This window comes from Diceros bicornis, chromosome 1, assembly GCF_020826845.1.
Source record: "Diceros bicornis minor isolate mBicDic1 chromosome 1, mDicBic1.mat.cur, whole genome shotgun sequence".
NCBI lineage: Eukaryota > Metazoa > Chordata > Mammalia > Perissodactyla > Rhinocerotidae > Diceros > Diceros bicornis.
The window spans coordinates 4,500,304-4,788,661 of record NC_080740.1 but is presented as its reverse complement, the minus strand read 5'-3'; the positions used below and the strand labels follow the sequence as shown (position 1 = coordinate 4,788,661).

General features: G+C 40.8%; 2 protein-coding genes and 1 long non-coding RNA gene across 6 annotated transcripts; 2 read left to right on the top strand and 1 right to left on the bottom strand.

Annotated features, from left to right (window-relative positions):
* Positions 1–60,562: 60,562 nt before the first annotated feature.
* ANKRD31 (ankyrin repeat domain 31) lies at positions 60,563–194,505 on the top strand. The gene is made up of 25 exons (XM_058564112.1): positions 60,563–60,755; positions 68,933–69,006; positions 72,324–72,433; positions 79,779–79,819; positions 83,662–83,738; positions 93,286–93,329; positions 96,328–96,975; positions 99,028–99,299; positions 101,662–101,771; positions 110,159–110,314; positions 118,023–118,165; positions 125,375–125,519; positions 130,188–130,240; positions 131,167–132,694; positions 133,222–133,389; positions 135,495–135,632; positions 136,738–136,880; positions 151,502–151,664; positions 153,451–153,566; positions 158,842–158,929; positions 162,551–162,647; positions 164,844–165,816; positions 177,208–177,348; positions 184,485–184,587; positions 194,241–194,505. The coding sequence occupies exons 1-25, from the start codon at positions 60,652–60,654 to the stop codon at positions 194,384–194,386; spliced, it is 5,781 nt and encodes a 1,926-aa protein (XP_058420095.1). The 5' UTR covers positions 60,563–60,651; the 3' UTR covers positions 194,387–194,505.
* LOC131419231 (uncharacterized) lies at positions 66,509–68,467 on the bottom strand. Its single transcript, XR_009223175.1, has 2 exons — positions 68,372–68,467; positions 66,509–66,783 (listed from the first exon to the last, which is right to left on the bottom strand). It is a non-coding gene; the product is annotated as an uncharacterized LOC131419231 (long non-coding RNA).
* Positions 194,506–205,178: 10,673 nt separating the features above from the next.
* Positions 205,179–229,757, top strand: GCNT4 (glucosaminyl (N-acetyl) transferase 4). Of its 4 annotated transcripts, none has more exons than XM_058563714.1 (3): positions 205,179–205,563; positions 227,488–227,616; positions 227,699–229,757. In XM_058563714.1, exons 2-3 carry the CDS (start codon positions 227,612–227,614, stop codon positions 229,029–229,031), a joined length of 1,338 nt encoding a protein of 445 aa, XP_058419697.1. In that variant the 5' UTR covers positions 205,179–205,563; positions 227,488–227,611; the 3' UTR covers positions 229,032–229,757. The 4 variants fall into 4 exon arrangements, with proteins under 4 accessions (XP_058419697.1, XP_058419879.1, XP_058419789.1 ...); XM_058563806.1 differs by lacking the exon at positions 205,179–205,563 and adding an exon at positions 206,243–206,331; XM_058563896.1 differs by lacking the exon at positions 227,488–227,616.
* The last annotated feature ends 58,601 nt before the right edge of the window (positions 229,758–288,358 follow it).

Genomic DNA, 288,358 nt, shown 5'->3' with positions numbered 1-288,358 from the left:
CCCCTCCCAGCTGCTATAAGTTGATAACTTTGTTCTTTTGAGTTCCTTAGGAATGTGATGTGATGACCCCTGGGCAGAGAGTCTATGCTGACAGCCATCATCAATGACAACTGAAAGATCAGGATATAAGGCAGTGCTCCAGTCTCTGATGTGTATCAGGTAAAACAAAGGACTGCCAAGAACTAAGACCAGATGGATGCCTGCACCCAGTAATCAGATGGATGCCCCCACCCTGGGACCCGATGCCTTCCCCACTCAGAGACAAGCCCTCTATAGAACTGGCCTGTAGTCTTTGTTCTGTAAGATGGTTCTTTGAGACATTAGTCGGCCATCTTCCCCCTTGCTAGCAAGCTGTAATAAACTGCCCTTTCTTTTCCACCATCTTGCCTCTTGACGACTGGCTTTTGTCTCACAATGAGCAGATCGTGCCCTTTGTGCGGTAACAGTATGAGCTGTATTGGAATAATTTCTTTTTCTTTTAAAGGAATTTACTCTCCTCAGGAAAAAAGAATGCTCACACTGTTACTGCACAAAGGGCACGATCAGCTCGCCACGAGACAAAAGCCAATTGTCAAGAAGCAAGGTGGTGGAAAAGAAAGGGCAGTTTATTACAGCTTGCTAGCAAGGGGGAAGATGGCCGACTAGTGTCTCGAAGAACCATCTTACAGAACAAAGACTACAGGCCAGTTCTATAGAGGGCTGGTCTCTGAGTGGGGAAGGCATCTGGTCCCAAGGTGGGGACATCCATCTGATTACTGGGTGCAGGCATCTGGTCTCAGGGTGGGGGCATCCATCTGGTCTTAGTTCCTGACAGTCTTTTGTTTTACTTGATACGCATCAGAGACTGGAGCACTGCCTCATACCCTGATCTTTCAGTTGTCATTGATGATGGCTGTCAGCATAAACTCTCTGCCCAGGGGTTATCACATCACGTTCCTCAGGAACTCAAAAGAACAAAGTTATCAACTTATAGCAGCTGGGAGGGGCCCTGAAATCCAGAGTTAGTCAGAGGTCATTCTAAGTTACAATATGGTTTCCCCTCTACAATATGGCTTCCCTTATGTCAACCCTGTATTGTGCTGGTATCAACGCGATGTAGAAACAGCATATCTCTAACGAGGAGTGAGGGTTCATCCCTGAGTTTCTCAGGGATTCTTGGCTAAGGTGACTGCCTCACAAAGGAGTTAATGAAAGACCAAGAAAGGAGGGAAAGAAGAACGAATTTTAACCCAAGTACGAGCACTGTGTCTTCTCCCTCAGTAGCAAACCGGGGCCTGGTCCCAGCTGGCAAAAGTGGAGTGAGCTGTTTACGACAAAGGCTGTATCCAGCTCAGTTGTCAAGTCCAAATTCCCTTCCTCCCGTTCACCTTCATTCTCAGTCTCAATGATTCATTCTTGCTGGCTCTGCCAGGGTCCTAGCTTTGTATAGCTCCCAGTTGAGACAGACCAGAAGGAAGTCATAATGGGGGGGTGGGGGAGAAGAGCTTAGATGTGGTGGAGAAGATCTCACTGGGCAAGTGTGAAAGAAAGCAAAGGAGGGTAATGGCCCAAGGGGGCCCTCCTCAGCTTTCCTGAACAACTCCATTGAAGGAGAAGGCAAAGAGCAGTTGCCCAGGGCTGCACACAGTAGGCGATCTTTAAATACAGAATTGCTGTCACTCTTAGTTAAAAGTGGCTCAAACAGTGTACAGGACCCTCACTACATCTGCTACAAACTGCAGTGAATTTGGCTACAAGTAACAGAGAACCTCAACTAAAAGTGGTTTAAACACTTTTAGTGTTTAATATGCATGTTAATAAGCATTTCTTTCTCTTTTGGGCAAAGGAAACTGGAGATAGGTAGTCTGGGATTAGCATGGCAGCCAGGATGCTTTCAGGGACCTTTGTTGCTCTGCTCCACCATCCTTAGCATGTGTCTTCCATCCTCAGGGTCATCTTGTGGTCCAAGATGGCAACTGGAGCTCCAGCCTTCGTGTCTGCATTTCAGTCCTTCTGGAAGAAGCAGAATAAAGACAAAAGGGCCCTTCCCAGCTGAGTCATCTTCCTTTTCACAATTTATATCTCAGTGGCCAGAAGTGCAAGGCCATAGCTAGCAACAGAGGAGCTGGGGAATGTAATCTTTATTTTTGGTGACGTGTCCCCCCCTCAAAACTGAAGAAAGGCTCCCACTTGTGTATCTTCCACGTGTCCCCATACTAGGTGAGCACACGATAAGTACCCAATACTGTTGCTGATCACTTAGCTCAAAAGTAGGAAACAATGTTACTATCAAGATTTTGGGGCATAGGAAAGGACATATACCTAAGATGGAAGATCTGTTATTTTACAAACTTAGCTTGAAATGTCATGGAACTCTCATTAACACCTAGCCTTGACTTTTAGCTAAATCCACCAAAATGTATAGTGTTACAAATGGTCCAATATAAAGAAGTAATCCGGGAAACGAGCAAAGCAGGCTCTCTTTAGAATAAAGGGCCTCACTGGTCTTATTCATTGCTCTGTCTCCAGCATCTATAACACTGAATGAATGAATTACTTACAGCGACTTTCCAGACATTTTGTGTTCTTGATTTCCTCATAATCCAGATCCTCTGCTTTTTCCTCTACCTTTTTTTTTTTTAAAGATTTTATTTATTTATTTTTTCTCCCCAAAGCCTCAGTAGATAGTTGTATGTCATAGCTGCACATCCTTCCAGTTGCTGTACGTGGGACGTGGCCCCAGCATGGCCGGAGAGGCGGTGCGCGCCCGGGATCCGAACCCGGGCCGCCAGCAGCGGAGCGCATGCACTTAACTGCTAAGCCAAGGGACCGGCCCTCCTCTACCTTTTTTAATACCTAGCCTGATCTCCATGCTGTTTCAACTCTGTACCTTAATGGCTGCCTCCTGCTCTGAAATGTCAGGCTTATGAGTCCTGCCTCCCTGAGAAGGTTTTCAGCTCTTTCCGCATTTGTCTCAGCTGAACTGAGCTGAAGCTACAGTTACTGATGCTTCCAAACCCCATGCCTTTGGGGACCCAATGAACACTGACACATCTTCTGACCTTGGCTCATCCCTAAAATCTTATTTTTTTTCTTTCCACTTGGCACTTTCCAGGCTTTGGGTAACTTGTACTTCTTCGATGACAGTGTGTTATGAGATATCCTTGGTAAAATCTCCCTAGCTGGGTCTGAGCACCCCTAAAGCTAATTTTTCCTTCTCATGGAAAGTGAATTGGATCAGCAAACTACCCACTGTTCTCAAGAAAGGTATTGCCAAGGTCTCCGTGCTTCTTCCAGAAAGATACTCATCTTCCCCAAGGAAGAGCGTAAAACGTCTGCAAAGATTCTGTCAATGCCTATGGTCAGAACTCTCACTTGCTTGTTCTTTTGAAATATATGTCACCATAAATAATTTAGGAAGAAATTTGACCCATGTACACCAAGAAAAGTTAAGGAAATTATAATTGATGTCACCATGGGCTAATAATTTTTGCCCTGAAAAAAGTAGTGAAAGCAGCCAGGACAACCTCTCCTCTTGCCCAGCCCTTTATTGAAACAGTTGTTCTGGGGTTTGGCTATAGGCTATGGACAAAACTCTATGCTCGGGCCGGCCCCGTGGCTTAGCAGTTAAGTGCGCACCCTCCGCTGCTGGCGGCCGGGGTTCGGATCCCGGGCACGCACCGATGCACCGCTTCTCCGGCCATGCTGAGGCCGCGGGCCACATACAGCAACTAGAAGGATGTGCAGCTATGACATACAACTATCTACTTGGGCTTTGGGGGAAAAAATAAATAAATAAATAAAATTATAAAAAAAAAAAAAAAAAAACTCTATGCCTCTACCCCATTCCTCACCGAGGGAAACATCTTTATTTTGATTTTTTTTTTAATTTATTTTATCCCCCAAAGCCCCAGTAGATAGTTGTATGTCATAGTTGCACATCCTTCTAGTTGCTGTATGTGGGACGCGGCCTCGGCATGGCCGGAGAAGCGGTGCATCGGTGTGCGCCCAGGGTTCCGAACTCAGGCCGCCAGCAGCGGAGCGCACGCACCCAACCGCTAAGCCATGGGGCCAGCCTAACATCTTTATTTTGGAATCTAGGACTGATTGGACCACCAGATAATCCCAATCTTGGTAAAGAGCTCAAAGCACTGATGATAATATCTGGCCATGGCTTGACATTGTATTTAATACGGAATAAAGTGGGAATGAAACTGTTTGACTGGTCTCTGTCTTTAGGTGCCCTTCTCATTACAATAAAAAGAAAAAGATAGAAGTATAGTGTGGTACAGAGAAGGAAGGCAGACAAATATAGCAGAAGCTCTCCTTTCCATTCTCTCCCTGCACGGGTATGACAGACCTGCTCCTCTCTAGTCCACTCTTTTCAGGCAGGTCCAGCTGAGTCTAAAACTTCAGCCTGCTTCTTCAGTTGATCCTATACCTCCTTCACCATGAATAGGACCATCTTGGTTTGGGTTGTCTCAAAGGCAAAGACTCAGTCTAAAATCAGGGTGTAATAGCTTATTTGGGGGATGATCCTAGAAAGCCAGAATAAGAATGCGAAGTATAACAAGGAAGAAGGAAAGGCTAATATACAGTTAGTTACCATGTGAGCAACTGAGGCTCAGTCCTGCTAGAGACCCTCTGTAGAACCCTGTAGAATGCACCTCTGAAGGATGGCGGGGTGAGGTGGGACCATTTTTCTACCAACTCCAGTCCCTCTTTGCGTGAGAAATGCCCTCTGGGGCACACTTCCAGCTGCGTGTGTGTGCAAGGGCTGAGATACTAAGGCTCTCGAAAAGCCCTGAGGCAAAAAAGTTGAAAGACTTGATGGTGGGCAGTTGAAGGAGGAAGCCTTCAGCCTGCCAGGAGCTGTCTACCACCCCTGCAGCTGCAGGTGACGCATGAGCAGGAGGTGTGGCAAGGGGAACCTTGTCTGCTTTGAGGATTGCATTATGGGTTGCCATACCAGCCTTTTCATTCCTTTTACTTTTCCATTGGGCTTCTTTTGACTACAAGCCCTAAGCTGTTTTAGAAGCTGGCCCTGTTGCCCCTTAAATTGTTATAATTCCTTCCTAATGCTGGGACAATAGTATTCCATTCACAGGTCACATTCTAAAGGCCTCTTACTTTCTCACTCTGGTTGTCCTTGGCTTCTGAGTAGGCCTGGACTCCATATCGCGTGGCCGTCAACATTTTTAAACTTGCAAGTACTCTAGCTTCACATGGAAAGTGATCAATATATATTTGTTGATGATTCTAGCAATAGTGAAACTCTGACTTATCAGAAATACTGTTAAACAGGAACTTGTCTAGGCAAGTGAAGCCAACCAACATTTCTTTTTTTGTTGTTTTTTAATTTTTTTTATTTGTTTATTTATTTTTCCCCCAAAGCCCCAGTAGATAGTTGTATGTCATAGCTGCACATCCTTCTAGTTGCTGTATGTGGGACGCGGCCTCAGCACGGCTGGAGAAGCAGTGCGTCGGTGCGCGCCCGGGATCCGAACCCGAGCCGCCAGTAGCGGTGGGCACTTAACCGCTACGCCACGGGGCCGGCCCAACCAACATTTCTTGTAGTATTTCAAAGAAAGAACGAGAGAGCTAATGGGTAGTTACATAGGAATTCATGAAGCTTCTACATACAGGTGGAGTTACTATGTTTCTAATATCTAAAATCTCATCTTTGTGAGACAGAGGAGGCATGTTATTTGTGGGAGTTAGGTTCTAAAATTGGTGCAAAAAACAGAACTCCAGCAGGATCTCAAGGCTTTTTTTTAATCATGTGGGGAGAGAAAATGTCAGAGTCAAAAATATCCTTGAGGGCTGGCCCTGTGGCTTAGCGGTTAAGTGCACGCACTCCGCTGCTGGCGGCCCGGGTTAGTATCCTGGGCGCGCACCATCACACCGCTTCTCCGGGTTAGTATCCTGGGCGCGCACCATCGCACCGCTTCTCCGGCCATGCTGAGGCCGCGTCCCACATACAGCAACTAGAAGGATGTGCAGCTATGACGTACAACTATCTACTGGGGCTTTGGGGGAAAAATAAATAAATAAAATTAAAAAAAAAAATCCTTGAAATCTATATTTCGTTAAAAATAGTGAGCCTATTTTGTTTGTACAAACCTGACATAAATTCTTATGCACACTAGGTTTGAAACCCTCTGAAAGACTCTATCTGCGGATAGATAAAGCATTCCAACCTGTCTGCCCATAAGATTTGACTATGAAATCCTAAAATGGCTAGGAGCTGCATAGCTAATGTGAATGTGTTCCTGCCTGCCTGCAAGATTGCTCCAATCTATGTCACTCTTACCTCTGTATATGCTATTAGATTTGAGACGTGCTTCTTGTAATGAGTATTAGCCCATTATTTGTGATATATTTTGCAAATACTTCTGATGCTGAGCAAGGGCTTAACCTGCTTCCGCAAAATAAAAGGTCAAGCAGCGGGTGGTCGAGACAGAACTTTAATAAGCGATAAACTAGGAAATCGGAAGATGGCGGGGCTATCTCCCTAAAATACCCGTCTTAAAGGGAACTGATTTGGAAATGACTTACATAAGACAAATGGAGCTGGGGGGAGGGGCTCAGGAGTATTGGATGATGGATGACCACAGATCTGCTGAACGCCTCTCCATAGCGGATCTGCTGAATGCAACATTCTTGAGGAAGCTAAGGAACGCTCAGTTACTTCCTTATCTGGGACAGAAGGAACAGTTTGGGCAGAGGACATAAATTTTCTGCTAACAAGTTATTTCTACTGGGTACGCATTAGCTTGCCTACATGTAGTTCTAAGCATTTTTCCAAAGCACATTGTGAGAATCAGACGGGGAAGGGAGCGTGTGGCCTTGGGGGCTGATGTTCTAAGAGTCCTCTGCTCAGGGGTAACTGTCTCTCGTATTTCTTATGATGTGTGAAGCTTATAGTCGGTCATTTTATCTTCTCAATGCTCCTGCGTGATGCTTAGTCAGGTGAAGGGCTGTGGGCAAGTTATGCTCTTTATCAGCAGTCCTCCTGCTGTTCTGCAAGGCAAGCTCAGAAACTTTGGTTACTTTGTTTCCCAAGTTAACCTTGTGAGTACAGGCACAGTTTCATCCTAATCCAGGGAAATTTATCTCCTTCATCCTCAATTTCACTTCCTTCCAGTTTGTCTTTTGACTTTGCTAATGGTGATTTTTACCACGCAAAAGTTTTTTATTTTTTTTATGTAGTCTTTTATTGCATCTGGATTTTGGATTATAGTTCAAAAGCCTTTCCCCACAGCCAGGTTAGAAAGGAATTCGTCTGTTTTCTTTTAGTCCTTGTATTTGGTTTTGTTCTTTGCATTAAGATCTCTGATTCCTTTGGAGTCTATTCTTGTGTGTAGTGTGAGGTGTAGATCCAATTTTATCTTTTGCCAAGTGGCTATATCCTGATTTTCTTATACACAAAACACTGTGTTCTCTGCAGCCACACATTTATAAGCTTTCTCTTAGGATGAGTCACTTCTGCCTATAGTGAATCACAGTAACTTTTTTGTTTGGTTCCAAAGGGTACCGTTTTCTGAAACGGCTTACAGATTCTGGAGGTGTACCTTATCTGGAGCCCTAGCACCTCAGGAAAAGAATATTGCAGTTCAAAAGCACTTTCCTAATTGTCCAGCCCTGCTCGGGGGTTGTGGAAATTTTAAATAAGGTGGATGATATGGTTCCCGTGATTAAGGAGTTCAGTTTGTGAAAGTACATCTGGAGTGATTAGAAAATAATTGAAAGCAGCATAGAACTAGGAATTTTACATTTTGGGTTTCTGCCTAAACACCAGGAAGTATTTCTCTGCACTAGGGCAATCAGGCTTCATGGAGGAGTTGCTGATGAATTATTCATTTCAGCTGCAGGTAATGGAGAACCTAACTGACAGAGGCTTAAACATTTTTTCCCTTCTCATATCAAGAAATCTGGAGGTGGGTGGTTACTAGCTTTGGTTCAGGCACTATGACCTCTCCTTTTCTTCCTGAAAGCAGGAGATAAAACTCCTGTGTGAAAGATGCCCTCCCTATAACAGGAGGAAAAGAACATTCTTATCACCAGAGATGGGAAGTTGAGGCCAAGGAAAACCTGTACAAACAGACTGTGTTAAATTAACACTCATCTTCCTTTAGCCTCCCCATACGTTTTAGTTACTTTTTCACAATTACTACTCTTTGTTCCACCTAGTATATAAGCGCTTAGGTCTAACCGCTTTTTGGGCTTTCACTCTCCTTGAAGGCTGCCATGTAGATATAAAAAATAAAATTTATGTGCTTTTCTCCTCAATCTGTCTTATGTCAACTTAATTCTTAGGCAGAAGGTAGAATTTTCAGCCCCCCTCCCACCTCCAGGGAGGAAAGAGGGACGAAAGATTGAATTAATGACCCATGGCCAATGATTTAATCCACCATGTCTATGTAATGAAACCTCCATAAAAATCCCTAAATGATGAGGTTCAGAGAGTTTCTGGGTTGCTGAACACATCAAGGTGCTGGAAGGTGGTGCACCCAGAGAGAATCCAGTGCCCCTCCCCCTATACCTTGCCCTATACATGTCTGCCATTTGGCTATTCCTGAGTTGTATCCTTTATAATAAACCGGGGTAAATGTAAGAGTTTTCCTGGGTTCTCTGGGTCGTTCTAGTGAATTAGCAAACCTGAGGAAGGAACCCCCGAATTTATGGCCAGTTGGTGAGAAGCACCCATGACAACCTGAGACTTGAGACTGGTATCTGAAGTGGGGGCAGTGTTGTGGGACTGAGCCCCTGTGGGATCTGACTCTAATTGCAGGCAGATAGTGCCAGAATTAAATTGAATTGCAGGACAGGCCAGCTGGTGCCAGAGAGTTGGAGTAGTGTTGGAAAAGACACCACACACTTGGTGTCAGAAGTATTGTGAGTAGAAACAGCTCAGAGAGACCAATGGAGCAAAAAATAGAAAGGATGAGCTAGAATGACTCTGGAGGCCTCCCACCGTGACAAAGGAGGGCCAGCTTACTTAGCCGGAGGGTAGCGGCCTTGACCTGTAATAGTGAGTCAAAAAGACAGGTGGTGGTAGAGCTAAGAACAGTGAGCTTTAAGACAGACAGAGACAATGCTTCAGAGAGATCAAGGATGATAGCTATAGATAAAAAGAAGTTTAAAAGGGCTTAAGGCATAGCAGGCAAGTTGATGTTTCCGGCCAGATGTGGGGCTGAGGTCAGAGGCCTGAGAAGTAGACTAGGAGTTGGAGCAGGTTGGTAGTGTCAGAGCCTGGAAGGGATGGCATACTAAAGGAGTATGGTGGAGTAGGTGGTGAGGGACCAGGGTCAAGGAGAGAAGAGGGCTCTAGATCATGTCCCTGAAAATAATTTCTTCAAAAGCCAATTTATCAATTGACCAATTTGCTGAAAGTTGTCAAACACCTTAATGAATCTGCAACAATGTTAGGTTCCTAACTTTCAGAAACCAGAGCAAACTCCAGGGCTATTGTGGGGCTAACTGTCTGATGTGATCACATCTCCTCAGCCTACCCCAACTGGGTTAGCCACTGGCTAAAGAAACACATAATTGCAAAATTATTTTCCTATCACTTTATGGTAGCTTATATAGCTATGGAATTAAACAGATGGGGAAATTCACAGAATTTCTTGAAATTTTCAGAGCCTTCTGAGAGCACCAGTGTTTGGGAGGCAGCTGGGTAGAAAAGTGCTGATGCATTTTCTGCTTCTTTATCTTCTGCTCCCTTGGCCCACATCTCCAGAAGTGTCTGTCACCTCTTTAGGCTAGCTATGTGTTCTCTCACGATCTACAGCCGTGGAAGAGAAACCAGTAAGCCAAAGGCAGATATAGATGGCACTTGTGGAGTTGACCCTCTCCTGGCTGTGAGAAATGGATATTTGTGCATGGCTGCTAGTTCTCTGTTTACTCAAGTCTAGCAAATTACAGAGAAGTTCCAAATGCAGCACTTACAGGAAGTGTAGTGTTTTGTGTCCAAAAATCTTGCCAGAGTATTTTGGCTCTTGACTGGGCTATTCATGTGGAGGCATCTCTCTTCTCAGCCTTCTTCCCCTGGGCATTGTGAAGATGGGAAGACTGTGCCTATTGACAGATGGTGCCCTACACTCTGCTGTTCTCAGTAAATGATTATCAGTGAACATAAGTGTTTGGAAGGGCCAGTGGTCAGAGCGTGCTGTAGGCACAGCTGTGTGCCATGCACGTTTGAGGGCAGAAAGATTGGACTCTGACGCACAGAGATTTGTGGAATCCTCCATATGTTTTGAAAACTATCTTTGAGAAGTAAGTATACAGATTCATCGCTCAGGAGAAGAAAACACAGCAAGCTGGATTGGGGAAGGCACAGCACAGAAAGAGAGAAAACCTAAGTAGGATGAGGGCAGGAAAGCTGGGCTTTCAAGAAAATGTAGACTCAGACATCTCTCTCCCTCCTCCCCTCCAGCGTCCCTGCTCTCTAAATAGCTAGGAAAGAGAGGTGGAATTGTGCTGGGACAATCTTAGAAGTAGATCAGATTAGAGACAGAGCTATCACATGCCCCAAAGGAAAGAAAGACTGATTGAAGGCGTGTGAGGAGAGCAGTCTCCCAAGCAGCTGTGATCCGAATGTCCATCCCTGAAGACCCTATTGCTATTTCTCACCCGGATTTGCCTGATTTCTTAGACAAGAATCCCATATGATTTGTCTGTTTCAAAGTTGATTTCTCCTCTTTCTTTCTGGTTACATGGTATTTACAAGCCTCTTCTAGAAAGTTTTCACCTGATCATGATTCTTTGCATATAGCCCCCCCTCACTGTAACCTACGAGCTAAATGCCCAGACCTAGTGCTTCCTGGTTGGCCTAGTTTTGTAGCCATTGAAGATTAATAATAAAGTAATATTAGGGTAATAAAATACTGGCTCTGGGATATCATAATACCTACTGCTATAGTAGGAAAATTTCGGGTAAAGATGATGTGCTGAACACAAGAATTTCCTTTTCTTACTACCTGGCAAAATCTTCAAAAGATCCTCAGAGAGAGATATGCCAAAATTTCACCAATAGCAATAAAACAAGAGAAGGAATACAATTTTAGGTCATAAACTTTGAAAAATAGTGGCCAAGGAACCAAACAGAAGATTTTACCTCTAACTCCCTCCTCATCCTTCCCCCCAGCCCATCCCCACTAAGCAAGATAGAGAAAGTAGGTAATTTGACCCAATCGTCCTTAATAACTCCCAATTAGGAGAGAAATGGACTGAAGCGGCCAGTAGACAGACCAGGGAAAAGTCAAAGAACCCTGGAGAGAAGCTACTCTCACCGCAGGATATCAACAGAGGCAGGAAGAACAGCCAGGGCTCCCCATTTTCTTGGTTCCATGCTGAATTCGGGAAGTGATCTGAAGCCATGGGAACAGACGCTGCTCCAACCAGGTAGAGGCTTCCTAGCTATAAGAACTCTCAGAAAAGAGAGCACAGCTGAGGTACCATAATAACAGGTGCCAGCAGCCCCAGAAGGACTCTCCCTTCTCCCTTCCAGTGCCCTCAGTCTACAGAGAAATGAGGAGAACCCAGTGTTCAGCTTTAAAGTTCTTGTTTTTAGAAGAAGACACTATGAGAAGAGTAACAAGGACAATTCCTCCATATCATAGATCATATAACATACAAACAGAAGGCCCTAGAGCAGGGTGTCTCAATTTGAGCACTTAACATTTTGGGCCAGATAATTCTTTGTTGTAGAGGAGGGGGTATCCTGTGCATTGTAGAATGTTTAGCAAGTCCCTGACCTCTATCTGCTAGACGCCACTAGCAACCCTCCCACTCCCTTCTGCCTCAGTTGCAACAACCAAAAATGTCTCCAGATATCACCAAATGTTTTCTGGAGTACAAAATCACCCTAAGTAGAGAACCACTGCTCTAGAATCTAGACATGGCAGCCCACTTTAAACATGGGCAAGGAGAAAAGAAATGACATGACACCTAGAGAAACATTTCATACTAAAGCAATAAAGGAATTAAAGTAAGGAAGCTGGGAGGGAAAAGGCAGACAATGAATCCACTCTAGAAGGAAATATAATACAAGGAAAAGAAGAAAATTCTCCCAAACTCTTTCTCCTTATAGAACAATTTATTAACATAAATTCAATGAAACAAAAGTTCAAAGACTAGATGGTAAAATAACAGAATGGACTGCAAAAGGAGATTGCAGTGCTAAGGAAATGAATTGAGTCCCAGAATAATACCACTATAGAACTAATAAATAAATTATATATATCAAGGAACTGACTAGACAGGATTAAATGTAGAATTACTGACAGAGAAAGGCTTGAGATACTGTAGAAAATTCAGAGTAAAAAAAACAAATCAATTAAAGCAATTAGATAATAGGATATAAATATACAGGCCATAAAAAGATCAGCTAACGTAAGGATAAGTTGCTATCCTTGAAGTTAAGAACTCTCCAAATGAAATACAACAAATATTCAGAAACAAGATGGTGGGGTGTTGATAAATGGTGAGGCTGGATGATGAGTACATGAGATTTCATATTATTCCCTCTACATTCGTGTATGTTTTAAAAGTATTTATAATAAAAAATTTTTAAAAGTAACCAAAGACATAACAGAAAAACATATTCATGAACTCAACGTATTGACTTGCCAGATGAAAGGGCATGCAATGAAGCAGAAAAAAATGAAAGAAAGAACAGTTGTAATAAGACATTGTCTGGTTTGGTTGCTAAACTTCATATATAAAGAAAGAACTTAAGATTCCAGGCACAAAAACATAAGAGAAAAAGTGCTTACCTCTGATTTCTCTATAGCAACATTTAATGCCAGAAGACAATGGAGTCCTATCTAGACAAGCTCTGAGAACGAGTACGACCTGAGGATATTTTACCAGCCAGTTGGACTTTAATTGTAAATGCGGCAGGCAGAAATTCTCAAACATGGCAGTACTCAAGGATTACAGCGCTGGAGTCATTCTTAAAAAATTTATAGGTGAGGGCCGCCCCGTGGCTTAGCGGTTAAGTGCGTGGGCTCCGCTACTGGCCAGCCGGTTCGATCCTGGGCGCGCACTGACGCGCCACTTCTCCGGCCATGCTGAGGCAGCGTCCCACATACAGCAACTAGAAGGATGTGCAACTATGACATACAACTATCTACTGGGGCTTTGGGGAGAAAAAAAAAAGGAGGAGGATTGGCAATAGATGTTAGCTCAGAGCCAGTCTTCCTCAGCAAAAAGAGGAGGATTAGCATGGATGTTAGCTGAGGGCTGATCTTCCTCACACACACACAAAAATTTATAGGTGATGAATCCAGCTAATAAAAAGAGGATTTGGAAATCAGTGTTAAAAGAACAAAGGGAAATCCAATGCTACCAGGAAATGGAGGGATATTTACATTTTATTATAAATAAATAAAGGAATAAAAACCTTTTATTTTAGGGCCGGCCCCGTGGCTTAGCGGTTAAGTGCAGCGCTCTGCTGCTGGCGGCCCGGGTTCAGATCCCGGGCGGGCATCGACGCACCGCTTCTCTGGCCATGCTGAAGCCACGTCCCATGTACAGCAACTAGAAGAATGTGCAGCTATGACATACAACTATCTACTGGGGCTTTGGGGGAAAAAAAATAAATAAATAAAATTATTAACAAAAAGAAACTTTTTATTTTAAATGCATTTTTGGAAGGAAAATATATGTGACCGAAATCTACCGAAACCAGGCAAGTTGTCCTTCAAGTATAAAGGCAAAAGGCAGACTGTATCAAAGATAAAGAAACCTGTGGAGTACAGCACTCATGAGTGCTCTTGAAAATGTTACTTGTAGAAGAAATTCAGTGACCCAAGAAATGAATGAAAATAGAGAACTCAAGTATGGAGAAAATGTGATAAAAAGATTGGTAAGTTTATATTAATCTAACTATAGAACTAAGACTAATATTGGCAGAAATTGTGATTATATAACTATGATTATATAATTATGATTACATAACCATATAAATATATATTTAACTATAAATATAACCTCTGATAATGTAAAAATAATAATGTAACTAGGAAAAATTAGGTAATGGGTATGGAATACAAAAAGAACATAATCAATACAATAAGACTGCTAATTTCCCCATATTTTGTAGCAGGAAGTCAATCAAATATTGATCAGAGTATGTTCTTTGACCACAGTTGAATTAATCTAGAAATCACAAAAAAATCACCCGTACCCTAAAAATTAAATAGTATACTTCAAATATCCATGGGTCAAAGAAGAAATCACAAAGGACATTAAAAAATCTTTTGAAGGGCCGGCCTGGTGGTGCAGCGGTTAAATGCTCGCGCTCCACTTGGGCAGCCCGAGGCTTCACAGGCCCGGATCCGGGCGTGCACCGCGGCACTGCTTGTCAAGCCATGCTGTGGCGGTGTCCCATATAAAGTAGAGGAAGATGGGCACGGATGTTAGCCCAGGGCCAATCTTCCTTGGCACAAAAGAAGAGGATTGGCATCAGATGTTAGCTTAGGGCTGATCTTCCTCACACGCACACACAAAAAATCTTTTGAGCTGAATGATGATAAAGATTCAACATATCCAAACTTGTGGAATGTGGTTAAAGTGGCACGTAGAGGGAGATTTGTGCTCTTAAATGCGTGTATTAGAAAAGAAGAAAAGCTAAAAATCAGTTACTTAAATTTCCTTCTCAAGAGGCTAGAAAAAGTACATCAAATTAAACCTAAAGAAAGTAGAAAGAAGGAAATAATAAAGATAAGAGTATAAATCAATAAAATAAAAAAACTTACAATAGAGAAAACCAACAAAGCTAAAAGTTGGGTCTTTTAAAAAGATGAGGAAAGTTGACAATCCCTACCAAGATTGATTAAGGAAAAAAAGAGAACAAACACAAATTAACAGTATTCAGAATGATAAAAAAGAGTTCATTACAACATCATGTTCATATTAAAAAAATAATGAGATAATATTATAAACAACTTCATGCCAATAAATTTGACAGTTTACACAAACGAGAAATCCTTTGAGAAACACGACAAAAATATAATAGAAAATCTGAGTAATCCACTATCTATAAAGGAAATTGAGTTCCATTATTAAACACTTTCACACAAAGAAAATCCCAAGCCCAGATGACTTCACCAATGAATGCTTCCAAACATTTAGTGAAGAACACCAATCTTACATAAAATATTCAAGAGAATTAAAATAGAAGAACACTTTCCAAGTTTTTTTTAATGAGCACAACCGCAATAACAAACTTAAACAGGACGTTATAAGAAATGAAAATGAAAAGGACATTATAAGAAATGAACAATCTCTCTCAAGAACATAAATGCAGAAATCTTAACAAAAAGATGACAAATTAAATGCTGTGAAAGAGAAAAAGTATAGTACACCATAACCAAGTGAGATTTAATCCAGGAATGTAGTAGTGGTTTAACATCTGAACAGCAAATGTTTTAATTTACCATACTAAGAGAAAAATTGTAGCATTATTTCAATACACACAGCACAAATATTTTATAAAATTCAATACTCACCCATGATAAAAATTTCACCCATGATAAAAATCTCTTAACAAACAATCAATGGGAATTCCCTATTCTGATAAAGAGTATCTACTAAAACCCCATAGCAAACATCGAACTCGGTGATGAACTCGATCGTCCTGGGATAACGAATGTTACAATGATGACAAGGAATGATAGCTTGCGAGCCGCCAATTCTATTCAACATTTTACCAGAGGGCCAACCAGTAAAGTAAAACAAGAAAAAGAATTAAAAGGCACAAATATTGGAAAGACCATCATTATTCGCAGATAATATAATTATGTATTTAGATAATCCAAAAGAATCTATACACAAACTATTTGAATTAATAAGTTTATCAAGGTCACTGATACCAGGATAATAGTTTAAAAATCAAATTTATTTCTATATGTGAGCTTCAAATAAATAAAAATTGAACTTAAAAAACAGTGTCATTTACAATAGCATCAAAATCATAAAATAGCCAGCAATAAATCTAATAAAAGATATGCAGAAGCTCTAGATGAAACTACAAAACGTTATTGAGAAATTTTTAAAAACCTAGATAAGTGGAGGGTTCACCATGTTCACAGAATGCAAGAGTCAGTATTTTCAAGATGTTGACTCTCCACACTGATCTATAGATTCAGTGCAATGCTAATTAAAAAGACAGCCACAATGTTTTCTTGTAGAAATTGACAAGGTGATTCTAAAATTTATATGAAAATAGCCAAAGCAATCTTGAAGAAGAACAAAATTGGAGTAATAACACTGCTAGGTATCAAGATCTATTATAAAGCTATAGTAATTAAGACAGTATATTACTGGCGCAGGGAAGGACATTAGACCACTGTAACAGAATGTAGTTCAGAGACAGACTCACGCATAAATGGTCACCTGGTTTTTGACAAAGCTGACACTTCATGTGGTAGGGAAAGGATGGTCTTTTCAAGAAATGGTTCTAGGTCATTTCACAATCTATATGGAATATATATATAGTCTTGATCTGTACAATCCCAATCCAGATTAATTGCAGATCTAAATGTGAAAAGCATAGGAAAACACCTTTATGACCGCAGGCTAAGCAAGGATAAGTAAACAGGAAGCAAAATATACTAACAATAATAGAAAATATTGACATATTAGACTTCCTTAAGAGTAAGAACTTCTGTTCATTAAAAGACACCATTGGGCCGGCCCTGTGGCTTAGCGGTTAAGTGCGTGCGCTCCGCTGCTGGCGGCCCAGGTTCGGATCCCGGGTGCGCGCCGATGCACCGCTTCTCCGGCCATGCTGAGGCCGCGTCTCACATGCAGCAACTAGAAGGATGTGCAGCTAGACATACAGCTATCTACTGGGGCTTTGGGGGGAAAAATAAATAAATAAAATTAAAAAAAAAAAGACACCATTAAGAGAATGGAAAGGCAGAGTAGGAGAAGATAACTGTAACACATTTCACAAAGGATTCTCATCAAGAATATGTAAAGAACTCCTACAAATTAACGAGGAAATGACAGAAAACACGATGGAAAAATGGGCAAAATTATTGAATAGGCACTTCACAATAAGGGATATCTCAGTGGCCAATAAACATTAAGAAAAGATGTTCAATGTCATTAGTCACCAGGGAAATTCAAATACCCATGTACCCACTAATGGTTGAAATGTAAGAAGACAAACAATAGCAAGTGTTGGCAAAGATGCAGAACAGGAACTCTCACGTGCTATTGGTGGGAGCGTAAACTGGTCAACCATTTTGAGGAACTCTTTGGCAGTATCTACCAAAGCTTAATATGTGCATGTTCTATGACTGAGCAATCAACACCCCTCAGCATGTGGGAGTATTTTCTTTTGTTATTGTTACTAATATGGCAAGACCTCCAATAGGTATTGTTAAGTCAAAAAAAAAAAAAAAAAGCTGAACACAGTGTATAATACCTTCTCTTTTGTGTAAAGACATACACCCACATATAACCAACAGAAGTGTGGACATCTGTTCAACAAATATAAGTATGAAAATATTCTTAATAACTCCCAACCGGATGCCACCCAATTTTCCATGAACAGTAAGATGGATAAATAATTTGTGATATATTTATGCAATGAAATACTATGTAGCAGTGAGAGTGAATGAGCTTCAACTACATGCAACAATATGGATAAATTTCACAAACATAATTTTCAGCAAAAAAAAAAAAAAACACCAAAAAGTAGTAAATAATGTATGATTCAACATATATGAAGTTTTAAAACAGGCAAACCAAATCTACGCTGTTAGAAGTCAGGATGGTGATTATGTGTGGGTGGGAGAAGGACTAGAGGGATGCGGGAAGGGGCTCCTAGTCAAGTTCATTTCTTAAGTTGGTTCCATAGATGTCATTTAGTGAAACTCTCTACACCTGTGATTTGTGCACTTCAATAAAGAAACAATTTTTAAACTACACTGAGATATTATTGTTCACCTATCAGACTGGTAAAAATCTAAAAGTTACACAAAACTCTCTAATGGCAAGGCACTGGCGGGACAGGCCGCCTCACACATTGGTGGTGGGGTAAATGAGCGTTGATGTGAAGTGTTACGACTCATGTGGAGAGCAACGTGATAATGTCTGTCAAAAGCACAAATGCACACACCCTTTTACACAGAAGTTCCAACTCTGGGAACCTACTTGAAGTTATGTTTGCAGATGAAATTGTTTATGCACAAGGTGATGCATTGCATAAGTTTTTGTAATAGCAAATTATTGGCAATAACCCATATGTCTGTCAGTAATATATCATGTTACAGCCACACACAAAAATACTATGTGACTGTAATAAAAATAAAGAATATTACCAGTCAGTGTAGCCTAGCTACACTGTAGCCATTCAGACTTAGGGTCTGAATGCTGGAGTCACCTGCCTGCTTTCACACCCTGCTCCACCACTTACTTTTCTACGCCTCAGTATGAAGTTTAAACGTCCTCTTCTATAAAATGCGGATAAGGATACTACCTTATGGGTAGAATTGTTGTGATGATTTTTTTTTTAATTTTATTTATTTATTTATTTTTCCCCCGCAAAGCCCCAGTAGATAGTTGTATGTCATAGCTGCGCATCCTTCTAGTTGCTGCATGTGGGACGCGGCCCCAGCATGGCCAGAGAAGCAGTGCGTCCGTGCGCGCCCGGGATCCGAACCCGGGCCGCCAGCAGCGGAGCGCGAGCACTTAACCGCCAAGCCACAGGGCCGGCCCTGTTGTGATGACTAAATAGTTAATTTATGTAAAGCATTTAGAAACAGTGTCTGGCACAAAATAAGCATGTAGGAGTGTTTTCTTTTGTTGTTGTTACTAATATGGCAACATCCCCAATATGTCTTGTTAAGGAAAAAGAAAAGAAACGCCGAACATGTGTATAATATCCTCTCTTTTGTGTAAAAAAGGGAATATGTAAAACTACTTATTCAAGAAATATACATAAGTAACCCCCCGCCATGGGGAGTAGGAAGCTGGGATCAGGGAAGATGGGGGACATTGTTAACCTTTTTTATGTATTACGGGTTTTGAATCATGTGATTATGTTACCTATTCAAATAATTTAAAGAGAGAGCGAGAGAGCATTAGCTATGGAGTCACAAGATTTATGTGCCGTTCCCTCTCCACCATACCAACAGTATGTCATTTCACAGGTTTTTTACCTTTTCTGAGGTTCAACTTCTAAGAGTCACTTAGAATCAATGACTATCATGAAAGCAAATTTATAAAGCATGTATCAGCTGGGACTCTTTGGGCTGTGAATGACAGAAAACCCAATGCAACTGGCTTGCCCCCCAAAAAAGGAATTTATCGGCTCACATTACTGAAAACTCCAGGAGGTGGATCTGACTTCTATTCCGTTAGATTCAGGCCTCTAGAGATATCACCAGGCTTTACTTCTCTCTAGTTCTCTGCTCTGCCTTCTGCCATGTTGGTCTCTTTCTCTGGCTCCAAGTGCAGCCCCAGCATCTCCAGGCTTTCTCTCATCATGGCAAGATGACCATGGGTACCCTAGCCTCGAAAGCTCTCAGATTCAGGTCTAGCAAGAAGAGTAAGTGTAGTTTCTGGTAGCTTCTGTCAAACTCTTGAGATTCACTCTAGTTGACCCAGCTCAAGTCATGTTTCCGTGAGGGTGCAGGGCTTTAATTCCCTGGGCCTGATATTGAAGGTGATATGGGGTGCTCTCTAGGAAGATAATCCTGTCAACAACATGCATTGGAGAGACTGGAGGCAAGACTTGAGAGAGGGGGTAATCGCAACGGTACAAGTGACAGATAATGACTTGCGCTAGTTCTGAGGTGGCGAATAAGTTTAAATGACTTAAGCATGGTCTGACTTCAAAAAGTAATGCTCATTTAAAATAATAATAAAGGAGGAGAGACTGTTCTAGATTAAATGATATTGAAGAGACAACTAAATGCAATGTGTGAATCCTAGTTCAAAAGATAAAAGCAACAAGGTGCAGCCTCTATGGAAAACAGTATGGAGAGTCCTCAAAAATTTACAAATAGAAATACCTTATGATCCAGCTATCCCACTACTGGGTATCTACCCAACGAACCTGAAATCAACAATCCAAAGAGGTTTATGCACCTCTATGTTCATTGCAGCATTATTCACTATAGCCAAGACATGGAAGCGACCCAAGTGTCCCTCAACTGATGAATGGATAAAGAAGATGTGGTATATATATATACCATGGAATACTACTCAGCCATAAAGAAAGACAAAATCGTCCCATTTGCAACAACATGGATGGACCTGGAGGGTATTATGTTAAGTGAAATAAGCCAGAAAGAGAAAGACAAACAGGGCATGATTTCACTCTTATGTGGAAGATAAACCAACACACGCACAGATAGAACTGTTTGGTGGTTACCAGGGGCTAGGGGGTTGGGGGGTGGGCACAAGGGGTGGAGGGATGCGCTTATATGGTGACTGATAAACAATAATGTACAACAAAAATTTCACAATAAAAACAACAACAACAACAAGAAGATAAAAGCAACAAAATATATTCTTGGGACAATTGGGAAAATTTGAATATGGACTGGTTACTAGATAATATCGTGAAACTATTTTTAATAATTTAAGTGCAGGAATGGTATGGTGATAATCTAGGAAAATGTCCTCTTCTCAGGAGACACATGTTGCACTGTTTAGGAATAAAGTGCCATGATGTCTGCTTCTTACCTTCAAATGGCTCTGAAGGAAAAGTGAATGGGTAGATGATAGACAGAGAAATCATAGGATGTTAACAATTACTGAATCTAGGTGGTAGCCATTCAGGGGTTCATTTTATTTCAATGTTTTTGTGTATTTGAAAATGCTCATAATTTTAAAAATTGGGGAGGAAACATGGTCTGAAAAAGAGAAGATTGTTCTGCTTATTCCAGAACTCAATTTGCTTTTCTGGTCCTTGGATCTTTGAGTCTGGTCGTTTGGGTAGACTGATTGTTCTCAGACTCTGAGGGCACGCAGGGAAGGACAAGTGAGTGGAAAAGGTTCACTGAAGAGAAGCACAAGAGACTGAAAGGAAACTGTCTGAATGTGGTCAGGAGCTGTCTCTGGGGGACTAGATTATCACTTTTTATTTTTTTAATCTACTTCTTTGTAATTTTCTGTAATTTCCAAATTTTCTACAATGATTTTGATTATTTTTATAATGAGACAAAAGAAAAGAAATTTAATTAAATAGAACAGGAGTGAAAGGGGGAAAATGGATAAGGAAAATTTTTTTAATTGGTTTAATTGGAGTTTGGAACAAACCTACCATTTGAGACAGAGATGGTAGCTGACATCTTCTTCCTTTCTTAGAAGCAGAAAACACAACGTTTAGAGAGAAAGGTGTTTGGTCTGGAGGAGTAAAAAAATCAGGATGCCAGAAAAACTGGAGGATGTGGGACATTAGCCATGAATAGGGAAGAAGTGAATTTAGTGGCTGGATGAGAAAGAGGGGTTTTCTTTTTATTAAAATGTACTTTTGGCTTTGGAGAATTCAGGACTTCTGAGCGCTGGTTCTAGGCTCAAGGGAAATGGTGAAGGAGATTTTCAGGTTTCCTTCCAAAATACCCAATCCAGATTGGAAAGCAAGCAAGGATCTAGAGTCCCCTTTGGGAGTAAATATGAATGGTAAGGGGTACCCAAGTTGTGAAAAGTGAAGGACAGTTTTGAAGTCAGAATTGTTCTCAGAGATTTTCTACCTCGATTCTCTTAATAAAAGGTCCAGAGAGGTTGAATGACTCACTCAAGGTCAGACAGATGAATGACAGAAGCCAGCCTGAAGAAAAAAATCTCACGTACAGATCCAGCTGGGATAGAATTAGTGGATATATTATAAAAATCAGCATGGTGTAGTATGTGGGTATCTAATTTGTGGCTTCTCTGGAATATCTGAGGCCTCCAGAATTGTCCAGGAGAGTCACATGTATGACTGTGTAGGTCGCTGAGGATGTTAACTATTGTCTAACTGTTGGAGCTGGGAGTCGTGGTAGCCGTCTGGACTGATCAGCGACTATAACTGAAGCCGCACCTAACTATATCACTTTAACCTGTTCTAGTTTATGCTGTTAAAATTAGATCATGAGACTGGGATTATGAAGGTTAATAGACTTGAGAAGAAAAGTAAGCATAAATAAAGCCTCCAAATAACTCAGGTCCCCATATGCCAGCTTTGGACTTCTTGACACAAATTTTTTTTTTTTGTCTGTGAGGAGGATCAGCCCTGTGCTAACATCTGTCAATCCTCCTCTTTTTGCCGAGGAAGACTGGCCCTGGGCTAACATCCATGCCCATATTCCTCCACTTTATATGGGACGCCGCCACAGCATGGCTTGCCAAGCGGGCCGTGGGTGCGCGCTCGGATCTGAACCAGCGAAACCCCGGGCTGCTGCAGCGGAGCGCGCGCACTTAACCGCTTGCGCCACCGGGCCGGCCCCTTGACACAAATTTTAATCAACGAAAACTTCACTTTTTGCTCTTCACAATCACCACAGAGCTGTTATTGGGAAAACTTGGATGTGCCCGGAAAAATGGAAAGAGCAGATGTGTGTTTTCACCTTTCTAGGCTACAGGATCTTGTGGTTTAGGCTCAGTCCTGCCCTAACAAGTTGGTGGGTCTTAAACCAATCGCAAACTTTAGAGGCCTCAGTTTACTTATCTGTAAGGATTGTACTTTCATCTCAGAGGATTGTACCTTCTTGTTTAAAAATCTCATTCTTGATACTTATTTATGACAGGGAACATTTGCAAGCAGTCTATTGTGAATTGACATAAGCCAATTTGTTCAACTGTCAAGTGAAAATCAATAACCTGCTGATCAAAGATAGGTGGAGTGTCCGTGTGCCTTCCTTTCACAACCTTGCGTCCAGGTGATAAGTTACAAGGAAAACCTTAGAACAAATTCCGCCAAACCACGTTTGTAGGTAAGCAAACACAAAAGCCATCATGCGACCGGTTCTTATAGGTTCAAGGCAGACTTCGGTCTCTGGCTTCAGTCATTCTGAACCGTGTCTGAAGTAAGACGTTCACTCTGAGTGGACTCAATCCTACAGCTGTCAGGAAAGAGAATCTTTCATGAAGTGACAGCTACTGGATGAAGCAGGACTCTAGACCTCAGGTGCTGCACCAAAGGTAATAACTTGTGGGGCTGCCTAGATTCTTACACCTTGTTCATGCAAGGGTAGTGATGTCTACACAGTCTTTCTATCTCGAATACCACTCATTTCACCAATCAAAAATTATATATGATATCCCTTAGCTATTGACAAACCCTTGTGTAGATGTCAATGAGATATGTGGAAGGCTTGTGCAACTATCTCATGAGTGTGGATTCCTGATTGGAGTACTTTAAATGTTAATTAATTACCTCTATGGTGAGATTAAAGTTAATTTACATACACACACAGTCTTTATGCGGTGACAGACACTACGATATCTTCCAACATCCAACAGCTGGGACATGGTTAAGTAGACAATGATATATCAAGACAATGGAAGTTCATAAACACATCTACAATGTGGATATGTCAATATTTGGAAATCCATGTAAAAGAATGCTAAATGGAAAAAAGAACACAATATGTAAAGACAATGTAAATTAAGACATTTGTTGAATTAACATTAAGTAAATTATAGATATGCATGGAAAGATATAAAAAGATAAAATGTTTCTTTTTCCTTCTAATATTTTTCAGGTACAAAATAGGGAAAATACATATTATGATCTCTATCAACTTACTCTGAAATATTCTTTTTTTTTTAATAATTTTATTTATTTATTTATTTTTCCCCCCAAAGCCCCAGTAGATAGTTGTATGTCATAGCTGCACATCCTTCTAGTTGCTGTACGTGGGACGCGGCCTCAGCATGGCCGCAGCCTCAGCATGGCTGGAGAAGCGGTGCTTCAGCGCGCGCCTGGGATCTGAACCCGGGACGCCAGCAGTGGAGCGCGCGCCCTTAACCGCTAAGCCACGGTGCCGGCCCCTGAAATATTCTTAATGTTCAGGTTCCAAACCACAACCACTCATTCATTCAGCAAATAATTAGTAAGCATTTACTATGTGTCAGACACCGAGACACAAAGATGAATAAGACCAGATCCTTGGGTTCAGGGAGCTAACAATCTGGTGTTCTGAAACAAGTAAATTGATTATTATAATAAAGTAGGTCCTACAAGAGAGACATGAAAAATTCTGTAGAAGCTCCCAACCTTCAGGCCAGAATTTCCCGTAGCCTGCAGGACATACCAAGGGGGAAATACTACAGATAGCTCTAATGAAAAGTGAGCAAAACCTAACTTGTGACTCCCCTTCCCCCCACGTCCCCAGCTTGCTCTTTCTTCCATATTGTAGTACCAGACAGAACAAGCCACAGCCTGGGGCTGTGTCCACAGGCCCCTTCTACATCTGTGATAGTGAGCCCCTCTCCCAAAGCCCTTGCTGACTGTAGCAATCCTAGATGTTTCCCATCCATAGGTTGCTTCAGCCAGCTGGATACAGAGTGAACATCTGCCTCTTAGGCCACCATTCCAGAAACTGAACAGCTGCCTGATTAAATGCACTGATAGGAAAATTCTATTCCAATAGTGACAATGTTTAGCAAGGCCAGTTCTCTCCCTATGAAATTTGAACTGTAGGTCTGAGAAGAGAATCAAGCAGTTGGCGGCAGGAGCTGAATCCAAATCCAAAAGACACTCAGAATACAGTACACAGAAACCATGAGTAAGCAGAAACTATGAGTAAGTAGTAGACCTGAGGTAGAGTGTGAGGTAGTTGATGGTAGTAATAACACAGCCACAGAGAGAAGCTATCACCATAAATGCAAGGGCCATCAAGCTGATATAGAACAAAGACACCTGATTTAGGCTTTGGAGCCTTGACCAACTTACTATGCCCAAATGATGCCCCAGACTCTGCTGCCCAGAAATCCTACTATCCTTATTTTTTCTCATTAACACACAACAAACTGCCCATCCCTCAAGTGTAACCTGAGTGACTCTATTCTTTTCCACAAAAATTGTCTACTGAATTCTCTTTCTACAGAGTCACCCAAAGCTGAAGTCTAAAAGTCATCCTTCATTCCCCCTACTCTGTCACCCCAAAGCACTGAGTCCTGCACAGTCTACCTTTTGAATTTCACTTAATCCATCCTCTCCATTCCACCCTTATTAACCTACTTCAGTTCTTGGTCACCATAATTTGTCATCTGATTCCCATGCATTCAGCCCCACTTTCTCATCTCTCATGCTGCCTCCACAGTGATGGGTTTAAAAAGCAAATCTATGAAAGGAACCTAAATGGTCATTATCTGAAAATGATTTTGTTCACATAGAAGCCCTAAAAGAATTCTTGGAAAAACTGTTAGAAATAATAGAACTTGGTAAAATGGCAAAATAAATAATAAAACATTTAAAAAATAGCTTTCCTCTATAACGAGATATAAAGAAAAAGTAATCCTATTCATGACAGCAACCAAAATATCTAAAAGATCATAGATAACTAAAAAAAAAAACAACAATGTGCCATGAGGAAGAAAACAGCAGACTTTAGAGATATACACAAAATATAAATAAATGTCTCCATTCCTTCTTCTTTTGATAAACTCCTAATTTTCTAAGACAAATGAATGAATCTTTGTTCCTTATAAACAAATCCTATCAATATCCCTAGATGAGAAGACTGAAGAGCATAAGCATGTCAATTCAGCTCACGTTATATGTGGATTTAATGTCACCCCTATCTAATGCCCAACAGGGATTTTTGGGGGAGAGAATGCTTGACAAAATAATCTAAAATTCCTGTGAAAGAACTGGTGAATATGGCAGGAAAAATTTTGAAAAGAACAACATTTAGGGGGACTAGGCCTCCCAGATATTAAAACATTATAAAGTCATGAAAATTAAAGGGCTAGAAACAGCACAAGAATATAAAAATTAATGAAACAGAAAAAGAAGCTCCCAAATACACATTTGTATAAATAAACATTATAATATATAATAGCAATTTAACATACATTCTAATTGAATTGGAAAGAAATGGACTATTCAATAAATGATTGAGGAGCAAGGGTTCAATACTGAGAAAAAAAGCAATCATTTAAGACTTTGATGTCATCTATCTATCCGTCTAATCTCTCCCAGACCACAAAAGCTGAAAGCATTCCTTAACACCTCCCCTGACCAGGCCCCAACCCCCAGTCTGGTTAGGCACTGCCCATGTAACACACTGCATTGCAATAATTGCTTTACTTGTCTGTCAGGAACTCAGAGACGAGGTACTGGGAACTCAGATAAGAACTACTCTCTGAACCATCCCTGTTTAGTCCATATTAAGTGCTTAAAAAAATGTAGAGTTAATAACAGAGGAGAGGGAAGACTAAGTGCCCAGGATTGTAAGCAAAGACTCCATTCAACAGCTTTTATTACTCAATCAATAATTGCTGGTTGGGTTACTCAAGACTTCATTTTGGCTGTAAAAGTCTAAACAATACCAATTTCAAAACCAAAATCTGAAGGACGCATGTACACATACCTATTTTTTTTTGATTTAAAAAAAAGATATAGGGGTGAAATGAAGATAAACAGTAGTACCCCAAAGTGATGGAGAGCTTTCAACTAAATCCAATCTATCTCCTTAATTCTACATGGAATAATATCATATCTTCTTACATGATTCTAAACTCCACCCAGGTGTATTTCTTCATCTGCCAATTTTAAAAGGAAAATATAAGATTCCTTGGTATTACACTGCATTTATTGCAGTGGTGGGCTGATAGTGTTGGTTGTTGTTATTAAGCATTTTATAAACATCCATCAAGGTTATTACTTTTCCTGCTATATTGGAGGGGCAGCTACAATGCGTTCCAAAGACCCATGCATCCCAATGATGGTAGAATAGAGCAACCATGCATAGTTGTGCAGGGTAGAGGTGGGGGGAGGCCATGTTCTACCAGATTTTCAAACAGTTTAACAGCAGCAACAGTGAGGTTTAGAATATATGGTAGTGGTGGTGGTAGGGTGTTTTTATTTATTTATTATTTTTTAAATATTTACCTGTTTCAGCAAGATCTTTGTGTGCAAGCTGACAGGTAGACTATTTCTTGATGACTTTAATGTTATGCAGAAGGAAGTGTTTTTTGTATTATGTAAATAATCAGGCCACCAAAGGTAATGCAGAAAGAAAAAAAAGGGGAAAATCAATGTAACAGAACATGTTTTTCTTTTACATGTATAACCCCTCATCATCTTCTCAGGGAGCCTTGTTATTCTCAAGATGGTGGCCCTTCTCAAACTGAAGACACTATTCATGAGCAGATGGAATATGCAGACTACAGAGAGAAATTGAATAAGAGGGAGAGCTGGTGGCTGATAGTTGGAAAAATGATTAGGGAGAAGTCTAATGAGATTTTTTCTAGGAAATTCTGTGAGCTATGCAATATAAATCCCTTCATCTGTCTCTCCTATGCATATTCAGTAAAATTTACACTGCTAATTAATGCTGTGGTGAGTGGATTGTTTTCTTTATGAAAACATGAGGACGGCTTAATATGGAGCATCCAACCAATTGCACTCTGGATTTTGCCCCTATCCATTTTCCTGAAACTGCTTTAATTAAAATAGCCAATGGTCTGACAATTACTGTGGCCAGAAACTAGGGGAAGGGCTAGTGGATAACAAATCAGGAGAAAAAGAGAGATTCATTAGTTATTGGTGAAAAGAAAGACAGAAAAAAGACACATCTGAAGGGACTTTTTCCAGTAAAACGTTGGATGGGGCAATGTAAACTTCATCCTTCATTACCTCCCTTTAAGATTTTTAGGAAAAAAGTTGCACAGTACGGTACCATTTGAACCCATAAAAATGTTTAAAGTTAAAATGACAGAGCAACAAATGTTAGCAACCATATGGAGCAACATGACGCTCATGTATTGCTGGTGGGAGTATATAATGGCATAACCACTTTGGAAAATAGTTGGCAGTTTCTTATAAATTAAAACCATATACCTGCCCTATGACCCAGCATTTCCACACCTACGTGAGTATCCAAGAGAAATGAAAACTTAACATCCACAAAAAGACTTACACAAGAATGTTCATAGCAGCTTTATTCATGATGGCCAAAAACTAGAAACAACCCAAATGTCCATTAATAGGAGAATGGATAAACACGTATGGTATATTCATGAAATGAAATACTACTCAGCAATAAAAAGGAAATGAACTGCTCATGCACACAACATGGATGAATCTCAAAAATATTTTGTTGATGAAGGAAGCCAGATATAAAAGAGTACAAACTATATGATTATATTTCCATGAAGTTTAAGGATAAGCAAAATTAATTTATGTGATGGAAATCAGAGCAGTGGCTGCCTATGGGGGGGCACTGGCTGCAAGGAAGCACAAGAAAACTTCTGGGGTAACAGAAGTATTCCACATCTTGATCAGGGCAGTGGTGACACAGGTGTATACACAAAGCTGACTTCCCCACCAGGCACAGTAGGTGCAGTGCCCAGGACCCACAATACATTTAGAGGCTGTGAAAATATTTTAATTTTAGTTTTTTTAAAATCAGAAATAAAAAATGAATGTAATAATAATGAACGTATCTCAGATTATATTGGTTATTCTACCAACACAGTCATAAAATGTAATTTTTTTGTTTTTGCTGAGGAAAATTAGCCCTGAGCTAACATCTGTGCCAATCTTCCTCTACTTTTTTTTTTAATAATTTTATTTATTTATTTATTTTTTCCCCCAAAGCCACAGTAGATAGTTGTATGGCATAGCTGCACATCCTTCTAGTTGCTGTATGTGGGACGCAGCCTCAGCATGGCCGGAGAAGCGGTGCGTCGGTGTGTGCCCGGGATCCAAACCCCGGCCTGCCAGCAGCCGAGTGCAAGCACTCAACTGCTAAGCCACGGGGCCGGCTCTTCCTCTACTTTTTTATACGTGGGTCACTGCCACAGCATGGCTGACAAGTGGTGTAGGCCCGCACCCGGGATCCAAACCCACGAACCCGGGCCACCAAAGCGGAGTGCGCCGAGCTTAACCACTACGCCACAGGGCTGGCCCCCATAAAATATAATTTTTAATATTTTTATGAAGTAATGGGCGCACGGAGGCAAAAGTATCTATGGCCCAAGAAAGTCATCATGCAACCTTGTGTATGCGTTTATGAATACCCATCAAATTGTACATTTAAGATGTGTGCATTTCACTATATTTAAATTTTACCTCATAACAAAATTATGTTAAAAAAATACATTGCTCTCAAATTCTTTGGTAAAAGTGAATTCTTTGTGTTGAAAGCAAAGACATTAAATCCTTCCTCAAGAAGTTAAAAAAAAATGACTCAATATAATGAAAATGGGCATATATGAAGGAAGAAAATACAGTCTGAAAAAGGAAGCCAGAAGACAGTTATAAAAATAAAAGGAAAGCCTAGGACTTCTGCCACTGTATCAGTTCCTGGGTGGCATATCAGAGAACTCTCTTAAGAGAGAGCACATATTTATAAATATATATATCGAGATACTAAAATATTCCAGAGACTTGAACTATGAAAATAAGACCAGGGCCCTACCCTCAAGGCACTTACATGTAGTATTACACGTCCCTGTCTTTGAAGTTCCTGTTTCAGAATGTGTTTGCATGTGTGTTCCCATGTATTGAGACCATTCCTATAGCTATAGGAAGTTTTTTCAGTTTCATATTTTGCTTGAGAAATACTAAGATAAAATTTAAAATATTATGGTACTTCATAAATAAAACACCAATGGTATAGGATGAACCATAATGTCAGCATTAGCCTCTGATTTAGTGTGACCCTCAACTTGTAACGTGACCCTTCGAAATAATGGACCTCAATATGTAAATCATTAAGGAAAAGATCAACAACCCAGCAAATGTGGGTGAAGGATATGAATTAATAATTCATAGGAAAGAAAATACAAATGGTGCTTAAATATCTTAAAACAGTCTCAATACCACTGACAGAAGAGAAATGCATATTAAAACTATTGTAAGATATTCTTTTCACCCATCAGCCTGGCAAAGGTAAACAAATTTTGATAATATTCTGCCTTGTGGCATGTAAAGACATAGGCACTTACATGTTGCTGCTAGTTGGAGTAGAAATTGGTACCACCTGTGTGGAAGTAATTTGGGGAGTATTTATCAAAATTAAAAATTCCCACTACACAAGAAGGAGTAACTGGTACTGTATTTACCTTCATACTTTAAACAATTGTAAATTCAGATGAAATATATGAAACAACGATTTTCAAGACGTTGGCCATCAGGCAGCACAGAGCAGTGGTCTGGGAGACAGGAAACAAGCTGGGCGAACGCTTTGAGCATCCAAGTTCACCGCCTGGAGAGAGGGTCCAGGCTTGGCACAGGCGAGGGAAACCTGGCAGAGCCCAGTGACCTCCCTGACTTGGGGCACAGAGTTTGGAACGTGGCGGGGCCAGGGCAGATGGAATCTGTGAGCAGAGTAGCAGAGAGAAGGAGGCAGAGGAAGGGTGCCCAGAGGTCTGCAGTGGGTCCCCCCGAGTCTGGCTGAGTACCAATCATGTATGAGGAAACCAACAAGTTGGAGAAAGAACCACGATTATACCTCTGACCCACTTTTAGGAATGCGTCCTACTGACACCTGTGCCCCCACGGTATAGTTGTATAAGCTGTTCACTGCCTGAGTGCCTTTGGCCAAGGGGCTGAGGTCCAGTCTGTGCTCTCCTTTCTAGCTATGCACCCGGGCCCTCGGGCAGAGATAAGAGCTCAGAGAACGGAGCCTTTTTCAAATTAACGCAGCAATGCTATCTACTCAGCAAGCTGTGAGAATGCAAGATTGCCTCTGCTAAGGTGAAGCATCTTTTTCTAACTTTCACAAAGGCAAATACAACTGATGTTTCTATAACCCCATCACATACCTCAGCCACTTTGGATGTCAGCCACATTGCAGTGGACAGTTTTATGGTTTCCCAGACTTGCCTGAGCTGACAGTAGCCTTCCCTGAGCTTTCTCTGGGGCAAATCCAGCCTGAAAGTGTGGGAGCACCAATGCATCTAGGGGCAGCCTTTTCCGGTGGGGGCTGGGAGGCAGTGGATAAATGCTCCAGCCTTTTGTCCCTACATGAACAATTCTGGGATGCTCTGTCTCCTTCTCAGGAGGTCTTGCAAACTTCTAAAACATACCCTAATATTGGCTTTTCCTCGCCCTGTTTCACTCTCCCTATTCCCTTACTTCTGTTTCCTAGGATCACCTCTAAATAAACCAAATGCATCCAAGCCCTTGTCTCAGTGGCTATGGAGTGTGGAGGGAGGTGGGGATTAACTAAGACAGCACTTGTGGGCCAGCAGGAGACTTGCTCTCATATAGGCAAAACGATACACTGCAGCATCGTGCACAACAGCAAAAGATGCTCGTCAGTAGGTGGCTAGTTAAATAAACTTGGTACATCCATACCATGGAATACTACGCAATTTTAAAAAACTGGGTAATTCCTCTATGTGCTGGTATGAAAAGAGTTCCAAGATACATTTGAAAAAAGAAAATGCAGAAAAGTCTATATAGTATGCTATATTTTGCGTAAAACAGGGAAAAATATAATACATATTATCTTACATATGCATAAAGAAACTTTGAAAGAACACGTAAACCATTAGCAGTTATTAATCATGTTTGTGGGGAGATTGAGAACTGGGCAGATTGTGGCAGTGGTGGAAGGGAGACAATTCCTTATATGCCTATACACATGTACATACACATGTATGTAACATATATTACATATGTTTCCTATATATATATAGAAAACATATTGCCATCATAAAAATGTTATAAATGTTCTTCCTTGACCCCACATTTTTTTTCCCTCTCATAAACAAATTTCATGAATGGGCTCCATTTCTTCACTTCCTACAACATGCTCTTCAATCCATCGCTATCGACTCTCTGTCCACCACCACTGCCCTGAGATTGCTCTCACTTCCCTGCTGAAAAACCCCACAGACACTTTTCAGCCCTTTGCTTATTCCATCTCTTGGCAGCACCTGATCCTGTAGACTCCGTCTCCCTCTTCAGCCTCATCTCTCACCACATCTACCCTCACACACTGTGGCCCAGTCCTACAATTTCCTTTCCTCTCTCACGCTTCTTTATCTTCAAATAGTCTACTATTTCCACCTAAAATACTATCTCCCCGTGTCCTACCCCCATCATCTCCTTTTCAGATGACGAGGTCTAACTCATCCTTCAGGGATTCATTTAGATGTCACCTCTACTAGGTAAACGTCTCTTACCCTGGACTGGATTAACCCCCATAGCACCCTCTACTTCCTTTATCATAACACTTTTCACATCATGGTACAATCGCTTCTCTAATTTCTGGCCTCTGCTACTAAACTCTATGTTCCTTGAGGACAGGGACCTTGTCTGCTTTGTCCACTATTCATATTCCATTCTGTTCCCTGAGACTTACAAGTGTCTTCTACAGTCTAAGCTCTCAAAAAATACATGTTAACTGAATGAATGAGCTGAGTATGTCTTACAACAGGAGTCTAGAATTTCCCAAGGATTTTGGTAAGGCCAGATATGTGGTGCAGAGTGCTGAATATCCCATCAAGTGATATAGAGAGAGAGACCAGACAACTTTAAGGTCCTGAGACATGTGCTCTCCTGAGGAGCAAATGGATCAACATTGTCTATTGTTCTTAAGCAAAGCATGTCAAAGGCTCCCTCACTTTTCATATGTACACTGATGGATAAGTAGTAATGCCTGCAAATCCCCTGCTAAATACCCCCTCGTTGAAAAGTCATGCCTCCTGCTTTCTTTATTGCTACAAAAAATTATGGAGGAGCTTGATTCTCAGTGTCCCGAATAAGGTAAAAGAGGATTATGTTTGGATGTCACAGGGGCCCACAGTTTACGCCCTGAGTGATAACTTTGTTATTGTTCTTGGTATGCATGGTTGCCAGCTTATGCTCACAGAGCTCAGTTATATCACCACTAGCTCTGAGGTTTAAGACGGTTCACAAATTGAAGAATTATGCCTTCAGGCAGAGGGCAAGAACAATATGAGGAATCTCTGGGTATTTCTTGGCACTGTATTTGATGGGAATAGGAGAGGGAAACCCTGTAACAGATCTCTGTTATTTGGTCTTACAATATCTGTCTTACTGTGGTCAAAAGACTCAGAATATGGTTTTGTCCATAGAAGAGAGTCATCCTTAATTCTGGCAGGTTATAAAGAAGATTCCATAAGGAAAGCACTGAGCAAGAGAGAACAGTAACACGCATGGGTACACAGATGCTCTAATTCTAATGGAACTTAGGAGATTTGGGTTTCGGTTTAGAAGGAAAAAGCCTTCTGTGATACTCTTTGATTCAGAATTCAACATATCACAAGACCATGTAAGTGTTACATCTCACGAGCACAGATGTAGCTGGCAAATCTGATAAACGTTTAACACAGCACCCATTCTGTGCAAGGCACCCGGCACAGTGGTGGGGGGATACCAAGAAGCAATAACTTAAGAGTACCTCATTTATAATTTAGTGAGAGTACTAGGCATAGATTAGAACAAGATAAGTGCTATAATTGAAGTACCATGTGTTTATCACCGAAGGCAATGCAGCATGGCGGTTCATTCAGATGGAATAGGTTCATGTGTTGGCTCTACCACTTCCCAGCCGTGTGTCCCTAGACAAGTTGTTTAACTTCAAGTTAATATTGTTTAAAAAAGAGGTAATAATAAACTTCTCCCAAACCCTAACGGTATGTGCTGCAAATCTCCTATTAGTGCTTGCAAGAGGCTCCATACATACATGCCCTAGACACTCTGAGTATCCTTTGTCATTGGTATTTTGGCCATAGGACCTCAGTGGAAAAGCAACTTGTCCTGCAGCCTGAACTTGCTACCCACTCAAAACTGTCAGCTAAAATAAAACAAACAAATGAAAAACTAGATGAGCTTGGCAACACAAGAGCAGAGGATACCTGTGCCCTGCTTCCCGTCTCTATTTCTATAAGCAGCTTAATCCAGATGAAACGAAGGAAGCTTGAATTGTTTTCTACTCTCAGTGGAAATGGGGGCTTGAGAGCTAAGTCAACTTAGATTGCAGAGAAAAAAAAAAAAAAAAAACTGGAAATCTGTCCAGTTATTTACTGAACAGCTCTACATAGCACACTCAATGTAGTATATGTTGCCTCCACCATAAAAAAGGCCAACCAAGCATTCTGCTTCTTTTAGGGGTAGGCTGTGTAAGGGGCAGCAACTTGTCTTGACACGCTCCAAAGCATTGGATTCCCAGCAACTTTACTGAGATAGCAGGCCCATAACTATTCATGGCGTTAAAACGTCTCTTATTAAGGCATCTAAAGAACTCGCTGCTTCTTGCTCTTTAGACCAACAAACGGAATTAGTGTGGTGGCCCACTGCGACGCTTTATAGAATTCAAGACAATCGAGATCTCTGCTAATTTTGGCAGACAGCAGGTGAGCTGACACATCCTTGAGGCAAGACTTCGAAGGTGTCCTGCTAGTCCTGCCAGGTAAAAACAAAGCTGTGCTGCTGCTAACTCTGTAACCCAGAATCCCTGGGAAGCACACCCTCGTCAGTACATTTGCCCAATCTAGCGTTGCATTTTATCCTCCTTGCACAAGCGTCCTTAGAATCCATTCATACGCAAATTCACCAGGTTTCTGCTGATATAAATTAGCAAAATTTTGCCATTATTTTAGAGAGTAAGCTATTTCCACCTGTGTAAAACTTTGTACTTATCTCCCGGAAGCAATCTGAAATCTAACCCTAGTTATGGGTCTTGTGGCAACAGAAAGTAGTGGGCAGATCTTGAGGACAATGGACATCCCCTTACCAGGCACTTGCTTCTGGGAAAATTGTTACAGGTGATTCAAGCAAGGAAAGGCTAGCCTACTCAAACGACGGAGACAAGCTACATGCACTGCAGGGGGTGACTGGAGAATTCAAGAATCTCAGCTTCATCTTAATCCAAACAGATGTGCCCATGCCAAGTTTCAGGGTCCCACTCCTTCCCAATCAATGCTCTAACTTTTATATGAGAGATTTGGTGGCTATAAGAAATAAAAAAATTTTAGGGCTACCATAGAAACTCTCTGGTTCTATGACCACAACTTGAGCTGAGAGTTTAAATGTCTGAGTTCATTTTCCTTCTGTAACTGTTCCTACGCAGTCAGAAAAAGCCATTTATCATCATATCCTCACAGTCATCATTACTGCTGTAACACTATCAACCATAGGTGATAATGTGATGAACTGTGCTGCCATTGCATACAACGTGTGGTAGACACACTGCTAGGTGACCCCCTCACCTCATGAGTCACACCATTGCGTAATTCCTCACCCTGTGTAAGAGTGAATCTGTCACTTGCTTCTAACCAACAGAATGTGTCAAAGGTGGTGCGATGTTTATCTCTATGATTACATTATTTTATATAGGACTCTCTTAGAAGACTAGAGAAAGAGACTGTCCCTCACTGGCTTTGAAAACATAAGCTGCCATGTTGTGAGAGGGCCAACAAGGGGGTCATGAGGCAAGGAGCTTCAGTGGCCTCTAGAAGCTGAGTGGCCCCCAGCTGATAGCTAGCAGGAAAAAGGGGACCATAGTCCTACAATCTCAAAAAACTTAATTCTGTCAACAAGCATATGAGCTTGGAAAAGGACCCATTGGTGCTATGCCCAGACTACTGACCCATAAAAACTGTGAGATAATAAATGTGTGTTGCTGAAGTTGCTAAATCTTGATAATTTGTTACGCACAATGGAAAACTAATACAGACTATGGGACCAGAAGTGGGATGATGCCATAACATGTACCTTAAGATGTAGGAGTGGCTGTAGAGCCAGATAGTGGGCACATGTGGGAGGAATTTTGAGGAGAAGGGTAGGGAAAGCCTAAATCACTAATTATCTGTTAATTTGTTATGCAGCAATAGAAAACTCACATGCTACAGATTATTGGCATTCCATTTCCCGTTGGTAAGTAGCCCAGGAATGCATTTCAGCCCAAGGACATGACTCAACAAATCCCCAGATCCTATTTTTGAGGCTCTGTTTCCTGGGACCATTCCTGGGACAAATTTCTGTATTTTTCAAGGTCCAATCAGAAGCAAGAAACCACACCAGTTACTTTAACAGAGAGAATTCAATATAAAGAATTGCTAACTAGGTATAAAGTTGTTATCTATGCAGCAGAAAAGGTAAGAACTGAATACTAAGGTATCATGGAAGCAGCTTTCTTCCCTAGGGCTATGGAAACAAAAAAAATGGGTTGGAATTATTAGAACTTAGAAGTTTGAAGGAAGGGTCCCTCGGAGGTGAAACTCAGATCTCTGAGGAAGGGACATTGTTTGGTTGGTGCTGGTGTCTCTGAGTTCAGAGGGTGGTCCCCGTGGAGATAAGACCTGAACCTCTGAGGAGGAGGCATGAGCTGGTGCCTGTGAGGGGGCATGTGAGGCTGGGTCTATGAGAGATAGAGACATTGACAACTGGTGTTAACTTCTGCTGTGGGAAGTAAACTGCCCCGCCATCAGAGTGCGAAGAGTTGCTAGGAGGTCTCCCGGGAACAGGAAGCAGACAGGGAGCCAAGAAGAAGCAGATAGGAAAGACAAGCCCCCTTTCCTCCTCCAGCCTTGGGGGTTCTCTTTAGTGTTCGTATTGGAAGATCTTGCTAGGGAGCCAGCTAGCAAAGCAAGAATGTGATTTGTTGGGTTCCAGACCTGCATCTCAAAGCAGGATATAGAAGAGTGGTTTGGAGCTAAGAGATCAGAGCTTAATAACTGACACAGTCATATAGCTTCACACCGCAGAGCCGCAAAGGTCAGGAATGAGTCAAATTATTTTAACAGCCAGCCAGTAACTTACAGGAAAGGCTCCGAATTTCAAGACCCAGACAGCGTATCCCTATTTTTTTGTTTGTTTTGGTTCATCCTCAGGTGCAAACACTCCCTCCCACTGTCAGACACGGTGTATACGGTTGTCCAAGATGGAAGTAAGGGAAGGTGTCAGTTTTGCTCCCAAAGACAAAAATATTAACATTTCATCATTAACATGCAGCTACCGAGAACCTGTTGTTCTTCAGTTCAGTTGTCTTCCTCTTTTCCACTTCCTCTCCCACCAAAACAAAACAAACAGACAAAAATCTTTCTTAATTGTTGAGAAAGAGGCTAAGATTATCTAAATAATAAAGGAAAGAAAACAGGTGCAGTGGGGAAAGGGAAAATAAAAATTACTCAGAGCTAGGCCTGAAGAAAGTGTTTGGAAATTGTGAGAAGTTCTGGAACTTTCTCAGGATGCAAGAAATTGCAGAGTGGAGGGAGTTGAGAAGAGTCGATGTGGATTATGTGTTGGGCCCTGTTAATATTCTTCAAGCATCTGGAGTAAAGAATGGAATCTCTTATTCATGTTTGACTACTTTAGAGTGCTTCTCTAATTGTGGCTCTGTGTTGATACCGGACATGGGCCCCTGGATTTTTAGGCCTGCACAACTTTCTTTTGTTCACAGATGTGTTAACTCTAAGCTGAATTCTCACTTACTCAGGCTGTTTGCATCCCTGTCCCTATGTTCCAGGAAAGATTATGGCACATTAACCTGTTCTAACTAAAGGCTATCACTTCTCATATGATTTATAGCTCTTTGGAAATTAACAAAATTGCTTTTGCAAACAATATCTTAGGGCAGGCAGGCAGGGCAGCTGTTAGCTACTCTGATGAAGCCAGCGCCATATTGTGACATCTGCTTCAGTTTCTTGCACTGTGTTGCAGTCACGGTGAATAATTCACAGGAGAGCCAGGCTGCTGTCATTCAAGGCTTGGCTGGGAGGAATCCCTTTCCTGCTCACTCTAATGGGTGTTGGCAGGATTTGGTTCCTCTCTGACTGTTGGACTGAGACCTCAGTTCCTCCTAAGCTATTGGCTGGAGGCTTCCCTGGGTTCCTTGTCATGCGAGCTTCTCCACAGAACATTTCATAGTATGGCACTGGTGTCGTTAGAGTGAGCAAGCTGGAGGGCGAGAGAGATGGTGCTGGCAAGATAGAAGTCTAATCATGAAAGTGGCGTAACTTCACTTTTGATATTTTATCCTTTAGAAACAGGTCACTAGGCTCAGCCCACAGTCAAGGGGAGGGATTCACAACAACGTGAATACCAGGAGTTGGAGATCACTGAGGGCATCTTAAAAGTCTGCTGACCACAGCAGGTGTGGAGACAGGGCACAGAAGAGGAGGCAACTGTGGGAGTGGAGACCAGGAGACAAGGGAATTCTAGGAGTTAGTGATGCTCTTTGCCATGTCCTTGTGGTGATGAATAATTACTGTTTACTGATTATAGATAATAATGAACTGACAGGGCAGGAAGAGGAAATCTAAAAATCAGATTTGATCTCAAAACAATATACTGATTATTAGAACTTACATGAATTACTCTTATTTATGCCTAATTATGATGAAGCCTAATAATGACTACAGTTATAATTAAGATGTGACAAATACCTTATCAAAAGTGTTTTCTTATTGCAACCATATCCTTTATGTGATATGGATGTAAATAATGAGACTGTTTCTGTAATTGAAACAGATAGGCTCTGTTTCACTAACTTGCTATACAAAATGGAGCTGAATCTCTTTACCATTCAACTGGTTCCCTCTCCTTGTAGTTCTTCACTCCACAATGTCCGATAATAACCTATCCAAATAATAAATAAATTAAATAATAGAATAATCCCAGAGAGTTTATCCAGTGGAAATTTATTACCATTCCCTCAAAAGGAGAAAACCAGAAATTTGGATCAGTCTCTTATGGCTTCTGCTTTCCTTTAATGCTCCAGAAAACCTCCCCCATATTCAGTTTATAAAAATATTATCCTATATTTTCTTGTAACATCCTTATAAAGTGCTACTTTTTTTTTTTTTTTTTTTTTTTTTGTGAGGAGATCAGCCCTGAGCTAACATCCGCCAATTCTCCTCTTTTTTTGCTGAGGAAGACGGCCCTGGGCTAACATCTGTGCCTATCTTCCTCCACTTTATATGGGACGCCGCCACAGCATGGCTTACCAAGCAGTGCGTCGGTGCGCGCCCAGGATCCGAACCAGCGAACCCCGGGCCGCCGCAGCGGAGCGCGCGCACTTAACCGCTTGCGCCACCGGGCCGGCCCCTAAAGTGCTACTTTTAAAGTGTAGCTTTTGAATATGAATGTAATGTGTGTGTGTGTGTGTGTGAAGAGGGCAGTTGGTGGGGAAGCTGAAGGAAATGCTTCTCCTCCATTCCTGATGTGCCCGTCCACGTGCAGATGGCTTTACTTGTGTGACTCTCCTGATTCTTACTGTCTCTTTTTTTGCTCTTCCCCAGAAAAGATGGAAAACTCAACAGATGGGTAGGATTGGGAAGAGTACACCAGCGTGTTCAGCTCAGCCACGCCCTCTTCCCCTCCGGAACAAGCTGCCCACCAGAAGCATAAATTCCGCCGTTTTCTCCAACTCCGTGTGTTTACTCCCTGAAACCTAGAATCCTGATCATTAGTAACTGGAGAATGAATCTGCTTTTCCTTGAGGACTGAGGAAGTGAGTGTGGTTGGCGGCTTCATCTTCAAATCTTTCGGGGAAGTGAAGTGTAAATATTTGAATTCCATTTTTCTTGTGAAGAAAGGGAAAAAAACCCCACAAAAATTACATTTTCATATTTAAAACAGTCTGAATATTCATACTGCAAAGGTGGAAAAAAACCTTTTCCCTCTACTCTCCTGGGTTCTCTAACTGAGGCCCTGAAAATTAGACGGACAAAAGACAGATTAATAAGAGGAAAAATGAACAGAAGTTTATTAACACGTGCATTGTGCATACCCAGGGGAGAGCTCAGCGGTAAGTAACTCAAAGGAGTGGCTAGAGCTTGAGCTTACAAGCAGCTTAACAAAAGAACAAATCATTTTAGAGAGATGACAAGACAAAGGAAAAACATTTTGAGTTTCTAGCATGGCAAACTGTGGGAAGGTAAATACTGGGGGAACTGATGGAAGATAAGAGCTAGTTAGTACAGTTTGTGAAGTGGATTCCTCTGCAGTCTCTGGACTGATGAGGGTCTAGAGTTGTCTCCAGTGATTAGACAGCTGTGATACAGTGATATAATAAGAAATATATAGTTTAGTCTTTGTTCACAGTTTCTGGCTCACAGGAGCTAGGCCCAAAATCATGAGGCCCCAAATCCTTGTAGTTTCCTAAGCAATTAGAGCAACGGGAGCATCTTTTGTTATAACATTTGGTCATTTATCTTCAAATAGCTCCAGTTCCTGAAATAGCTATTTTGTTATTCATAACAAGCCCCTTGACTACACCCAGGTTTACGTTAATGAGGTGACATTTGGAAAGCCCCTAGATGACCACAGGATGGGGGCTGATTGTGGGGGAAACAACCATGTGACTAGAGGGTTGGAACTTTCAGCCCCATCCCCTGACCTACAGGGAGGGGAGAGGGGCTGGAGGTTGATTCAGTCACCGACTGCCAGTGATTGAATCAATGATGCCTATGTAATGAAGCCCCCATAAAAATCCTAAACGATGGGGTTCAGGGATCTTCCAGGTCAGTGAACATGTGGAGGTGCTGGGATGGTAGCACACCTAGACAGGGCACGGAAGCTCCACTCCTCTTCTCACATACCTTGCCCTATGCAAAAATCTGTGCCACTTTAACCTCAATGCCACTCTGGAATCTACAAAATATAAATAGGGTGAAGTGTCGAAGACAGAGGACGTGCCAGCTGGGGTTGGGGGATCTGTGCAGTCAACACCAGGAGTGGAACCACACAGTGGCAGGCAATGGCAAGTAGTGGCCTAGGATCCTTCAGCCAACGGCACAGGCAGGTAAAGAGAGACACCCCAGATGACGTCCTGTACTATTTGAAAGGGATTTGAAGGGGGGGGTCATTCACCCAATTTATCAGGGGCAGCTGAGCCAAGGACACCTGTCTGAAATTATTTTAGCCCTGCTCCCCGCTGGCATGACTTGGAGAAGTGGATTTCATCATTAGATAAATACACACATGCAAATAATGCTATCACAGCCACTTCTTTCATCATGCAGTAGAGCTGACCTGCATATTTCACACAAACTGAATGAATGGTGCAATGACAGCATGGACACTTGGCTTCACTTTGACCTGAATAAATGTTGAAATTAAAATAAATTATTGCTTATTCTCTTTAGCAGCTTTTCCATGCTTTGGCTAGTGTTGCCTACAACATCATATGGGATGCTTACTAAACATACGAACTGTTGAGCCCTTCTCCTGGTTGATTAGGCCTCGTTAGTTGACATATGAGAGCTAATTGTACATTTTTAAGTGCTCTACTAAAAAACTGAGACGTGTGCCAGAACCGAGGTGGGTCATGCAAGCTGCACTGATACAAGGAACCAGGAGCCCAATGAAATGACTCTAGAAATGCTGTCCCCCAACCTCACCCTCTGTTCAAAGACTCAAAGTTACATTCAGTCATGTGCTGTCTTAACACGGGAAGAGGGGGACAGAGAACGTCTCTTGTCTCTCTGTGTCCTGGAGTGGGATTGTCCACCATTCTCTACAGCTTTTCCTGGCCAGCATATCAAAAAGCTACTTGGCATTTCTGCATTGGTTCCTTCAATTTCTATCTATTCCAGACTTAGGACACTTGCTTGTCACAGGACCTCTCCCTAAAAAGGCCAAATAGAGGGGTATATGTCATGGTGTCTGCAAGCAGACCTACACTAGAACAAATAGCAACTGAATCTCCATGGTCGTCAGGACCTACTGCTTGAACCAAAAAGGCTCCTGACGTGTTTGACTTGACTAAGATCCATTTCAAACCTATAGTACCCCAACCTAGGTTTAGGAACCCAGAAAATACCTCTCTCCCCATTCTTCCTATCTGCCCCCAGTCACCTCTCGTAGAAACATCCTTGGCCTTATCTTATGGTGCCTGCTTCCCTAGTGGTGGAGGTGTGGGTCTATTTGGTTCATGCTTAAGTTCGCAGGGCTTAAACCTTCTCAAACTCGGGCTGGCCCCATGACTTAGTGGTTAAGTGCGCGCGCTCCGCTACTGGCGGCCCGGGGTTCGGATCCCAGGCGCACACCGATGCACCGCTTCTCTGGCCGTGCTGAGGCTGCATCCCACATACAGCAACTAGAAGGATGTGCAACTATGACATACAACTATCTACTGGGGCTTTGGGAAAAAAAGGAGGAGGATTGGCAATAGATGTTAGCTCAGAGCCGGTCTTCCTCAGCAAAAGAGGAGGATTAGCATGAATGTTAGCTCAGGGCTGATCTTCCTCACACACACACACACACACACAAAAAAAAGCAAAAAGCTTCTCAAACTTTAGTGTGCCCAAGAATAGGCTGGGGGAGAGCCATTCAATACGCGGATTCCTGAGCTTTGCCCCCAGATGTTGATTTCCTAGGTCTAGGAAGGGGCTGAGTAATTTGCCATTTAAAAAGTACCCCAGGTGATTTGCTCCTTTGGATCAATGGTAGATGTCTATAGGTAGATAAGCAAAAAGACCACATGAGAGTTTTAGGAACATAATTTAGAAGGCAGAGTAAGAAAGACTGGAATTAAGATGACTTTGAAAAGCCATTACAGCATGGTTTTCAAACTTTCTGCCTGTGACTAACTGTAAAAAGTACACTTTACATCACAGTGATACATACACATAAAAAACGAAACAAACAGGCTTTCCAAAACAGCGTTCTTACATAACGAGATGCACTCTGCGTCTCTATCCTTTTCTATTCTATCTTTAGACGTCGCCCTCAGTGTAGGATTTTGTCGTGAAAGGCAGCTTTGCCTGGTTGTCGTTACAAGTACACGTGGCCCAGGCTGCCTGAGCCTTTTTCAGACTTCACCAAGGACCCTTTCCTCACCCTGTACTGCTCTGGGCACGCCCTTCTCATTTGCAGCGGCTGTTCTGAAACGGGCCTGCCATGCTTCCCAGTGGATATCTGTTGAGGCTTTCCTGCTCTCAGCTCTGCCAAACGCTCCCGTTTCCCTCTGCTTCCTCTTGCACAGACCCCCTACCACACAGCTCTTGTGGCTGTGGGTGTTTATCTCCACCCACTGGTGTTTTCAGTCTGTGGAGAGACCTTGCCGCTTGGTTGTGTTGTAAACGTTGTCCATGAGTTTTTGGTTTTGCCAACAAGTTTCTCTGTTTTTATGGGGTAATTTGGAGAGTCTCAAAACTGTGCCACTGCCCACTGCCACTTTCAAATTGACTTTCTTTATAACGTTATACAATCTGTGTATCTTTAAGCAATATTTAATTCAAGCAATATTTAATTCGAGCAATATCTTTAATTCAATATTTTGAATAGTTTTGCCTTTTTCTTTGAAAGTTAAATAAGTATGTTCTTCCATATCTTCCTTTTTGGCCAAACTTTATCTTTTTGAGTCGTTCATAAATTATAAGTTGATGTTTATAACTATATTCATTCATTTTCACTGATGAGTTATATTATATGAATATATCACATTGTCCTGTTGATAAACTCTTTTCAGTTTTTGCTAATTATAAATAAGGCTTGGAGGAATATTCTGTACCTGTCTTCTAATACACATGCAGGATCTTCTGAAGAAATATATCTAGGTAGATGTGAAATGATATTACTTTTAATTTAATAATGAAATTGAGCATCTTTTCACGTGTTTACTCACAAACCATGTTTCCTCTTATGTGAAATGCCTGTTCATGACTTTTGCACATTTGTCTAAGGGATAGTTTGATTTTTTTCTTATTGATTTAGAAGAGTTCCTTATATACTCTGAATATTAATAATTTCCTGGTCATATGTTCTACAAATATCTTCTTCCCGTTTGTGCATTGCCGTTTTTACTCTCCCCTTGTCTTTTCAAAGAGCACAGTTCTTAATTTCTACGTAATAAGTTTTATCAACCTTTTCTTTATGAATTTTGCCTTTGTGTCTTGTTTATGAAATCCTTACCTACCTTGAGATTATAAAGATATTGTATATTTTCTTCTAAATGTTTTAAAATTTAGCTTTTTCATTGATCCATATGGCATTGATTTTTCTATATAGTTTGAGGTATGGACCCAAATTTAATATATTGTACACGAATAACTGTTTCAACACCATTTCTTAACTATCTCCTCCTTTCCCTATTTATCTGCATTGCCAAGCATTTTCATACATGCATAGATCTGCTTATGGGGTTCCCACTCTCTGTCACTGAGCTATTTGTCTCTCTCTCTCCCACAATATTTTAATTAATAGAGCTTTAAAATACATTTTGAGGGGCCGGCCCAGTGGCGCAAGCGGTTAAGTGCGTGCGCTCCGCTGTGGCGGCCCGGGGTTTGCCAGTTCGGATCCCCAGGCGCACACAGACGCACTGCTTGTTGAGACATGCTGTGGCGGCATCCCATATAAAGTAGAGGAAGATGGGCACGGATGTTAGCCCAGGGCCAGTCTTCCTCAGCAAAAAAGAGGAGGATTGGCATTGGATGTTAGCTCAGGGCTGGTCTTCCTCACACATAAAAAAATACATTTTGATATCTGATAGGACGAGTCCTCTCTTTCCCCAACCTCATATTTGCTCCTCCCCAACATACTGCCTCAAGAATTCCTCAATAATGCCTCTATTTCTCTCTCCCACAAGCCTAATTGGAACAAAAACGGTCCCAGGTTGCAGAACTAGGTTTCCTAACTCATGTGGAGCTCGCCCAGCACCACGTGTTGATAGCCACAAGCAGGTACTTGTTTCCTACGTGTGTTTGGAAATGCTAGTATTATCTAGGCTTTGTGGATTTTTTTTCTATGAGTAAAAGTATTTTCAAAAATAATTGTTAATTGATTGCGGAGAAATGTCTCTGAAAATTGCAGGGACCAGATTAATCTCTTTCTAATTTGCAGCTAGAGAAGCTAGGGCAGAGAAAGATTAGAGAAAGTTTCTGAAGTAATAGAGTTAAGAAGAAATGAGGCTGAAAGGCCCAGGGTGCCTGCTCTCAGACCATCCTCTCCTCTTTACTGGGGAATGTTGACAGAGTGTACTCTTATCCTGCAAATGGAAGAGTGCAAATTATTTTTAGGAATGCGTTACCAGCTTTCTAGGGAGAGAGCTGCTTTTGTGAGGACTCTAGTTTTGGTGAGGACAGAGGGGTTGCAATCATGCTTTCTTCATCTGCATCTAAGACTGAAGTTGGGAGCTTTTCTCTCACTCAGCAGCTACCACCCATCACCTACCTAAGTCCAGAACCTCTAGGGAAAGTGCGATGGGAGAGGTAAGGCAGCAAGTCAAAGGGAAAGATGGCAAAGATCTTGGGGGAGTGGGTACCTTAAACAAGCTTGAGGGGTTAGGAGAATCCTACCTTTTGGTTAAGAGAACAATGCCTGGACTGCAGTTATCTTAGGGTAAGAATTGGGATTCTGTTAACCCACCAGGAGCGAGTTTTACTTCTCTTCTTCCTGGGTGCCCTCCCCACCTCTTCCCTCCAGTTCCCTTCTCCCTTCCTCTCTGCTTACATTCCTGGAAACTTCTGCTCTTACAGATGCCATTCTACCCAAGTTCTTCTTTTTGCTTTTGGAGGTTTTTACCCTGCTCGGGTACTCTTGCTAGGGCCTCTCATACGGTTCCTCATGATAATGCCCATTATGGACTGCAACATAGTAGCAAATGTTGTTTAAGTTCACAGCAGGCTGGAGGAGGAAATGCCAGCTATATTTTATCATAAGTGTTTACACAGACACCCACGTATGTAAAGTTATTTAATCACAGGAGAGATTGTATCTGTCTTGAGGATTTAAGACTTTTTTTTTCCTAACTTAGATTTGCCATCAAAACTGTTGCTTTTAAAGAAAACATTTGACAAGATCCAACATCCATTTATGATAAAAACTCTCAACAAAATGGGTATAGAAGGAAAGTACCTCAACTTAATAAAGGCCATATCTGACAAACCCACAGCCAACATCATTCTTAATGGTGAAAAACTGAAAGCCATCCCTCTGAAAACAGGAACAAGACAAGGGTGCCCACTCTTGCCACTCCTATTCAACACAGTACTGGAGATTTTGGCCAGAGCAATTAGGTGAGAAAAATAAATAAAAGGTATCCAAATTGGAAAGGAAGAAGTGAAACTCTCACTGTTTGCAGATGACATGATCCTATATATAGAAAACCCTAAAGAATCGCTCAGAAAACTATTAGAAATAATCAACAACTACAGCAAAGTTGCAGGGTACAAAATCAACTTACAAAAATCAGTTGCATTTCTGTATGCTAATAATGAACCAGCAGAAAGACAAATCAAGAGTACAATCCCATTTACAATTGCAACAAAAAGAATAAAGTATTTAGGAATAAACTTAACGAAAGACGTGAAAGACCTATACACTGAAAACTATAAGACATTATAGAAAGAAATTGAAGAAGACACAAAGAAATGGAAAACTATTCCATGCTCATGGATTGGAAGAATAAACATAGCTAAAATGTCCACACTACCTAAAGCAATCTACAGATTCAACGCAATCCCAATTAGAATCCCAATGACATTCTTCACAGAAATTGAACAAAGAATCCTAAAATTTATATGGAACAGCAAAAGATGCTGAATAGCCAAAGGAATCCTGAGAAAAAAGAACAAAGCTGGAGGCATCACAAACCCTGACTTCAAAATATACTACAAAGCTATAATAATCAAAACAGCATGGTACTGGTACAAAAACAGACACGCAGATCAATGGAACAGAACTGAGAGCCCAGAAATAAAACCACACATCCTATGGACAGCTCATCTTCGACAAAGGAGCCAAGAACATACAATGGAGAAAGGAAAGTCTTCAATAAATGGTGTTGGGAAAACTGGACAGCCACATGCAAAAGAATGAAAGTAGACCACTATCTTACACCATACAAAAAAATTAACTCAAAATGGATTAAAGACTTGAATGTAAGACCTGAAACTATAAAACTCCTAGAAGAAAATATAGGCAGTACATTATTTGACATTGATCTTAGCAGCATCTTTCAAATAACATGTCTGACCAGGCAAGGGAAACAAAAGAAAAAGTTAACAAATGAGACTACATCAGACTAAAAAGCTTCTGCAAAGCAGAGGAAACCAGGATCAAAACGAAAAGACAGCCCACCAACTAGGAGAAAATATTTCAAATCACCTATCCAACAAGGGGTTTATCTCCAAAATATATAAAGAACTCATTTAACTCAACAACAAAAAAACAACCCAATCAAAAAGTGGGCAGAGGATATGAACAGACATTTTTCCAAAGAAGATATACAAATGGCCAACAGGCACATGAAAATATGTTCAACATCACTAATTATTAGGAAAATGCAAATCAAAACAACAATGAAATATCACCTTACACTGGTCAGAATGGCTGTAATTACCAAGACAAAAAACAACAAATGTTAGAGAGGATGTGGAGACAAGGGAACCCTCATGCACTGCTGGTGGGAATGCAAACTGTTGCAGCCACTATGGAAAACAGTATGGAGATTTCTCAAAAAATTAAAAATAGAAATACCATATGATCCAGCTATCCCACTACTGGGCATTTATCCAAAGAACTTTAAATCAATGATTCAAAGAGATCTATGCACCCCTATGTTCATTGCAGCATTATTCACAATAGCTAAGACATGGAAGCAACCCAAGTGCCCATCAACTGGTGACTGGATAAAGAAGATGTGGTATATATATACAATGGAATACTACTCAGCCATAAAAAAAGACAAAATCGTCCCATTTGCAACAACATGGATGGGCCTTGAGAGTATGAGGTTAAGTGAAATAAGCCAGACAGAGAAAGACAAATACTGCATGATTTCACTCATATGTGGAATATAACAAAACCACGGATAAAGAGAACAGATTAGTGGTTACCAGAGGGGAAGGGGGGTGGGGGGTGGGTGAAAGGGGTAAAGGGACACGTATGTGCAGTGACCTACAATAATTAGAGTAGTTGGGATGACCACAATGAAGTCTACTCAGAAAATGATAAACAATAATGTACACGCAAATTCTCACAATATTATAAACCATTGTTATTTCGATAAAGTTACTGGGAAAAAAGATAAAAAGTAAAAATAAAAATTCAAAATTCAGAAAAAAAAAAAAACTCATTGCTCTTTAAATTACGTAGGAACGGTTTGTCATGTCCTGTCTTTAAATACCCACTAGATGTTGCTAAAGGGCTGTGGGAAAAAACCACTTTTGTTTTCATCCAAGGCTTCTGAGTTCCTGTATTTGAGCTCAAAGAAACCTTAGAGCTGTTAGAAATAATACAGATAAAAGCCTAAACCCAGAAAGAGGAAGTATATCTTCAAAAGACAGGAAGGAAGTAAAACTGACAGAGGACGGCTCAATATTTAAAGGCAATGTTGGCATGGTTGAAACTTGTGCATTACCATTTTGACATCTATTTGTCAACTAAGTAACAACGTTAAATCTTTAGAGATTATCCCTCCCTGGGCATCTGAAACTTGACTGAAGTTTCAAATCAGGTTTCAAAAAACAGTGCAAACATTCTGGCCATTCAAATTTTTTTTAATTTAAAAAATTATCTTTTTATGATTATAAAAGTATTACATTACCATTTAAGCAATTAGGAAAATGTAGACAATTATAATGGAGAAGATAATTACCCGGAACTCTATCACTCAGGGTGACTGTTTGTTAGCATTTTAGCACATTTCTTTCTCTTCCAGTTTTTTCCTATACATTTTTGTTTACCTATAAAATATTTTTATATATTGTATATGTATAGATATATACATCCTATGGAAGCTATGAAACATAATAACAAAATACTAGACACCTGTGATGTACTACCCAACTTAAGACATAGGACATTACCAATTAAGTTTCCTGTGAACTCTCCCCATATCCTTTATCTGCCTCTCCCAGAGAGCTAATCGCTACCCTGAAGTTTCTTTCTAAATTATCCTTTTATTTTGAGTTTTACCCTATATGAATGGGTCCTAAATAATATTGTTTAGTTTTGTCTATTTTTAAATTTTCTAAGAATGGTTTATAAAACTCATTCATGTTGATATGTTCATTTCTTTTCTCAGCCATACGATATTCCTCATATAATATACCACAATTTATTTATCCATTCTCCTCCTAATGAACCTTTAGGTCTGTTCTCCCATAGAAGGATAATTGGGTTGTTTACATTTTGGGGCTATTATGAACAATGTTATACATTTGTCCCGATACTGACATGCAGAGATTTCTTTAGGAGTTAAATCACTGGGTTATAGGATGCTTGTTCTATGATTTACCTCAAATTATTTTTTGTGTATGTAATGAGGTTGGAGACAAGGTTCATTTTTTTCCCGTATGGATATCCAGTTGTTCTAGCACCTTGTGTTAAAAACGTTGGCCTTTCTTCATTTTATGACTTGGAACGTGCACTTATTTTTAAAACAATCATGGCATGTTGCCTGATATATGACAACTGCCAGAGTTAAATATTGGTAAAGCATAATTAGACTATAAGGTGAGTATTGGTCTCTTCTCCCGTCATCTGTATTAGGGAAAAATGTAAATGTGTGTCCTTTAGTTTAAAATATCACACTGCAGACAATGATTATGAAAGGGGAAGTGTGGCTCAGTAGAGGAAAGCATTAAATGAGATGAAGGAAGTTTTCCAGACAGAGAGGGAGAAAGGATGTTCCAGGCAGAAAGACTGAATGTCATGGCACAGACACAGAATGCCATAAAGCTAGAACAGACTCTTCCATCCGTCATGCATCCCAACAGAGAGAAATATAACATGATTTCTTTATGGCAGTTCAAAGTGGAGATCTGGTTAATCATTTTACAAGCCAGTCACATGATTAGAGGGGTAGTAGTCAACCCATGTTGGCAAGCCTTGCCTGAGGTAATTATGCACAGGCAATGCAGTCCGATTAACATAAGCCCAGCAGAGTGGCCATTATTTTGTTTTGTCTCCTTTCTCCTTCAACAATCATTTTACCTTCTGTTTTTCTTTCTTGCCTGCCGCCCTGCAGTCTTCCACCTTTCACGTGGTCTTCCTAATATAATGTCTGTATCACTGAATGAAGGACTAACTCACTTTGCCCCAGGGAGGACTCTCAGAGAACTGAGACTTCCAAAACTTATCCTACACATTATTACTTCTTTCCTGGGTCTCCCCTACCCAGCTCACCACAAAGTCTGACCCCAAAATTGGAGTGCGGGGAAGACAGAGATGGAGGGAGGCAGGCAGGAAAGTTATCACTGAAGTGGCACCAAAGGCCTACGGGAGCCAGCTTCTACTCGTTTGTAAGAGCCAACTGTCAAATTTCCAGGAATTCGCAAATCAGTTATTAAATACAGTCACTACTAAAAATTAAAGTATATAAAGTTATAATTGAACAAATCATATTAAAAATAAAGGCAATAAATGTCAAAAACTCACCACTTCCTAATTATTTTGTTACATTTTACTATGGGGCCAGACTTTGTGGTTACGTAAGTGGAGGAGAAGAACCAGGAAAGAAGAAATAATAATGTGCAGAATAAGTTTTGGAATATTTACACCACAGAAATCTGCAAATTCTACACATCAGAGCTTTCTCCCCAACAAGGGCTGACTGTTGAACATTTACCAGCACAGCACTGAGTGGTGTTGTCCTAAGGCAACTGTGCACTCTCTGGGTCCCGCATTTGTTTATTTATTTATTTATTTATTTTTGTGAGGAAGATCAGCCCTGAGCTAACATCCATGCTAATCCTCCTCTTTTTGCTGAGGAAGACCGGCTCTGAGCTAACATCTATTGCCAATCCTTCTCCTTTTTGTTCCCCAAAGCCCCAGTAGATAGTTGTATGTCATAGCTGCACATCCTTCTAGTTGCTGTATGTGGGACGCAGCCTCAGCATGGCCGGAGAAGCGGTGCCTCGGTGTGTGTCCAGGATCCGAACCCAGGCCGCCAGCAGCAGAGCTTGAGCACTTAACTGCTAAGCCACAGGGCCGGGCCCCCGCATTTGTTTAAAGCTAACTCACTCGTAAGTGATTTTGCAATGTTTTTGGAGACCTGACCCACCACAGGCGATCTCTCACCTGCAGTTCCCTTGATCAGGAAGTACATATCCTGTTTTGATGACCCCTCATTCCGTCCTTGGAATACAGAATGCAGAAGTCCACCTCCATCTTCTCTGCTGAGGACAGTTCTCCCTCTAGACCATCCTTTGGGCAGGATGCAACCAGGCTGGTTCTCTCTTGCGCAGATCCCGTATCTATCTTGTGGGAAACTCTGCCTGAACAAATTCTGGTAGTGCACACTGATCATTCCCTTTGCTGTGCCATCAGAGCCAATCATAGTTTCTTACCCATCAGCTCTCTCCGGTGTGAATCAGATCCCAGCTCCTGTCTGGACAACGACTCTTCTTTCCATCTTCTCTCACCTCCTCTAATGCCTTCCTCTACTGAGCACACCTCCCCTTTCATAATCATCATCCGCAGTGTGATATTTTAAACTAAAGGACACATATTCACATTTTTTTTCTTAATACAGATGACGGGAGAAGAGACCAACACTCACTTTACAGTCTAATTATGCTTTATTAATATTTAACTCTGGCAATTGTCATATATCAGGGAACATGCCATGATTGTTCTAAAAATAAGTGCAAGTGCCAAGTCATAAACTGAGAGAAGGCCAACATTTTTAATACAAGGTGCTGGAACAATTGGATATCCATACGGGAAAAAAAATGAACTTTGTCTCCAACCTCATTACACACACAAAAAATAATTTGAGGTAAATAATTGAATGAAATGGAAAGCTAGAACCATAGTGTTTTCAGAAGGAAAAAAGGGATAATATCTTCATGACTTTGGCTTAAGCAAAAATTTCTAACATAAGACACAAAAAGCACTGTACTGGGTTTAGTGTTCTCCCCCCAAATTCATCGTCTTTTAGGAGCTCAGAATGTGAACTTATCTGGAAATAGGGTTGTTATAGTTGTAACTAGTTGCATTAAGATGAGGTCGTAGTGGAGTAGGGTGGGCCCTACTTCAATATGACTGGTGTCCTTGTAAGAAGAGAAGAGACACAAAGAAAGAGATGAACAGGGAGAATTCCACTTGATGGTGGAAGCAGAGATTGGAGTGATGCGTCTACAAGCCAAGGAATGCCAAGAATTGTCGACAACACCAGAAGATAGAGAAAGGCATGGAATAGATTCTCCCCTAGAACCTTCAGAGAGCATAGTCCAGCTGACACCTTGATTTTGGACTTCTGGCCATCAGTATTGTGAGATAATGAATTTCTGTTCTATGGGGTAACTTATTATGGCAGCCCTAGGAAATTAATGCAAGCACTCACCATAAAGCAAAAAAACTGATATATTGGACATCATCCAAATTAAAGCCTTTTTGCTAACCAAAAGACATTATTAAGAAAATGAATAGGCAAGCCAGAAACTAAAAAAAACATTCATGATACATATATCTGACAAAGGTCTCATATCTAAAATATGTAAAGGACTCCTACAAATCAACAATAAAAATACAAATAGCCCAATTGAAAAGTGGGCAAAATTTGAACAGACACTTAACAAAAGGTATACAAACAGCTAAAAAGCACACGGAAAGGTGCTCAGTGTCATTAGTCATTACAGAAATGCCAATAAAAACCACTATTTCACACCCACCAGAGTGGCTAACACATACAAGACTGACAATACCAAATGTTGGTGAAGATGCGGAGCAAATGGAGCTTTCGTAATTGCTGGTGGGAGTGGGACTCCATTTGGAGTTCTAAAAGACAGTTTCTTATAGTTAAACATATACCTACCATATGACCCAGCAGTTTCACGCTTTAGGTTTTTACCTAGGAGAAATGAAAACATACATCCGTAAAAAGACTTCAACAGAATGTTTACAGCAGCCTTACTCATAATAGCCCCAAAACTGGAAATAACTCAAATGTCCATCAACAGGAGAATGGACTAAACAAATCCGGTATGTTCATACAATGTCATAGTACTCAGCAATAAAAAGGAATGAATCGATACAAACAACACGGGTGTGTCTCCAAACTATTAAACCTAGTAAAAGAAGCCAGTTAAAAAAGATACATACGGTACGATTCCATTTATATGAAAGATTACCCTATGGTGATAGAAAAACTACTCTACGTGATAGAAATCAGAAAGTGTTTGCTTGGGGTAGGTTTTGAGGAAAGGGCAGGAGCGATGGAAATCTTCTTTATCTTGTTTTAAGTGGTAGTTACCTAGGTATATATATATTGTCAAAAATCATTGAACTGCATTGTTTTGCTACATCAAAATTCTGATTAACCTCTCGTGGCTGAGATTTTTGTGTCTTTTTCTATATTGGCAGAACTGCTAATACATTAGTCTAAACGTATTTACATGGCTGTTTCAGTTATACACAAAGAAGATCCCATTGCTATGTGTAAATTTAGCAATCTCGTCAGTCCAAAAACCAATTCAAATTTTTATATTTTTATTATGCATTATTATGTAAGTTATAGTTTTAAGATTTGAGCTATTGCTTGCATATTACCTTTTCTACACCTACAACTCCCATTCTCCTACTGTAAATTATGTATGCTGTTGTGAGAAATAAGTATAGAAACATAAAATGGATCAAAAGAAAACTCCACCCCATGTTGAACTGAGCACTAAGGTCCATGCGTTTCGTTGGTATCTGCAAATTACATCTCAATGAAGAGAAGCAATAGAAAACAGATGATGCTGTTCTGCAGTAGCAAGGTCAAGTAGTGGCTTGCTACGCTTGGTACCCTCTGATTTCCTCAATGCCCCTAAACCACCTCAAATAAACATACCTTCTAAGATAAAGCCATAAATATGCTATGTAAGCAAGTAAGTGACAATCTGTAGTTGCTATTCAAACACAATCTTTGGTGAAGTTTCATAGCTCTCACTTCAAGGAGATTGTCAGCTTTAAGCCTTTCCTGTACGGAATTCCGGAGCTGTCACTGCTGTTCTGCTCGTCGTTTTATTCTGTAAACAATGTACCGCGGGAAGCTACACATGTCCACGTACTTATCTGTATTTCATTCTTTTTAATGACAACACAGTATTCCACCACATAATTCCCTGTTGATGGACGTTTAGGTTGTTTCCAACTTTTCAAAATTACTGTTGGTACAAGTATATGAGCGATATAGGAATAAATTCCTCAAAGTGGAAAGCCTGTCTCTAAGGGTATGGTATGTCATCTGAAACATTTTGATAGAGGTTGTAAACTACTCTCCAAAAAAGAGGAAACCAATCTGTTCTCTCTCCGATAGTGTATGAGAACTCCTGTTCTCCCCACAACCTCACCAAGTACTGAGCATTGTCAACCTCTTTTTTTTCATCTTTGCCAATATGATAGACAAAACAAATCTTTCATTGGCTATTTTAGTGCATATTTCTTTAATTATGAGTTAAGCTAAGCATCTTTTAAAATCCAATGTTTTAACCAGTTACTGCTACAGAGAAAAGATGAGATGTGGGGAGGAAGAGAGACAGAGAGAGAAATACAGACTTCTTAGCATTCTGGCCATGAATAGGTGTTATTTGCTTGGATAAGGAGAAAAAGAATCTTTCATACTTGGCAACACTGGTTGATGAAATCAGTGTCATCTCACCAGGCTGTTGCATTTGAGTCTCTAATTCTTTGACAGTCTATCATGTCCTTACCAGTTACATTGATTGCCAATTTTTGATGCCACATTATACTGTTTATAGGGGAAAAATAATCTAAGAATCTTTACAAAACTCTGATAATAGTGGTTTAACGTTTGTGTGTTCTGATATTGTTGCTTTTTTCACGTCATCATACATTATAGAATGTAACGTATTTCTCCTTCTGAGATAGATGATCAATGTATAACTGTTACCCCTTAACTAGCTCCTTTAGTATTTCCACTTCTAAAGATATATATTATTCACAGTCTAAAAGTGAGAGCTAAACAATGAAAAATTATGATAACAGAGATCATGCAGAACAGCAACAACATCTTGCAGGAATCCTGGGGCGATGGGTTGGGGAGGGTTGTTATAATTTACCACCAGGCCTGTTTAGTCCTCTGATTTCTCATTTTTGAAATGCCGAGTGTTTTTGCAATCATCTTCTGCTATTTTATGGGCTTCATTATAACATATCTTTTTTGTCAGTTGCCAGAATAACAGATGCTATTAGCTATTCTTCAGGGGCTTTTCATCATGAAATATTAATTATATATTAGGTTACTATCTTAAACTTCATAGTGCTTTTAACTTTTTGAGGTGTTTTCATATCTGTTTTATGCCATTTTAAAGTAAAATTGAGCTTCTGTCTTAAATTCTGCACTAAGAAGGGACACAGCCTCTAGGAGCTGTGGTTGGCATATCTCTACACATGTAAATCAACTATAATGATCACTAAAAAACAAATTTAGGTACTGAACCATCTAATCCTGTGTAAACGTGCCTTGTGTGTTCCCACATTTTGCAGTTTTTGAGAAAGGGTCTCATATATCCTGATTTTTCTGGTTACTTATATATTCTCATTCATTTTTTTATTCACAAAACAGTTCTAATTTGTGCTAAACACCATGTGAATTGCTTGGGTTAACGGACAGCAACGTGTTTTCTGAAAAATGTCTAAATCTTTGAGAAAATGAAAATTCTTTTTGGAAAATTTATTTTAAAATATTCATCATAGAATACTTGGTGAAACACTTTATATAACTTTAGGGGTGGTGGGGTGGGGGTGTGTGTGGAAATTACTTAGGTGAAAAGTGGCTCTTGGGTTTACTCTCTTCGAGATTCATGTTGTGTTATATTTACTTAAATCAAATCGTCCATGAAAGTCTCATCTCTCACGGTTCTGGGATCTAAAGTAACCTGGATAGGGTGTAAATGATATGAAGTTACAGGCAGGAAATAATTTCTTTTTTAAAAATTTTTTTTATTGATGTTTTAATAGTTTATAACATTGTGAAATTTTGGGTTGTACATTTTTGTTTGTCCATCACCATATACATGTTTCTCTTCACCCCTTGTGCCCACCCCCTACCCCCATTGCCCCTGGTAACCACAATACAGTTTTCTCTGTCCATGTGTTGGTTTATATTCCACATATGAGTGAGATCATACAGGGTTTGTCTTTCTCTTTCTGGCTTATTTCACTTAACATAATACCCTCCAGGCCCATCCATGTTGTTGCAAATGGGACGATTTTGTCTTTCTTTATGGCTGAGTAGTATTCCATTGTATATATATACCACATCTTGATCCAATCATCAGTTTAGGGACATTTAGGTTGTTTCCATTTCTTGGCTATGGTGAATAATGCTGCAATGAACACAGGGGTGCATGAGCCTCTTTGGATTGTTGATTTCAGGTTCATTGGATAGATTCCCAGTAGTGGGATAGCTGGATCATAGGGTGTTTCTATTTTTAATTCTTTAAGGAATCTCCTTACTGTTTTCCATAGAGGCTGCACCAGTTTGCATTCCCAAAGGCAGGAAATAATTTTAATTATAAAAGTAAAATATATTGGGTAACCACAAAATAATGAGACGTCTTTTTCGAAATCCACGCTTCCAAACAAGTCTCATTACATTACACTTTGTACAGACTCCACTTCCTGCTTAATGCTCGAGCCTCATCTCATACCACGCTCCCCTTGCTCCCCAGCTCCCAGCACAAAGGTCACCTTCCTGTTCTTCCAGATGTCTCAGAGCCTTCGCACTCATGTTCATGCTCTAGGTCTTAGGTCAAGCAGCAGCTCCTCAAAGAGGCTCTCTCTGCCCATGTTCCCTATCTCAGCAACCTATTTATTCCTTTCAGGCACACATCACTCCCTGAATTATCTCATTTATTCATGCACTTTTTTATGGTCTGCCTCACCCTCTAGAAGGCAAGGACAGTGAGGGGAGGACCCTTATTCCCTGCTCTCCTTCAGGGCACTGAGCTTCACTCGCATCTGTGGTTTAGCACACATGCTATTGGATATGATTTTGGAATTTTTATTCCCAATGAACAATCTGAGGTGGCAGAGCTGACATTCTACTTTTAATTCACCTTTAAAACAAGGAAAGAATTCCCAAATAGGACTTTTTCTTGAAAGACTTACAGCCTAAATGGAATCAAGCAATGAAAACTTAATTATGGTTCTTAAGGATTACTCGGCTTCATTTTATGAATTTCATATATAGTCCTATTCCTCAAAGATTCCAATTTTGATATAATCTAATTTAATTCTTCCTTGTATTATTTATTTTTTTAACAAATATTTGTTGGTTTAAAAAGGATATAATACTCTTCTCAAGGTTTTCTGGCTAATTCATTCTGTATTAGTATCTATATTAACAATCAATTTTCCTTTTAACTACTTGAATTTTTTCCCTTTTCTTGGAGTCTCTCTTTTTTTTTTTGTGAGGAAGATCAGCCCTGAGCTAACATCCATGCCAATCTTCCTCTTTTTGCTGAGGAGGACTGGCCCTGAGCTAAAATCTATTGCCTATCCTCCTCCTTTTTTTTTTTCCCTTTTTCTCCCCAAAGCCCCAGTAGATAATTGTATGTCGTAGTTGCACATGCTGCTAGTTGCTGTATGTGGGACACCGCCTCAGCATGGCCGGACAAGCTGTGCGTTGCTGCGTGCCCGGGATCCGAACCCGGGCCGCCCGTAGCGGATTGGGGGCACTTAACCACTAAGCCAGGGGGCTGACCCCCTGGAGTGTCTTTTAATATAAAAGAATTCTCATTTCCTTTTTTTTACCCCATGATATTCAACCGTTGAAAGGAACCAGGTCATTCATCCTATAGAATTTCCCATATTCTAGATTTGGTTAATTTTATCTTTGTGGTGTTAAACATTCCACTACCTCCCATATATAAATTACTGATAGTTAGATCTAGAGGCTTGATTATATTCAGATTTTTGACTTTTTTTTTTTTTGGCTTAGAATACTTCATACATAGTGCCATTTACTCCTATTGTATCATGCCAGGAGGAACATAATATTTGTCGTCTCACTTTTAGTGATGTTAAGATTGATCAGTGGACTTAACTGTTGTCAGCCTGATCCATCCATTATAAAATTCCCCACAGCCTTTCACCTAGGAATTTAGGATTGATTTAAACATGGAGGATGTGGGTGGAGAGCTGTGAAAAAAAAGGTCTAGTTCTTTGCATAATTTTTACTATTCTGCCTAACTATCACAGCTATTGTTGACGATTGCCTGGATCCATTGTTTCATGGGGTTGCAAAATGGTAATTTTATAATTCTATCATACCTATTGTTATTTGTTAACTGTTATATTTGTACAAAAAAATTTTCCCGTCATCAACTCTTTGGTTATTTCAAAATACAGACTGCGTAGGAAGGGTAGGATAAAAGCTTTTGTCCCCCCTTTACTAATTTCTAGAATAATAAAATGGTGCCTAGCAACCCTCGAAAGTAGCCAATTATTATTTTTTAATGAAGGAATAGATTTTTATACATTTGATGTATTTCAATTTATTTGAAAGTTTTAAATTCAAACTAATTCAAAAGAAAGCTGAGCTATATTTCATTTCAACATTGCTTGACCATCTGGATCCTGTCATACCTGAAGGCCTGGACAGTTCAGTTACAGGACTCAACTCATCCTTTTTGTCTGCTTAAACAAGTTTGAATTGCATATTTTTGTCATTTGCAGCCCAGATTCCTAATACAGATCTGTCCATTCTTCCAGCTCTGTCCTGAAACTTTGATTTTATAAAAACTTTGGATTTAATAAAAACAACAAAAAAGGTTTCTTTAAAATTACACTGGCATTTATAAGGATCATCTCTGCCATTCCTTCTTTGTGCTTTGAATCTTGGTAACTCTCTCGAATAAGATAAAAGAACCGAAGATGCAAAAACAACTGACTCTTTTCCACCAAAGGAGAAAGCATTTAAAAAAAGAATTTGAATTTCAGACTCAGAAGTTTTCTATACTTAACTAAAAGTACCAGAGGGCTAGACCAAGTGCTATTACTAGCAGAGTCGCCTTCTGGTGTGGCGCATTTAGAGCCAGCCACGACGCTTTTCACTGGGTAGGCACCTTCCATTGCTGGCAGTCACTGACACTTTTTAAGAAGGGACAACACAGCTCCAAGATCAAACCACCGAGTGAGCAGGGGAAGGGACAGGAATTTAGGACCAATTCAAACATGGAGGATGGAGGTGGAGAGCTGTGAAAAAAAAGAGATCTAGTTCTTTGCATATTTATTATTGTTCTGCCTACAGTTACAGAGTTAAGGTGACGAATATGCAAATAAGTTTTAAAAACCACCAGCAGCCAAGGGTTTTAAACAGCAGCGGCTTAAATACGATCTAAATAGTCAAGTAAGAATAATGGCAAAGCCCCTCTACGTACTGAAAAGCAGTGAGCTGGGGAGTCAGCACGCCCTAGCTCCATCCACAAACCCCCCGAGACCCAACACCCGCCCGACGCCGGAGACTGCACGGTGGACACGGAGCCCTGCGACGCGGAGGGGGCTCTGCGTGCCCTGAATCTTCCTCTCTTGGCAGGCGACGCTCACTTCGCTTCGTTCTGAATTGAATGAAAAACTTTCAAGTAGATTGAAACACAGCAAGTATATAAAAACCTAGTACTTCATTTGAAAACAATAATTGGCTACTTCTGGAGGTTGGTAGGCACCACTATTATTCTAAACACTAGTAAAGGGAAAAAATGAAGCATTTATCCTGCCTTTCCTACACAATCTGCATTTCAGGGTAACCGAAGAGTTGATGAAGGAAACACACAAATACAAGCGCAGCCACCAGCTCAGTGGTCTAAAGACGTCTGACGACCTTGTCCGTTTGCCTACCGCAGGGGACACGTGCGGAGCGGCTGCAAACCGCCCTCGCGGCTCCAGCAGGTCGGGCGGGAGCCGAGCTCCTCCGCGCCCGGGCGCCCTGCAGAGACGCGGCGAGGTCGCCCTCCCTGCCAATGGCGTTAGACGGGCCCGCCCTGCGCTCTGTCTGCCGCACCGCCGCCTTTCTGGCCTCCCGAGCGAACGAACAGGTGAAACCGCCGAGAGCGGAGGCCACGGAGGCCGACGGCCGGAAGCCCAGAGCCGGCGGGCACGCGCCTCCAGACACTTCCGGCCACGTGCTGCGTGCGGGGTGCGGCTCCCCCTGCGGCGGCGTGCGACCCCGACGTGCGGCCGCGACTCCCCCTGCCGGTGGCGTGTGGCGGCCCCGTGCGCTCCCGACGCGCAACCCCGACGCGCGGCTCCCCCAGCGGCGACGTGCGGCGCGCGGCTCCCCCTGCCGGTGGCGTGCGGCCCCGACGCGCAGCTCCCCCTGCGGCGACGTGCGGCGCGCGGCTCCCCCTGCCGGTAGCGTGCGGCGGCCGCGTGCGCTGCCGACCTGCAACCCCGACGCGCGGCTCCCCCAGCGGCGACGTGCGGCCGCGGCTCCCCCTGCCGGCGGCGTGCGGCGCGTGGGGCCCCCGGCGCGCCTCTCCCGCCGTGCGAGGCCCCGCTCCCGCTACGAGTCCTGTTGCTAACTGGGAATTTCCGCCGGCGCTCAGAGCGTCGTGTCTTCGCGGGCAGGGGGCGTTGGAAGGAGGACGAGACCCCGAGTGCGGGCGAAGATGGAGGCGCGCGCCCAGGCCCCAGACTGGGACAGTGATGAGACGGTGGTGGAGGGCTCGGTGACGGAGAGCGACCCGGAGGAAGAGGAGCTGCCCTGGAGAAGGTGCCGGCCGCCCCGGGGTTGGCGTCGGGAGCGGGCAGGGTGAGGGGCCGTGGGGCCTGCGCGAGCTTGTCCGGAGGCCAGAGCACGAGCCCGGCCCGCAGCCCGGGACAGAGTGAGCTTCGCAGTGGCGGCCTCACGGCGGTTCCGGCAGGCCTGGAGGCCTGCCCTCCGCACAGGCCCAGCAGGCTCGGCTCTTAACTGCTCCAGCTCCCTTTGCTTCGGCGGCTGTAGCTCAGGTCTGGGGGATGGTTAGTGTCTCTCGGGAGCGTGTGTGGTGGGGACTGGATGCTTCCGGGCTGGAAACGGGTGGTCTTCCGAGGATGCCCCACAGCCGGTCGTTCGTTCCTCAGACTTGCTTGAACGTGTCGAGTCCCCTGTGCTGGATGCGGGGACGATAGAGGACGGGAGGCCACTGCCGTTGAGAAGCCTCCAGCCGGGAAGGACGCCCCAGCAGATCGTGTCAGTAGGATGTGGGGCGTCCAGCCAGGGGAGGGTGCCCAGGCTGCTCAGGAGCCGAGGGGCTCTTAACCGCGGTGGTCGTCAGAGTTTGCCGGCGTTGACTCCTGAATAGAGGCGCGACGGTGGGCCGGGAAGTGGCCAGATGGAGAGGAGGAGGTGTGCTAGAGGGGCGCTGCAGGGCGGGACAGAGCCTTGTGTCACGTGTGCCGCAGTGTACAGACAGTCGGGTCTTGCCGCAGCGGTCGAGGGCGCGGTGGGGCGCGGTGAGAGAGGAGCCTGGAGCGGGCGGTGGGGGAGGTCGTGTCAGCCCTCCGGTGCGCTGCGTGTGGCCCGGAGGGGTGCTTGGAAGATGTCACGTGGAGGAGCGGCATAACCTGATTTTCGTTCCCTCTGGCGCGCCCTCGACCAGGGCGTTTCAAATTTCAGCGCCCTTACAGATCACTCCAGAATGCCGTTAGAATGTGGATTCCGATTCAGGAGTTCTAGGGTGGGGTCTGCGATTCTCCATTTCTGACAGGGTGCTGTTAGAGCACGGATCGCCTTTTGCAAAGCAAGGCTATAGAGGTTACTCTGGGCATCAAAGTAGTAATAGACTGGGATTATGAGCTCAACTAGGAGAAAACAGTGGGAATGGAGGGAAAAGGATAAATTTGAGAAATCTTAGTAAATTTGGCAGGAGTTGGTGGTCGATAAGATATGGAGGATGGGGGAAGGGTGGCAGTAAAGGATGCTACCCAGGTTTCTGGCTCATTTATATGTAGTCACAGTAATATTTGCCCTTGTTGGTGTACAGGGAGCCTTTTGACTAATACATGGAGTTTTGTAACAACCACTATAATCAGGATCCATAACAGTTCCGTCATTCCGAAGAAAAACTCCCTTGTGCTGCTGCTTTGTAGTCAAGCCCCTTCCCCCCCATTTAAACCATTGTTCTGTACCGGTCTCTTTCTCCTCTCCTTGTGTGGCTTTAAATGACATGAATGTTAGAGCTTTTGATATTGTCTCCCAGATCCTTGAGGCTCTATTAATTTTTTTAAATTTTTTTCTCTGAATTCTTCAGACTGTATAATTTATATTTATCTTCAGGTTCACGTACTCTTTCCTTTGTCATTTCCATTCTGTTGTTGAGCCCATCTGGTGAATTTTTAATTTCAAATATTATAGTTTTCTCTTCTAAAATTTCCATCTGATTCTCTTTCATAGTTTTTATTTCTCTGCTGAGAACTCCAGTGTTTTCATCCATTTGAGGAGTGTTCACCTTTATCTCATAGGGAAGATTATAATAGCTGCTTTAAAGTGTTTGCCTTGTAATTCCAACGTCGGAGTCCTGGCGAGTGGGGAGTTGGCATCTGTTAATTATCTTTTCTCTCAAGAATTTGTTAAATTTTTCTGTTCTTTGCATGTTGAGTAATTCTGGATTATACCCTGTATATATTGAATATTATATTCTAACTCTTGGTTCTGTTAAAATCCCCTAGAAGATGTTGATTTTTGTTTGTTTTAATAGGCAGTCAGCCTGATTAGGTTCTGACTGCACATTCTGTTTTGCTTTCCGTGAGTGGTGGTTACATTAGTCCAATTTTCAGAGCCTTTACTATGCTGTTTGAGTGTAACTGTTGTACCACTCGGGTGTTATCTGGAACTTGGGCAGTAGTTAATATCATAGTTCAGTTCTCTAAGCCTTTGGTACACTGCTTTGCATCGGCTCCGCATGTCAACAGCTTGAGGTTGAGACTGGGCATTATGTTGGATTATACACAGAATTAGGTGATTCCTCTTTCCTGCTCTCTTTTCTCCAGGATTCTCATGCACTCTTCCCTCCTGATACCCACATACTGGTTCGTATGACCAGCAAGACCTAGATTTCTCTTAGCGTTAGCCTTCTTGCTGTAGACCATTTCCCTGCAGCTGGGTCCACCTTCCCGGCAAAGTGTTAAGAGAAAGAAGAAACTAAAAGAGATTCTCTCTGTCCTTTATACTCCTCAGAGTATGGTTCCTGTAGCTGGAGAGACAGGTTTTCTCTTGGGTTTTAAGTGCTCAAGATGCCATGGTTGTTAGTAGTAGAGTTTTGAGGATAACGAGAGAAAAAAAATAAAAGAAAACCCACGGATTTCCCCCACACCTTCTGGGATCTCTTTCTTTAGTCTTCTGGAGAAAGAAAGGGGGTTTCTTCTGGAGTTTTTGCTGACTGTGTCCACTGTGCAGTTCTGGGATTAGGCCTTGGCTCAAAGCTGGAGACAAAAAAAGGACCAAAAAACAAAACAAAAAAAACAAATTGCGAAACTCACTTATTACAAGGTTGTTATTTAGATTTCAACTTCAGTCCCCAATCTACTTGCTTTTGTTTATTTTTCAGATTACTCAGGTAGCTTTTTAAAATATTCTACCAGAGTTTTTAGTTGTAATGCGTGGAGAAAGGCTATAGATGGCTCACTTTATCTTGGCTGGCCAATCTATTTTTTTTTTCTCACTCTGATTCACTTTAAAATGATTCTCTGCAGTGCCATAGAAACATCATTCTTTCAGACCTTGTAGCCCAAGGTTGAAAATTAGTATTCTTTTTGTTGGCATGGCAGTACACTCAAAGTCTAAGCATTGCTGGAGCTGAGTGCCATTGTTTTCTGATTTTTTCCTTCATCTTCTTTGCTTACTTGTATGCGGTTCATTATGGCTGGTTTTCACACACAAGCTCCCAACTTTGACTGGAATGAGGGGCACAGGTCCTAGTAGAGCAGAGATCTCTAACAGGTAAAACATTACACAGTTTCACATAGCTAAATAATCCTTACATGTTGCAGCTAGTAAAGTCTTTTTGCCAAGAACTGAGAAAGGGTTCAGTGACCTTTGGGACTAGAAAAGGCAAGGCTTTCAAAGAATCAGGATGCCAGGTGTTGACTGTGGCTGAAATTGCACTCTTTGGTCCTAGCCCTCCCTCTAGAAACTGTGGCCTAAAATGCATCCAGTCCTTTTTGTGACTCGGTAGGTGTTGCTCCTAATCTTCTGTAAAAGTTCATGTTGCTGACTAATAAGGTGTTGTTTGCTTGGTGTTTGTTTTCTAAGAGGCAGGATTCATTTTTCTTATATGTACCCTGGGAACTTTTTATCAACTGGTATTTTCTGTCTCTGAACAGGTGGGTGAAGGGATAGGGATAGATGCTAGACTTCTCTAAATAGACATTGTTTTGTACATTTGTCTTTGGAATGATGTAAGTGGTTTACATAATTATACGACAAAATTAAATCAACATAAAAGAGAATTTCTAAAAAGCAAAAGCAAGATGAAACAATAGAACCTAATTAGGTATTGATTTGGTAGCATAATTACAGGAAAAGAAATTATTTTAAGTGCCTTTAAAACATAGAATTTAGCTGTACATGCTGAACAAGATGTACTCTAAGGACATAAAGAATTAAAAAATAACTTTTTTTCAGTAATCCCATTGTTAATGATAACGTTAGTATTATGGACTCTAAATATAATATCCCGTTCAAAGGAACCAAGCCTCCGTGAGAAATGACCAGTTCCAGGTCTAAGGCAGGAGACGTATGAGATGAGCCTGGAACATCTTACTCTGGGAAGCTGGGGAAGACTAGTGGTGTATTAGTTTGCTCGGGCTGCCACAAAAATACCATAGACTGGGTGGCTTAACCAACAGAAATTTATTTTCTCACAGTTTAGAAGCTGGAAGTCCAAGATCAAGGTGCTGGCTGGGTTGCTTTCTCCTGATAACTCTCTCCTTGGCTTACAGATGGCCACCTTCTTACCGTGTCCTCGTATGGTCTTTCCTCTGTGCGATGTATCTCTGGTGTCTCTCTCTCTCCGTATATGGGCGCCAGTCATGTTGGATTAGAGCTTCACCCTTATGGCCTCATTTAACCTTAATTATCTCCTTAAAGGTCCTGTCTCCAAATACAGTCACATTGAGAGTTAGGAATTCAACATATGAATTTTAGGGGGACAGAATTCAGTCCATACAAGTGGTTTCACGTCAAACAAACCACAAACCACTTTGAAGAGGCTCTAACTAGCTAAAATAAGGACAATTTGAGCATTGACAAGAATAATAACAGCAGTGGATTTAAATCTATGAGTTAAGAATGGTCTTTAAAAAAACTTACTTCGCTATCTGAAAACTGGTAAAGAAAGAGAAGCAGGCATTTTTCTTGCCTTCCCTATGCAAACACCAAGTAATGTGGCTGAGTAACGTGGCTTAACTGAGTAATTATATAGTTGATGAGTGGAAGTTTTTCTTTTAGTATGTATGTCTGTTAATAAATTAAGAAAGTGATAAAGTAGAATATCGCCATTTTATATGCTATACTCCTAATAAAATAGTGAATAGATCTAGGCAGTGGTCATCACTGGCTACTAAATCACGAAAAGAGTGACAGCCATGCTGTTGAGCATGTGGCATCTGCCTATCACCAGGAGTAGAAATCCAGACACTGCTGCCCGCTGCATCTTGGTATCCGAGTCACCAAGGAAAACACAGTGTAGTCAAGCACTGTCTGGAACAACACTTTACTCAGAAAAGAGAGCAAGATCAGCTTCAGTAGTGGGCATTGGTCTGCCATGGCCAGTGGTCACTGTCTGCAGGTGCTGTGGGGCCACTGGCCTCACACATCCGTCCTCTGCCACAGAATAAAGGACTTCATCCTCTCCCACAGAGGACAGATGTAGTAATGGGGTTGGCCAGGTGCCATATCACACACACGCTTAAACAGAACAAAGGATTGCATATTGAGTCTGAAACAGGGAAAGAGATTCCCACACAAGGTGTTAAGTCCGCCATAGGCTGGGAGGATTCTTTACCTCTTGGTAAAAAAGTGTTCCAGGCCCAAGGCTGAGATGGGGTTGAAAGAGTGTATTACGTACAAGACTGCCTCTCCCAACGCATACTTCATCATCTCCTGTAGGAAGTACACGTGTGCGCCCCCAAATTGAACTTGAATCAGATCAAACCTCTAGATCTAATAAGCAGTTTACAGGAAATATACCGGACAGAGGAACATGTTAAGTGACATGCAATCAGCAAATCCAAAATGTGGGAAACTATAGGAAGAACAACCCAGTTTGTTCAACAAATAAATTGCAAAGTTGGGTGTGGGGGAAGGAGTAGTTTATAGTTTTAAAAAGAGACTTAAGAGACATAGCAACCAAATGCAGTGCATGCACCTTGTTTGGATCCTAATTTGAACAAAACAACCATAAAAAGAGACATTTGGGGAAATGCAACTACAATCTGTTTATTAGTTTCCTGCTGCTGTATAATAACTTACTCTAAAACTTAGCGTCTTAAAACAATAAACATTTATTATCTTATAGTTTCTTTGGGTCAGGAATCTAGGAGTGGCTTAACTGAGTCGTCAGACTTAGGGACTCACAAGGCTGCATTCATCTCAAGTCTTCATGAGAAGGATCCACTTCCTACGTGGTACTTGTAAGATTTAGTTCCTCTTTGTCTGTTGAATTGAGGCCTTGATTCCTCTCTGTTGACTGGAGGTCTCCGTTAGTTTCTTGCTACATACGCTTCTCCACAGGGCGTTTCACAACATGGCAAGCTGGCTTCTGTGAGAGGGAAGAAGCGGGAGAATAAGAGAGGGAGAGCAAGATGGAAGCCAGTGTCTTTTTGTGACCTAGTCTCAGAAGTAACAACATCCCAACATATGTGTTGTATTCCGTTCTTTAGAAGAGTCGCTGGCTCTAGTCGATACTCAAGGGAGGGTTTATACAAGGGCATAAATACCAGGAGCCGTTTTAAAGGCTGCTTACTGCAGACTGTAAATTTAACAATATGAAGAGATTATTGGCTTGTTTTAGGTATGATAATGATGGTTATTTTTTAAAGGTGTGACTGTTATGGTTATCTTTGAAGAGTCCTTATCTTTTAGAGTTGCATACTGAAATATTTCCACATGAAATGGAATAAGATGTCCAGGATTTACTTCAAAATAATCCAGTGGTAGACTGGCAGAGGATAGAGAGGATGGCAGAGGGATTATAGAGAAAACAAGATTGGCTGTGTACTGATAATTGTTGAACCTAGATGATGAGGATGCTGTTGTCTCTTTTTGTGTTGCTGTTTGTAATTTTCCATAAAAAAGTAAAAAGCAAAATGAACAAGTAAGTAAATAAACAAAAAAAACCCCCTTAGTACCAAATCATATATTCATGTCTTAGTACACCATTACATTCTTGGATTCTGGAAAAGTTTTTTAAAATTTTATTTTTTATTGTGGTAAAATATATATAACATTAAATTTATCACTTTAACCATTTTTAAGTATACAGTTCAGTGGCATTAAGTACATTCACGTTGTTGTGCAAACATCCCCATTATCCATCTCCAGAACGTTTTCATCTTCCCAAACTGATACACTGTTCCCATTAAACAATAACTCCCCATTCCTCCCTGCCCTCAGCCCCTGGCAACCACCCTTCTACTTACTGTCTCTGTGAGTCTGACTACTCTGGGTACCTCATATAAGTGGAATCATGCACTATTTCTCCTTTGATGTCTGGCTTATTTCACTTAGTATATTATCTTTAAGGTTTATCCATGTTGTAGCATGTATCAGTATTTCCTTCCTTTTTAAGGCTGAATAATATTCCATTGTGTTTATGTACCACATTTTGTTTATCCACTCATCTGTTGATGGTCACATGAGTTGCTTCTACCTTTTGGCTATTGTGAATAATGCTCTGAACTTGAGTGTACAAATATCTGTTGAAGTCCCTGCTTTCAGTTTTTTGTGTACATACCCAGAAATGGAATTACAGGATCAAATGGTAGTTCTATGTCTAATTTTTTGAGGAACCACCATAATGTTTTCCACAGTGGCTGTACCATTTTACATTCCCATCAGCAATGCACAAGAGTTGTAGTTCCTCTATATCCTTGCTAACTCTTGTTTTGTGTTTTGTTTTTGCTTTTGATCACAACCATCCTAATGGATGTGAAGTCGTATCTCATTATGGTTTTGATTGGCGTTTTCCTAATGTTTAGTAGTGTTGAGTATCTTTTCATGTGCTTATTGGCCATTTGTATATCCTCTTTGGAGAAATGTCTGTTCAAGTCCTTTGCCCTTTTTGAATTCTGTAAATATTTTTTAAACAGAAAAGATAAACACTTAAGTTTGCCCAGTAGCATACTCACCATGGTGTATCATTATTATTCTTAGTTTTGTGTCTCTCCCTAGATTTGAAGCTTCTTGATGGCAAGGACTGTGTGTCTTCTGTCTTACCTCAGTGCTGCCTAGAACATAGTGGGAAGTGAATACAAAAATTAAAGAAATTCTGTCATTGTGTATTCTGAAAACATACGCTCAGACTTAACTCTGGAATTTTAATCTCAAATTCTCTGTGGTATAGAGAAATGTGAAGGAAAAAACCCACCAGCACTGGTCCTTGAAATCTTCTTCTCCTTTCTTGTCTGTTCAAAAACAATATTGATATTTGTCCCTTACTCCCAAATATTAAAAATAGCAGAATATTTGTAAAAATGAATATGACCGTATGAGTAAGTCTTTATTTTTCATCTTGGATAAATTTTTAATTAAAAGATACATTTCTGAAAAAATACTTTGACATAGAAATATTAGTAGTGGTGGAACTAAAAATTTTAGCAAGTTTAGGTATAATAAATGACAGTTAAATTGTTACTCTTTGTTTAGGAAACATGATAATAATCTGTACTTTCTTTTTTGATATTTGAAAGGTTGCTCTTTGATCAAGATACATCTCTTCGATCTGAATTCAGTCTCCATCCTGGTATAAGTGGAACGTGTGAAGGTGAGAAAGAATTCTTTTCACTAAATAGTCCCTTTAATTTCCCAAGTGTTATTATTCCATTAACTTCTCCTTTTATATTTAGTCTTGTTCTTTAACTTTACAGAGTTAGTTTCTTATAGGCATCAATAAGTCTGTTATTATAAGAACAGCAATGGGGATTGTAACTTCTGGAAGATGTTTACGACTCCTAGAGAGGGCTACAGAGATATGAAGGTGGCATTTAGATAGCTCTTCTCCCCCTACAAACCTCCAGCTTAACCCTAGAACGTGCCTATTTGCAAGAGTAAGGAGTACTTTTTAATAACCAGTCTGATTCTTTCAGACTAAAATTAAGGTACAAATATCCTTGGTTTATATTTTAATTTAATTTACTTAATTTTTTATTGAGGTATAATTGAAGTATAGCATTATATTAGTTTCAGGTGTACAACATAATGATTTGATATTTGTATGTAATGCAAAATGATCACAAGTCTAGTTAACATAGTCTATTATGTAAGTCTAGTTAACATAGTCTATTATGTTAGTCTTGTTAACATAGTCACACAATAAGTGTAGGTATATATATTTTTAAAAAGTGCCTTTCACTTACCAGTTCTCCACACTTCCTGAGTCTACTTCTCTGTCAATTTAAATGCTTCTAGAGAAATCTGTCACTGATTGTCACTGTTCAAAAAGATCGATTCTGCAGTAGCTGTTTAAATGATAGGTTATTTCCTTTTAAGATTTCTTGCTGTGAGCCATTTGTTGTTTTGGAGGATGTCTGGAAATAGGTGTAGAATAGAAGAAAAATTTCCTAAACACCAAGAAGATCTTCTTTTATGTATAGTTCAGAAAGTCTTTTTGCTGTACATCATCTCACCTGATACCCCAATGGTAAATTACAGTTTCGTCTTGGAGTGATTTTCCTACCTGTAATTGGAAGGGACAGTGTGTAATATTGGTCTCTAGAAGGTGTTCTCATGATGTATAAAGTGCTACTAGGAAGAAGTTAGAGGTCTGTTTTAATATTCCAACCAAGTTTTTTTCTTTCTTTTTCTTTTCTTTTTCTTTCCTTTTCAGAATGGATAGACCTGTATTGTTTTTGCTAATTATTAAAAGTATAAAATATTTTTAAAATACAGAATTATATAATGTAGAAAGTGAAAGGTCCCATCCCTTACTCTTCTTTATAATTCTGCTCCCAATAATTGCTAGTGTTTAGTATTTGTATATCCTTCTAGACTTTTGTATGCCAATATGTATCTTTTTTCATAATTGGTATTGTATTACATATATTTCTTTGCGTGCTATCTTGATCTACCTCAACCTTTTAAATTTTGCTACCTGTTATTCCGTTGCATGATGTACTATGTCATAAATTGATTGTATTTTTGATGTTTTCAATACTATAACAAATATGAATTTTCTAATACTTGTACCTTTGGCTGCTTTTCTGATTATTTCCTTAGAGTAACTAGCTAAAATTAGATTTGCTTTTAAAGGATGTACACCTGTCAGATCTTGACATATGTTGCCTCTTAAAAGAGATCCTTTTTTGCTCTAGATCCAATACAGGACATATTTAGTCTTTGCCAAACTGCTAAATAAAAAGTATCTGATTATTTTAGTTTGCATTTTTTAAGAATACCACAGTTAGGCATATTTTAATATTGACCATTCATAGTTACTTTTTGTGTGTATGTGAATTGCCTTATATGTCTCCTAATTATTCTCATTTTATTACTGATTTATAAGAGCATTTTATATATTAAGGGTAGCAAAACTTTGTCATATGTTGCAAATAGTTTTACCCAGTTTCCTAGTTTTCTTTTAATGCTATTCATGATATATTTGTGTAGAAATTTTAAGTTTTTATATACTAAAATCAGGCAGTATTTTCTTTTAAGATTTCTTCATTTCTTCAAACTTAGAAGTATTTTACCTGCTTCAAGACCATATATTTTATTTTATCTTTATTTCCACTTATTATATTTATAGTTTTTACATTTATATCTTTAATCTCTTTTGAATATTTTTGCAAATGGGAAGGTAGGTCTCTAACTTCATTTTTTCAAATGGTTAATCAATTGCCCCAATATTATTTATTGAATAATACATCTTGTTACCACTGTTTAAAATACCGTTATTATTATCTATTAAATTCCCAGATATATATAGGTCTGTTTCCCACTTTTTGTTTTGTTTCATTGATCTATTTGACTGTTTCTACTCATGCGGGATCCTACATTATTTTATCAACTGTAGCTTTATCTGGTAGGGAGGATATCCTCCTACACAGAGTAGATGGCTGCAGCATTCATCCTAAACTCTTTTGGTACAAATAGCCAGCTCAGTGAAGTATGAAACGTGACCCACTGCGAGCTTCCAGTTTACCCTCTTCCGTCTGTTGTTGGTGGGATTTGCTCTGAGCTGGATGGCTTTCTGGGATTCTGATGGAAGAAATCCATATAGTTACTTCTGAAGGAGTCCCTCCTTTTCCTATGTTGAGTAACAAGCTGTTTACCAATGTTTGGTTTCCCTGTGATCCATTTCCATCTTTTATTTCATTTATTTATTTATTTTTTAATATTTGTAAGTCAGTCTTTTTATTTATTTATTTATTTTTATTTTTATTTTTATTTCTCCCCCAAAGCCCCAGCAGACAGTTGTATGTCATAGCTGCACGTTCTTCTAGTCGCTGTATGTGGGACGCAGCCTCAGCATGGCTTGAGAAGCGGCGCGTTGGTGCGCGCCGGGATCCGAACCCGGTCCGCCAATAGCAGAGTGGGCGCACTTAACCGCTAAGCCACGGGCCGGCCCTCCATCTTTTAATCTATACTGAATCTATTTCCTTTTTTCCCGTTGCTGCTTCAGATTTTTTTTTTTTTAAACTAATCATTTCTTTGGATTCTTTTTAGGAACTGGAAAGGGAAGAAAAGTTAAAGTATGGGCTCAATTTGCCATCTTGAAAACGGATACTCTGACTTTCCTTGAATTATATACTGGCATTATGAGTTTTAAAAAATGACCTGAAATGAAATAAAAAAAGTATTCTTTCTAGTGGGGTTTAAATCTATATAGTTTTCTATACATAGCCTTTGCATTCATTCTCTTGAAACAAAGAAATATCAAGTATTATTTTATTCAGTATAGTATATGTGTTTCTTTCTAGTTAATAATTTAAAAACTTTGACGCATAAAAGTGGTAGTTAGGAAATTATGATTTACAAAATGATTTTTAATGGCATTTTGCTGTGTCTATAAAATCCTTGGGTTGTTGTCAAAGCAGAGCAATAAAACTGTTGCAAATGATTTATGATTATATTTCATTCTAGGCACACCTTCTCCTGAGATTCAACTTGGGTTCAAACTCCAAGAGGATCCACAAGCGCAAATGAGTGAAAATAAGACGATGCCTGTTCTTAGTGAGGATGCAGTCTTACGGGTGTGTAGCATATTAATTAAATACCTACTGAATAAAAATTGAAAGTGCTGTTTCAAAGAGTGGCAAATCACTAACGATTAATTCTTTTTGTCTGTTATTTTGCTTCTTCTTTCTTATTCAGTTTTTTCTCCTTTCTTAGCCAGTCATTCTGTTTCTTTGCTGCAACTTTAGTGAAAGCCGGTTGTTTAGAAGGGGGAGAGGTTAAAATATTTCCTTTCTTCCCTTCTTTCCTTTATTTTTCTCTCTTTTTGGCGGTGATGTGGAAGTGAGAGAAACAGAAGGTTAAAATAGGATATAATAATTACAATTTTCATCTCCATTGTATGTCAGAGGTTATCTTAAATTTGTGAAGAAGATACTAGTCTGTGTGGTATAATTTGAGATATAAAAAGGCCCCTCTGAAAGGCCTTTCTGTTGTCCTATGTATATGTGCATGTGTGTGTGTGTACACACATTTTTATTTGTTTTTAAATGCAATCAGCCTGGGGAAAGATGAGGGATGATTTGGTTAGCACCTTGGCATAAATAAGTTAGCTAACCAGAGACACTTACAAAGTCTTAAGGAATGGAAGGGAAAATCCTTACTTTTTTGTGTGTGTGTGTGTGAGGAAGATCAGCCCTGAGCTAACATCCATGCTAATCCTCCTCTTTTTTTTTTTTTTCCCCCTGAGGAGGATTGGCCCTGGGCTAACATCCATGCCCATCTTCCTCTCCTTTATATGGGACGCTGCCACAGCATGGCCTGACAAGCGGTGCATTGGTGCACGCCCCGGATCTGAACCCGGGTGGCCAGCAGCGGGGCGTGCGCGCTCTTAACCGCTACACCACGGGGCTGGCCTCTGAAACATTGCTATGTTTTGTTTTGCTTGTTCTTTTTTGTGAGGAAGATTAGCCCTGAGCTAACATCCGTGCCCATCTTCCTCTACTTTATATGGAACGCCACCACAGCATGGCTTGACAAGCGGGGACATCAGTCTGCACTGGGAATCCGAACTTGTGAACCCTGGGCCGCCAAAGCAGAGCACGCGCACTTAACCACTATGCCACGGGGCCAGCCCTGAAAATCCGTACATTTTAATAGCAGAAACTGACAGCAGTTCCAAAGAGTGAGTGGGAGGATCTATTTAATATTGTACCTAGGAACGTGTGTCACTTGACTTGTCTGATCAAAAGAGAAAAATTCAACATCAAGTATTTGTTCTTGAATCTGAGATGTCTATAATTAGCTTCTAATAATTTGGTGAAAAATCAGTTTTGCACTGAGTTAAGAAAAAAGAGCATTTTTCCCCTTTAGCTTCAGTAACTGAAATGGGAAATAATAGTTTTTTTTCAGTTTATTTCAGAAGCATTTGCTATGTGACTGTTGTACCAGGCTCTAGATTGTACCTCAGAACAGTGATTTTGAAAGCTTGATTATCAGACTCATTTGAGTAGCTTTTTAAAAATATAGACTCCCAGACCCGTACTTGGGTGGAACCTAGGAATCTCTGTTTTTCAAAAGCCTCCCAAGTAATTTCTGATGATCAGCTAGCTTGAAACAATTGCCTTAGAGGACTTGAATAGTTAATGAATGTATCTTTCAAAGATTTATCATCAGATAGTAAATCAGCCATCTGCTGCTTATGGGCTTGTAAAATTAGGATAAGAAAAGCAAATGAAGGACTTGATATTTGTCCCTCTTTTTTCTCCTTCATTGAAATTCATTGGTAGTAAAATAGATACCTTCTTTAACTTTCTCCTGCCCTTCCTTTTTGTTAGATCATATAACCAAAGTGTTTAAACATCTGTAGCAAACTTCAGTTAATATTATTTTAAAAATTGACATGTATTGCTACTTTCACAGTTTTTCCTTTAATTCTATGAAAATAAGCCTTTAGAAGTTTAACTATATGAGGGAAATTGATTTTATCAAATAAAGAAATGGAGAGACCAGAAAGAGTGCTTTCCCAGAGTTATTTAAAGAAAAAATATATTGTTTTATAACTTGAATTTGATTTCTAAATAAATTTTAAATAATTACTAAACAGATTTTTAAATAAATTCTTCCTTAATACTCAGATACAGTATTGATATTTCAACTTCAAAACAGACTATTTTAGAAATGATGGGCTACTTTAAATAAGAACAAACTGTAAAGAAATAGAGGATCTTTGGTTTGACATACACCATGCTAATTTTTAAAAATACAGATAGCAGTCTTTTAAAATATTTCATACTCATCATTTTTATTGGGTCTTGCAATACCTTTCCTTGTTCTTTACAGGTGCTATATGGGAAGCAGTTTTTCAACTTTCCTTAGAAAAACTTTGATCTTGTTTGGAGAGTTTAGTAATATCTGAAGAGATCATTGGAGACAGTGGTGTCTATCAAAATCAGGAGATGTGATGGCTAGGCCAGGTAGTTGGTCAGACATTTTTCTGGGAGTGTCTGTGAGGATGTTTTTGAATGAGATTAGCATTAAATCAGTGGATTTGAGTAAAGCAGATTACACTCCATAATGTGGTTGGACCTCATCTAACTTGTTGAAGGCCTGAATAGAACAGAATACCAGCCTCCCTGAGCAAGAGAGAATTCTCCAGCAGACAGCCTTCAGACTTCATCTGCACCATCTGCTTTCCTGGGTCTTGAGCGTGATGGCCCACACTGCAGATTTGGACTTGCCAGTTTCCATAATCACGTTAGCCAGTTCCTTGTAATAAATCTCTTTCTGTGTATGTACATATCCTATTGGTTCTGTTTCTCTGGAGAACCCTGACTAATACAGGGGGTATCACTGGTCTTATCATAATCAGTTTTTGATCATCTGGAGAATCCTTATTTGACAGGGAATAATAATTATTCAATCTTGTGGTTATTCCCAGCAGGCTGCTTCTTCCACTTCCTGCTCTCTGAAGCATGGGACTTTTTATCTCAAAGTTATACATCCAGGTTGAATCTCACTTCTCCATTTTGTAGCTTCCACCTTTTACCCTTATTCGTATGTAGAGATGAAATTAGTTAAAATGAACATTAAACAGAACCTTGAAAGGGAAATGAACAACCGGAGGCTTGTTTGATGGCCAACGCAAGAAGGATTGTGGTTGGCAAGACTAGAGCTTGTGGAGAGATTTTGTATACGGTCATGCATCACTTAATGACAGGGATCCTGTCTGAGAAATGCGTGGTTAGGCGATTTTGTCATTGTGCAAACATCACAGAGTGTACTTACATAAACCTAGATGGTACAGCCTACTACACACCTAGGTTATATGGTACTAATCTTATGGGACCACCGTTGTATACGTGGTGTGTAGTGGACCAAAACTCATGCAGCACATGACTGTATAAATACTAAAGGGTCTTTATAAGCCCGAGGAGGCAGGTAACATTCTCTCTCACTAGCTCCCTCTGTGAGGCATAAGTAGGTGGATTTTCAAAACTTAGGGAACCACTTGACTCTGGGGGGGATCAGAATTGTCTACCTCAAAATATGTCTCTTTACCTTGACTGTTTTTAAGAACAAAAGACTCTGAAAGATGGGGCCGGCCTGGTGGCGTAGTGGTTAAGTGCATGTGCTCCGCTTCGGCAGCCTGGGGTTCGCAGGTTCGGATCCTGGGCATGCACCGACGCAGCACTTGTCAAGCCATGCTGTGGCGGTGTCCCATATGAAATAGAGGAAGATGGGCACAGATGTTAGCCCAGGGCCAGTCTTCCTCAGCAAAAAGAGGAGGATTGGCATCAGATGTTAGGTCAGGGCTAATCTTCCTCACACACAAAAAAAGACTCTGAAATTTGAAACTTTGACCTCCCTCCCACTAACTGCCTAAAAGAAATTTAAGATAGAAGGCCTGTCCTCAGGGCAGGCCATCACTATAGATAAGTCTGGGTATCGATAGACTGGGAGGGTCCTTGCCAAGCCCATTCTTATCAGTGTTCTATTGACCAAACATTTGCTTTTCTACCTCCATGTGAGTTGCCTTCCTCCCCTTTGAAGTCCCAAACCACTACCCCCAACAACTTCCTTTGTCTTTAGCTGAAGATGCTATTTGAGATGAGAGCCTCTGCCGTTTTGGTGAGTTACTCAGATTTCTTGGGTCTCTCCGAGGTGTACATGTTATAAAACTTTGTTTGATTTTCTCCTGTTATTCTGTCTCACGTCATTTTAATTCCTAGCCCAGGCAGAAGGACGCAGAGTGGGTAGAGGATGTGTCTTCCTCCCCTACAGCTCTCCTGTGCTGGTTTCTAATGCCGTTGACGTGCCTGTCCTGACTCTTGAACTTGGCCTGCTTCAGTTCTTAGGCTCCTGGAATTGCTGTCTCTGCCCAGAGTTGCCACTGCTTAGTAGTGTTTTGGGAAGGAGTGGGATGAAAACAGGGCTTTAGTGCCTGACTCAGCCAGAGTAAAAACAGTTCTCATTCAGTGGTTAAGTCATTTTGTGTTTAAGTTGTATTTAGATACTAGTGAGAAGAATTTAAAATGATCATTTCAACATTTAAGAACAGTGAAGCAATGTAGAGATGATATCATACATCCAGATGAAACTCTCTAAAAGGCAATCATATAGATATTTGGAAATATTAAAAAATATTTATGTAGGTAACCAAATTTGGGTACCTCAGTCTGAGAGAAAGGTATTTTAAACAAATGTTTTCAGTAATTCATCAAGACAATTAATACCAGGAATGTGTATTCTGCTCTACTGAATGGGAGGATAGTTTGTGTGAGACAACTGATGCCTTGTGGAGAGCCCGAGTTGGTCAGGCTGATCTGGCTGGCCAGGCTTCTTCCATTCCACTCCCAGTAATCTGTGATTCGGTCAAGAGAATGATCTCAGATAGTACAGGATTGTTTTTGGGTTAAGGATGTGTAAATAGATTTGCTTCTTTTCCTGATCCTCCAATGAACACAATTAATTTAAACTCTCACCTCTCACACCGTACCCTCAACAGATAAAACAAAACTCTAGAATTTAGTGGCCTGGTCAAAATACAAGAGTGTAGGGTCAGGAGCAAAATGGAAGTCACATATATCAAAAGGATAGATAGCAATTTAGATCCCTTAAGAAAGAATTGATTGAAGTGTATCCTTGCATTTTGTTAATTAAGGAATGAACAACTACGGCCTGTATTATATTCAGAGGCATTCGCTCCTGAGTGGTATTTCTGCCTATGGAGGAGGAAAAAAATCAGCTCTTAGGAGCAGACTTCCTTCTTACTTGCTCTTTTATTTTTTGCATTTTCTTTATGTTGGTAGGGTCAAGTGAATAATTAGCCCTCAACAGGAAAAGTCACTGGTCCTATAGTAAGATAAATTAAGTGGCTATTACAGATTTGAATAAATTGCTTTGTGGAGACTCAGAAATATCTAGTAAGTGTATATGTAGACTCTGTTTAATTCTTGGAAGTTTCTAGGTTTACTTCTTGAAATTCTTTCTTCTCTCTGGGCCTCAGAGCTCTGTAACCTCTGCTTGGGAAGTATATCTATGTGGAACCAATGTGACAACCTTGAGGTATGTAAGGATGCATTATCAGTAAATAACAATGAACATTAATTGGAGAAGATTGAAGTTCTCACAGTATTTAATTGTGTTTTCTTGTTGTTATGGCTGTTTCAGTGATCAAAAAATGCTTGGAAGTTCAGGCTAATGGCTTTATATTCAGAAAGCTATATTGTTGATCGTAGAAGCAAACACAGAGGGCCCCTAAAGAGAGATCTTTTTCTTCAGATCTTCTTTGATGCTAGCAAGATATTTAAGGCAAGGATTCCTTTTAAAGTGATGAAAGCCAGTATGCTTTGAAGTCTTGAAATGGAAGCATTTTATCAGTGCATTTTATCTTTTTTGAAAGGGACACAACAACTTCAGATTTTCTCGCATGATTCGAGAATTAGGCAGAATCCATTTAGCATTTAACACTGTAACACAAAGGGTGTATAATTTCTGGCCTTTAGGGGAAATGTTAGAACTGAGAACCTGATAAGAATGGCTCATCAGAACCATTATGGATTAATGAACTAGGAGAAGGGAAAAACTAGGAATAAAAAGAAGGAACGCTCTGTTTCTATTTACTTAAGTTCCACAAATTCTTTTATAGAAAAAAGTTAGGACAAGAAACTAAACGTAAGAGCCAAAACTGTAAAACTATTAGAAGATGACGTAGGAGAAAAGTACTATGGCTGAATTTGGCAGTGATTTCTTGGATATGAAAGCACAGGCAACAAAAGAAAAAAATAGGTAAGCTAGACTTCATTAAAATCAAATACCTTTGTGCATCAAAGGACACTATCAACAGAGTGACAAGGCAACCCAAGGAATGGGAGAAAATATTTGTAAATCATATAGCTGATGAGGGATTTATACCCAGAATATATAACTTACAACTAACAACAAAAAACAAACAACCTGATTAAAAAATGGGCAAAGGACATGAATTGACATTTCACCAATGAAGATATACAAATGGCCAATAAGCACATGAAAAGATGTTCAGCATCATTAATGATTGGGGAGATGTACATCAGAACCACAATGAGTTACCACCTCACACTCATTAGTATGACTGTTATCAAAAAACAAAATAACAAGTGTGGGTGAGGATGTAGAAAAATTGGAATTCTTGCTCATTGCTGGTGGGAAATGTAGAATGGTGGAGCCACTGTGGAAAATCGTATGGTGATTCCTCAAAAAATTAAACATAGTATTACCATATGATCCAGAAATTCCACTTCTGAGTATATGCCAAAAATAGGTGAAAGCTAGGACTTGAAAATATTTTTGTACATCTACATTCATAGAAGCATTCACAATAGCCAAAAGGTGGAAGCAACCCATGTGTCCACTGAGAGATGAGTGGATGACCCAAATATACATACATGCAATGGAATATTATTTAGCCTTAAAAAGGAAAGAAATACTGATATATTCTATAACATAGATGAACCTTGAAGACCTTATACTAAGTGAAATAAGCCAGTCATAAAAGGACAAATATTCTATGATTCTTTTTATATGACGTACTGAGGGTAGTCAAATTCTTAGAGACAGAAAGTAAAAGAGTGGATACTGGGGGCTGGGCGAGGGGTGAATGGAGACTTAGTGTTTAATGGGTATGGAATTTCACCTGGGGGAGATGAAAAAGTTCTGGAGATGGATGATGATGATGGTTGCACATCAATGTGAATGTACATAATGCCACAGAACTATACATTTAAAAATGGTTAAAATGGTAAATTTAATGTTATATAAATTTTACCACAATAAAAAAAGACACTAAGAAAGAATAACATAAGAATAATCTTAAGTGTTGCTTATCTTGTTGTATTGGATTAGTATTCATCAGTTGGAAAAAACGGCTGTTTTTCTTCCTAGCAACCTCAAGATGAAATGGAACAAAATCAATCTCTGTTACAGTAAGTATACTAGTTTTTGGCTTGTTATATTGTAGGTACCTTTTGTCATTTTGCACATCTAAAATCAGTCTTCATTTTCTTAAAAGTTTTGGAATTATTGTGTATTTTTGAATAATTGCCTCTTTAAGAAGCATAAATGTATGTTATTTTACAAACATTCTAGATAAGTTTCATTTCATAAGAAAGATTGAATTAGATTGTCTATTCTCTGTCTATTACTATTGTTAAAAAGGCAGATTTATAGCATAGCATGAAGGAAGAATTTGTAGAGCTGTTGAAATTAGACTTTGTACAGCTGTTATACTTTAAAGACTTGATTCTTTCAGTTCTTTTACAATACTGTCTTTCAAAGTATGGTCTCTAGACCCCCTGGGAGTCCCCAAGACTCTTTCAGAGGGTCTGTGAGGTCAAAACTATTTTCAGAATACTACTAACAAATTATTTGCCTTTGTCACTGTATTGACATTTGCACTTATAGTGCTAAAGCAAATGGTGGGTAAAATGCTGGAGCCTTAGTAGGAATCAGGGCAGTGGCACCAAATAGTGCTAGGAGTCACTGTGTTTTTCACTGCCATGTCCTAGCAGGTAAAAAAGAAAAAAAAAACCTGTTTCACTTAATGCATTTGATGAAGCAGAAAAGTTATTAGTTTTATTAAATCTCTACCCTTGATTGTGTATCTTTTTGCTGTTCTGTGTGATGAAGTGGGAAGTCTTGAAGTACTTCCGTGTGTGCTCGAGTGTGATAGTTGTCTCAAGGGGAGCGCTTGTGCACTTGATTGAGTTGTAAGCATTGTGAGAAAACTAGCTTCACTTTTTTTTTTTGAACTTGAAAGAATAACTGACAGACAAACTGGTTATTCACCCTTGGATATATGGCAGACATTTTCTTGAAAGTGAATGAAGTAAGCCAGTTACTTCAAGGATAACAGCTAATGGTATTTGTTGCTAATGAAACTGTTCAAGCTTGCATGTGAACATTCGAGTTTTGAAAGACTTGTGTTTACCATCTTGACCTTGCTGGTTTTCTAATACTTAAAATTTTCTGGTGAAATCAGTAGTAATATTTACAAAGGTGATTTTTTTGGCTATTTTATAATGAAATGTATCAATATAAGGAAGATCTGCACAACTCAGTGAAACCGTATTTTCTAAAAGACTGATGCATGATGTCACAGTATCACGCACAGGTAAGAGATCCATTCAAAGTCCGAGATAGGCCATTGGCTTATAATGTAACAGGATACAAAAAGTTCCTTGATTTTGTTTCAATTTCTACATTTCCAGGAACTTTTAAGGAAGTTACTGCTTTTAGAGTTTTGGTTAGACATCAGGAAAGAATATCCACAATTACCTAAAAAGGCTGCTAAAATACTCTTCCTTTTTCTGACGGCATATCTGCATGAGGCCAGATTTTTGTCATATACTTCAAGTAAAACAATGCATGGCAAAAGATTGAATGCGGTAGCAGATATGAGGTGGCAACCGTCTTCTGTTAAGCCATACATTAAAGAAATTTTTGAAAATATGAAACAATGCCACTTTTCTCACTAATTTTTTTTTCCATTTTGGAAAACATAATAACTTTTCATCAAAATATGTTAACGTGTTACTGGATTATTACTGTTATTTTTTAATTAATGATTATTTTAAAATTTTCTCCATTTTAATTTCTAATATGTAAATATAAATAAATATAAGCCACATAAACAAAAGCTCTTTCAGTTCCTCAGTAATTTTTGAGTTTAAGAATCTAAAGATCAGGGGCTGGCCCCGTGCCTTAGTGGTTAAGTGCGCGCGCTCCGCTGCTGCAGCTCCGGGTTCGGATCCCAGGCATGCACCGATGCGCCGCTTCTCCGGCCATGCTGAGGCCACGTCCCACATACAGCAACTAGAAGGATGTGCAGCTATGACATACAACTATCTACTGGGACTTTGGGGGGAAAAAATAAATAAAATCTTAAAAAAAAAAAAGAATCTAAAGATCAAAAAGTTTGATAACCATTATTTTAAAATAACTCTTTTACTGAATATATCAGCAATATAAGTTCATCTACAAAAATGGAAAAAAAGAGAAGATTAAAGAAGACTAACATAGCATCCATAATCTCACTGCCCAGAGAGAACTATTGTTAACATTTTGATACATTTTATTTTAGGCTTTTTATATATGTATTTTTCATATTTTCTACAAAATTGGAATCATTCTGCAGATAGTTTTTTATCCTGTTTTTAAATTCTAGATAATAGTTTTTCATAATCATTTTCTCACATCATTAATGTTTGTTAAAAATATGAATTTTAGGGGCCAGCCCTGTGGCCTACTGGTTAATTTCAGGGCTCTCTGCTTTGGTGGCCCGGGTTCAGTTCCCAGGCAGGGACCTACACCACTCGTCGGCGGCCATGCTGTGGTGGCGACCCACATACAAAATAGAGGAAGATTGGGACAGATGTTAGCTCAGGGTGAATCTTCCTCAGCAAAAAAAAAGAATTTTAATGGCCTCATAATATTTCACTCTATAACTTGACTGTACTATAATTCATTTAATCATTGCTCTACTATTGGACATGTACATTGTTTATAGTCTTGCCTAATATAAATAACTTCTTTAATAATTTAGATGAAAGTTTGCTCTGTTTTCAGACTTAAGTCTTAAATTTTCTTTTGTAATTAAGGAAAAAAATTCTGTTGTTGACTCAAACTATGATTTTATTTTGTTTTATAATTTTTATTTTATTTATTTTTCCCCCAAAGCCCCAGTAGATAGTTGTATGACATAGCTGCACATCCTTCTAGCTGCTGTATGTGGGGCGCGGCCTCAGCATGGCCAGAGAAGTGGTGCGTCAGTGTGCGCGAGGGATCCGAACCGGGGCCGCCAGCAGCAGAGCGTACCGCGCTTAATCGCTAAGCCACGGGGCCGGCCCAGATTTTATTATGTTTTAAATCAGCTTGTTCTTCTCAAAGAATCCCATTTTAGGGAAAAAAATCAGCATTCTTTTCTATTTGCCTCATAGAAATTATTCTATATGAAGAGTTTCATTTCCATTTTCAAGATAGCTTATATTTATCACTTCTGTTTTTAGACAGGCGAGGATGTTCAATTTATTATTCTTGCTTAGGATTCAAGTAGCCATGCCTGGTACATAAAAAATGCTCTTAAAACAGCTGAAGCAAGAGGCTTTTGCTTTTTTTGAGGACGATATCTTGATTGCATTTGTATAGTAAATTAGATTGACCAAAAAAAATAGTTAACTGATTGCTTTTCTTCAGTCAATTTTTAATTATCCCAGGGCAGATGATCAAAACTGCAGGTTAGGCATGACCCTTATTTTGCATTCAACCTCTTCCCTTCAGTATTTCCTACTTTTTCTTTGCCTACTGTGAACTGCAAGAATGGTAAGTAATGTCTGATAATTTTCTCATTAGTAACTTTCACTTACATCTAAAACTATAATGACAAACTTTCAGTGTATTTGAGGATTTGGATAGCCAACCTACGTGATTCAAGACCAGTTTTTCTCCTTGACCCGACCACCGCTGTTTGGCAGACAGTCATCTCCAAAGTTACTTTCAGATCTAAATGTAGTTTAGCTTGTTTATACTCCTGAAGTTCATCCATTAATTTTTCAGCTCTCTCCTTTATTTTTGCAACCACTTAAAATGTAAATGTTAACAAATTGGTAATAATTGTAAAAGTAATTGGAATAATGTAGCAAAAAAATTTATCCCATTTTGAAATTCCTTTAAATGAAAACAAAATTTTAAATTGTATTTGAATGATAGTGTTTTTTCTTTCCATTTTAAAATTTATATTTATTTATTTATTAATTTATTTATTCTTTAGAGCTAGAAAAAGTTGTCCAGTGTTCACTGTGTCATTTCCCAAGGCTGAACTTTCGCTGAACCACCAAAGCATTAGAGGTATGTTTTCATGGGTAGAGTTATATAAAGTAAATTTGTCTTTGCCTAAAAATAGAAGACTGACTTAGATATGGATTTATTTATGACTAGGCTGGTCTACTCTACATTGCTCCATACTTTTTTTTTTGTGTGTGTGAGGAAGATCGGCCCTGAGCTAACATCAGCCAATCCTCCTCTTTTTGCTGAGGAAGACTGGCCCTGGGCTAACATCTATGCCCATCCTCCTCTACTTTATATGGGACGCTGCCACAGCATGGCTTCCCAAGCGGTGCATTGGTGCGCGCCCAGGATCGGAACCGGCGAGCCCCGGGCCGCAGCAGCGGAGTGCGCGCACTTAACCGCTTGTGCCACTAGTCCATCCCCACTCCATACGTTTTTACATGTGAAATCAGTGTTGCTTGACCTTGGATCATGCTGTGTAAAGTTGCCCATATGAGAAGCAGCTCAGGTACAGTCGATACCTGCTACTCCAAGTGTCTACTCTTTTGACTTGTAATTTGGGGGCTCAAATTTGAAAGCGATGTTTGTTTTCTCTTTTAATAGCATTTTAATATACCTATACCTTCTTAAGATTAAAGTAACTTATTTTGATACCTTCCCAGGTACCAAATGTATGTCATGTCTTTCTTGACTGAGTCACACAGCCATTTACCTTGGTTTCAGCTGTATCAGAGGATGGCTGTCTTTCTCTTTGAGGTGTCTCCCAGTAACTCCTCCAGAGTGTGTATTGTGTATGTTGTATGACAGTGTAGTAAATATTCTTAATAGTCAATGAAACCTTGTATTATAAGAAAAGGGCACAAGGCCATGATACTTGAAATTTAAAAAGTTAAGTTTTAAAAAGTTCTGTCTTCTCCTACTTGTTGCTACTACAGTAGTAGCAGTAGCGTTTATGCCTATCACCAACTCTTGCATGCACTCCTAGTGCTTAGAATTTGGTCTGTGATATTATTTGTCCATTATTTTAACAAATAATTATGGAGCCTACTATTTGCAATGTGTATAGGTGCTATGGGTGTGCAAATGCTTAATAAGCATTCAAGGATGTTTAGGGGCAGTGCTAAAAGGATAAAGAGCTAGGTCAATGGTGCTCCCACTGGCCAACCTGTGACAAATTAAGTGAGGAAAAAAAACCAACAATAATTTTAGTTAATAAAAATAAGTTTATGAAAAAACCAGGAGTTCATAATGATGCTCAAAAAATATTAATAGTTACAAAGGGTAGTCTCAATACAAAAAGAAAAGTGACTGTACTAGAATGTTTAAAAATTTTTAATGACTTTAAGAAATAGAAATCTGTTAATACATGTGCATTTTGTTTTCTCTATTAAATATATATCTGTTTATAAAGCATAGAATGTTTTTGTTTATCACTGTGCAAATAGAGAAGAAGGAAAACAGAACTGTGAGTAAGTCCCATAGTCCTGGAATAAAAATTGTACCAAGGAAAGGAAGGACCACACAGCACCAGCAGTCACACGTAAAAACTTAAGAAGTGGGGTCTAACTGTGTCCCAGGAGGACAAATTAACCTGATGTCCAGTTCAGGAGACTTTTCTGCACAGCTTAGATCCCTAATCTCTTAGGAAATTAAAGTCTTACATGGCCCTGCTAATCATGATAAGATATTAAAATAGCAGGCATAAGTTAGCAATACTGCTAACAGAACATGTCAGTATATAATAATGACAAGACAAAAGCTTTTGTAACACTGGCCAAGTAAAACTTAAAGATAGCACGCTTGGGCAAAACATCAGATGACAGAAAATAACCTTGGGAAGTTGAAAGTATTTACTTATAAGTAAAGCCAGATAATTGGCTGCTCAGGTTTGAATCATCTTGGGAGAAACAATCAGTCCCATGCCTGAACAGCGATTCAGTCAGTAACCCAGATTCTGTCATCTTGGCTGGTCCGGGAAGTTATTTGTTTTCTTTTGGGTCTGATACAATTTCTGTAACCCTGGGAAGGTACGAAAATAAGTTACTTTAATCTTAAGAAGGTATAGGAACAAGTATAGAAATAATGTAGAACAAATTATGCCAGTGTATTGTTATTTTAGAATTAGGTTAAGAGCATTAATAAGTTGTATAACCTTTGTATTCATGTGTGTTTTGTTTAATAGTTAATATGTTTGAAATGGTAAAAAAAAAATTAATCATGTTAAATTTGTAGTGTAAATTGTTTAAGGGAATTTGTTTGTAATTAATGTTTTTTTTAAAAATTTTTTGTTTATTGCAGTAACATTGCTTTATAACATTGTATAAATTTCAGGTGTACATCATTATATTTCTATTTCTGCATAGATTACATCATGTTCACCACCCAAATACTAATTACAACCCATCATCACACACATATGCGGAATTATCCCTTTCGCCCTCCTCCCTCCCCCCTTCCCCTCTGGTAACCACCAATCCAATCTCTGTCTCTATGTGTTTGTTTATTGTTGTTATTATCTACTACTTAATGAAGGAAATCATACGGTATTTGACCTTCTCCCTCTGACTTATTTCACTTTGCGTAATACCCTCAATGTCCATCCACGTTGTCACAAATGGCTGGATTTCATCGTTTCTTATGGCTGAGTAGTATTCCATTGTGTATATATACCAATCTTCTTTATCCATTCGTCCCTTGATGGGCACTTAGGTTGCTTCCAAGTCTTGGCTATTGTGAATAACACTGCAGTGAACACAGGGGTGCATGTATCTTTACGCATTGGTGTTTTCAAGTTCTTTGGATAAATACCCAACAGTGGAATAGCTGGATCATATGGTAGTTCTATCCTTGATTTTTTGAGGAATCTCCATACTGTTTTCCATAGTGGCTGCACCAGTTTGCACTCCCACCAGCAGTGTATGAGAGTTCCCTTCTCTCCACATCCTCTCCAACACATGTTGTTTCCTGTCTTGTTAATTATAGCCATTCTGACGAGCGTGAGGTGATATCTCATTGTAGTTTTGATTTGCATTTCCCTGATAGTTAATGATTTTGAACATCTTTTCATGTGCCTGTTGGCCATCTGTATATCTTCTTTGGAGAAATGTCTGTTCAGGTTTTGCCCATTTTTTAATTGGGTTGTTAGTTTTTTTGTTGTTGAGATGCATGAGTTCTTTATATATTTTGGAGATTAAGCCCTTGTCAGATGTATGGTTTGCAAATATCTTCTCCCAACTGTTAGGTTGTATTTTCGTTTTGTTGATGGTTTCCTTTGCTGTGCAGAAGCTTTTTAGTTTGATGTAGTCCCATTTGTTTATTTTTTCTATTGTTTCTCTTGCCCGGTCAGACATGGTGCTTGAAAATATGTTGCTAAGACCGATGTCAAAGAGCGTACTTCCTATGTTTTCTTCTAGAAGTTTCATAGTTTCAGGTCTTACATTCAAGTCTTTAATCCATTTGGAGTTAATTTTTGTGTATGGGGTAAGGTAAGGGTCTACTTTCATTTTTTTGCATATGGCTATCCAGTTTTCCCAACACCATTTGTTGAAGAGACTTTCTTTTCCCCATTGTATGTTCTTGGCTCCTTTGTCAAAGATTAGCTGTCCATAAATGTGTGGATTTATTTCTGGGCTTTCGATTCTATTCCATTGATCTGTGTGTCTGTTTTTGTGCCAGTACCATGCTGTTTTGGTTACTATTGCTTTGTAGTATATTTTGAAATCAGGGAGTGTGATACCTCCAGCTTTGTTCTTTTTTCTGAGGATTCCTTTAGCTATTCGGGGTCTTTTGTTGTTTCATATAAATTTTAGGATTCTTTGCTCTATTTCTGTGAAAAATGTTGTTGGAACTTTGATAGGGATTGCATTGAATCTATAGATTGCTTTAGGAAGTATGGACATCTTAACTATGTTAATTCTTCCAATCCAAGAGCATGGAATATCTTTCCATTTCTTTGTGTCTTCTTCAATTTCTTTCAGCAATGTTTTATAGTTTTCAGTGTACAGATCTTTCACCTCTTTGGTTAAGTTTATTCCTAGGTGTTTTATTCTTTTTGTTGCAATTGTAAATGGGATTGTATTCTTAATTTCTCTTTCTGCTACTTTGTTGTTAGTGTATAGAAATGCAACTGATTTTTGTATGTTGATTTTGTATCCTGCAACTTTACCATATTCGTTTATTCTAAGAGTTTTCTGGTGGATTCTTTAGGGTGTTCTATATATAAAATCATGTCATCTGCAAATAGTGAGAGTTTCACTTCTTCCTTTCCAATTTGGATCCTTTTTATTTCTTTCTCTTGCCTGATTGCTCTGGCTAGGACTTCCGGTACTATGTTAAATAGGAGTGGTGACAGTGGGCATCCTTGTCTGGTTCCTGTTCTTAGAGGGATAGCTTTCAGTTTTTCACCATTGAGGATGGTATTAGCTGTGGGTTTGTCATATATGGCCTTTATTATGTTGAGGTACTTTCCTTCTATACCCATTTTATTCAGAGTTTTTATCATAAATGGATGCTGTGTCTTGTCAAATGCTGTCTCTGCATCTATTGAGATGATCATGTGATTTTTATTCTTCATTTTATTAATGTAGTGTGTTACATTGATTGATTTGCGAACGTTAAACCATCCCTGCATACCTGGAATAAATCCCACTTGATCATGGTGTATAATCTTTTTAACATATTTTTGTATGCGATTTGCTAGTATTTTGTTGAGGATTTTCGCATCGATGTTCATCAGTGATATTGGCCTGTAATTTTCTTTTTTTTGTGTTGTCCTTGTCTGGTTTTGGTATCAGGGTAATGTCGGCTTCGTAGAATGAGTTAGGGAGCTTACCCCCCTCCTCAATTGTTTGGAAGAGTTTGAGAAGAATAGGTATTAAGTCTTCTTTGAATGTTTGGTAGAATTCACCAGGGAAGCCGTCTGGTCCTGGACTTTTATCTTTGGGGAGGTTTTTGATTACTGTTTCGATCTCCTTACTGGTGATCGGTCTATTCAAATTCTCTACTTCTTCTTGATCCAATTTTGGAAGGTTGTATGATTCTAAGAATTTATCCATTTCTTCCAGATTGTCGAATTGGTTGGCATATAGCTTTTCATAGTATTCTCTTATAATCTTTTGTATTTCTGAGGTGTCTGTTGTAATTTCTCCTCTTTCATTTCTGATTTTACTTATTTGTGCTTTCTCTCTTTTTTTCTTGGTGAGTCTAGCTAAAGGTTTGTCAATTTTGTTTATCTTTTCAAAGAACCAGCTCTTGGTTTTATTAATTTTTTCTATTTTTTTTTTGGTCTCTATTTCATTTATTTCTGCTCTGATTTTTATTATTTCCCTTCTTCTACTGATTTTGGGCTTTGTTTGTTCTTCCTTTTCCAGTTCCTTTAGGTGCATTGTTAGATTGTTTATTTGAGATTTTTCTTGTTTGTTGAAATAGGCCTGTATTGCTATAAACTTCCCTCTTAGAACCACTTTTGCTGTATCCCATAAATTCTGCCATGTAGTATTTTCATTTTCATTTGTCTCCAGGTATTTTTTGATTTCTTCTTTGATTTCTTTGTTGACCCACTCGTTGTTCAGTAGCATTTTGTTTAATCTCCACGTATTTGTGGCTTTTCTGATTTTCTTCCTATAGTTGATTTCTAGTTTCATATCGTTGTGATCAGAAAAGATGCTTGGTATTATTTCAATCTTCTTAAATTTATGGAGACTTGTTTTGTGGCCTAATATGTGATCAGTCCTGGAGAATGTTCCATGTGCATTTGAAAAGAACGTGTATTCTTCGGTTTTTGGATGGAATGCTCTGTATATATCTACTAGGTCCATCTCTTTTAGTGTGTCATTTAAGGCCAGTGTTTTCTTATTCATCTTCTGTTTGGATGATCTATCCATTGGTGTAAGTGGAGTGTTAAAGTCCCCTACTATTATTGTGTTACTGTCTATTTCTGTTTTTATGTCTGTTAATAATTGCTTTATATATTTAGGTGCACCTACATTGGGTGCGTAGATATTTACAAGTGTTATATCCTCTTGTTGGATTGTTCCCTTGATCATTATGTAATGCCCTTCTTTGTCTCTTTTGTAATTAATGTTTAAATGTTAAAGAAACAGTAGTTTTCAAGTGGTAGATATAGAAGTTTAATAAATTGACCATTAAACAAATGTAAGCACAAATAGTAATTGATATTTCTCTCCAAGTATAAAAGCCTTTGTGGTTTTTAAGATGTCGAATCAATAGCAAATAGCCCAATGTTATAATTCAGACTATGCCAAACATACCCTGCAAATGTGATAAAAACCTGTTTAGTACCATTTACAAGATACAGTTATAGGTAGATGGAAACAGTCATAAGTCTGTAGACATATCATCTTAGAGGTTGAAGTCCTTTTTTTGTAAGTATGTCTTGAACAATTTGAGAGAGAGGTGTCATGGGTGATAGCATGCCTTGGGCATTCCTTTGGTTCCTTTGGGTTTTGACCATGATAACAGGTGTCAGCAATGGTTATACAAAAGATCCATTCTCATCTTTCTCATACTCAATCCCTGTATTTATAGAAAAACAGAGTTCTGCTATGTCCTGCATTTCCCACACTTCCAACCTGCTACCCATTGGCCTTAGGAGAGCCTTAAATGCCTTTATGATGCTATTGGTGTCTGTTCACTCTTGCCACCACCCTCACTGAACTTTTGAGTCATAAGTCTCTTACTGGCTGTTCCTTTAAAAGTGCCATAGGCACCAGGATTATAACTTTGTGGTGTTTCTTGCTGCTATGAAGCTGCTGTGACTAGAGACCCACAGAGCTGGTAGTTCCCTTCCTTTCTGGCACTTCGTTGCAGCTACCCCTTGCCTTTACTTCTTTCAGAGTGTTTGGAACAGGAAGCTTATTTATTATCATCCTGGACTATAAGTTAAATCTCGTAAAAGGAAACTATTAAATTGTTAGCTAGGATAGCTGACTCTGTTCTAATACAATCCTATCTTCTCCCTCCCAATTCAAAGAGTAATTCTAACCATGTTGTAGAATGATCAAAGTAAGCAAACTATCTTTAGTAAATATGATAGCATTGGCCTTAAAATAGTCTGTTTATAAGTTAAAATTCAGCTCCTCTGCACATTTTCTTTTCATTTGGCATTTTACAATTATTTCTCATACATGCCATTACATTTATCTCTTTCAAGTGAAAAGTAGAAAGTGTACAAAATTTTTCATAATTTATCAAAGGATAGACAAGAATTCAAGAAAAATTCTTTTTTTCTTTGTAAAAACCGTTTTAAATAAATTTTGCAGCTAGAAAATGAGAATTCCTTCTCAATGTGTTTATTTTTAATATAATAATCACATTACTATATAGTATATTTTATTATATTAATTTATTAAGTTTTAAAAATAGTAACTATTGGGGCTGGCCCCGTGGCGTAGCGGTTAAGTGCGCACACTCTGCTGCTGGCGACCCAGGTTCGGATCCCGGGTGCGCACTGACGCACCGCTTGTCAGGCCATGCTGTGGCAGCGTCCTGTATAAAGTGGAGGAAGATCAGCACAGATATTACCCCAGGGCCAGTCTTCCTCAGCAAAAAGAGGAGGATTGGCATGGATGTTAGCTCAGGGCTGATCTTCCTCACACACACACACACAAAAAAGTAACTGTTGACATAAAAGAATGATCATTTTGATGATGAGGTGGGTTAAAAACAACATAGAAGAAGATGTCTTGGAGGGTTCTTTCTTTACAATTCAGGGAAGGAGGAAGAGGATGAAATCTTCTCTGTTTTTTAGCTCTAACCCCCCCAAGGATCTGAGTTTATTAAAAAAAAAAATATCCTTGCAAAGATAATTGAAGATGTATCTATTGTTTAAAAATGTTTCTTTCATTGGTATTAAATTTTAAGTAACCAGAGATATAAAATTTTAAGTAACAAGATAGACATACTGTAATATATCATAATTGCTTGACACAAAGGATTCTTATGCAAGGGTAAGAAATTATTTATTCTTATGACTTTTTGCTCATGATCCTGTGAGGGAGTGAAATGCCATGATATTAACCCTCCTAGCTGATTTTCATAGCTTTTCGTCATCAAATGGCAAAGGTGAAGCAAAAAAAACCAGTAGGTCTTTGCAGAATGTAAAGCTCAGCAAGTATATTTATACTTATTTTTCCTCCCTGAAAAGCCTGTCTTGATTGTGAGGATGCATTCTAAGGTTCGGCAGACAATTACTTGCGTATACACTAGCTCTAGATGTTGCCTAATCAAAAGAAACCCAAAGAATGGCTCAAACGTGATTGAAATACCAGTGAGTCCTGAATTCCTAGCTCAGTGCGTCAGAGTTCCTGGGCCTTGATGGTAAAAGTAGGAGGCAGGAGGCGCGAGTAGGACAGATACCTTTTTCTTGATCCTCCTTCGGCTTCACTTGGTGTGAGTTGCTGTCAGCCAGCTCACCCCAGAGCGGGCAGAGTGAGGAGTAGACGGTGAGGGTGAAGTCAAATTTAGGATCATCTGATTCCTTTTGGCCCTACTGGGGTGTTTCTTTTCACAGCTAACTCGACAGCATGAATTCATTTAAATTCTGTTACCTCTAATGGAGGATATAGTGACACTGAGGAAGTAGATATGATTTTTCCTCATGTAGTTACAAATACTTAGAATAACTCAGCCAAAATAGGGAAGTTGGTTTTTAGCTAAATTAATTCCAAATAATTATATTTTACCTGGCTTCATGTAAAGTATTTTAAGAAATGAAAGAATTTCCTTTTGTAATTTTATTGCCAACATAATGATACTTTTTTTGGCTGAGGAAGATTCGCCTTGAGCTAACATCTGTTGCCAGTCTTCCTCTCTTTTGTATGTGGGTTGCCGCCACAGCATGGCTGATGAGTGGTGTAGGTCTGCGCCCGGGATTTGAACCTGCAAACCCAGGCCACTGAAATGGAGCACCCCAAACTTAAGCACTATGCCACGGGGCCAGCCCCTGATAATTTTATATTAATAAATTGGTATAGGGCCAGCCCTGTGGCTTGGTGGTTGGGTGCGCGTGCTCCGCTGCTGGCAGCCCGGGTTCAATCCCGGGCACGCGCCGACGCATCGTTTCTCTGGCCATGCTGAGACCGCGTCCTGCGTGCAGCAACTAGAAGGATGTGTAGCTATGACCTGCAACTATCTGCTGGGGCTTTGGGGGAAAAATAAATAAATAAAATAAAAAAAAAATAAATTGGTATAATACTTATAAAATATTTGATATGTCACATGAATATCTGAGGGAGTCATTTCAAGTTATATGATTAAAAAATGCTGACTGAGGGCTGGTCTGGTGGCGTAGCAGTTAAGTTTGTACACTCTGCTTTAGTGGCCCGGGGTTTGCAGGTTTGGATCCCAGGTGCAGACCGATGTGCCGCTTGTCAAGCCATGCTCTGGTGGTGTCCCATATAAAGTAGAGGAAGATGGGCACAGATGTTAGCCCAGGGCCAATCTTCCTCAGTAGAGAGAGAAGGATTGGCAACAGATGTTAGCTCAGGGCTAATCTTCCTCACACACAAAAAAAGAAATGCTGAGTGAAAGGGTATGTTTTTAGTGCTTTAATAAAACTGGAATGAAAACATCTATTGTTATCTTCTAGGGCCTGAGGCTGAAAATCCAGAAGTTTTGCCGCATCCAGAAAAGGTTAGTCTGTATAACAAAGATTAGCTATGCAGATCATAGGTTTAGATTTTTTGTGTGTTTGAGGAAGACTGGCCCTGAGGTAACATCTCTTGCCAATCCTCCTCTTTTTTACTGAGGAAGATTGGCCCTGAGTTAACATCTGTGCCCATCTTCCTCCATTTTGTACGTGGGACGCCATTACTGCATGGCTTGATGAGCAGTGCATTGGTCCACGCTTGGGATTTGAACCTGTGGACCCTGGGCCGCTGAAGTGGAGCCCTCAAACTTAACCACTACACCACCGGGCTGACCCCTAGACTTTTTAAAAAAATTATATTGATTAAAGTGTCAAGCCCATTTAGGTTCTTCCCCTAGGCAGGAATATGACTAAACCATTTCAATAGAAAGAAATCTATTCCTTGTCTAACAACCCTTTCCAGTATTTATTCTTCTTTATTTTTTTGATCTGTGTTTCTTATCCAGCATTGTAAGTCCCTTATTCTTTATCTAGAGGAGAAGCATATAACTTATTATCAAACTAATTGCTGAGATGATGTAGCAAAAATGCCTTCTATTGGTTTGTCTATTACCCTGGTTCCTTTACTGTTTCCTGCTAGATACTGCTTTCCCATCTTCCAGTTGCTGATCAGTAACCATGTATTGAGTGCTTGCTTTGGCTTTGCTTTCTATTTGGTGCTGTGGGGAATCAAGAGGACTGTGAGCCCGGCTCTGCCCACAGCTGACTCAAGCAATCAGGGACCTCTCCAGGCCAGCCCTACCGTGTCTGCACCTTACTTCATATCAGCTGCATCTTACACATTCCCGCCTCCATGCCTTTGTTCAAGTCAGGAGCCAGAAGGCAAGGGAAAGAGCATAAAATTTGGAACCAAATAGTTGTGTGTTCCAAGGGTGTGTGTCATTTACATGTGTAAAATAGCGATAGTGAAATCCATTTCCCAGGGTTATTGTGAGGACTGAGAGCAACGAAAGGTAGTTCAGTGTCTGGCACCTAGCTGGTGCTTAATAAATACATGTTCTCCCTTCTTTCACTCCTTCACAGATCTTTAATTTCTGGCTCAAGTCCCTTCTCCCTTGTGGTCTGTCTCAGATGACTCTGGTGATCTTGACCAAAGTAATTGCTCCCTCTAGCATTCGTTATTCACTGGCTATTTCAGTATTTCCCAATCACTTACATCCTATGACATTAATAGATCTTCTGAGGAAAAAAAAAGGACTTTTTTGAACAAAGAAGTTTGGAGAACACTGTGTTCTAACGTCTCCTCAGAGATTTATAATGCACATGCTCTAAAAAGTCTTGTGGTAAAGAAACCTGTTTAACTTTGTTTAACCAAGGATTTTTCAAGCAATCGTGAAAACCCTCCACTGCTTCCCTTTGTTCCCCCCCAGAAAACTTATTCTTGTATCACGGTAGGCTCTGTGGTTTATGTCATTGATTTGAGTTCATACAGTGTTTTTGACATTATTTATACTTTATTTAATGTCTTATGTATTTTTGCCTTCAATCTTCAGTTAGAAATTAAATTCATTTAGGGCAGAGTCCAATATGTGTACTTTATTACATCTTGAATTTAGTAGATATAAGGACTTCAAATAGGAGGGAGAACTTGACCTGTGACTTGAAGACTGGAGAGGATCTGGTTCTTGAAGTCCTTCTAAATTCCTTTTATCTTTCTGAGCAAATTATAGTTTGAATTACTGTTAAATAAATACAGCTTCCTAAGCTCTGTGTGTTATATACAGAGAAGATAGTGGCAGGTAGAAAAGGAGGAGAGGGAGAATAAAAGGGTTTTCACTTCTCGAATTCAATTGAATCAGAATATTAGAATATTAGTGCATTCTGTCAGAGTGGTGTCAGTGGAAGGTAGATTTGATTTTTAGAAACAGCCAAAAGTTATTAAAACCCATTCTGTTATTTAAGGTCAAGCAAATTAACAGTTTTAATATTGAAAAAAGTTCAGTGCCTTAAAAGTATCAAGACTGATTTTCTTGAATGGCTTATAAATGGATTTAGAAGCAATTTTCAAAGAAGTCTAGGGGCCCGCCAAGTGGTGTAGTGGTGAAGTTCGCACACTCTGCTTTAGTGGCCTGGGTTCGTGGATTTTGAATCCTGGGTGCCGACCTACATACTGCTTATCAAGCTGTGCTGTGTTGGCGTCCCACATACAAAATAGAAGAAGATGGGCACAGATGTTAGCTCAGCAGCAGTCTTCCTCAAGCAAAAAGAGGGAGATTGGCAACAGATGTTAGCTCAGGGCCAATCTTCCTCACCAAAAAAAAAAAAAAAGTCTAATAATATTTTGATCATCGGAAACATTGTGGGAACAGGTATAACCTATTAAGGTGATGTCTTTGAAAAATAATAGTCATTTAGAAATGTAAGTTTTGTGTTTTTTGTTTAAAACAACCACAACTCAGAACCATTGTTTTATAGCCAGGGTTCATAATATTTGCATAGAACTGTGTCTTCATTTCTCTTCTTTTTCCCTTTGGCCTCCTGTCCTTTGGCCTTTTTGCTTCACATTTATATATTCATATAGAAGTGGGGAATAAAAAGAAAATGAAACTAATCAATTTTATTCCTGGCTAATAATTTTTATAAAATTCAATACAGATTTTTGGCAACAAAGAATTTTACAACCATTAACTGCAGTGAAGTTTTGAGATCATCTGTTAATTTAACTATCCATGCCACCTCTGCCTCTTCCCTTAGCACAAATAATTTAAACTTAGCTGAACAGATAATTTGCCATCTATAATTATGGTCCAGCTAATTTTACCCTTGGTCCACTAGTAAGTGTTTAACCATGTGTTCAGAGTCATTAGTGATTTGGTATAGGAAAGTAGTAAAGAGTATTTTTATTTATGGAAGGGAAGGAAAGTTGATAAAACTTTTTGGTGGTAACTTACCAACATGATAAACTAGAAAACTGTAAAGTTTTCATTTTAAACAAATTTTTGTATATGCTGTAATGATGAAATTTCTGTTTGGAATACACAGGAACTAAGTGCAGACCGAGACTCTCCTGAAATTAGCCTTCTCTCAGGTACTGCTATTAAGGTATCTGATGTGGTTGCTGCAAAGGAGAAATCGTTACTAGAGCCAGAGGAGATGTCAGCAGCACCAAATACATTTTCTGAGCCTGGAAAGGCCATCACTTTGACCATGACTTCTGAAGACACCAAGGATGAGGAAAGTTCTCTTGAAACTTTTGTGTCTGCCTTAGAAAAGTTACTGACATCACCAGAAATCACCCAGGAGGACAGATTGTTTGAAATAATGAGTGATTTTGAACCTAGAGAGTTGAGGAACCCATTCAGCAACTCTTCAAGTTCCACATCATTCCCTTTCACATGTCACAGAGATTTACTAGAAAACACAAAGGATGATGCATTGCCAGCTGAATTGTTAGCAGCCCTAAACACATTGTCAGAAACCAAGGTGGGACCCATCTGTCACACAAAAAAGGGAGGCAGCAGTCTCAATGCTGAAATTCAGTGTTTAGGAGTGGAGCCCAATATGTCTCAGACTGATGAAGATTGTACACAAATAGCAGAGGTGAATTTTCAGTCTGTTTGTTCTACTCCACCATTTGAACAAGATTCCAAGTTAGCTGAGCCAGAGGACAAACATCTTTCAGTGCAGCAGGTGAGTGCCACTATGAGTCTGATTTTGACTTTTATAGTGACCTTTAATAAGCCTTTGTTGCCCGTATACTTTATTTTAAATTCAAAATATCTACGCAAATATCAACACTCAAAAGATATTTTTTGACTTTGGAGCATACAGTGATTTTTTTTAGAGGTTCCTAGGGTAGAGTTTTCAAAGGGTTAAAAAGTTAAACTAGATAAGTTTCTCCCCAGAAGACCTGAAAAGATACATCATTAGATTCCCTATATATAAGAAGGAAAGAATTCTTTACCAGAATTTCTCTTGTTAGCTCAGAAAATCACTATGTCTACCTAGGTGCCAACTGGAGACGAAATACCCCACATTAGTCTCCAGTTGAATGTAGAATACATGCAGTTGAGCTGCCAGGAGAGGGAAAGAAATTATGCCTGGCTTCGGCAGAACTTTGCATTCTGTGTCTGAGGATACTGTCAGGTGGTGTAGTTCGTGTAGTTCCTGGGGTTTAGAATACCTGGAGACCCTTGCACTGGCCTGCCACTTGCCAAGTTCCTTTTTCATGTTGACAGATTTTTTACTTTTAAAAATAATCTTTATTTTTTTCCCTGAGTACAGTAGTAATGTATCCTCTTTTTAAAAAAATTCAAACGTTATAGCAATACATAATAATATGTTAAGAAAAGGTCCCTCACAATTCCACTTTCCAGAGATAACCACTGTTAACATTAACAGTTTGGTGTATCTGTCTCCAGTTTTTTCTATGCATATTCTATGTAAGTTTATTTTGTATAAATGGGATTATATTATACATAGTGCTTTGCAACTTGTTTTTTAAATTTAATAGTACATCTTAGGTTATCTTTCTGTGTCAGCAGATGTAGCACTACTTAAATCTTTACTTGCTGAATGGTATTCCACTGTATGAATATATTGTGTGTGTATGTACACAAATATGTATATATATATAGAATATAATTTATTATATATATATAATATAGTTTAACCAATTCACTAATGATGGTCATTTGAATTGTTTTCTTTCTTTTTTTTTTTTTCCTTCTGGCTATTACCTAAATGTTCCTATGAACACCCCTGGAAAGATTTAAATAACATGGTACTAACCTCATACACACCTGGAATAATATTGCATGTAATTCTGGTCAAAAAGTCTCAAAACGAAAATCTCAAAACAGACATAAGAGGACTAAAAAATATATCCATAAAAAGAGAAACTAATCATGGGGATAGGAAATGAAGATTAAATTAAACATTCGAGTTTTCTAATCTAAAAAGAGGTAATAGAGTAAAGTGTAGGAAATTATGATTGATATTGATAAAGTGAGCGCGAACTTAGCAAGTTTTCAAAAAAGAAAAAACCCTTTTAAAAGTAGAAAGGAGATTAATTTAGAACAAATCAAATTAAATACTCTTTTACTCAGCTGTAATAAAAATATGGAACTTATCTTGAAAAACTTTGCAAGCTAGATATATAAATAACCTTAAGAAAGGTTTACATGATTTGTATAAAAAATATATATCTTCATGAAAGTTAAATCTATATGGATTATTAAGGGGAAGTTAGAGCCATTCATGGTATACTGTTAACCTTTTAAAATCAATGTAATGGAGGTTATGTACTATCTTGTCCCATAAAATATTACTCACTGCTGCTGTCAAATAACAAAATACTAGGCTGAATAGAACACTGATCTGGCCTAGTATGACATTTCTACTGTTTTTATATATCTCTTATTATTCTATGCTACCCATTTCCTGTGAAATTAAAGCACCCAGAGTGACCTTACGTTTGCCCTTGAATTTTAAGGATGAATATTGATAAAAGAATTTTTACTTATGCTCTTCTTGTCTTAGGCTTTTAAATCTGCATTGTCTTTTATTATATTAATTATTATAAAACTTATCATTATGTTCACATGTCCGTGAGTTTTTGTACTTTCATCTTATAAGACGCATTTTCATGTAATCAAAGGACAAGATAAAACCTAATTCCTTCTAGTTTTAATTTTTTTTTTGCATTGTTGTAATTATTTGTATGTTTATATCTTATTACAGACTGTAGAAGACCCAAATCCATTTGAATTGCAAGCTTTGGTTAATCAAAATGTCACCTCTTGTAATCCACTAAATAATAAGGGAAATTCAAATCCACTGGAAAATAGCTCTGACCAGAACTCTCCATGTGTGTTAAGGAGATCATCCAGACTAAAAGTAGGCAGAGATGCAAAGCACACAGATGACATGTATAAGATGCCAGAAAGGATTTTACCAAAAATACTTGGCTGTGAGGAGCAAACAGATAACAGCTCTTCAACTGAGAATTTCAGGTATGCTACCAAATTATATCTTTCACTCCAGGTATGCTACATACCTTGTGGAAAACTCTATGCTTGGGACATTAGAGTCAGGGTGCCATTTCCCCTAAGTTAAAAACTTTATTTTTCAGTGTTGTTGCTTTATTTACTTTGCAGTTGTTTTTTTTAAACCTGGAAAACTCTTTTACTTTATTTTTTAAGGTGAAGTAATGAGAGATTTGTTGTATTTCAGCCTAATGCTAATTTTCTTTCTTTTTTTAAAAAATAAAGTTTAGTTAACATCCATCACCACACATAGTTACAAATGTTTTTTCTTGTGATGAGAACTTTTAAGATCTACTCTCTTAGCAACTTTCAAATATGCAACACAGTAGTATTAACTGTAGTCACCATGCTGTACACTACATCCCCGGGACTTATTTATTTTATAACTGAAAGTTTGTACCTTTTGACCCCCTTCACTCTTTTCACCACTCCCCACCTCCCTCCTCTGGCAACCACCAATCTGCTCTCTGTTATCTATGAGTTTGGGTTTATTTTTTTAGATTCCACATATGAGAGAGATCCTATAGTATTTATCTTTCTCTCTCTGACTTATTTCACTTAGCATAATGCTCTCAAGGTCCATCCATGTTGTTGCAAATGGCAGGATTTCTGTCTTTTCTATGGCTGAATAATATTCCATTGTACATACATACACAACATTTTCTTTGTCTTTTCATCCGTTGATGGATGCTTAGGTTGCTTCCCTGCGTTGGCTATTGTAAACAATGCTGCAGTGAACATGGGGGTGCAAGTATCTTTTTGAGATAGTAATTTTGTTTCCTTTGGATAAATACCCAGAAGTGGAATTGCTGGATCATATGATAGTTCTATTTTTAATCTTTTGAGGAACCTCTGTACTGTTTTCCATAGTGGCTGTACCAGTATACATTCCCACCAACAGTGCACCAGGGTTCCTTTTTCTTCACATCCTCTCCAACACTTGTTATTTGTTGTATTTTTGATAATAGCTGTTCTCACAGGTGTGAGGTGGTATCTCACTATGGTTTTCGTTTGCATTTCCCTGATAGTTAGTGATGTTGAGCACCTTTTCATGTACCTATTGGCCATTTGGATGTCTTCTTTGGAAAAATGTCTTTTAGTTCCCATCACATTTTTTAATCAGATTGTTTATTAGCTATTGAGTTGTATGAGTTCTTTATATATTTTGGATGTTAACCCCTTATCAGATGTATGATTTGCAAATATTTTCTCCCATTTGGTATGTTGCCTTTTCATTTTGTTGATAGTTTCATTTCCCGTGTAGAAACTTTTTGGTTTGATTTAGTCCCACTTGTTTATTTTTGCTTTTGGTGTCAAATCCAGAAAATCATTGCCAAGATCAATGTTAAGGTGCTTATCCCCTGTGTTTTTTTCTAGGAGTTTTATGGTTTCTGGTCTTACATCCAAGTCTTTAATCCATTTTAAGTTGATTTTTGTGTGTGGTGTAAGATCATGGTCCAGTTTCATTCGTTTGCGTGTGGCTGTCCAGTTTTCCCAGCACCATTTATTGAAGAGACTGTCCTTTCTCTATTGTATATTCTTGGCTCCTTTGTCATAAATTAAATAACCATATATGCATGGATTTATTTCTAGACTCTTCTATTCCATTGATCTATGTGTCTGATTTTATGCCAATATTTTGCAATTTAAAAAAAATTTTTAAATTAGTTTATTATTTTTTTTGTGAGGAAGATTAGCCCTGAGCTAACACTGGGTGCCAGTCCTCCTCTTTTTGCTCAGGAAGATTGGCCCTGGGCTAACATCTGTGCCCATCTTCCTCTATTTTATATGGGACACCGCCACAGCATGGCTTGACAAGTAGTGCATCAGTCCACGTCTGGGATCCAAACCTGTGAACCCTGGGCCACCAAAGCGGAGCACACGAACTTAACCGCTATGCCACTGGGCCGGCCCCAATATTTTGTAGTTTTTAATCAGTGCCATACCACATGGCAAGTCCTTTTTTCTTGCAAAGAGCCTGCCTCTTTTTCCCTAGAAGATGAATAAAGTGGATAGTGGCATGCCAACGTGGAGAGTGAGAGACAAGAGACTCAGAATACTTGCACTTGTAGGTGACTGCCTCTAAAGGAGAGAAACCCATCGGTGGCACAAAAAGAAGGCTAGAAACCATAACGACTGGCATGCCTGTTGCAGAATTATCTGCAGTTTACTCAGGAGCTATCTCCATATTTAAAACTGCCTTGCTGCTTGACAGCAGCTCAGTAAAATATTTTTGAGTTTTAAAAATTTAGTCAAAATTTGGTATCATTTTCTGTGAATGGTGGTAAAGAACATGATAGTAATTTTAAAAACACATTTATTTTTCAAGAATGCAGGATCTTGCTTTAATGATTAAAGGTAAAAGGAAGAATATGCATTCATCCAGACTCAAGAGTGGAGAACAGATCAGGAAAAACAAAAAACTTGCAAGAAGAAAAGGTGAGGCAAATTTTATTTCTTTAAGTAGGTAACTTACAGAAACATAGAATTCTTATACTAAAAAGAATTTAGAGATTATCTACCTCAACTTTCTTATTTTACTGATGAGGAAGTTTAGAGAGGTTAAGGATTTTCCCAGCGTTGCACAGCTCATTAGCAGCGTAACTAGGACTTGATCCTGAACTTCTGGCTTGTAGACTGTATTTTTTCTATACTTGTACTTTGGAGGGAATAGTTACAGAACCCTTTTCAAGTTTAGATGTTTGTCCTATTTGTGGTGTGACCTACATAGCATAAGGCTGTGAGAAATCATAGCAAGAGGAATAAATAGAGAAAAGGATAAGGCAAAATTATTATCATTCTTAAATGTTATTTCTCTGTTTCTGTAAAACCCCAAAGAATGAACTAAAAAACTATCAGAAACAATAAGAATCTAGAAAGACTGGTTAAAAAATAATAGATAGTGGAACAATTGGCAAAATTGAAATATGGACTGTAGATTAAATAATAATATTGTATTAGTGTTCAATTTCCTGAAGTTAATAATAATGTGGTTGTATAAGAGAATGTCCTTGTTTTTAGAAAATATTCACTTAAATATTAGTGAGAAAAGGAACATGGTGTATACAAGTTATTCTTTATGTATATATGTATGTATATATAAAAAGGGAGATAGAATGACTTAAAGTGGTGGTGAAATGTTAACAATGGGTGAATCCTTTGTTCTGCTTTTATAACTCTTTTGTAAGTCTGAAATTATTTCCAAATAAAAAATTTAAAAAATTTGATAAACCAAAAGAAGACAAAAATAAATACCTTTCATATATAAGTATTACCCAGTTAGAAAATATAAGAGAAGATCCTATTTATAATAGTTACAAAAGAGAGAAAATACCTACTTACATACCTAATAAGATATGTGCCAAACCTATAAGAAGAGAGGTTAAAAATTCTACTGAGGGACATTAAAAAAAAGACTTGAAAAAATGGAAAGAACCTTATTCTTGACCATAAAGATTCAGTGTTATAAGAAACTTACTTCTCCCTAAATTACTGTATACATGCATGAGAGCTCAAAAACAGATTTTTGTTTATTTGTTAATTGTTTTGTTTTATTTTGGTTTGCTTTATAGGGCTGGAGGTTAGCTATGAGAATGTTATAAAATGATGCTAAATTTCAGCTAGAAAAGTAAATATGAAAGACTAGCCAAGAAAATTCTGAAAAGTAAAAGCGAAGGGAGAGGTGGAGAGGCAGGAACCTTCTCTACATAATATGAAAGCAATTAGAAAGCCATAGAAATTAAAATAATTGGGTACTGGCACAGGAATAGACAGATAAATCAATGAAACAGAATAAAGAGTTTAGATATGGAAGCCAGATACAATAGGAGTATGGGGCAGGTATGTGATAAAGACGGCATCTCAAATTGGTGGCAAAAAGAAAGGACTAAGCAATAAATAGTGAAAAACAAAATTGAATCCCTATAGCATTCCTTATACTAAATTTAATTCCAGTTTGGCCAAAGATTTAACTTTAAAAAAAGTTCTAGAAGAAAACATAAAGGAATATTTTTATAATCTTGGAGTGGAAAAAGCCTTTTTAAAGAATGATTCAAACCCAGAAGCTAGGAGGGAACAGAATGATAAAATTGACTACATATATTTTTTAAGAATTGTGTGGAAAACTACCCTAAAGAAAACCAAACATCAAACACAGAAGAAACATTAGTAACACATGACAAGGGTTGACTGCGTTAGCATGCAGAGCTCTTACAAAATAGTGAGGAAGAAAAATGGGCAAGGAACATGAACAAGCAGTTCATAGAAGAAAATAAAAATTAAATATAAATACCTGAAAAGATTAACATCTCACTCAGGATTAAAGAAATGCAAATTAAGAAGGATAAATTTTCCCCTAAGAGAATGCCAAACATTTAAACAGGAATTCCCAGTGGTGAGAATGTGGAAAAAGTAAGCATTCTTACATATTGTTGGTAATAGTGTAAGTTTGTTCAGTCTTTTTACAGGGGAGTTTATTTACATTCATCAGAATTTTAAGTCACAGTTTTTTTGAATCAGTAATTCTACTTAAAGGGATTTACTCTATAGCTATACTTGCTTTAATACGTAAACATATTTTTATAAGGATGTTCATTAATTCATTACAGCATTGTTTATTGTAATAAAATGAATAGAAACAATCTAAACTAGGTGAATAGTAAATAAATTATAATATAACCAATGAAATAATAATTTAAGAAATCACAAGAATATATATCCTCTGATGAGAAAAAAAAGACGTACAGAAAAATAGAGATAAGGATGACATCAGATTTCTTGTTGGAAACAATGTAATCAAGAAGATAGTGGAGCAGCCACTTTAAAGTACTGAAAGAAATTCTATATTTAGAATTTTATAACTAGCACCTAGAATTCTATACCCAGCACAATATCTTTCAAAAATGAAGGTGAAATAAAGTTTCAGACATACAAAAGCAGAAAGAACTCATCACCAGCAGACCCATACTGTAGGAAATGTTAAAGGACATTCTTCAGGCAGAAAAACAATATTAGATGGAAATCTGCAAAGGAATGAGGATCATTGGAAATGGTAACTTTGTGGATAAAAATACAAGATTTTTTCTTGTTTATTAATCGGTTTTAAAGGATAATTGTTTAAACAAAAATAACAACAATGGATTATGAAGTTTTTAACATATATAAAAGTAAAATGCATGACAATAATAACAAAAAGGCCATGAGGGGAGAATTGGAAGTATACTATTTTAAAATTTATGTGAGGATACCATTTGAAGGCAGAATGTGATAAGTTAAAGATGTATAGTATAAACCCTAAAGGAACCATTATAATAGACAAGTTATAGTTAATAAGTCAACAAAGAAGACAAAATGGAATAACAAGAAATGTTCAGAGTTAATCCAAAAGAAGATAGAAGAGGGAAAAGGGAACAAAGAACAGATGGTAAAAACTGAAAACAAATAGCAAGATGATACACTCAAACCCAACCATATCAACATTCACAATAAATGTAAACAGTCAAGACATTCCCAATTAAAAGTCGGAGATTGTCAGATTGGGTGAAAAAGCAAGACCCAACTATATGCTGACATAAAGAAACACACCTGAAATATAGAGACATAAGTAAGCTAAAACTGAAAGAATAGGGGGAAAATATACTTTGCTAACGTCAGTTTTATTAGTTTCCTATTGTGGTAACAATTTACCACAAATTTAGTGACTTAAAACAACACAAATTTATTCTCTTACAGTCCTGAGGGCAGAAGTCCAGATGAGTGTTAAAGGGTTAAAATCAAGGTGTCAGCAGGTGGTTCCTTCTGTAGCCTCCAGGGGAAAATCTGTTTCTTACCTATTCCAGCTTCTAGGGCCTATGGCATTCCTTTGCTCCTGGCTGCATCAGTCCAATGTCTGCTTCTCTTGTCACATTGCCTTGTCCCCTTTTGATCTTCTTGCTTCCCTCTTAGGAGGATTCTTGTGATTTCATTTAGGGCTCACCCAGATAATCCAGGGTAATCTTCCCTTCCCAAGATCCTTAATTTAATCACGTCCCCAAAGTCCTTTTTGCTATATAAGGTAACGTTCTCAGGTCTGGGGATTAAGATGTGAACATTTTTGGAGGACCATTATTTAGCCTACCATACCAATCAAAAGAAAGCTGGAGTCACTATGTACTAATATATAGTACGTGGTATGTTTTGAGCTATAATATATCATTAATGTCAGACAAAGTAGATTTCAGAACCAAGACTATTAGGGATAAAGAAAGCTATTTCATAATAATGCAGAGGTCACTTCATCAGGAGTACATAATAATTCTAAACAATTATTCTCTTAATAACAGAGTTTCAAAATACATGAAGCAAAAACTGATAAAACTGCAAGGAGCAATAGCCAAATCTGCAATTACAGTCAGAGATTTCAATACCACTCTTTCAGTGATTGGTAATTCATTATAGTAACCCAAATAAACAGAATATAAGTAAGGATATAGAATATTTAAACATTATCAACCAGCTTGACCTATTTGACATTTATGTAACTTTCCACCTAACAACAGATGATCACATGTTCTTTTCAAATGCACATGGAATATTTATTGAGATAGTTTATATGCTGGGCTGTAAAACAAGTCTCAGTAAATTTAAAAGGATTAAAGTTATAAAGAGTGTGTTTTCTGACACCAATGGAATTAAATCAGAAATAAGTAACAGAAAGATCTCTGTAAAATCTTGCAACATTTGGAAATTAAATAGCACAGTTTCAAATAACCCATGGGTCGAAGAAGAAATTGAAAGGGAAATTAGAAAATATTTTTAACTAAAATAAAATGCAAAGCCAACGTAGCAATATTTTGGAATGTCATGAAAAGAGTAATGGGGGGGAGGGTACAGTATTAATGCCTGTGTTAGAAATGAAGAACATGCTCAAATCAGTGACATCAGCTTCTACCTTAAGAAACTAGAAAAAGAAGAGTGAGTGAAATCCAAAGTAAACAGAAGAAAGGAGGTAGTAAAGAAGACAGTAGTGGTAAAGCAGAAATCAAGGAAATAGAAAATAGAAAAATAATAGAGAAAATCAATGAAATCAACAGCTGGTTCTTTGAGAATACCAATTAAATTGATAAACCGTTAGCCAGACTGATCAGGGAAAAAAAAAAGACACAAATTACCAATATCAGAAACAAGAGAGGTGACATCATGACATGGTCTACAGATATGAAAAGGATAATGAGGGAATATTATGAACAACTTTTTGCCAATACATTTAACATAGATGCACTGGACAAATTCTTTGAAAGACACAAATTATTAGAAATGGGCAACCTGAATAATAATATATCTATTAAATAAGTTGCATTTGTAGTTAAAAACTTCCCCACCAAAAAACAAATCAATAAATGAAAAATCTCCAGGCCCAGATACATTCTGTATTAGTCTGCTAGGGCTCCCATAACTAAATACCACAAACTGGATGGCTTAAATGACAGAAATTTCTGTTCTCACAGTTCTGGAGGCTAGAAATCCAAGATCAAGGTACTGGAAAATTCAGTTTCTGGTGAGACCTCTCTTCCTGGCTTGCAGACGGCTGCCTTCTCACAGCGTCCTTTATGCATGTGTGGAGAGCTCTGGTGTCTCTTCCTTTTTTTGTAAAGATACCATTCCTATGATTAGGGCCTCAACAAATGAATTTTGAGGGGACATAATTCAGTGTGTAACACCTTCAATGGTGAATTCTACCAACCTTTTAAAGAAGAAATAATACGAGTTCTCCACAAGTCTTTCAAAAAATTGAAGATAAAGAAATACTTCCCAACTCATTCTGTGAGGCCACCATTAAACTGATACTGAAATCAAAGACATTACAAGAACAGAAAACTACAGATCAATATTCTTCGTGAACATAGATATAAAAATCTAAACAAAATTGTAGCAAATCAAATCCAACATTATATAATATATCATGACCAAGTAGAGTTTATCCTAGGAGTGCAAGGTTGGTTTTGCATTTGAAAATCAATCACTGTAATTCATTATATTAACAAACCAAAAAAGAAAAACCATGTGATTGTCTCAATAGATGCAGAGAAAGCATTTGACAACAACCTAACGTCCAATACTGGTGAAAACTCTCAGCAAGCTAGAAATGGAGGGGAACTTTGTCAGCCTGACAAAGGGCATCTACAAAAAAATACACAGCTATCATGTGGAAGGCTGAATGCTTTTCTCCTAAGATCGGAAATGAGACAGGAATGTCTACTCTCACCACTTCTGCTGAACGTTGTACTGGAGGTTCTAGCCAGTCAATCAGGAAGAAAAACAAATAAAAGGCGTTCATATTGGAAAAGAAGAAGTAGACCTGTCTTTAATCACAAATGACATAATCATCTAGTTACAAAATCGGATGGAATCTACAATATAAACAACACTATAAGTGGGTTTAGCAAAGTTGCAGGATACAAGCTCAATACACAAATATTAATTATACTTCTATATTCTAGCAACAAACAATTAGTGAAATTTGAAAACCATACCGTTACAAAGCAAAATTTGATACTGTAGTATCAAAAATATGAAATACTTAAGGATAAATTTGATAAATGATGTAAAAGACAGGTACACTGAAACCTACAAAACAGTATTCAGAGAAATCAAAGAAAATTTGATGGAGAGAAATGAAGAGATATAGCTTGTTCATCAGTCAGAAACTCAATATTGTTAAGATTTTATTTCTACTCAGTATACTTACAGATTATACACAGTTCCAAACAAAATCCCCGTAGGGTACTTTGTAGAAATTCACAAGCTGGTTCTAAAATTCATATGGGATGCAAATGACCTAGAATAGTAAAACAACTCTGAAAAAGAACAAAGTTAGAGGGCTAACACTACCTGTTTTCAAGAATTATTATATGGCCATAGTAATCAAAACAGCATAACATTGCCATCAAGGTAGGAAAATAGGTCAATGGAACAGAAGGGAGTTCAGAAATAAACCCTGAGTTTTGACAAAGGCACAAGGCCTTTCTTTGTAGTGGAGAACAGCTGGTTATCCATATGCAACAAAATGTTATTGAGCGTCTCTCTCTATTTTGAGTGTTAAATTTTGTTTTTGTGAACAAGTTGCTTGAAGATCAGCTTGATCCTTTCAACACTTTTTTAAACCCTTGTTAGATAGGTCTAGTGTAGACTTTACTCTAGGACTAGTTTAGCCCTGCTATGAAGACAAAACCCATCAAGGGTCTCTCTGAATGCCCCATTGTTCACCAAGGTCTCTCTCCTCAGGCTGGTGGGAATAGGAATGTCTCCTAACTCTGTGTGATCCTGGACAATTGTTAATTGATAGCTCCTGGGTAGTAGTCCTTGCCCAGCGTCGTGCAGACTCACCCTACACGTGAGCAGTTGAGTATTCAGATAGCTCAAGGAGCCCCTTTTATAGATTTCTGGTGCCTCTTCTCTATTCTCTCATCTCTGGTGCCCTGCCCTGCAAATTCTAGTCGCTCCAGCCTCCCTAAACTGTAATCTTTTTCTCCTCAGCTCAGCAGGATCACCTTGCTGTGCTTGTACTATACTCTACAGAGTGCCTCCAGACAAGAAGCTAGAGGGATCTTAGAGCTCACTTTGTTGTTTCCCTTCACTCAGGGGAGCCATAGATCTGAACTGCCTGTTATCCAATGTCTGAATATAGATTTTTTTTCCCCCATCTATTTTGTCTAGTTTTCTAGTTGTTTACAATGGGAGGGCAAGTCACACCAGTTTTTTAGTCATGATTGGAAGTTAATGTCTTCCACAACTTAGTTTTCATTGAAAATTTTTGTATTCTTCTTAGTTATTTTTAATAAATTGCATGATTAATAATAGCAAGTACAAATGGCAATGACGTATCTGGGAGTAAAGACTACTAACTTTTGATAAGCATACAGTTTATCTGGTGGGAGCAGAGTGCTTTGTAGTCTGGGGTGGGGGAAGGCTGGCTGAAATGTTCGGGAGTTGGTTTGTTTTACAGTGAAACGGGATGGAGGGAATCAAATAAAAGGCAAAACAGTTACATTGTGGTCCATTAAGAAATCTGCTACAGTACTCACTTACTTTTGTGAGGTTTTAGGGTGGGGCATATTAGCTAGATCAAAATTGGAAAAGCTATCATCAAAGCTATTCTGAAATTCAGGAAAACCAAATGAGTATTATCCACAAAAGTTGATAGGATTTGGAGTATCTAAATGAGGCATTTCAATATTTTAGGAGGCACAGTGGAGAAATGGATACTTGGTATGCATAACCTGGGAAACTATTTTAATTGTGTATTTCCTGGTTTAGGAAATTAAAACTATCGTACAGATCAAGATCATAGTTCTTTATTTTCATGAGAGTTATTTTTAGCAAAGAAATAAAATTTAGCACTCTTTTTTCTGGTCTTGTTGGGGTTGATTTTTCTATCTTCCTTATATGCTTCTGAGATTTTCTCCTCGTGGTTTTATAAGATATTTTGGTATTATAACATTTTGTTAGGTTTGATAACATCTAATTCTAGATTTAAATAATCTTTTTCACCAGAACTTTTAAGAAAATAATCTTAGTTTTCTCATATATGCACCTTTCATGGCGTTTCAATCAGCATAAACTGATTTATAATTTACTACAAATATTTTCAAACTAATGCCATTTGTCTCTTTCACCTTTTTGCATGTAGATACCATTATAGTTGAGTTAATGGATGAAATAGTCTTTCATAATGTAATATACCTCTATTCCAGAATGTTGACTGGATTCACCCTGTTACCTGTATTCCTCCTGATTTTCAAATAAGGATTATAATTTTTTATTTTCTTTTGTTTATTCCCTCATTTCAGAAAAAATGAAGATGAATAAAATATCTCTTTCTATCATTAACCGGAGAAATGTTTTTGGAGAGAACTTACTATATAAGGCTGCTCTGCACAATGATGCTGATCTTGTTCATCATTGTATAAAAAAAGGTGCAAATGTTAATCAACCAAGTTATGCTGGTAAGTTGGAGTTACCACCCACCGCTATCTTGAGAGTGGTTTGTCATTCATCTGCGTCACTCCTGTGAAAGTATGGCAAAGTAGGCCTGAGGCAGATCTCAAACAGAAAACTTCCAGGTAATTTTCTTGCTTAGGTAGCTCTTCACCATCATCACCCAGGAAAGTGGTAAGGGTTGGGGCTGCAGAGAAGAGCATTATATTTCACCTTTAAAGATTATGCCTGCCTGGGTTGGCCATATCTAGTGGCATTACACAGAAGGATGGGGCTGGCTTGCTGGGTTTGCGTGAGCTTTGTTACCGTGAGACTCAACTTTGAATGGAAGAGAAATGAGGTCAAAAGCTGAAAGAAGCTGATGGTACACTGAGCTACAGGGGAAGTTGATAATAAAATGTTGTGTGTACAGCAGGGGCAGTGACCAGGGGAATGGAGAGAAGAGAGTATGAGGTAGAGAGAGTGGGGCAGGGAGCTCAGAAATAACAGTTTTTCTGCAAGTCTGGATCTCTGGTGCAGTCTTCCTTGTGGGGAGAACCTGACATGTTCTCCTAGAGAGGAACGATTCCTTAAAGGCACTCCAGTATTTAAGGCACTGAGCAGCACTGGGCCAGCCTGGGTAGTGCTTTTATGTGCCCTTACTTGACTGTTGTTTCTTGACTTTCTTAGTTTATGAAATACTGCAAAAAGTCTTAGGGTGTGCAGGGATCAACAGTACAGTCCGTGGACAAGCAGGTGATTACGAGTGCACCCCAGGACTGACTTGAGCAAGGCCTGGGTTAGACTGTCATCAGAGTGTTAACAGGCTGTTCTAAAGCTCATACCCGAGTCAACCACCATGGTCCTGTAATCCTCAGCCATGGGTCCTTATTTGCTGGCCAAAGCACTTGCTCCCTTGATTTCGAGAAATATGTGGCTCTTTCTGTTAGTCTCTATCTGCTCCTTAAGTTCAGGAGTAGCTCTCCATGCACTAACTTGACTTAATGAATTTCCCAAGCATCTCTTGACATGTTTCTTTTCATTAGCCCTTTTTTTCTGTGCCATCGTTAACATCCTCGGTGGCTGTGTCCTGCTGCTCTTTGGGCAGTTAGTGTACACTTGCTCACTGCCCCAGGTACTTCTGTGACCTTCATGAATTCTTTATCCTTACCATATTTTCTAGGCTTTTTGAACTCGCTTGTTCTCTAGTTTTCCGTCTCCCTTTGCATCTTGGCTCTGGTCTTTACTTCTGGCTGCCACATCCCACAGAACTGCAGAGGGCAGTGTTTCCAAAGGGTTGTCTACAGTTTTCTTAAGAGTCACCTACAGTGTTTATTTGTAAACAATGCAACCTATAGTTCACCCTCGAAAACACACACGCACATAAACACACACACTCACAATCAAAATCAATCTATAGGTTAATACCTGGAAATCTGCATTTTAACAAGTTCCCCTAGGTGATTTTTATCCTCATTCAAGAACTACTGGCAAGAGATGTATGACCTCCACGTAACATGTCAATTCACTGTAGTGAGCTTTTCCAGTATGCCTCCTTTGTGCCAGGTGCTGTGAAGACAAAAAAATAATATCTACTAGAAAGGCTTAAATATATTCATTTTGTGATACAATCCAAAAGAGGCTAAGTGCCTTTTGAGAAATTAACAAAATGTCATAAAGCAGACCAATGGTCTTTTCATAGGTAATATTTGCATTTTATAGTTCCTCATTTACATTTGATGATATCTTTGATTTAAAAAACCAGTTGCAATAATTCTTTACCTATCAAAAACAAAGGTGACAACTAGGAAGTGGGCCAAAAACAACTGAATACCCAGAGTAGATCTCATAAAGCTTCTTTGCTAAAACCCTCTCAGACCAATGACTTGAGCATTATTTTACACAGAATTCTGATTCCTAAGCCTGTGACACTTGAGAACTGAAAATAAAGGTTGGCACAGGCTAACAGCAAGGCAGATAAAAACAAAATTGAGAGGCAGGATTGTTGAGGACCATACAGTGCAGAAGAGAGTGCACTTCATCCCTCTGTGGGTGTTAACAATTGCTGCATTAGAGCTTGTAACTAATAATGTTATGATCTTGAATCTTCTTTTAAAATGTGTTAAATTATATTCTCTTTATAGGAAATGTATACTCTTATAAAGCTTTAAAGAGATTTCCTCTAAGATGATTACATTTTAAAAGAGAGAAAAAAAATGTTGCTTAAGGATCTCCCAACCTGTAGATTTGAGAGATGACAAGAGATCTGTTGTCAGATGTATTCCATCTTTGTGTTGGAAGAATTTCTCCCAACACTTAGGGGAAGGGAAGTTTTTTGTTACATTTGATTTCTTTCTGCAATATGTAGCCATTTCTATGGTCTGCAGTGGCGCTCTCTGCAGAATAAAGGTCCCTCTGGCTTTGTTGATGCTAGGAATTTCTTTTAATCCTGAAATTGATATTGTTCATCACTGGCCCATCCTTGTTTAGGTCCCACTTAACGTAGCATTCATTTTTAACTCCCCCTCCCCTCCAGACCTCATCATTTACTCCGAATTACTCACGTGTACCTTCTCTTTTTTGGGAATTTTCTGCAGTGAATTTAAAATATGAGATGCTTTTTCTTAGAAACCAGACAATTGCTTTATATTCACCTTATCTTTTAGTCATTCTGGGCTCAGAGAAAACAAACTAATCTTTTATTATGGTTATTTTCTCATTCCTATAGCAGTCATTTTTGTGCCCTTTAGGAAATTGATTTTTATTGTAGTTTAAACAAAACCTAAATAAGGAAAGGAAGTTTCCTAGAAGCAAAATCACCAACTGCATTTCAAAGTTAATAACTTGGATTTCTGATACTTCATTTTTCATCCTACCAAACCTAGACCTGTGGCTTAAGTTAATTAGTGATACACGTTGATAAGCAAATTTCCACTGGTCTACGGGTCGCAGAACCTAAACAGCAATGAGTTCACACTTCTTATCAGAAACAGTACTTTGGGAGAGGTAGTTTTTATATTATTTTTAAAAAATAGTTGTTAATTGGTTATGTGCCAAAAGTTCACATGTGAGCTGTTTATTTGAAAATTCTTATGAAATTATGAAAAATTTCAATCATACAGAAAAGTTGAAAGAACTGTACAATAAACATCTATATACCTAATACCTAGGTTCTACTTATTTGTTTTTATCACATACTTATTGTAAAGGAAAAACACTCACGTGTTTCTCCTCTACTCACACTCACAACACTTCTGACACCAGATATGTAGGTTTTCCACACATCAAGCACTTCTCTTGACAACTCCTGGATGTCCTGCAATTCAATTCAGTTCTGACACTAACCAGTGTTCGTGCAGACCCCACAGATTAAGGGCTCAGTCCCACAAGACTGCCCCCTGCTTCAGATGCAAATCGCCAAGTAGTAGGTCCCCAGATTACCCACAATTTCTGTTCAACTTGGCTACAAATTAGAGGTTCCCATGACTCCCTCATTGGATTTGATCATTTCCTAGAACAGCTCGTGGAACTCAGGGAAACACTTATGTTTACCAGTTTATTGGATAATAAAGGATATGATAAAGGATACAGATGAAGAGCCAGATGAAGAAGATACATAGGATGAGGTCTAGAAGGGTCTCGAACACAGGAGCTTCTGTCCCTGTGGAATTGGAGTGTGCTACCCTCCCAGGATGTAGATGTGTTCACCAACTTGGAAAAGCTCTCCAAACCCCAAACTTTTGGGATTTTTATGGAGGCTTCAGCACGTAGGCATGAGTGATTATTAAATCCATTTCTAGTCCCTCTCTCCTCTCTGGAGAATGGGCAGAGAGAGCTGAGAGTTCCAAGCTTCTAATCATGGCTTGGTCTTTCTGTTGACCATCCCCCATCTAGGGAGCCCACCAAAAGTTGCCTCATTAGAACAAAAGACACTTCTGTTACCCAGGAAATTGCAAGGGATTTTAGGAGCTCTGGGGCAGATGTTCCCATCACTCAGGAAATTAGAAAGGCCTGAGAGTTCTCTATCAGGAACTGGAATCAAAGACTAAATATTAGAACACTCCAAGATTCTCCAGCACTCCTGTTTACATGGGTTTTAGGAGCTCTGTGTCAGGAACAAGGGGGCAGAGACCAATATATATTTCTTATTATTTCACACCTATCCTTCTCTAAATCTCTCTGTCCATCCATCCCATCTTTATGTTGATGATTTCAAAGAAAGTTGTAGAAATTGGTATATTTTACCATTAAATACCTCAGCGTGAATATCATTAACTAGAGTTCAGTAGTTTTTTTTGAGGTAGAATTTTCACACAGTGAAATGCCAAGTCTTAAAGGTGCCGTTTGATGAATTTTGACAAGTTACATTCACCTGTGTAACCCAAACCTCCATCAAGAGATAGAAAATGTTACCATCATCCGAGAAAGTTCCCTCATGCCCCTTCCCAGTCATTCCCCATCCTCACTCCCTAGAGCCACTACTGTTCTGAAATTTTTACCGTGGATTAGTTTTGCCTCTTCAGTATTTCACCATTAAGCATGTTAGCTGTAGGTTTTTGTAGCTGCTCTTTATCACATTGAGGAATCTATTTCTAATTTGCTGAGAATTTTTATGAGAAATCAATGTTTGGTCATGATATATCATCCTTTTTATGTATTTCTGAATTTGATTTGCTAATATTTTGTTCAGGATTTTGGCATCTATGATCGTGAGTAATATTGGTAATTTTCTTTTTATTGTCATTCTTTTGTCTTGTTTTGATATCAGGATTTGTTAATGTTTTGTTAAGGATTTTTTTAATATTTGTGTTCATAGGTAATATTGGTGTATAATTTTTTTGTAATATCTTTGGTTTTGGTATCAGGGTTATGCAAACCTCATAAAGTGAGTTAAGTATTCTGTCTTCTATTTTCTGTAAGAGTTTGTGTAAGATTGGGATTTTTTTTCTTCCTTAAATGTTTGACAACTTAAGAGTGAAACTGTCTGGGCCTGTAGTTTTCATTGTGGGAAGATTTTGGTACTAAATTGAAATTCTTTAATAGGTATGGGCTATTCAGATTTTCTGTTTCATCTTGTGTCAGTTTTGGTAAGTTGTATTTCTCAAGGAACTTATCCTTTTCATCTAGGAGGTAGAATTTATTGGCATAAAGTCATTTATATTTATCCCTGTTATTCTTTTAATGTCTGCAGATCTGTAGGGATTTTATCTTTCTTTCCTGGTATTGCACCCTTCCTTCCTTCCTCACTGCTTCCCTCCCATTCTCCCTCCTTCCTTCCCTTCTTCATTCCTCACTCCCTCCCTCACTCCCTTTGTTCCTTCCTTCCTTCCTTCCTCCCTTTTTCTTTTTTTCTTCCTTCTTTCCTAAGCTAGTTTAAGCTAGAAGATTATCAATTTTATTGATTTTTTTTTCTTTCAAAAAACTAACTCCTGGCTTTTAGAATTTTCCCTATCTGTTTTATATTTTATTGATTTCTACTCTTCTTCTGACTTCTACTTATTTTTGGTTTTCTTTGTTCTTTTTCTAGCTTCTTAAGGTTGAAAATGAGGTCACAGGTTTTTGTACGTTCTTCCCTACTGTAAGCATTTAAAGCTGTAAATTTCCCTCTAAATATTGCTTTTGCTGCATCCCACAGACTTTGATGTTATATTTTTATTAACATTCAGTTTGAAATATTTTAAATTTCTTGTATGATTTCTTCTTTGACTCCAGGAGTATATTAGAAGTTGTTTAATTTTTAAATATTTGGGGATTCTCCAGATATCTTTCTGTTATTGATTTCTGATTTAGTTCCATTGTGGTCAAAGGATACACTTTCTATGAATTTGATCCTTTTACGTTTATTGAGAATTGGTTTATTGCCTAGTATATTGTCTTTCTTGATAAATATCCCTGGTGCACTTGAATATTTATTCTTCAGTTGTTGTATCTCATGTTCTGTAAACGTCAGTTAGATGAAGGTGGTTGATAATGTTCAGATCATCTCTGTCTTTACTGATTTTTTGTCTAGTTGATCTGTCATTTCCTGAGAGAGTGTTGAAATCATCACAACTATGATTATACAGTTGTCTATTTCTCCCTTTAATTCTATTTTTGCTGCTTGTATTTTGAAGCTCTGTTATTAGGTGCATACACAGTTGTGATTGTCATGTCTTCTGATAAATTGACCTTTTTATCATTATGAAATATCATTATGAAATATCTCTGTCTATCTAACATAATAGACTTCAACCTTATCTTGAAGTCTACTACATATGATATTAATATAGATATCCTAGCCTTCTTTTGTTTCTTGTCTATTTGCTATATCTTTTTCCATCTTTTTATTTTCAACCTATCTATGTCTTTATATTTAAAATGTATTTCTTGTAGACAGTGTACAGTTTTGCTTTTTTATCCATTTTGACAATCTCTGATGTTTAGTTGGGGTGATTCGTCAATTTTTATTTATGGTTGGATTTAGGACTGTCATTTTACTAATTGTTTCTTGTGTGTGTCATCTGTTTTTTTGCTTCTTTCTTTGTCTTTGCATTATTTTGTAGTGGTTGCTCTAGATATTACAATATCTATCTTTAATGTTTCACAGTCTTCGTAGAGTTAATATTGTAATACTTCATATAGAATATAAGCACATTGAACACATCTCCCTTATCCCTTATGCTATCGCTGTCACATATATTACATCTATATACATTATAAACCCCAAAACATAATGTTATGATTTTTGTTTTAACAGCCATATGCATTTTAAGAAAATTTATAGGGAAAAAAACTCTGTTAAACTACATATTTACCATTTTGGGTGCTCTTCATTTCTTCCTCAAGGCTTTCTAATTAATACTATAGGAGAAACTCCTTCTATAACATTTTATGACAGTGGTTCTTAACTTGGGTGATTTTCCCTCCCAGAGGACATTTGGCAGTTTCTGGAAACATTTTTAGTTACAACTGGGATGGGAGCACTGCTACTGGCATATGCTGGATTAAGGCCAGGGATACTGCTAAACATCCTACAAGGCTCAGAACAACAAAGCATTATCCAGCCCAAAATGTTAGTGCCGAGATTGAGAAACCCTGATTTATGGAGAAGGTTCTGGAAAAAGTTAGTGAAATAGACTTTTAACATACTTTTAGGTTTTCTTACATCAATCATATGATTTATTGGAATTTAATAAGTATCTATAACTCATACCATTGTCTGGCTAACAGAGAAAGAATATTTATCTGGATGATTGATTTTCTTGGAGCAGCTGTGGTTTGTTAGTTGAACTACTGTAATAGCTTTTTGCAAAAAAGGAGAAAAGAAATATATACTTTTGAACTGACTTCTATGTGGTTCTACCAGTTGGGTTACTTGAATGCAATTACCTTGAGCTACAAATAATGCTTTTTTCCCCTCTTCTCTACAGAAAAGTAGCCTGCACCCAGCATTCTCTATGAGCTAAGAATGATCCCCTTACAGCCTTTTTATTTGAGGAGGACAGGAATAGTTTCAAATATTTTACTACTTTTCATATTTTTCCACAACAGAGTTAGGGATAAGAATTTGATTTGTCTCTCAGATTTATTGAATCCACCAAATAATACAGATTGCGTTCATGGTGAGATTATCTTGTCTCATATAATCAAAATATTTTTGGAGAAACAACTTAGAATTAAAGTTTTTATTTTAAGGGCAACACAGAACATTATTAAGCTACCAAATATAAAAAATACCATTTCCTTTTTGTATAATAGGTTGGACAGCACTTCACGAAGCTAGTGTAGGAGGATTTTATCAGACAGCAAGTGAACTGCTGAAAGGTGGAGCAGATGTAAATATCAAAGGAATGTACCAGATCACTCCCCTACATGATGCTGTGATGAATGGGCATTATAAGGTACTGTGATTCTTTTGTCTGTAGAGCAAACACTACATTCTCCAAGTATTAAAAATCTCTGGGACCAAGCAATGGAGAAACAGATAGGAATTCAGTTTCAGTTCATTCGGCTAATTGGTACTCAGAATTTATAATAAAATTTTACTGTGTGATGGATTTGTTGTGCCTAATACGGTAGATGCCATTTTACATGTTACTTTTAACAACTACAGAACATGTTTTGGTTATACATAGTATTGTTTAAACTCGCACTTCTTTAGGACTCTTCTCTTATGGGGCCTTCTAGGCTTTAGGAGCACGTTTCCTTTTTAGAGTGTTACACAATGATGTCCAGTCCTGATAGCAGGCTCACAGCTTTATGGAGTCTAGTGTCACTTGCAGAGTCAGCATAAGACATGAGAACTCCAGGTTTAATGATCAGCCAGTACACACCAGCACAGATGTACCAATGGTTAAAATACCAAAATACTGTAATTCCTTTTGAGTTGGTTAATAGTAACTGCAGTAATGGTAATGTTAATTAAGATTATGAATTCCAGCACACATGATTTAATCTCAGAAACCACATATGCTCTGAGCTTTTTAGACATTTTTCTGGTCCAGGCACTGCATTAGGGGGCTGAGGCACTTGCTGAAAATACCTTGCTATTCAGGTATTGGAAGTTGTCTCTGGGTTTAAGATTACTAGGGTAGGAAAGGGCGCTAATCAGCTGGGCTCAGGAAGATCTTTTCTGCATACTTCCAGAAGAAATACCTAACACAGGTAGAGCTAGGGAAGGCTGCCAGGGGCCATGGGCATAGACAAATAGGGCAGATCCCTTCCTAGTGTGGAAAAGTACTTCAGGAGGGTGTAAGCAGTTTTGGTTTTTTTTGATAATGTATCATCTGGTAGTAGGTGGTTATCCCTGCACATTGTGTAGAGGGCTGGGGGATGGGAGTCTGCCTACAACCTGATTTAATGGCCAGAAGAATGCAGGCTTGGCCAAGTGGTAGTGTGAGCCCTCTCTCTGTCCTTTATCCCCTCTTCAAAGCTGGCGTCCAGCAGAGAAGCCTCATGCCACAGCACTTCTTCCCTCTCCCCATGGCCCATCAGCTCTCCAACTTGCCAGGGCTGTCCTCTCCTGGTCAAGAGTCTTTTCTCCCTTTGGGCGGTGTGAGCTCTGAGCACTTTACTTTTTCTTCTTTCTCGTTTCTTCCTTTCCCCCACCGGGTAACTTAGCTCCAATCGATTTCTGCCTCACAGGCCAGAACTGGCTGTCTCCTTTCTGGCCTTTGCACGTATGTAGCCTTCTCTTGCTCCCTCAGTGAAGTAAAAGGGACCAGAGATCCAGGCCTCTAACTCCAGAATCTAGTTTCCTCACTGCTTACCTCACTCCCTCTCGCCAACTGCTGTCTTTCTAGGACTCATGTGCTGCTGGCACCGTGGCATATCCTAACTGATGGCAGGAGAAAAGAGAATGACAAGACAGGAGTGGAAGTCTAGAGAATGGTCATGAGAATTAAAAGCTGAAATCCACTGGGGTGGGATGAAGTCACAGTCTGTCTTCTTTGTTCCCTTCCTCTTCTTTTTACAGCTGGGGGAGTGGAGGGGAGCCAATAAGTTACTTCACCCAGTCCAAGAGAGATTTGTAAGACTCCAGGTCAGTTCTGGACTGACTTAAGAACCAAAGCCTTGAGAACCAAAGTGGGATGGGACATTGTCTTGGAGGTTGGAGTAGGAATGGTGGGAGCATCAGATAAGGATTTAGCCTTACCTCAGGGAGTCTCCTAGGTGAGACAAAGACGGTCATAAAAATGGCCTAGACCCTGGATATTGGATTGCTCCCATGCCTTAGATGTCACAGGACTAACGATGTCAGACATGGATGACCTGGGAACCTGATGCTGGAGAATAGAAACTTCTTAAACATTCTAGAGTTGAAAGAACTTGCATATATTATCTTACAGGCATTGGCTCTTACATTGGAAAGATGCTAAGAGATAATATCCTATGTTTTAAAAAATGAAAAAGCAGTTAAGAAACACATATTGTATGATTTCATTTATATGAAATATCTATAGTAGTTCAAAAATCTATAGAGACAGAAAGAAAATTAGGAACGGGAAATAGAGAGTAGGTAATGGGGAGTGACAGATAATGGGTAAAGAGTTTGTTTTAGGGGGAATGAAAATGTTCTAAAATTAGATTGTGGTTATGGTTGCATAACCCTCTTAATATACTAAAAAACATTGAATTATATTCTTTAAATGGGTGAATTGTGTGGCCTGTGAATTATATCTCAATAAAACTGTTAAAAATAAATATTTTTTAATGTGGAAAAGGTGGAATTTGATAATTACAGATGATCAGCTCAATGTGGTTCCTTAGAAAAATCTGGAACAAAGTATTAAACACGTGGTGGGAGACATTTAGGCAAGAATGTAGCGATCTTTGAGACTCTGTAGGCATCACTGAGAATAAGCCATAGACTAAACTTGATTGCTTTTTTTATTAAGCTTACTTTGTTAGTAGGAAAAGGAAATGGCATGACAAGTGGATGTAAGCTATTATGATTTTTTTTTTTCCTGAGGAAGATTTACCCTAAGCTAACATCTTTTGCCGATCATCCTCCTTTTTTTTGGTATGTGAACCGCCGCCACAGCGTGGCCACTGACAGATGGGTGGCGTAGGTCTGTGCCTGGAAACTGAACCCTGGCTGCCGAAGCAGAGCACACCAAACTTAACCACTAGGCCACTGGGCGTGGCCCATAAGCTATCGTGATTTTAACAGAGCTTTTATTTGATGAAGCGTCCTGTGGTATATGAGTATATGAGCTGTTGAATTGGAGGTTGGTTGACGGTGTTACTGGGATACACATTTTTGAAAAAATATCCCTCAGACATGGTGGTTATTTATTCCATGTGTGTCTGAAGTTTGATTATATATTCTGTTACACTATAAAGAGTCAAACCACCTCTGCAGGCTGGAACGTGGACTGTATTTTGTTGTTAGGAGTGTTTTTAAGAAATCCCAGACATGATACCATTTTACCCATGAACACTTGAGCCTGAATCTCTAACAGATAAGGACATTTTCTTTTCACACCCACAATATCATCTCACCTAATAAAAATTAACGATTTCTTAATACCATTTAATACCCAGTCTGTATTCAAATTTCTCAGGTTATCTAAAAAATGTGTATTTATAGCAAGTTGTTATTTGAATCAGGATCCATCAAGGTTCATACGTTACACGTGTTTGTTGTGTTTCTTAAGTATGTTTTGATCTATAACAGTCCTTTGTATATTTTATTGGGTTATGTCTTCTAGAACCTGGATCATGGGTCCTATAGAATTTCCTAAATTTTGGATTTGCCTAATTTTATCTTCATGGTGTTGTATAGCTTGTTTCTTCTGTAAATGGATGTTTTAAAAGAAAATCTATTTCGAGACCACAATATGGGTGGTCATTGCTATTGGATGTCATTGCTTTGGGGCATTTTCAGTGAAATACATACTTTTAGAAAGAATGAAAAATCATGAGTTTGTACTGATATTTCTATTTCAAACTTAACGTTATAGATTTATATTAAGCTTGGTTTTTATACTTGTATCTCTTTTCCTCTTATGCCAAACACTTATTTCTTAATATGTTAATTTACTTATTTCTTTATTGTATAATATACTTAAAATATTACTACTAGAAATATCATTAATATTAACAGTATTATTCTTAATGATGAAACTACCAATGAAGGTGGTTTTTTGTGGTTCTTTTTGTTTGTATCCCATTAGGGATGTGTAGTCAAAATATTAACTTTTCAATTTCTTGAAAGAATTTTATTTTCTGTCCTATTGGCTTCTTACACAAGGAAGTCAGCTGATTCTAGAGGGAGGAAAGCACTTGATTCAATAGTGTGATTAAAGGTGAAATTCCGTGGGCAAGCTTCAAGTAGAAGTGTATTTCCTTAAGGGGCGTACTGTTTGATGAGCTAAATAAGTGGGAATGGTAATGCCAGCCACTTACTGAAATTGCTCTGCTTGTTCCAGTTAAGAACCTGTGGTGGCTTTAAAATATGTCCACAAATTCTTTAACACTCCTCTCTTCAAAAGGTGGAGCCTGATTTCTCTCCCCAGGAGTGTTGGCTGGAGTTTCAGTGACTTGTTTGTAACAAATAGGATATGGCAAAAGTGACAGGATGGACTTCTGAGACTAGGTTAAAAGGTCCACAGGTCCGAAGGACTTGCTCCTGATCTTCCTGAGGATCTCTGTCGTTTAATTAAGAAAGCTGTAGCTGTTTGAAAGCATCTTGAGAGGAACAGAAAGAATAAGGATGCTAAATTCTGTCTGATTCTAATCAAGGGCCACAGTCGCTGGTTGGCTAGATATTTATTATAAGACCAAATGAGTCCTCCCTCCAATTGGAATTACGAGTCAGCCTCTGCCCCGGTTGCATAAATTTATCTATGTTCTCAAGCAATAAAATCATTGTTTAACTAAAAAAAAAAAAAAAAATACATATATATATATAGCATTTTTCTTGTTCCCTCTCTCGGTTCATTAACCCTGTGGGAAGCCAGATGTCATACAGTGCAGACACCCAGGCAGCTCTATGGAGAGGTTCACATGGCAATGAACTAAGCCCTCCTGTGCACAGCCACGTGCGTGAGCCATCTTAGAAACAGATCCTCCAGCCCCAGTGAAGCTTTTAGATGATTGTATCTCCAGCCAACCTCTTGATTACGACTTAATGAGAGACCCTGGGACAGAACCACCTACCTATGCCACTCCCAGATTCCTCACCCACTGAAACTATAAGTGTGTAAAAAAGCTACTGAGGTTTTTTTGTGTGTGTGAGAGGAAGATCAGCCCTCACCTAACATCCATGCCAATCCTCCTCTTTTTGCTGAGGAAGACCAGCCCTGAGCTAACATCTATTGCCAGTCCTCCTCCTTTTTTTCCCTTTTTCTCCCCAAAGCCCCAGTAGATAGTTGTATGTCATAGTTGCACATCCTTCTAGTTGCTCTATGTGGGACGCGGCCTCAACATGGCTGGACAAGCGGTGCATCGGTTGTCCGAACCCAGGCCGCCAGTAGCTGAGCACACACACTTAACTGCTAAGCCATGGGACCGGCCCCCAAAAAGCTACTGAGTTTTCGGGTAATTTGTTAGGTGGTAACAGATAACTAATACAGAACCTAAATGTAGTTTTAAAACGGGGGAAAAACTCAATGAAAGTCATTTATTTACTGCCTTTTGGTGAGAAGAGTTTTTTAAAGTTAGAGGGTATATAAATAGGTTTCAGCATTCCTAATATGAGACTACAGAGGGAATTGATCAGTGTGGATAGTTGGTGAAGCAGAATATCCATTGCCTAAAACAGAGACTGCGAAAGTAATGTATCCACTCCCTTGGGATCACCAACCCAGAATTCCAGAAAAATGAGGAAAATGAGGCTCTAGCCTCTGCCATTTCCCTTCCTCCAGTCCTCCTCCTCATGCTCCTTGATCCTGAGTCATTCTTGTACTGCATAGTTTATTATTTGACACAAAAATCTCCAGAGATAAACAAGACAGCCCTTTTGGTAACCCCCTTACAAAACTATTTTTCCTGAGAGAAAGTAGTGCACTCTGTGTTTTCTGTACTGAACAAAACATGAAGATCCAGGCATAAATTCTTTATCTTCTTCTTGTACGTGGCTTGTATATGAATTACAGATTTAATTGTATCTACTTTTACTTTCAATCCCCCTATCTAGCCTTAAATTCCCACAATAAAGTAGTTTTAAAAGCAGAATCATCAGGTTGCTGAATCTTAATAATTTTTAAAGGATTTGGGTCATATTGTCCCTTTGTGTGGTGTGACGTTTTTCTCTCCCAGAATGCTTTCTTATAAAAGGAAAAATGTGTGTATGTGTATATATATATCTTTAATTTTTAGCTACGTATAATTTACAGAAATTCAGATCCTTTCTCTCATTCCAGATGTTAACGTGGAAATTTAGGCTTCTTTTAATGTAAAGTTACTTAAAGCCTACTCCACACATTCTTTTTGATCTACATTCATTCCTTTTTTAAGCAACATTTATTGAACATTTACTCTATGCCAGACCCTGAGATAGGCACTGGGAATATAAAGATAATTAAACATATATCTGTAGCAAAAGCTTAGAAGCAACTTAAACATCCATCAATAAGGTACTGGTTAAATAAATTATAGTACATTCAAAAGTAGACTACTACTCAGCTACTAAAAAGAATGAGGACAATTGCCAAGGTCTGTTGTTGGAGTACAGGGGTGGGAAAGAAGGCAAGATACAGAGGAATGTACATAGTTTATAATCACTTGTGTAAGAGAAAACATATACATATGTATATATTCCTACATATATTCCTCTTGGGCTAGACTAACTCTGGAAAAACTCAGAAGAAACTGTAACCAGGCTGACTTAGCAAAAAATAATTAGATGACTGCAGGACAGGGGTAGAGGAGGGAAATTTATCTTTCATTGTATATTTTTCTGAGCCTTCTGTGTTTTGAACCATATTCATTAATTTCCTATTCAAAAATAATAAATTAATTTTAAAAGAACCACCCCCAAAAAACATAGGGTATGGGAGAGGCAGATATATAAGAAATAAGTATAATATAGAGTATATTGGACACTGTGATAAAATATATACATGAAAGAATGGAGAGGTCATTTTTCTCTAGGGCAGCAGTGGGTAAGGAGGTCAGGGAGAGCTTCATAGGGGAGGTTACTTGAGGAGTAGTAAGAGATTAAGGATTGACCAGCAGCAGCAATACAGGTGTGTATATCTGGAAAACATAACTATCTCCTGGAACCTGTTGAAATTACATTTACTACTACAGAACCCAATCCTAATTCCTGGTATATCTGCTAACCCCGTTTCACCAGCAGCGGAACCACAAACATTTCTGCCCTTCTCTCCCTCCCTTCTACCTTCCCTCTCCCTCTTTCCCTCTCTCTCTCTCTCTCTCTTTCTTTCTTTTTTTTTTGGTAAAAGAAAGAATATATATATCAGCAAATTATGATTCAATAGCAATTACATTAATTTTTTTTGTTGGGCAAGGATGTTATAGGTAAACCCAAACTCTGTATTGTTGAAAGAAATATTGGATGTTGCTTAGAGTTGTATATTAGCACCCATTTACAATAATATACCTTTTGTCTGGGCTCCCTCACACGAACAATCTTCCTTTAGGTGGCAGAGTTACTTCTTTTGAATGGAGCCGATCCTTTATTTAGAAGTGACAATGGAAAGTGTGCTTTGGATGAGGCCAAAGATTCATGTATGAAGCGTCTCCTTGAGAGATACATTCCTAAACATCAAAAACATTTTATATCAGGTAAGATTGAACTGCCCTGTTATGTCTGTTCATCATGCCAGTAGGCAGTTACAGAAATTGAATTTGGAATTATGCTATCTATAAGTTTTGAGAAAATCCGTTCAGTGGTGTCCTTGCTCCATTCCTTTAGTGAAGCACACTGTGTTGTTTGCAAATGTACATAATGCCAGCACTGTAAAAGAACAAAGAAAGAAGATATCAAATGTACTTTTCCCCAGGTTGTCCATTGCGAACAGTTAAGAAAACTTATAAAGTTCTGGTTATTTCCCCATAGTCCTTTGACTGAATAAATGATGTGATATAAATTATATTTGGCTGTATCCTTTTCAATGAATATGGCTATGATTATTTCCATTCTATAAGAATCTCTTCTTATGGCTATACTTTTGCCCTGTCATCTATTATACTGTTAAATTGAACTACAACAGAATTTGATCTACAGTTGTCAATAAAAAGATTATTTAAGAATAATTTAAATACATGGCTCATTCTTTATATTCTCCTTAATGCATCTGTTAGATTTTTTTGGTACAATCACAACATTACTCTACTCAAAACCCTGCAGTGGCTCTTGTTTAGCCTAGAAGAAATGCCTGTATTAAAATGGCCTACAAGCCCCTATATCATCTGGCCGCTCTACAAGTTAACCTCTTCTCCTGCTACTCTGTGCCTGCGTTAATTGGCTTCAGTCACACTGGCGTCCTTGCTGTTCCTCAGATATACCTCCCCCATCTCCTTCAAGTCTTAGTTCAAATGTCACCCTCTCATTGAGACCTAGAGCACCCTATTTAATACTACAACCTGCCTCCTCCTCACCCTCACTGTATTAGTTATCAATCACTATGCAACAATTACCCCCAAATTAGCATCTTAAAACAACAAATATTGGGGCCTGCCCCGTGGCTTAGCAGTTAAGTGCGCACGCTCTGCTGCTGGTGGCCTGGGGTTCAGATCCCGGGCCCGCACTGACGCTCTGCTTGTCAGGCCATGCTGTGGCGGTGTCCCACATAAAGTGGAGGAAGATCAGCATGGATGTTAGCTCAGGGCCAGTCTTCCTCAGCAAAAAGAGGAGGATTGGCATGGATGTTAGCTCAGGGCTGATCTTCTTCACAAAAAACAAACAAACAAACAAACAAACAAATATTTATTATCTGCCACAGTTTCTGAGGGTTAGGAATCTGGGAGCAGTTTAGCTGAGTGGTTCTGGATCGGGGTCTCTCATGAGTTGCAGTTAAGCTGTCAGTGAGGGCTCTAGTCACCTCAGGGATCAACTAGGGCAGAAAGTCCACTCAGGCTTATTCACATGGTTATTGGCAGGCTGCAGTTTCTTGCTTGTCCGCTGGAGGCTTCGATTTCTTGCCACGTGAACTCTCCATAGGACTGCTGACAGCCTGGCACCTGGCTCAGAGCAAGTGACCTGAGAGAGAGAATGCACCCAAGATAAAAGCCACAGTCTTTTTATAGCCTAATCTTGCAAGTGATATGCCATCACTTCTGCCACATTCTATTTGTTAGAAATGAGTCGCTAAGTCTGGCCCACATTCAAGGGGAGCAGAATTAAACTGCACCTCTTAAAAGGAGGAGTATAAAAAATTATGTGAACATGTTAGTAGAACCACCAGTCTCACTCCAGTCACTCTCACCCTTATCTACTTATCCTTTTCCCATAGCACTTAACACCTTCTAACACGTAGGACAATCTGCTTATTTTTATTTTCAGTCTTCCTCCTGTAGAATCTAAGCTCTCTGAGGCAAAAGATCTTTGTTTTGTCTAGTGATAAATACTAAAGTGCCTTGTACAGAGTAGACATACAGTAAATATTTGTTGAGTAAGTGGTGTCAGTCCTTTGAACAAAACATTTTTTCCATTCAAAAGATATGTATGTGCTTCATTCACTTTTATTAAACTATATTTTAATAAAATTTGCCCAAGAGATAATTGTTTGAATGCTATTGACTAAGGAGTAAGACCTGGATCAAAACACCCTACTTTTATTTTATTTATTTATTTTTTTCATTGTTTTTTTGAGGAAGATTAGCTCTGGGCTAACATCTGTTGCCAGTACTCTTCTTTTTTGCTAAGGAAGATTGGCCCTGGGCTAACATTCGTGTCCATCTTCCTCTACTTTATATGAGATGCCACCACAGCATGGCCTGATAAGCGGTGCTTAGGTCCACACCTGGGATCTGAACCTGCGGGATCTCAACCTGCGAACCCCAGGCCGCCGAAGCAGAATGCATGAACTTAACTACTATGCCACCGGGCCGGCCTCAAAACACCCTACTTTTATAATAAAGAGATAACTTCATTGATAATTAAAGGCCACCAAGAGGCAATTAATTAATGGTTCTTTAGAGCAAAAGAGGTCTTTCCCGGTAGCCCAATCCCACTGGAAAATAGAGGGAAAGATTGTACCTTGTTGAGGCCAGGTCTATAAAAGCAAGTGGAGATAGATTATTAAAACACTCATATTTACATTTCAAGCTGTATGAAAAATTGCAGATGTCCAGTTGGAGGCAAAAGTATGTATATTTTTATTTTTAAACTTTTGCTTTAATAATCTGGTTAATTGCTGACTTCTCTATTGTATGATGGCACGCATTGTTTTGCTCTTCTGGGAGTGCTTTCTCTAGCATTCTAGCCATTTCTCCAAATCCAGAATGTCTCGTTCACCAGTGCCCACTTCTGACCTCTGCCTACACAAGGGAGTTTCATTCCTAGTAAGGAATCCCAAGCCTTTCTTCTTAGGACTTAGCTCCCAATCTTCCCTTGTGAGGGAATTTACCAAAGCTGGGCTGCATTATCATGCTTCGCCAGATGGTTTAAATATTTCTTAAGTTCGAACTTTCCAATTCTGTCACTAAGTATCAGCCTACTTATCAATATAAATGCAAAATTAGTTTACTTAAAGAATGTCTGTACACTTATACTAACAGGTTATTCATTTTTAAATTCCAGTTGAAGAGCTTTTAATCGTGGGAATGATGGATAAAGAACCTTCCTCATACAAAATATGTTTGTTGCTTTTCTTTCTTAGAGTTAAATACATCCACTTTGGTGTAGGACAAGGGCTTGTTCTTACTAATTTTATAACCTTGGGTAAATTAACATCCTCAGTTTTCTCATCTGTAAATTTGGGCCTATAATGTCTACTCCTCTACCTGCATATCTACAGACTTGTTAGTGTGTGGATTGGAGTTAATGTATGTGAAATACCTCAACGCAGTTCCTGGCGCATGACGGGGGCTCACAGTGACCGAGTGAAAAGAGTACAGCTACGTCACCAAAATTCACCGCCTCACAACTTACGTCTGTGTAGTTGTTTTTTTTTTTAAGTTAGTGACACTAGAGCATGTAGAGTCTTAAAGTTGCGAGGAAATAAAAGCCACTTTCTTGCTTCCAGATTCTCTTAGGAACCATGATTCCTGGAAAATATTTTTCTTCTTTTTTATTTAAGAACCAAAGTTAGGAGAAGGCACAGAGTCCTTTCTGCTCTTGAAAAATAGTAATAGCAAACTTTCTATGTGCCAGGAGTAACACTTTCTGTGTGCCAGGAACTCCTCTAAACTCTTTATAAGGATTATCTCATTTAATCTTCACAACAGTTCTATAAGGTAGAGACTTAACTACCTTCATTTTATGGAGCTGAGGCAGAGACGTTAAGAAATTTACCCAGGGTCACCCAGCTTGTAAGCAGATGAGTCAAGATTGTAGCTCAGGAGTGAGGTTCCAGAGACTGTGCTCCCAGCCCCTTGCTTGGTTGAAGGACATTGTTCATTCAAGGAAGGACATTCAGGTGCCTGCCTCACCTGAATGAGGTGAATGGGTGAGTGCCAGGCCTCAGTATGTGCATTGTAAAATGATTGCTGTCTCAAGATTATTCCTAAGAAATAAATTAAATTGCTCTTTTTTTTCCAGTTACATCCTTGTCAAAATATTTTTACATTTCTATCTCGTAATATGTTTAAGGGAATTTATATTCTTTACATATCACATCTAAGATATTTCTTCCTCTATCAAATCTTCATTGAATACCTGCTATGTGCAAGGCACTATTTCTAGGTTTTTGTCGTTTGTGGCCAAATGCATATATAGGTAACTGAAATTCCAACTTCAGTATTTAAAGGAGGCACTAAAAGAGACCCTGAAGTATTTTTATTATCAATCTAGGTATATTTTTTTCAAACCATCTTTTTTTCTATGCATTCCAAAGATTGGCCTTTTCCGTGCATATGTTTCACTTTTAAGAGAATGCAGCATTCAAACTAGAACCTTATTAAGCAGACGTATTAGGAAAAGATGATAATCCAATTAATTATGAAAGAATTTTTTGCCTTATAAAAATAGCTTGCACACAGTTGCGTATCTGGGTATATCTGTGCGGAATATAAAAAATATTGAGTTAAGTCCCCGTCTTTAGTATTATTTTGTTGGCTCTGTTTTGCTTTTCCTACAGAAATGTTTTCAGTTCTCTCAAGATAGCATTTGGTTTCTAATAAATATGGAGATTATAAATTATAGGAATGTTATATATGCCAATTTTAATAGAAAATGTGTGCATAATTTCACTTATTCTGCTTGGTTTTCTCATGGCAAAGGACTGGTGGGTTTTAGAAGTCTAGAGTCTGATCATTGGAGGTTGTTTGATTTTCTCTTTTTGTTTACAGCTCAGAAGGATAGCACTGACCCATTAGATGTAGAGGATGCACACCAGCACAAGGTATGTCTGTTTAGCAAGAAACAGTTTTATAGAATGCACCTGCTGATTATTTTCTAGCTCATTCGAGGGGAAAGAAAGACTGCTGAAGCCTTCATCAGGAACAGTGACTTCACCTTTGCTTTTAAGATACTTTGGAATAATTACATGAGAATCAGAGGGTTCTGGGCTGTTAGTTTGGGAAGCAGTTGAGTAAATGTAGCGTATCTGGGCATACTACTGTATTGATAGCCGTTTCCTTTCTCCTCCTCTTCATGGAGCCATGAGGTTTATCAACCATATCGAATTTCCTCTGGCTTAAGCACAGTGCAAGAGCCAAAAGTGTCAGTGCATCCCTTTAAACTTTATATGGTGGGTAGTTACTCTTCCTCTGGTGCTTGGGTTCTGGCAAGTGAGAGGAAGCAATGTCCCTGTGTAATCTTAGGAGCCCACAATGATCTTTCCATACAGACCAACTTGGTAGCATATCTGTCTTCTTGTTTTTAAATTCCTTCTTCTGCTGCCGTATCTGTAGTCTCTCACGGATACCAGAAGAAACTCTCTTAATTCTAGCTCTATCTGTATAACAACTGGGAGAGAGTGTTTCTAAAGCATTTTTGTCTGATTATTTTAAAATCCTATAAAAATTAAGTAGATTAAAAACTTTTGTTATGTTTAGTAAGATTAATAGTGCTACAATACTGGCAAAAAGAAATTAAAATGTATAGCAGAAAATAAAGGTTAGTACGCATACTGAGTCTGAGTCTATTACATTTGCCTTTCTTCTGTTAATCTACTTTTCTGAAATATCAAGTTGTACATATCCCAGCAGGCCCTGTGGTTAGATCAGATTATAAAAATGAATAGTTTGATTGATCAACAATCTAGAATGAATTGAGTGTAGAACTGCAGCTGAAAATCAAAGCTAACTGAGTATTTTATTTCTATAGAAACCAAAATTCAATTCCAAAAATTGCATTGGGTTTGTTTGTGATGAAAATTCCAACAGACAGAAGCCAGAACATGTAAAAGTCAGTAAAGGAAGCAAAGAGGTTTTATTTATAAAGAAAGAAGATGTATATGAACATTACCAAAAAGATCCCCAAAACACGAAATTTGGTAAATCCAAGCATAAGGAATCAACTGTTAACCACATATACTCTACGGGACTCAGAAAAGACAATCTCCATAATGTCAAAGATCCCAGCACAAATGTTTCTAAAGATAAAGGAAGAAGAAACACACGACACGAAAGGACTCAAGGGGTTGATGCAATCCAGGAAAGCAATCCAAGAAAGACAATAGCTGTCTCTTCTTCCAGAAGAATAAACAGATTGGTTACTCAGCCGCAGCGTATTCTGCAAACCCTTTATGACCTTCCAGAAGAGTCATGTAAACCTTCCAGCCCAGCTCTGTCAAGCCTGAAAAATGGATTGGGTAACAATATCAAGGCTTGTTCAGTTTCCAAAGAGACACGTTCCCAGAGCCTGGATGTATCAGATAATCAAGAAATAAAATTCTTGGAATTAGAATCCATTGACCAAGCTGAAGCTGTTTCTTTCTCAGGTTTTTCTTTACATAAAGAAATCAAGTTGCCACTTGATATTACAGATCAGCAGCCTCACACTCACAAAGAACAACAGCAGATTAGCCCTTATAAATCTGGTGAAAACAGTAACTCAGGTCAAAAAGTTGAGAGCCTTAATAAGTGGGAAAATTCTTTCCTATCCTTTATAAAGGAAAATTTTAATAATGATGATGGTTATTGCTGTACCTCTGAGAAGACTGTGACATCTAAAATGGTGAAATGTTCTACAGGTTGCAAAAACCACTGTAATTATAAAGAGAGTATAACAAATGGAGAAGAAAAGGATTTTCACCAATCTTTACCCTCTGGAGACCATTTTTCACAAGAAAATGAGTTAAAAGCAGGTGGTCTAACCATACTTCCACGACAGAAAGATGTTAATTTTTCTGATTCAGATAACATAATAGTTTCTGAACAACATGTTGCAAATTATGAGCAATGCATATATGGAACTTCTTTTGATCACTCACATGGCAATCCTGAGTGTACTTCCCTGGCTTGTACAAGAACACTTTTAACACATGGAGTTTCAAAGTTGACTAGTCATGTGGAGCTATTCAGAAGGCCTCAGGATTGTAGGCCCAGAACACCAACTCCTTTAATAAAGGAAATAGATACACATACTGTGGAAAAGGTGAATAACAAAGAAGACACTGAAAGGAATTACACTGACAAAGGTGAAAAAACAAGTTCCTCAAATGAGCCTTTATCCACAGTTGTTCATTCTCAAGTTATGGAAACAACTACAGTTGAAAAGAGGAGACAAGACTTTCTAGAAAGCAAAACCATACATAATATAGATTTTCATTCCAGTGATAATATAAATAAAGAATTGGCCAACGTCCCACAACTTAGTCAAAGAGAAGAGAAGGAAATTTCTCACAAACCAGGTATTGGTAGTATTGCTCAATTTGTACACATTTCCTATAGATTTACTTATTTTATAGAAATTTCTGGCTGAATTCCACTCAACCTACACCCAACCTGACAAGAATTAGAACATGGTAGGCCATGATCTGGGGATACTGAAGTAATAGTGTTTACTTTGAAAGTCAAACCATTATTATCAAAGATTGTTGCTAAATTGATATTGACAGAAGTTAGTAAACAGTATTTTTACCAGTTTTTATGTTTCTTTGTAATATCACACTTATTTAGTATCAGGAAACCTAACAACATTTTCACAGCAAGAAATTGTTACCTCCATTGATATCAGCAATTTGCTATATTGCCATCAGAATTACATCCAGCAAACTTTATTACGTAAAGATATTTTTAAAGGCTTCTATTCCCTGAAAGGAAAAAAAAAGTCCAGCTTGGAACAGAAACTTGAAATAGTTATATGACTGGACTCTTTTAGTCATGTAACCAGTAAGGAGAACTACAACACTGATACTGCAAAATGTTTGTTTTTCAGTTGAGGAATTAACTAATAATATCAATGGAGACAAAAGCACTGTGAGAAATTGTGAGGAGAAAAAAGAAAAAGATTCAGAAATTCACATGCCTCCAAATATCCAAGAACACAAAAAAGTTCAGAAGTTCAGAAAAAGACAAAGTTTTTTGAAAGCTACCTGCAGGCAAGGTTTGTATTCTTGTACTTGTACAGGTAAAAGTTTATGTCATTAAGCCCAGCAATCCATTCTACTATGGGGAATTTTGAAACTTTCAGTTTACTGTTTACTTTTTCAGTCATTCACTAAGGTATGGGATTATTTCAGCTATATTTGTCAGATGGTTTTACTGTAAGGCACCACTTGAGAATAGACATGAGGCAATCAGTCTTCGCTGTGATTCATATAACCAAATGATCCATCTTTTAGAGAGTAATCGTCCAGTCTTTTTCTCTTGCCCTGAAATTGTATGCCTGGTTGCTGGCATTCAGGAAATAGGACAGGGAAAGGGGCCCATGGTTTAAGGCAAGAGTTCTCAAACCTTAGCTTGCATCAGAATCACCTGGAAAGCTTGTCAAAACACAGATTGCTGAACTCTACCCTCAGAAAGTCTGATTCAGTACATGTATTAGTTGTCTATTAGTGCGTAACAAATTACCACAAGCTTAGTAGTTGAAAACAACGTATTTATTATCTCGTAGTTTCTGTAGGTCAGGAATTGGGCATGGCTTAGCCAGGTCCTCTGCTGAGGATCTTTCACAAGCTACAATCAAGGTGTCGGCCAGGATTGGGGTCTCCTCTGAATGCTCATCTAGGGAAGGATCCACTTTCAAGCTCGTGTGGTTATTGGCAGAATTCTGTTCCTTGAGGGTGGTAGCTGTCCTCAGTTTCTTGGTGTGTGGGCTTTCCCAGTGCGGTCACTTGCTTCAGCCACACATGCAGGCTGAAGGTGATTAGAGAGGTCTGCTAGCAAGACAGAAAATGTTGCAATCTCTTGTAACCTAATCAAGGAAGTGAAATACCCTCAATGTTGAGGTACTCTGTTGGTTAGAAGCGAGTTGTTTAAGAGGAGGGAATTATACAAGGCCATAAACACCAGGAGGGGAGGATCGTTTGGAGCCATGTTAAAGTCTGTGCTCCAGAGTAGGCTTGGGGTGCGTTGGAGAATTCACATTTCTGACAGGTTTCCCAGGCGACACTGATACTGCCAATCTGGGACTATGCTTTGAGAACCACTGGTTTAATGAATATTCTTTTCAGTTTCGTCACCCTAATCCTCGACATTGCCTTGTATCTCAGTCTGAAGCTTCTCTAACGCAGTTTCTACAGAAAATAAACCTCCAGCTTCCTGCGTTGGGGGTGGAGACCTGGGAGAAGAAGAATGGCCGCCAGGCAATTCGGGGTTGGGGAAGGGGACTCAGAGTCCCAACTTCTCTGTGCATGCACTTTCAATCAGTCTCGCTGTTTCCAGCCCTATTCCACACACGTGGTCTGTCGTGGTGCCTGATGCCCCCGATGCTGAGTGCCTGGTCCAGTTGGCTCTCTTCCTCTGTAATTCCTTTTGCTGGCACTTGGGTTGGAGGATTCTCCACTCTGCCACGTCAGTTAACTCTTCTCCATCAGTGACTTTCCAGTTCCCCAAAATTTGTTGAAGTCTTTGTCTTGTATTGTTTCTTCTTCTGTTTTCTTTTTATGATATTTAAAAAAATTTTTTACTATCGTTTTAGCATGATTTGGGAAGGAAATGAGGGGGCACAAACAAACATGGTCAGTCCACTGTTTTTAGCTCCATTAGGTCTCTCTAACTTGTGTTGCAAGAAAAAAAGAATCTTTGAATAATGATGTCGTGCTATAATTTTTATGGAAAAAAAACAAAAATCTAATAGGCTGTAGTTTGGTTTTTGGCATGTTATGTGATCAGAAATACATCCATTGAGAGAGAGAATAGCTGTAAAAAGATTTTTATAAAAATCACAATTTGTTTTAAGAAAAATGTTATCTGTTGCTAACGGCCTAGTGAGAGTGGAATGAGTGGAAAGCTGGAGCTGGTCGATTTACCTCAGTCCCGCGTGCTGCCGTGACTGAACAACTGCTCGAGTGAATCGAAAGCAATATGCTTAGATGCCCTGTAATTTCTTCACAAGTTGTATTTTAAAACAGCAACAACAATGTGTGTTTCTGTGTGGTGTACCCACTTAGGATATTTTGAGGAAATTGCTATCTATTTTCTAAGCTCCTTTATAATAATCAGCATTTGGCAGAAAAGAAGCCTCAGTTTTGCTTGGCAAATTTACAGAAATGAAAACAGCTGGGATCAATAAGAGGACTGCCAGAGGGGAAAGCCGGCTTCATTTGGCTGCCAGAAGAGGAAATTTATCTCTGGTGAAAGCTCTAATAGAATCTGGAGCAAATGTGAATCTAAAAGATAATGCAGGTTTGGATTCTTTTAATTGTTTTTATAATTTGAACTCACTGAAATACACATTTCATCCCTCACTCCCCCAGTTTTGATCCTGGCTGATTTATAACTGCTAACTTTGAACAATCTTTTTTATAATACAGTATTATTTAGTTGAATAGTAAGGTTTATCTTGGTTTGCACCAATTGCTAAAATAACCTCCTCTTTCGAAACAGTTTTTAACATACATTTGGGAGCATTCGAGGGAGTACACAGAATGGGGAGTAAGAGGAGCTTATTTAGGCCTGTTCTTTGGAGGCCTTAATACCGTTCCCTAACTCTGGAGAGAATGCAAAATTTTTCCCATTTCCTGGTCCCTTCTTCTCTTTCCTCCTCTCTTTACACTTTTCCTTTTTTCTCCCTTCCCTTATTTTTATTTGAAACTTCCATTTTTAAATTGATCTAACATTTTGCTCAAGCACAGAAGAATCTTGTGAGGAGTTCCAGATGGAAAAACTCAAAGATTGTTTGAGTCAAATGTCATTTTAAAGAGAAATCTGTCAATGCAAAGATAGAAATGGGGAAGTCAGACATGATCTTACTCTATTTTAATATCTGAGTTGAAACAAATTGACATGATTAGTATTAACTCTGGTCCCATTATATTTTATGTTCTGTGAGTCTTCTGTTTTGCACTTGTATCAACAAATATTTTTAATGAGATCAATTTGTTTTATTTTTTTATAATTTTATTTATTTATTTACTTTTCCCCCAAAGCCCCAGTAGATAGTTGTATGTCATAGCTGCACATCCTTCTAGTTGCTGTATGTGGGATGCGGCCTCAGCATGGCTGGAGAAGCGGTGCGTCGGTGCGCGCCCGGGATCTGAACCCGGGCCGCCAGCAGCGGAGCACGTGCACTTAACCGCTAAGCCACGGGGGCGGCCCTCAATTTGTTTTAAAAAATGAAACTTAGACATTTTAATGCCATAGTTTTCAATATTATTTCTTATCCAATACTTGGTAGATACATATGAATCAATATAGATATTAATTCCATTGGTGAGATAAACAATAATGAAGATATTACATGAATGTTGATTTGTAAGCAGCAACTTCGTTAATTTTTTTTTTTTCTTAGGTTGGACACCACTTCATGAGGCATCTAGTGAGGGATCTGATGATATAATTGTAGAGTTGTTAAAAGCTGGTGCTGACGTTAATTGTGAAAATCTAGATGGAATTCTGCCCTTACATGATGCTGTTGCAAACAATCATTTAAAGGTACAGTGCACACCAGATTAGGTTCCTATTACTTTTAATAGAAAAATAAGTGAAGAAAATGAAGATATTTTAAACTGAAAACTAAAGTGATTCCTGAAAACAAATGATTTTAAAAACCTGCTTAAAATTACAAATGAAGATAAGATATTGTGTATAGATTGGAAAATCAATATATTTGCTGATGAATCATTTTTTCATTGTCTTCATTATAAAATTCATGTAAGTCAGAATAAAATGAAAGCGCTCAGAGTAAACACAGGTTATAAATCGCATACATTCCATTTTTGTCTTAAATGATTTGCCGTTGTGCATAAAAGAGTCTTTAGTGATGATACTTGTGACAGCTAGACTTTTTTTTTAACTGAAAATTTCTCAGTGGGTTTGAAGTTTCAAAGAAATGGGTAAAAACACAAGTTGCTTGTTTGCCGGGGATTTGTTGTATCTTTTTCTCCTTTGTTTTTCTTAATCAGGCAGCCATGGTAAAAATATCACAAGAAGAAATTACTAAGATCATTATTTCAGTAACCCTGAATTTCAAATCTTAAACCTTAAAATTCTTCAGATTTTTAAACTTATCTTTTTGTTTGACAGGCCTTAGGAGAAAATGTTTGTTGTTATCAATAGACAATATATAGATTTTAGAAATAATTATTGGTTTTGAAAAATCATTAAGGAAACTACCACCAACAGCAACAATAAAACCAGGGTTCATATAAAAGATTCCTTGGATCTCTTACTAACACTTATTTCTCTGTCTCTATATATTTTTAAGAGCCTGGTGATTTTTATTTAATTTTGTACAAGTATTGGGCCGGTCCCATGGCTTAGCGGGTAAGTGCGTGCGCTCCACTACTGGCGGCCCAGGCTCGGATCCTGGGCGCGCACCGACGCACCACTTCTCCGGCCATGCTGAGGCCACATCCCACATACAGCAACTAGAAGGATGTGCAACTATGACATACAACTATCTACTGGGGCTTTGGGGGAAAAAAAGGAGGAGTATTGGCAATACATGTTAGCTCAGAGCCGGTCTTCCTCAGCAAAAAGAGGATTAGCATGGATTTAGCTCAGGGCTGATCTTCCTTACACACACACACACACACACACACACACACACAAAATTTGTGCAAGTATATCCCCACTGTTTTCAGCCTAAATATAGTCATGTGAAGGAATAGTATTATTGAGTTTATGTTGTGTGGAGGTAAGAGATATAAACTAATGATTAAGAATAATACAAAATGGGTGGGCTAGTGTCCAGGGTGGCTTCTTTTGGCCAGAGATACTTAAATTAAAAAAGAATAGACAAAGTCACAAGGTTATGTGATTATGAAATGGAAGAAAGCGAGCAGGAAGAATCATTAAAGTGATGAACTTACTAGTTTGTTTGTACAGAGAAAAGGCCACTGAAGTGAAACCCCTTAAATAAGGGCCAAAACTTCATAGTGGGAAAATCAGATTTTTGGCTTTATCCTGAAAAATATATGAAACAAAGAAAATAAGGGGGTCCCCAACACCATGCCTACATTTGGAAATTTGTTAGAAGGACCCACAAAGCTCAGCATATAATTGTACTCATGGCTAAGATTTGTCTTAGCAGTGTAGTAAGGATCCACAACTGGATCATCAGAGAGAAACACACAGGTGGAGTCTGGAGGTTTCACTGTGAAGGCTTTATTATGCTGTCTTCCTCATAAGAGGTCACACAGAGCTTACTCTTCCCCCCAGCAGTGAATGCTTCTGTCCAGGGAAGTCCGTTAGAAATTCAGTGCCCAGGATTTATACTGGGCGCTGATCATGTAGGCACCCTCTGCCTAGCACATAGCAAGATTCCAGACTCCCAGGAGCATAAACCACATTACTTGTGTAGACAGGTTAAGCACAGTGTAGAGTACTGTTTACCAGCCAGGTTTGCAAATGCTCACTGTAGGCCAACCTTGGAAGCGAAGTTTCTGGATAGCTGTTTTCTGAACAGTATTGTATTTAGGTTCTAATTGAAACATATACTAATTTCTAGAACAGCCCAATTATTCTCTCAAAGTTGTATGACAGCACATAGGACATCCTTTATCTCACAGTTGATTTTTTACACTATGAGCTGAAGGAAGGTCTTTTTTCAAAAATCTTGAGAGGTATCACAAGGTTTCCTTGGGTCTTCTATTAATCCTTTCATATTCAAATCCTTGTGATTTTTCTTTTTTTTTTTTGTTTTAACAGTTTTACCTGCCAGTTTCTCATTCATCAGTGGCGTCACAGGCGCTTCAAGCATTTATCCAGCATTATTTTAATGTATGACTTCAGGAAATCCTACATCTGTGCATTTTGACTTTGTACTCAATTTGTAGTGTATTTGCAGTTTATTGTTGGCTATTTACAACATCAGTGGCTAGTGGTAAACTGACCAACAATCAAGAAAAAGATATTGACTTGATGGGTGGGAAAGATGCCACGTTAATAGGCAGGGAGGGATATTTGGGTCATGTTTTGTAAGTGGTCTTCATGAGTGAGAATTTTCCTATTTTGAAGACTCTAGATTCCATCATGGCAATTGGTAACTTAAAAATGATTACCCAGATATAGTGGGTCCTCTGTAAAAATAAATGCTGCAAGCTGAAAATTAACCACAGGAGATAGCAGAAAGGGAGCTGGGTAAGTGAATAAAACACTGAACTGGGTATTGGAAAACTCAAGTTCTAGGCCTAATTCTGCTGCTTGAGAAAGATAAAAGTATCTTTACTCCTGAGATAAGGAATTTGATCTAGAGCTGTGCTGTCCTATACTGTAGCCATTAACCACAAGTGGCTATTTAAATTACTTACTTAATTTTAAAAATTCACTTCTTCAGTTGCATTAGCCACATTTCAAGTACTCAGTAGCTACGTGTGGTGAGTGGGTACGGTATTGGACAGTGCAGATTAGAACATGTCCGTCGTCACAGAAAATTCTGAACAGCTCTGGTGTAAAGCCAGGATTGGTAAACATTTCTTATAAAGGGCTAAATAATAAACAGTTTAGGTTTTCTGGACCGCACAGTGCCTGTTGCAGCTACTGAACTGCCGTTGTAGTGGAAAAGCAGCCATAGACGATATGTAAATGAGTGAGTGTGGCTGTGCTCCAATAAAACTTTATTTACAAAATCAGGCATCTGACTGGATTGGGGCCATGAGCCATAATTTGTTATTGCTTGATCCAGAGGCTCATTTATGTCCCTTCACCTGAGTGGTGATACAGACCAAGTTTGCTTTTGGAGTAACTTTCCATATCTCTGTTGCCTTCATTTATTTTTTTGGTGAGGAAGATTAGCCCTGAGCTAACATCTGTTGCCAATCTTCCTCTTTTTGCTGAGGAAGATTGGCCCTGGGCTAAGATCCATGCCCATCTTCCTCTACTTTATATGTGGGACGCCTGCCACAGTGTGGCCTGATAAGCGGTGCATAGGTCCGCGCCTGGGATCTGAACCTGCGAACCGTGAGCCGCCAAAGCGGAGTACACGAACTTAACCACTATGCCACCAGGCCGGCCCCTCTGTTGCCTTTATTTTAAGGAGAAATGTTCTATTTGGAAAGAAGGAGGTAGTATTTTTAATGACATTTTAATTCCCTTGACACTGATATATTGTCAACATCTTTCCTCACTTCTTCATCAACTTTTCTTCTGTGTGACGCTTCTATCATTGGCTCATTTTATTTCTGACTCACTTCCCCCCTTTTGTCCCTGTTTCTTTGTCTTGAGATAGCATACTGATAGATGAATGAGAAAGATTAAAAAGAGAAAGCAAAAAAGGTAAGTGTATGGTATTGTAGACCTAATCAGTATCAATTCTGTTACACCCTATAAATTTAATTTTTAGATAGTTTTTTTACTCTTGCATGAGTACATGTAAAGTTATTCAATGCTCTTTTTTCTTTTTCAACTTTTAATTTCTTTTTAAATCTTTATGTTTTAAGTTATTTTCCAAGATGGTCATGTATTCTACCTTGTAAAATGCAGAGAATAAAGAGGAAAGAAGAGTGAGAGAAAAAGATAACAGAAAAAGAATAAAAAGGGGGGATGGACGTCTACTTTCAGACCTGATGGAATAGCAGGGACAAGATACACCCTCCCACCTTAACAACTAGAAAAGTGAACAAAATATTCAAAATGGTGCTTCTGAGATATTGGACAACATGCAGCACAGAGAGGTGATCCCTGAGAGAAAGGAAGCAAATGAGATGAACCCTATGATGGCCCTACCTTACAGACTAAGGGGCATTTCCAGGCAGAAGCAGAGGGAGGGAGAAAACAAACAGCCCTATGGTCTCAGTAGTTGAGTTAGGATTTGGAGTTTCACAGGCAGCAACAGTTAGAATTTATCGGTCAAAATACCAGAGAGAAAGGATCTGCACAGAGAGAACTCTCCAGAGTTTTGAAGGGGAATCCCCTTGATTCTTTGGCTGATCTACAAATGTATGTAAGGAAACTATGTAAGTTTAGGCAAAGAACCAGCAGGGAGGATTGGCAGGACCATTGCTGGAGCTTACAGAGGGCTGAGAGTATGAGCCCATCAGTCAGAGTGGAAGGACCTCTTAATACATGGAAGCATCAAGTAGAGGGTATTTCTTGCGTATTTAGATCAGATTAGCTCTAGACTAAACATTTCTCTGAACCCACCTTAAAACTTAAAAGAAAGTGTCAAAAAGATATACTGATTCCAAGTGTCCTAGTTGTGTCCCAGGACAAAGCCCAGCAATATCTGAAGGAATACGATAAAATCCAGCACTCAACAATGTAAAAATCACAGTGTCCATCAACCAATCCACAATTTTCAAAATACAGGAAGTGTAAAATATTAGCCATAACCGGGAGAAAAAAAATCAGTCAACCAAACAGACCCAGAAATGACACAGATAGTTGAATTAACAGAAAAAGATATTAAAACAGGTATTATAATTATATTCCATGTAGTAGGAGAATTCTAAGATAATCCTCAAGATTCTCACCCACTGCCCTATGCAAACCACGTATAACCCCCTTCCTTTGAGTGTGGCTCAGCCCAACTTAATCAGATGAGCGCTTTAAAAGAAGGGAAGCGTCAGAGAGCCATTTGTCAAGGAACTGGAGGCAGCTTCTAGGAGCTAAGAGCAGTCTCCAGACTACAGCCAACAAAAATACAGGAACCTTAGTCATTCAGTTGCAAGGAAATGAATTATGCCAAAAACCATTGAGCTTGGAAGAGGACCCTAAGCCTTACGTGAGAGTTGCAGTCTGTGCTGACACTTTGATTTTAGCCTGCTGTGAGCAGACAACCCAGCCACACTATGCTCAGATTTCTGACCTACAGAACTGTGAGATAATAAATTTGTATTATTTTAAGCCATCCATTTGTGGTAATTTGTTATGTGGTAATAGAAAACTAATATACTCTATGTTTTCAAGAAGGTAGAGGAAAACAGAAACATGATAAGAGAAATGAAGACATAAATAAGACTCAGACTTCTATAGATGGAAATAAAATATTCACCAAATGGGTTAATAGCAAATTAAATACTGAAAAATAAATACAGTGAAATGGAAGATAAAGCAATAGAAATTATCCAAAATGAAATACAGGGAGAAGAAAGACTGAAAAAAACCAAAATAAACAGAACATTAGTGACGTGTAGGACACTATCAAGTTGTATAACATATATGCAAACTTACTCCCCAAAAGAGGAAGGTGGTCGGAAAAAATATTTGGAGAATAAAGACCAAGATTATCCAAATTTGATGAAAATAATAAACCCACAGAACCAAAAATCTCAGCAACTCTCCAGCAAAAGAAACATGAAGAAAACTGCACCAACACACACCATAGTCAAATTACTGAAAACCAATGGAAAGGGGAAAAATCTTTAAAACAGTCAGAATTTTTTAAAAGACACATATGTATACAAGAACAAAGATAAGAATGAGAACCAGCTTCTCATCAGAAACTTGGCAAGCCACTGGACAAGGGAGCACCATCTTTAAAAAATACTGACAGAAAAAAAACCAGCAACAAGAAACTTGTCAATCTAAAATTCTATACCCAGCAAAAAATCTTTCAAAAGTAAAGATGATGTTGGCAAGGATGTGGAAAAATTGGAACTCTTATACATTGCTGGTGGAAATGTAAAACGGTGCTACTGCTGTGGAAAAGAGTTTGGCAGTTCCTTCAAAAAGTTAAACATAGAGTTATGATATGACCTAGCAATTCCACTAGAAACATGTTCACACAAAAATTTGTACATGAATGTTCATAGTACTATATTCCTAACAGCCAAAAAGTGGAAATAACCCAAATGTCCATCAGTTGATGAGTGTATAAACAAAATGTGGTATATTTTAATGGGATATTATTAGGCCATAAAAAATGAAGTACTGATACAGGCTACCACATGGATGAACCTCGAAAACATTATACTAAGTGAAAGAAGCCAGACACAAAAGGCCACATACTTTATGAATCTATTCATATGAAATGTCTACAGTAAGCAAATCTATACAAACAGGGAATTGATTAGTGGTTGCCAGGCTCTGCAAAGAGGAAGAAATGAGGAATGACTGCTGATTGGCATGTGGTTTCTTCTTAGGGTGATGAAATGTTCTGGAATTAGTGTTGATGGGTGCACAAGCTTGTGAATTAAAATCCACAGAATTGTACACTTTAAGATTAAGGGTGAATTTTGTGGTATACAAATTAGATCTTAATTTTTTTTTTTTTTTTTTTTTGGTGAGGAAGACTGACCCTGAGCTAACATCTCTTGCCAGTCTTCCTCTTTTTTTGTTTGAGGAAGATGAGCCCTAGGCTAACATCTCTGCCAATTTTCCTCTACTTTGCATGTGGGATGCCTCCACTGCATGGCTGACAAGTGGAGTAGGTCCACACCCAGGATCTGAACCCAGGCTGCCAAAGTGGAGCGCACAGAACTTTAACCACTTGGCCACAGGGCCGGCCCAATATCTTAATTTTTTAAGGTGAAAATGAAGTACAGGCGTTTTTAGACAAGCAAGAAAAATAATAATGCCTTGTGGGATTTATAACATATATTTAAGTAAAATGAAAAACAAGAAGAGCACAATGAAATGGGTGGGAGAAATGCAAGTATTCTGTTGTAAGGTTCTTGAAATATACATGAAGTGGTTTATTATTATTTGAAGATAGATGTGGTAACTTAAAGATATATATTGTAATCTTTACCTAGAGCAATCACGTAAAAAAAATAACGAGGTATAGACAATAAGCCCACAGGGGAGATAAAACCAAATTGAAAATATTCAGTTCAAAAAAAGTAAAGGAAATAGGTAAAATGAACAAAAGAACAGATGAGATAATTAGAAAACAAATAACAAGATGGTAGATTTAAACCCAGCCATATTGATAATCGTTTTAAATGTAAATGATCTAAACGCTCCAGTTAAAAAACAGACTTATCAGATTGGATAAAGAAGTAAGACCTAACTAAACATGGCCTATAAGAAACCCACTTTAAATATAAAGACAGAGATACATTAAAAGTAAAATTGTAGAAAAAGATACACTATGAAAACAATAATCAAAAGAAAAGAGTGCCTCTGGTAACAGAAGACAAAGTAGATTTCAGAGCAAGGAATATTGCCAGGGATAAAGAGGGACATTTCATAAGTATAAGGGGAATAATTCACCAAGAAGACATAACAGTCCTAAAAGTGTGTGGACACAGTAATGAGTTTCAAAACACATGAAGAAAAAGCTGATGGAATTTAAAGGGGAAATAGACAAAACCATAATCATAGTTGGAGATTGCAATTCTTCTCTTAATAAATGATTTAAAAATGCACACCCAGGATTTAGAAGCTGTAAACAACATTATCAACGAATTTGATCTATTTGACATTTATTGAAGACTCCAACAACAGTGGCAGAATACACATTTTTTTCAAATGCTCACAGAACACTCACTAATATAGACCATATGCTGGGCCATAAAACAAGTTTCAATATATTTAAGAGACTTGAACTCATACTGAGTATGTTCTCTAACCAAAATGGAATGAAATTACTAATTAATAACTGAAAAATGTCTGGAAAATCCTCAAATATTTAAAAATTAAACTATATACCTCCAAATAACCCATTTGTCACAGATGAAATCGCAAGGGAAATTGGAAAATATTTTGACCTGAATTAAAGTAACATAAGTCAAAATTTATGGGATGCAGATAAAGTAGAACTTTGATGGAAGTTTTAAACTTTGCATGCTTATGTTAGAAAAAAATAAAAGTACAGGAGAATGATGTCAGAGTAGAAATTCTCTACCATCATTCCCCAGAGAACGTCGATTCTGGCAGTCACTCAGGGACAAGAGTACCTCGTGGGAGGGCAGGAGTCCAGTGGAGAAGTTTCAGCACAACTTTGGAGCAAAAAAATGTCCGAGAACAGCCTCATGGAAGAGAGTAAGAGGAACAGTTTCACTTTGCCCTGGTTATTCCTTCCCCAAGGCAGCGTGGCTCAGTACCAGGAGAGACCCCCATGGCCTGTGATTTCTCCTTTGGAGGAAAGTGGCAGCATGTGAGTGAGTGCCCAGCTTCCCCAGCTGGCTGGGATGTTGCCCAAGAGGCCCACTTCTTTCTTGCCTCAGCCGGATTGCTGAGGTGATCTGCGAGACTGAGGGCCGGCTCCCAGTGGTTGGCTCCCGCTGTGCACTCCCGTGGACAGTGAGAGTGAGCCTTTGCAAACGGCTAGTAAGCAAGCACAGAAAGCTGGTCTGACTGCAGCATTTCAGGGAAGCACCCTACAAAAAGAGGCTGTCAACACCTGGCTTTGAGGGATCAAGAGAAGGCATACAATCTTAAGAATTCCCGCTCCCAAGAGGGAACAAGAAGTGTGGAGCAAGCACTGACCCCAAAGAAATGGAAATGGAAATCTATGAATTGCCTGACAGAATTTAAAATAATTGTTTTAAGGAAGCTCAGTAATCTACAAGAGAACACAGACAACTCAATAAAATCAGGAAAACAATATGTGAACAAAATGAGAGGTTTAACAGAGATAGAAATCATAGAAAAGAGAATTTTTTTATCTACCTAAATATTTGTACTTGAATTTTCATAGCAGTTTTATTCATTATAATTGGTAACTAGAAAGAACGCAAATTTCTGTCAGCTGGTAAATGAATAATTTGTTAAAAGGAACAAACTTTGATTTCTTAGAATCATCTTTATTACAAGTCTCCTTTAACACTTGTCTACATACATTGCAGAATGGGTATAACTTCCATTCACTGATATAACACTGTTCTCATCATAGCTAGCAAGTAGCTGGAACATACTATTGATACACACAACAGTATGGATGAATCTCAAAAGCATCATGCTAATTCAAAGATGCCAGACACAAAAGACTATATGCCACATGATTCCATTCATGTAAAGTTCTACAAAAGACAAAATTTATAGCAATTGAGTCAGAGGACTGATTGCCAAGGGCCAAAGGGTAATGGGAAGAGTGACTGTAGAGGCATAATGGATTTTTTTGTGTGATGATGGAATGTTTCTAAGTCACGATTGTATTAGTGATTACTTTAGTGAGGCTGATTTTTTTTTTTAAACAGGGGAGGGGACTATTTGTCGGTCACCTGATTTTTGCCAAGCTCTTTGTTCCCCACGCCGGCCCCATCATGTTCCCTGGAACCACTGTCTCCTAACTGGAGCATTAGCCCTTCCTTTTTAGTGCCTTGCTGCCTGTTGCTGTTCTCTTAGACTTTTTCCTGTTAATGAATGTTACTGAAAAATAGCTGTTCAGGGGCTCATTCCCTCTGAACTGAGTTCTCTGTGTCTTCCAAACTAATATATTAAATGAATCCATGTTAATATATTGAAGGCCAAGGCCTAGAGGAAAGCCTCATCTTAACACACAGACAGAGTAGTTGTTATTAATGTGGCATAAGGTTTTAAGGGTCTAGAAAAGCTTCCTTTTCCAAAATAGCTTTCTCCGTCTCCCATATAGTATTGAAAAATGGTCTAAGGAATCTATTTTAAAATAATTCCACAGATGACTTTACTGATCGCTCAGACTTAGAACCTACTGGATTGAGGCACTGCTTACCCCATTTTTTAAAACAAAAAAAAATAAAATACCTTTACTCAGACTTCTTTAAGATGTATGTGTGCAGAGTTCATAAAAAATCTTTGCAAGAGACTTTTTTCATGTTTCATTATTTACTGTCTCTCATTACCTCAGTTGGTCTTTTCACCTCACTGAAGGAAAAAGGCAGGGTAAGGGACTAGTTTCATTAAGAGCCCACTATGTGCCAGATAGTTTATAAGGGCTCACATATAATCCTCATAAGTGATAAAAATGAGGTTCAGATGGTAAGAAACTTAACCAAGGACACAGCTAATAAGTAGCAGGAGTGAGTTTTGTATGCTTGACTTTAAAACAAATGTTTTACTTTATGCTGTGCTATCTCTAGGCTGATAGAACAAATAGGGGGCTATCCTTATAATTTCTGCTGGCCCATTTGCTCCCAAATTTCTCTGCTTCTCCATCCCTGGGCACAAGCAGAAAGAGAAAAACTACTAGCACATAGTATGTCTCTATTTTAACAAAATCCTGACCATCTTTTCCTAATCAGAAGGTTTTTCAACGCTTTGAGTGACTTGCTTGCCTTGTGCAAATGTTTTTCACTAGTCATGCGCCACATAAGGACATTTTGGTCAACCGTGGACCAGATACATGCCGGTGGTCAAATAAGATTATAATGGAGCTGAAAAATTCCTATCGCCTAGTGATGTCATAACCATTGTAACATCGTAGCGCAACACATTGCTCATGTGTTTGTGGTGATGCTGGTGTAAACAGACCTACTCCACTGCCAGTCGTATAAAAGTATAGCACGTACAATTATATACAGTACATAATACTTAGTAATGCTAATAAACGACTGTGTTACTGGTTTATGTATTTACTATATTATACTTTTTATTGTTATTTTAGAGTGTAGTCTTTCTACTTATAAAAAAAATTTACTGTAAAACATGCCATGTTACAAGGCAGCTGCCTCATACATCTCGTGTTTAGCAAATCTCTTGATTGCATTATTTTCTCTTGTGCTTGGCTAAGTCTTGTGTTGTTTGGTTCATCATGGCCCCTAAACTTACAAAATCCACTGCTAATGTTGCCAGTAAGAGGCCACATCAAGTTATTGACCTGGAAACGAAATTAAAAGCGGTTAAGGACTGCGAAGGTGGAAAATCAGTGATGGTTATTGGTCACCAGTCAGGCATGTCCCGTTCCACCCTAGCTACAGTCTGGAAGAAGAAGAAGAAGAGACAACAAGTGTTAAAGGATCTGCTTCATCAAAAGCGGCAGGACTAACAAAAATTTGAGAAGGGCCCATATCAGATATGGAGAAACTTCTAATAACCTGGATTGAAGACCAGACACAGAAGCTATCCCTCAGCACCATGATGATCACAGCAAAAGCGAAAGGTTTGTTTCCGATGTTGAAAGAAGAGGCTGGGCACCAACTACAATGTTGAATTTACTGCTAGCTCTGGGTCGTTTATTTTTATAATTTTATTTATTTATTTATTTTGCCCCCAAAGCCCCAGTAGATAGTTGTATGTCATAGTTGCACATCCTTCTAGTTGCTGTATGTGGGACGCGGCCTCAGCATGGTGGGAGAAGCGGTGCATTGGTGCGCGCTCAGGATCCGAACCTGGGCTGCCAGCAGCGGAGCACGCGCACCTAACCGCTAAGCCACAGGGCCAGCCCTCTGGGTGGTTTAAATCATTATGTATTATATAATGTGGAAGTGAATGGTGAGTCTGCAAGTGCTGATGTGAAGGCAACTGAAGAATTTTTAGAAATTCTAGATAAGCTAATTGTGGAGGAAAATTACTTGCCAGAGCAAATGTTCAATATGGGTGAAACCTCATTCTGGAAATAGATGCCTGAAAGGACTTTCATCCATAAGGAGGCCAAGTCAAGGATAGGTTTCAAGCCTTTTAAGGACAGGATAACAGTCTTGCTTGGGGGCGATGTTGCAGGCTGCAAATTGAAACCCTTTGTGATCTGGCACAGTGAGAACCCCAGGGCCTTCAAGCACATCAGTAAGCACACGCTGCCAGTTACTACAGGAGCAATGAGAAGTCATGGATGACCCAGCTCCTCTTCCAGGATGCCTCTCTGAATTGCTATGCCAGCGAAATGGAGAAGTACTATTTGGAGAATAACATTCTTTTCAAGATTTTGCTTATTGATAATGTTCCCAGAAATCCTCCTTTTATTGGTGATCTTAATCCCAATATCAAAGGTGTTTCTCCCGCCAAACACCCCCTCTTTGATCTGGCCAATGGGTTAAGGAGTTATAGCAGCTTTATAGCAGCTATAAAAGGCCTTAAAAGGAGGACCTTTGCCCAGGCTATTGCTTCAACTGAAGAAGACACTGATGCAATTCTGGAAGGACTACAACATCTATGACTGCATCAAGAACTTGCTTGGGCTTGGGGTGAGGTCACCAAGGAGTGTAAAAATTGCATCTGGATGAAGCTCAAGAGGTTCGTCCATGACTTAGAGGATTTGCCAAGGATGAGGAGGTTGCAAAAATCAGCGAGGCTGTGGTTGAGATGGCAAACAGCTTTAACCTGGGTGTGGATGAGGATGACATGGAGGTGCTCCTAGAGGTGGTTCCTGGGGAACTGACTAATGAGTTGTTGGAACAGGAACAGGAACACATAGCTGAGGAAGAGGCAAGAGAAAAGGAAACTACAGGAGAAGAAAAAGAAGAACCCGCAAGAAAATGCACAGTGAAGGGTTTAGCAGAAGCTTTTGCAGACCTCAACAAGCTCCTTTAAAAAATTTGAAAACTTGGCCCCCGACATTGAAAGGTTTTCATTAATAGAGAGGAATGTTCATGGTACGTTATCTGCTTATAAGCAAATCTATAATGAAAAACAGAAAACAAGTAGGCAAACCACCATGGACATATTTTTGAAAAGAGTGGCACCTCCTCAAGTAGAGCTTCAGGAGGTATTCCAGAAGAAGGCATTGTTATCATAGGAGATCACAGCTCCATGCATGTTATTGCCCCTGAAGACCTTCCAGGGGCCAAGATGTGGAGGTGGTAGACAGTGATACTGATGATCCTGACCCTGTATAGGCCTAGGCTAATGTGTGTGTTTGTCTTAATTTTTAACAAAAAATTTTAAAAAGTTAAAAACAATACAAAATTTTAAAAATAGAAAAAAGCTTATAGAATAAGAATATAAAGAAAGAAAATACTTTTGTACAGTTGTACAGTGTGTTTGTGTTTTAAGATAAGTGTTATTACAAAAGAGTCAAAAAGTTAAAAAAATTAAAAAGTTTATTAAGTAAAAAAGTTGCAGTAAGCCAAGGTTAATTTATTACAGAAAGAAAAATATTTTTTATAAATTTAGTGTAGCCTAAGTATTTATTATAAAGTCTCCATTAGTATTCAGTAATGTCCTAGGCCTTCATTTCACTCACCACTCACTCACTGACTCACCCAGAGCAACTTGCAGTCCTGCAAGCTCCATTCATGGTAAGTGCCCTATACAGGTGTACCATTTTCAGTCTTTTATACTGTATTTTTACTGTACCTTTTCTATATTTAGATACACAAATACTTACCATTGTGTTACAGTTGTCTACAGTGTTCAGTACAGTAACATGCTATACAGGTTTGCAGTGTAGGAGCAATAGGCTATACCATATAGCCTAGGTGTGTAGTATGCTATACGATCTAGGTTTGTGTAAGTACTCTATGATGTCCACACAATGACGAAATCTTATAGTGACACGTTTCTCAGAACATATCCCCATCATTAAGCAACACATGACTATAATTGACTTATACCATAAACTAGTTAGTAACCATCTTTGACTGTGGTCAATTACAAACTTCTAATACACAACTTTGAGTTATTCAGAGAAACCTTATTTATATTAGGAGCTTCCCCCCGACCCAAAAAATGTCATAGCCTCTGTGACCTCAGCTTCCTCTTTTGTAAAATGATGGGGTTAGAGTAGATATTTCTGAGTTTCCTTTTATTATTAACATTCTGTGACTATAAGTCAGTTATTTAGGACACATAACATATTTGCATAGACATTATTAGAATAGATATTAGGTTTCCAGGCTAGCTCATAAAACCTCTTGAACAAGTAATGTACCTGAAATATAGTCCAAGTAGAACTTTATCCAACTATATCTAATGGCAGTTTATAATATAGTTTATAACATAATATAGTCCTAAAGTGATTCCTGCTTCCCTGTCTATCCCATCCTCCAGCTTGGGGGAGGACAAAGGGCTCTGTTAAACAGAGAGAGTAAATCCTTCTGCACGTCACTCTACCTATGTCTGCCTCTTACTGCAATGAAGGTAGCATATCTGGTACTTTCATGTCATCATGTTTGGTTCTCCTGTGAGGAGATCAGATCAGGCCAAATCAGTGGATCAGTTTACAGTTGTCATATCAAATTTAATAAACATTTTCTTGGCCAGAATTTGAAAACTTTTTGGTAACTTTTAATGCTTGGTAGTGGTGTCTTGTAATGTGAGCAAAAATTATTGATTCTAAGTGTCTGTAGAGATAACTTTGGAAAAATACGTTCTAGGCAGCTGAGGTTCTACTACGACATGGAGCAAATCCTAATCAAAAGGATCAAAAACAGAAGACTGCTTTGGATGAAGCAGATGATGAAAAAATGAAAGAGCTGCTAAAATCTTATGGTGCTGTTGAGACTGATGATAGAGATGAGAGTAATGCTGTAGTCACTGGTATGTATGTCAGTATTGCTTGCTATTTTATACAGGAGTATACTCTGCTTAGAAAATAAAATCTTCATATTTGTAGTGTAAGTTGTTTCATAACTGGGGATAGATGTTTTATATCTTTATTAAACTCTTGAAAAGCATTCTTTGGTTTTAGTAATTAGCATTTTTAAACTTGGTTTAATTTATAGATCATGTGATCCTATTGGATTGGAGTTACATGTTGAAATGAAACCCGTATCGTTCATTAAACAAATATTAATCTCCCTACCGTTGGGTCTGAGGTAGAGGTTACAAACTATGCAGATTGGTTTACTTGTAGTGGGGCTGGAAGAGGATGACATTATATTAAAGTCTTTGCAACTCAGATTCTATTACTTCAAAATTTGTAATTGTAATGATTCATAGAAAAGTTGGAGTGATGCCAACTTTTCAAGACTCTAATATTCTAGTGCTAGAATATGAATTTGCTAAGCAGATATACTCTACGTGTGTGTGTGTGTGTGTGTGTGTATGTAATAGACTGTAGTGAAAAGAATATTTCAGGAGAATGTATAGCCAGGGAAAATTTTATGAACCATTTTTTAGCAGTAGTTTGCATTTAGATAATAATAATGAATTATCTATAAGAAATAGGCATTTAGTGAAGACTAATTTAGAAAATATACATTTGTTGAACACCTGCTGTGCAAACCAGGCACTTGCCCACTAGGAGCTTCCAGTCTTGTGGGGAGACCAACCAGAAAACAGGCAATTAAACACAATTTATTAAGTGGAGGAGAGGGAATTGTTCTTCCTTTTCCCTCTTGCTTGAGCCTTGACTCGTAGAAGAAGAAACTCAGGAGCTTATCTGCCCTCTCTCTATGAGGAAGAATATTGGGAAGAGTGTCCCTGTCACACACTTCTCCCCCAGCCTCCCACTATCCTTACCAGTTGTTGATTTTCAAGGGAGGAATTATGTTACGGATATGATTGGTCAGAGCCAAGGATAATCATTGTGTCATATTTTACTAGTGAGCTAGATCACATGTAGGCAAGGTCAAGACTGACACAAGGTTCCTCTTTTCGTCGCCTGCTACCATATGGTAAGTGCTAGGGTCAGGGCCTTTCTTAGACCCCCAGCCATGTCTCTCTCCCTCTCCACTGCCCTATCTGAAGGTTCAGGCTCCATAAGTTATATCAGCTCAGCTTACCAGAGAAACCTTGCTTTTGGAGTTATTGGGCAGACTCTTATAAAGTGCCACATCTATTTCCACTTGTCTGTTGTTTCTTGGAAATTGTATACATTTCCTTGGTCAGGTACCCCAAAGAGATGAGAGATATAGGGTGCAATAGTTATATGGAGACAGGAAATCCAGAATGGGAGGAGGATCAGAGAGAACTTTACAGAGACCATGAATCATAGTCATAGTGGTTAACAGCATGGACTTTGGAATCAAATCTGGTTTCAATACTAGCTGTGTGACATTAGGCAACTTCCTGAATCCCTCTAAGCTTTCACTTGCTTCTTCTGTAAAATGGATTGAATAAACTTCCTACATCACAGGGTTCATATAAATATTAAATAGGATGATTCAGGGGAGGAGATTGATATCCACCGTGTGATAAATATTCAGTAAATGTTAGCTGTAATTAGTCAATTGATAATAATAATAAATAATGAAGTACTGACCAACATTAAGATATTATAATAATTATAGACTTAATTTATTCTTCCCATTCCTGTCACCATTACAATTGATAAACCTAAATTTTTGCACATTCTTATATTTTCCAATTTGATTTTTTAAAGTAAAAATTCATGCTGTCCGGTCAAAAAGACATAAACAGTGTTTTTGTGATGACTGCAAAACTATTGATTCACCTTCTATTTCACACCAAGAAAAAACAAGAAAAAGCCCTCCTGTGGTGAGTAAAGTTGAAATCCTTTCTTTTTCTTCAGCCTAGAAAATGCCATTCCTTGGGCCAGCCGCCACTGGCTATTGGCAGCACTCTTTCCATTTTAAGGACATGCAGGTTGAAAATATTTTTGTCGTAAGAAAATAATATAGCATAATTGAACAGAATGAACCAAGAAGATATGTTGTATGGTAAACTCTCAATTATCTATATTGAATACAGAATTATGATTACCTGCTGTTCTTTACACCTAGGTTGAGTACTTTGGCTACTTCTTATCCCACAGACACTACCACTGTCATAGTGTGTCTTTATCCAACTACTCCCCAAAAGTGCCTAAGGTATGTACTAGGCAGAAAAGACCCTGAAACCCAGGCAGAGAAAAGGAAAACAACCTGGTTTAGCCAACCTGGATCTCACGTGGTTAATAGTGATAGTGTGTGAAACCCCTCATGTGAAGGTATATTTTTGGAGAAAATAACATAGTAGTTGCTCATTCGATATATATTACTTGATAAGATGGATATTCTTAGTTTGATGAAAACACAAAGCTCACTAGACACTAGCTTCTTAAGCAAAGTAGCGTTCTCAGTGAAATATTATTTTGAATAAGACTATGTATGTTGATTAGACTTCTCTTACATACTTTCTGTTAGTCATAGTTGAGGGGAAAATGTCATTCATTTAACCTAAACTGTGATTAATCAACTAATATATACCTTAAATATTTTATTTTAAGTGAGATTCAAAGTAAATTGCATTTGCCTCAGCACTTCAAAAATAGTTTGCATTGTTTCCTAGTGTCTTTTGTAATGGATGAAAAGTCAGCTGTCAATCTAATTGTCATTCCCTTGTAGATAATCCTTGCCACTTTTAAGATTTTTCTCTTACTCTTTTATGTTCTACAGTCTCACTAGGTTGTCTCTAAACGTGGATGTGTTTTTATTAATTATATTCGGGACTGGACTTGCTTCTTTAATCTGAAGACACATTTCTCATTTGTATTCTGAAACTCTCCACCTCTATATTGCCTCTCTTCCATTCTCAGTATTCTCCTTGTTTAGAACTCCTATTTAGATGTGTTAGACCAATCTCCATGTCTCCTAGTAGGTTTTTCATATTTTCCATCTCTAACTCTCTGTACTATACTCTGGGTGACTTCCTTGGATCTCTCTTCTAATTCATTATTTCTCTCCTCAAATATTGCTAATCATTTAACCCATACATTGAGTCTTTAATTTCAGTGACTGTGTTTTTTATTTCTAGCAATTCTTTGTTTCCTTTTCAAATTTTTGTTTTAAGAAAACAAAGTAAAAAGACTTTTCTGCTCCTGCTTTACAGTATTGATAGCATTTAAAAAATCTTTTCAAACATTTTTAAAGTCTCCTCCTGACTCTTTCTCATGATAACATGATTCTTCATGTGGTTTGTAATTTTTGGTTGTAATCTCATTTCAGTGCGGGGTGTTTCCTGTGGAATTTTGACGTGCCTAGGCTTTGTACTTTACATTTGCCTCTGCTCGGGCCCTTGGGGTTTATCAGTTTCACACCAGTTTTTATGCTGATTTCTCAGTTTGGGTTCCTGAACCACACAGATTGTATAAATTTAGTTCTTATATACATGTGTGGCATAGGCTTGGGTCTCTGATTTTCTACCCAAAGCCCTAGGTGGGTGACAAGAAGAGTTTTTCTAATCCTTATGTAACCTGAAGGACACCCACTCAAGGTCGCCAGCTTTATTCAGGGGTTGCATTCTAACTCCCTCCTCATGTGGGCCTGAGGCCTTATCTCATGTCCCTTTGTGGGCATTAAAAACCCGGCCCCTAATATCTCTGTTTGTTCTAGATCCCCCATGGGCCGCTGCTAGCTTCGTTTTGTTCTAGATACCCCATGGGCCACTGCTAGCTTCGTTTCTGACACCAGGGAATTTCCCTTTTTCCATTCTTAGCTCTGTGTGTGTTTGTGTGTTTAAAGCTTATTGTATTTTGTCCAGTGTTTCCGTCTGTTTGGAGCAGACAGGGGTCCTTCTGTATCAGCTCAGCCCACCATATTGACCATAAGTATTTTTTTTTTTTTTTTTTTGTGAGGAGATCAGCCCTGAGCTAACATCCGCCAATCCTCCTCTTTTTTTTTTTTGCTGAGGAAGACGGCCCTGGGCTAACATCTGTGCCTATCTTCCTCCGCTTTATATGGGACGCCGCCACAGCATGGCTTACCAAGCAGTGCGTCGGTGCGCGCCCGGGATCCGAACCAGCGAACCCCGGGCCGCCGCAGCGGAGCGCGCGCACTTAACCGCTTGCGCCACCAGGCCGGCCCCATTGACCATAAGTATTTTTAAGGTATGTTTTCACGTAAAGATTAGAACATTATGGGGAGGGCCAGCCCCGTGGCTTAGGGGTTAAGTGCGTGCACTCTGCTACTGGCGGCCTGGGTTTGGATCCGGGCGCGCACCGACGCACCGCTTGTCCAGCGTTGAGGCGGCGTCCCGCATACAGCAACTAGAAGGATGTGCAACTATAACATACAACTCTCTACTGGGGCTTTGGGGAGAAAAAGGGAAAAAAAAGGAGGAGGATTGGCAATAGGTGTTAGCTCAGGGCTGGTCTTCCTCAGCAAAAAGAGGATTGGCATGGATGTTAGCTCAGGGCTGATTTTCCTCACAAAAAAAAAAAGAACATTATGGGGAAAATGCCCTATTATTAACTATATGAGTCTTTGCTTCAGGAATAATTTATATCATTTTAGATGCCAAGCCTTGCTTCAGGAATAATTTATATCATTTTAGATGCCAAGCCTCAGAGAAAATATAATGGAGATATAGGAGTCTAAGGAAAACTAACTTTAAAGGAAAAGAAAAACTCAAAACAAATATGAAGATTTTAAAGTCATTAAGGGTTTGTCTTTTGTAAACGTAAAGTTGTTTCTGAATGTTGCAAATTCAAACCAAATTGAAGGTGGGGGTGACTCTATGGCCAGATACAAAGGAAATGAGATGATTTTAGTTTGGTGCTACCTTGTAACACCTTCAAATTACAGCATGTAGGCAGCTTCCTTCTCTAGCCCCGTATAGAATGAGTACAGAAGTAAATAATAATAATAACTGCTAGGTGTTCACTGAGCACTTATTATATGGCATGCTCTCCTCTAAGCACTTTATATTAATTCAGTTAGTCTTCATAATAACCCTTCTAGGTAGGTTCTGTTATTATCATTAACTTCCTCATTACAGATGAGGAAGCTAAAGTAAGAGAGATTAAGCAATTTAACCCAAAATTACATTTCTATTAAGTAACAATACCAGAATTAAACTCCAGGTAGTCTGGCTCCAGAGCCTGTGCTCTTAACCTCTGTGCCATATTATGTGAAACTGTAGAAGAGATGTCAGAGGCAAGATGATCCTGCCATAGTAAAAATTGCAAATTTGGAATAAATAATAGTAAAGCTTTACAGTAAACAGAATATAAACTGTTTAAAGCTGCTTGTTCCAAAGACAGATCCTAGGTTAGGATCTTGTTTGTTTTTTTTCCTAAGATAAACAAGCAGTAATGAAGGACTTAAGAAGGGAGATCTTGGAGGGAAAGTTATGCTGGACCCTCCATGGTGGAATGTGAGGCTGGTGTAGAGTGAAGGGTTATGGTCCCTGGTGGCTGAGACTGAGTGCATCCATGATATGAGGTAAAACAGAAAGGAAAGTCAGCGTCAAAAGATATTTTCTTTATCCTAACATGTAGGGAGAGGATTAGCCTGGGCACAAATTCAGACCTTTAGTTTACTTTTATAACCATAGCCATTCAATGTAAAAAGAGATAAATCTTGTTTTGTTCGTTTGTTTTGCATATCTATATTTTATAGTTTGATGCATTTCATAAATGACAGCAGTGAGATTACTTTTCCACATAATTGGATGGTTTTATTACTGCACTTTCCATATCCCTTATGGGCACCAAAGTAAAATTTCAAAGCAACATACTTCAGAAGGCTTTGAGGGCCTACACGTTTTAAAAATGAATGTGTATTGAGAGTATATTAAAGGATATATAATATGAGTCAATCCAGCAGTTGTCATTTATTGAGCAACAACCATATATCCAACAATGTGGAAACCATACACAAATATCAAAGCCATGCTCCTGCCTGCCTACAAGATCTCATTATCTTGATGGAGAAACATGATGTACTAGACGTTATGTGTGTTACTGCTCAATTATGTAACACTGAAATTCTTAAGTAATTCTGAGAAAGGAGAAATTAGTATGGATTTGATTAGTCAGAGGTTTCATCTATGAGATGGGTTTTATATAATAATCAGTGTTCATTGAGCTCTTTGTGCTGGCACTCTTCTAAGCGTTTTACATGTGTTGCTCCCTTTAGGCAAGGAGAGGATAAGTAACCTGCTGGAGTCACCCAGCTTGGAAGAGATGGAGCCAGAATTCACACCCAGGCAGCTTGGGTACAGAGTCCACTCCACGACTCTGTCTCATAAGAAAGAGAGGGATCTGGACAGAGTAAATTGAAGGCATTCCAGACAGGAAGTTTAGTACTGACAAGGGGATGCAGAGGTGGTCTGAAATCACCTTTGTGAGTTTTTGAGAGAGTAGTGGTTTGTGTTTCTAAGATTATGTGTGAGATTTTTTGTGTGTGTGTGAGGAAGATCAGCCCTGAGCTAACATCTGATGCCAGTCCTCCTCTTTTTGCTGAGGAAGATTGGCCCTGGGCTGTCATCCGTGCCCATCTTCCTCTACTCCACATGGGTCGCCGCCACAGCATGGCTTGACGCGCAGTGTGTCAGTATGCGCCCGGAATCCGAACCTGGGGACCCCAGGCTGCCAAAGTGGAGCATGTGAACTTAACCGCTACGCCACCTGGCAGGCCCTGTGTGACATATTAATAGTGTGCAATGGGAGTCATAAAGCCTTAAAGTGAACTTGTTGCATGTATGTGACCTTTAAATACTGTGTGCTGAGCAGTTGTTGTTCTCCTAGACCTGTAAGTATAACAGAGGTCAGTGAGAAATTAGAATTCTTTACATGGTTGCTACTCTTACATTCTGTTTTCCAGAAGTAAATCTGCTACATAAATCAAGATATGTTTAAGTTTACTTTCTTTTTCAAAATGCAGCATACACAGTTAAGGTTAAGCAAAGCATAAGTACATTTTGAATGTAAAAGGAAATGAGCATTTTTAGCAGCACTTTCTTTAGCGCTTTTACTGTGCATTTGCCAATTGCATGTCAGAGAGAAACATCTATCTTCTTGTAATGAAGTTTTTAATATTTTTATTGACAGCATCAGACCATCAGTGCCATTCTACAGGATATAGAAGAAAAACAAGAAAATTTATTAGAGTTTGAAATAAGAACCCCCGAAGAGGCAGGTAAATGTGGATTCTAACTCAAGTTTATTTTGAATATCCAAGGTCATTGCTACCTCATCTTAAGGTACATGTTTATTTCAAAGCTCCCAGTGGCTGAAAAAGTGGTCTTTTTTCTTAATGCTGGAGTATTTAAAGTGCCAGGACTGATCATTAGAAGTCAGTGATGCAAACCTGTAGTTTGTGTAATTGTTGATAAAGATACTTCTAGACTCAAGGTGTAGCATGAGTAATTTGAGAGAGACTGAGAACCATGATCAGAGATAAACCACTACTGGTGATATGTTTACATGGAGATGTGACATAAAGTATAAGAGAGTGACTAGAGATGAGATTATGTTACTCCTCAGCTCCTCAGTTTCACCCAGCTATGGCAACCCTTAAAAGCAGATCAGAAGAGGAATGTGCATTGGTGACACAAGTAGAACAAATCCTCATAACTGTCAGATGAGCAGACAAACCAAGTGAGTGTCTCACTGCATAGATGTCTTCCTGTTTGCAAAACATTAGTGATTCAAAATAGGAAATTAGACTCTGATCCCTGACCTAATAATCTTACTTTCTCAAAACTTCAGTAAATATTTGCAAACCCTTGATAGCTCATAACTATGTTTTCTTGACTTATGATTTACAGGGTAGAAAGTCACTCCTGATAGATGCAGATCTGAATGTTAAAAGTAGTCAGCTAAAAATAAAGTAATTTAGGGGGCCAGCCCTGGTGGCCTAGTGGTTAAGTTCGGCATGCTCTGCGCGCTCTGCTTTAGCGGCCCAGGTTCAGTTCCAGGTCACGGACCTACGCCACTCATCTATCAGTGGCCATGCTGTGGCAGCAGCTCACATACAGAATAGAGGAGGACTGGCAACAGATGTTGTGCTGTGAAGATTCAGGGAGAATCTTCCTCAGCAAAAAATAAAAATAAAGTAATTTAAAATACCTCATCAGTCTTTTGTGTAGCAGGGTACAACTGTTAGTTCTTGTCTTGTCCTAGCTCATGTTGTGTAGCCTCTTTAAAAAATCATTTCTTCTTAAATTGTACCCATTCTGCTTTTCATCCTGGCCTAACACATGGTACATGTTATGTTTTGAGGAAAATAATATAAAATAACTCACACTCCCAAACAAATATGTATAGTTTGTATATTTTATTTAGTATTTATAATATTTTAAGCATCTTAGATGAATTTTCCAAGTTTATAATTTTTTCGTTATAAAAGACATATAGATGCACTTCAAAAAATAATAAAGAGGAAAAATTATGCTAAAATTACCTATTGTCTCATCACAATATTTTGATGTATTTGTTTACTTTTTTAGGGGGATACATAATTTTTTTCCTAAGAACATAGTTACAGGGCCGGCCCCGTGGCTTAGCGGTTAAGTGCGCACGCTCCGCTACTGGCGGCCCGGGTTCGGATCCTGGGCACACACCGACGCACTGCTTCTCCAGCCATGCTGAGGCCGCGTCCCACATACAGCAACTAGAAGGATGTGCAACTATGACGTACAACTATCTACTGGGGCTTTGGGGGAAAAAAGGAGGAGGATTGGCAATAGATGTTAGCTCAGAGCTGGTCTTCCTCAGCAAAAGGAGGAGGATTAGCACGGATGTTAGCTCAGGGCTGATCTTCCTCACAAAAAAAGAAAACATAAAAACATAGTTACACAATTATACCTCAATAAAATTGTTAAAAACATAGTTTGGATCATGCCAGATGTGCTATTTTTGCATTCTTTTTTCCCATAGCCATCATTCTCAGGGGTTACATAGTATTCTGTTCAATAAATGTTCCATAGTTTACTTAATTTTTCCCTTTTTGTTCAGCATTTACATTTTTCCAACTTTTTCCTCTTATGCTACAACACATAGCTTTTTGTGGATTTAGATTAGCTTCTTAGGAAAGATTAACAAAATTGTAATTATTGGGTCAAAAATATATAGACATTTTAAAATCTTTTGATTCATATTGATGAATTGGTTTCCTAAAGTATTATATAAGTATTATATACTAGTTTCACTTCCACCAATACGCATTAGTCTTTGTTCTTTACACTGCTAATAGCATCAGTATTTTCATTTAAAATAATTTTAGTAGTTTAGTAAGAAAAATGTGCCTCGTATTTATACTTGCCATATTGATTATTAGTGGTATTTTTTCACTGGTTTTATTTCCTATTTTGTGAATTGACTATTCCTGTTTGTCTATTAATAAATTGGAGCCATTTTATATAATCAAGTATATTGACCCGTTTTGTGCCATAACTTGCAAATAATTTTTTTGGCCACTTGACTGTCTTTTTATTTGTTACATGTTAGTTTGTGCTTAAATACATAAATTTTCAAATCCTGTAGAGTAAAAAGGATCAGCTTTTCCTTTGCTATTTCTTTTAATGCTTCTAAGTTTAGAAACTTTTCTCCCCTCCCCACCCCTAGGCTTTGCAATTTCGTTTTATTCTATTATAACCAATACAGTACATTGACTAATCAATGATCCCTTTATATTTGTCTCACTGCCCCTTTAAGGGAGGCAAGGTAGGGCAGTGGGACCCTAGAGTTCTAGGCTGGTGAGTAAGTCCTGACTGCGGTTGGCTCTGTTGCTTTTTGGCAGAAGTTTAAAACTCAGTCTCTTGACTTGAGAGCCTTTTTGCGGCTCTTCTGAAATTTCTACGTGGCTCTGTGATGTGGCAGTACACATTTTCCTTTCCCTGGCCCCTCTCAATCTCCTCTCAGCTTCTATTTTTTTCTGGTGTACTCCTTACACAGACTCTCACCCTCAGTAGAAGCCCTCATAGGCAGGATCACAGGGCAGGCTCCACACCAGGACTTCAGGATCCTGGCACCTCGGACCCATTGTTAGAAGGGAGGACAGTTAATTCCTGGCACAGTGGCAACTTTTTCTTTGCCCTGCTATGGAAGCTTCTTGCCCTTCAAGTTCTCAACCTCTAGATCTTCAGGGAAAAAGCCAGATGTGAGTCCATTATCACCTCGACTGAGAGTTATTACGTCTCAACAATCCTTTGAGAAAATGCTCTCAATAGGCTTGAGGTAAAGGGGAGAAACCCCCTCACCTCTCACTTTGGCTGCTCAGAATGAGATTTGCACCTAGTTAAGCCACAGCTCTAAAAAAATCCTGTTACATGGAGCCGGCCCCGTGGCTTAGCGGTTGGGTGCGTGCACTCCGCTGCTGGCGGCCCGGGTTCACATCCTGGGCACGCTCCGACACACTGCTTGTCTGGCCATGCTGAGGCCGCGTCCCACATACAGCAACTAGAAGGATGTGCAACAATGACGTACAACTATCTACTGGGGCTTTGGGGAAAAAAGAAAAGGAGGAGGATTGGTAATAGATGTTAGCTCAGAGCCGGTCTTCCTCAGCCAAAAGAGGAGGATTAGCATGGACGTTAGCTCAGGGCTGATCTTCCTCACACACACACACACAAAAAATCCTGTTACAAATTCACCGCCTCCGTATTCTAACACCTGTTATATCTTTGATCTGACTGGGAGATCCAAGAGTCATGAATCCCATTTTGTACAGGACTTACAGGCTAAGTCCTATGTGACCAAATTTAACATTTGTTATCTCTCAATTAACTGACTTCTTATTTTATTACCATATTTGTAGAACAATACATCGAAAAGATGTTGGAGATAAAAGAGGTTATGGATAACGTGCTTGCCAAACAGAAGGCAGAAAGGGATGATCTAGCTAAAAAATACAGGTGAGTGAAAAAAATGAGTGCTTTATTTACTCTCTTAACAACTTTCAAATATAAATACAGTATTATTACCTATAGTCACTATGCTATCTACATCCTCTTGACCTATTTATTTTATAACTGGATTTTTGTTATAACCACCTTATAACTCTTTTAACCACCTTCACCCGTTTCTCCCACCCTCCACCTCTAGCAACCACCAATCTATTCTCTATCTGTGAGTGAGATCATATGGTATTTGTCTTTCTCTCACTTATTTCACTTAGCATAATGCCCTCAAGGTCCATCCATGTTGTCACAAATGGCAGGATTTCCTTCTTATATGTGGCTGAGTAATTTTCCATTGTGTCTATATACCACATTTTCTTTATCCATTCATTCATAGTTGGACACTTAGGTTGTTTCCATATCTTGGCTATTGTAAATAATGCTGCAGCGAACATGGGATTGCAGATATGTTTCTGACCCTATTCTTTATTCACATGTAATTTTTCTCATTTTCCTTGTGTTCTTATAATCATTTGACGTCTATTGTATATTCAATTTTTTTCTGAACTTATTTAATAATGTTTTCTATTTTTATTTATAAATCTCCTATCTTTTATTCCCATTTTGCTTTTCTCTCTGGTGAATATCATAAATTCCTTTCTGTTTCCTATTTTCTGTCAGTATAAAGCAAGTGAGCTTATAGGTGGGTAATTGACTACAGGATATTTTCTCGGGGACTTTGGAAAAGGCTGGCTTCAATTTTCCTTTATGTCCTGTGATTAACATTACATCTAGAATTTTGGGAAGTTCCTAATGAGTTAGGGTTTCAGGTGTGCAAATCCTTGTTAATATTGCTATACAACTTAAAATCTTGTAATCTAAAGAGCTCTTTCATTCTCTGTCTGAACTCTGTTTCACATAGTCTTAAATGTGATGTTATTTTTTCCTTTTTTGTTTCTCTTCTATCCAGCTTCTTGCATTTTATGCCACCAGTTGTTTGCTAATCTGATTTCTTCTTGCTGCTTCTTTCCCTTACATCTACTACTCGCTTTAACACCCAGTCTGCCTGGAGTTCAGTACAACAACTCTCAACTGTGATAGGAGAAAGAGATAGCTATATTCTTGCTTCCCCTTGAAACAGCTGCTCTTAAAGGGTGGTCCCTGAGGGTTCCTGAGACCATTCAGGGGGTTCATGAAGTCAAGACTTTTTTTATAATAGTATTAAGATGTTATTGCTTTTTTTGCTGTTATTCTTTCATGAGTGTACAGTGGAATTTTCTAGAGGTCACATGATGTGTGATGATATCATCACTCTGGTAGCTAATGGAATGTGTGCTTGTGTATTCTTGTGTTTTAAAAGTGCTCAGTTTTATTTTCTAAACCAGTAAATATTGATAGATATAACCCATATAAACTAACGTTCTTTGGGTTCCTCAATAATTTTTAAGAGTATAAATAAGTCCTGAGACCAGAAAGTTTGAGAAGCATTGGAAACAAAGTGTCCAGTATCCTGAAGGTCAGTGTAGAATAGGTGGTGTAACCAAGAGCAGGGGTGTGGATATGAGCCGTTTCCTCCCACTTGGTCCTGAAGCCCCTGAGAGATTTGGTTTGGGGAAGGAACGCAGGATAATGCTTGTCTGGGTGGTCCCCTGGACTGGAAAGTGCCTCAGTACAGGTTCAAAGTATAATCACAGTAATGACTGGATGAACTGACATTTCTCAGGTCTAGCTCAGGTATAGAAATACACAGAACAGTCGCACTCCTCCACAGCTAAGGGAACTTGAGTGGAACTTTACTCCCGAATTTTACTTACTTCCTGATGCATCTTTTCATTGTAAACAGGTCAGCAAACTCCAAACATAAAGAATGGTGTTCCTCCTCAGTGATCAATTGCTGCCTTCCAACTAAAGGACTAGTAGATATCTAGATAGACAACCCAAGTTTTGGTTCTCTTTTAGGGTTGACTCACAACTGATAATGATAGGAATGTAAATGGAATTTACATTACATTTCAGGAATCACCTCCTGAAAAAGGCAAACTCACCTTAAGAGTCAGTTTCCTCTCAAAGGAAATACATTGCAAAGATAGACTCTTGTGTACTTTGAGCTGATTAAATCTAAATTGAGACAAAGTATCTTTAAAATCTAAATGACTGCTAGAAAAGGTTTTCTACTGTGTGTATTTTTGTTTCTTTCTGTTTCTTCTGTAGGGTCTCCACAGAATCATTTAAGCAGGGAGTCCTGAGGGAGCAGCTGGCCAGCTTGGCCACAAGACAGAAGAGCCTTTTGGTTGTGGCCAAAAAACAGAAAAAAATAAGCCAGAAAATTCAAAACTATAAGAACGTAACATCTTTGTCTGGTCTTAGTTTGAGGAAGCTGCCGTCCAGCTCAGAAATCTGTAGTGAAAATGACAACCAGGAGCTTACCAGTCTGGAAAATTCAGTGCAGCCTCAACCAGGTTCACTGTCTCCTGTCAGCCTTGTTTGTGGAAGCGTGCAGCAAACACACTTGTCTCTGGAAACGTGGAACGACAGCCAAAATACCAACACTCGTCTCAATTTAGAGACAGTGAGAAGGGAAGAATTTTCTGGAAATGAGCTGAATTCTAAACAAAATGTCACTGACTGTACTTTAGGTGGGTTATCAAAATCCAGATATTCATATGGCACTAAGAAGATTAAATTACCATCCCAGCCTGTTGCTTTTACTGCTCAGGCAGAATATTCACAAAAAGAAAATGACCTTACAGAAACTACAGCCAAAGGCTGTGAATCCTGTGGTCCGTCAGCAGTAACTGGCACATTAAATATTTCAGAAACCACAAATGTATTTGCCCAAAATGATGCCCATCCATCAACTGTTATTTGTGATCAGGCTCTTTCCAATTGTTATCCAAAAAGAGGAAATAGGAAAACAGCTTCCCAGCAGCCCTCAAGGGGGGCATCAGACTCCTTAGGCAGTGATACTGGGCATCAGATGAAACCTTGTCTTAAGAAATCAGCTTTTGCTGTTCCACGTGCAAACGACAGTCAGAGCTCCTCCTCTGGGTCTGGCCATCAACATACCGTAAAGAAGCCTTTAAACTACAGCACAGCTCCTAAAAAGAAATGTATGCAGATAAAGGATCTGATATTACTAGGAAGAATCAATCCAGGAAATAACATTCTGGAATTCAAAACACAGGTATCCTATGATTTTTTTCCTCTAAAATCATGTACATTTTGGGGGCTGGCCCCGTGGCTTAGCGGTGAAGTGCGCGCGCTCTGCTACTTGGCGGCCCGGGTTCGGATCCCGGGCGCGCGCCGACGCGCTGCTTCTCCGGCCATGCTGAGGCCGCGTCCCACATACAGCAACTAGACGGATGTGCAACTGTGACATACAACTATCTGCTGGGGCTTGGGGCGGGGGGTGGAAAGGAAGAGTATTGGCAATAGATGTTAGCTCAGAGCTGGTCTTCCTCAGCAAAAAGAGGAGAATTAGCACAGATGTTAGCTCAGGACTGATCTTTCTCACACACACACACAAAAAATCATGTACATTTTATAAATAAGTGAGTAAATGTTGCTGTCACACAGTGTAGGCATTTAGCTCTGATTAGGGAAATAGGGTTTGGGCTGGGCTTCTTGAATGGAGGGCCATAACCATTGTCTTAGCAAGTGAAATCATGCTTCTGGAATTGCCCTATACATTTTAGTCACAATCACCTTTAGGCTCTCAAACCAGATTAGTCAATTATATCACACCAGGAAGGATTTAAAAACAAGATATAAATAATAAATTAGAGCTGTCTTTGGTTCCAAAGTTTTGAGAACTACCAGTTCACTGGTAAAGCTTCCCCTAATAAGGGATAAGTATAAATTCATCTTCTGTAGAAGCTCAATTTAGAAACAAAAAGTGACTTGGAGTTTGGGTAAATCTGAATCAATTAAAACAATGTCACATATGCGTAAAAGTAGAGGAGGAAAAAAAATCTTCTGCTACAAATGTCTACAAAAGAGGCTTCGAAAGGAAGCCCCTTTCCCCACATTCACCTCTTGAGAGAGGAATTCAGAGTGGTAAAGATTGCAGAGTCCTGGAGTGCTTCTTTGCTTATGAACTGATCCAACAAAAATCAATCCAGGCTAACTGGAATTTAATCTGAATGACCCCTGTTTCTAACTGTTTCCATTTCTGGATAACAGGGCTTTTCCTAGTTAATAAGCTTTACTTAGGAGCAAGAAAATTTGTAATTTGAAAGCTCTAAACTGTAGTTTAAAGACCAAATTAGTAGCTTGATCTCTGATCCCTCGACGTTCCTGTTTGCCTGCCTGTCAACCAATTTATTGCTAAGTAGTACCTACCTCAGATCAGCTAAAGCAACTCAAATTTTAGTTAGTAAATTGGTTACATTAACTCAAATTTTGACAGTTTTGGTTACTTCTCTGGATCAGCTATAATAAAATTCTAATATAACTTTTCATATTTCAGCTATTTATTTCTTTACCAGCTTTACTGAGATATAATTGACATACAATACACTACACATATTTAAAGTATACAATTTGGGCCGGCCCCGTGGCTTAGCGGTTAAGTACGCACGCTCCGCTATTGGCGGCCCGGGTTCGGATCCTGGGCGCGCACTGATGCACCAGCACTCCGGCCATGCTGAGGCCGCGTCCCACATACAGCAACCAGAAGGATGTGCAACTATGACATACAACTATCTACTGGGGCTTTGGGGGGGAAAAAAAAGGGAGGAGGATTGGCAACAGATGTTAGCTCAGAGCCAGTCTTCCTCAGCAAAAAGAGGAGGATTAGCATGGATGTTAGCTCAGGGCTGATCTTCCTCACAAAAAAATAAAAAAATAAATATACAATTTGACAAATGTTGACATATGTATACATCTGGGAAACAATGACCACAAACAAGATAATGAACATATCCATCACCCCCAAAAGTTTCTTTGTGCCCTTTTGTACACCTCCTTCTTACCCCTCCCTTTCTGTGCCAATCTCCAGACAGTTACTGGTCTGCTTTCTGTCCCTATGCATTAGTTTGCATTTCCAAGAATTCTGTATAAGTGGAATTATACCATATGTATTCATTTTTCTCTGAGCATAATTAGTTGAGATTCTTCCTTGTTGTAGCGTGTATCAGTAGCTCATTCCTTTTTTATTACTGAGTATTGGTCCTTTGTATGTATACTACAGTTTGTTTATCAGTTCATTCATGATAGACATTTAGGTTGTTTCCAGTTGTTGGCTGTTACAAATAAAGCTACTATGAACATTGAAGGACAAGTTTTAGTATGACATAGGCTTTCATTTTTCTTGGGTAAATGCCTAGAAGTGGAGTGGCTGGGACACGTATATATTTAACTTTTTAAGAAACTGCCTAAGTTGTTTGTAACATTTTACATTCCCACCAGCTGTGTACGCGAATTCTAGTTCCTCCACATTCTTCCTTAGTCAACACTTAGTATGATCAGCCTTTTCATTTTAGCCATGCTAACATGTAGTGTAGATGTATGTATATATGTAATACATGTGTATAATAGTTTATCATTGTGGTTTTAATTTGCATTTCCTAATGATTAATCATGTTGAGCATCTTTTCATGTGCTATTTGCCGTGCATATTTATTCTTTGGTGAAGTATATGTTCATGTCTTTTGCCCTTTTCTTATTGGTTGCTTGTTTTCTTGTTGAGTTTTGAGAGTTTTTTAAAAAATATATTTTGGATCTAAGTCTTTATCAAACATATACTTTGCCAATATTTTCTCCTGGTCTGTGGCTTGTCTTTTCATTCTCTCAACATTGTCTTGTAAAGAACAGAGAACAGAAGTTTTAAATTTTGATGTAGTCCAATTTATCCTTTTGCTCTTTTATTGATTATGTTTTTAGTATCATATCTAAGAATTCTTTATCTAACTCAAGGTCACAAAGATTTTTCTCCTGTTTTCTTCTAGAATTTTTATAGTTTTTAGGTTTACGTTTAAGTCTATGATCCAGGGTGTTTTGTGTGTGTGTGTGTGTGTGAGGAAGATTAGCCCTGGGCTAACATCCGTGCCCATCTTCCTCTACTTTGTATGGGACACCACCACAGCATGGCTTGACAAATGGTACATCAGTCCATGCCCAGGATCTGAACCTGCGAACCCCAGGCTGCCAAAGCAGAGCACACGAACTCAACCACTATGCCACTGGGCTAGCCCCCTATGATCCAGTTTTTAATTAATATTTGTATATGGTACAAAGTAGGATCCCCATTCATATTTTTGAATTTGGATATCCAGTTCTTCCAGCAGCGTGTGTTGAAAAAAGTACCCTCTGTTGAATTGCCTTTACACCTTTCTAGAAAATCACTTGTCTATATATATGCCTATTTCTGGACTCTCTATTCTTTTTCTTTGATCTATTTGTCTATCTTTCCATCAATGCTGTTTTGATTATTGCAGCTGTATAATAAGTCTTGAGATAGGGTGGCGTTAGTCTTCCGATTAGTTAGTTCTCCTTTTTCAAAAGTGTTTTGGCTATTCTAGGTTATATGTAATCCCATATGAATTTTAGAGTGAGTTTGTCAATTTCTTTTTTAAAAATGGCTGCTGTTATTCTATTCAGTTTATAGATTAATTTTGGAACAAATTACGTCTTAGCAATATTGAGTTGTCCAACCCATGAACATGGTATAACTCTCCATTTATTTACATCTTCTTTGATTTTTTCTCAGCAATGTAGGAGTTAGTATTACAGGTCTTTCAAATCTTTTATCAGATTTATCCCTAAGAATTTCATATTTTTGATAGTTTTTTAAATGTCAGTTTTTGTTTATTGCTAACAGGTAGAAGTACAATTGATTTTTGTATTTTGAGATCTTATCCTACAACCTTGCTAAACTTATTTATTAGTTCTGTTAAATTTTTAGAGATTCCTTTGGATTTTCTATATAGGTGATTATGTTGTCTATGAATAAAGACAACTTTACTTCTTTCTTTCCAATACAAATGCTTTTTACTTATTTATTGATTTTTGCTGACTGCACTGGCTAAAACGTCTACTACAATGTTGAAATAAAATGGTGAGATCAAAATTCTGTTCTTTCCCTAGAAGACTACTTTTCTTAGGGAGAAAAAATTCAGTCTTTCACTATTAAGTATGATGTTAGCTGTAGGTTTTTTCATAGATGCCTTTTATCAGGCTGAGGAAGTTCTCTTCTATTCCTAATTTCTTGAGTGTTTTTATCATGAAAGGATATTGGATTTTGCCAAATGCTCTTTCTTCATCTATTGAGATGATCATGTGGTTTTTGTTTTTTTTCTATTGAGATGGTGTATAATATTAATTTATTTTTGGATGCTAAACCAACCTTCCGTTCCTGTGAAAGTGGATGAACCTCACTTGGTCATGGTATATAATTCTTTTTATATGTTACTGGATTCAGTTTTCTAGTATTTCATTGAGGATTTTTACACCCATATTCATTAAAGATATTGGTCTGTAGTTTTCTTATGTTGTCTTTCTCTGGTTTGGGTATTAGGATAATACTGGTCTCACAGAATGAGTTCAAAAGTGTTTCCTCTTCTGTTTTTTGGAAGAGTTTGTGAGTTGGTATTGTCTTCTTCAAATGTTTGGTAGTAATCAGCAGTGAAGCCATCTTTACCTGGGCTTTTTCTTTGTGGGTAGTTCTTGAGTATTAATTCGTTTTCTTTACTTATTATGTGTTTTTTCAGATTGTCTATTCTTGAATCGGTTTTGGTAGTTTTTATCTTTCTGGGAATTTATTTCATCTAATTTATGTAATTTTTTGACATACAGTTATTCAGTTTCTCTTGTAGTCCTGTTTATTTCTGTAAGGTCAGTAGTAGTGTCCCCATTTTCGTTTGTGATCTTAGTAATTTGTCTTCTCACTTGTGTTTCTTGGTCAGTCTAGCTAAAAGTTGGTCAATTTTGTTAATCTTTTCAAAGAACCAACTTTTGATTTTGTTGATCTTCTCTATTTTTTTCTCTTGCCTATTTTATTTATTTCCACTCCAGTGTTTATTATTTCCTTCCTTCTGCTTGCTTTGGGTTTAGTTTGTTCTTTTCTTCCCAGTGTCTTTGGTATAAGCTTAGGTTATTGATTTGAGATCATTCTTCTTTTTTAATATAGGCGTTTACAGCTATAAATATCCCTCTAACTCATTGCTTTTGCTGCATCTCATAAGTTTCAATATGTTGTGTCTTCATTTTCATTTATCTCAAAGTATTTTCTAATTTGCCTTTTGCTTGCTTCTTTAACCCACTGGTTATTTAGGAGTGTGTTGTTTGAGTTTCACATAATTGTGAGTTTCACATTTCTTTTTCTGTTGTTAATTTTTAATTTTATTCTATTGCAATTAGAGAACATACTTTGTATTATTTCAGTCTTTTTAAATTTTTTGAGATTTATTTTGTGGTTTAGCCTAGCATATGGCTATCCTGGAGAATGTTCCACATGCACTTGAGAAGAATGTATATTCTCCTGTCATTAGGAGTAGTTTTCTAGAGATGCCTGTTAGCTCTAGTTGATTTATAGCATTGCTCAAGTTTTCTCATTTCTCGTTGATCTTCTGCCTGTTTGTTCTACACCTTATTGAAAGTGGAGTATTGAAGTCTCTGTTATTGTTGAATTGTCCGTTTCACTCTTCATTTCTGTTAATTTTTGCTTCATGCATTTTGGTGCTCATTTATTAGGTGCATGTGTGTTTATAATTGTTATATGTTCCTGAAGCATTAACCCTCTTATTATAAAATGTCCCTTATCTTTAGTAATTTTTTTTTTGTTTTAAAGTCTATTTTGTCTGATATTAGTATAGCTTGCTCCAGTTTTCTTGTGGTTGCTGTTTGCATGATATATCTTTCTCCATCCTTTTACAGTCATGCACCACATAATGACGTTTCAGTCAATGAGGGACCACATATACAACAGTGGTCCCATAAGATTAGTACCATATAGCCTAGGTGTGTGGTAGGCTATACTATCTATATTTGTGTAAGTATACTGTATGATGTTCACACAATGACAAAATCACCTAACAATGCATTTCTCAGACTGTATCCCTGTTGTTAAGCAATGCATGACTGTACTTTAAATTTACTTGTGTCTTTGAATTTAGTCTGTTTCCTGTATGCAGCATGTAGCTGGATCTTGTTTTTTCAACCCAGTCTGACCATCTCTGCCTTTTGATTAGGCTTTTTAATGTATTCATATTTAATGTTATTATTAATATTGTTGGATTTATATACTTTTTGTTTTCAGTATGTCTCATGTCTTTTTTGTTCCTCTCTACTTCCTTGATTGCTTTCTTTTGCATTAAGTGAATATTTTCCAGTGTAGCATTTTAGTTTCTTTAATGACTTTTTTCACCATATTTTTTTAGTTAATCCATAGCAGTTGCTCTAGGACTTAAAATCTATCTTCACTTATCAGAATCAGCTTCAGATTTATACTAACTTAATTCTAGTGAGATAAAGAAACATAACTCCTACATAGCTCTCTCCCCTTTATCCCCTTTATGTGATGTTATCATTATACATATTATGTGTATAAATGTTATAAACTCAACAATTAATTGTTATAATTATTCTTAAAATTTTGTGATTTGTAAAGAAACTATGGAGAAGAAAGGAGAGCAAGTATATATAGCTTTTGTTATATTAACCTTCTTCTTTATTCTTTCTGGTTCTCTTCACTTGTTCCTGTGGATTTGAGTTACCATCTGGAGTCATTTCCCTAGCGCAATAAAACTTTGTTCTCACCCGCCTCCTTTGTGCTATTTGCAGATATATACAGTGTATACCTGTTGTTTTGTACAGTTGTTTTTAAAATCAGTTAAGAGAAGAAAAGAGGAGAAATATTCATTTATGCTATCTTTTATAATACATAATGACCTTTACTGATGCTCTTTGTTTTTCCATGTGGATTCATATACCATTGGAGTCACTTGCTTTCAACCTGAAGAACTTCCTTTAGTATTTCTTGTAAGGCGGATCTCCTAGCAACAAAATCTCTCAGTTTTTGTTTATCTGGAAATGTCTTTCTTTCACCTTCGTTTTTGAGAGATAGCTTTGCTGGATGTAGGAATCTTGGTTGACAGTTTTTTCTTTGTACACTTTGAGTATGTTATTTCACTGCTTCTAGTCTCCATCGTTTCTGATAAGAAGCCAGCTATTAATCTTCTTGGGGTTCCCTTGTAAGTGATGAGTCAATTTTCTCTTGCTTCTTTCAATATTTTCTCATTGTCTTTGACTTTCAGCATGTCTTACTATGTATCTGTTTATGGATGGCTTTGTGTTTATCCTACGTGGAAGTCATTGAGCCTCCTGAATGTGTCGATTGATGTTTTTCAATACATTTGGAAAGTTTTTAGCCATTATTTCTTCAAGTATTTTTTCTGCTCCTTTCTCTTGCCCATCCTTCTGGTACTCCCGTTATGTATATGTTGGTGTGCTTAATGGTGTTCCATATTTCTCTGAGGCTTTTTCATTTTTCTTCGTTCTTTTTTCTCTCTGTTCTTCAGCTTGCATAATCTCTATTGATCTCTCTTCAAGTTTACTAATTCTTTCTTCTGACATTTAAATCTGTAGAGCCCATCTAGTAAATTTTTCATTTCAGTTATTGTAGTTTTCAACTCCATAACTTTTTTTTATTGTGGTAACATTGGTTTATAACATTATAAATCTCAGACATACATCATTATATTTCGATTTCTATATAGATTACATCATGTTCACCACCCAAAGACTAATTACAGTCTATCACCATACACATGTGCCTAATCATCCCTTTCTCCTCCCTCCCCCCTTCTCCTCTGGTAACCACCAGTCCAATCTGTATCTCTGTGTAATTGTTTTTTGTTGTTTTTATCTTCTACTTTTGAGTGAGATTATACGGTATTTGACTTTCTCCCTCTGACTTATTTCACTTAGCATAATACCCTCAACGTCTGTCCATGTTGTCACAAATGGTCAGATTTCATTGTTTTTTATGGCTGAGTAGTATTCCATTGCGTATATATGCTATATCTTCTTTATCCATTCATCCCTTGATGGGCATCTATGTTGCTTCCAGGTATTGGCTGTTGTGAATAATGCTTTGGATTGCTCCCAGGCAGCCATGAAGCACTGCAGCTTGCAAAGATGGCTTTTTTCCCTCTCCAGAAAGGAATTTCTGCTTCTTCCATCTCAGTCAGGACTGTCTCTTGTTGCAGGGGTTCTTTTTGTCCAGTTTTCGCTTCTCTCTCAGGAGTAATTGTTCCAAGAGTAGCTGTGAATTTGTTGTGTTCGTGGGAGGAGGTTAGTTCACAGTCCGGCTACACCGCCATCTTGACACCAACCACAACTCCATAACTTCTGTTTGGTTCTTTTTTATAAATTGTCTGTTTATTGATAACCTGTATTTGATATGAGATTGTCATCATACCTTCCTTTACTTCTTTAACTATGGTTTCCTTTAGTTCTCTGAATATAATTTTAGTGGCTATTTTGAAGTCTTTGTTAAATCCAACATCTGGTCATTCTCACAGGCAATTTCTTTTGCTTTCTGTTTGTTTATTTTGGTGTATGTGGCATACTTCCCTGTTTGTTTGCATGTCTCATAATTTTTATTGGAATTGGACATTTTAGATATTTTAGAATAGATAATATATTGTAGCAACTCTGTGTACTGATCCCCACCTTCTCTTAGGCTTGTTATTGTTATGTGCCTGTCTGTCTAGTTACTGGCCGGATTGTTTTAGTGAAGGCTGTTTTTCCCCACGGTAGTGTTAAACTTCTGATATTGCACCACGTGGACTGAAGCCTTGGCGGGGCTCTTTGTCTCTTTGCCTGGCCATACCCAGCTGTTAAGCTCCACTTATTGCCGGTTGATTTTTCTATTGTTTTCAACAATGACTTGGGGCATAAGTTGCTCTACAGACTAATCCAATCAAATGTGTGTTTCTTTGAAGGGATAGTTCCCAAGGTCAGTGTTTGAGATTTATTCTGACCCTAGGAAGTCTCTTCCCTGCTGTCTCTTTTCCCATTTCCCTCCTGAAAACTAGCCAGCTTACAGTTTAGCCTATATCTCCAATGAACTACCAATTTATTTTCAGCTCCCTTTCACCATCATCTCTACTGTTTTTAAGAGTGCCCTTGAACTCGAACTTCTCCATGTTCTGTTGCAAATGAAGTCATTTCCTTTGGGAGGATATTAGGAGCTATCTGTTTTAAGCCTTGCTTCTTTTCCCAGGCAAAATCTCTGTGCCATGGCTCTGGAGCTGGGATTAGGACATGGCAACTTCTCTCTGAATGACACCCCTCCTTTGGCAGCTGAGCATTCGGTATAGGGGGGCACAGTAGTCTCATGCCTTTTCAGCTTGCCTCTCCTGGCATGAAACAACCAGCTTACAGGGCAGGGTGAGGGTGATTGGGGTCCCAGTTGTCTCAGTGGCACCATGCCAAAGGTAGAGCTCTGTCTCAGGAGTGCAGGCTAGGCAGAAGAAGGGAGCCCCCACCTCTTGGCTGTACTCACCCACAATTTAGCCTTGGCAACAGATGGCCCAGGGAATGATGAGAAATGCTGATGTCTTGCCCCTTCCAAAAAGGTAGACCTCTGACTGGGAGCTATAGGAGGAGAGAGCCCTGTGTTCTTGGCTGCAGAAGTCTGAAGTGGAGTCTCTACCTCACTGAGTAGATCCTGATTTTCGTTTGCTATTGTTTTTCTTTTGCCTGGAGGACTCCCTTTAACATTTCTTGTATTGCAGGTCTGTTGATAATGAATCTTTTGACTTTTGCATGTCTGAAAGAGTTTATTTCACCTTCATTTTTGAAAGATATTTTTGCTAGGTATAGAATTCTAGGTTAGAAGGTTTTTTCTTTGAGTACTTTAAAGATGCTGCTCCACTGTCTTTTTGCTTGTGTTGTTTCCAACAAGAAATGTACTGTTGTTCTTAACTTGGTTCCTCTCTAAGTCATGGGTCTTTTTTCCTTCTGGCTGGGAAAAGAACCACGTGAAAGCATTAGAGTTAATGGCACCTGGCATTCTCAAAAAGCAGAAATAGTGCCTGTTCCCAACAGTTAGACCTGAAAAACTTCAAAACTGATGGGGCATTGGCTGGGTACAAAGAAGAGTCTTGCCTCAGGAGTGGGCAATAATTAGCCCCCGCCCAAAATCTCCTTTGAAGATTTTCTCTTTGTCTCTGATTTTAAGCAATTTTGATTATAATGAGCATTGGTATAATTTTTTTTCATGTTTCTCATGCTTAGGGTTTGTTGAACTTCTTGAATCTCGGGTTTCAAATTTGAATCTCAAATTTGGAAAAATTTGAGCCATTATTTCTTAAAATAATTTTTCTTCCCTTCCTTCCTTTTTGAACTCCAATTACACACGTATTAGGTTGCTTGAAGTCATTCCACAGCTCACTGATGATCTGTTAGTTTTTTTTAATTCTCTTTTCTCTGTGTTTCATTTTGTGCAGTTCCTGTTGCTGTCTTTGAATTCTCTATTTTTGTTTACAATGTCGGATCTATTGTTACCAGTGTGTTTTTCATCTCACACATTGTAGTTTTTGTCTCTAGAAGTTTGATTTGAGTCTTTTTTTAATATCTTCCGTGTTTCCACATAACTTTTGAACATGTGGAATATGATTATAATTTATAATAACTATTTAATGTCCTTATCCTCTTAACTCTGACATCTTTATCGGTTCGATCATCTTCAACTGATTGCTTTATCTCCTCTGAATAGGTTGTATTCTTGCTTCTTTCCAGGCCTTTTAATTTTTTATTGGATCTCACACATTGTGAAATTCACCTTGTTTGATGCGGGATATTTTTGTATTCTTATAAATATTTTGGAGATTTATTCTAGGATGCAGTTAAGTTACTTGGAAATAATTTGATCCTTTTTGGGTCTTGCTTTTAAGATTTGTTAGACAGGATTTGAGCAGATTTCAGTCTAGGGCTAATAATTGCCCACTTCTGAGGCAAGACTCTTCTGTGTACCCTGCCAATGCCCCATCAGTTTTGAGGTTTTCCCCGTCTTGCTCTTGGGAACAGGCACTATTTCTGCCCTTCAAGAATGCCAGGTGCCACTATTGCTAGTCCTTTCAGGTGGTTGTTTTTCCAGCTTTGAGTAATTTCCTCACACACATGGCCAGTCACTACTCAGCTGAATGCTTACAGAGGACCATCTGAAGATCTGCAGAGTTCTCTCTGTATTTCTCTCTTCTTCAGTGCCCTGTCCTACAAACTTTAGCTGCCGTGCCTCCCTAGACTCTGCTCTGTCTCCTCAACTCAGGGAGTCCACAAGCTTTGTGTGGATTCCCACTCCCTGCACTATGACCTGGAAGCACTCTCAAGGCAGTGAGCTGGACAGTTGTAGGGCTCGCCCTACAGATTCTCACTTCTCAGGGATCGCTGTACTTTGTTGCCTGATGTTTGGTATCTTTCAAACCATTGTTTCATATGTTTTTTCTGTTTTTTGGTTGTGTTGGGTGTTAGGGTAAATCCGGTCCCTGTTACTTCATAATGGTCAGAAGCAGAAGTTGACACATTTCAGCTAATTTTTAATCAATTTTTGTTTTATTTTTTACTTCAGGAGACTACCCACAAAGCCAGTGTTCTATTGAGTGGTAAAATTAAGGTAGAAAATGGTCAGATTTATCAAAGTCCAGTTACCTGGCTCAAGGATCTTCTAGGAGGCGACAGTTATGTGACCTGGAATTATGCTTGGAGTAAGGTGGGTCATTCTTAAGTTTACCCCTAGCTTCATATTCAAATGGAAAGGTACATACTTTTTTGGTGATGAAACTGTTTTCTTTTTTAAGAAATCTGAGGGCCGGCCCCATGGCTTAGCGGTTAAGTGCACGTGCTCTGCTACTGGCGGCCTGGGTTCGGATCCCGGGCGCGCACCAACGCACTGCTTCTCCGGCCATGCTGAGGCCGCGTCCCACGTACAGCAACTAGAAGGATGTGCAGCTATGACATACACCTATCTACTGGGGCTTTGGGGAAATTAAAAAAAAAAAAAAGGAGGAGGACTGGCAATAGATGTTAGCTCAGAGCCGGTCTTCCTCAGCAAAAAGAGGAGGATTAGCATGGATGTTAGCTCAGGGCTGATCTTCCTCACAAAGAAAAAAAAAATTTTTTTTTTTAATTAAAAGAAATCTGAAAGTTCTTCGAGTAAGTTTTTGTCTTCATGTGTCCTTTATGCAGCATGCTACATGCTTTCTCCCACAACTGTTTGCCAGAATTTCCCAGGGGCAGGGTTGCACAGCTGACTGAGCCTCTCCTTCCTTGTTCCTCACCTAGTCTCAGAAATTTTAATGTCCTCAATCTTCCCCTGTTATCCCTCTAAGTGATTTCAGGTCTTTGTGACTCCGTATAGAAAATTGGGGACCATTGGTATATTGATAATTTAGTTAATGTGTTGTTAGTATTCTGATGAAATAAAGAAAAATCTTCCCCTAAAGACAAAAGGAATGAGCAAGGGGCCTAAGACCCACAGACAGTATGGTGCACTTTTTTTTTTTTTTGTTTTGTTTTTTTTTTTGTGAGGAGATCAGCCCTGAGCTAACATCCGCCAATCCTCCTCTTTTTTTGCTGAGGAAGACGGCCCTGGGCTAACATCTGTGCCCATCTTCCTCCACTTTATATGGGACGCCGCCACAGCATGGCTTACCAAGCAGTGCGTCAGTGCGCGCCCGGGATCCGAACCAGCGAACCCCGGGCCGCCGCAGCGGAGCGCGCGCACTTAACCGCTTGCGCCACCGGGCCGGCCCCATGTATGGTGCACTTTTATGTTTGAATGTAGTCTTATCCGTGAATTGCTAGCTCCCTAAAGAAGTATTTCTTTTCGTTCAGACTTGCCAGACTTAGTAGCCTACCCCTCAGTTGTGTCTTCTGAGTTAAGAGCCTCGTTTAACCATCAATTTGAAGACTGTTAATGACTGACACCTTGATCACAGACTAGTGATCAGTCACCTCCAGATGTCTGTGGCACCACTTCAGGGAACTGTCTTACAGTGGTTCACCCATCGGATATCCACCATTACTGTTTCACAGAAGTGCAGATACCGTCAGCCTCCACCGCCGTTACAGTAAGCCTCAGTGCACCAGAAGGAGAAGGCACAGTTTCCTCTCGCCTTTTTAGTCCAGCTCAACTCTACCCACCCTCCCTTCTGGGTCTGTGTCCGTAAATTCTGCATTCTGATCTGCCAGACCTTTGTAGCAGGTGCTTCCAGAACTGTGTTTCAGTTCCTTCACTTACATCAACAAATTTTGGATTTTGTCTGCTTTGTCTCTCTCTGTCCTTCCCCCCCACCCCAAAGTTTTTTTTTAATTTCCTACCCCTGGAGTCAGCAGGCCATCTGCTTTTAATTCACCCTGCCCAGTCCTTTCCATGGATTCATAAATCATATTTGCATGTTAGTAGTTAACGTTTTACCCATGGAAATCCTTTTTTATTACAAAGTTTCTTAAACTTACGGTAGATTGTATCATTTTGTTGAAACTGATTCTATGCTCACAGCATGAATATGGTACTGATTGCTGTAGCTTAGGTTCTCTTGAGCCTGACATGCCTCTGCTGCAGTGTGCCCAGGGATGACTCAGTTCTCCCACTCGTTTTCTCTATTGGAACTAGTGCATTTCTTACTTTTGAATAGCTGGCTGTGACATCATTTGGCCCTCACTCTGTGCTTGTGCCTCAACTACATATCATGTTGCCTCTGGTCTTTTCTCATCAGCCATGTCAATTAGAGTCATATTGTTTAACACCTATGTGATACTGAAGCCAAATGCAAATTTGGGCACTAAAATTAGGGCAGTTCTTGGATATAAGATATTCATACAGATAATCGGAGCAGGCCTAGATATTTTTTTTTCAATTATCCTAAAAACAGAATTTTAAAAATTACTATAGGGCACTCATGTACTTCTAGTCACTACCCCAGGCTGAAAAACACTACCCCAGTAAGTTACTTCACAATATTTAAAAGCCTCTTTTAAAATTTACCACAGAAACCTCTGCCTCTTATCTTGGGGTAACTCCTGAATTCACACTTGTTGATGAAAGGAGCTTTTTGCTACACTGGCAAATGTGAACATTTCTACTGACTAGTTCTGAGGATGGTGGTGGGACTATGGGGCCAGGAGTGGTTGGTTGTCAGGCAAGTAAAGCCGGAAAACTAGGCCTTGTCCTGCATCAGACGGTGACAGAGCCACTACACGCAGAGGTGACTCATACTTCCTACTCAGGCAGCCGGTCTGCTCTACAGCCTTGCTGAGGGAATCCTGATGCTTACGCCCACCGGGCCTCATTCATGCCTCTCACTGCCCGCAGTCTCCTAGCTGTTAGGCATCATCCTGATGTGCAAGAGTGGCCTCCGGGTGGGAGACAGGAGACCAAGCTGGTTCCTGGTTCCTGGTTCCACTCTTGGTAAGTTGTGTGATCTGGGCAATGGTTTTCAATCTTGCTTACATATTAGAATCACTTGGGGAGCTTTTGAAAACTACCAATGCTTAGTGGACCCCAGCCCCATAGCTTCTGATCTAATAGTCTGGGTTGGAGACCAGGTGGCAGTAGCTTTCCAGGTGGCTCGAATGTACATCCTGGCGTGAGAATCACTGATCTAGGTCAAGTTATTTAAGCTTTCTGAATCTCAGTTTTCTTATGTATAAAATAAGTAGTAGTGCTAAATGGTCTCTAAAGATCCTTCCAACTTGGAGATTCTAGACTTGCATAGCACTGTGGTTTATAAAGCACTTTTGCATATATTCTTTCACAACAAGCCCATAAGGTGAGAAAGTCAACTGTTATCTCTGTTTATGGACATGAAGACAGGGTTGCAGAAGGTTAAGTGACCTGATTAGCCTAAGGCCAGTGAATGCCAGAACCAGGACTAGACCCTGATCTTCTGATTCCCCATACACTATTTTTCGCATTTACAACAGTGACACAAGGGAGGCCCACATTCCTTCCATTGGAAGCAGGTTGCCCTTAACTCAAAAGAGCACACAGTATCTTCCAGCTGCCTTTATGGATTTATACAAAGCATCATTCTTGTGCAGCAAAAATTACCCACTTCCACAGGAAAAAAAGGCTTTCTGTGATATAGTTGCAGTATGAAAATTATAAGAGGGACAGTGATAGTTCAGTTTTGTGAATGCACAGGACTTAAGCAGATGAAAAGTAGACTGCCGTTTTGGATGGTGGCTCAAAGAGCACTGACAGACTCTTATGCAAACATACTTTCCATTTGGATGCCTTAATGTCTGAATTTCCACACTTATAAATTCACTCCTTTGTATTTAATATTGACTTTTCTCTGTAGTCCCTGCCTCACTGTGCACAGTTTCTAAAAAAAAAATTCATCTCACCACCGTGATTAGAAATATCAAGATATGGGAAGGTTGAGGTAGAAGTATAGAAAGTGATGGAAATTGTTGATCTGGACAAACAGCGAGCCTCATTCAATCAAATAATCACACTCCCAATGTGTCTTAAACTTCTTGTGAGCCCAGCTTCTACTCAGGAAGACCTGGTTGGAGATGGGGCCCTTTTAAAATACAAATATCAAGGAGGTATGAATCCTGAAGACATAAATAATGTGAAAGGCCTACCGCCCTTCTCTTGCCTCTGACTGCATGGGGTGTCTGGGGGAAGTGGGGGAGGAGAGCTCTAGGGTGGGAATGGGAAGGAGGTGGGTAGTGTGAAGATGAACTTCATTTGCATCATTTCCCCAGATCAGCTCTTCCAAAGCAGTTATTACACTCTGATACTACTTTCTGTCTTATTTTCTGAATTCCTAGAGAAATTTTTCATTTGAGAAAGTTTTATTTTTTTTAGCCTTCAAGATGTGTCTTTGTGTTACAATAAACTTAAAAGAAAACCTACAGTTTTCTTTTGTTTCTTTGCCTGTTTTTCCCCCTGAGATCAAAAACAATTATACTTTCCTCTTCCTTCCTCTTGGGGTGGTGGAAATTTGCTAAGACTTGCTTCTTAGAACTTGAAGTGGAATTAAAGCAGTCATTCGGTCATCCATGAGCAAATTCCCATTAGTCAGTACCAGTGAGTGGTTCTTCTGAAGATATGAAAAATAGACTGATCTTTTTCAAATAAAATACTTTCAAGTATTTTAATACTTTCAAGCCCTAGCAGGGAAACAAATTCCTGGACACCTCTTTAATATTCAAAGGCAGGTTATGTTTTATACTTTTTCTTGATGCATGTTAGTACATATGGTATAGAGAAACATTTGTTACTGCAATTATTGACAATTGACACTGTACCTTATTTCTTCAGAGACCTTACCAAAATAAAGTTAATTGATCATTTCACTTATCTCATTAACTACATTCCAGAACAGTGGCTGGTGGAATCATCCATCTACCCAAAACACACACATGCACGCCTACCCCCCACACCCCACTTCTTCCGTAAGTGTGATATTAGGGAATCAGCGTAGACTGATTTCTGAGGAATACTGGCCTTATGCTGTAGGAGCCTCAGGGGATGCATCAGTGGCCTTAGAATGAAGCGCCCCTGCTGTGCTACCCTTTAGCAAAGCAAGGAGACAAGGACCTGCAGATACCCTCACAGAACGCACCTCACCCTGAGCTCCAGCTCTTGCTTGTTCTCGTCTGGGGAGGCTGGCATCCCATCAGCTACCCTTCCTCAGAAGGAGTTTTGGATGGTGACGTTGCTGAAATCACTGGAGGCTGTGTGGTCCAAGACCCTAGGAAGCCAGCCTGCAGCTCTTCCTGCGTGCCTGTGGCAGAGCAGCATGTGAGCTAGATTTGGATCCAGTGAGATTGAGTTCAGGATTCCGAGTTTGAGTTATAGGTAAATGTGACCATTTTTGGCTCTTATGCTTTAGCTGACTGGAGCACAGGCACTATTATGAAACAGACATGGACAGTTGCCAGGAGTGACCCAGTGCCTGTTCATTTTGAGGTCTATTCATTATTATCCTTGTTCAATAAATCACTCCTACCTTGTGGAAAATAGATTTTTAAGTCAGTGGATTTTCTTAAAGCCGTGTTCTTTGTACGTCTGAATTACCCCTAGTGGCATGTGTAAGACCTTGGGGGGCCTTATGACCGCTGAGGCTACTGAGGTGCAGTTTACCACCTTATATTACCCAGAAATAACCGATAAAAATGTACTTTAAATCTCAGACGTAGGCAAAAACATACTGAGCCTGCACATTGATGTGTGTGTAAGGTGTATTGGATATTGTCAGGGCATAACATGAACAAAATCCATTGTTGCTAACTGTTAGTTGTTTAGAGAACCGAGAGAGAGCATTTGGGGGCCTTGCCTCTCCTTCTTCCGTGGCTGCTGAGAAGGGGTTAGCACACTTGAGTATTCCAGGTCTGTTCCATTTCCATTACCAATCTTTGTTTGGTCATGGGATTGAGCCCAAAGGGCACCTGAACTTTCCAGATTCCCTAGGCCTTCCTCACCCTGTTGAGTAACAGGCGTTTGTGGAGCACTCAGGGTGTGCTAGACAGTATGCCAGACGCTCTTCATATATTATCTCTTATAAGCCTCACAACAGCTTCATAAGCTGGAGGTACTTGTTTTATAAATGCACAAACCGAGACTCAGAGAATTTAAGGATCTTGCTTAAGAGCAGGGATTTGGCAGTTTTTTCCCCAGTATCGTCAGGCACTATGTGAAGTGCTAGAGTATGAAAATGAATGTGAGGGGCCGGCCAGGTGGCGCAAGCGGTTAAGTGCGCAAACTCCGCTGTGGCGGCCCGGGGTTCGCCAGTTCATATCCCAGGCACGCATTGATGCACTGCTTGGCAAGGCATGCTGTGGCGGCGTCCCATATAAAGTGGAGGAGGAGGGCATGGATGTCAGCCCAGAGCCAGTCTTCCTCAGCAAAAAAAGAGGAGGATTGGCAGATGTCAGCACAGGGCTGATCTCACCAAAAAAAGTAATACAAACCCTGTTTTCAAGGAGCTTATAGTTTAATGGAAACAGACACGTTAACACATAATTTTCTTTAAATGAGATAAGTGCGTTGACAGAAATATGAGCACAGAAGTTGTGGGAGCCTAGAGGAGCATCATCACTTGAGCTTAGAGGTCATAGGAAGGCATCCTGGGAGAAGGGATGTTCAAGATGAGAATTGATGGTTTAGCTACAGTGAACCTAGCTTCTGGGGGTATATTATGAGATTGCCCTAGAACTAAGAGTGGAGAACCCAAAGACCCTTGGGCCCAGAACATTTCTGGCAGGTGTTTGTCAGTCTGCCTTAGCCCAGCCCATTCACATGTAGATATTTCTAGGCTCTGTCCTTTTGGGCTGGTAAACAATAGCTGAGTTCACAAATAAACCAAAAAAAACCCTGAAAACGTGGATGCATAGACCTGAAATAATATTAATCTAATCAGTTACGTAGCTGATTTTTTGAAAAGTACCATTACTTATATGGCTTAATTTTATTAATGCAACATTAATTTTTCTAAGTTATAAAGTAGCAGGTGTGAATTAGTGGTTGTTGAATAAATAAATGGGTGAGAGAATTAACAATATACAACAGGAGTCAACCAATTTTTTCTGTAAAGGACCAGAAAATAAATATTTCAGGCTTTATGAGCAAACAGTCTCTGTCACAACTACTCAATCCTTTCGTAGCACAAAAGCAGCCATAGGTGTTAAGTGAATGAATGGATATCACTGTGTTCTAATAAAACTTAATTTACAAAAAAGGTTGCAGCCCAGATTTGGCTGTGGGCTGTAGTTTGCCAATCCATAATATACAACAATTGATACTTTACCAAAGTTACAACTTGCAAGAGATAGGTGCATTTGTTTCTTATAAAATGTATGATTTTAAATTCTGTGCTTAATTATGTGCAGGTAACATATCTGGGGAAGGAGCTTTTACAGTATGTTTCTGAGGAAGTGCCCATACCCGCAGAACCAAACTCGGTACCTCAGCAACAGCAACCTTGCCTTCCAGGTATGTGCAGACCAACACTCATTTCTTAGTTGTGGGAAAAACACACCCAAACCTACTGAGAAAGTGGTCCTTTTTTTTTTTTTTGTCTTTTTTTTTCATTTAGGTGAAATTTACATACCATTCAAGTAACCATTTTAAAAAGAACAATTCAGTGGCATTTAGTACATTCAGTGTTGTGCAAACACCACCTCTATGTAGTTTCAAAACACTTGCATCACCCCAAAAAGAAACCCTGTACCCACTCAGCAGTTCCTCCCCATTCTCTGCTCCCCCAGTTCCTGGGAACTACCAGTCTGCTTTCTGTCTGTATGGATTAAATATAAATGGAATCGTACAATATATGGCCCTTAGTTTCTGGCATTTTTCACTTAGCATAATGCTTTCAAGGATCATCCACATTGTAACATCTATCAGTACTCCATTCCTTTTTATGGCTGAATAATATTCCATTATATATATATACCACAATTTGTTTATTCATTCATCCTTTGATGGACATTTGGGTTGTTTCCACTTTTTGGCTCTTGGGAATAAGTGCTGCTATGGACACATGTATACATATATTTGTTTGGGTACGTATTTTCAGTTCCTTTGGATATATACCTAGGAGTGGAATTGTATCATATAGTAATTCTGTGTTTAACTTTTTAAGGAACAGCCTGTTTTCCACAGCAGCTGAACCAAATGTCATAAGGAAAAAATACCGTTGATTTGGCGTATTGGGTTCGTTTTCCATATTTTCTAAAAACAGGCACTAAAATCTTTGTTTATTATTAAACTCTGTGCTTTTTAAATTATTAAAATCTATGTTTGATCTGATGGAATAAATCTTAGTCTGAGAAAACTGAAGAGAATGTAGTCTTCACCAATTAGCAGCAGATTTTGAAATGATCTGGGAAGAGGCCACACACGTTCCTGAAAAACAGACATAACTGGTGTCACGTTACCCTTCTCTGCTGCTGCACCCCCTCTTTTTTCCCCAGTGTCCCTGTCTCAGACTAGTTGGGGACAGTGTAAGCAGACAGGAGGTATAAAACAGAAAATGGTAATTCTGTGATAACCAGAGTCAAGGACCAAACAGAAATTACTATTGCCAAGCCCCTAACCAGGGGCTCCCCAGGGTTATTCCTTTCCTTATAACAAACCCCAATAATTCAAAATACTTTCCTATTCTAACTCTATACCGAATCCATCCTGACTTCTCAGGGTCCTTCTTTTGTCTCAAAAACTGGTTTCAGAATAGGATATATTTTCCCCAGTTTTCCGAAGACAGCCTCAAAAGTGCTTTTTGTCATTTTGGGGAAACAGATAAGGTAAAACAACAATTGTGGAGAAGTTAAAGGGCTTAAGAAACGGGAAGGGGTTCTTGTAGTAATTCATGGTCTTTTGTTCCTAACCCTGACTGCACATCTACCTAATTAAATCTTGGAGTAGGGCCCAGGAACCTGAATCTGTAAAAGTGATTCTTATGCTGCTAGCCTGACTAGAGACTGTGAAGGACTGGTAGTATCTGATTTCTTATGCAGAGAATAATTTGAAAATTCTTGCTATTCAGCCTTTCACTTTGATTCCAAAGAACACCGCTCTTGTGCACGTGCGCGCATGCTCCCTCCCCCGACACACACACACACTTGAAGTAAAGCCACGCAAATCCTTTCTCCTCCTAGTTTCTAACCTCAAGAGTGAAAGCAGAAATATAGGTTCTTCCTTACAGTGCAAAGGTTACCCACTTCTCAGATTCTCTAGTTCTAGGCAGGGATGTCCAGTTCAGCCACGCACCTCCTTCCTTAGGGGGCTCACCATTCCCCCGCTAAGTGAGCATGAGATGAAAATGGGATCTGAGCTACTTCTGTTGCCTGTAATATAAAGTTTCTTGTTAACTAATTTCTTTCAAGAAATCCTGAATTTGCTTTCCTTTAGATATTTCAGAAAATGTTAATGCTAATTTGAGAACCGTGGAGGTTGCCAGTATGCCAGCCAACTTCTTGTTACCTTGATCTGGGCCTTGGAATTTACAGGCAGGTTCCTGCAGGCATCTTATAGGCTGCTGTTGGAGTTTTGTTTGAACCTCCTTGATTTAGGAATCTTTTGTACCTGGTTTTGTGGTACTGTTACTGCCCAGTGTGGGGCCTTCTGCTTGCCACAAGACATGCCAATAGTCAAGAGGCAAGGTGGTAGGAGAAAAAGGACTTTTTTATTACAGCTTGCTAGCAAGAGGGAAAATGGCTGACTCGTATCCAAAAGAACCATCTTAAGGGGGCACAAAATCTTATAGCAGTTATATAGGCCATTGGGTTATAGGGGAGGGGGTTAGGAATGTTGACCTTCTGGTGTTACAGACTGGGAGTGCCACACCAGATCTTTCATTTTTCACTGATGATGGCTATCAGCATAGACTCTCTGTTCGGGGGTCATCACATTCCTAAGGAACTCAGAAAAACAAAGTTATCATCTTATCGTAGCTGGGAGGTACATGCACAAGCAAGGGTTTAGATCTCTTGTAGGGTGCATATCCAGCTGGGTTAGTTTGTCTAAGGTCATTCAAAGTTACAATAGAGTTTTTCTTTTCTATGGCTTCCCTTATGTCAACCTTGTCTTGAGCCGGTATCAGTACCTGATAGAAATCCTAAGACCTGGCAAGTTAGAAAAATGTAAACTCTCTAACTCTGTTACAAGCAAAGCATTCAGGAGAGAAACTTTTTCTGTCTTTGGCATATCAAAATGTGGCCACGGAAGGCATGACTCTGACACTGCAGACAGTAACATCTAAAGGAAAACAAGTCCATGTGGGTTTCATCAGCCTACTTCAGATCACAGACATGGTCTGTTCACTTAGGCTTTTTGATGATCACGCTCTTCAGAATAGTGTTTTCGGGAATAAGGGAACTAGGAAGAGCTATTTACATTTCCCCGTAACGAGGATGCCTGTGCGTCAGGCTTGACTGGGCAGTTCCTAATCCAGCAGAGTTGTTAGGAGCACTCCCTTTCACTTGCAGACATGCCTTGTTTGGATGACCCAGTACAGGAGCCAAGCAAATAGGTCTTGGAAAGAATGAAATTTGGACAAGGTGAAAAAAAAAGAAACTTTGCAGTTTCATTTACTTTTATGAGAAGTGTATAGATTCTAACATACTGTTGTGCAAATAGCTGGTCAAATCTTACGTATTTACAAATATTATGTAATCTTACTCTATATTATAAGTAATTGCTGGCTACCTAATCCTAATCCCCTGAGAGAATGAGAAGATCTTTGAGTTTAGAGAGACTTTTATGGGCTCTTGCTTCCTATTATTTTCCTTATTGCCTGGCACACAGTAGCTTCCCAGTAAATGTTCACTGAATAATGTTCCTTGACTAAACGAATGAGTGACAAAGCATGAATATGATCCAAAGGACTGCTGTTTTAAAACTGGATTGTCTTGTGACTGACTGTCTTAGTAGGTGGGCATGACTAGACCTCACAGGCTATAATGGAGTTTGTGATGAAGAATTCAACAAATGGTGAAGGGGATTTTGGTTAATTAGTAGTATCTCCTTTATCTGATTTTCTACTTCTGAGACATAAAGTGACGGCCCTTCACATTTTCTCAACCAGAAGTTTAAAAGAGAACTCTCTCTCCCTCCCCCTCCTCTTCCTCTCCCTCTTTATGAGAAATCATAAAGAAATCTGTTTAGCTTTGTTAACCATTTCCTGAACTTCTTTAATCCTATGATATCTATTAACATTTCATGGGAGAATTGCAGCAACCTCAATATCCAATTTATTTCTACATATCATTTTGGATTCATGGTACTAAGAAAATCCTAAGTCACGAAGATAAGTGATGAAAGTTTTTAATCTTACCATTTTAAGGCTTTCTTCAGTGAATCAGAGATGACAGAAGAGCCTTATTCTGAGTTCTACACAAAAACTAGCGAAATTGATAAGACAATGTATTGATGGACTCCAGAGTCTTATAATGTGGTATATTGACACATTTAAGGGTATATGTTGTTTCTAATTAAAGATTTTAAACATACAAACACTGACCTTTAAAAATGAAATTCTGTTGGTGAAACCCCTGAAGTATCGATGTCTGAAGTCCTTTCAAGCTTTAAAATTTAATGAGTCTGTGGTGCATTTTCCCTTGAAGTTTCACAGTTTCCTCCCAAGCCTGCCTCCTCTCTGCCTCCTTGGCTGTCGTTCCTCTTTTGGGTTATTGAGGAAATCTTCATTGATATTTCAGTATAAATTGGAAGGGGAAAAAATGAACATTCTCGGACTTCTATATAATTTGTGATCACTGTGTGCAGACATATAACATTTTTCACAAAGTTCTTTAAAAAAACATTCTGTTAAGATAGATTACATTTCATTATTTCACTGGAAAACCAATTTTATATATTTATGCCCCCTGTCACCATAGACACGCAAAACAGATTAAGCTAAATGTATTCATCTAAGCAAAAAGAAAAGAGTATCTCCTAAAGTTTTTCTTTTCCCAAGCCATCATTTAATGTATACTAATTATGTAATTTTCTTTCATGGGGACCTAACATCACTTGTTCATTTGAAAGTAGAACATGGTTTTTAAGGAAAAAATATTCTTTTTTATTTTAAATAAAAATGGTCCTTGACCTACTGATAATCTCTTGTAAATAAGTGACTTTAAAGAAAGAGTTTTCTTCATTTCAGCACTGTTGTGCTTCATTTCTCTGTAAAAGTGTACGTAATAGAGCACAGACATTCACAGGTGCTTTTGTTTTATGTGGTTAAGAACGTCTTAAACCTTAAACACCCCAGGAAGATGGGTGCCTGATAACAGAGCCAAAGGTGTTTATTTCAGCTCCTACAATTGTTGATTCTTTTTCTCTACTTTAATCATAATTTTTTTCATCCTGGTGTCACCATTATCACTCTTTTGACCTAATTCTTAAAGTGGAGGATACATCTACTGATAGAGGACGAAAGAGAAGAAAACTAATTGTCTGTTGAGCACCTGCCACGTGCCAGGCCTTTTGCCAGATTATTTTATGTACCTTAGGCCACGTAGGAGCTGCTTTCTAGTAGAACTGCGGTGTTATGTCTGTACAACAAAGGAACAAAAAACTTGCACATTTTACAAATCAAGTACTTCAAACCCAGTTCAGCTTAAGGAAGCACCTATTAAATTTCAGTTTTCCCCGAGGAATGGGGGCTTAAATAGTTTTAAACTTCTAAATGTAATGTTCAAGTCTATTTCTTGATTCCAATATAATTTTCACAGATGGCTCTTGATCTTACCAATGTAAATCTATATCAAATGATTACTTTAGCTTTAAATATCAAATCATATAATATTCCACCTCCATATTTGTCTTTTAGGGTCTATTTATTTTAAAAAGGCATTGAACTTTGTATTTAAGTAGCCATAATAGTATTGTTTTCCCCAGCGTGAGAACAGATGTTTTGGGGGGTTTTTTTTTTTGGTTTTTTTGCTAAGGAAGATTTGCCCTGAGCTAACATCCATGCCACGCTTCCTCTACTTTTTAGTACGTGGGCCGCGAGCACAGCTAACAGAGTGGTGTAGATCTGCGCCCGGAACCAAACCCCGGCCGCCGAAGTAGAGCGAGCCAAACTTAACCACTAGGCCACCGGGGCTGGTCCCAAGCAGATGTATTTTTATAATTTGTTGAAATAATTCTTAATCATTTTGCCCTTGATTGGAATTATATTTCTGATTCATAATGAGAATGTATACATAAGTATGTTTGTTCATTTCCATTTGTAACTAGAGTAAGCAAAGTTTCATTCCATAATCCTAATGAAATGTAGAATGCTTAGTTTGTAAGAATAAGTTCTGGAAGTCTGAGCTCAGTAATTTTAGAGTTAGAAGTGAACCTTATATATCAACTAGATTCGGGCCTGTTTTGCAGATGATGAAACTGAGAACCAGAGAGGTAAAATGGGTTAAATGAAAAGAGTTAATAGGTTAATTATGTTTCAGAAGTGAACATTAGTTAAAATAACAAATCTGATTATTTTTGCTTTTGATTTATTAAGGGAAATTTTTTTTTAAAAAGTTAGAGGAAAAAGCATAAAAGTTAAAATTATTTTTAACTTAATTAATTAGCTTGTCATTTTGAAGTGCTAATTTGGGTAACTAGATAACATGAAAAGTTTCATGAGCCCATTCCTTTGCCTCATAATGAATCTAGCAATTCAGTTGAAGTAGACTTGTGCAGAATATCTAATATTTGGTGGTGTTACTTGAGGAAGATTTATTCCTCCCTGCCAGTCATGCATGAGCAGAATGGTTCCTTAGCTGTGCCGTTCTTTCGGGGATGAGGGACAAGAAGAAGAGCCAAATGTCCACATGAATGGCTGTTTGTGGGTTCTCCTGGGCTGCTGTGTGTGCTGCTGTTTAGAAATTTTGTTTACAGATCTCAGAGGTCACTGACTTTGCCTAGGGACTCTACCTGAAGTAAAAGTGAAAATTAAAGGGAGAGGGCTCTACCCCGCAGTGGGGTAGATTGGTGGTCTTCACAGTTCCTGATGAAAAAATTCTTTGTCACAAAGAAGCTACAAGTAGATGTCCTTGGTTATCGTTGCAAAGATGATAATTATTTGATCAAAGAAGGGATTAAATTACTCTTTCTCGGGGTTCTAATTTCTCGCTTCCTCATTCACAAAAATTCTTTCAGTGATAGAACTTCTTTTTTTAATACTTGTTTCTTAGGTGTCTAGCCCCTCAAGCTGAACTAGGCTTCTGAGCACCAATCCACTTAATCCTCCCCACAGTGAGGACTGGGAAAAATGAATAGTAGATATTGTCAGACTGACCATGTGTTTGTTCCTGGGATTACAGAGCTTTACCTGTCAGTTTTTATTGCTACAGATCACAACAGCCTAGTTCTTCTAAGATCTTTCCATGAAACAGTGACAATTACTAATGGACCCAAAGTGAAATCTTCTCCTATTAGGGATATTTAATTTAATCATTAAGCAAACAATTTTTGAAATATTACATACTGGCATTCATGCTTTCCTGTATAGAGATATATAGATACAGAGCAAAGGTTTGCTCAGCTTCACAAAAGGAAGAAAAGTTAGTGACGTTCGTTGGTTCTAACTTTGCTGAATGTTGCTTGCCTGGTATGATTCAAATAACTTTTACGTAATAAAATAATGTAGCAATTGTATAGTTAACACTTAATTCAAACTGGGATCGTAAATTCGAAATCAATTTGCTGTATTCTTATATATCCTTGTGTGGGGTGTACCCTGTTTAGCTCCACTTTCTGTATGTGTGTGTTTTTTGTTTTGTTGGTTTCCTCCTGCCTCTTATATACTGGGAATTTTCTTGTGGATAACAACAAAGAAATTTGGAAGCTGGAAGTAGTGTTAAGCCAAAGGTGCAGGATCCTAGGGAAGTAAATAGTGTGGGGCAGCACTGGCTGGAGTGAAATGGGTAGGAATGCCGTGGTGGGTGCAGTTTGCAGACACCTCATGCAGTGGAGGTGGTGGAGGAGGAGGAGGAGGCAGCAGAAGATGAGAGGTAAAGGAGTTGAAAACAGGTGTTTTGTAAGGAATGATCTTTTTTTTCCTTCCAGTCTGATCATTATGGAAAGGAGAATGTTCTGTAAGAAACTAGGAGATGGTCTTAATACTATGTTTTGTGATGTGATATTCATGTTCCCAGAGCTTCATTTCCCTGGGTTCACCCAGGAAATGGCATCTTCTGCTACTGAGGAGCCAGTTCTAGTTTTCCTAAAGTCCTGTGATTGTAGGAAATTGGGAAGTCTATTATGCCCCAGTGAACTTGAGTGGAGATGGGGGTGAGATTTTGGCTGCCATGCCCTCTGTCTCTTTGAAAGAGAACCCGTATGAATGGCCTCTAAGCTAGAATATCAACCAAATAGATCTTGTGGATGTATCATGGCTAACCTGTTGAGAAAGATATAAATCAAAACCATCACACTCTACTAACTTTAGCAATAAAATCAGCCTCACTAAAAAAAGAGGAGGCAGACCTAAAACGGTCCCTTTCTCTTAATTCATTACAGCCCCTCAGGGAGGGAGAGAACCCAGGTTCATCTCTAAGCAAAGCTAGTTTAGAATGAAAAGTAATATTGAATTGCACTTTACAGTTCTACAGAAAGCTTTCACATATGTGGTATTTTCTCATTTGACAAAGATGAATGATGGGAATGATAAGGCAAAAGGAAAAAAAGGTTTAACCTTAGTGTTGCTTTATTGAAAACTCTACCTCTAGAAGTTACTAGGTTAACAAATGTCCATCTGAAAGTGCTGTTTTCCAAACAATTTTGTCATATCATCTCAAGCATCCCAAGTTTGGGCCTCTCTATTTCCAGCATATCAATTGGGAAGATGGGCAAGTTGCTTCCTCTGCACCCCTACCTACCATTCTGTAGTCTTGTTGGTGATCGTCTCTCTGTGTTGGCTCATGTGCATGAAAGACCAGGAATAGGTCTTAGGCTTAAGCGAGAGTTTAAACAGCATGACTAGCACCCAGTTTCTCTTGCTTTCCATCTCTCAGCTCCATCCTAACAGCCTCTTCTCGCATCACCCTAGAGCTACGTGTTTCCAGATCCAAGTGCAGAGGGGAAGAATGTGAATGTGACTCTTTACCAGAAGACCCAACAGAGATCTCATTGCATCTCACTGAATGGGTCATGTTCTCACCCTGAATCAATGCCTCTTCACTCATTAGCTTAGATCTAAATAAATCAGGAGATTGAGAATAATTCACCAGAGCACATGGGCCAAGTGTAGGGGAAAGGGATGTTCCTCCAGAGGCAAATTAGGGTGGAGTCACCATTGGAAGGATAAACCGATACTGGGCGTCAAAAGCACCAGATGCCCACGCAGTTGTGTAATTATGTAAACATTTGTATTGCTTGGGATTATGAACAATATGGTATTGCTCATAATCTGGCCAAGGTCACACACAGTTAGCATATTGGTGCTACCTGTGGAATAAGATTCAATTTGCTGAATGATTTTTGGCTCATATAGCCAGTCTCTGAGGAGGGAGTCTCTGAGACTGTCAGGAAGTCGAAGAAACCGGTTTTAGGATCATTGACTCTTAGACTGGCAGAGCTAAAAGGGATGCTGCTGATCATCCATTCTCTCGCCTGTCAGAGGAGAAGAAGTCTGGAGAAGCCATATAGCTTGCTTGAGATCACACACCAAGTTTGTGTGGCCTTGAAAATTGATCATCCATCTTACAGCCTAATGCTCTTTTCAGTAATAAGTAATGATAACATTAATAATAATAGCAGCTAATATTTATTGAATGTTTGCTGTATGTTAGGCAGTAGCCAAGCATTTCACGTGCAATATCTGAGTTAATCCTCACAAATATTTTATTCTCAATTTATTGGAAATTGAGGCACAGAGGGGCTTGCACAATTACCTTCAGAAGCTTCAGTCATCCTTTTCTCGCCTTGCTGTTGTAGACCACACACAGGCTTCTTTTGCCCGTGATGAGCCAGTGCTGATTTTCAGCTTCGTCTTGGATGCAGAAAACTGAGTGAGTGAAGAATGACCTGGTCGGAAAGCCTGTTGTGTGTGCTCATAGGCTTGACGAGGGTGTAGAGTTTGTAATAAGTAAGTTTAAATCTTATTTTTTAAAAGACAGTTTTTAATTTATTGACACTTCTTTAAACAGGAACTTCCAGAGAGTCAATGCAGAGCATCCCACATTATCTACAAATAAATGAAATACTATTAATCAGCGATCAAGAATTTCTCCCATGCCATATAATGGATCAACATTGGAAGTTCTATGTGGAATGTGAGGAGCTAACATTCTAAAGGCTTGTTTTCTTAGTAGCTTATTAGGTTTTTGTTCAGATTATTAACCAACATTCATATTTTATCTTGTGTGGGCTGGTGGACCTATTTTAACACGTACTTTGAGTTGCTACTTAAGATGTGTGTTTACTGTTATAAGAAAAAATATAACTCTTCAACTATTCTAGTAAGATTAATACTTTTTTGCCATTGAAATAAAGGCGTTTTGAGTAAACCATATTGGCTCTCAGGCTTTCTCTTTACTAACATAAACTTGAAACTGATCTTTCAATCAACACCTCTACCTTTGTGTAAATAACAGTTGTTCCTTAAGGGAGGTAAGGATACAAATGAGAGTGATAACTGGTCCTGAAGAGGCCTCAGTAAAGGGAATCTACCTCAGACAAGAACTTTGAGTCCAGTAGCTTCCCCCGTTCACTCTGGAATTTATCTTGAAATCAAAATGTAAAATTATGAAAGAGGTTTATTGTAAGTTTTATAAAAGTTAGCATAGATAGAATTGTAACTGTGCTAAGTCTTAGAACAAAAAATGAATCATGTTGATTTGGAGGCTGATTCTTTTAAATAGGATGTACTTCACCTTTGACTTCTGCTACATTGTCATGAAGATTTTATTTTTTTAAAGAAAGAGCTGTATTCAAGAGCTTTATAGGTTTTCTCAAGGTCTGTCTGTTTTTTTTTGGTGGGGGGCGGAGATCAGCCCTGTGCTAACGTCTGCCAATCCTCCTCTTTTTTTTTTTTTTTTTTTTTGCTGAGGAAGATTGGCCCTGGGCTAACATCTGTGCCCATATTCCTCTAATTATATGGGACGCCACCACAGCGTGGCTTGCCAAGCGGTGGATTGGTGCGCACCCAGGATCCGAACCGGCGAACCCCGGGCCGCCACAGCGGAGTGCGCGCACTTAACCGCTAGCGCCACCAGGCCAGCCCCTCAAGGTCTGTGTTAATCGTTTGATAGCCATCTTATTCTTTACTTATTTTTCAGGCTCCCAAATAAGCTTTTTGACTCTGTGGCCTAATTCTATCTCTTCTCTCTCGGTTGGGTAGAGAAGTCAAAATTGGAATAAAAATTACTCTAGCAAGTGCTGGAATTTTAGGAAGAGGAGAGATATGGTTTTGCTTTTTTGATATTTTCTTATTTTAAGTGTATAGAACCTTTTTTTTGTTTTTGAGGAAGATTGGTCCTGTGCTAACATCTGTTGCCAATCTTCCTCTTTTTCTTTTTTTTCCTCCCCAAAGCCCCAGTGCATAGTTGTATGTCATAGTTGTAGAGTTGTAGCTCTTCTGTGTGGGATGCCACCTCAGCATGGCTTGATGAGTGGTGAGTAGGTCTGCGCCCAGGATCCGAACCAGCGAACCCTGGACTGCTGAAACGGTACGCGCAAACTTAACCGCTATGCCACCCCACCGGCCGGCCCCTAGAATCTTAAATATCTTTAGAATATACAAGAAACTGGTTAACAGTTGCCTCTGGGGAGAAAAATTATGGCTCAGGGGAACTGAGAGGAGAGGAAGACTTTTAACTACATGTACCCTTGGGCAGCTTTTGAAATTAGTTCTATGTGTGTGTTCTTTCTATTCAGATAGAAGTTTTAAATATCTGAAAAGAAAGCACCTGGAAAGATTTGCCTAATAATAAAAGTGTAAAGACATATCGGATCATTTTATCTTTCTTCCTTTGAGAGTCCACTGAAAACGTTCAGGATAGAATGACCCTACGTGTTATGATGTTTGAGAACTGACAAGAATTTTTTATTTCATTATCATTTTCTTAGACTACCTATTTTTCTAAATCTTGAATGATCTATGTGAGGCGGTCTATTTGGCTTTTATTATTTAATGAGATATTTAAAACATGGGCCATTAGGAAATATACATATAACATAGAAAATTGTATATATAAGTAAGGGAAAAAATGCAAATTGTTAGACAATGTTTAATATAAATCCTGGTTGTGTTAAGTAAATAAAAATTATATGCCTTTGAATGCATGTGTAATGTATATAACCATATAAGTATACATATATTTTTGTGTGTATGCCATATATACTTTGTAAGCTATGAAATGTGTATTTGTACGTAGAAGCGTGTGTGTGGGGTTGGGGCATGTGGAGTGAAAGGTCTGGAATGCCAGAGATAAGACTGTTTGCAGTGTCTGTCCCTGAGGGAGCTGGACTGGGGAGGTGGAAGGATACTTCTGCAGTTTACTTTCCAGTTAAAAAAAAATAGACTTATATTTCTTTTGTAATTTAAAAAAAGATTTTTAAAAGAATAACTTAAAAAGCAGGTATTTTGTTTGGTGATTACAATTTACAGAAGTCATACATTCTATGTTTATAGTACAAGAAATCTTGCAATTCTAAGTTTTCATTTTAGTGATCAAATTCTTAAACTTAATTTTCCAAGCCCATTTAAAATTTTATATGCCAGCTGGTAGCTGACATAACACCCAGTGCCCTAGAGGCATGCTGAATATTGCCCAAACTAAACAACAAAAGGGTGTACTCCAACCGGGGTTAGGGTCCAGAGAGTTACCTTACCCCGGATCGTCCTTTGAGAAGACTGGGCAATTTGGGGTGTTTGCTAGATGTTTTGCCTATTCAGGGTTCTAAATGAAACCCAGGGTCAAGCTTCTGACACTAGGCCATATAAGGGACCTCCAAGAATATCTGATAATCCAGTCTTCTACCTAATGTTTGCATCCTTTCTATAAAGCTCACTTCTTGAACACTTCTCGGATAATACTCCACAGCCAACAAGGAAGCCTGTTCCATTTCAGACAGGTAGTCCTAAGTGTTAGGAAGCTGGAGCCTCAATATCCCAGGCCTCACAACCCTGTTACGACAAAATAATACTTCTTTTTAAGTCTTGAGTTATTGTGGCCCAAGCTCCCGCTGGCCTGGTTGCTGGGGATGTCTGAGCATACATCTTGTCCTTTTCTCCTCAGTCTCACTCAGTCCCTTTGAGTGCCCCTCCTGAGTTGGGTCCTGTCGGGGCCTGTCTAGATTGCGTGCAACAGCAGTCCTATCCCATTTCTCTCACCTCAGTTCTCGCCCTTATAAAAACCCAGGGCACACTATGCCAGATTGTTAAAGATCTCTTGTACCTCCCTGCCGCTGCAAAAGTGAGATCCAGGCCCCCCAGTCACAGCCCTGCTCTCTGGTCCCAGCGTAACCTCCAGCCTTGTCTCCCAGTCCTCTCCAACCTTTGACCCACTCTCAGACTCCTTGTCATCCCGGTGATGGGCTGAATTGTGTCCCCTCACAATTCATCAATTCAAGTCCTAACCCCCAGCACTTCAGAATGGCACTGTTTTGAACTGGGGCTTTTAAAGAGGTGATTAAGTTAAAATGAGGCCATTAAGGTGGGCCCTAATGCAATCTGACTGGTGTCCTTACATGAAGACATTTGGACACACGAAGGGACACCAGGGTGCACAGGTAAAACACCATTAAGGTTGCAGGAAAAGGCAGCCATCCGCAAACCCAGGAGAGAGGCCTCAGAGTGAAATCGGCCCTGCTGACTCCTTTTTTTTTTTTTAATTTTTTTTTTTTTATAATTTTATTTATTTATTTTTCCCCCAAAACCCCAGTAGATAGTTGTATGTCATAGTTGCACATTCTTCTAGTTGCTGTATGTGGGACGCGGCCTCAGCATGGCTGGAGAAGTGGTGCGTCGGTGCGCGCCTGGGATCTGAACCCGGGCCACCGGCAGTGGAGCACGCGCACTCAACTGCTAAGCCACGGGGCCGGCCCCCTGCTGACTCCTTGATCTTGTGCTTCCAGTCTCCAGAACTGTGAGAATAACATCCAGACGCTTACGCCACCCAGTTTGTGGTATTTTGTTATGGCAGCCTTGGCAAACTGATACCATTCCAACTCCCCCCTACATTTATTCACACTGGCTGGAATGTTCCCCTCCCTAGGATGTGCCCTCTGCCCATCTATGTTTTCCTTACTCTTTGAGCCCTTTCCTCGTAGATGATCTGTGTGGCTTTCTCAGACCACCCCAAGCCAAACACTTCATGTTTACTGCTTGGTATTATTGGTTTTCTTTTCATGGCTTGTCTCCCCAAGTAGCTAAAAAACTTGTCAAGATCAGCTTTAGGGTTTTATACTTTGTATTTCCTATAAAATATCTCAAACATATTAGATGCTCAAGAAATACCCATCAGTTGGGGTGTTTTCAAGTACAGTAACAGAAAATCCTACTCAAAATGGCTTAAACAATAAGGGAAACTTATTGTTTCATGTAACAAGTCCAGAGGTAGGCACTTCAGGGTTGGTTAATTCTTCTACTTGACAGTGTCATCGTTTCCATCTTTCTTCCATCTCCCTTCACAGTCTCAAGATGGCTCTGCTGTTAGAGGCAGGTGTACATGCAGGAACAGCATTGTTAGAAGAAGGAAAGAGGGCCGGCCCCGTGGCTTAGCGGTTGGGTGCGCGCTCTGCTGCTGGCGGCCCGGGTTCAGATCCCAGGCGTGCACCAACGCACCACTTGTCTGGCTGTGCTGGGGCGGCGTCCCACATACAGCAGCTGGAGGGATGTGCAACTATGACATGCAACTATCTGCTGGGGCTTTGGGGAGAAAAAGGGAAAAAATAAATATTTAAAAAAAAAAAAAAAGGAAAGAAACATTTTCTTCCAGTGCACATCTTTTAAGAAACCTTCCCTGAACACCACCACCACTCCAGGAAATTGTGTCTCATTGCCCAAATTGTACCACCTGCCCGTTCCTAAATCAGTCATAGCCAGGGAAGTGGGGCTACCTTGATGGGCTGAGAAGTAAGTACATGCCTGTGCGCAGGAGAGTAGCTAGCTGTCCAGTCTCCAGACTCTGCCAGTAAAAAACACCATGTGTGAGGGGGTAAGAGCTAATATTTATTGAGCACTCAATATACACCGATCGTTGTTATAAGCATTCTCAATGTATTACCTGATTTAATCCTCACCACACCCTATGAGATAGGAAATATTATAATTCCCATTTTATAGCTGAGGAAACTGAGGTACAGGATGAAGTGACTTGGCCCACGGTCACACAGCTACCAAGTGGTGAGCTGGGATTCAAACCTGGTAATCTGGCTTCAGAACTCACACTGTTAGGGACCATATATTTCCCCTCTCTCAACCAAACGTACCTGCTGGAAAATATCTGTTAGATGATTAAAACAGTGTTAACATCATTCTGAGTGCTGGTGACCCTGTTGACTCCCTCCACCTACACCTTCTGAGGGAGTCAGTGTTGGTAGAAAATGGAACACTGCGTCTTACTGGATGAGTGTCAGTATGAACACGTTGGTATCTGCTCTTGGGCTCTCTCTTTTTCAGTCTAGGGAATTCCAGGTATAAAGAATGAGTCATGTTTGTTCATCTGAAGTATTCAAACTCCGTTTTCACAGGGACCTCTCCTCTTGTTTTAAAATAAATGCATGTGCCCATAGGACCTGGATTTTAAGTCCCTTTGGATTTTCAGCGCTATGAGGGCTAACAGCACATAACCTCCACATGTGTTTCTTTGGACTCCCTCTCCTATTTCTTCTCATCTCATTTTTGTTGAAGCCCATTTTACAGAAGGAAACCAGAGACATGTCTTTCTTAAACATGTAAAAGCCAAGAAATATGATAAGTTTAACGATCATAATGTTCTCATGTCACTAATTCTTTTAGTACCTAAATAAAATGAACAGAATTTGAGGCCGTGTCAAATCAACTTGCCTCAGTTTTAATTTAGGCCCCGAATACAGGCTGGATGGTTAACCTCTGAATTCCTTGGACATTTTGTAAGTTCATGTTCTTTCATTTAGGCTCCTTTGCCAGGGACTTTAAAGTAGGACCAGAAGATGCAAACGTTTGAAGCCGTAATGTAATAGTGGTACTTCTAAAGGTGAGAGCAGTCAGCGTTTCTGTCTGTAGGTCTTTACCAGACACCAAAAAGTTCCATCACGCATGGCAGTTTGGCTGAGATATGAAGCTGGGTCGTGTCCTTCAAAGCAGGAGGCAAGGAAGTGGTAAGGCGAGTTCCCAGCTGGTGGGTGAGCCTCACCAGTCACCCAGCGTCTTCACCTCAGCACAGGTCTTTGTTCTCTGTTCTTATTGCCTACAGAGTAGCTGTCATGAAATGATTAAACAGAACAAAACAGTAACTATGTTTCTTTGTGTAAAAATGCTGGTGATGGAAATGAAGAGGTTTAAGAAAATGTTGATTCTTAGCCAAAAAAAAAAAGGAGATATCCAGGATAAATAAAAGAGTAAACAGTCAAATTTGGAAGAGTCCAGCTCTGCATCACAAATGACTTCATACGTAGTAGTGCAAGCCCAGAAAGCCCCAAACTCTCTACAATTGCGGCCTCCTTTTCCGTTAGAAGCCAAGTGGAGTGACTTGAGCCCCTCAGTTGATATACAGGGCAAAGTCCACCACCTGCCCCGCTTTAAGTGCCCACCCCTGCTTCTCTGCATGTTCCCAAGAAGGGACTTGTGTTCTCCCACTGTAGCTGCTTTTCTAGGAAGCTCTCCATCAGCCTGCTGGTCAGCTGGTCCCAGGGCATCGCTCTTGGCCATTCGTGCTGTCACCACTTCCCACATCCCTCTGCCTTGCGCTAATCTCACCCCACCTGGTCCTTTCCCCACAGCATCCCCCTCCGCAGCTGTTGTGGAGCAGGCTTCGCTGAAGGCCGGGGTAAAGGAGAAGATGTTATAGCACAGCACAGCAAGCGACTTAATGACTGGACGTGACCTCCACCACAGGGACTTTGTCCTTGCTGACATCCTTTTCAGGCTGTGCTTTGGTTGAAGAGTAAAAGACAGTGGTATGAGTACAGGCTCTGGGCTGACGTCCTAGCTCCCACTCACGACTTACGGAACCTTGTGACCCTCCCTAGGTCTCATTCCATGTCTGTTAATGGAGCCACCAATGTAACTCCCTCCCAAGATTTTAGTGAGGATAAAATGAGATGACCTGTGTACAACAGGCATCCTAGTGGCTGGCACGTAGTGATTGCTCAATAAATGATAGCTGCTGTTCTTAGGGGGATTAAGTTGCCTAGACTCGCCTCCTTCTCTCTAAACCTCTGATCAACAACCCTGCAGCACCCACCCTGCCACACACACACACACATACACTGCACTACAGTTCTGTATCCATTACAGCGGAATCTTTGAGAAAGAGTCTGGGCATCAGTAATTTCTTAAGCTCCCCAGGTGATTATAATATGCAGCCAGGCTGAGAACCACTTCTAAAGACGCTTTCCACATCTTCTCCTTCTCTCTCTCGGCCACCGATCACCTTTCTCCAGGCCTGCGAGAGAAACTCAGGATTCTCCTGTGCTTTCCCCCATTTTATTATAAGGACAGCATTTTGGCTCTCTATGACTCACCCTTGCCCATCTAGGCTATGTCCAGGGGCCCTTGGCTTTCTCACCGTCAGAATATTCTTGTAGGTGTTTTCTGCTCTGGCCATGACGTACAAGAGATTACATTCAGTGGTTGCTTTGAATAATACTTTTCTTTTACAGTAGCAAAAAGCTACTATAGTTCTCCCCAAATTGGGTTATTGTATGAGTCCCTACACATGTCCCTTCCAGACTATGGAGTTCAAGGATTCCACCTGTGGGACATAAGAAGCTGGAAGCCACTGGAGCACAACCTAGCAATATACTTAGAGTACTTATAAAATATTTCTGCAGATCTTAGGGGGTTTTCAGCCTTGGCTGCACATAAGAATCACCTGATGAGCTTTAAAACCTGGCCCAGATCCAGCCCCTCGCCCCCACAACACCCTCAAGATTCTAATTTCATTGATCTGGAATAGCATCTGTGCCGTCAGTATTCCTATTAATCTCCCCCAGATGATTCCAGTGAGCAGCCACTGGCCTCTGAAACCTGCTCTCATCTCTTCACTTTTCTCTCCCACCCACCATCTATCACTGCATTAATCCTGAGTTTCTCATCTGCCCCAGTAAAAGAATCACCTGGGATACTTCTTAAAAACACAGATACCTGGGCCCCATTCCGGGCTTACTGAATCAGAATCTCCAGGGAATTTTTTTGACAGGTGCCTAGGTGAGTCTTATCAGGAAATGTGGGAGACACTACATTAACCCAAGTTATATTAGCCCATTTTCAGTTGATTGATATGCACTTCATTCATTTACTTAACAAATATTTAATGAGCACCTAAAATGTGCCCAACATTGTTTTAGGTACAAGGAATGCGGCAACGAACAAGACAAATTCCATGTTCTCATGGTTATTATGTCTAGAGTAAACGAGCAAAAATTTAGTTTCAGATAGTAGTAAATGTCATCAGGACTGCAGAGCAGGATAAAGAGCTCAAAGGTGACGTGGAGAGTGGCAGGCCATTGTTTTAAGGGGGCACAGGGTCGGGTGGGCTGGTTTTGAGAAGGTGCGTCTGAACAGACACCTGAGTGATGAGAAACTGCTTACGAACTCCATTGCAGCCCCGTTTATATCATTTTTAATCTATATGTCTCATGTCTCCTAAATTAGACGGGATTTTCTTCATGGTCAGGGACTGTCTTCTATATTTCTGTATTCTCCCATAGCAACCAGTCTAGCACTTTGCACAATCAAGAACTCAGTGAATCACACCAGAATCAAAGCATTTCATCCTTAAATATACCTTTTAAAGACTCAGCCAGCAGAGGATCCAGCAAGTTACCTGCTTACTCAATAAAAGAAAATCCAGGGGAACGTAAGTCATCAGATACTCAGCCCAGAGCCAGACTTCTTGCTTGCATCCAGCTGCTAGCCATAGTTACAGGTTCTTATCAGAAAGTCTTCAAAACATGCCAAGATCTGGTCATCTGTCGTGACTCCACACTCGTGAGGTCAGACACTAAGCTTTGATGGATCCTTAGTTCTAAGATGTGATGTTCCCTTCTCTGATGACACTCAGGATTGTCATAAAAACCAAATGAAATTAATGAAAGGAGAGACACTTTAAAGCATGCTAATTGCTACAGCATGACAGCGTACTATTATTATAGCCAGAGTCATTCACCGTGTTCTTATAGTTGATGCGGTAGGTATTTACATCCTTTCAGCCTCTCGTTTCTGCAGTGAAACTTCAGAAGGAAGACTCTGCCAGGTATGCCTTCCCCCTCGGAGCTCTGCTTTCGATAAGCCCTCCTTACTCATCTTTGCTTTTCCTACTTTTCCTTCAAGGATGTGCTTGGATCGGCCTCCCCTCGGAGTGAAGTTGTTTAGTGGTGTCCTCAGTGACTGTGTCCTCTTGGCTGAATTCCTCAAGCAAGGCTGCTGTTTGGCCCATGGATTGGCATCTGGCCCCAGTGGGTTGGCTCCTAGCATCTCCTGTCCTGTTGGTTATTTATGTTCTGGGTGCAGGGACTCCCTTTGTGACTACAGTGTCTTTCTTTGAGGGCAGGGAATGTGTTTTATCTTTCTTTGCATCCTTACAAGCAGTACATTTTCATTAACAGTGACTTTTGGAGATTGTACTGGGTTGAATAATGTCCCCCCCAAATTCATGTCTCTGCAAATGTAATCAAGTTAAGATGAGGTCATACTGGATTAGAGTGGCCCTAAATCCAATATCTGGTATCCTTAAAGAAGCGAGAAGTTTGGACACAGAGGAAACACAGGAAAAGAAGTTCACATAATGATGGAGGCAGAGATTGGAACGATGCAGCTGCAAGCCAAGGTTTGCCAGCAACCACCAGAAGCTAGGAAGAGGCAGAGAAGGATTCTTCCCTAGAGGCTTCAGAGGGAGCATACCCCTGCCAACATCTTGATTTCCATCTTCTAGCCTCCAGAGTTGTGAAATAATACATTTCTGCTGTTTTAAGTCACCCAGTTTGTGGTAATTTGTTACTGCAGCCCTGGGAAACGAATACCCTGGGAATGCTGAGCATGCTGTACTTCTGGGGCCACCACCAGCCCTGGGCAACCTGCTTTCTGAAGACCTAGGGTGCTGATCAGAGCCAGGTTTTAAGGAAAGGAAGGTAGCGCTGAAGGCAGTGGGTGGAGAGGACAGGGAAAGAGCTGGTGTGGTCCGAGTATAGAACAATCCAAAGCAAAGTTTACAAACGTTATGTTGTGTTTTTAAGGTCCCATCAGAGAAACAGTCTGCTTTATGACACAAAGATTGATCTGGGAGTTGGAGACAGGGGAGCAAGTGAGTGAATGGATAACCACTTTATGATATGATATATTCAAAATACTAAGATGGACCTATTTGGGAGGAAGTGTGTGTGTGTGTATTTCATAGCACCCTTGCTTGAGATGACTGGAAGCTCGGGTGGTGTGAGCCGGGGGTTGTGATGGCTGGTGGACTGTTTGGATTCCAGTCCTGGAGGCCTTGGTTTCCTCAGTTGTCAACAGCATGGACACCGGGACAGACCACCTGGGTCGGAGTTCTGGCTCTGCCGCTTGCTGGCAAGTTATTTCACCTCACTTGCCTCTCTCTCTTTTTCCGTAAAATCTGACTAGAAACGCACCTCCCTCACAAGGTTGTGAGGATTGAAAGAGGTGATCTGCATAAATTGCTTAGAACAGCACCCAAGGTGGATAATAAAACCCTTAGTTGTTTTTATCATCACCACCACCAAGTGCAGATGAGGGAGACCAGAAGGGTGAATTATGCGACCTTTAATGACTCTTCCAGAAAGAGGATCCCCCTGGGGAGAAGGAGATGAGTGCAAAGATGGCCATTTGCTTGAAAATAAGTCTGCAAAATGGATATTGAAGTACTTGCTCCCGCAGCACAGGGAATCTTTTTAAAGGCAGCATCGTCTGAGTCTCTACTCCTCTGGACAGACCCTAGGTCCTGGGAGTAAAGGATATGGGGTCCCATGTGGCACCCTCTCTTTGGCATTCACTGGGTCTCAGGGCTTAACCGGTTCTACCCTGTCCTGCCCGGCTCCGCACCGACCGACCAGGCAAACAGCAGCCCCTCAGGCCACGCAGACTGACCGAGGAAGGAAGGAAGAGACCAGCTGGGAGTGACTACCCTGGAGCGCTCCGTGCCCTGTAAAGCAGGCCCCGGGAGCCTCTGGCCCCGAAAGGCCGTGGAGCGCCACCGCAGACGTCTGGAAGGGCGGGAAGGGCAAGCCCAGTGGAGAGCATCCGCCGCACAAGTTGGCATAGTCACAAGAGCCCGCTACGAACCCAGGTCTGGATGTTGCCCAGTTGGTTGAGTAAGTGTGTGCTTGCTTTCCTGCAATTATTGGGTGAGCAGGAGTGGGGCCGGATACCGCGCCGCACGGCCCACCACCCTCACCCCCGCTCGAGGGTAAAGAGGAAGCCTTTCAATCAACGTGGGCATTGATTGGAAAACAACTTTGTACCCTATTTATCGGGCATAACGCTCCACCTTCCCACGCTGCTCCTAGATATTTCTCCAGGCTGCGTGGGGCACTGTCTTACCGAAGACAGCGGGCCATCCTGCGGGGCCGGAGCTTTGCAGTGCCCGGCCTTGGGGGGGAAGCGAGGAGTCGCAGAGGTGAGTTTGCTTTGTCACCGCCCTCGCAGCGACTTCAGGCAAGTCGCTTAGCTCTCCAGACCTCGGACTTCTTGTCTGTTGAATGCAGGGAGGGAACCGAACCTGGATGACGCTCAGGGCACGGCGGAAAGCCGCGCAGCTCGGCGGGAGCGGGGCGCGCCGCGCGCCTCGGGACTGTGTCCCCCGCTCCGCGCGGGACCCCGGCGCGCAGGAGCGGGGAGCTCCCTCTGCGGGCGCGCGGCGGCGGCGCTCCTCCTCGCTCCTCCACGTCACGGGGCGCTCGGGGCTCTCCCACCCCCGGCCGAGGGAGCGCAACTCCTCGCAGGGCGCGCGCAGAGGTGGCGAAGGAGCCGGGAGCCGGCCGCTGCCACGGAGGGGCCGGAGGTGGGGCGCAGCTCGCGGCTCCGCCGGGGCGGCCTCTGCAGCCGCGGGACCCCGCGCTCGGGGCTCCCCCATCCCTCTCGTAAGTCGACTTGGCCACGCAGGCCAGCGGGGACACCCGGGGCCGGTGCGGGGACGCGCGGGGCTCCTTTGCCAGCGCAGGGTGGCCGGGACGCCGGGACCCTCTCCTCCTGGCGATTTTCACTTTCCCGCCGGGGAAACTCGGGCGCCGGGTCCTCGCGGGGAGGCGGGGACGTGGGCCCGGGGAGCCTGGCTGCGCGCCCCGGGCCTGCGGTGTCCGGAGGGGTCGGCACGGGCACCGGCGGGCGCGCACGGAGTCGGGGGCCAGGGGGGGACCCCGCCGTGCGCCGAGCGCACGCCACAACTTGGGGTCCCCGCGCGGCGTCTAGACGCTGAAAAGTTCCCTGAGGCCCACGCTGGGACGGAGGGCGGCGCGGGTGTCCCTCAGGGTGTCCTGCCGACGCGGAGCGGCGCCCGCGTCCCGGGCTCCCGGGCAGAGCAGGGCGGGGTACCGGGAGTCGCCGGCGCGTCCGCCCCAGGGTTTCGCGGGACTCTCCTGGGGCGAGGGTCCTGCGGGGCCCAGGGCCCCCTGGCCCCGCCGCGGTTGGGGGCGCCGAGGGGCGGGGGCCCGACGCCGGCTCCTCCGGGCCACCCGCCAGCCTCTCCGCGGGCCGCGCGCCCGAGACCGGGTCCTGGAGGCGGGCGGGCGGGCGGGAGAGGGACGCGGCGCTGGGACCGGCTGCTGCCGCCGTGGCTTCTCCGTTGGGACAAGTGGGGGGTCTCGGAATAGTTGGGGATCGGCCGCCGCCGGACAGACCTCCCGGCCGCGCCCTCCGCAGGGACGAGCTTCTGCGCTTTTTAAGGTCAGGTTTTCGTGCCGCAGAGCTGACCGGGATCGTCCCCGGCGCGCTGCGAGCCTCCGGGATCCGAGCCGAGCGCTGTAGCCTCGGTCGTTTGCCGCCTTCCCCGAGGCTCACGGTGCGAGTGGGTGGGCACTGGTTTATAAATCGCCCGCTTTCCGGCGCGGAGGAGGTTTCCGTCGTTGTCTGCAGCGGGGAAACGTGTGTCGTCCCCTTGCTGGGCCAGCGGAGAGGTGGTGGTACCCGGAGGCGGTGTCTTTTCCTCTTCTCGTCCTTAAAATTGAAAAGCAACAAAGCAGAAGACTAAGGGAGTTGGGGGTAGTGTTCAAGTGTCCCTGTGCGTTGGTAGACGTGGAAGGCACCCCTTTCGATCCTACGTGCATAAAGCATGCCCTTCTTATTAAACCACCTAACTGTCCAAGACTTTCTAGAACCTAACTGTCCCTTTGACGGCTTTTGTTGGTAGTGGCTTGAAGTAAAATCTTTAAAAGTGAGTGAATTATTGCAGAGAGCAGTTCCTGTGTTGCACTTTCCTAGGATCCAGTTCTGTGTGAGAAATGACAATTAAGATGCTGTTGAATCCTCTTATTTGTAGCTGCAGAGAAACCGTAGCCAAAGAATCGGGTCCTGCGGCACTGAATGTCCCCGGGGAAGTCTACAGGGGAGTTTCCTGTGGGAGTGGGGGAGAAGTTACCTATTTACTGCTTGTATTCTTTCCTTTGAGGGACGAAGTTTATAGTGATTTGCTAAGTGCCACGTGGTCTGCACAGAGGTAGCTAGGGGTGAATGACATAACTGGGCAATAAGTCAAAGTTGACACTTGATGGCCAACTTGACGTACAGCGCTAAGTACCGGCAGGACAGAGTATTGACTTTTTTTTTTTAGGAGTCTTTTTTTTTTTTTTTATAATTTTATTTATTTATTTTTTTTCCCCCAAAGCCCCAGTGGGTAGTTGTATCCTTCTAGTTGCTGTATGTGGGACGAGGCCTGAGGCCGGAAAAGCGGTGTGTCGGTGCGCGCCCGGGATCCGAACCCCAGGCCGCCAGCGGCGGGGGGTGCGCACTTAATCGCTAAGCCACCGGGCCGGCCCCGGTGTATTGACTTTGAGTGAACTCAGGTCATTGGAGGGGGAGGGGTAGACACTGTATGTGGCAGTGCACAGTTTCTGCTCTCTCCCTTGAGAATCACCAACATTAGGGGCCTCTGGTGTTGTGAGTGTGACTTGGTGACCTGGGGCTTATCATGGCACCACATACTAGAAGTAAAACTGGCAGCTTCAAAGGATTTCCTTCTTAGGCTGGAAGGCAGGAAGAAAGCAGTAAGACAGTAAGATTGTGTGATGCAAGGTTGAAAAGTCAGTTCAGCAGTCCACATTTATTGAGCACTTACTGTGTACCAGGCCTGTCCTGGGTGCTGTAGGAGCCCACATGTGGTAGACGCAGGAGGCCTTCTTGGGGAGATTTAAGGTGGACCTGCAGATGAGTTAGAGCTGCCCCAACAGAGTGGAGGGCTGAGAAGGAGAAAGCGGGGGGCGTTCTCACCCCAGGGAGTGGTGTGCCCTGGGAGAGCAGAGAGAGTTCAAGGACAGGAGAGCACTGGGGGGACCTGAGGGGGACCGGCACCAGGTGAGGCAGCAGGGACCCGGGCCACGTGATACCAGGACTGGGGCCACTGTGTGGGGTTCATCCTCAGGGCAGTTTCATGCTGAAAGTATCCTGGTGAGACTTAGATTCAGAACAAAACAAAAGTCTGGTTGCTGTGTGGAGAATGGATCTGAGGAGCCCCTAGTGTAAACGGGGCTGCTTCCGCGGGTCTGGGTGGCCTGGGGGGCTGGGCGAAGGTCGTGGCGGCGGGGATGACGCAGTGGTTGGATTCCGGCAGACTCTGAGTGACTTGGTGACTGGTTTTGTGCTGGGTGTGCAGGTGACTCCCCCTACATTTGGGCCTGAGCACTTGAAGATGGCGCTGCCTGCCGTTCACAGGAGAGGGGATGTTGCAGGAGGGGCAGGTTCCGGGAGGAAAGACAGGTTTCGTTTGGTTGAGTCTGAGCTGCTCTCCAGGCTCCAGAGTGGAAGTACTTAACAAGTGGCCGGATAGAGCAGACCCTGGCTGGCCCTCCAGAGAAGCTGGGGGGCTCTGTATTGGGGTGCTGTGTAAAGCCTGGGGCGGATGCAGAGAGGGGTGTAGACCTGGACAGAGCCCCTGTCTTCATGGAGAGAGGTGGGAGAAAAACCATGGCGGTGCTGGGTCTCCACCGAGGCCCAAGTGGGAGTGAGCACCCTGCATGGTACGCGTCTGTGTGTGCGTGGGTGTGTGTGCACACGCCCACACTGGGAGGCTGAGGACTGGCAGTGGCTGCCACACTCAACTCCCTGGAAGCAGCTCCTCAGGTGAGCGGTGGGACAGAGGGATGGTGTTTGTCAGATGAGAGAGCCTCACCCAGATTTGTACATGAGTGGGATGGAGTGAGTTGGGAGGAGAGATTGAACATACAGGACCTCTGGAGCTCCCCTCCCACTCTTGGAATGTTGGGTAAAAAACAGTCTGATTGTGCTTTTGATATTGTGATTTTGATATCCAACTCATATAACATAAACTATCAACATCTTACAGAAGCAATATTTTGAAGCACGTATGACTGTGAAATTTGAATGTTTACTTCGCAGATCCTGCACATTTAATGTTGAGGAGAAATATAGATAGAAATCATGCAACAGAGCTGCAGCGTGGCTAAGAGTGGCCCCTACAGTAAGGCCACTTCGGAGGCCTTGGTTCTGGCCCTGCCACTCCCTAGCTTATGATAGACCTTGCAAAAGTTTCCCGACCTTTCCACCTTTGTTTCCTGGTCTGAAAACACCTAAGGAGTACGTGCTTTATGGGACCTCCTTGTGGGCTGTTGTGAGGTTTGCATGTGTGCATCATGTATTCCCAAGGTATGGATGTGCTCCTCGTATATACACAATGTATGCATCATGTATGCACAATGTGTGCATGTGTGCATCATGTGTGCACAAGGTGTGGGTGTGTGCATCATACGTTCACATGGTATGCATGTGTGCATCATGTATGCACAAAGTATGGATGTGTCCGTCATGTATTTGTGTGTCGTGTCTTCACAAGGTATGCGTGTGTGCATCGTGTATGCACAATGTATGCATGTGTCATGTATGCACAATGTGTAGATGTGCACATCAATGTATACAAAATGTGTGCATGTGTGCATTGTGCCTGGCAGGTAGTGAGTGTTCTGTAAGCCTTAGCGCTGGTGGGTTTATTACAATGATGTCATTTTCATCATTTCCAGATGTAGGATCTGAGAACCAGAGAATTTTGAGAACCTGTCCAAGGCCATAGAGCCAAACAGTGGTAGAGTTAGGATCCTGTTTGCTTGACTCACAGGCAGAGGCGCTTTTCACTTAGCATGTCGACAAGTGTCGGGGGCTGGATACTGTATGAAATTAACTGTAATAAAAGGATCTGGTCGCTGCTTGCCGTAGTGTAGAGAAGCAAAGCAGAGGATATCAATGTTGAGGCTTACAGACTTTTCCCAAGCAATTTAGAGGTGTATGTTGTGTATTAATTTGCATTGCTTTGCATGTCATTTTATATGCATTTCCATATGCTGGTAATTTTCCTAGTGGGATCTAAAGGCTGAAGCTTCAAGTATATGAAGTCAAATAAAATTAATCAGGAATTGAATGCAGCTGCTTCAAAACCTAATGGGCCCCTGGGCACAGTGGGCTCAGTGTGGGCTTTTGGGGAAAGGATTAGTTCAATGTTTACCATTTTAGAAGATGTGGGAAGCCAGACAGCATTTGATAAAAGCAGGTCACGCTTTCATGTGTAATGAAGCTTGATCTGCTGAACATAATAGAAAGATACAGGGAAAGTGGAGGAAGACCAGAGGGAAACTGCCTGTTACATAAAATGCCGGAACATAAGCAGAAGCAGAAACAGAAGTCTGCTTTGTGAAGCTGAACTAACGCAAAACACCCAGCGTCAAAAAGTGACGGTGGAACTTCTGCTAAGCAATATGAAATTTTAAAAAGAGCATAATCTTGAAGAGAAATGCGTGGGGTTTTAAAACCAATAAGTTCTCCCTAATTTGGACTTACTGGGAAATGGGCCATTTTGACTTAGTAAAATCTTAGAAATACATGTATTAAAAAAACAAAACCTATGCTTTTGTTACTTGGAGCAGTAATTCTCAAAGTGTGGCCCCTGGACCAGCCACGTCAGTATCACCTGGGTACTCGTTAGGATTCTGAGACCACCAGATCTGCTAAATCAGAACTTCTGGGGACGGGGCCCAGCACCTATGTTTTAATCCTTGGAGCTAGCCTTCATTCCTCTTAAATTCTCGCTTCTTTGGTATTAACCTTCGTTTCCCCATTTCCCTCTTGTGGTCACTAGCGTCTCACTGCGCTGCTTATCTTCCGTCAGTCAGAATCCTCGGCAAGGGTGGTGCCCCAACCCAGACTCATCCCTGCCTCCATCCCCAGGTCTAAACTCGTGGAAGATGCACTGAGATCCCTCGGGCTCTCACGTTCTGCAGCTCTGTGGTTCTCACACTGCCCAGGACCACACTGGTTTGGTTTTTGGTTTGGTGTTGCTGCCTTTTTTTTCAATCGTTTGGCAGTCTCATACCAAAGTGTGACTCCTCCCACACCTGCAGTCAGCCGAAACACCGCGCTGTTCTCCACAGGTGCTCCTCGCACACCACGGTTCTCCATCTGGGACCAGCGCAGTGAATTTCTGGGACCTGAGTGTTAGTCTCTGCGTTTATCTCTGTTAAATTTTATCCTACTAGATCCAAGTCTGTCCAAATCTGTTTGGGTCCTATATCTGTCCTTTTTCTTAGAAACCTTTGCGTCCTCTGCCGATTTGGCTGCTGATGTCTGGCCCAAGGAATTAATAACAATATGAGTATCCTTGTTAGAGGCCCTCCTCACAGTTAATGAGGCTGAAGAACTTGGCATCTTTTGCAATCCTTGTGGGGTGAACGTCAGAAGAAGAATTGTCATCAGTCCTATCACTGTTTGCATGGAAATTACTGCTGTCCTGAAGTGCTCCCTCACGAAGTTTCTCCGTACGAGGCCGTGTTTTCTGACTCCATCCTCCGTGTCTCTCACAGTTCGGTCTCTATGGCCCGTCGTCAGGAGCTGTTTGGCTCTGATGATTGCTTCCCTGTTGCTGTTTTGTTTATACCATCAGCTTATTTATTTTTGTAGGTGACACAGAAGTAACTCTCAGCTTATTTATGGTCAGACGAAGATGAATTCAGAAAGTTTAAAATAATAGGAAGCAACACTTGTGCCTCGTCGTTTCTCTTGCTTCGCTCTCACCTCTCCCCTGCTCTAGAACTAAAGGGTTTGTGCTCAAGTCTACATTTAGCCAAGAGACTTGAGTCATTTAATTTCTTTAAAAAGTGTAAACTTTTGCTCATACATGATTCTTAAAAGAGTACAATTAGACAATATAAATGCACACAAAAGTTTAAAAAGGCAAAAAGCAAAACAGCTTTATGGCGAGAATGCTTTTAGCCATGGTTGCTAGAGCATGAAAAAGTGCCTGGAATCCTACACTGCTACGCCCTTAATGATCCTTATCCAGTCCTGCTCAAGCCCTCGCCCTCCTCCCTCCCCCTGCAGTGAAAGACCAGCCTTAAACCAAACTGCAAAACTCTCCATAAAATCCAAGCCTGCTTTCCTCCTCCAGGATGCTACCATGCCTCTTCCGATATGAGGTTCCCCCTTACCACGGTGAGAAAAACAATGCCTGGTGTTAATGGAGTTCTCTGGAATCTCAAGTACGTCTTCAGGAACACTCTGCACTGCCAGCTCTTGGCCTGCTTTCGTTCTCCCTCTGCCCCTCTTGGTTTTCTCATTCAGTGAAGGGCGAAATAGGCGAGGTTGTCCCTCTGGAGGAGGGCTTCCGGCTGTGCTCAGACTCGGGCAGTCGGCCTGCCTGCTCTCGAATAGGTCCAACCTGTTTCTAAGGGCCCCGCGGACCCTGGCTTTTCTCCTGGTCATCTACAGGTCTGGACAGCCCGTGACGGAGCAGCTGGTTCAGACTGCAGCAGAAGGTGGGCAGTTGTGCCCAGGACCAGGAGGAACAAGGCCCAGCACAGCTGCTGTACTGGCCAGGGTTCCTTTCCTCTTCCTTCTGCTCCTCTGCGTCCCTGTGGCACATTCAGAATATTCGCATTGTTGCGTCCTTTCTGCACAGCCTCACATTCCACCTGGGTGCAGCAAGGAGGGGCTCTCTGCCAGCCGTCATCTTCCCCTGGGTTCTCTCTTCCTTTAGCTTTTCCAGCAAGCGCCCTGCCCTACTCTCAGGCAGGCAGAGTCAGAGAGACGTAGTACCCGATGGGGCGGGAGAGGGAAGTGGAATGACGTGCAAGGTGGGCACAAATTAAGCTGCAAAGCCTAGATCGTGAAAAAATGGAAATAGAATGATGTGGAGATTGTGGAGCTGAAGGAAGGGATGGCGAACCAGAGGAGAGATCCTGAGAAAGGAGCAGCATAAAATCAGCACTATGGCGAGAAAATCCCTGAATACAAGGAGCGTTTCCAAATGCCAGCTAGTAATTTCTCTCTTCTGGAAGTTATCTCTATGCACTAAAATTCAAATATAACAAAATAACTGGGATTTCCTGGATTTCGTTGTCAGGTCACCCAGGACCTCACTAGGATTTCTGATTCCTCCAGGCAGCGCAGTTTCTAGTTGTGTCTCTCCAGAATCTAACAGTGCCCACCTGGCACATGGTAGGCACACAGTGAATGGTTGCTGGGTGCGCCAGCAACCAGTTAAAGGTGGATAGAAATAGGATATATAAGAATAAAGGTATATATAAGACAGATACCCAAAAGAAGTGACAGCAGGGACGTGAACACACGTTTGTATATCCGAACTTTTGGGCCCTCTCTCCCTGGTCTAACAGGGCAATCCAGCGAGTGAGCTGCATAGGCTTCAAGTTGGTACAGAATCCACGCTGTCCTGTGAAGCAGCCGTGCAGGCCTCCCAAGCTCCTGTAAGAATGACGTTGCAACCCCATCCTTCGTGACTGAAGGCCCCAGCTGGACACAACAGAAGATCAAGCATACCTTGTTCTCACATTTCCCAGCTGCATTTCTTAGAGATCGAGGGAAAAATAACCACCCTAGTCCTTGCCTCCCTCCACACATAGGTAATACCAACGTTACAAGCCTTGTTTGATGTGTAAACAGAAAGCTCTTGTTCTGCTGTCTTTACAGTGTATGAATGTTAGATGTGTAAGCTCTTTGTCTGCACATACACTGCTTTGTTAAGAAAAAGTACGTAAACTGCAAACTGCGCTCAGATCTGTAGACCTCGGAGCACTTCCTCAGAATCCTCTGTCGGACTCTTTCCTGGGGCTGGAGTTCCTCCCTTGATTATTTGAATAAACGCCACATAACCTTTAGCCAACTCGTCGTTTCAGTCGACAGCAGCATTATGCACAGGAGCTAAAGGGTGGAAACAAGGCAGATGTCCATCGACAGAGGAGTGGATGAACAAAATGTGGTGCTCATACATAGATACAGCTTATTTTTCAACATGTTTTCAACTTTAAAAGGAAGAAAATTTTGACACATGCTACAACATGGATAAACTTGAAGACGTTATGTTAAGTGAAATGAGCCAGTCACGAAAGGACAAACACTGGCTGATTCCTCTGATACGAGGTTCCTAGAGGAGTCAGAGGGGAAGAGAAGGCAGAAGGGTGGGTGCCAGGGGCGGGGGAGGGGAACGGAGAGTTGGTGTGTAATCGGTACAGAGTTTCAATTGGGGAAGATGGAAAGTTCTGTGGATGGAGGTGGTGATGGTTGCACAACAGTGTGAATGTACTTAAATGCCACACAACGGTACACTTAAAATTGGTTAAAATGGTAAATTTTATGTTATGTATATTTTACCACAATAAAATAATAGAAAAAAAGAATATCTTTATGATCATCAACTAATTCATAAATATGGAACAACAAAAGGGAAATTATTTTTATAACAGAGAAGTGAACCAGGTAATACTTGGAAAGTATAGATACAGAGAGAAGACAGCAGTGACACCAGACTTAAAAGGATGTTTAAAACTGTGCTATTGAAAAAGGATCGCCTGCGTCCTGATATGAGGCAGGGACTTGCAAAGGCTTTTAGTCCCGTCGTCTCCTGGTTACCCCGAGGACTCCTCCTTTTTTTAAAAAAACAACTTTTTATTTTGATAAATTTCACACCTTCAGAAAAGTTGTAAGAACAGTACAGTGGGCACCCGCCTGATGCCTCCTCGACCGTGAGGATGTGGACGCCTTTGACGAGGCTTCGGCACCGTCCGGCCCGAGGGCGACCCCGCTATTGCTCTGGGGGGTGGTCTCTGCGGCGTGCTGAGGATGAAGCCAGCCCTTGTTTGCAGAGCAGCCCCTGGTCTGTGATACGCGGGGCTCCTCCTCTGGCTGGGGCTTGGTTAAATGCTTGTGACCCCTCACCTCAGGCACCCCGTGTGCAGCTGCCTCTCCTGCCAGCACGGACCGGTGCGTGAGCTCAGTTAGTCTGCACAGCATCCACGTGAGCCAGTGCCCGAGGCCCTTTTCACAGACGAGGAGGCCGAGGGCTGACTGACTTCTCGACAGCTCGTTAGTGCAGTCAGGACTTCAATTCAGAACCACTGGCTTTACGTTCCAAACCTTATGTTGTACCCCAAGGTGAGGCGGGAGGGTGGGATGGAGGAGTCAGGTGTGGGGCAGGAAGGAGAGGAATGGGGTCAGGCAGGTAGGGGAGGGGCAAGAGTGGCTCAGAACTACTCAACATGCTTTACCCCACACGGTGCTGATATCTTTTTCTTGACGTGTAACAAGCTTTTTGCAACACCAGCTCTCGAGAAGGCAGCACCTGCGTGGTGGCCTTCAGGAAGTCTGTGGCCTACGCTGTGCTTGCGGCTGGAACCACACAGGAGGGGGTTTGCCCGAAGCTGAGAGGTGCTTGCCTGAGGTATGGCGAGCAGGCTGCACAGCTCATGCCCGCGTCCTCCAGGTGTTTACCTAAAGCCTCCAGCCGCCTCCAAATACAGACGGGCAAGAAGTTCAGCATCATCAGAGACACGTAATTTTGGGCTTGGCTGTATACTTGTACTCTTGTACAAGTAGACATTTCAACCTGTTTAAATTTAAGCTTAATTTTGCTTGTCTGTGTGCATGTGTACCTCTTAAGCATTACCCTTTTCAAATGGTCATCTTTCAAAGTACATCTTGCAAAGTTGCTTAAACATTTAAGGGCTTATTTTTCTCTATAATAAGAATGCACGGGGTCATTTGCTGCTGCTGGTTCAGTGGTTTGGGGATTTCGGGGGCTGAGATCTCTGATATTCTCTTGGCCTGTTCTTCATGGTCCCAAGATGGCTGCTACAAATCTAGCCATCATGTCGGAGTTCCAGGTAGAAAAGTGGACAAAGGGAAAAAAAGAACAAAATGGCATACTACCTCCCCCCGAATCAGACTCCTTTAAAGAACTTTCTCAGATACCTCATATTTTATTTCACTGACCTCTCTCCTACAATGGAGGCTGGAGAAAAAGGCTTTTAGAGGGGCATATTTCTGCCACCAACAATATAGCAGTTCTCTTAGTAAAGAAGAAAGGGAGGATAGATGTTGGAAAGCGACTGGCCATCTCTACTGGAGCCGTATATAAAATCCTTACCTACCAAGCCTGTTTCTGAATTTCATCCCACTGATCTCTGTCTGTTCTGGCACCAGTACCACACCGTTAGGTTGTAACATCATAATCCATTTGAAAATCTGGAGAGTCTGGTTTTTAGTTACGCATTCTATACAGTTGGCATATAAATTTGCTTAGATAATAAAACAAATTTATATGCTTAGATGGCATATAAATTTGTTTATTTTTTAACTAAACAATCTTTTTTACTTTTTTATTATATTAACCTAAAATAAAACCTACCTGTTGAGACCTGTTATCTTAATTAAAACCATTGCTAGAATGCATCCTTGTAGGACATGCCAACTGGAGAGCTTCCTGGAGTCATTTCTAGATATGACTTTTGGAAAGACATTTTACATGAAATCTCTGCTTTTCAAATTCCTGTTTAGGCAGAGTTTTCCTGAGCACTGCAGATTTTATTTGTTCCACCCTTTTAACTTAATTTTAAGTTCCTAAGTCTTAACTTTATTGTGTCTGTATGCACACGAGCTCTTGGGGCAATACGTACATTTTAAACCAAAAAACACCGATCGATCTCGACTAAATGATGAAGTCATGCCCGAGTTGCTGGTCTTGAATCTTTTGGGGGAAGTGCAGAAGCATATTGAAGTCTTCGGCTCAGCTCCCTGCCACATCGGCAGAACACAGAAAACAAGTCAAGGAGCTCTTCTGATGATTTAAAGGTGGTGTGTCTAACCCATTGATGGAGAGTGTGGCCGGCTTTCGGCCTTCTCTGCCGTCAGTGCCCTTGATTCACATCTGTTTATCCCTGTGCCACCTCCGTGGCGTAGTTACGGGCATTGGAGATTCTACTTTAAATGCACATGTAGAAATCAGAGTTAGCTACCTCTTCAGAGGCTACATAACCTCTGAGGAATCAATTTTGGCCGGTATAAAATATGGGGTTAGCCAAATAATACCAAGTAAGTGCTTCCAGAAATTTCTGGGGGAAAAGAAATCATACCATGTAGACCTTGGGTGGGGTGAGTTTTTTTTTCTTTGTTTCTAGTACACTAAACATGCATTTTAAAAAAGATAGACATAATTTTTTTGTGTGTGTGAGGAAGATCAGCCCTGAGCTAACATCCATGCTAATCCTCCCCCCGTTTTTGCTGAGGAAGACCGGCTCTGAGCTAACATCTATTGCCAATCCTCTTCCTTCCCCCCCCGCCAAAGCCCCAGTAGATAGTTGTACGTCATGGTTGCACATCCTTCTAGTTGCTGTATGTGGGACACGGCCTCAGCATGGCTGGACAAGCGGTGCGTGGGTGCGCGCCCAGGATCCGAACCCGGGCCACCAGTAGCGGAGCCCACGCGCTTAACGGCTAACACGGGGCTGGCCCCGACATAAATGTTTTTCAGTTCAGTTTTTCCTCTTCATAGAAAAAGAAGCCAAAATGTTCCCAACCAAGGTTTTTAATTTAGAACATAAAATATATTTCGGTTCTGTATTGTGTATTCTGAGATGGGACTGTAACTTGCTGTTTATAAAGCTTGGGAGGCAACGATGGAATCCATTAATCAACGCCTATTTTAAAGGAGGAAACATTTGATTTAAGCTGTTTCCATCCAAGCTAAAATTTGAGGGCATAAGTATTTTTGGAATCCACCGTTCCTTTTTTTTTTCTATAGAAAACTCAATGTTTTGCAACATGATGAGGTCACAAATTGTTTCAAAATAACTTTTCATTCAGTAGTGTCATTTCTGGCCCTTGGGACTTCCTGCTAAAGACTTCGTGGCCATGTGGTTTTGCCCAACAACTTACACAGTCAGCTTTTGGTGTTTGTCCCATGGACCAGATTCGACAAAGCCCAGAATCGGGTTGGCCCTCTCCTAATTGGTGTGACTATAAAAAGCTCGATGAATTCCGCACTTTTTTTGCTCCATTGCTGCAGCCCAAATTTCCATTGACCTTCAGGGACCACCATCTGGTAAATATGTCCTGATGTGGGTTGCTTGTTTCCCACGTGACCTTAAATGATCCCATAAATCTCCCCAAACCCAAGAGACTCCAGTGAAGTTGCTAGTGGAAAAATTAGAATGTAAAGAGGTGGTTGATAGACTGATGTTCATGCCCAGCGTTTTCGTTCAGGCCTCTATTCTCGAATCTTGCAGGTAAGGTAGACCTTTGTTTAAGGAAGGTGGTGAGCACAGTCTTTGTGCTTGTAAACTGAAGCACGCTGCCTGCAGAGGAAGTTGAGGCTGGAACACGTGCTGCGGGGGCCTCAACCAGAGCCCCTTGGGATGAGGGGCGTCCTGCTTCCCTGAGCTGAGACGGTTTTAACTGGACTTGTGATCTGAGCAGCTGGGCGCTGGCAGAGGCCCCGTGTGAGGGTGGGGTGTGTGTGCTCACATTACCGCAGAGTCCTCAGTCCACTCGTTTGTTATGTGATCCCGAGGTATGGCTTTGCCCAACAGGGATGCTTGAACGAGTCGCTACAGTTTTGCACTATCTGGAGGAGAATTGCCCTAAGATACTGAACTCAGAGGAAAGGTTTATAGCTTCAGCAGTGCATAGAGTTCCAGCAGCTGTTTAACTGATCGTAACTCTGCACAGAACTACTTGCGTTTGCCCTTCTTGGATGTGTTTTAAAGGAGTTCTTTGGCTCTCAATCTTTCATAAAATATTGAGCAGACTGGGGAAAAAACTCTAAAGATGAACTAGAGTAACTATCTTCCTGTCTTTCAAAATCTGAGACAGGTGTACATCTTCAGGTACAATATGCAGCGGACATTAACAAAAAAGAATGTTGTCAAGTAGTGAAAAGCAAGTAATAATTAGAATGTCAGAATGATGGGAGAAATGCACGTACTGTTTTAGAAAAATAAAACTAAACCACAACATGTTAACTCTTCCCAGTTTTCCCAAGAAACCGTTCCTCTGGTAGAGGTCCTGGGACCAACATCCGCGTACCCGAGTTGGTTTGGTGTCCGTAGCCCTTTCACATGCATTTAGGTCAGAGGACCTTTGTAACAGCACTGTGGGACAGAAGAGCCGGAGTCCCGTTGAACACAGGGTCACTTGAGGAGGGCTTGATGGCAGAGCCCAGACTAGGACTCGGGTCTTCTGACTTTGCCCCGCTGAGCAGCTTGTCCTGGGCCAGGTAGGTATGGGGCTGGGGTAGAGCGTGAACACGGCCTGGCAGGGAGACAAATAGTAAACAAGGCAGCAGAGTCCCTGCTGCTGTGACAAGTGCTGAGAAGAAAACAAGGGGTGTGATAGGCAGGAGAGGGAGTTGAGAAGGGTGATCAGAGAGGATGCAGAGAAAGGATATTTCTCCTCCAGCTTGAGGGACAGGGAGGGGCCAGTCAGGCCAGGATCCAGGGAAGAGTGGTCTAAACATGGGGCCCACAAGTGCAGAGGTCTGAGGCAGGAAAGAGAGTCGTGTTCTAGGAACTTTTAGGAGGCTAGTGTTGCTTGGAGCTGAATGAGCAAGGAAAGGAGCAGAATAGGATGAAGTTGGAGAGGAAGGTGGGGACAGGAACTGGCTGGGCCTTGTGGCCAGGGAAAGGATTTCTAATTTGATTCTAAGTGCAGTGAAACCCCAGGGAAGGGTTTTAGCGCAGGGAGTGGGACTGGGGAGGGAGAGGAGTCTGAGTTAGGTGTTGAGAAGATCCTTGTGGCTACAGTACAGAGAACGGATTAGAGGGAAACAAGGGAGGCTAGTGAGAGAGTGTTTCATACGCAGGCGTGAGTTGATGCTGGCTGGGGTTAGAGTGGTTCCTGTGGAGTGGAAAGTGGTGGGTGGATTTGAGATATCCTGGATGTAGAACCAACAGGCTTCTCCTCCTGCCAAGAGCTTGGAGAGGCAGCCTTGCATTGTGGTCAACAGTACAGGCTGTGAAATCGGGCCGTAGTTGAAACTTCTGGCTCCTCCACGTACTAGCTATTTGTCCTCTGTGACTCAGCTTCCTAATCTGAAAAATGGGGATAATGGTAGTACCTACCCCATAGGTTTATTGAACGGAATAAATAGGATAATGTAAATGGTGCTCGCGCTCAGCAGGAACCATCAGGGAGGGACAGGTGCGTGTCTTCTCATACTGGCGACATGAAGATTGGTGTTGACTTTGGCCAGAACACTGGTGTTGACTTTGGCCAGAACAGTCTCAGCTGAGGGGCAGTGGAGCGAGGCTGGGTTGAATGCACCGTGCGGGGCCTGGATAAGGGGAGCAGAGGTCTTGGTTCTGTCCAGTCCCTGGAGGGGAGCAGTGGTGTACAAACGTGTATGTAGTGGGGGAGACTGTTGACGGCATCCAAGAACGAAACGATGCTAAGGGACGGCTGGGCCGAATTTCCTCATTTAGAGAAGGAGGGATTTGGACTTGGTCCCCATTAAAATCCTTGTCAGTTTTAGGATTTTGCTTCCAGGCTTCTTCGAGAATTATGAGTTAATTAAGCTTTGGTGGATATGTCCCAGAAAAGGAAATTCTATTATTTAAATGTTTTTTCCCATGGAAAAGTATGTTGACCACAGTTAGAAATCATTTACTTTCTAACAATTGACAGACCCAGTTTAGAAAAGGACTTCTTCACAGAATGTTGTGAAGTGAAAGAAACAGATAAGACAGTGCATATACTGAGACTTATTGTTGAAAAACAAGTCAAAAAAGGTGTGTTTATTGAAAACAGTCTGGAAGGACACACTGTCCGCAGAATGTTACTGCCAGATGGTGGGTTACTGGTGAGCTTTATTTTCCTCTTCAGACTTGACTGTCTGATTTTTTTTTAAATGGAGGTGTTTACTTTTATAAACAGAGAATGGAAAACCTTTTCCTTTTCGAGGCTATAACCCCTTCTTCTTTGAGGACTGCATGTTCTCCGTTTGTATTTCCCTGTGCTTGTGTTTTTCCTAGCAACTGTTTACCACCATTATTTGCCTGTCTGACCATTATTTGCCTTTGCAATCTTCCCTCTAGGACAGTGAGAACGAAAGGCCATCTGGGCCAGAACTTGCCTTTCTGCACCTTTGCCCCACTCTTCGGGCGTGTGGGGGTGTTGAGGAAATTCATCTCGGCTGACTCATCATCTTACTCTCACCCCAGAACTTTCTCTGGGTTTGGTGATGAGCGTGTCATCAGAGGGAATCAATGGGGTTATTGAATTCGAGGAGCTGCAGGGGAAGGACTGTAGCTTATTCAACTAGATCAGGACTTTTTTTTTAGTGAATTCATCTTTATATTAGTGTTCTTAAGTACTGATTCTTCTTTGTAAGACTTTAAAAAGAAACAAAATCCTGACATTTCTAAATCAATAAACTCTTCAAATCCTGTTTTTCAGACTGACTTATAATTATGCAAAATTTAAGAACTTAAAGGTGGCCCGCAGAGGAAATATTCTCCACGTGGAGAGAGATTTCACCCAGGAAGTTTTCTAAAATAATGAGTAATTCTCAGAGAGCCCAAATTGTGTCACTGGTCACTACAAGAACAAGTGAATCGGTCAGTAATCGGTGACAGGATATGAGACAAGAGTAACTGGTGGCAGAATTTCTTGGGATGAGCTAGTTTCCTTTTCTTCTCGTGGGTTCCGTCCCTGAGACTGACTGATCTCTTCGTTGGCATGTGGATGGCCGGCCTCTGGCTGCGGGGGCGGCGTGTCCCCCAGCAGCTTTCCTCCAGGCCGCTGCTCCGCGCGGTAATCCCTCACACGGGGTGCCAAGTCTCAGGACTTCAGACGTGGTTCCATGCTCATTTCTGTTCCAGCTTTAGGGCGGTTACATAAAACAGTTATCAGAAAGTTTAATCAAGGACTAAAGCTGTTGCGGAAAATATGGAGTCTTTTTTCTTTATATCCTGGAGACAGTATTGCCTAGAGGGTTAGGAGCTCGTCTCTGGAGCAAGTTCCAACTACTGCACCTTCTAGCTCTGTAACCTGGGGTAATTTCTTAATCTCCATGTGCCTCAGTTTCCTGACTTGTAAAAGGGATGAAGGTAGTCCCCACCTCATCGAACTGTGGGGGGATTGAGTTATTACGTACGGAGTTCTTAGAACAGTGCCCCAAGTAACAACTCTTATTGAGTGATTCTACTTTAATAATAATGAGCTAATTAAATTAATAAAGAACGTTACATGGAGGCAGTCAGGCGTAATTCTAATATTGAATTTATGTCGAGACTTTGGGGGAAAGTTTGTGATTAGCCATTCGCCTTCCTTCCCTGGGTAAGGAAGCATGTACTTCTTTGACTGTCCTGGGTTTTAAAATTGCTGATGAAGGAGAGTTCGTTGAATAGCGGCTAATGGCTGTGGTCATTCAGCCCTGAATGCAGTTAGAGCCACTTAGCTGGGGTGTACCTCTGTGGGCCTGCTGTTTCCTTTCAGGCTGTAAACAGTGCCTGGGAGGGCTGGAGAGAGAAGGTGGTTTGGGGAAAATGTTTCTTTCAGCATCCTTGTTGGGCTTTTATTGACTTATCCACATAGACCTCATTGCAGCCCAGCCGTAGCCATCAGACCTGGCTATCGTTTCCTTCTCAGTTCTACCGTCGTCACCAGGAGCCTATGCCTCTGTGGCGATAAACTCCATAGCAGGTCAGGCTTCCTCGTTTGCCTGGGCAGGTGGGAGGGGAAATACCCCTTCTCTCAGGGGTGAGAAATGATTTGTAATGTAATTATAAGACTACTTCCTGGCAGCAAAACACCTCCCTGCTTCCTGCCCACGAGCCTTTAAGAGGGAAAGAGCCGAGCTGGGGTGTTTACAGAAGCTGGTGTTGCTGCCTTGGCTCCTAGGAACCCTGTGGCCAGCATTACTGCCAGCCTGAGCCCAGCCAGCTCTGCTCAGACCTTGGTCAGGCCTCCGGAGCTCCTTCCCATCCCTCCAAACCTGGTGCCTGTGGGGTTTTGCAGGCCTGGACTGCAGGTAGCAGGGAAGGGAGGCCGTACCACAGTGGACAGGTACCTGCTCCTGGCCCACCTCTGCCCCCTGCAACTCCTGGCCCCTGGGGCTATGCAGTTCCAGTAGTTCCCTGGGCAGAACCGGCTGGGAGGGGTGCTGGGAGGGGCGTGGGTGTGCCGCAGAGGCTCCATCCCAGGAAAGCGGACCCGAGGGTGAGAAGTGTGGTTTCAGCCTCCTGCCGGCTTTGGTGCCCGAGGATGACCTGCTACCTCTCACCCAGCCGGGGAGAGGTCCGCAGCCCTTGCAGGCCTGGACAAAGTCCATTCATACCAGAGGGCTTGCACCTTCACCCCTGTTACTTCTAACTCGGGAAAAGGAACACCTCCAATCAAAGGACTGTCTGGCCATGGTGAGCAGGTGAAGGGGCCTCACTTTGACTTGGGACAGGTAGCACTGGAGGGCTGCTCGCTTCCCCTGCTGTCAAAGGCTGGCGGTGGACAGACAGCTCTCCTGCAAAAGACGCCAGGTGGGAAGGAAGATGTGAAAGCGAGGCACCTGGGCTGTCCCGAGTCCCTCACTTCTTCCTTTGAGATTAACTCGTGTCCCTGGCTGGCAAAGCTCAAACAGGGGACCCAGAGCTGGTTCCCACAGGACTTGTGACAGTGTGCCTGCCACCTCTCCCTTCCTGGGTGCCCTGCCACCCTCCCCCTCTAGGCAGGCAGCTGTGGCCTCCTGGCTCAACTCAGACTCTCCAGGCAGCAGGCTGGAGTCAGGAAGTGTGTGCTTCAGGCCTTCCCAGGAAGGGCAGAGGAAGCCTGGGGGCAGAGGAGACCTTGGAAATGGGTGAGAGGACAGGGAGGCAGCCTTTGCCTTTTTTCTGTGTGAGGATGGTAGTTAAATGGTACGTCACAAATGACAAGATGACTCTGGAAGACTTTGTAAACCTCTTAAGAAATGTGACATCTTTTCATTTTACTACTGTGGTATCAGGGGGAACGATTGATGCTAATTAGAGATTCCATGGATCAATGCAATGAGAAAAGAAAAAGCAAAAATTTACTTTGGGTAAGAGTCATTCTAGCCATTTATGTAAGTTGCTTCCTATTTATGCCTAATTACCATGAATTAGGACAATGATGGGATAGATAGATAGATAGATAGATGATTGATTGATTTGGGATTGATTAATCTTCTAAATCTTCTTTGTCACAACACCTAATTCTAGACCCATGCTCAGGCTTCTGGGGTGGTAGTTTGTGTTGTCTGGTGCTTCGGGAGTCCGTTTTCCCATGGCCCTGTAACAACGGGCAGGAACCTTGGCCTTGAGCCCGAGCGGGTGGAACACTACCTATTCAGTTTGGTTCAGGGGAGCAGAAAGCTGACCTGACAAGGAGCCTAGAGCCATGAGCTGGATTGGGATTCCCTTGACCCAGCAAAGATGTGGTCTGGACCTGATAATGGGGAAGGAGAAGAAGGGATGGATTCGAGGTGTGTTTGTGAAGCGATTTGTTGATGTGGGTGTAAGGGAAATGGAAGAGTTGGTGGCTCTCAAGTTTCTGGCTTGGGTCATTGAGTGAATGGTCTCACCATAAATGGAGAAGAAAAGGCGGGAGAGGGGAAGATGTCAGGTTCAGTTATAGACTCATCTGAGCGCCTGCAGGATATCTAGTGGAGATGTCCATCGAGCCATTGGATGTTCATGTTGGGAGCTTAGGCAAGAAGGGAGGGCTGGAGATAAGGTGTTGGCAGTGTGTATGTGGAGGCTGAAATCCAGAGAGCGAGGAAGAGTGTGAGTGGTGACCTGACAACAGGACCCTTGGGGAGACTCACAGAGGAGAGACTGGGGTGTGGCCGGAGAGGACACAGATTCTGCAGACAGTTCACTGTTGATAAATAAGGTGTCCTTCTTTAAAGGAGAGTGATTCAAGTAAAGGTGAATGAGGGCATGTCATTCCCAAGAGAGCTTTTCACTTGGTCTATGTAGAAGAAACCTACAAAAATAAATCAGGTCCAAATTTCTTGCTAATTCTCTCTAAGGAGATTGGGTACAATGGTTATGTCCTCATTTAAAATTTATTGAGGTGTGTTAGGAAATGGTGTGCAGGCTCCTCAGGCCTCTCGAGTTCTCAGAATTTGAACCTCCTTGAAGCTGCCCAAGAGCTCGGCCAGCCCTCCTGTCCTCAGGCCGTGGGGGAGGACTCCCTGGACCCCTTCCTGCTGCTCCCAAATGAGCACACTCTGCCCTTCCCTTGGGTAGCCTGTTTTTGTCTGATAACGCAATGTAATCATTTTTAAAATTCAAATAGTATGGAAGGATACTCAGTGACGAGTATATCCCCCTCCCACCCAGGCCTCTAATCCTCAGTCCTCTCCCACCCCGCCCTGCAAAGGCTCTCCTGTTCCAGGTGTCGGTGTTGTGTCTGTACAGCCTCCTTCGGGAAATACTAGCCTGTGGGCCAGATCCAGCCAGCTGCCCGTTTTTGTAAATAAAGTTTTATTGGCACACAACCATGCCCATCACTTACACATTATCTGTGGCTGCTTTCCCACTGCAACCGCCGAGGCGAGTAGTTGTGACAGAGAATGAAGTTTGCCGGCACATGCTCTGTGTGTGTAGACTCCTGTGTATGTAGTATTTTTTGACACACGTGTGAGCACACTGTACCCAGTTCTGCATTTGCTTATTTCTGTTTCACAATATGTTGTGGAGATTGTTCCACATGGGCCCATGCAGACTCGTCTCAGGCTTTTCACATAGTGGGGATGTAATTAATCAGTGCCCCGTCGAAGGACGTTTTAGTGGTTTTCACTCTTTAGTCTGAACAAATAACACTGCAGGGAACCTTCTTGTGCACACACCTTCTTTGCACAAACATGAGCTCTTCTGGGTGGGAGCATTTAAAACTGACAGATACACCAAACTTCCCCCCACCCTGGTAGTTCCCCCCTACACACCCCTACTCTCAATGACAGTCAGGTTCTTTTCATTCTAAGGGCTAAATTTCTAATCCCTGTGAGGAAATGGGGGCTAACAAAATACAAAATAAGAGAAATGTGAGGTTTACCAAATTTGTTTATCTGTGCAAAATTTTACAATGTCAATACCTGCTTAGCTCCTTTGGGTGTCTGCCCACTGCTCTTACTTCTGAAGGTGGATGTCTTAGTCCGTGCAAGCTGCTATCACAAAGTACCATAGACTGGGTAGCTTGTAAACCACAGAAATGTATTTCTCCCAGTTCCCCAGGCTGGGAAGTCCAAGATCAAAGCACAGGCAGATTTGGTGCCTGGTGAGGCCCGCGTCCGGATTCATAGATGGCCGTCTCCTCACTGTGTCCTCACATGGTGGACGGGGCGAGGCAGCCCACTGGGGTCTCTCTTATAAGAACGCTCATCCCATTCGTGAGAGCTCCACCCTAATCACCCTCCCAAAGCCCCACCTCCTAATACCATCACGTTAAGGATTAGGTTTCAACGTGAGAATATGGGGGGGATGCAAACATTCAGTCTCTAGCGGTGGGATTCACTGGGCTTTCCCCATCTGACTTCAGACCTAGATCTAATCAGGATCTGAAGGTAGAATCGAGATGAATGTTCCTTTTAGCTTCAGCTGGGCCATTTGATCTCAAAGCATCTTTTGATGACATTCAATTCTCTAGACTTCTGCCCAAACCTGAGCATTCCCTCCCCACATATGCTAAGCAGAAATGCAGACAATTAAGATACTTAATACCTATATTTTAGGAGTTTACATTATTTTCCATTCTATTTGGTAACCAACACCTCTCAATATTAGGTATAGTTAACAGAGAATACCGCAAAATACAACCATTCTCCGTATTTCCGTGTCCTTATTTCTGGATTCTCTCAAGAACAAGAACTTTGTTTTATTCACCTCTGGGCCCAGCATTCTGCCTGCCATGAGGTAGGTACCTAGCGGATTTTCGTTGAACTGAACTAATTTTCTCTTAATATTTCAACTGAATTATTCCTTTCTCCTCTTACAGAATGAAGACATTCAGATGTTGTTTTAAATACCCCCTACAGCGGAAAGTTTCCATCCTGTTTTTAACCCTGTGGCTATTCTCCTTGTTGAAGCTTCTCAACGTGGGAAGACTCCTTTTCCCTCAAAGGGGCATTTACCTGGTTGAGTACTCCCTAAGTACCTCGCCTTTTGTAAGAAACAGATACACCCATGTGCAGGATGCAGCCGGCTATGAAGTTAACTGTTCAGGTATCTACGAACAGGAGCCTTTGGAAATTGGCAAGAGTCTGGAAATAAGAAGACGAGACATCATCGACTTGGATGATGATGATGTCGTGGCAATGACCAGTGATTGTGACATTTATCAGACCCTAAGAAGGTACCATCAAAAGCTTGTTTCAGGGGAGGAGAAAAGCTTCCCAATAGCCTATTCTTTGGTTGTTCACAAAGATGCCATTATGGTTGAAAGGCTAATCCATACGATATACAACCGGCACAATATTTACTGCATCCATTATGACCGAAAGTCACCTGAGGCCTTCAAAGTTGCCATGAACAATTTAGCTAAGTGCTTCTCCAATATCTTCATTGCTTCCAGGTTAGAGACTGTGCAATATGCCCACATTTCCAGACTCCAAGCTGATTTAAACTGCTTGTCAGACCTTCTCAAATCTTCAGTTCAATGGAAATACGTTATCAACCTGTGTGGGCAGGATTTTCCTTTGAAGTCAAACTTTGAATTAGTGTCAGAGTTGAAGAAACTCAAAGGAGCAAACATGTTAGAGACGGTGAAACCCCCTCGAAGTAAAATGGAAAGATTCACATACCGCCATGAACTGAGACAGGTGCCTTATGAGTATGTGAAGCTTCCAGTAAGGACGAACATCTCCAAGGAAGCCCCTCCTCATAACATTGAGATATTTGTTGGCAGTGCTTATTTTGTTTTAAGTAGAGCATTTGTTAAATACATTTTCAACAACTCCCTCGTTAAAGACTTTTTTGCCTGGTCTAAAGATACATACTCACCTGATGAGCATTTTTGGGCCACCTTAATTCGGGTACCAGGAATACCTGGGGAGATTTCCAGGTCAGCCCAGGATGTATCTGACCTGCAGAGTAAGACCCGCCTTGTCAAATGGAATTATCATGAAGGCCTTTTCTATCCCAGGTGTACTGGCTCTCACCTCCGCAGTGTGTGTATCTACGGAGCAGCAGAATTAAGGTGGCTTATCAAAGATGGACATTGGTTTGCTAATAAATTTGATTCTAAGGTGGACCCTGTCTTGACTAAATGCTTGGCAGAAAAGCTTGAAGAACAACAGAGAGAGTGGATCACTTTGTCTTCAGAAAAGTGATTTATGGATCAAAATCCCACAATCATGTTGTGATAAAATCATGATGGAAGTAAGCTGTCTGATGAATGGAGTCAATATGGAGTTGTATACTACCATGCCCAGTACCATTTGAGCTTAGCTTTCTCGTAGTCTGAAAGATGTCTACAATTCCATGCACGAGAGAAAGGGACCTAGCCTTGGGTGACAGTTAGCCTGCAGTTGCTTGGGTGTTTTTATGTTTGTTTTTGCTTGTAATCTCACTGAGCTAAATCAGAGATCTTAAACAGCTAGTCATCAGAGATTTATTGAGCTCCTACTGTATGCCAGGTACTTTTTTAGAAACGTGTAGGAATTAAATCCAAGTTTTAATGAGTTATACATTGACCTCCCTCAAGGAACTGTGGCTTACCCTAATCACACAGCAACCTAGTATCTTAAATTCTCCACATAACAGTCAGGACTCTACTGGAGAAGTTTTGCAGTGTAGGGTAATCATATTACCATATAACCTAGCCATTTTGGAACAGCGTTTAAGTACAGTGACCAACACTCCTCTCGTCCCTTAATTCAGCTCCCTTGACTTTTCCTGACAGAATATGAGAAGGAGAGACGCCACTACCTCAGAAAAGCTCCAAGAATTGTCCAATTTCCTGCTTGCCAAAGCATAATTTACCTTTCGGTGCCTCACTCATTCAATTCAGGGTTGGGAGACTGTTGGTGGGGCGTTTATAGTGTATGAGTGTTAGGGAGGCGGTGGGGGGTGGGCAGGGGGTTGGGACAGATGGCGCCTGAAGAGGAACAAAGATTTATGACTTTTGCATCACGTTATACAATGGTGTCGTGAATGGCCTCCTTTTTAATTCAACTGTTTCTTTAAAACACGTTTACTGGTTAAAAATAAGAACTGACTGGGGGCCAGCCCGATGGCGTAGTGGTTAAGTTCACAGGCTCTGCCTCGACAGCCTGGGGTTCTCGGGTTCAGATCTCAGGTTCGGATCCTGGGCACGGACCTACACACCACTCATCAAGCCATGTTGTGGAGGCATCCCACATACAAAAAATAGAGGAAGATTGGCACAGATGTTGGCTCAGGGCCACTCTTCCTCACCAAAAAAAAAAAAGAAAAAGAACTGACTAATAGTTCGAAGTGTCACATTCCAGAACATTGAACCTATATCTTCCTGTTCATAAATTATCATTATACATAAGTTTCTTTACAATGGAATTAGTCTAATTTTGTTTTATGGAACTATCAAGCTAAGAGTCACTAAATTTTCTTGAAAATGTTGTGTGAAATGGAGTAACTTTCTAAATTAATTATTATGGTTATTTAAAAATTTTTTTCTCCAGCAACTATCTGAGTGGAATCCAAATTTAAAATTATAGAAGTTCTAAGTTATTTGCATCATCTTCTAGCCTAAATCCAGAGAGAAAAAGCTAATTTTCTTAAGGACGTAGCAAGAATATTTATTAAAGATATTTTGTAAAACCTACAGCTTAGAAAACTACCAAATGAGTCAACTATACATATATTTTAATGTAAGTCTTTTGTGCTGGAGGTGAAATGGGACAGGAGTGGGGTCCTGAGAACAAGCTATAACATTTTTATGTCTCTTGGGAAATTGTGAAACTCATGTAAAAATTTCTTGGTGATGTTACATTTCAGTGTCAGCCTCAGTGACTACGTAAAGATGTAGTAATCGACGCCAATATGAGACTATTCGGAAGACTGAAGTATTTAAATATTTTTTTAAATGTCTGTGTTCTACGTGTGAAATGCACCTTGCTTGTTGTAAAGTTTATGATACTAACTGCCAAGTGGGACCACTTCTCTCCTTTTCTTCTCTTGAACTTATTTTTCTTCCTTTTTTTCCCCTACCCCCTTCAGATTACCTCATTCTTCAGGAAACAACTATTACCAAGCCCCTGTTCTTAAAGATAAGCAACTGTTGGGCAGAGCTAAGTTCTGCATAAGAGCCTTACCGCTCACTAGTCGGTGACCATGACAAGCCTCGGTCACTTTGGTCTCCACGAGCTTCCCCTTTCCTGGTATTTGAAGTGAGCACTTGGTTACCTGTTCTGGCTTCCTCACACTTTTTTGTGAGAATCAATTGAGATAGTCTATGAAGTGGTTTGAAAATGTGGACAAACTATTGAAATGTCAGAGAGCAGTCTTATAAGGCAAACAGAACCAACCCCATATGAGACTTAACCATTTACCTTTTCTGAAAAACCTTCAAAATATAAAAAGAAGCCACAGTTGGAGGGGCAAGTTCTGTAACTGAATCCAGGTATGAAGAAACCCCTGTCACCACATCTGGGGTTCTTTTTAAGGCAATAGGATGAGCAGGATGGGCCAGGGGCTGAGATGGGGAGTCAGGGTAGAAATATAGCCATCGAGGCTTAAAGACACAAGGTCCTGTTAGAATCTTGGTGTTTATGCCTCTGGTCATCAGAATGAATGTAAACGCTGAAAGATAATCATCAACCTCCTGGTCCAGGGCCTGGCCTCCTGGGGAGAGATGATTCTGTCCCTTGTTTGTTGGGACACTTCCCAGTTGTTCATCAGTTTAATGCAGTCTTCAAGTGAAACACAGCACCGTGAAGAGGTGGCCGCACCTTCCTGTCTCCATTGACGCCTTTCCCCGGGATTCAGTGCCAGACATTGCAGGGAGCCTGTCGAGTCACTCTCTTTCGCCTCCCGAATCCTGTGGGTTCCCTGCATGCCTTCATACCTGGTTCTTCCCTGAAACCTTTTGGTGTGATTCCCTCTGGTCTGGAGAATGTTCTGCGTCTGTGTTTTATGATTATTCTTTGCATAGTATTTATTGAATCAAGACTCTAAGTTATTTGGCGATGAGATCAGGACCTTGGAGTTTGTAAATTGTGTTAGATAATATTAATAATGAGAGAGCTACCTGTATCTAATTATGTAAACAATCTGCTGTAATATTATAATAAAGACCAGTGTTGCTGCTATTTTTAATGTTTTGGTTATTTTAAATGAAATATATGTATAAATAAAATATTTAAATTTAGAGAGTTAAATTTGAAGATTTCTCTTGCCTTCCAGAATGTGAATATTATACATACATCTATATATATTTTTTGACATATTTCATAGAAACCAAAAATGACAATCTTCTTTGGGAATGTAAAGTAAAGGTAGCCTATGTATGTTCACCTGTTGTTGTTGCTGTTGATAATGATGGAATGAATTTTAATTTTTTTTTAACGTTTTTATCAACTGGTCTCTAAATCTCCTACTCTGTGTGTGTGTGTTGTTTTTTTTACCATTCTCGAAAAACGTATTTCCCCATGATATGAGCTTTAAATAATTGGTGTTGCATTTTTGTATTGTGCTGCTACAAGATGTTAATTCTCCAGTATTGTGAATTAAAATGTGTTCTGAAACCAAACCCCTGAATTTGTGACGTTTCCTCTCTGGTGGTGCTAGTTCCCCACAAAAACTCTCCTTTTACGACACTTGCCCAATATTTGAAGAGCGCAGTTAATTTCACTTAGGAATAAAAGAATTCCGTGCGTGTATTATACGTGGAATATAGGCACACAACTTGAGTTGTTTGATTTGAAAGAATCTCTCAGGATTTCTGTCTTTGTTCTCCTTCAGATTGGCTTCTCCTCTAAGGTTATCTGGATAAATGTTCTTGTTTGCTTGGTTACTTTATGGAAGTTAGTTCTCAATAGGGGAGGTTGACCTATTTATCTCAGGTCCCTCCATCCCTGGAAAACCAAGACTGTCTCTGCATCAGGGCTCCTGCCATGGTTGTGAGCCCCGTGGACACGGGGACCCCGGCGCCCCCAGTGTCTTCAGGCCTGGTTGGTGGGTGATTTCCTGATGAGCTTCCCTCTGTCCTGGGTAACACCTCCTTTTCCAACTCTCCTAAGCTGAGGACTATTTGGCATTGCTGATCCCACACCCCTATCCCCACTCTGAAAACCTTCCTGGCTGGTGTTCTTCTTTTGCCCTTTCTAAGGCCATAGTGGTCACCAGCCTCCCTAGCTGGCAAGGAGTGTGCATGGCACACTCAAATCACAAGCCATCTCAAGGAGGAAGGCCATTCAGGGAATCTACAACATCATAAAAATGAACATCCTCTCTTAACCGATGGTTAATTCTCAGTCTCTCGAAGCCACACAACCATGCAGATCCACATAATCTCCCAGAAGAAGTTGGACGTTTTTTGGTAACAGTGGTGGTGGGGCAGGTAGGTAGACAGCATCGTATTAAAGACCCATAAGCTTGATTCCTAGATAAGCGATTCCATGTTTTTTTAATTCCCTTTGGTGTCTACAGATCTAAAGTGGGACAATTGACTTCGAGTTTCATGAAACTGATTACTAGGAAACCCTGGTGAGAAAGAGTAGATGAGTGCAGATTTATTCCTACTACTGGAACAACATTCCGGTGTCGTGGCTGCATAACAAACAGCTTGAGCTTTGCCTCAGAGACAGGTGATCAGTGCGTCAGCGCACCTGGGTGCATAAAGCCACGGGGGACTATTCCCCTGACCTCAGCTGTGGCCTTCACACAGAGCGGCACCGTCCTTCCGGGGAGCGCCTTGGATGGAATGACGCAGAGGACAAATAGCCAGAAAAGAACCTGAGTCAAAGTCTGGTCAGTGACCTGGGTCAATTTATTTTACTTTTTTTTTTATTGCTGTTGTTTCTTGCAGAACAATAAAGGAAATTTAAACTATTTGTATTCATAATTCTAACCTCCTGACAAAACCACTATAGTCCTCTGAATGCTCTTCGAATCTTATCCATATCCATATGCAGTTTTTGTTTCTCTTCCCACCGCCAATATATTTGCAGTCACTTTCCCATGTTGCTGCCTGCTCTTTATGGCATCCAATGGTCATTCCATAATTCACTCAGCCTTTCCTTTATCGTAGGACATTTGGAGTGTAAGCTACTTAACCTTTTCTTTTTTTCTGTTGTAACAGTGCTGTGAACTGCTTTATACATAAAGCTTCTCCTTTCCTTGAATCATTTCCTTCTGATGCATTTCCAAGAGAGGAATTATAGTCCTGGAGACAGTGGGTTTTTGCCTTTTTTTTTTTTTTTTTTTTTTTTTACCCAATTGCTCTTCATACATGTTACAATCACCCTCTCAAGGAATTGTATAGGGCACTTTGTTGGTGTATATCAACCACAGCCTCAACCTGTGTGAAATAAACTGTATTTATTCTGATAAGTGGATATTCTGATTCTCAAAGTAAGCAAAGACCTTCGCTTAAAGCAAGGGTGTAGCCATTCCTTTAACAGATCTAAGAAGGTGTTTTAATGTGTGGTTAGCAAAGAGCTCTTCCAGAATATTCTCAAAGGTTTAACTTTGATGACTGACTTCATTCCAGGAAGGATCTAAAGGCTGCTAGATCCTTCTAGTATCCATTCTCCCTGTCTTCTGTGGTTTTATTCTGAGCAACAATATGACCAACTGTTAATTCCCAGCCTTCCTTTCAAATAGGGGTGGCAAATGAGAACAAGCAGAAGTCGTTGGGTGGGTCATCTGAGAATGCACTTAAAGGTGGCTTACCTAACTTGCCTTCCCTGCATCTCCCTTACTTTTTCCTGCTACCTGGAATATGTTTGTAATAGCCGAAATTTCAGCAGCCATTTTAAAACCCTGAAGATGCAAGTTATTTGGTAAGGCTAGAGTAAATATATGACATTTGAACCATCCCAAGCTACTTACCTCCAGTCTTCTTTTATGGGAGAAAGAACTGATGTGTACTTTAAGCCACTGTTTTCTCAGGTCTCTATCAATAACAGCAGAACATGATCCCTAACTTATACAGTGTTTTTCTAAGACAGTGGTTTTCAAACTTTGGTCTGCATCAGAATCACCTAGAGGGCTCATTAAAACAGATTGCTCCCCCTTTCTCCCACTTGCTCATTAAGTGGGGTGGGTGGGGGGAAAGGAGAATGTGCATCTCTAACAAGTTCCCAGGTGAAGCTGACGCTGTTCTGGACCACACCTTGAGAACCACTGTTAGGATGTCTTTCCTGGAAATTTTTTCTTCAGCGTTGTAAACATTAGGCCAAGTTAGCGTTTAGAGAGCACCAAATACTGCAATATGCATGCATACCTTCAGGTCCTGAAATGCTGTGGTCAGACGTCCAGAAAATATTTGATATGCTCTGCCTTATATGCTCTCTCTGCATTGTTGAAGAGGTGGCTATCTATAGTTTCTGATAATGGCTAAAGTTGATAACATTTCTGTAACTATATGTCCTCCTAAAATTATTTTCAAGCACATTGCTGCCTTATTTGGAACTATTTTATAAAATGTAGTAAAAACAAATGAATTTTGGGGTTCAGTTAACCTGAAATTACGGTGGTGGAATCTCAAGCTCAGACCTATGTGTTAATTCTATTAAAGAAAGATGTTTGCTGGTGAGACGGACTCCAGCCAGATGGAGTTTTTCATGAGCATTTCAGTGTGACAGTCCTAAAAAATTAAAGATTGAAACAGAGAGCCACATCATTCCAACTCTTCACTGTTTCAAGCCATTACAGGAAGGCCAATGCAAAATAGACAGAGTTATGTGTCATCTCATAAATGCTTCCAAGTTTTTACTTCAACCACAGGTGGATACGCAAACAAAAATCAGACCAGGAAAACTCAGCAAAATGTATCTGCCTAAGGGAAATACTTCACATTACTTTGTTTTAAATAGCAACATGGAACAGGTAAGCTTCATTGCACTAATTTCACCCATGAATTAATTGTCTTAATGGCTACAATGATTTTTTATTCAGGGTTACTATTAACCCAATTTTACAGGTAGTTTCACTCGTCGTTGGAAAGGCCACTTCTGCAGGAAGTAGGGACTCCAACACGGAAAGAGGAGAAGGGGATCCCTCGGGTGACGGTGAAGTGACACCCCAGGATGAGAGCTGGGTACCAACAGGGGTGGCAACCAGACCAGATTGGAGTAGGTCAGAAAGCTTCGGAGATTTCTTCAGGATGATGAGCACATAGAATACCTCATAAAGCTAAATGTATTTATTTAGAGGCAAATTAAACCATCAGAGAATTAGGGACTGAATGTTGGGGAAAATTATGAACTCAAAGGAGAACAAAACAGTTGTACCACTGTGGCTCAGCTGGATACTGTTTACATAGTCATAATTGTGTGGTGTTACTCATGTAATATTTAACATGTGAATGTTATATATTGATATAATTGACGTGATACTGATATAATTTATTGGGAACTTGGGGGAATAGAAAGGATGAATACGTGGGGTGGGGAGGGTGGGTGAGTGTGAAAAACATCAAAATCACCTCCCACAGCAGGAATCAATAGCTAATGCCTAAAACTGAAAAATCAAAGATAGCAATATAAGGATGTCACGTACATATGTGGAAGTAAAACCAAAAGAACCAGTTCAGAGAGTTGAAACTAGTTGCCTCCACGTTGCCTCCGAGGAAGAAATGGAAACTGCTGATTATTTTTTTTTCCAACAAGCCTTGCAACCAGCTCTATAAACTTTAAAATAAAAACGGGGCGGGGGGGAACCCACAAACAACTGGGAAGGAAAAAGACATGGTCTTGATGAGAGACTGCTTGTAACCTCATAGTTAGTGCAAATGACCAGAAACCTTATAAGAGTGGTGGTGTTTCTGTCTGCTCAGCCCTTCTCCCTCCCTTGAGTCTTCAGAAAACAGCTTTCCTGGCTACAGAGGTGGCCCGGCGACCCAGGGCAGGCTGATTACAGGCCCTCAGAGCCACAGCCACAGTGATTGGTCTAAGGAATGGGCACGTGACCTAAACTAGGCCAATCAGGCTTCCTGGGACTTTTCAAATTCCTGCCATGGCATAAGAAACTCTTCCTCTCTGATCACAGACCTCAAGGGTATGGGCCCGCTGGCCATGGGCAGCTCTCTTCCCCACCACCTGGACAAGTTTGTATCAGCCAATGAAGTTAAAGTGCCAAAAGGAAGAGAGAAGAAAGAGAGAAGGACAGAGAAGACCCTCCGGGTGCTCAAGGCAGTGAATCCAGTATTTCCTGAGACCAGCTCTGCCCTGCCCTCTGGTCAGCCACACAGCCCAGTGAGAGCCCTCCTTTTGGTTGAGCAAGGTTGAACTGGGGTTCTTGCGGTCATAGTCATAAAGACTAACTAATACACAGTCAAACCATCAAACAAAACTTTAATTTATTATGGAAAGTTTCAAACAGACACAAAAGTAGAGAGAATGGCACGATGAATCCCACTGAAGCCCAGGAATCAGCCAACCTCACAATTATTAACATTTTGACAATCTTGTTTCGTGTCTAGTCCTCCACCCTTTTCCTCAGAGATATTTTAAAAGAAAATCCCAGACATCATTATTTCACTGAGCCCCTGCACGCCGCTGCGCTCTGTGCTCGGGTCCTGGTGAGCAGCACAGAGCCAGACAAATGCCTGTTGCGTCTGTATTTGAGCTATATGGAATTGCTGTTTTTATGGGTCAAGTATTGTCAGTATTAGATGGCCTGACCTAATACTTCAATATGAATCTAATCTAAGTGCTAAGGACTCTTTTTTTTTTTTTTTTGACATAACTACCATGCTATCACACCTAACAAAATTACCAATAATTCCTTAATATGTAACACTAAGTCCGTTTTCAAAATTTCTCAATTGTATCAAATGTCTTTGTACCCCTGTTTGTTTAAATCAGGATCCAAACAAGGTCTGCACATGGATTTGGGTAAAGCAACTTCTTAAGTGTTCTCACTCTCATTTAGCACTCTTGAAGGAACCTAGACAGGTAGCACGGAGTGGTAGAGAATCCTCAGAGAAACAGAAGAATCGGGTCCCAGCTCCTTGTGTGTATTATTTAATGTGCACAAGTATTATATTAAATAACATACCACATATGCGTGTGTGCACATGTCCCACTGTGCCAGGCATGGTGCTCTTTGCTCCACATCCTGTCTGCGTTGACTCTTCGGATGTGGTTTCCAGGATCCTCCTTGTTTTGTAGACAAAGAAGGACCCCATGGAGGTCAGCTGACTTGCCCAGGCCACTAGCGAGTAAGAGGCAGAGCTGAGGTTGGAATTCAGGCCATGTTGCTCCAAGGGCCAAGCTCTTAGTCCTGCTCTCCAGCCCTGCTTTACGCTCCAGTCCTGGGGCGCGCCTGTTATTACTCTGTTTCGCAAAGGGCCGAGATCTTGTAGGGAAAGAGGCAACCAGAGCTGTGGAAGTAAACAGTAAGCCCGGGTCGAGGGACACATCCCTGTGGCACGGGGGGGGGAGTCGGTATTTGGGACCATCCGTTGCATTTCCTCTCTCGGGCATTCCTGTTTGAATCCGCCAGCCTCACTGTGGTCTCCTGCTCCCCCTGAGCTGAGCACCTCTGCTCTTACCCCCTCTCTTCCTTACCCCCGTGGTCTTTCCTCTTGGCTGCTGCTTTGTCTGCTTTTCCACTCAAGTCTCTTTCGCCTTCTCCAACCCCAGCTTCCAAGCTAACCCCAACTCTTCAATTATAACTTATCCAGTTAGAGCATTTTTGAGTCTGGTGGACCCTGAAGCTAATGAACCCAGTGTCAGTGTTTCAGACTAAAGGCCACAAGCCCCTCCCCCTGTTGGATGATCTACTTCTCTCCATTTCACACATATCATCCTTGGGGAATCACAGCAGGCCCCCCATGTCTGCTGGCCGCTTTGGACTTCTCTGCTGCCTTCATGTGGTCACCTGGATGCCCAGTTCACACGGCGCTTCCCAGGGAGCTGTCTGCTTCATGAGGACAACCGTAATGGAGGGTATGGGAGGATCATTGCATCAGTGCTGCTCAAACTTGAATGTGCACGGAAATTACCCGTGGATCTTGCTAAAATGCAAATTCTGATTCGGTAGATGTGGGGTAGGGCCTGAGATGCTGCTTTTCTAACAAGCTTCCATGCGGTGCCAATGCTGCCAGTCTGTGGATCATCCTTTGAGTAGCAAGAATCTTGATCACTGGTTCTCAACACCAAATGCACATCAGAACCCCCTAAGAGGCTTCTACTTGGGAGAGACCTAGGGAGTTATAAAAGCTCCCCTGGGATCCTAATGAGCAATCAGAGTTGAAACCCACCACTGTGGAGGCTGGAGCGGCAGCAGGAATTGGGTGGCCCATTGGATGAATCCCTGGCCAGATGGAAGCAGTGGGGTGGCCGCAGAAGATGGAACTCCTGGCTCATAAGTGCCTTTGCTCCTTGTGCTTCCTGCCTCTCCTTGCTGCTCCTCACCTTTTCTCTCTCTTTTATTTTACACCCCCAATCCATCCCCTTCCTAAATCATCATCTCAATGAGAAAAAAGCTGCACAAACTGAAAATCAACAACTCTTCTCAGCTCCCTCAGAGGACTGAGGTCACAAGGCGACCGTCACCCTGAAAATGAGAGAGACAGGCCAATACAGAGAGTCACAGCTTACCAGGAGCACAAGTCCCCAGCTGGAGCCAGTACGTGGGAACACTTCAGCTGTACGTGACAAATTGCTGGGGGCTCGGTGTGGACAAGCTTGAGAGTTAAAATTCCAGGGGTGAGGGTGAGGATGGGCCACTTCTGGGGAGCCCCTACACTTTTGTTTATCTCCAGGAGCCCCACCAAATTCTCAGGGTGAAGACAGGAGAAAAGTCCCCTCATGCTTCTGCAACGATGCCAGAGATGGACAGTTGCTGCCCCTCCTGCCTCAGCTCAGCTTCTTCCGTAGCGCTAGAACTCTCCTTTTTAGCTGAGCATGTGCTTCCTAGAATAAGATTATATTTCCCAGCCTTCCTTGCAAGGTAGGTGTGGTCATGTGACAAAGCACTGGCCAATGGGATATGGTGGAAGTTTCATGTGCAACTTTCTGAGAAGTGTCCTTAAATTGAGTGGATGTCCAAGCCCTCACCCCCATAACTATGAATATGACCTTATTTGGAGAAAGGCTTTTTACAGATGTGATTAAGTTCAGGATCTGGAGGTGAGATCCTCCTGGATATGAGGGCAGCAGCCCTCCATCTCCCGTTTTCTCTCTTCTACTGGCTGGAAAGCAGATACAACAGCTGGATTGAAGCAGCCATCTTAGATAGTAAGGTGGAAGCCTCAACCAAGAGCCTGGGTTCCTGATGATTGCAGAGTCGCCAGAGCAGCCCACATTTATGTAAACTGAGAGAGAAATAGAGTTCTAACTTGGTCAAGCCTTTGTGATTTTTGGATTTCTGTCTCTTGTAGCAGAACTTTTTTACTAACAAAAATTCGTTTCTTTTTAGGCATCTTATAAATATTCAAAATACAAAGCAACGTATTAGGCAAGTTCTATTTCACTTAGAATAAAATATAAACTCCTTTAAATGGTCAGAAAGGCCCTGTGTGATCTGCCCCCTGTCTGCTTGTCCAATCTCATCTTACGCCACTCTTCTCTAGCTTGGCACATGGTGTACTTAAGCCTTATGCACGCATTCCTTCATTCCACAAATACCTGGTGAGGGCCTATTATGAGCTGGCACTGGGCATACAGCAGCGCAAAACAGATGCAGAACCTGCCCTTAAAGCCAGATTTTTCTATTCCACTTACAAGCCAATTCATTTTCCAGCTCAGAGCCTTGGCCCATACTGTCCCCTCAGTCTAGGGCAGCTCTGTCCAGTAGAACTGCCTCAATGGTGGAAATGTCCTATATTGGTGCTGTCCAATATGGTAGCCACTAGCCACAGGTAGCTATTGGGTACTTGAAATGTGGCTAGTGTGACTGAGGAATTGAATCTTTAACTTTTCTTAACTTGAAGTTAATTTACATTGAAATAGGCACGCGTGACTGGCAGCTGCTGGAATGGACAGTACAGATCTTGGCCACTCTGCTCCTTGCTACAAACGGTCAACTCCTTGAGGTAAGTTTTAGAACATGGTCACAAATTCTCTGACACTCCTCTGAGAGATGGGGTCTATATCCCCTCTCCTTGAATCTGGGTGGGCTTGTGACTGTATGACAGAACGGATTTTAATATGACTTCCAAGGCTGGGTAAGAAGAAGCCTGAAAGCTTCTGCCTTGGTCTCTTGATGGTTACGCTCTTGGGCCACTTGCTCTCAGGAAGCTCCTAGCCTAGGCACCTACATTAGTTTCCTGTGGCTGCCATAATAAATTACCACAAACTTGGTGGCTTAAAACAACAGAAATCATTCTCTTGCATTCTGAAATCTGCCAGAAGTCTGAAATCAAGGTGTCAGCTGGTGCTGCCTCCTCTGGGTCTCTGAGGGAGCGTCCATTCCGTTCCTCTCCTAGTTTCTGGTGGCAGCTGGCAATCCTTGGCATTCCTTGGCTTGTAGACACATCTCTACGTCACTTTCCCCTGTGTCTTTCCTCTTCTCAACTCTCCTTTCTCTTATAAGGACACTAGTTACTGGCTTTAGGCCCGTCCTAAATCCAGGATGATCTCATCTCCAGATCCTTAACCTGATCACTTCTATAACGACCATTTTTCCAAATAAGGTCATATTCACAGATACCAGGGATTAGACTTGACATATCTCTTTGGAGCCACTCTTCAGCCTGATACAGCACCAGCCATGTGCATGAGGAAGCCTAGAGATGATTCCAGCCCCCAGCTGTTTGAGTTACTCCCAAACATTCACGGTTTCCTGGCTGAGACCCTAAAAATTGTGGAGCAGAAATAAGCCATTACCACCATGCCCTGTCTGAAATCCTGACCTGTAGAATTTCTGCCTAATAAAATGGTATTCCGTGCCGCTGAGTCGGGGGTGGTTTATCAGGCAGTAATGGATCCCTGGGAATTCCTATTCATCCTTTAAGTCCCAGATCAAATAACGTGTCTTCAAAGAGGCCTCCTTAGATGCCTTCTCCACAGACTGCATTATATTCCCCTCTCTTTACCTGTCCTTTATGGCACGTAGCACAATTTATAATTACATATGTAGTTAGGTGTTTGTCTTTTTTAAATGTCTGTCTCCCTCACTGGACATCAGTTCAGTTCTGTGAGGGAGGGACCAAGTTTCTCTCATTCGGCACTGTGTTCTCCGTGTGCCAGGCGCACAGGGAACGCCCAGTAAATATTTGCTGAATGAAAATCCCGAGCTTTCTGTGACTGAATCTACCACTGAGGATTCTTTGTCGTCTCAACTGAGGCAGCTCTTGGAAAACATCGTTTACTTTGCCTTTTTGCTCTCAGCAGACTAAATAAGCGAGAATGCAGCAAGTGGAAACAAAACGTTCAGTTTCCAAGATGCCGACGTTAGCGCTTGCTGTTTCAGTTCTTGGTGTTTGAGTGGCTGCTGTGGGTTAACTACAGTGAGATCACATGAGCCAAAAGACAGAGCTGGCCAGCCAGCCAGGCTGGGAAGCGGCTGCCTTGATTTTTTTTTTAATTTTTTTTTTCCTTTTATTTATTTTTTTCCCCCAAAGCCCCAGTAGATAGTTGTATGTCACAGCTGCACAGCCTTCTAGTTGCTGTATGTGGGACGCGGCCTCAGCATGGCTGGAGAAGCGGTGCGTCGGGGATCCGAACCCGGGCCGCCAGTAGCGGAGCGCGTGCACTCAACCGCCACGCCACAGGGCCGGCCCTGCCTTGATTTTTTGACAAGCACCTGTAAGTTCACAGAACGAACCTTAAAGTGCCCTTGTCTGTGCGGAAGAGTCTCATGAAACGTTCTCCCTTGAAATGAAAGCTTAATGACAAAATGAACAGGTCTCCCCGACGTCTCAGCCACCGTCCGTCTTGTTCTAGGAGGTCCGTTGGCACAAATTCTGCTGTTATTTTTCTTGGAACAGAAACAAAAAACAGGACTTAAAGAAAAAGCAAAACATGCTAAATAATGCCAGGAATGGCCAGATGAAACTTGTAACCAGCTGCGCAATGAGCACTGGGAGGGAGCCTCAAGGAAATCAGGAAGCAGCGAGGAGTCTTGACAGAAACTGCACGTGAGCAGTTGGTGCCACCTCCGTGACTGTCACCTGGCTGTGGCTGGTGGACGATCTGTGGTGAGTGGGGGGTATTCCTGGCCCTCCTGGATGCACCCAGCATGCGCACTGTAGGAATTATAACATGGTCTGCAAGACCCTACATGATCACGTCCTAACTGTGTTTTCTTAGATCCTGTATTTGTCCATTTGGCATCTGGTAATCACAGGGCCAAAGTAACGCCCAAAGTTGTTTGTGTCTCCCTGTGATCCCGAGCCCATGCTCTGAACCCCCTCCTTACCTCACTCTCACTGTCCAAGCCAATATTTCCCTGCCCTGAGTCACCCAGGGTCAGGAAACAGACAGCCTGGGACCAGCTCTACGGCCAAAGCCAACACGATTCAAAGTAGCCGCTCCTAAGCGGTTTCTTCTGCCCTGCCTGCCTTTCCTGTGGAAACCCCAGTGGAGCCTCTGGCCTGGGTTTCCCCTCAGTCCACTTCTGCCGCCTGACCTAACTGACTCTTCCCCGGTGGCCCTGCATGGCATGGCATGCACGTCCTCTCAGGAACTGTAAGCAATAAAGTCTTCTTTCAAGGGCATTAGCATTTCCACGTCATCACTCAGTCGCCTTCATAAATTCAAATCCCGTGGGTACAATGGAGACCAATCAGCCCTCAGGTCTTTGCAGTCCTCTGCCTGGAACAGTCTCCCCCTGTTCCTCTGTTCCTCTGCCTGGAACAGTCTCCCCCTGTATCCACACAGCTTCCTCTCTCACAACATTTAAGTTTATGCTCAAACATCACCACATCCGAGAAAGCTTCCCTCACAACCCCATCTAAGTAATATGCCAACCCCTCCCAACTCTAGAACTCTAGCCCTTTGTCCTACTTTATTTTCCTTAATAGCTGTCATCACCACCTGCCTCATCGTATGTGTGTTTATTTTGTGAGTTCTCACTCTGCATCCAATATGATGTAAATTCCATTAGAGCACGGCGCGGACTTTTGTTTTGTTAACAGCAAAAGTCCAACAATTTAGAACAATGCTTGGCACACAGTGGGTATAAAATACATATTTCTTTTTTTTTTGGTGAGGAAGATTAGCCCTGAGCTAACATCTGTTGCCAATCCTCCTCTTTTTGCTGAAGAAGATTGGCCCTGGGCTAACATCCGTGCCCATCTTCCCCTATTTTATATGTGGGACACCGGCCACAGCATGGCTTGATAAGAGGTGCGTAGGTCTGCACCCAGGATCTGAACATGCGAACCCTGAGCCACCAAAGCAGAGAGCATGCATTTAACCGCTATGCCACCGGGCCCGCCCCAAAATACATATTTCTTAAATGAATAAATTTTATTTTCCCAGAGCCCCAGGCCCATTAATGAGTACATGAATGGTCTAAATCCCCTTCAAATTTATAATTCTCATTGGGCCCAGAGATCCATGAGAAGTCAGTCCTCTTGATCAATATGACATGAATTTCTAAAAGGGAGTAAGTGGTTCGAAAACACATCCTGGGTAATCACAGGATCAACTCCCAGGCAAGCAGGTTTGTGGAATCAATACTGGGGATTAGAGAAGGGGAGCAATTACCGTTCCTGAGTTACCTGGCCCCAGGCCATTTCTCTGACAGTTTGCCTGGCATTGGGTTTTAGGCTCTGTGACTCTGAAGGGATAAGGAAAATACTCCCATTTATCATATTGGAATAGCCTTGTGCCATCTCATGAGGCGAAGCAGAGTCAGGGAAGCATTTTCGCAAGTGTTGGCCCAGACACCCTTCCGTGTATGCGGTGCTTTCCTGACAGACCGAGCCGAAGTCGCTGATCCCTGAGAAAGCTGCTCACCGCCCGTGCACCCCAGCTCCACCCTGGTTCACCCATGGTCCTGGCGGCCTTTTTCTCCTGATGATCACAACACTGCAAACACTTTTCAGAGCAAAGCTGCATATCACGAGGTGCTTATAATGATGTCTCTCAAAAAGATCTGTATACCGTTTTGGAAAAGACAAAGGTGTGACAATGACCAAAACTACACAGGCTTACGGAGGAGACAAGGAAGGGAGGAGTTTCCGCTCTCTCTCCGAGACACAAGAACTTATCTTCCTCGTGGCGTGTCCCATGGCCTCTGTGAAAGAAATGCCCCAGAGAACTTCCCTGCAGGCTGGTCAGCTGTTGACTTGAAGATGTTTCCCTCTACCTGACCCAGATGCTACCATGTAGAACTAAAATCAGATCAGTTTCTCTAGTCTCAGAGTTTAGAGACATTATAGAAAATTATTGAAATGAAGCAAGTTAGAGAAAGGAGAGGGAGAGAAGAATTTTCAGTCTCCCAGACCATCAGGGGGACAGAGCTGTGTATTCGCTCTAAGCTCTGGTCTGCGTGGGGTCCGAGTGGGGTTCTACTGAGACACAGCCCCACCACTTGTTTACATGCCGTCTATGGCTGCTCTGTAACAGCTGAGGCGACTAGTTGCAACTGAGATGGCCTGCAAGGCTGGAAACGTTGACTATCTCGTCCTTTACAGAAAAAGTGTGCTGTTCTTAGGTAACTATTAAAGGAGCAGGGTGACTCACCAGGCTATCGTGGTCTGACTAAAATATGTCTGAGGACTATATAATGCCCTTCACTTTGGGTTTGTTTGGGGTTTTTTTGTCTATTTTTTTATTTTTATTTATCTATTTTTTAATTGAAGTATGACTGACATGCAATATCCTAGTAGTTTCAGGTGTACATCAGAGTGATTCAATATTTATGTACATTACAAATGAGCACCATGATAAGTCTAGTTGCCATCTGTCACTGTACGAAGTTGTTACAATATTGTTGACTATTTCCCCATGCTGTATATTACATCTCCATGACTTATTCATTTTATAACTGGAAGTTTGTACCTCTTAATCCTCTTCAACCCCTCTCCTCTGGTAACCATCAGTGTGTTTCCTCTATCTATGACTCTGTTCTGTTTTGTTTGTTTTGTTTTTTAGATTCCACATATAAGTGAAATCATACAGTATTTGTCTTTCTTTGTCTGACTTGCTTCACTTAGCATAATACCCTCTAGGTCCATCCATGTTGTTGGAAATGGCAAGATTTCATTCTTTTTATGGCTGAGTAGTATTCCATTGGATATATATACCACATCTTCTTTATCCAGTCATCCATTGATGGACACTTAGGTTGCTTCCATATCTGGCTATTGTAAGTAATGCTGCAGTGAACGTAGGGGTGCATATATCTCTTCAAATTATTGTTTTTGTTTCCTTCAAATAAATACCCAGAAGTGGAATTGCTGGATTGTATGGTAGTTCTATTTTTAATTTTTTGAGGAACCTCCATACTGTTTTCCATAGTGGCTGCACCACTGTACATTCCCACCAACAGTGCACAAAGGTTCCCATTTCTCCACATCCTCGCCCTCACTTTGATTCCCTCTTTATCACACAACCTTAAGAATGTAATTAGACTTCTTGAATATGTTTCTCTGTTAAGAAGAGAATGTGCAGACTTGCTAACACAAATTTCCAATCATCCTTGACTGTTACATTTCTCGCTGTAAACTACTCAATTGGCCTTCTAGTACAGTCTCTTAAAAATTCACACAGAGTACTCCAGTTCTCAGGAGGTCTAGCATCCCTTGACATTAGCTCCAGACCTGCAGGGCTGGACGACCATGCTCTGGACCTGAGCTGGCCCCTCAGCGTCAGAGCCCCATGCTGTGACCTCACGCTGCAGTCACACTCACATCCTTTGGGGGATCAGCAAAGAATTTGTGCCAGGAATGGGTTTGGTATTTGTGAACTTCGATCTCTAGGCCTCTTTCCCTTTATTATTATTATTTTTTGATTTATTGAAGTAATACATGAATAAAGTTTTAAAAATCAAATAGGAGTACAAGGTTAAGCCAAAAAATGTCACCTCCCCAAGGCCCTCCTGATCTCCAGTTCCCACCACTCAGAAGCAACCACCTTCAAATCTTTTCATTGTATTTTTTCATATTTTCTTCATAATTCTAAATAACATGTTAAATAATACTCTTTGCAGAACAGTCATATCAAGTAAATAATAATATCTCCCCCTATTTTCTGAACAATCCCTTAGAGTCGTCCTACTCTGCGACCTGCACTGTTCTCCGGGCATGCCGCAGAGCCCTAACACTGGAGCTCCCCTTCAGCATTGTTCTGGGGCTTCCTACAATCTCTGTTTAAGGTCCCCCATTTCCTAGACCCTGTAGCTTCTCTGGGTTTTCACTCTGATTCATGGAGCACAGCTTTCTGTTGCTTCATGAGAAAGAATGAATAAAATGTCAAATTCTTGTTACCTTGCATGTTTGAAAATGTCTTCATTATACCCTTATGTGTGGTTGATAGTTTGCTGGGGTGTGAAATCTGGGTGACAATCATGTCTTCTCAGAAGCTGTGGGCATCAGCCCATTGTCCCCTCACTCCCTGTGTTGCTGGGAATCCTAATTCCTGACCTTCAGTATGCTTGTGAGCGCTTCTCTTTTGCTCAGGTGTCCTGGAATTCTGTCACCACTTACTTTGGTGTGGATCTTTTTATAATTCATTGAGCTGGGCAGTCAGTGGTCCTTTTAAATCTAGAGGCCCATACTCCTCAGTTTGGGAAATTTTCTTTATTTTTTCCATAATTTCCTGTCCTCTCATTTTTTTCCCCCCTATTCTCTTTTTCTAGAGATCCTCTTAATAGAAAATTTGGGCTCTCTTGATCAATCCTGTAACAGTTCAGTCTCTTCTCTTATATTTTCTACTCCTTGTCTTTTTGTTCAACTGTCTGCAAATTTTCCTCAATTGTACCTTTGATACCTGCTATTGAAATTTTTATTTGTGCTGGCATATTTTTAATTTCAAAAACGTTTTTGTCTTCTGCATTAAGAAAAAAATTCATGGCATTCTGTGATTTCAGTGATGGCATATCTTCTCATATCCCTTTGAGGGTTTTAATTATAAATTTTTAAAAATGTTTTCTTCTGCTCTCTGCATTATCTGTTTTCTTTGGGCCCTTTTTTCCTTTTGTTTTAGTCTCTGTGTTTCATGCTGGAGGCTCCCTCAGTCTGGTAATGCATTGCTGGAAATTCAAACTTAAGAGTGAGGCACCTATTCCCATTGATAAGAAAGTAAGATGATCCAGAAGTACCTTCTCACCACAAAAAACTAGAAAACTGGAAAAAATATATAGGAAAAAACTATTTCCAGACGTTGGACAACAGGCAACACCGAACTGTGATCCCTGAGAGAATGGAAACAAGTGACGTGAACCGACCACCACCCAGGCTTCTTGCCTGGAGGTGACACCCAGATGGTGGTACAGGAAGAAGAAAGCTAAACAGAGGTGGGGGTTTGGAGAGGTCAAGGTGGCTGAAATTTTTAGGGCAGAGTTCTTAAATGGCAGCAATTACACAGACCTCCAGAAATCTAAACAGGGTCTCTCTTGATTTTAGGCTGAATACCAATCCGTTTATGCCCATGGTGAAATTCCACTAGGCTGGACAACAACAGCTTCCAGGAAATGAATAATTGACAGGGAACCATGAGATAAACCTCAGATCTCACATAGGGCTGAAAACCATTCACTTCCCACCAGTCGGAGTGGAGAGGTCTCATTGAACACCTGGGACACTCAGTAGAGACCCTGGAAGAGCCAGACCTTAAAAGCGGGACTAAATTGGCTTCAGGATAATGGATACTCTAGAACTCCTTTAAAAGAGCTGAAAAACAAATTTCAAAAGGATCAAACTGATCCACAAGTAACTTCAACTTTCTACCAGAAAAAGTTCAATACTCCTTAAAGAATATAAAATCCAGGCTTGGTGATATAAAATTGACAATGTTTGGCATCCAGTCAAAAATCACTAGCCATATGAAGAAGTAGGAAAATGAGGCCCATAACTAGGAGAAAAATCAGTCGTTAAAAACAGACTAAGAGATAAGTGGTGGAATTGGCAGCAAGGACATTAAGACAGCTACTATAAATACGCTCCGTATGCTCAAGGATGTAATAGAAACACAGACATGATGCGAAGAGAAATGAAAGATATACGAAAAATTAAATGGAGTTTTTTAGAGATGAAAAATATCTGAAATGAAAGATGTACCAGATGGGATTAACTGAGTAGATACTGCAGAAGAAAAGATCAGTGAACTTGAAGATGTAGCAATAGAAACTATTCAAATTGAAACACAGAGAGACAAAAAGACTGAAAACATTGACTAGAGCCTCAGTGAACTGTGGGAGGATATCAAGCTGTCTAACATACATGCAGTGGGAGACGGGTTACAGGAGAAATATTTGAGGAAAGAATGGCCAAAGAGAGTCCCAAATTTCTTTAAAACTATTAAACACTGATCCAGGAATCTCGATGAGATCCAAGTAGAAGAAACATAGAGAAAATCACAATCAAATTGCTAAAAATCAATAGTAAAGAGAAAATGTTCAAAGCAGCCAGAGGAAAAAAGCAAATTAGACACACAGAACGAAGATAAAATTAGACTTCTCACCAGAAGCTGTGTAATTCACAAGATGCAAAAGTGACATCTTCTAAGCACTGAAAGAAAAAAAGGTCAACCTAGAACTTTACATCTATCAGAAATATATATATATATATATGTATATATATATATATATATATTTGTGTGTGTGTGTGTGTGTGTGTGTGTGAGGAAGATCAGCCCTGAGCTAACATCTGCCAATCCTCCTCGGTTTTTTTTTGCTGAGGAAGACTGGCCCTGGGCTAACATCTGTGCCCATCTTCCTCCACTTTATATGGGATGCCGCCACAGCATGGCCTGCCGTGCAGTGCGTCGGTGTGCACCGGGGATCCGAACTGTGAACCCTGGGCCACCGCAGCGGAGCGCACGCACTTAACTGCTTACGCCACCCGCCCGGCCCCAGAAACATATTTTTAAAATAAAGGCTTTTCAAACAACCAAAAGCTGAGAGAATTCATTGCCAGCAGACCTGCAATACAAAAGGATGTTAAAGGAAGATCTTCAAGCAGAAGCAAATTGATACCAAAAGGAAATTTGGATTTACACAAAAGAATGAAGAATGCTAGAAAGTGTAAATATGTAGATAATTATAGAAGACATTTTTTCCTTATTTTAACATTTTCCTTAAAAGATCATTGTTTAAATTTATAAAAATTGAAATGTATTGTGGAGTTTAAAACATCTGTAAAGTAGAGTTTATGACAACAATAGCATAAAGACTGGGTGGTTTTCAGGAGAATGGAAATATTCTGTTATAAGGTTCTTAAAATATACTTTTATTTGAATGGAGACTGATAAAGACGTATACTGTAAACTCTAGAGCAAATATTTAAAAACTAAAAAGCGTAAACTCTAGAGCAAATATTTAAAAACTAAAAAGCAGTGAAGAGGTATAACTAATAAACCAATAGTGGAGATTAAATAGAATCATAAAACATACTAAATTAAACGGAGGCAGGAAAAGAGGGGAAAGGGAACAAATAACAATATAGAGAACAAATGGAAAGATAATAGACTTAAACTCAATCCTAATAATCACATCCACTGTAAATTAACTAAACACTCCAATTAAAGGTAGATATTATCACACTTGATTAAAAAAAAAGCAAAATCTATGTCATACAGTGTTTTGTTGTTTTTTGTTAATGCTGCGTTGACCCTATCTTGAGGCTCTGGCTAGAAGCCAGTCAGTTCTGCTTCTTGAGCAGCTGATGAAATCCACACCCCAACCACTTCCTTTATTGGGGCTGTCACACTCCAGGCCACCATGCCCCAGCCTTAGTTGACCAGGGGCCAGGTACCAGAAAACTAGGGACAGCCCTCATGCCCCAGAGCCCCTGAAATTATTTAAGGCAGCCAGTCCACTGGGAGCCTGGGAAACGCAGCTAACCCTACCCCACTTACCATACATAAATTGTCCCCTACAGCGTCAGCTTGCTATGACCCCTGGTGCAGACCCCTGTGTGGCCCTACCTGGCAGCCTACTCTCCTTTGGAGCTGTAAGTAACAGAGTTCTGCCTTTCAGCTCTCCAAGTGTCATTGTGTTGTGTCCTGCCATCCAAAGAATCTTTAAATCTTATAAAACAACCCATCTATATGCTGTCTACAAGAAACCTACTTAAAATAAAAAACAAATAGGTTAAAAGTAAAATAATTGGAAAAGATATGCCAAGCAATTACTTATCATAAGAAAGCTGGAGTTGCCATATTGGATTATAGTCAGATAAAGTAATCTTTAGGACAAAGAATATTACCAGGTGTAGGGTCATGCTTGTGCGGCAATAGCCTATGTGCCCTATAGCAGCCATGTGTTCTTCTGGCCCCTTTCTGGGCAGGACGCCAACCATCTGGTATTGGTAATGATTCAGGACCTGGCCAGCCCAGATCTGTTTATCTTAAAGAACACCACGTCTCAGAGCCCCTGCATGTGAGCTACTGGTCCTTGGAGTGCTGGTCATGCAAGGGCAGGTCCTCTTGGCAAGCCCATGGCCTTTGTTCCCCTGCCTAGATAATCAACTCCCTCTTTGCTCCCGGTAGCAGTAAATCTGTCCAGCTGACCACCCCTGGACACTCCCTGTAAGTAAGTCCCAGTAAACCCTTATGTCTCATACGTCATCTCTGGATCTTTTCTTCAGTCTCTCCACAACCTATCCTGCACAGCTCATGCAACTGGGCGTGTGGTGAGACACCAGGGATAAAAAGAGATATTTCATGGTGATAAAGGAAACAATTCATCAAGAAGATGTAACAATCCGAAGTGTGTAGGCACACGATAACATAGCTTCCAAATACATAAAACAAAAACTTTTGTAACTGAAAGGAGAAGTAAACAAAGCTAAAATTATTGTTGAAGATTTTAATACTCCTTTCTCAATAATGAATAGACAAAGTAGACAAAAAATGAGTCAGCATATAGACAATTTTATAACACTCTCAACTGATTTGACCTAACTGACATCTATAGAACATTGCACCCAACCACAGAGTACACATTCTTTTCAAATGAACATAGAACATTCACAAAGGTAGAACATATTCTGGGCCATCAAACAAGTCTCAATGAATTTAAAAGGATCAAAATTATGCAAAGCATATTTTCTGCACAATAGAATTAAAATAAATAACAGAAAGATATCTGGGAAAAAAAACCCAAACACTTAAAGATTAAGCAATATACTTCTAAATAACACATAAGTCAAAGAAGAAATCATAAGAGAAATTAGGAAATATTTTGAACAGGATGAAAATGAAAACCCCACATATCAATGTTTGTGGGACGTAGCTATAACAGGGTTTTAAAGGAAATTTATAGCATTAAATGCTTCTGTTAGAGAAAAAGAAAGGGCTAAAATCAGTGCTCTACATTTCCACCTTAAGAAACTAAAAAAACAAGGGCAAATTAAACCCAAAATAAGCAGAAGAAAGGAAATAAGATGAGAAATCAATGAAATAGGAAATGGACAAAGGAATAGAGAAAATCAATAAACCGGAAAGTTGGTTGTTTGAAAAGATCAGGAATGAGACACTTACAAGAAGCTCTTGACGGGTCGGTTTCACTAGAGTTTCTCGGTCTTGGCTGTACATTAAAGTCACCCAGGGAACTTTAAAAACTCCTGATGCCGGGCTGCACTTGTGACCAGTTACACTGGAACTCTGGGAGTGGAACCCAGGCATCAGTGTTAGAGCTTCCCAGGTGGTTCCAAAGTGCGGCCACGCTTGAGAACCACTGTTGAGAGATCAGACAGGGCCCCACCCCACCACACACTTGTCAGTACCCATCTTGGGCTGGTCAGAGTCTCTGGAGTAGAATTCTCTAGTCTCTTGCATGGATTTTATATGCCTGGCTGCTGATGTTCTAAGAGTGAAGCAGGAGGAGGAGGCTGGTTGCTCCCCGTTTCGTACGCAGACCTTCACCCAGTTTCAATATGGTGCGTCAGCCCTACCTGGGGTCCTCTAAGCCAGGCCCTCTCTGATTCCATTCTTCACAGAGTTGATCTCCAGTTTCCTGCCAAGGCTGAGGAGAGCAGTCACCTGGCTGCGCCGGGTGAGGGAGGGAATCTGGGAGCCTCACTGGTCCCATATAGTCAACGATCTTCCAGCTTTCAGTCCTGCTCTGCACCCCTGCTTTCAGAGTCCCAAGGCTTTTCAGGATTCTTTTCCAGCTCCCCAAAACCTTTTTCTTTTGTTCTGTGTTGTCTCGGTTATCTCCATTGCCATTCTCTTGGAACTTGTGATTTATGGCCTTTTTTCCCTCTTTTACTATCATTTTCATGGGATTTCGGGAGACAGTGAAGATAAAAGCAAGTGTTTAACCTGCCACGTTTAACCAGAAATTTTCCAGAGGCTTTTTAAAAAAAATTCAGAGTACATAATTATAATAATCACTTGCATTCAATTCCTTCACAGGAATGCAGAATGAGCAGTCTGGTGGCCTCTGTGATTTAAGAGTACTCGCACAGTGTATGATAATGGTTTCCTGCTCAGATCTCACAATGTGTAATTCTTCTTAAGTCTCTAAATAAAACAAAATTGGATTACAGAACTCTAAATCCAGTGCCTTCAGAACTGATTGCAAAGACAATCATATTTTGCTAGTAACAGTTAAATCTTCCTTATTAGTACTCCAGTGTGTTTTGTTCTCCCATAAAGCCACCAATGATAACTATTCTAACAGGTTGTCCTGGCCAGAAAAAAATAGAATATTTAAGTTACTCTCCCGCATTAGGAAGTCATCATAGGCATGTCCTTTCCTGGATATCAGAGAGCATGACCATACTCATCCACTCTCCATTGTCCTTCCTTGGGTTTTTAACCTTAAGTTTGAACAGAGTGGGGAAGATTCTGGTCATTGCAGCCATGGACTTCATGATGCAAAGCAGCTAGCAGAGCAGTGGGCTGAGCACCCCACCAGGAGGGAGACCCCTGGGTTCTAGCCTGGGCTCTGCCACTCTCGAACCTGATGGCCTCGGGCACTAGTCCACCTCTCTGGGCTTCTGGTTTTTGTAAAATAAAGGGGTGGTCCAGATAAGTTCTCTGGATCTTTCTAGCTCTACAATCACTAAATCCGTACCAATGCTTACTGAAGGTAAATATCCCCAGAGGGATGCAGAAGTATAATCTGCTTCTATGGAGAAACAACTCTGAAAGCCTGGGCCTAGCTCTGCAGCAGCTACCTCTGTCACTGGCAGTGTCCTGAGGGTCGCGATCACTTTTGGCATTTCAATGCTTATATAGGGTTGGTAAGAATATTGGCGCAGTCTCCTCAGGTGTCCCAGCCGAGGGCTGGAAAGTATGCCTTTGTGCCCTGATGCCAGATTCCAATCCCTGGCAATTGTGGCTTGTGGATTGTTATATTTAAATCCCTAAAACAAAACATAATGATTGTATTTGAACTTGGGATCATTTTGAGGTTCTGGGGACTCCCCCCTCTGATAGCGAAGGCAAGTTCTGGAGCTAGAGGAAGTCAAGAGCACAAGGACTGACCACGTGAAGCTGCGTAGATGAGCTCAGTCTGCTGGGTCCAGCTGGTTGTAACACGCTGGGCATACACTGTATGAAATGGACTGCTTGCAGGGTGTAATGGGTTGAATTATGTCCCCAAAAAAGATACGTTAAGGTCCTAACCCCCAGGACCTCAGAATGTGAACTTATTTGGAAATAGGATCTTTGCAGATGCAATTAGTTAAGATGAGGTCATCCTGGAGTAGGGTGGGCCCTTAACCCAATGTGACTGATGTCCTTATAAGAAGACAGGGAGGAAATATGAGGGAAGAACACTCTGTGAAGATGGAGGCAGAGGCTGGAGTTACGCAGCTGCAAACCACGTTAGGAAACCCATAACAGGGTCTGCCCGTGTGGGGAGCTGAGCTGAAAATCGCCTTTGGCCATCACTAGCTATCGTCTAACTAAAAAGGCATCAAAGAAATGTCGAAGGCTGGTAGACTTTTGAACATAATGAAATGACATTTAAATCCTCAACATTTAAATCCTCAGGATAGCCCAGTCAGTGAAGTGGAAAACATCGTGCTCTCCTGGATGCACTCCTGCTGTCAGTCCATCTACATTTAAAATGTTGGAGTTTGCTTCTTGGGCCTTGATGACAATCTGTCAAGAAAATTATTAGGTATTTATCATGTGCCAAGAACTGTGCTAGGTGCTGGGGGCACAGAGATCAGCAGGGAACAACATGGACCCCAGTCCCTCCCTCAGAGTTCACATTCTTGTGAAAAACACAGACATTAGACACACCACTTCAGATAGTAAATTAAAATCACAAGCGTGGAAAGGACCACAACAGAAAAGTTCCGGGTGCCAGGGAGGCAGGTAATGGGAGATCTGACGGCGGTGTGCTGCTCTCCAAACAAAACCCCTGATTTGTAGCCTTTGCTCAAATACTCCCACTGTGACTTATTTCAAGCTATCGCTGCCACCAAAGGCAGTTAGGACAAGATGCAAAACAGCAGGCCATTACACTGTAATTCCAATGCATGGACGGCCTCGAGAGCATAGACAATAGTACAGTGTAATAAAATAATTAGATAATAATTATGAGTTTTGATGTTTGCTATCTTTATTTGTAATATAATTTATTTAATTGTTCCTATAATTTACTTTCTAATAATGGCTGTTTAACATCCAGTTTACAAAACTCCACCTCTCGAAAGCTGGAACAAGTTTGGGGCAGGGGGTGAAGGAAGGATCCTAAGGAGATGACACTTAACTGGAAGAATGAATTGGAATTAACCAAACACAGAAGAGGTGAGGGTGGCCCTTCCAGGCAGGAGCAGTGGCAGGTAAGAAGGTCCTGGGGTTAGAGAGTCTGGCATACTTGAGAAACCAAGGGCAAAGAAAGTGAGGGAAAGTGAGACTAAACAGAAAACCGGGACCCCATCATGCAGAGCCTCGTAGTACATGGAGAGGATTTTGGACTTTATCCTAAGTGCAGTGGGAAACTATTGAAGGTGTTACTCATGGGAGTATAATCAGATTTAAGTATTTAAAATATCATTTTGCTCTGTGAATGGATTAAAGGACTCAAAAGTGGGTACAAGACACCAAAAGCACAAGCAACAAAAGAAAAAAGAGATCAGTTGGACTTCATCGAAATTAAAAACTTCTGTGATCAAAGGACACTGCCGAGAAAGTGAAAAGACAACCCACAGAATGGAGAAAATATTCATAAATCATGTATCTGATAAAGGTCTAATATCCAGAAATATTAGCTCAATCCAGAATACAGCTCAATAACAAGAAACCAAACAAGCTAATTAAAAAATGAGCAAAGGACTTGAATAGACATTTCCCCAAAAAAGGTATACAAATGGCACTTGAAAAGATGCTCAACATTATTAGTCGCTCGGGAAATACACATCAAAACCACAGTGAGGGGCCGGCCCCGTGGCTTAGTGGTTAAGTGCGCGTGCTCCGATGCTGGCGGCCAGGGTTCAGATTCCGGGCGCCCACCGGCACGCCGCTTCTCTGGCCATGCTGAGGCCGCGTCCCACATACAACAACTGGAGGGATGTGCAGCTATGACATACAACTATCTACTGGGGCTTTGGGGGAAAAAATAAATAAATAAAATTAAAAAAAAAAAAAAACCCACAGTGAGATACCATGCCACACTCATTAGGATGACTATAATTAAAACAAAGCAGAAAATAACAGGCGTGGTGAGGAGGTAGAGAAATTAGAAGCCTCCACTTTCTGGTGGGAATGTAAAATTGTACAGCCGCTGTTGAAAATTTTTGACTGTTCCTCAGTAAGTTAAACATAGATTACCCTATGTCCCAGCAATTCCACTTGTAGGTATCCTAAGAAAACTGAAACAAGTGTTCAAACAAAAACTTGTACAAAAATTTCATAGCAGCACTATTCACAATAGCCAAAAGGTAGAAACAACCCAAATGTCTCTTAACTAATGAATGGATAAACAAAATGTGGTATCCATACAATGGAATATTATCTGTCCATAAAAGGAAATGAAGCACTGATATACACTACAGCGTGGATGAACCTTGAAAACATGATGCTGAGTGAAAGAAGCCAGACACAAAAAGCCACATATTGTATGATTTCATGTATATGAAATATTCAGAATAGACAAATTCACAGAGACAGAAAGCAAATTAGTGGTTGCCAGGAGCCAGGGGCAGGGGAGAACAGGAAGGACTGCTTACTGGGTATGGGGTGTTCTTTTGGGGTGATGAAAATATTCTAGAACTATAGTGGTAATATTTGCACAGCACTGTGAATGTACTAAATGCCACCATTACATTTATACGTTAAAATAGCAAATTTTGTTACGTATATTTTACCACGATAAGAAAAAAGTAAATGCAAGTAGCCAGTTAGGAAATATTTGTTTGGTAGAATTGTGGGAACTTAGGAGTGAGGGAGTGGATCAAGGATAGCTTCCAAGTCTTTGACTATAGCAACAGCGTGGGTAGTGATGTCATTTACCAAAATAGGAAATTCTAGAGGGAGCGATGGAAAGATCCTGAGTTCCGTTTTGGGCGTGTTGTGATTGAGAAGCCTGAGAAAGGTTCTTCCCTAAACAGCATCTCCAGAGAGCAGGTGGCTATCTGGTATGTCCTCCTCGTGCTTGTGACCTGTAGCTCCCGGGGCTGTTGCATTTCCAGGCTCCTTGTCCAGGTGACAGAAAGGAAGGTGTGGAGGACGAGGCGCAGGAGAACAGGGAAGAAAGCTTTTCCAGAAGCTCCTAGCTCGTGTCTCCTTGGTCAGATGAGTGTGCCATCCCCACCCCTTGCTGTAAGGGAGTAGAAAGAGTCATTTTGCTGGACACGTTGCGGCTCCTAAACAAAATAGTGATTCTGTTTACGAAGAAGAAACTGGAATGGCTGTCGGGTAGGCAGATGTCTGTCTGCCATACGGTATATTTAACATCATGAGCAATTCCAGCAGAATGTGGACAGCAAGGCTGGAAAATAATACCAAGTGGAGATTCAAAATCCTTTTAACTTGTCAGTGAGGCTGAGTGATTCCAGTTCCTTTCATCCTTTCTCATAGTTCATTCATATTTTTCAAAATTTGGTCACATCAGTAACTTCTCCCCAAGTCACTTTGACTTCCCGGTGTCCCCTATGAGCCCGGGTTTGGAGTCACTGTACCTGTAAAGGGAGAAGAGTAGACCAGCTGGGAAGTTCTGTGAGGTGTGTGAGTTGGTGCTATGCGACCACTCAGATCAAGGTTACATTCCTAGCTTTTGTTTGACACGTGGGATATTGAGAGCACGTGGAGCCTGGAAGGTTTTCAGTCACCATGACTTGGTGGAATACTCGTTTTCTTATTCTGCTTCAGCTGGAATTTTCATTGTTTGGCCTTTGCTCAAAGATGGGAACATTTAAGGAATAAAACAGACTTTCAGCTCTCCATGAGTAAGCCTAATCTAAAACAATTTTAGTTTTAAGTTACAAAAAAAGACATGCCATTTAAAAAATGTCAACCAACACAAAATGACTGAATTTTTGCACTACACTTTTAGCATGTAAATACCCTTAGAAACACCAGGAGTGAAGTGTCTGATGCTACTCCAGGCACGCGTGCTCAGAGGAGCAGTTAGCGCAGGCAGACGCTGACTCCTGGAAGGAAGTCTACACTGAGATTATTTAGGGCAGTGGTGTCATTTTCCTTGACTTGCCTCAAGAGATCGGAGTTTACTGTTTGCTCTGTGACTCTAGGAGAAAATATCACCTTCCTCTCCTGTACCGCAAGGCTCTGTTGCCTCGTTTATAAAACATACAACCGTTCCTCTAGGTAATTCCACTTGTAAGCATTACATTCAACTCTGCACTTTTTCTCTTTATTGTTTTAAGGAAATTAAATTTAGAAAATAAAAATTGAAATGGCAGACTGCGGCATGCCGCACTGGAAAGAGCCCCACTTTGGGAGTCGGGACACTGTGGTGCTCATTCCGGATCTCCTGACAGACTGGGCAAAGCCTGGCACTTCCCTGGGTATGGGTTTCTCTGTCCTCATCTGTAAAGAAAAAAAAGGGGGAGGGGGAATGGGAGAGGTTGAACGGCTAATCCCCAAGGTCCCTTCGAGCTTTAATTTTCTGTGATTTTTTTATTATGTGAGCCAAGGTGTTGGGTAGATGGAGCAGTAAATTCTGCTTCTAGCTGCAAATACGGGAAAAATGACTTTCTATGGCTTAATTATTTAGAATTTTTTTCATAATCAAAGATTTGGATATAGACAGCTAGTCAATTGGTTAAATGGCTCAATAATGTCAGGGATAACATCTTTTTTTTTTCTTTTTTACAGCTTTATAGAGGTATAATTGACATAGAATAAACGCCATATAATTAAAGTATACAATTTGATGAATTTGACATTTGTACACACCCATGAAACCATCACAACGCTCAAGATAGTGAACACGCCCATCACCCTCAAAGTGTTCCCTTATAACCCCTCCTCCCTGTCTCTCCCCACACTCCTCAGGCAACTGCTGATCTGCTTCCTGTCACTATAGATTAGTTTGCATTTTCTAGAAGTTTATATAAATAGAATCAACAGTATATATTCTTTTTGTCTGACTTCTTTCACTCAGTATGATTATTTGAGATTCCTCCATGTTGTAGCATGTGTCAGTAGCTCTTTCCTCTTTATTACTGAGTAGTATTCCATTGTATGGATATACCACAGGTTGTTTATCCATTCACTTAGTGAAGGGCATTTGGGTTGCTTCCAGTTTGTGACTATCACAAATAAAGTTGCTTCATGGACATGTGTGTAAAAATCTCTGTACAGACATATGTTTCCTTTTCTCTTGGGTAAATATGTAGGAGTAGAATGGCTGGAGCAAATGGTAAGTAGATTATTATTTTTTTAAGGAAACTGCCAAACTGTTGCCAACATGGTTCCTCCATGTTGCATTCCCACCAGTGGTCTCTGAAGAGTCCCAGTTCTTCTCCATCCCTATCAACCCTTGGCCCTTGGCACAGTCATTTTCTTTTTTTTTTTTACTTTAGCCTTTCTGTAAGTGTATAGTGGTATCATGTTATGGTTTTAATTTGTGTTTCCCTAATGATGTTAAGCATCTCTTTATGTGCTTATTTCCATATATTTTCTTTTTTTTTATTTTTTGTGAGGAAGATTGGCCCTGAGCTAACATCTGCCAATCCTCGTCTTTTTTTGCTGAGGAACACTGGCCCTGGGCTAACATCCATGCCCATCTTTCTCTACTTTATATGGGACACCGCCACAGCATGGCTTGACAAGTGGTGTGTCGATGCGCCCAGGATCCGAGCCGGTGCACCCCGGGCCACTGCAGCGGAGCGCACACTTAACTGCTTGCGCCACCGGGCCAGCCCTCCATATATTTTCTTAATGAAGTGTCTTTCCAAAGTTTTGCCCACTTCTTTATTGGGTTGTTTGTTTTCCTATTATCAAGTTTTGAAAATTCTTTATGTATTCTGGAAATAAGTCTTTTATCAGATATATGATTTGCAAATATTTTCTCCCATTAGTAGCTTGTCTATTCATTCTCCTGACTGTGTCTTTCAAAAAGCAGAAGATTTTTATTTTGATAAAATTCAGTTTATCAATTATTTATTTTATAGATTATCATCTTTAGTTTGTATCTAAGAAATCTTTGTATAACCCAAAGTCACAAAGATTTCCTTCATTTTCTTCTAGAAGCCTTTTTAAAAAATAGTTTTAGAATTTGCATTTAGGTCTATGATTCATTTTGAGTTAAATTTTGTATATGGTGTAAGGTATAGATCAGACTTCATCTTTTTTTCTTTTTGCACATTGATATTCAATTGTTCCAGCATCATTTGTTGAAAAGACGATCCTTCTCTACTGAATTGCTTTTGTAATTCTGTGAAAAATAAGTTGTCAATATATATGGTTTATTTCTGGGCTCTCCGTTCTATTCCATTGATCTGTGTGTCTAGCTTTGTCAGTATCACCCTGCCTTGATTATTATAGCTTTATACGTCTTGAAATCAGGTAATATAAGTTTCACAATTTTTTTTCAAATAGTTGGCTATTTTTGCATTACAATACGAATTTTAGAATCAGTTTGTCAGTTTCTACAAAAAATACCTCCTGGGATTTTGGTTGAGATTGATTGACTTTAAAGATTGAGGAGGAACGGTGTTATAACTATATTGAATCTTCAGACCCATGAACACAGTTTGTCTATTTATTTGTGTCTTTTAAAGTTTCTTTCAATAATGTCTGCAGTATACAGATGTTGAACGTTTTTGTTACATTTACCCTTAAGTATTTTACATATTTTATGCTATTGAAATTAGTATTGTTTTAAAATTTTAAAATTGTCCATTGCTAGTATATAGAAATACAATTGATTTTTTTTTTTTTGGTGAGGAAGATTGGCCCTGAGCTAACATCTGTTGCCAATCTTCCACTTCTTTTTTTTGCTTAAAGAAGATTGTCCCTGAGCTAACATCTGTGCCAATATTCTTCCACTTCATATGTGGGACGCTGCCACAGCATGGCTTGATGAGCAGTGTACAGGTCTGCCCCCAGGATCTGAACCCGAACACTGGGTCGCCAAAGCAGAGCATGTGAACTTAACCACTATGTCACCGGGCCAGCACACAATTGATTTTTATATGTTGTACATGTATCCTGAAACCTGGACAAACTTGCTTATTCCTTCTAATAGCTTTTTTATAGATTCCACTGGATTTTCTGCAGATCATATTGTCTGTGAATAGATAGTTTTATTTCTTTCTTTCCAAAATGGATGCTTTTTATTTCTTTTTCTTGCCTGATTGCACTGGCTAGAACCTCAAGGGCAATGTTAAATAGAAATATTGAGAGTGGTCATTCTTGTCTTCTTCCTGATCTTAGGAAGAAAGCGTTCAGTCTTTCATCATTAAGTATGATGTTAGCAGTACATTTTTGTAAGAGCCTTTTATCAGGTTAAGGAAAATTCCTTCTGTTCCTAATTTGCTGAGAGGAATCAGCAATGGATGCTGAATTTTGTTCAATGTTTTTTCTGCATTTATTGAGATGATCATAAAGAGTTGTTTTGTTTTTAGGCTGTTTATATAGTGAATTACATTGATAGGTTTTTCAAATGTTAAACCAATCTCATTTTTAGTATTTGTTTAGAATTTTCGCATATATATTCACGGGTGATAATGAGCTGTAGACTTCTTTCCTTGTAATGTCTTTGTCTGGTTTTAGTCTCAGGGTAAAATAGAATGAGTTAGGAAGTGTCTTCCTCATCTTCATTTTTTGGGGAAGAGTTTCTGTAGGATTAGTATTATTTCTTCCTTAAGTGTTTGGTAAAATTTATGAGTGAAGCCATCTGGCCCCAGAATTTTATTATGGGAACGTGTAAGACTACAAATTCAATTTCTGTAATAGACACAGGGCTATTCAGGTTATCTATTTCTTTTTGAGTGAGTTTTGCAATTTGTCTTTCAAAGAATTTTTCCATTTCATCTAAGCTATCAAATTTATTACACAAAAGTATTCATGATATCCCATTGTTATCCTTCTAATATCTATACACTCTGTAGTGATATTACTTCTGTCATTCCTGATATTGGTAACTTGTGTCTTCTTTCTTTTCTTCCTAATAAGATTTATCAATTATATTGATCTTCCCAAAGAACTGGCTTTTGGTTTTATTGATCTTCTCTATTTTTTTCCTGTTTTCTACTTCATTAATTTCTGCTCTGATGTTTATTATTTCCTTTCTTCTGTTTACTTTGGGTTTCATTGACTCTTTCTTGTTGTTTAAGATGGAAACTTAGACCTCTGATTTGAGACCATTGATTTTAAATTCTTTCTTCTTTGCTAATATGGATGTTTAGCGCTATGATTTTCCCCTAAATACTGCTTTGGTGGCATCCCATAAAATTTGATATGTTGTATTCTCCTCTTTTTTTTTCAGTTCAACCACTTTCTAATTTTCCTTTTGATTTGTTTGATCATGGTTATCACGAAAAGTATTTAGTTTCCAAATGTTTGGGGATTTTCCAGAGATCTTTCTCTTAATAATTTCTCATTTAATTGCGTGGGTCAGGCAACATTCCGTAATCCGTTTAGTTTGTTCTTTTCTTGGCCTTAGGTAATTTCCTTGCATGTGTATGCTGATCAGTACTTGCTAGCATCATAATTTTTCTCTTGAAATTTTCTCTCGTGCCTGGGACCTAATGATCACAAATGGCTACTTTATCACAAAGCGTTATGGTTACATTGAAAGCAGAATTTACAGCCAGCCATGCTTGTCCATTTTATTATAAATGCAAAATATTTCCCCAGAAATCCCCTAGCAAACTTACCCTTGTATGTCATTGGCCATATTGAGGCCATCCTTATCTGCAAGTGAGTCTGAGAGAGCAGGTAACAGTGTTGTCATTATTGGCTTATGTTTAAGTAGGATTTATCACCATATTGCTGTCCCAAAGAATTGGAGAAGAGGAAGGGGACACAGGATATTGGATAGATAACCAATAGAGTATGCCACTGAGGCAACCACTGTGTCCTCTACAGAAAGTAGGATCAGTGTTGTCTCTGCCCTGAGGCCTCCCTGCCTGCACACAATCCACAGAGGCTTTTCTGACAGCTGCTTTCCAGCCTTTCTGTAGCTGATAAAGAGTTTCTGTGTCCCGAGGACCAGGGATAACATTCTGGTGCTCTCTGAGGGCTACTTTTCATCTTCAGGGAGGACTTTGAAGATCTAAAATATCAAGCCAATGAGAAATCATCAACTAAACTGCTAATTGTTTAAGCCTCTGTGGTAGATTTTCTGTTATTTCCTTCTAAATAAGTTAAAATAGCAAGTGGACATACCCTCCAAGCCATATCTACTTCACTAACTCTGCAAGTCACCTTCATAGGTTTCTTAAAGCACATCTAGGGATGCATTACTTTGTTTGTCCTGTCTAGCTCAGCTCAGAGGTGATCAGAGAGAATGAAGACCCAGGTAGTTCCCAGCAGTCACGACACAGGAGTGCGAAGTTTCAGACAGATTGATGGAGCAGTTCACAAGGCTGTAACCTGAATTCTAGGCTAAGGAGACATTTTATTTAGCCAAGGAGACATCTTTCTGTGCAAATGCTTGGCGGTTCAAGTTCGGGTCACTGGCAGAGCCTTTGGGCACTTAGGTGTTAACTTTACAAAGAAAAAGCAACTATTTTTACACCAACATTTTAAATCCTTAAATTGACTTATAGACATCAAGAAAAAGGGAAAGTGGTTCTTGTCTTCCCCTAGTAAAGGCAGACTTGATCTACTTCACAATTTAGTTAGTAAAAATACTTATCAAGTGAAGAGAGTCAAATATATATTCTCTCTTCTCTGGACACTTAAACTAATTCTCCATTGGACTTAAAAATTTTTGTTTCATGAAACAATTGGATGAATTTTCAGCAGAATTTCCTGCTTAGGCCAATGTGCCTGAGAAAAATTCCTGGGCGTCCTAAGGTGTGAGTGGTTAAGCATGAATTCTATAGCTGAACAGGGTCTGAGGATGGTTTTGAACATTACTTTTTATATTAGTAAGGATGGGCTAAGTTACGCTGCAGGAACAATCAAACCCAAGAAGCTCAGAGGCTGAATACAACAAAAGTTTATTTCTCTCTCATGCAAAGTCCTTCGTGGGTCCAGGCGGCTCTCTAGGGCAGTTGTGCTCCACGTGGTAACTGAGTTATCCAGGCTGCTTCAATCTTTTGAGACCACCATCTCAGCATAAGACCTTTTGCATGGTTGCCTCAGCAGGGCAAGAAAGAGCCTAGAGAATCATGCGTGGGCATTTCATTCTCTCAGCCTGGAATGAATTGTGTCATTACACTGGCCATCATAACTAGTCACATGGCCCTGTCCAACTACAAGGGGCCTAAGACATGCAGTCTTTCATATGTCTACACTAAGAAAAAAACAGATATTGGTAGATATATTGATGTCAAACATTCTACTGTAATTCATAAGACTTCTCTTAGAGAAGAATTCTGTGCCAAGTTGTCCCCCAGTTCAGAATTTCTTTCCAGAAGAGGTTCAGGGGCAGTCTTATGATTGGAAGAGGTGTAGAGGGACTTATTTGGAAGCTGCCTTTGATAGCAAGAAACAAGTATTTAGATAGATTGAGTGTTTATTTCAGGCAGCTTTGGAGGATGCTGGTGGAGGCTATGAGTGAGCAAAATCTCCCAGTCCTACCTCTCTTTCTCTCCCCTACCTTGTCACTTACAGTGCCCGAGCTTCTTTAAGTGCTTCAAGTGTGGTGCAGTGAGCATATGCACAGTTGGTACCAGCCAAAACTGCAAATGAGCGGGACACCCATGGGCCACCAACGGCAGGAAGTCCTGGGGAAGTGGCGGCAGGCGCACCCATGAGACACTGGCTCACTGCAGCACGTGCCTCAATCTGGGCTGATAACTTGTTCCAACATCTGTTTCCTACTAACAGCAGCAGCGTCCACACCTTGCAACACAGTGATGTGTCTTCTCAGAAGAGGCAACTGAAAGACCGCAATCAATAGGTTAGATTATTGCCTCAGCTCCTGGAGCTCATCTCCTACTGGGAGTGAGTCTGTGTGTTTGTGTCTGAAAGTGCAGTCCTTATGCAGTTTTTCTCAGTGGGAATGTGACTGCTAAGCACTCAGTCCAAGCAGTGTCCTAGGAGGAGGGCAGACAGGAAGACGTGCAGCCAAAGGATTCACAGCCCCTCCACCCTGGAGGGTTCTCATCAGTCTAGAGAATCAGAATTCCAGTCATAAAAGGGCGGGGACAGTGAGAGTCTTATCACCTGACACAGGCACAGTGACCCCTCGGGTGGCATCCAGAGCCTTTCCCCACCTGTCGAGTATGGTAACCAGAGGCTGGCGCTGTGCTTCGTGTCTTCTCAAGGCTCGGTCCGCCTTGCTCACAAAACTGTGATAATTTATGAGTCCGCCTAAGGGAAATTAAGAGGAAATAAGTTTGTCTTTCGTGTTCCCTTTGTGCTAGTCCCAGATAAGCAGGTCTTCCCTCTCCTCTCTGCTTCCCTTCCCTCTCTGCTAACTCACTCAGGAGAGCCCTCTCTATTTCTGGAGTCCAGTCTTGACAACTCCTCTCTAAATGTTCCTGCCTTAGTTTCATTCCCTTAACTGGTTCTCTGCTATTCTGAAAACTATTCTAGCAAGTGGATAATAATTAACAAGTTTTCTGCCTTATCAATTAATGACAATTATTCAAATCAATTAATTACTTTTAATTCTTCAGAGGTCTAGATCCATCCATTTATCTATGTTACCGTTCTATTAAATATTTTTTGAGCAAAAACTGTATGTAAAGCATTCTGTTGGTGCCATGGGGGATTTTGGAAGAAAGGGAGTGGTGACACAGAGGTCTCCAGGGTGTCCATACCTAGTAAGGTATCCGAGGGTTTCTGGGCAGGACACCAACATGACCACTCCAGCAGGTGGTGTTTAAGCTAGCATTGGAGTGACAAGAAAAAGCTGGTCGTGCCAAATACAGAGGCAGAGTGACCTGGCGAGTCTAGGGCCCAGGCAGAAGGTCAGCGGGCCAGGACTGTAGGGGTCAAGCAGAGGCAGTGGTTTTGGGACCTCAGATCACACAGAACTTTGTCAGCTAGGAACGACGTCTGCAAGACATTGGTTGTTTTGAGCAGGGAGCATGTGATTGAATTCTGGATTTTTCTGATGCAGGCTCACCTCTGGCCTACAGTTGCCTTCCATTTATAATTAGTTTTTATTAGTTTTTCCATTTAAGATAGTATAAAGTTTCCTTTTAAAGTAAATGTATTTGAGGAAACAGAGTAAGGCCTTATAAAAATACTGAGTGAATAATACAGATCTAGCTAAAACCATACAGGTGGTACCTGCGTGACTAAAGTTAGGGAAACACTGCCCTCATGAAGAGCAGAATGGAAGGCTTTCTAGTATTTTCCACACACACCATTCAGAATGCCAGCCATTGCTTCTTCGAAATGGTGCGCTCTAATTTACCTTTTAAGTTGCTCTCGATAATTTAACAGATTTCCCTAGCACAAAATATTAAGAGAGAGGGAGAAGGAGACTCACTGTAATTTCTCCTAAATGTTGTACCCTGTTTGTTAAGCATGGCCTCACAGTTACAGAAGCATAACTTTGACAATTAAATATCTGCTGGCACACAGAAATAAAATGACAAGAATTACATTACAAAAATACCAAGTTTCCTTGATTTTAAGGTGTATTTAAAAATCTGTATTTCTGAAAATATCTGCATTTCTGAAATCAGATTGCAGTCTCACAACTGATGTAAAAAAAAATCTCACCAGGATATCCAGAACCCTTATTTTTTTAATATGCCTTGAAATTATAATGTAAATTGAAATAAGACTGTCTATCTCCTTGTTAAAATGAGTTGTAAGCGTTTATTATTTCTATCATGTCTGTGGTAGAAAAGTGCTAATAATCCTTTTCTAATCTGACAAAACAATCTTACAAGTATTTGTACAGTTAAGGACGCAGAGATGTCCATACAACATTAGCGCCAAGGCAGCAAATTATCAAGTAAGACAACCAATCAGAACTGCAAGTTTCTTTCCGAGATGATGTTTCACAGGACATGGCAAAATTTCCTGAGTCTTTAGAGTCTTGTAAGTCTCCTTTATTTCCATGTTGTTCTGGCAGTTTGGCTCCACAAAGTCCTCAGAGACCGGGGTTCCTTCATCCAGGGATTCACCATCTTTTTCCTTATGACTCAAGATGGTGGCTAGAGCTCCAGCTATCATATCTGCATTCCGGGTAGTAGGATAGAAGACAGGCAAGGAAGGAATGGGCAAAGGACAAATGGTAGCTTTCACTTAAAGAACATTCCCAGAAGCTGCCAAAAGATATTTCATTGTGTATGTATTGACCAGGATTTAGTCACATGGTTATGCCGAGCTGCAAGGGACAAAGAGAAATGTTTTCATCCTGGGAGATAGAGCCCAGCTAAAAATTGGAACTCTACTAATACGGAAGAAGGGAAGAATGAGTAGTGGGGGAAAACAGCATTCTCTGCAAACCTCTTAGCCAGCTCTATTAAAAATAGGGGTTGTTTGGTAATTGAAAAAGTCAGTTAGGGGCCGGCCCGTGGTGTAGTGGGTAAGTGTGCATGCTCCGCTGCTGGCGGCCTGGGTTCAGATCCCGGGGGTGCACCGAGGCACCGCTTGTCAGGCCATGCTGTGGCGGCGTCCCACATAAAGTGGAGGAAGATAGGCACGGATGTTAGCCCAGGGCCAGTCTTCCTCAGCAAAAAGAGGAGGATTGGCATGGATGTTAGCTCAGGGTTGATCTTTCTCATAAAAAAAAAAAAAAATTAAGTTAAAGCAAGGAATCACAAAAAAGATACTTATGTATTAATGATATTTACCTTAGATGTTCCTTTTAGCTTCTTACATATCAAAGTATGTCCATTCATCACTTTCTTTGAGCACAAAGCTGCTGATCGAAGTCAGCCTGGTGTTCTCTAAGTGGATATCACCTTAGTTTCTTGAAAAAGAAGCAGGAACTTACAGATCTTGAACCCTCTAAGGATGTAATCCCATAGATTTTTATAATACCCCCAATCTATAGCTGCCTCATCCACACCTAATTCTACAGAATATTTGTAATGATTCGGGTTTGGCGTTTTTTTGTCTTTCCTAAACATTTAACTTATCTTTCATAGAAACCACTCCCTTTCTCACTCACATTTTCCCCATTTAAGTGATATTTCTAAGGTGGCTGTTAAAGTGGAACATTTCTATTATCTCGGTTTTGGATGAGGCCCCCAAACTGAGAACGAAGGGTATTAAGTGTCCACATACTCTAAAGAGAGGACCCAGATCATCTGCAGGACCTGCTAAGTGGTGTGGCCAAAACTTCCCACCATAACTTAGTTCATCGCCAACTTTCTGGCTATACAAGATAAAGGAGAGCCATTGAAGAAGGCTGATAAAAGGAATGTCTTTGAAGTTGGGTCAGGGAGATCTTTAAGTGAACTGCTGGAGGAGCATGATGCGGATGCTGGGAGGTGAAGGTTAGTCACCAAGGCTGGAAGCTGGACTCGTGCTGCCCCCAGCTGCAGAAGGAGGAGAAATGGTACAGCGAGAGGAGGTGTACTTCTGACATCCCTGTGCTTCCATCAGTGTCAGGCCAGCCTGTATGTTCCCCAAGGACCAGAGTGGACGTCACTGAAGATTGCTGAACTTGATCATCGTGAAAGGGCCCTGTTCAAGACCTCTGCCTGCATCACCAGAAGTTAGGAGCTGAGCAGAGAGTCATAAATGGCCAACCAGAGAAGCATCACCTGTACCAAGTGACGGTGAAGTGGGAGGTCCTTGCAATGTTGTTGGTGATGGTGGGTCCCACAGCAGTGCCCTGTGAGAGAAAGAGCCAACATCTGGGCTTCTGCAGCTCAGGGGCACCGGTGCCAGGTTATACAGTCACTGGTAACACACACTCCTTCCTCCTTCCCTGCTCACGTCCAACCCTGTATGTCCAGACGTAGCACAGTGAGCAGAGCAGGAGGATTGCAGAGTAAGATGGAGAAGTAACAAGCTAACCACGCTCCCCGAGGGGGTTCTGAGCCTCAGTCAGGCCCAAGCTGACGGAGGCAGTGAAGCTGTGATATTAAACTGGTCTGAACTTTTGCCCAACTGAAAGATTACTTATTAAGATCTGAAAGGGAGTGGAATGTTATGAGATCCGCTGGAGAGATCATCCAATGGTGGGGAGAAAGATTCAACACGGCGTACTTGAGAAAGAATAAAGTTGGTTCTTTTTGGTTTCACACCCTTGACTTCTTAATACGTTGGGTACATATTTAATGAAATTACAGAATTTCAATACTTAGTGAAACAGGCACAAACAGATTTGGAAGCAGACACAGCTGCCTCTTGGTGAGCGTGCAAAGAAACTGGGGGGATTCAAAGAAGCCAAGTGCTGTGGGGAGAGGCAGGGACGTTCCTGAGCGCCTTCTACAGAGAGAACAGGGAGTGGTGAGCGGCTCACGTGGAGGGCTGTGAAGTTTACCATCCTCTCTTTTGAACACCAGCTTCTTAAAGAGTAAAGCCTACTTAGAGGTAACATGAAAAAAAACATCAAACATGTAACTAACGGTACCCGCATAACATGAAATGCGAACGCCTCACAAAGGACTTAAGAGATGATCTCAGGTATTAAAGTTGAGTAATAAGGGCATAACTCTCTCATTTATCCTCTTCTTTTGTATATTTGAAAATTTCCATAATAAAAAGATTTTTTGGAAAGAACTTATGTATAATAATAGTTATTAACTCCTCTTTGGTCACACACGCTTTTGAGAATTTGATAGAAGTTCAGGGCCCTCTCCATAGAAAAATTCAGATAGGCCCATTCTTGAAAATCTTGCATAGAGTTTCGAGGGATGCATGGAATCCTTGAAGGTCATCCACAGATCCCACAAGAATCCCTGGCTTTTAGTCCATCCTCTTTAGTTTACAAATGAGGAAACTCAGTTCCGGGGAGGTGAGGTGATTTGCCGAGGTGGTGGGAGGAGTCAGTGGCTGGAGATCTGCTATCCACCTCTTCCACAGCACATTCACAGATCCTTCTTCAGTCAGAAAGGAGGGGAATGTGCCGGAGTGGAACACAGTGCCGCAGGGCGTATCCTCTAAGAGGGCTGCTGAGGGTTCTGTCCGTCTGTCTTCCTGATGCCCTTAGTTCCATGAATGAAGCCTCCACTGACCGAGTCACACAGGAGGGAAGCCCTGGAGCCCCTTTAACCTTTCCTCTTCCTCACGGTCCATACCTGTTCGTCACCAAGTCCTGTGATCCCTGCTCTACGTCCTCTCTCACCTCTGACCCCCCCTCCTTTCCTCCCATCACCCCTCCTCACAGCTCTGCCTACACTGTGGCAACCACCTCCTGATTAGCCTCCTGCACCCACGTCTCAGACCTTGACTTAGCCACACAGAAACACCAGCTTAATTTCCCAAAAGCATACCTCTTACCATGTTTCTGCCCTGCTCAGAAAACTGCTAATGATCCATTTCCCAATGAGGCCACTGAGGCTCAGAGCAATGACATGTCTACACAGCTAAGTGGAACCCCGGAATCCTGGAACTCTGGGACCCAGGCCCTCCAGTTTCGAATGTAAAGGATGCCCTGAGAGGGTGAAGTCTACAAAGCAGATCAGAACCTACTGGAGAGTTCGATGAAAATGCAGATTTCTGGGGCCCTTCCCCAGACGACTCAGTCAGAATCTTCAGGGAATCTGTATTTTCAACAAGCTCTAAAGGTAATTCTAAGAATCCATCAAATTTGGGGATTCTCTATAGTAATAAACGTATTAGATAACCAATAAATTGATTGGAAACCCATTAATAGGTTCTTATCAATTTATTGGTTATCTAATACTGCATATATTAGTAAGACTTTGTTTAGACATTATTGGTACTTTGATTTGCTTGTCTACATTGTTTGTCAAAATAAATAGTCCGCATTATGGCTGCAAATCCTGAAGACCAGAAAAGGACGCTAAGGGCTGGGTTCCTTTGTTTGAAAGGCTGGTGACACGGACTATGACTGCTTGGCAATATTTATTCTCTGTCCAATTATACTTAGCAAGGAGATAGAGTTGTGACTAATGTTTCCTCACCGCCTCTGCAGGGCTGCTGGGTCCACATCTGAATCGGGAGCTTTGTCACTCATTACCATTCCCTGTGAATCAGAGGAAACACCCCTGAACCTCTTTCTGCCAGGTTTTCACATCCTTGAGTCCTCTCTCCCTTTCTCCAATGTTCAGACCTTTCAAACAAAGGACAAGCTTGCAGCACATACGCCCATCCTACACAGACATCCACAGACTGTGAATTCCAGACCTAGAAAGTTCAAGGTCTCAGAGCAAGCTCGAGGGTGCAGGAAGGCTGAGATAAGAACTATATTGGCAGACTGAAGAGAATAAGTGTCAGCGGAAAGGGAGATGCACACGGATGGTCTGAGCTCTCTGGGTGAGGGCAAACATCCCCAGACACGGCTGGCACATTGCAGGCTCTCAGTGCAGGCTGGTTGGTCCCAGCAGAACTGAAGGACCAGTTAGGGCTTCAGATAAACTCCCTAGATCTCGTGGACATGGTGAGGGTCCCTGTGACTTGCTCTCTATGCCAGACCTCTGTCCTCACGCCTGGAAGACCAGCTGCCTGTGAAATAAAAGTAGGATCTGGAGGAGCCCAGTCTGCCCACAGCCGGCTCAGTTAATCAATTCAACCGTCGCCTACAGAGGGCGCAAGGGAACTGCGTGGGGTGCTGGAAATAGTCTACATCTTGATTGAGGTGGCGGTTACACAACCACGCCCATTTGTCAAAATTCATTGAACTGTACACTTAAAAAGAGTGAATTTTATTGTGCATATAAGTTGTGCCTCAATAAAAATGACTTTAAAATAATACATTAATTACACACAATTTAATTGAGTACTTATAAGATTAAAAAATACTTAGAAAGGGTATAAAGAAGATTAAGAGTGAAGCAAAGAGTAATAAAAAGGTTACATTTTCTTTAAACTCTATGTAGCAACTTCAACATATTTTTTATGATTCAAATAAATATCAGAAAGATACTAATCTAGAGATTTGTAATGACTTATACTTCTTTGTTTTCTTATTTTGTTTATTGTCTGTCTTGCTCACTAAATTTTCAGCTCCATTAGGACAGGGACCATGTTTTTTTAACTAGAATATCTTCTGTCTGTTGCTGTATTTACACTCTACCTAAAGCACAGAGTTCGATAAATATTGGATGGAACCGTATGAAACTGCAGCTTTCGTAGGTGGAAAATAGTTAAATATTAGCAGTTTCTTTTTGGTTCAGTCTAATATTCGTTGAATGAATTTCTCCCCATAAGGTGCTGATTTCTAAAGAAGTCATAGAAACACACTCCCACCGATGTACTTGTGTTGTGGTCCACTACCAATATTATAAAACCTGCTTTTGCAAAATAAGTCAGAGCGAGAAAGTCAGATACCGTATGATCTCACTTATAAGAGGGAGATAAAAACAGCAATAAACAAACACATAGAGACAGAGATTGGATTGGTGGTTACCAGAGGGGAAGGGGGGAGGGAGGAGGGTGAAGGGATGATTAGGCACATGTGTGTGGTGATGGATTGTAATTAGTCTTTGGGTGGTGAACGTGATGTAATCCATGCAGAAATCGAAATATAATGATGTACACATGAAATTTACATAACTTTATAAACCAATGTTACTGCAATAAAAAAAAAGGCCAAAAGAGCTGAAGCAAAAAAAAAAAAAAGGAAAGCATTTACGAGGAAAGGAAACGAGAGAGAGAAAGCAAGAAAGGCAGGATTCTATTCTCTTTCTTATTCTTTATCTCACAAGGCTTCAGTGGTGGGAACTAAAATAAATATGTATTAACCAAAAACAAAACAAAACAAAACAAACCTGCTTTTGAACATTTCTGACTTGTTTCATCCAGAATTTTCATAGACTGTAAGAGCCCTCCAAGAATTCCTTCCTTGTTTATCATTTATGCTAGTGTGTCTCATATTACTGGAGTTTTAGAAGTTTATCCCAACACAAATTTCACTGTCTCTAATGGCAATATAAGTCTATTTTCTCTCACTCCTTCATGCCTGAAATCGGAAAGCTGGCTACCATTCTATACTTCCCATTGAATTCATCAAGGAGTATTTAACATTTGTCATAAACCAGGACTGTGGTAGGAACTATCAGTACATAAAGATGAATAAGGAACAATATTTACTATCCAGGAGCTCACAGTCCAGTAGGAGAGTTAATATTTGACACAAATTTATCTTTGCAGGCAGAAGGAGAAAGAAGGTGATCAGTTCCATAAATGAAGCATAAAGTATTATAGGACATCCTTATGGGAAAAAATAAATAGATCTCTACATCACAGACAATATGAATTCCATACATATTAAAGGGGTGTGTGTGTGTATTTATGTGTCCAAGGGCACTTTGGGACAAAATAGAGAAGAATGCCTTTATAATTTGGAGTCAAAATAGGTATTCCCAAGGAAAGCATGACAAAATCCAAAATCATTAAACAGAAAAAAATTTAACATAAAAACTGAAAACTTGGGGCCGGCCCAGTGGCGTAATGATTAAGTTCATGAGTTTCACTTTGGCGGTCCAGGTTTTGCAGGTTCGCATCCTGGGTGTGGACCTACGCACCGTTCATCAAGCCATGCTGTGGTGGTCTCCCATATACAAAATAGAGGAAGATGGGCACAGACGTTAGCTTAGGGCTAATCTTCCTCAGCAAACAGAGGAGGATTGGCAACCGATGTTACCTCATGGCCAATCTTCCTCACCAAAAAAAAAAAAGAAAGAGAAAATGGAAAACTACTTTTTTTTTATATTTTTATAATTTTTATTTATTTATTTTTTTCCCCCAAAGCCCCAGTAGATAGTTGTATGTCATAGCTGCACATCCTTCCAGTTGCTGTACATGGGACGCAGCCTCAGCATGGCCAGAGAAGCGGTGCGTTGGTGTGCGCCCGGAATCCGAACCCGTCCACCAGTGGCAGAGTGCGCGCACTTAACCACTAAGCCATGGGGCCAGCCCGGAAAACTTCTTTACAATGGAAGATGTCATAAAGTTAAAAGACGAGTGACAATCCTTTCACCCAGAAATTTCATTTCTAGGAATCTATCCTACAAATACACTGCACAAATACAAAATGAAATACATAAAACGTTATTCATTTCAGTGTTGTTTATAATTATGAAATAATTGAAAACAGCCCAAGTGTCCAGCATACACTCTGGTTCTTTCACACAATAGAGGAGTAGGCAGCTAAAAACAGAATGAGGAAGGCCCCCACCCATGTACTGATATGGAGTGATTGACAGGATATCTACAGTGTATAGTAAGCGAAAAAACATTTTTTATTATTTGCTGCATTTTATGTAAGGACTGGAGAGACATTTTTGCTTATGTTTACAAAATGAAGGACAGAAAAAATGGGTTTCAAGAGGGGGCTGAGGGGGAGCACGGGGGAGCATGGCGGAGGGCTAGAGCTGGAAGAGGAACTTCTCTGTCTTTACCTTTCTGTATGGTTTTGACTTTTGAATCTAGTAAAATATGTTACCTATTTTAAAATTTTAATTAAATAAAAACAATGAATGACATTCTAGAGAAACTACATAGAGGATTAATAGCCATGTTATGGACTGCATGTTTATGTTCCCCCAAAATTCATATGTTGAAATCCCAATCCCTACATGTTGGTATTCAGAGGTGGGGCTCTTGGGAGGTAATTAGGTCACCAGGGTGGAGCCCTTCTGGTGGGATTAGTGCCCTTATAAGAAGAGACACAAGAGCTTGCTCTCTCTCTGCTCTCCACCATGGGAGGAGAAGGTGAGAAGATGGCCATCTGAAAACCAGGAAGCTGGCCCTCACCAGACACCGGATCTTGTCAGCACCTTGATCTTGGACTTCCCAGCCTCCAGAACCGTGAGAAATAAATATTTACTGTTTAAGCCACCCAGTCTAATAGCAGCTTGAACTAAGACAAGCCATAATAAATAAAACACCCACACAGATCAATAAGAAATTTCACTCTAATAGAAAAATGAGCAAAGGAGACTCTTATGGAAAAACACACCCCCGTGTGTCTCCCCTGCTCCTAATACTCTACTGCACACTGGCATTTCTGATCACCAAGTGTGTGGTAGTTTTTCCACACTAAACAATCCTGCAACACCAACTGAGTGTCCTACAATTTAACTCAATCCTGACACTGTCTACCAGGAGATAGCATCAGATCCCACAGGGTAAGGGTTCAGTCCCACAAAACTTCTCCACCCTTCAGATGCCAATTGCAAGTCCAAGTTGTTACCCATGCTTCTGACCAATATTCTGACCAATAAGTCAGAGGTTCCCATGACCCACTCCTCAAGTTCAATTAATTTGCTAGAACAGCTCACAGAACTCAGGAAAACAGTTTACTTACTAGATTACCAGTTTGTTACAAAGGATATTAAAGGATAAAAATGAATAGCCAGATGAAGAGATACATAGAGTGAGGTCTAGAAGGGTCCCAAGCTTCTGCCCCCTTGGAGTTTGGGGTGCACCATCCTCCCGGCACGTGGAAGCTTTCAAACTATTCAGCCCGGAAGCTCTTTGAACTTGTCCTTTTGGGTTTTTATGGCGGCTTCATCATGTAGGTATGATTGACTAAATCATTGCCATTGGTAATTAGGTGAGTCTCCAACTCTTCTCTCCTCCCCAGAGGTTTTGAGGGGGGAGGTGCTGAAAGTTCCAACCCTCTAATCATAAGTTCAGTTCCCCTGGCAACCAGCCCCCATCCTTAGGGGCTTTCCAAAAGTCATCTCATTAACATAAACTCAGAGGTGGTTGAAAGGGGCTTGCTATGAATAACAAAAGACACCTTTGTTGCTCTTATCGCTTGGGAAATTCCAAGGATTTTAGGAGCTCTGTGCCAGAAACAGATGAACAGCAAATACATATTTCTTATTATAAATCATGATATTGTTACTGCACAAAATTGGGGTTCTCTTGCCCAATGCACACAAAAAAGCCAATTATTACGGCATCAGCTTTTGGGAAAAGAACTGTAGCTTTATTTTGTGAGATTGATCTACAAGGAGACAGGGGGCGTGTGCTCCCAGATCTGTCTCTCTGATCCCAGGCTTGGACACAATTTATGGGATGAAGGGCAGAGCAGTCTGAAGTGTGGAGATAGACAATTGGAGGTAAGGAGAAGTGAGGGAATTGATGATCTGCGCAAGTATAGTCAAGCTTCATAGCTCTTCATAGGACACATGTTCACAAAATAGCAGCGTTACCATGATCTGAGGGTGGAGTTTTTAGCTCCTTGACCTCAAAAAGGTCACTTATCGAGATTTGCACAGGCCCAATTGAAGGGTTAGTGGTCTCAACATGCCTGAACTGGACATGGGGTCTCACTTCCTGAAAGACAACTCTTTTTTTTTCTTTTTTTTTTGTGAGAAAGATCAGCCCTGAGCTACCATCCATGCCAATCCTCCTCTGTTTTTTTGCTGAGGAAGACCGGCTCTGAGCTAACATCTATTGCCAATCCTCCTCCTTTTTTTCCCCTTTTTCTCTCCAAAGCCCCAGTAGATAGTTGTACGTCATAGTTGCACATCCTTCCAGTTGCTATATATGGGACGCTGCCTCAGCATGACCTGACAAGCAGTGCGTCGGTGCGCGCCCGGGATCCGAACCCAGGCCGCCGGTAGCAGAGCACACGCACTAAACCGCTAAGCCACGGGGCTGGGCCTGAAAGACAACTCTTAATTACTCTGTTGATAAGGTGGGGTCAGTTGAACTGGGCCTGGAGGGCCCGTGGTTACAGTATCATAGACATGAACAGATAATTCACAGAAAAAAAAATAGCAATAAACATGCATGATACCATTCTCAGCAGAAACCAAAGAAATTCAAATTAAAACAATAGGAAGATATTTTTCGTGTACCTGATTATCTTAAATTCAAATGATTGGTAATATCAGTGAAGGATAAGAGGACGGGTAAACAGGAACTTTCTTTGCTGTTGGTGTGAGTGTCAATTGGTAGAGCCTGACAGGAATATCTCCAAAATTCCAAAGCTGAAGAATTTATGCTGTCGGAGAAGAGAGAGAATCCCCCTCTGCCCTTTTTCAGGCTCTTACGGCTGGCCAAATAATTAAAAAGACAGATTAGCTGGAGAAAATAATACCAAGTTTACTAACATGTATACATGGGAGAAACCAGGGAAACTGAGTTTCTCAACACAATAGTGGCAATTTTCATCTTCAATACCATCTTCAGCTAAAGACAAAGGAGGTTGTTGGTGGGGGTAGAGGTTTGGGATTTCAGAGGGGAAGAAGACAATTCACATGGAGAGGGAAATGTAAATATTTGTCAGACAATTCTTTACGGGGCCACCTATAGAGAATGTGGCCAGAGAGACAGAAATCACAGTAATCGAGAGTGTGTAGATTTAAGTTCTCTCCTTCTGTACTGATAAGAGTTTCTAGAGATAAGGTCATCCCCTGCGTTCCCAAGACAGAGAGGGAGATACCTTTACAAATGGGATATTTGGTAAACAGAACTTTGAAAAGAATGGGCTTAGTGAGGACCCTGCCAGTCTGTCCATACCCAGAGTTAAATTCCTTTAGGCAGTTAGTGGGGGAGGTCAAATGTCCGTCAGAGAAAATAATCAAGGTAAAGAGACATATTTCAGGGTGGGCAATTTTGATCTCCCACAATGCCAAACACACACTTACAAAGAACATCAAGAAATATGCTGCAGTGATGTTCATTACAGCATTGGTTGTAATAGTAAAAAATTGGAAACAGCCTATATGTTCATTATATTATGATACAGCCACATAAGGGAACACTAGGCGGTTGTTATAAGAATGAGGTGGCTCTATGGGTACTGACACAGAAGGATCTCTAAGATATATTATCAAGTGTACAAAGTAAATTGTAGTAAATTATGCTCATATTTTTGTAAACCAAAGCATTAATGTTTTTATTATATATGTGTGTATATATATGTGTGTATGTGTACACACACATATAGATGTATATGGCAAAATCTAGAATAATAGACATTAAACTTTAATAATGATTATTTCTGCAGATGTACAGCCTATATTTCTGTATCATTTGAATTTTTTACAATAAACCCGTATTCCTTTAAAATCATAAAAAGTTTTTACAACTCCAGTGGGAAGAGTAGAGTTGACCTCACGGAAGAGCTGCCATTTCATGCCGTCAAAAACTCTCAGAGCTGAGGGAAACCTTAAAAGTCATCTAATTTTGTGGTTTCCAAATGCAAGTCTGCATTCTAATCACATCAGAAGCACCAGGGAAACTTTTTTAAAGTACGGATTCATGTAACCATTTCCCAGGGATTCTGATTCAGAACTTCTGGGGTGAGGCCAAGAAACCTATGTTTCTAAAACAATCTTCAGGTGACTCTGGTACCAAGCCAGGCAAAAGAACCATGTAGTTCAACCTCCTAACCAGTGCAATAACCATCCTCCAGGAGCCTGATGCTGATCCCTTCAGAGACAGACATTTAATGCACCTGAGAACCTTCTAGAGCGAAAATTCCATGTTTCATCGATCAGATGTAGGTGAGACTACTTTGCCCCTGCAAGATATAGGTAAAATTGGTTCAAAGCCTAACAATTTCATAGCATGTTCAAGTTCAAAGTCTCCCCAAGACATTTACAAATTTCAGAGATGTGGCCGGGTAGGGGGGGAGGAGGTGAGGGGACCAGTACCTTATATTGAGATGCGGGGTGGGAGCACCGTCTCCGGCTCCAGGCTCGTGTATCTTCACAAACAGCCCCAGTCTTGTACCACCTCTACCTCCACAACCGTTGTGTTTGGGAGATGGGGGCCCAGGCAGCACTCACAAGACAGCAACAGCTGACAGACAACTGACTCTCACTGTCCCCTCCCCTCCACCCTCTGCTCCAGTCACACAGACATCACATTCTTTTTCCCTGAAGTTTCCCCCCAGATACTCCCAAGGCTCAATCTCTCATCTCATTTGGTTCCCTGCTTAAACGTCATCTCAGAAAGGCCTTCCCTGACCTCTATGCCCTCAATTGCTTTCCTTGCTTTCTTTTTCCTCTTGGCACGTCCCGTGAGCGGACATACTGTGTATTTATTTGTGTTGGTCTGTTGAATGTCTCCCAACTAGAATGTGCGCCCATGAGAGCAGGCACTCCATCCGGGTGCTTTATTCACTGCCGTGCCCCAGGGCTATAACAGCACCTAGCACAGAGGTTCGGGTACTCAAAACTATGTATTGATTGATGAATGAATGAATGAATGAATGAATGCAGAGATGTTTCAGTTCTCCCAAACCCATTCTGTCCTCCCCAGATCTGCCTCTGCCATTCTCCTGGCTTCCTCCTGCTTGCTTGCTTCCCTCTCTCCCCTCTTTCTTTTCCACTCACTCTTACCTCTCAGGAAGTCAATAAATTTCTCTTCTTGCTTCTCTCTTTTTTTTAGTAGACTTTATTTTTTAGAGCAGTTTTAGGTTCACAGGAAAATGGAGCCGAAGAGACAGAGATTTCCCATAAACCCCCTGCCCCTACATGCAGTCTCCCCCGTCCTCAACATCCCCCTCCCGGCCTCTTGGTAGGAGCTTCCCTCTCCTCCTCTAGTCCTTTTTTTTTTTTTTTTTAAAGATTTTATTTATTTATTTTTCCCCCCCAAAGCCCCAGCAGATAGTTGCATGTCATAGCTGCCCATCCTTCTAGTTGCTGTTTGTGGGACGCGGCCTCAGCATGGCCGGAGAAGCGGTGCGTCGGTGCGCGCCCGGGATCCGAACCCGGGCCGCCAGCAGCGGAGCGCACGCACTTAACCGCCAAGCCACGGGGCCGGCCCTCCTCTAGTCCTTTCAAATCTGACATTTCTGCTCCAGCAATCTTTCCAACACCAGTTAGACTGATCAAGGCACTTCCCCCAATCATAGACAATTTTCTCCACGAAAGAAACTCTGTGCCAGAGATAAAGAAATGATGTTTATATTCATTCAAAATCCCTCTCTCCATAACTGCCACTCGATGGCCCTAGTTTGCCCCTCAGGAGCAGAAGAGAACATGTCTGTGGTCTCTCCCACATGGCCAACCTGGCTGAAGATGCTTCTTCTGGCTGAATTCCATGGTCCAATCCTGGTTCTATAGTATATGGTTCTTTGTGTAACATGGTTTCCAGAACTTTCCTCCATTCTTCTGATGCTCTTTACCTGGATCCTTCCAGCTTCCAGTGCTCTTCTTAGAATACAGCAGAGACATCTGAACACACTCCAGGTGTAGCCTAGCGGATCCATAGGTCAGGGGGTTATTAATTTCAAAGATGCGTCTATGATATTCCTTTAATGTGTTAGCTGACTGGGAGCCAACAATGTGCCTCCCCTTCTCCTGACCTGAGTTCCAGGTGGTTGGGATTTTATCAACATGTGTATTTTTGTCAGAGATTAGACAGTGGGTCAGATAAAGGTGTGGAGATCATTCTTATCTTCTCCCTCAGATTATCATAGCCCAGTTCTAACATCAGTTCCCAGATGTGGCCCTCTGGGACATTCAGGCTTTATTTCCCAGATCCAGCAGCACTCTGTTCCTCTAAAGATAGGGCTTTTAGAGGACGCTAAAATCCCAAAAGAATCCTCTGTATGGTCCAACTCTCCAACTGAAGCTTCTGCTAAGAACACACGCCAAATGTGATAGCAGCTGTTTTTAATAATTTAATCAGGTAAATACACTGTTATCCTCCAAAAAATAACTTCTTTCTGAGTCAGGCTCCCTTCTCCATTTTTTCCTTGAGGCAAGTTCTAGATGCCTAACATTATATTAACTTTGTTTAGGATCCATTAGTCAACTAGTATGCTCATTTAAATGGACATCTGTGAAGGCTGTTTGGAGAAAAATCTAGTCTCACATATCCTTCTGGAACATGGTCTTTGTAGTGGGTACAAACTGGGGTGGCTCCTGGCTCAGCACTTTCCCAGCTGTCTGCTCAAGCCTGGCCAGGGCCGGTTGATCCAAGAGTAGAAGACACTGACCCAGACTGGGCCAATCAGAGAGAATTTGAACGGAATACACAGGCGAGTGGAGTGGAGGCATCTAACGCCAGTGCCAGGGAGGAGTCTAGGCACAGTTCTGCTCTTTCTACAATTCAGAATCCTTCCTGTAAATCTGTTTGTGATTATGTCGGCCAGAGTTGAACAATTGAAGAGGGATCTCCAGAGTATCTTCGTAGGAATCTATCACTAGACCTGGGCTCCTTGTCATTTTGATCAGAGCCATAGACCAAACATTACTGTGCCTACACTTTACCTGGAGCCCAAGTTCTGCATTTCTAACAGGCTTCCAGGTGATGTCTCTGTTGCTGGTCCATGGACTACACTTTGAGTAGCGAGCCTTAGAAGGCATAGAAGTTATGGTTATTGAGTCTGCAGAGGCCCCAAGGGAAAAGCTGATACAGAATAACTGAATCCAGATATTTTCACCCTAAATTAAAGTTAGCGTAGAACAGGCAGAACTGTTAATAACGGCTAGCACAGGTGCTGGGCTACGTATTTCTGTATTCTCAAGGGATCTTCCTGACAACACATGAGATGGGTGTTCTTATTATCCCCATTTTAGAAATAAATCAAGTAGTGCCTAATGTGTACCCAAGGTCATATATCTACTGAGAGGCGGAGGCCAGGTTGATCCCAAGCCATCAGATTCCAGAGCACGCTCTTAACCAACACACAGCAATGTCTCTCTGAGGGTGTTTAGGCCGAAGCAGAGGACTGCGTGCCTGACCACGCTCCACACGATGTGGAAAGCCCTCTGCCTTGGGCAGGAGGCTGGATTAGATGACCTCCGGCCTCCTGTCTTTCTTCCTCCTAATCAAGAGTCTGTACTTTCTAAGCCAAAATCTCTGTTTCTTTTTCCTTGTCTCTTGGCCCATCCCGTGATACTGAAATGGAGAAAATGATGAACCCTCACAGCGAAATTTCAGACTTAGAAAGAGAGAATGGAGTTCTGGAGGTTAGCCGCACAGAACGGTTCATCAGTCAAGGCTTCTGATAACTCTGACGCACTCCTCTGGGCTTATGAGCCAGTTGTCCCACTGTATTAGTCAGGGGTCTCCAGAGAAACAGAACCAATCGAATGTGTGTGTGTATATATATAGAGAGAAATAAATGCATTATAAGAAATTGGCTCGCAGGATTATGAAGGCTGACAAGTCTCAAGATCTGCAGTCAGCAAGCCGGAGACCGAGGAGAGCTGACATAGTTCCGGATCCAAGGCTGGCAGGCTCAAGACTTGGGAAGAGTGAATGTTTCAGTCTGAGTGTGAGGGCAGGATAAAAACCCTGATATCCCAGCTGGAAAGCAGTCAGGCAGGAAGAATTCCCTCTTGTTCAGGGGAGGCTCAGCCTTTTGTTCTAGTCAAGCTTTTAATGGGTTAGGTGACGTCCACCCACATTAGGGAAGGCAATCTGCTGTATTCAGTGTGCTGATTTAAATGTTAAACTCACCCAGAAACACCCTCACAGAAATGCCCAGAGTAATGTTTGACCAAATATCTGGGCACATGTTGGCCCAGTCAAGTTGACACAAAATTCACTAACTGGCCCACTTTCTCCCAAGGATCTCCCCGACTGCCATCTCCTGTCCCGGGCATGGGCTGAGATGGCAGATTTCACCTGGGATGGGCCTCACTTTACAAAGGCTATGGATCGGGCACCCCCAACCTTGTGCAAATGCAAATCCAAATCAGCTTTCAATCAATACGCTCAGACCCATCAGTCAAGGATGAGTTTGGTTTCGCTTCTTTAGAGTTAAAGGGATTATCTACACCTCCAGCTTTGAAATCTAAAAATTCATGATTTTTTCAAAAAGTGTCAGTCTTTTGGAAATTATTTTGAGGCGGCTCCACCTGCATCGTCATAAGGAGATTTGAGTCTATGGAAAGGGACTGTGTGTGCTCACGTCAGAATCACTCCCTGGGGAGAACTTGAAAGACAGATTGAGATAAGAGCATAAATAAACAATAAATAAGTAAATAACTCCCACACCCACAAAACCTTTCAGAGAAGTGAGTTTACTTAGATGGCATTGGAAATGGCTCTGAAACCAAGAGGAAAATTCTATCTAGTGAGGCAGAGAAGTTGTTTCATAATAACTCGTTATTGTTAACAAAGTTTAGTGAGTAATGTTTAAGTAACAAGAGTAATAAGTGAGTCACCATAATCATCATTCTTTATGCTTGTGGAATGCCAGTGGGAGCTTTGTACCAGGAAACGGCGCATAATCACATTTCTCAAGCAGAGAATTTATAGCGTCATCTGGCAGAAGAGGCAGAGACAGAGGGGACAGTCTGTGGAATGCTGTTGACTTGAGTGCACTAAAATTACTCCTTATGATGGACTGATTTGTTTGCAAAGAGGTGTTGGTAATCTTTGTTCCAAACAAATTCTGTAATTACCATCTCTGCCTTGTGAGCCTTCATCTTCCTGGAATTGTCATTCCCCGCCAGGCCAGAGGAAGAGAGCTCATGGGCAGGGCAGGAAGCCGCCAAGGCCTGCTTCTCTCTACTCCCAAGTCGGCCCTCACCATGACTGAAGTCGAACTCTAATGCTGTAAGTCGATGCTAGTGCTGTAAAGACCTGCCTCCTTGATACTCTGTGGCTACCAGACACGAATGGTGGCTGCAGGGGCCCTGCTGGCTCTGAGCAACTTTTCAAGAATGGAGTCCAAAATTGGTGGTTCAAAGGCCTCCCACTGCCGTTAGCATGGCCGGGCCTCCCCCAGCCACTGGTCAACTCTCACTCCCAGGTTGTCCACACTCCCTTCCTGTCACAGGGCCTCGCATGCTGTTCTTCCTGCTGGTATGCTTTCCCCTCTCTTTCTTTAGATATCAGCTCTCTTCTCACTGACTCATGGAAGCCTTCCCTGACCTCCCTAATGCGGGCAAGTTCCCCCACACATATTTTCACAGCATCTCCTTCCTTTGCCACGTAGCTCTCGTCCCTGCTGCCGTGTTGCACGTGTGTGTAATTGCTCCATCTGTGTTGGTGTCCCAGGTAAGCTGTAGGCTCCATAAGAGCAGTCATTGCTGGTTACATTCAGGCTCCATCAGATTTTGATCACCTCTGTGTCCCCAGGGCCTTGTTCAAGTGTGGCACATTGTAGGGGCTCCATTACAAATGTTTGTTGAATGAATGATTGAAAGAACAAATGGCAAGTGGGGAGAAGGTTGTTACCTCAGAGACCTGGAAAGGTCATGGTCTTCATGAGTTCCATACCCTTGGGGTTTTGCCCGAGGCTCAGCCCTGTGCGTACATACTGTCTCAGTCCCCTGGGGCTGCTAGAACAGCATACCATAGCCTGGGTGGCTTAGAAACAGCAGAAGTTTATTGCTCACAGTTGTGCAGGCTGGAAGTCTAGGAACAGGGTGCCAGCATGGTCAGGTTCTGGTTAGAGCCCTCTTCCAGGATGCAGACTGCCGACTTCTCATTGTATCCTCACGTGGTAGAAGGGACTAGGGTGCTCTCAGATCTCTGTTAGAAGGGCACTGATCCCCATCGTGAGGGCTCTGCCCACATGACCTAGTCATCTCCCAAATGCCCAATCTCCTAATACCATCACCTTGGGAGTTAGGATTGCAAATATGAATTTGGGGGAACGCACCCATTCAGACCACAGCATACACTGACTACGGAACTGGTGAAAAGAGAGGAGTGGTGTCCACCACACCACAGGGCAGAAGCTCAGCGCCAGGTCAGACAGCCCCAGTTGAAGTATAGTTTTGTCACTTGCTGACTCTACCACCTTGGGCAAGTGACTTCAACTTGCTTCCTCGGTTTTCTCAAAATGGGGTTGATGCTGGCACCTAACCCTCCCTCCTGTGAGACTACGTGAGAGAACACAGGAACATGTCTGGCACACAGTAAGGGTTCAATAGATGTTAGCTGATATTATTACTACAGGAAAGACCCCAAATCCTCAAAACCCTCCTCCTCCTCCTTGGTCACTATAAATTGTGTAGATACACGGAACTTAACTTGGCAGCCAGATGATATCTTAGAATGGTTTGAAAGCTTATCATAAGTTTTTCAGGATCAGTAATTCTATGGGAGTTAGTGAGAAGTGAGGTTTAAGAAAGAAAAGTTCTCTTAACAAGTAGTCACATGAAAAGGATATTTGAACTTGGGTTGAAAAGCAAAGAAGACATGTTCACAACATCTCCAAGATAAACTTTCAGGAGAAAATATGGCATATCTAGGCTAGAGAAGCCATTGCAAGATGACCCCTACTCAGTTCCTTCCACTATCCACTTCCCTGGGGCTCTCAGCCTATAAGGGACCCAGGCCACCTTTCTCCAACTTGTTTGCTAGGTGGGTCTTGCTCTCCATTAAGGAGCACTCCAGATGGATGGTCAGTTCAGCTCCAGTCCTGTGCTGAGCTGTCAGGGAATCCCTGAATTCTGACTGAATCTCCATTTAGGCCTGTTTTAGCCCAAGTTGCCTGAGCTGTGAAGTTATAGCCCTTTGGAGTTCTTATTCACTCCTGGCTGATAAGTGAGCTGCCAAAGAACCACATTTATTTGTCCCGAGTTCCTTGGACTGGGTCCATGCTTGGACCTGAATGGTTTGGTGGCAAACTTTTTTTTTTTTTTTTTGAGTTAGTGGGAGGAGCTGTACTGAATATAGCCAATGACAGAAACAGAAGTCATTCATTCTGGTGAACAGGCAGAATTCCAACCCCTTATTTGTGCAAGTGTAAGCAGGTTCAGCATGATATCAAAGACTCTAGAATGAAAAAGACAACCAAAGAGGACTGATTATTGGGATAGATCCAAAATGGTGACTTGCCCCCAGATAGGTCCCCTATTTAGTTCATGCAAAAACGCAAATATTCCAAGAAAGTAAAATATTTGATAATAGCAACTTACATGTATGGAGCAGTTCTCATGTGCCAGGCACTGTGAGAAGAGCTTTACATGAATGACCGCACATCACCTTCACCACAGACCCGTGACTATCATTATTCCAGACAAGGAGATAGAGGCACAAAGGCCTTAAGTCTGTGTGCTGCAGGCCACACAGTGGTGAGTGGAGGAACCAGGTGGGAACCCATGCAGCCTGGCTCCCAAGTCCACCCTCTTTCTACCACCCTGACCACCCTGAACCATTTCCCCCGTTGCTTCTGTAAAATTCACTCACCCTCCAAAGCTTTATGCCAAGTGCTGTGGAGAAAATAAAACTTAATCAGACACAAATTATACCTTCGAAGAGCCAACCATCAAGTAGAGGTGTTAAGACCTACGTAGAAATATTAATAAGAAGCATTTAAATAGAATGTACTATATTCCAGGCACTATTCTAAGCAGTTTACGTATATTAACTCACTCAGTCCTCAAAACAAGCTTCGTGGTGGATGCTATTACCATTTCTAATTTATAAATGAGACACTAAGTGCCTAAGGCCACACAGCTAGAAAGAGGTGAAGTCTGTATTTGAACCCAAGCTCTTGAAGAGATAAAAATGTTGAGCTGACAGAAATAAGGGCAAAGCCAGGGGTGTCCCAGTGCAGACGTGGTCACTGGCACTCAGCAGACTTTGGGTTGCCTGCTTGGCCAATGGCAAATTCACCCAGCGCTTTTTCCATTCTTCCTACAGTGCTTCATTTTAAATTAGTTCATTCAACAAACGTTGCCTGGGCACCTGCAGTGGGTCAGGCCAGGCCAGCCCACTGGGACGGAATGACAACAGGCTGAGGACCTCTGAGGAAACAGAGGGGGCTCTCAGACCTGACTAGGGAGGTCAAAGTGGCTCAGCACACGAGTCTCAGGATGGGCATTCTAGTCTCAAGAGGAGAGGCATTCTAGAGGGGGATGATCACATCCGAGACCCTGAGATGTAAAGGAGCAAAGTATCGGAGAATGACGTGGAGATGCGTGCACTTAGAGCATTGCATGGAAGCGTGACCGACAGCAAGAGAGAAGAAAAAGAAGCATGGGTGAGAAGCTGGGAAGGTGGCCACGGGCTAGGTCATGAAGGACCTTAAGTGACAAACCAAAGAGCTTTAAGTTTTCCCAGCTGACCACATAAAGCCACTGGAAAAGCCTGACCAGAACAGTGAAATGGTCTGATTTGCACCTTAGAACTGCGGCAGCAGCAGCATGAAGGACAAATTGGAGACGGGAGCGAAGGTAGGGAGGCCGTTCTAGGCTGTTGTGGCGAGCAAGGAGCCCTCAGTGGGGCTGAAGGAGTTTAGGGTAGACCTTGTCTAATGTGTTGCTGAAGTTGGTTTATTCTGCATCTGGTATTTCTCTGATGGACTCAAACCAGAGAAAGTCTTAGTGTTTTTGCAAAGAATTCACCAAACCTGTATTAAAATTGTCATATCTTCCCAAGTTTTCTGATAACATATTTCCTGTCAATGACACAGGTGTCACCAAACTCAATCAGAGGGGCTGTGCCACCACAGAAGAGTAGGAGGCTGAGAAGTCTGGGGTGGAGGGCCTGTATCTCTCTTCTGTCTGCGAATCTTGATGCTCAAACAGCAGGTCTTCTCTTGACTAACAGAGACTCTGTGCTTCCTCATCCTCGGCCTAAGTGAATGCTTCCAGGTATTTTCTCCTATTTAATTTTGTTTTTAAATGTGTCACCTCTAAATCCACAGATCAATCTGAGCTTCACTAAAAGTTTATGGCACAAGCAGACATTACGTGTGTCATAACGTGATGGTAGGACCTGCGTGGAACCACCGGGGACCGATTCTCGTCTGCATCCCTCTCTGGATCTAACCAGCGGTTTACGGGAAAACTGGGGACCAGAGGGACAAGTAACCACAGGGAAGCGTTCGGCCAAATCTAGAGTGTGGGACACTCCACGGGACAGAGTTTCAGCTTCTTCAAAAAACTGCTGGCACGAAAGAGATAAAAAGAAGGGAT

What these genes read in the sequence shown, in the direction of transcription:
- ANKRD31 (XM_058564112.1), top strand. Translation starts at nt 60,652, where the DNA reads ATGGAGGCGCGCGCCCAGGCCCCAGACTGGGACAGTGATGAGACGGTG. An exon ending in TATAAGTGGAACGTGTGAAG is followed by an intron (nt 69,007 to 72,323) that starts GTGAGAAAGAAT and finishes ATTTCATTCTAG; the next exon opens with GCACACCTTCTCCTGAGATT. An exon ending in GAACCACCAAAGCATTAGAG is followed by an intron (nt 83,739 to 93,285) that starts GTATGTTTTCAT and finishes GTTATCTTCTAG; the next exon opens with GGCCTGAGGCTGAAAATCCA.